The following is a 210,892-nucleotide window of genomic DNA, read 5'->3' on the forward strand; positions in this document are numbered from 1 at the left end:
GGCCAAAAAGACCCCTTTTTTGACCTGCTTGTGGGTTAACATGTTCGACAAAAATATTCCTTGTATTTTTAGCTGTAATATTGCCAAAGACAATATATATCTAAAATGCACGGATTCCGAGGAATCCAAATTTCTAAAAGTATTTCAAAAAAGGACCAAAAAGACCCCTTTCTTGGCTCGCTTGAGGATTAAAATGTTCTACAAAAATATTCCTCGTATTTTTAGCTGTAATATTACCGAAGACACTGTATACCTAAAATGCGCTGATTCCGAGGAATCTTAATTTTCAAAAGTATTTGAAAAAATGACGAAAAATACCCCTCGTGACTTGCTCGAGGATTAAAATTTTCGGCCAAAATATTCCTCGTATTTTTATCCCAAGACATTAAATAGCAACAATGTATGGATTCCAAGGAATATTTAGCCGAAAATTTTCAAAAATGTTGAAGAGGGGGGAATTTGCTCCCCTCTACAGTAAACTACGGATAAATGCACATCGTTTTTCTAGTAAGTTTTTGTGCACTTATCCGTTTTTTGCATTTATGCAAACCTCGGATAAATGCACAACGATTGCATTTACACTAACATTGCATAACTGCATGATAATTGCATTTATGTAAACATTGTTCCATTTTTAGAAAACAATTATTACATGAAAATATTAAGAAAAGAACTATTTTTAAATAATTTTTTTATTTTATTTGTATTTAATCCACATTGTACGCTTATGAACATACATATATTAAAAAACTTAAAAATTAGTTCAAACAATTTATAAAGTAAAAAAAATCACAAAGTTAATTTTTTGGTTTTAGTTTTCTTATTTTCTGACCAAGTGTCCGGCATTTTATGCATCGACAACTTGAAGGAAATAGAAAAAATCAGTTCTGTTCAGAAAAATTATTTATCTTAAAACTTGTTTTTATAAAAAAAATTGAGATTTACTCATGTGTACTAAAAAATCTGAGATCTTTTTTTGAATCAAACTTTCTGTCTTTAGCTTCAATAATGCATCTTCCATTTTTTCAAAATCAAAATCCAAGTTATTGCTTTCACAATAGTTTTTGAAATGTTGTATGCTTTATAGCCTCCGTGCGACTAGGAAGAGGATCTACGGCACAATCGGAATCGTCAACACGCTCATCAATATGATCAGGAATTTTATCTCCGTTTACCCAACCAATTTCCTTTAAAATATCGCTTTCAGTAAGATCACCGTAGCATTCTAAATTGTCGTCACAGTCTATAATAGAAGAAAACTCTTTTTCCGGAATTGGGGGTAAATCGATGGTTTCACAATCCTCTAGAACATTCGTTTCTTCTTCATGATTTATGAACCCGGCTTTTTTAAAACAGTTTTTAATCACCGTAGGCGTTACAAGCCACCAAGCCCTTTTGATCATTTTAAGTGCTTGCAGAACAGTTATCCTTTTTGAAAAATTTTCAGATGACATACCTCCCTCCAGAGCCAATAACTGTTTACGGATTAGGCATGAGCGGTATTGCACTTTAAAGTTTTAATTATGCCCTGATCCAGAGGTTGGATGAGGGATGTTGTATTTGGTGGCAAGTAATGTATTTTTATATGTTTAAAAATAACCTCATTGGGAATCTTATGACAGCTTGCGTTATCAACAAAAAGAACAATGTTCTTTTTCAGGATTTTGTCGAAGTTGTTTAAAATTTCAATCCATATGGAAGTCGTCATCCACGCATTAGGTTGTCCATAATATTTGATTGGCATCGTTTTTCCCCTGCAGCAATGTGGATTATTTGCTTTTCCAATCACATACACATGCTTATCAGACCCGTCCGAATTACATAAAAATAGGAGAGTCAATCGCAGTTTGGAAATTTTTCCACCAAACACTGACTCGCCTTTTGATGCATATGTCCCTGTAGGTAGTGCCTTATAAAATAGTCCTGCCTCATCGGCATTGTACACTTGATCAGGAGATAAGTTTTTGATTAAATTTGGTAGGGTTGATTTTGTCCAAACTCCAGCAGCCCCATAGTCAGCAGCAGCCTTTTCCCCGCAAATTTTTCGAAAAGTAATGTTTTGATTTTTTTTCCAGCGCTGCAACCAACCATCGTTTGCTTCAAAATTATCAATTTTCATTGAAATAGCAAACTGATTAGCTCTTTCACATATCATTGGCCCTGTAATGACTGCATTCTTTGATCTCAAGTCTTTAAACCATGTTGTAACGGCCTTGTTTACCATGTCATAATGCCCTGGTTTAAAGCGTTTCCGCATGATATTCTCCTGGCCAGTCCTTGAAGCTTCAAACTTTCCTTGATTTTTTAAAATTCTTGAGACTGTTGATATATTAACTTTATACTTATCAGCTAGGTCCTTTCGACTGCAGCCGGTTTTAAAAGACTCAATTAATCTCAACTTTTCCTTTACGGTGAGCGTATGTTTTGAGCTCATGGTTGTCTGTTAGGAACAAAAATATTAACATATTTAAATCAAAAGTCAATAAAAAGCTCATGAACTTACAAAAACCATAGATATGTTTTATCCAGCAATAAAATACGCAAATAAAGACAGCTGATTTTATTTATTCACATGTGCTGCTCATTTCTGAGGAGTTGGATAAAAGTGTAGTATGTTTATTAGAGATGTGCATTTATAAATGTAAACTGACACTAAAAAAGTACTTTTGGTTTGGAAAACTCATGCATATATGAGTTGTTTGCATTTATGGCGTGTTGCATTTAACCGGGTATTTTTGCATGTAAACCGTAAAAAAGACTCGCGGCTTCAATTGGACATGCACTTATGCGTTTTTTGCATTTATCCGTTTTGCATTTATCCGTCGTTTACTGTATTTAAGTTGCTTTGCGTTGTAAATATTCAAAACGCCCAGATACACGTGTCTTCTTTTTTTAGCTCTACCTTCATAAGCTGCAGGATTTTTCCAGTGATTATTTATTTAAGTAATTTATGTTATTTTTTTATTTTATTTATTTTATTTATTTTATTTGTTTTATTTATTTATTTATTTATTTATTTTATTTATTTTATTTATTTTATTTATTTTATTTATTTATTTATTTTATTTATTTTATTTATTTTATTTATTTTATTTATTTTATTTATTTTATTTATTTTATTTATTTTATTTATTTTATTTTATTTTATTTTATTTATTTATTTATTTCATTATTTTATTTATTTTATTTATATTATTATTTTATTTATTTTATTATTTTATTATTTTATTTATTTTATTTATTTTATTTTATTTTATTTATTTATTTTATTTATTTTATTTATTTATTTATTTATTTTATTTATTTTATTTTATTTATTTATTTACTTATTTATTTTATTTATGTTATTTTTTTTTATTTTTATTCATTTTTTATTATTATTTAATTTTTTTTTTTTTTTTTTTTTTTTTTTTTTTGACAGAATTACATAAAGCCTCCATAATTTTTCAATTTTTAAAAATAAATTTCCCATTCTCTAACAAAATTCTTAAACAATTCTCCTCTGTTCTTTATTTGTTTAGACATAAAGTAGCTACAGTTTTTTCTTCAATTACAAACCCATTAAATCCCCATTTTTAATATTTAACCCTAAAATCAACACCAAAACATTCACTACAATGCCCTAAAAACCGAAAAAACGATGCTTTAAACCACGCCACACATCCAACATTTCACAATCCCTACCTTCTAAACAAATATAAATACACTTTCCTTAATTTATGAAGAAACCAAAAAAAAAGAAGAAGAACAACAACAAAAATTACTTATCACCCAACAAACAATGAGAAGAGATTTTTCGTAGTTGTTGTTACTGTTTCTCCCATCCATTTATTTAATCAAACATGCACTTGTTTCATTGCACTGCAACGGGATTTGCTTAGATCTCAAATCTCAGCCGCTCATTTGGCTGTGTAATGAGAGAGGGAGAGAGAAAGAGACAGACAGAGAAATGTATCATCATAGCCATGTAAAAACAAACGACGCTAATGCCGTTGCTAATGATATCATTTGTCTTATCTGTGGCTGATGGTGCTGCTGCTGCACTCTAGGAAACACTGAATGGCTGGCTGGCTATCTGTTGTGGCAGAGATGAGCAAATGCATGAACAAACAGAACAGAACTGACGAACTCACACCACAAATTGAGGCCATAAAATGATTTATTGAAACGTTTTAGAGAGTAAAGATGTAAATGCTTTGAATTTAAGTTTTTTTTTGTGGTTTATTTAAGAGGTTTTTAAAGAAGCATAAAAAATGTTTCCATCAAAATAAATTAAAAAACTAAAGACCTAAAAAAAATTTAAAAAAGTTTCCTTAACTATTTAATAAATAAATCAAAAAAAAAATTATATATATATATATATATATATATATATATATATATATATATATATATATAATTTTTTTTGATTTATTTATTAAATAGTTAATAGCTATATAAAATTATATATATATATATATATAAAAATTAAGAACAAAAAATATATTTTTTAAAAAATCCAAGTCTGCTGGTTAATTGATAAAATATTTTTTTTTAAAAAAATCCACGTCTGCTGGTTAATTGAAAAATATTTTTTAAAAAATCCACGTCTGCTGGTTAATTGAAAAAATATTTTTTAAAAAATCCACGTCTGCTGGTTAATTGAAAAATATTTTTTAAAAAATCCACGTCTGCTGGTTAATTGAAAAATATTTTTTAAAAAATCCACGTCTGCTGGTTAATTGAAAAAATATTTTTTAAAAAATCCACGTCTGCTGGTTAATTGAAAAAATATTTTCTAAAAAATCCACGTCTGCTTGTTAATTGAAAAAATATTTTTTAATAAATCCACGTCTGCTGGTTTATTGAAAAAATATTTTTTAATAAATCCACGTCTGCTGGTTAATTGAAAAAATATTTTTTAAAAAATCCACGTCTGCTGGTTAATTGAAAAAATATTTTTTAAAAAATCCACGTCTGCTGGTTAATTGAAAAATATTTTTTTAAAAAATCCACGTCTGCTGGTTAATTGAAAAAATATTTTTTAAAAAATCCACGTCTGCTGGTTAATTGAAAAAATATTTTTTAAAAAATCCACGTCTGCTGGTTAATTGAAAAAATATTTTTTAAAAAATCCACGTCTGCTGGTTAATTGAAAAAATATTTTTAAAAAATTCACGTCTGCTGGTTAATTGAAAAAAATTTTTTTAAAAAATCCACGTCTGCTGGTTAATTGAAAAAATATTTTTTTAAATAATCCACGTTTGAAGCTTTATTGAAAAAATATTTTTTAAAAGATCCACGTTTGAGGGTTTATTGAACAAATATTTTTTAAAAGATCCACGTTTGAGGGTTTATTGAAAAAATATTTTTTTAAAAAATCCACGTTTGAGGGTTTATTGAAAAAATATTTTTTAATAAATCCACGTCTGCTGGTTAATTGAAAAAATATTTTTTAAAAAATCCACGTCTGCTGGTTAATTGAAAAAATATTTTTTAAAAAATTCACGTCTGCTGGTTAATTGAAAAATATTTTTTTAATAAATCCACGTCTGCTGGTTAATTGAAAAAATATTTTTTAAAAAATCCAAGTCTGCTGGTTAATTGAAAAAATATTTTTTAAAAAATCCACGTCTGCTGGTTAATTGAAAAAATATTTTCTAAAAAATCCACGTCTGCTTGTTAATTGAAAAAATATGTTTTAATAAATCCACGTTTGCGGTTCATTGAAAAAATATTTTTTAATAAATCCACGTCTGCTGGTTAATTGAAATAATATTTTCTAAATTGAAAAAATATTTTTTTTAAAAAAAATCCACGTCTGCTGGTTAATTGAAAAAATATTTTTTAATAAATCCACGTCTGCTGGTTAATTGAAAAAATATTTTTTAATAAATCCACGTCTGCTGGTTAATTGAAAAAATTATTTTTTAAAAAATCCACGTCTGCTGGTTAATTGAAAAAATATTTTTTAATAAATCCACGTCTGCTGGTTAATTGAAAAAACATTTTTTAAAAAATCCACGTCTGCTGGTTAATTGAAAAAAATATTTTTTAAAAAATCCACGTCTGCTGGTTAATTGAAAAAATTATTTTTTAAAAAATCCACGTCTGCTGGTTTATTGAAAAAATTATTTTTTAAAAAATCCACGTCTGCTGGTTAATTGAAAAATATTTTTTAAAAATCCACGTCTGCTGGTTAATTGAAAAAATATTTTTTAAAAAATCCACGTCTGCTGGTTAATTGAAAAAATATTTTTTAAAAAATCCCCGTCTGCTGGTTAATTGAAAAAATATTTTTTAATAAATCCACGTCTGCTGGTTAATTGAAAAAATATTTTTTTTTTAAAAAAATCCACGTCTGCTGGTTAATTGAAAAAAATATTTTTTAATAAATCCACGTCTGCTGGTTAATTGAAAAAATATTTTTTAAAAAATCCACGTCTGCTGGTTAATTGAAAAAATATTTTTTAAAAAATCCACGTTTGAGGGTTTATTGAAAAAATATTTTTTTTAAAAAATCCACGTTTGAGGGTTTATTGAAAAAATATTTTTTAAAAAAATCCACGTTTGAGGGTTTATTGAGAAAATATTTTTTAAAAAATCCACGTCTGCTGGTTAATTGAAAAAATATTTTTTACAAAATCCACGTCTGCTGGTTAATTGAAAAAATATTTTCTAAAAAAATCCACGTCTGCTGGTTAATTGAAAAAATATTTTTTAAAAAATCCACGTCTGCTGGTTAATTGAAAAAATATTTTCTAAAAAATCCACGTCTGCTTGTTAATTGAAAAAATATTTTTTAATAAATCCACGTTTGCGGTTCATTGAAAAAATATTTTTTAATAAATCCACGTCTGCTGGTTAATTGAAAAAAATATTTTTTAAAAAAATCCACGTCTGCTGGTTTATTGAAAAAATATTTTTTAATAAATCCACGTCTGCTGGTTAATTGAAAAAATATTTTTTAAAAAATCCACGTCTGTTGGTTAATTGAAAAAATATTTTTTAAAAAATCCACGTCTGCTGGTTAATTGAAAAAATATTTTTTAAAAAATCCACGTCTGCTGGTTAATTGAAAAAATATTTTTTTAAATAATCCACGTTTGAAGCTTTATTGAAAAAATATTTTTTAAAAGATCCATTTATTGAACAAATATTTTTTAAAAGATACACGTTTGAGGGTTTATTGAAAGCATATTTTTTTAAAAAATCCACGTTTGAGGGTTTATTGAAAAAATATTTTTTAAAAGATCCACGTTTGAGGCTTTATTGAAAAAATATTTTTTAAAAGATCCACGTTTTAGGGTTTATTGAAAAAATATTTTTTAAAAAATCTACGTCTGCTGGTTAATTGAAAAAATATTTTTTACAAAATCCACGTCTGCTGGTTAATTGAAAAAATATTTTTTAAAAAATCCACGTCTGCTGGTTATTTGAAAAAATATTTTTTAAAAAATCCACGTCTGCTGGTTAATTGAAAAAATATTTTTTAATAAATCCACAAAAATTACAGAATGTTCCTTCAAAAATAATAATTTTTAATATTGTTTTTATTTTATTTATTTATTTATTTATTTTTGATTCAATCTAAATATTTTATTTTACTTGTCATCCAATATTCGTAATTCTAATTTTTTACGCTTTTTTATTTTTTTACTATCATTTTCTTATTATTTTCGTATTTTTATGCGTCAAAATGTTCCTTCATAAAATATATTTTTTTTATTTATTTTATATTTTTTTACAAAAATTACATAATGTTTCTTCATTTTTTTTATTTTTATTTTTTTTTTCATTTTTTATTGTTTTTTTTTTTATTATTTTTATTATTTTATTTTTTACAAAAAATTACAAAATGCTCCTTCAAAAATATTTTTTTTTATTATTTTTTTAATTTTTTTCTTTTATTCTTTAATACTTTTCAACTCCCCTAACGATCTTTAATTTTTCGATTTAATCTGAGTCTCAAATTTTCCCTGTGATCCAATATTTGTTCCCTCTATTTTCTCTCTCTCTCCCCTTTTTTTTTTTTTTTTGCTGACATCATGTCATGTCACACAACCGGTCTCTCAGTATGCCTGCTATCGTCATATCTCATAACAATGAAAAGATGATAAAACAAAAATTCTTGGAAAAATTGTTCAGCTTCCGGAAGTAAACATCGGAAATAATTCACAAAAAGAAACAGGTTCAGGTTTTTGTTTTGGAAAACAAAAAAAAATCATTTCAAATCACTCTCCGACAAACCAAGGAAATTCTGAGAATTTTGTCGTATGCCTAGGTCAGGCAAGGGAAGCCGGGAGTAATATTTTTTTGTTATTTGTGTGGTGTGAAAACTGTCTATAAGGATAGCAGATAAGAAGTGAATGAGGGGAATTTTTCATCAAAAAAAAAATAAATAAATAAATAAATAAATAAATTAATAAATAAAAATAAATAAATAAATCAATAAAAATAAATAAATCAATAAATAAAAATAAAAAAAAATTAAAATAAAAAAAATGATAGGAAGTGAGAGCGGGAATTTTTCATTAAAAAAGAAAAATAAATAAATCAATAAATAAATTAAAAATAAATAAATAAATCAATAAATAAAAATATAAAAAAATTTATAAAAAATAAATAAATAAAATTAAAATTAAAAAATATGATAAGAAGTGAGAGCGGGAAGTTTTTATAAAAAAAGAAAAACAAATAAATCAATAAATAAATAAAAATAAATAAATAGATCAATAAATAAAAATATAAAAAAATAATAAAAAATAAATAAATAAAATTAAAATAAAAAAATTATAAGAAGTGAGAGCGGGAATTTTTCATAAAAAAAAGAAAAATAAATAAACAAATCAATAAATAAAAATATAAAAAATTAATAAAAAAAAAAATAAAATTAAAAAAAATGATAAGAAGTGAGAGCGGGAATTTTTCATAAAAAAATAAATAAATCAATAAATAAATAAATCAATAAATAAATAAATCAATAAATAAAAATATAAAAAAATAATAAAAAAATAAATAAAATTAAAATAACAAAATAATAAGAAGTGAGAGCGGGAATTTTTCATAAAAAAGAAAAATAAATAAATCAATAAATAAATAAAAATAATTAAATAAATAAATATATAAAAAAATTAAAATAAAAAATGTAATAATTCACCTTAAAAAAATTTTAAAATTAAATTAATTTTTAAAACAAACTGTCGAGTCTTATTATTATTTTTTTTTTTTTTTTTTTCAAAATTCTCCGGGAAAAATATTTTCCGTTATGCCATAAAAAATAAAATCACGTCTGACACTCTCTGCACATCTCTGGCAAATCAAGTTTGTGTCTTAAGTCTTTTGTTTTGATTAATGCCATAATTCACCACGTAGTGGCATATGGCAAGCTCATCAAACTGTAAAATTGCTAATCTTCATATTTCGAATTTCAATTAATAACATTATGTCAAGACACAAACATAAAAAATCTGAAATTAAAAAAAAACTTCTTTGCCCCTCCCCCTCTCAGCTATAGAATTTCATAACTGTGTCTGAGTTTCGTCATCTGTCCGGCGGTTGGTAAATTGATAATTATTTTGAAATTTATGATGGTTATTAATTGATTCACACCCGAATTATAGCTCACCAAGAACATTTGTCACTTTTGGCAAAAAGATCGGAGTAGCCACAACCAGCCAGTTAGCCACCATATGGCAGTTCGAGTTTCAAAGAGCAATGGGATTTTGGGTTTAATGCAAAGTCTTTTTTTTTGTTTCTTTTATTTTATTTTTTTTTTTTTTGTTTTTTTTTTTTTTTTTTCAAATAATGTTAGATAAGGAAGACTGAAGAAGATTATAGAATATTAAAGAATATCCGGTTAAATGAAAAGTAAAATCATTCGAAAAGAGGAAGAATCTAAGAAAAATCCATCGAAATCCAATTAATTATGAAGGTCATTCTCGGGTTGGAATTTTGGATAATGAAAAGGTCAATGAATTTTGAGGGGATGAAAAACATTGAAAATTAATTTTTTTCAGATACTATAGACACATCGGAATTTGAGGGATATTTCGAAAAGTACATAAAAAAACCAAGCTGGAGGGTGCCAGAAAAAAATTCTATAAGAAACCAGAAAGATTTCTTAAAAATCCAAAAAAAGATTCCTTTAAATTCCAGGAAAATCCTTAAAAAATAGGGAAAATAAAAAATCCTTAAAATCAAAGGAATCAACGAAATCCTTGAAATATCAAAGAAAGTCCTTAAAAAACTAGAAAAATCGTTAAAAACCCAAAAATTTCACAGAAATCCAGAAAGATTTCTTAAAAATTCAAAAAAAATCCTTAAAATTCCAGGAAAAGGGTTAAAAACTAGGGAAAATAAAAAATGTTTAAAAATGAAAGAAAATCCTTGAAAAATCAAAGAAAGTCCTTAAAAAAACAGGAAATCGTTAAAAACCCAAAAATTTCACAAAAATCCAAAAATCCCTATGAAACCAGAAAGATTTCTTAAAAATCCAAAAAAAAAAATCCTAAAATTCCAGGAAAATCGTTAAAAACTAGGGAAAATAAAAAAAAAATTAAAAATTGAAGAAAATCCTTGAAAAATCAAAGAAAGTCCTTAAAAAACTAGGAAAATCCATAAAAACCCAAAAATTTCACAAAAATCCAAAAATCCCTAAAAAAAACAGAAAGATTTCTTAAAAATCCAAAAAATCCTAAAATTCCAGGAAAAGGGTTAAAAACTAGGGAAAATAAAAAAATTTTTAAAAATCAAAGAAAATCCTTAAAAAACTAGGAAAATCGTTAAAAACCCAAAAATTTCACAAAAATCCAAAAATCCGGAGTTGGAATCTTGGGAGCCATTTTTTAAAAATCCACTTGATATCTTCCGAAAAATCGGAGTTGGAATCGTGGGAAAAAAAGTCTTGTGCAAAAATTCTTTAAAAATCGACGCTAAAGTCTTGGGAAAAATTCCTTCAAAGAATCGGCGTTGATGTCTTGGGAAAAATTCTTTGAAAATCGACGTTGAAGTCTTGGGAATAATTCTTTAAAAATCGAAGCTAAAGTCTTGGGAAAAATCCCTTTAAAAAAATCAACGACGAGGTCTTGGGAAAAATTCTCTAAAAATCTTTGATATTTTAAAAAATCGACGTTGAAGTCTTGATTTAAAAATCCAGGTAAATTTTTTTTAAAAATCGACGCTGAAGTCTTGCGAAAAAATTCTTTCAAAAAACTGACGTTGAAGTCTTGGGAAACATTTTTAAAAATACACGTTGATATCTTTCGACAAATCGACGTTGATATCTTTCGAAAAATCGGAGATGGAATCTTGGGGAAAAATTCTTTAAAAATCGACGTTGATATCCGTCGAAAAATCGAAGTTAGGATCTTGGGAAAAATTCTTTAAAAATCTAAAATCTTGGGAAAAATTCTCCAAAATCTACGTTGATATTTTTCGAAAAATTCCTTCAAAGTCGACAATGAGGTCTTGTGAAAAAAATTCTTTAAAAATCGACGTGGAATTTTTGGAAAAAGTTCTTCAAAAAATCGACTTTAAATTTTTCGAAAAAAATATCTTTAATAATCGATGTTGAAGTCTTTGAAAAAAATTCTTGAAAAATCAACGTTGATATTTTTCGAAAAATCAATGTTGAAGACTTGGGAAAAAATCCTTTAAAATCCGCGTTGATATCTTTCGAAAAAGTCGTGAGAAAAAAATCGACTTTGAAGTCTTGGGAAAAATTCTTAAAAAATCCTCGTTGATATTTTTCGAAAAGTCAATCCTGAAGTCTTGTGAAAAATTCCTTCAAAAAATCGACGTTGAAGCCTTGGGAAAAATTCTCTAAAAATCCATGTTGATATCTTTCAAAAATTAGCGTTAAAATAAATCTTGGGAAAATTCTTTGAAAATCCAAAAAATTTTTTGAAAATCGACTTTGAAGTCTTGGGAAAAATTCTGTAAAAATCGACGCTGGTCGTGGGAAAAATTCCTTCAAAAAATTAAAAATCCACGTTAAAGTGTTCTTCGAAAAATCGATTTTGGAAAAAAAATCTTTAAAAATCGTCGTTGAAGTCTTAGAAAAAATTCTTCGAAAAATCGACTTTGAAGTCTTGGAAAAAAATCTTTAAAAATCGACGTTGAAGTCTTGGGAGAAATTCTTTAAAAATCTACGTAGATATATTTCGAAAAATCAATTTTGAAGACTTGGGAAAAAATCCTTCAAAATCCGTATTGATATCTTTCGAAAAAATCGACGAAACAGTCGTGAGAAAAAAATCTTGGGAAAAATTCTTAAAAAATCCTCGTTGATATTTTTCGAAAAATCAATGTTGAAGACTTGGGAAAAATTCCTTCAAAAAATCGAAATTAAAGTCTTGAGAAAAATTCTCTAAGAAATCCATGTTGATATTTTTCGAAAATCGACGTTGAAATTTTGTGAAAAAATTCTTTAAAAATTTACATTGAAATTTTGGGAAAAATTCTCTAAAAATCCACGTTTATAACTTTCAAAAAATCGGAGTTGGAATCTTGGGGGAAAAATCTTTAATACTCGACGCTGAGATCTTGGGAAAAATCCGTTCAAAATATAGAATTGGGGAAAATTCTTTAAAAATCCATGTTGATATCTTTCGAAAAATCAAAGCAGGAATCTTGGGGAAAAATTCTTTAAAAATCGACTGAAGTTTTGGTCAAAATTCTCTTTCGAAAAATTGGCATTGAAATATTGGAAAAATTCTTTAAAAATCCAAAAATTCTTTGAAAATCGACATTGAAGTCTTGGGAAAAGTTCCTTCAAAAATCGACCATGGGATTTTGGGAAAAAATTATCTAAAAATCTAAGTTGAAGTCTTTGAAAAAATTCCTTCAAAAATCGACTGAAGTTTTGGTCAAAATTCTCTTTCGAAAAATTGGCATTGAAATATTGGAAAAATTCTTTAAAAATCCAAAAATTCTATGAAAATCGACATTGAAGTCTTGGGAAAAATTCCTTCAAAAATCGACGTTGAAGTCTCGGGAAAATTTAATATTTAAATTATTTCGAAAAATCGGCGTTGATGTCTTGGGAAACATTTTTAAAAATCCACGTTGATATCTTTCCAAAAATCGATGTTGAAGTCTTGGTAAAAAAATATTTCAAAAACGTCGTTGAGGCCTTGGGAAAAATCGGATTTGAAATTTTTGGAAAAATTCTTTAAAAATCGACGTTGAAATCTTAGCAAAAATTCTCTAAAAACCCATAAATCCTAAAATCGACGTTGAAGCCTTGGGAAAAAATGTTTAAAAATCTAAGTTGATGTCTTTCGAAAAATCGGTGTTGAGGTCTTCGGATTTTTTTTTTTTTTAACCGACGTTGAAGTCTTGGGAAATTTTTTTTAAAAATCGAGGTTGAAGTCTTGGGAAAATTTTTCTTAAACTCCATGTTGATATCTTTCGAAAAATCGGAGTTGGAATCTTGAAGAAAAATTTTTTAAAAGTCGACGCTGAAGTCTTGAGAAAAATTCCTTCAAAAAATCGACGATGAGGTCTTGGGAAAATTTCTTTAAAAATCCACGTTGATATCTTTCGAAAAATCGGCGTTGAGATGGGAAAAATTCTTTAAAAATTAAGGTTGAGATCTTGGGAAAAGATTCTTTAAAAATCCACGTTGATATTTTTCGAAAAATCTGAGTTGGAATCTTGGGAAAAACATTTTTAAAAATCGACGTTGAAGTTTTGGAAAAAAATCTTCGAAAAATCGACGTTGGAGTCTGTGATTTTTTTTAAATTCACGTTGATATCTATAAAAAAATATCCACTTTGAATTCTTGAAAAGAATTACTTCAAGAAATCGACGATGAGGTCTTGGGAAGAATTCTTTAAAAAATCCACGTTGCCATCTTTCGAAAAATCGACGTTGATATCATTCGAAAAATCGGAGTTGGAATCTTCGGAAAAAATCTTTAAAAATCCGCACTGAAAATTTTCGAAAAATCGACGATGAGGTCTTGGGAAAAATTCTCTAAAATTCATGTTGATAATTTTCGAAAAATTTATGTTGAAGTTTTGGGAAAAATTATTTTAAAATCCACGTTGATATCTTTTGAAAAATCGACGTTGAAGTCTTGGGAAAAATTCCTAAAAAATCCAGTTGAAGTCTTGGGAAAAATTCTTAAATAAAAAAATAAAAACATTTAAAAATCCAAGTTGAAATCTTTAGAAAAAATCGACGTTGAAGTCTTGGGATAAGTTCTATAAAAATTCACGCTGAAGTCGTGAGGAAAATTCCTTAAAAAAATTGACGTTGAGGTCTTGGGGAAAATTCCTAAAAAATCCAGGTCGATGTTTTGGGAAAAATTCTTAAAAACCCGACGTTGATATGTTTCGAAAAAAAATTTAAATTCCACGTTGAAATCTTTCGAAAAATCGACGTTGAAGTCTTGTGAAAAATTCCTTTAAAAAATCCACGTTGAAGTCTTGGGAAAAATACTTAAAAAAAATTATAAAAATAAAAATAAAGGCTTGGCGAATATTCATCAAAAAATTCAATTGAAATGCCCCAATAAGTCTTTAGAAATTGATCCTTAAAAATTAAAATTTGAAAGCTTTAATAGACCTTCAAAAAATCCCTAAATGTTTGACATTGGAAAATTCTTTTAAAAATCCTTTGAAAAATAAATTAAAATTCGAGTTTGAGGCTTAGGGAAAATTCTTTTTAAATTCAGCTGAAAAGAAATTGTCCTTAAAAAAATTAAATTTTTTGAAATAATTTTTTTTTTTTCGATAAATTCACGATGAAGGCTTGAGTAGAATTTTTTTTAAAAATCCTTTAAAATTCCACCTTAAAGGCTTGAGAACAAAAATCGTTTGAAACCCTAGTTGGAAAGCTTCAATAGGCCTTAAGAAGTAGTCCTTCCGCAAAAATCCATAAAAAAAATTAGGAACTACGATAGGCCTTCCGTTTAGGAGACTTGAGAAAAATTACTTTTGAAATCCCAGTTAAAAGGCCTTGAATAGAAAAAAATATTGAGAACTTAAATATGCCTTTGAAAAAATCATTTTAAGCTTAAGAAGTTCTTCCGCCAAAATTCTTAAAAAAGTAGGATTTCAAAAATGAGACCTTAAATAGGCCTTCAATCCTTTGGGGCTTCAATAGTCCTTCCGCAAAAATCCTTAAAAAAAACTCCAAGAGTTACAATAGAACTTCAAAAAAAATGATCTCAAAAATCCTATGAAACCCCACCGTAGAGGGCTTGAGAAAAATTACTTTGGAAATCACAGTTGAAATGCTTCCATTGGCCTTAAAAAATATTTTTTTTAATAAATATTGAGACCTTAAATAGTCCCTCTTCAAAAATCTTTTGCACTCCTCATTTAGAGCATCAATAGGCCTTCCGAAAAAAAATCATGAAAAAACAAATTTAAGTGCCACATTAGGTCTTTAAGAAATTGGCCTAAAAATATTTTAAAACTCCCTTCAATACACCTTGAAAAAAATATTTTTTTAAATAAATATTGAGACCTAAAATAGGCCTTCGATAAAATCATTTTAAGTTGAAAAATCAAAATAATGATCTTTGATAGGTCTTCTAAAAATTCCTTTGGAAAACGTCAATAGGTCTTCAGAAAAATGTCTCGATAAAATAACGTTGAGGCCTTTGGACAAAATCGTGGAAATCCAAGTTGAGATCTTCAATCGTCCGTACAAAAATACCTTAAAATACCTCTCTTTAAAAAATCCTTGAAAATCCGCATTGAGAGCAAGGCTTTAATAGGCCTTGAGAAAAAATACCAAAAATAAAATTTAAAATTTCTAAAAAAAAAAATCATGTTAGACCGCCAGATTTTTTTTTTTTTTAATCTGAACTGAGGGCAGTGAATGTCCTTGAGGAAATATTTAAAAAAAAAAAAGTTCCAAAAGGCCTTCAGAAAAATTTCTTAAAAAATTCACCTTTACCACTTCCATAGTCCTTTACAGAATATTGCTTGAAAATCCACACTGTGGGCTATGGAAACCCTCAGAAAAATTGTTTAAAAATTTTTTGAACATTCGATAGTCCTTAAAAAAAATCAGAAAAATCCTTTTAGAAAAATCCTTTCAAAAATTTCTTCGTTATCTTTTCAATAGTCCTTCACAAAAAAAAAATCAGAAAATTTATTTGAAAAAATTCTAAAAATTACTAAAAATTCTCCTTTGAGTTTCAAGTCCTCAAGTCCATTAAAAAATGCTTCTAAAAAACCACGTTTAATTCTTTAAAAAATTCGAAAAATCGAAGTTTAAAGAAATCCTTAAAATACTCAACTTCAAAGAAGCTAAGCTTTAGGCCTCCAAAAAATAAAATTAAAAGAAAATTCGTGAAAATCCATTCATGGACCCTTCAAATTTTTCTAAAAAAAAAATTAATTACAGCCTCAAATATTTCCCTTGCTAAGCCAAAAAATAATTTAAAAAATCTCTTTTAAAATTCATAGTCGAAGACTTGCAAAGACGTTAAAAAAATTTTTTTTTGCAAAGCCCCAATCTACGGCTCAATTTTTTTTTCTAAATACCTCAAAAAATTTCTTTTAAATATTTCAAAAAAAAAATCCACATTTCTTCAAACAGGCTAAATAAAATATCCTCCCACTTTTTACTCACATCTATACAAATGCTCCCCCTCGCCGAGAAAATAAAAGACTTAAACAACAAACTTGTTTACCCCACCAACCAACCAACTACAGCCTCTGATATTACTCATCACAAATCAATATCATCAACGTATCCGCAAAGGCTTCTAAGGCATCCTTGGCGTTTAGGAAATCTATGTTAATTTATTTTCCATTTCGTAAGAAAAACAAAGAAAGACCCTCCTCCACCAAAGTTAATGATTTGAGTTTAAACGTTTCTAGCGCATCACGTGCGCTCCCCTTACCAACAATTTAATAAACGATTTTCTGTTTCTTCACAGAGGATGAACATCATCAGCATTTTCATCTAGATGTGAGTCATGCAAGCAGCACTCACTAAGAAAATTTTGGAAAATGGAAACTGAGATGGAAAGGAAACATATTTTTCATAGAGTGGTAATAACAACAACAATGTAAGAAAGGTGATTTCATTTTTTTAATATTCTCTATGTCTTCTTTAGGAGACCTTTTAAGAGTTTTTTCTTTTTTTTTTTTTTGAACAACAGGTATTCTTATCCTAATGGCAAGGCAGTAGAATATCAAACATTTCTCCAGACAGAGGGCGTTGTACAAATTGTCCAGATGTAACTAACAAAAGGGAAAAATAAATTCCTAGATTAAGGCTCATATTGAAGTTGAGATTTTGCCGATATATATTATTTAGAGAGGTTTAATCTTCTCTGGAACTTTAGGTGAAATTCGATGTAGAACATTTTTCTCATTTACAATTAACTCCTAAACTGAAATATAGAGGGAGATATAGACCCCACATCGAAAAAATTCAAAAACAATCGACAAAATAAAAAAACGTCGTTTCACAAGTTGTTGAATGTTTTCTCGGGTTATGTATTAAATCTACAGATTTCTGTAGGTCTGACACCCATAATGAAATTTGATGGAGAATATTTTCCCCATTGACACCTACTTCCTAACACGACATATAGAGGGAGATATTGGCATTTTAAGAAAGTACTAAAACATCGAATAAAATTTTTGAATTAATTTCATACAAATCAGGCTGATATTTTATAGATCTGTACTATATCTACAGATTCCTCGTGTTCCGAGAGCCATAGTGAAATTTCATGGAGAACATTTTTTCCATTGATACCTACCTCCTAACACGACATATAGAGGGAGATATTGGCAATTTAAGAAAGTACTAAAACATCTAATAAAATTTTTGAATTAATTTCATACAAATCAGGCTGATATTTTATAGATCTGTATAATAACTACAGATTCCTCGTGGTCCGAGAGCCATAGTGAAATTTCATGGAGAACATTTTTTCCATTGATACCTACCTCCTAAAACGACATATAGAGGGAGTTTGTGACAATTTTAAAAGATACGAAAACAAAAAAATTAAAATTAAATTCCGCCAAATGTATACCAATATTTTATCGGCCTGCATTATACCTACAGAGTTCTTGTGTTCTGGGAAATTTAGTGGAATTCGATGGACAACATTTTTTCCTTTGAAGCCTTATCCTAAAACTGGCATATAGAGGGAGATACTGGCTGCTTACCAATGTACGAAAACAAAAATAAGGAAATTATTTCAACCTATTTACATCGTTTGTTTTTATCGATCAGCAATATTTCTACAGATTTTTTGTAGTCTGAAACCCATAATGAAATTTGATGGAGAACGTTTTTCTCATTGACACCTAGTTCCTAGCACGACATATAGAGGGAGATATTGGCAATTTAAAAAAATACTAAAACATCTAATAAAATTTTTGAATTAATTTCATTTAATTTGGGCCGATATTTTATAGGTCAGCAGTATTTCTACAGATTACTTGTGGTCCGGGAGCCATAGTGAAATTTCATGGAGAACATTTTTTCCATTGATACCTACCTCCTAAAGTGACACATAGGGGGAGATATTGACAATTTGCGAAAGTAAACAACAACCAGCACAATTTTGACTAATTTGTGACAAGTTCATACTACCTTTTTATAGGCCTTTATAATTTCTACAGATTCTTTGTGGTTTTTCCTTTAATACTTAACTCATAAAATTACATCTAGAGGGAGGTATTGACAATTTGCGAAAGTAAACATAAAACCCTAGGCAAAAATATGCCTCATTTTTTTTTGCAAAAAAAAGGACCAATAAACCATCTAATGAGCAGAGCGTTAAAATGTTCCGCAAAAATATTCCTGGTAGTATTCCTAGAAAATTTTCTTGAACCAATCCTAAATCTTAAAATTAGGGATCAGAAGGTTCTCCAATATATATTTCATATGAAATCATCAAAGAAAATTATCATTTCCAGGAGTTCCAGGACCAAAGAGACCCCTTAAACGATCCGATAGAGGGTTAAAGTATTCTGCAAAAATATTTCCTGTAGTATTCTCGACAATTTTATGGAACATGTCATAAATCTTAAAATACATATACATTTTATTTCCAATGTCAGCATGCGATTTTTGAAGATAGATTGGAATATTTTTTTTTTTCAACGATTATTTTATTTTTTTAATTATTTATTATTATATTTATTTATTTTTTTATGTTTTATTTTTATTATTTTATTTTATATTTATTTTTTATTTTAATTTTTATTTTTTAAATTGTTTTTATATTTTATTATTATTATTATTATTATTATTATTATTATTATTATTATTATTATTATTATATTATTATTATTATTTTTATTATTATTATTATTATTATTATTATTATTATTATTATATTATTATTATTAATATATTATTATTATTATTATATTATTATTATTATTATTATTATTATTATTATTATTATTATTATTATTATTATTATTGTTATTATTATTATTATTATTATTATTATTATTATTATTATAATTATTATTATTATTTATTATTTTGTTTTATATTACTTATTTTTAATATATTTTATTTGTTATTATATTTATTTTTATATATATTTAATTATTTTTATATTTTATTAATTTTTTTTATTTATTATATTGTATTTTTTTTCTTAATTTTTTACTTTTTTTGTATTTATTATTATTATTTTGTATTTATTATTTTTTTTGTATTATTATTATTATTATTATTATTATTATTATTATTATTATTATTATTATTATTATTATTATTATTATTATGATTATTATTATTATTATTTACTATTATTTTATTATATATTTTATTTTTTAATATATTTTATTTGTTATTATATTTATTTTTTATAGATATTTATTTATTTTTATATTTTCTTAATTTTTTTATTTATTATATTGTTTTTTTATTTTATTTTTCTTAATTTATTATTATTTTTTTTGTAGCCAACAAATTGTTTTTTTTTTAACAGGAAATTTTTATATTTTTATTTAAATTATTCAATTAAATTTAATTTATTTAAGCTTTGTAGTTTTCCTTCCTTTATAAATGATCTCAATGCTCAAACTTTGCATTTTTAGCTCTTTTCCCCTTTATATTCCATATCTTTAACAATTTTCTAGCATGCTATAAAATCCCCATTCAATTTATTCTACAATATCTACCTTCTCACATTACTCTCACACCCGTTTTCCCTCGACACTCTCATGTGTGAGAATAATGACAACAAACCAATTGGAAGTGAAATAATCATCTCATCCCCAACACAAGATAACAATACACACTTCTCACCTGTAAACAATACACATGCACACTTACCTCATAAAGGTGAGAGAGAGAGTATTTCTGGTCGTGGGCATTGAAAGAGACTCATAAACATTTACTGTAATTTTTGTTCTTGTTTATAAAGGGGGAGGGAGAGACACCACCATTCAAATGAGAATAAGTAGTTGAGGCAGTAAAAGAAGTCGATCCATAAAAACTCAGAGGCAAATATGAAAACAAAATAAAAATTGCATGCAATTTTTGTGATTAGAAGATGAATGTGTGTGTGTGTGTGAAAGATGAATGTGAAATTTCTCATAGGACTCTCAATATTTATAATGGTGTGTATTAAGATATAATTGTATCTATTTTAAGAGGATTTTTGGGGGAATTTTTTCGAAGTTCTATTGTAGCTCTTAATGTTTTTTTTTTAAGATAATTGCGGAAGGCCTATTGAAGTTCCAAAAGTGAAGTTTAAAAGGATTTTTTCGAAGGCCTATTTACGGTTTATTTTAAATTTTTTTTTGAATTTTGAAATTATTTAATTGAAATAAAAATTTAAAACACAGAAAAGTCATTAAAAAATGGTAAAAAATAACAAATAAAAAATTATGTAATAAAAAATAATCAATTAATAAAATAAAAAATACACTTAAGGAAAGAGTTGGAAAATGAAGAGAATTCTTTAAAGCATGACCCATATAAGGTTAATTTAAACATTTTTATAACCTCCATTATAGTATGGAGGGTATATTAAGTTTGTCATTCCGATTTGGTATTGCCCTCAATATAATGGTACCTCCCTTTTTTCGGAATTTTGGTGACTTAAGCGATATTATTCATCGGAATTGTCTCAAATTTGGTATTTGATGTTCGCATTAGATACTACAGCCTATAACAGAAAATTGTCTGAGCAGATCCATGTTTTGGTATAGCCCCCATAAAAAAGTAGTCGTATAGACCCTAATTTTTAAGATTTTAACAGAATTTTATTTTTTTTTTAATTTTTATTTATTTTTTTTTTTTTTTTTTGAAAATTGCCGAATTCGTTACAAATGGTGAGGGGACGTTAATAACAACAAGAAAAAAATCGGTGATAATAAAAAAAAATATTATTAATAATTAAAAATTTCAGCGGATTGTGAAAGTAGAGCTTAAAAACAAGACACATGTATCGGCGTTTTGAAAAAAAAAATTTCAATGAAAAGCAACCCTAGAGGGGGCAAGTTCTCCCCTTTTCAAAGCTTTCTTAAATATTCAAATTAAGATTCCTTGGAATCCGTTCATTTTAGCTATATAGTGTCTTCGGCAAAATTACAGATAATAATACGAGAATTATTTTTTTCAGAAATTTTAACCCCCAAGCAAGTCACCAAATGGGTCTTTTTGGTGCTTTTTTCAATATAAGGCTAAAATCTCCCTTTAAACGTGATCATAGCAAGCGCAAATATTCTACAAATTTATTTGCCATGAAATTCTACTACAAGTCCCAGAAGACATGGAAAGTCTAAAGCTTACCCAAAGGCCAGTGATTCACATGCCTTAAAAACACATTTTAGGGTTAAAACCTTACCTTATGTGAGTTAATGTTAAATTCTCCTACAAGGCATCATTTCAGACAGATGATGTCAAAGGAAAAATTATTCTCCATCAAATTTCGCTAAGGGTCACCAAAGGAAAGGAAACTCTATTTCCAATAAATAATAAGAAAATATTAATAATAAATAAAAAACCAAAAATACATATTTTTTGATGAATTTTTCCAGGGTCTTTTTGGGATTTGGCACCTGAAAGTACCCTAAAACTTCATTTTAGCCAGAAAGCGTCAGAGGAGGAAATATTCTACACAAAATTTCACTATAAATCTCAGAATAAACTGTTTATCTGGGTTCGATAGATTTTGGGAAAATTACATATGAATATGATGTTTTTTTTTCTTTTTTACTGCTAGTTTTACATGTTTCCATTCAGAGACAAAATCTCTCATAAAACATGATTTTTTGGGATGGGTTTTAAAGAAAGAAATGTTCTAAATCAAATTTCAGTACGACTCTCTGAACAAAAGAATTTTGTATATTTAATATATACCATAGAAAATATCATTAAAAAAATAAAATAAAAATAAAAAAACAAGAAAAAAATCCCATTTTTTCCAGAGTCCTTTTTCGAGTTGAGGCCTGAAAGTGACATAAAATTTTATTTTAGCCAAAAATTGTCAGAGGAAGAAATATTCTACACAAAATTTCATTAGAAATCTCAGAATAAATTACTTCTCTAGGATTGATAGATTTTGGGGAAATTACATTTGAAAATTATGTTTTCCTTTTTTTTAATGCAAAATTTAACAGGTTTCCATGCTAACTCAAAATCTCCCATAAAACATGATTTTTTGGGATAGATTTGAAAGGGAGAAATGTTCTAAATTAAATTTCAATATGAGTCTCTGAACAAAAGAATTTTGTACATTTTATATATAACATAAAAAATATCATTCAAAAAAAAAAAATAAATAAAAAATAAAATAAAAATAAAAAAACAAGAAAAAAAAATCCCATTTTTTCCTGAGTCCTTTTTCGAGCTGAGACCTGAAAGTGACATAAAATTTTATTTTAGCCAAAAATTGTCAGAGGAAGAAATATTCTACACAAAATTTCACTAGAGATCTCAGAATAATTTATGTATCTAGGTGTGATAAATTTTCTGGAAATTATATTTGAAAATTATATCTTCCTTTTTTACTGCTAATTTAACAGGTTTTCAGTCTAAGTCGAAATCTCCCATAAAACATGATTTTTTGGGATGGACTTGAAAAAAAGAGATGTTCTAAATCAAATTTCAATATGAGTCTCAGCAAAAGCATAATTTGAATATCTAATATTTACCATTATAAAATATAATTAATTTTGGTTTTTAAAATAAGCCTTGGCAAATTTAGCCCTGGCCGAAAAATGGATCGTGAGCTGAACACATCGCAATATTCCATTTGGCATATATTGAAAAATCGGGCGAGCTCGGGGTAAAGCCATTGAAATTCCAAAAAGTGCAAGAACTTACACCGCAACAGCTCAGAAAGAAAATAGACCCAAAAGAGCTAAAGAGTTGCTTCGCTTGGCCGAAAGTGGTGAATTGCCGAATTTGTTTTTCTCCGCTCTCCGATGAAAATTTTCATAAATTTCATAAATTTTTACTATGTTTTTCATTAGGGCATAATATTAATGGATAATTTTTATATATTTCATTGGTTATAAAAATTATTTTTTTTTTTTTTTTTTTTTTTTGATAAAATAATTTTTATAAATAATTCTTAGGGAAAATATGTCCTTAGAAATAAAGAATATCCCCCTTATCTCTTGGTAAACTCTCGCTCTATTTTTCTTCCCTAGAAAATGAACGTGGCTCCTTTAAAAAGTTACAAGAAAGTCTGATTATTTTGATTAAAAAAGTAGTAATTATTTTATATATTTTATTTTTATTTATTTATATATTTTTTATTTTTAGTTTTTTTATTTGGCCTTTTTAATTTCTGTAATTTATTTTATTCGTATTTTTCCAGCCCTATTTTACTCATTTTATTTATTTTTATCTTTAAATTTCATTATTAAATAATAATTTCTTTAATATTCCATTTGCCTTTGATTAAAAAAATAGTAATTATTTTATATTTTTATTTATTATTATTTTTATTTATTTATTTATTATTTTTTTTTTTTTTTGGTTTTTATTCGGCCTTTTAATTTCTCTAATTTATTTTATTCCTTTTTTCAGCCATATTTTTCTCGTTTTATTTATTTTATCCCATAATTTCATTATTAAATTACAATTTCTTAAATATTCCACTTGCCTTGCCAAAAATCCCCTTTTAACACTGCAATACATCCATGTGGCAACACCTGCCAATGAAACCCAAGAAAATCCAGGTGAGTTAATTGCATTCAATACAAAAACAAAACAAAAATAACAACAATGCAAAGGCCTCCCTCCATTCGTTTCCAATGAAGAGAGAGAGAGACACACACACACTTCTTCGTTTGTGTTTATTATGGAAACAAAAGCATTGCTTTATTCCTTGTGGCTAGAGAGATCTCTATGCCTATGCTCTTTGCATTTTTTTCTCAAGACATGATTGAAACACAGAGATCTATCTGCCATTTGCCCTCACACAATACAGAGGTAAACACACAAATGCAGAGAGCATGTGGGTGCTTTTGTTGTTACCAGAAATGGTAAATGGTGTGTGGTGAATGCAATACATCCGTGTCTTGCAATGCAAGTACAAGCAAACACACACACATAGCAGTTGGTTGGCCACAGCACAGCAACGACCAACAACAGCCGTCGTTGTTAAGTCGTTGGTCTCGTTGCCGATGGCTGGTCCAAGATTTCTTGCCTGCGAAAAGAAAGCAACATTGCCGAGACTCTCAGTTCTTCAACGACTGCTGAACGAGGCAATACATTACGAAACGTCGGCGGAAACGGATAAGAAAGAAAAAACCAAAACAGTAGAGTGTGCGAATGAGTGCTGCTGCTGGTAATGGTAGACCACAAACAACGGTGGCTGTGTTCCGTGTTTTATTTTAAAGAGAGAGAAAGAGCAACAAATGTGTGAATGTGTTTTGTTTTTTATTTTTCAAACGGGGAAAAATAAATAAAAATTGCAATTTAAAAAGGAAAAATAATAAATAAAATAATTTAAAATAAAACTAAGCAAGTTTGAGAAAATTGTCAAAAGAAAAAATAAATAAGAAAAGAAATTCTTAAATAAAACAAAGTCTTGTAAATCGTTGTGTCGGAGTGCAAAAAAAAAAAAACGGAAACAAGAACGAACGTGTCTTTTTTTGTTGTGGCTGCATGCAAACATTAGAGCTTGTCCCCCACCCCCCGCCAGTCCTCTGACCATTTATTGCATGAAAAACAAAGTCTAATGTCCGTTGTGTAAAAAAAAAGAAGAAGAAAAATCATGAAAACAAGTTTCCTTTTTTGAGTCAGAAGTGTGGAAAAGCCAAGAAGCCAGTCTGAGTGATATTTCTGGAGTTTTGACAAAACAAGAAGCAGAAAAAAGAAGGCTAAAAATAAATACAGAAATAAAGGAGAATAAAAATAAAGAAGTAAATATTGTGTGTGTGTGTGTGTTCAGACTCCCAAAAAAATTAAAAAGGATATTCCCCGGATCCCCTCCACCCCTTTCACATGGATTTACAATTCTAAAGTGGATTACAAAAACAATTTTGCTGGCGTTCTTTTTTCCCAACCAGGTTCACAGGTAAGTCGAGCTTCTCATTCATTCTTCAAGCATCTCAAGTGTTTTGCATAGCCATATGATAATTGTCTTTGTTGCTGCTGCTACGCTCTGGGGTCTGGCTCCCCATTAACAACCGTTGCTTTCGAACTTTACTGGTTCAGGCCAGCTGTCAGGTTCAGGCTAGCTTCAAGTCGGTGTTGTGTTGTTTTTTTTTGTTCGATTTTTTTTTTCGTTATGTTGCCAATTGAAGCTGTTTTGTTTTTATTTTTTATTTATTTATTTTTTTGTTGTTGTTCTTAATTTGGCTTGTCACTGTAAATTTTATTGGGTGTTTTTTTGTTGTTGTTGTTAATTTCTTATTCAAATTATTTGCTTGGAGAACAAACAGCAGGCAGGCAGGCCTCGCAAGAAAAATAAAACAGTTTTTTTTTTAATTTTAATTTAAACGCTTTTGGCGAAAAGAGAGCAGCAACAGCAGCGAAACTTGGAGCAAAACAAAAAAGCAAAGAAAATAATATTTGCATAATTTATATATAAATATATACATATAAATAAGTATATAAGTGTATGTGTGTATATACAGGCATATGTTTGTTTGAGCTACGTGATTTTGTTGTAATTTTGAAAAATTTTAGAAATTTTGGAAGGTTTAATTTTATTTATTTTTTTTTTTTTGAAAGAATATTTGGGACTTGCACAATTAAATTGATTAATTTTTAATTTGGCAAAAAATATTTCAATTTCTTTGTTAAAAAAACTGTTCTAATAAGAAATAAATGTTTTTAAACATTTGAATAGGGTTTCAATTTTTTCAGAAGTTTTAAGGTCCGAAACTATTCAGACCTGTCTAAATTTCAATAGATTTGTGTGAGATTTATATAAAATTTCAGATTTTATAAAAAAATTTTCTGAATTTTGTTTTTTTTTTAAATTTGAGCCCGGAACTTTTCAGCCCTTGATAATTTTCATGATATCCTTCTCGGATTTTTTCTAATTTTTTTTGTGATTCGCTAATTGTTTCTTTTAAGAAATTCATGTTTTTAAACATTTGCGTAAGGTTTGGATTTCTATTTTCCAGAAAATTTCAGGTCCGATACTTTTCAGCCCGGCCTAATTTTTAAAGGTTTTTCGTGATTTTTTTTTTTCAAAATAGATACAAATGGTATTTAAATGTTAACTTCAAATAAATTATCTTCCATTTTTTTTTAAACTTTTAGAAATTTCAGCCCGTAGCTTTTCAGCCCAGCCAAATTTTCAATAGATTTCTTTGATTTTTTTTAATAGATGCAAATGGGTTATTTCGAATATTTTTTGTTTCTGAATTTTTGAAATTTTTTCAGGAGCTCTCAGGTCCGAAACTTTTCAGCCCAGCCAAATTTTTAATAAATTTTTAAAATGTTTTTTGAATATATACAAATGGGTTAATAATAATTAATTCAAACATTTTTATTTTGTTTTTTAATTTTTTCGGTTTTTTGTCAGGAGTTCTTGGGCCCGAAACTTTTCAGCCTTACACAATTTTCAACAGAATTTTGAACTTTTTTTTGAAGATAGATACATATGGGCTTAAAACATTTATTTCGCACCAGTTTTTCCAAAGTTTTGTTTTTGACCATTTTTGTAAAATTTAAGCCCGGAACTTTTCAGCCGTCGACAATTTTCATGATACCTTTCTCGGATTTTTTCTAACCTTGTTTGTTTGTGATTTGTTAAGTGATTCTTAACAGAAATTCATATCTTTAAGCAGTTGTCTAGAGCTTGAAATTTTTTCAGTAGTTTTTGGGTCCAAAACTTTTCAGTCCTGCCAAATTTTCAATATGTTTTTGGATTTTTTAGATTTGTGATGTTTTTTTCAAAACATATAAAAATGTGTTTAAAATCTTTATTTCAAACAATTATTTTATGAATTTTTGCTTTGAATTTTTTTTTTTAAATTTGAGCCCGGAACTTTTCAGCCCTTGACAGTTTTCATGATATTTTTCCCGGATTTTTTCTAACTTTGTTGGTTTAAGATTTGTTAAGTGATTCTTAACAGAAATTCATATTTTCAAGCTGTTATCCAGAGTTTGAAATTTTTCGAGTAGCTTTTGGGTCCGAGACTTTTCAGCCCTGCCTAATTTTGAAGTGATTTTTGTGATTGTTATTAATTTTTTTTAATTTTTTTTCTATATAAATATAGTTTTAATGTTTATTTTGAACAATGTTTTTTTCTGAATTTTTGTTTTAGAACTTTTTTTCAGGATTTCTTTGATCCGAAATTTTTCAGCCCAATGTTCAATAGATTTTTCAGATATGCTTTTCAAAATAGATGCAAATTTGGTAAAAATGTTGATTTCAAATTTTTTCTTCTTTTTTGGTTTTGGAAATTTTTTAAATTTTGAGCCCGGAAATTTTCAGCCCATGGTAATTTTCATAATGTCCTTCTCGGATTTTTTCTAAACAGTTTTACATGGTATTCTAATTTTAACAGAAACACTATTTTTCTGATCCATTTTTTTTTTTAATTTTTTAAAATTTAGTAAATTTTTGTAAAATTTGAACCCGGAACTTTTCAGCCCTCGACAATTTTCATTATATCTTTGTCGGATGTTTTCTAACCTTGTTTGTTTGTGATTTGTTAATTGCTTCTTAAAAGAAATGCAAGTTTTTAAAACATTTGGCTAGGATTTGATATTTTTTTTCCAGAAAATTTCAGCCCGGCCTAATTTTGGAGAGATTTTTTAAATTGTATTTTTTTTTTTCAAAATGGTTGCAAATGTGGTTTTAATGTTTATTTCGAACAAATATTTGCTTCTAAATTTTGCTTTTTGAAATTTTTAAAAGTTTGAGCCCGGAACTTTTCAGCCCTAGACAATTTGCATGATATCTTACCCGGATTTTTTTCTAACCTTGTTGGTTTGTGATTGTTAACTGATTTAAATTAAATACATGTTTTTAAATAGGTTTCGGATTTTTTTGAGGAGTTCTTGGGTTCGAAACTTTTCAGCCCAGCCAACTTTTCAATGGATTTTTCTGATTTTTTTTAAATAGAAGCAAACGGGTTATTTTGTACAATTTTTTTTCTGATTTTTTGTTTTTTTTTTTTTTTTTGAAAATATTTTTAGGTCGGGGACTTTTCAGCCCTGCATAATTTTCAATAGATTGTCGTTTTTTTTCAAATTTTTGTCCACTTCTCCATGGTATTCTAATGTTAACAGAAACACATTTTTAAAATCTATTTTTTGTTGAAATTTTTTAAAATTTGAGCTGGAATCTAGGAATTTTAGGTCCGGGACTTTTCAGCCCTGTTTAATTTTTATTATATTTTTCATATGTTTGTCCAGTTGTCCTTTATTTTTTTCAATTTTGGTAATTTCCATTGCCAACAATTTTTTCAGATTTTGTTTTTGATTTGTGCCGGAATTTTGAAAAATTGTCCAAGTTTCGGAATTTCAAGGTCCGGAACTTTTCAGCCCTGCCAATTTTTCAATGGATTTTTGTAATTTTTTTTTCAAATTTATGTCCAGTTGTCCATGCTTCTCTAATTTTAATTGCCAACAATTTTTTTCAGATCTCTTTTTTTTCTTTGAAAATTTGAGGTGGAATTATTAGGTCCGGAACTTTTCAGCCCTGCATAATTTTCAATAGATTTTTATTTTTTTTTCAAATTTATGACCAGTTGTCCATGTTTTTCTAAGTTTAATTGCCAACAATTTTTTTCAGTTTTTTTTTTTTAGCCGGAATTTCGAAAATTGTAGGTCCGGTACTTTTCAGCCCTGTAGAATTTTTAATAAATTTTTATTTTTTTTTTTAATTAGTTAATTTGTGATTTCTTCATTGATTCTTAAAAGAAATTTATGGAAATTAAATTTATGGAAAAATTGTCACGTTTCGAAATTTTGAGGTCCGGAAATTTTCAGCCCTGCCAAATTTTTAATTTATTTTTATAATTTTTTTTTTTCAAATTTATGACCAGTTGTCCATGTTTTTCTAAGTTTAATTGCCAAACATTTTTTTCAGATATCTTTTTTTCTTTGAAAATTGGAGCTGAAATATTTATGTCCGGAACTTTTCAGCCCTGCAAAATTTTCTATAGATTTTTGTATATTTTTATTATTTTTCAAATGTTTGTCCAGTTGTCCATGCTTCTCTAATTTTAATTTCCAACAATTTTTTTCAGATCTCTTTTTTTTGAGCTGGAATTTTTAGGTCCGGGACTTTTCAGCCCTGCAAAATTTTCAATAGATTTTTGTTTTTTTTTTTTAACTAGTCATTTTGTGATTTCTTTATTGATTCTTAAAAGAAATTCATGCTTTTGGAAAAATTGTCCAAGTTTCAGAATTTTAAGGTCCGCAACTTTTCAGCCCTGTTTTATTTTCAACAGATTTTTGTAATTTTTTTTTTCAAATTTTTGTACAGTTGTCCATGCTTCTCTAATTTCAATTGCCAAATTTTTTTTTCACATCTTTTTTTTCTTTTTTGAAAATTTGAGCTGGAATTTTTAGGTCCGGGACTTTTCAGCCCTGCAAAATTTCCATTAGATTTTTATATATTTTTTTGTGATTTCTTTATTGATTCTTAAAAGAAATTCATGCCTATGGAAAAATTGTCTAAGATTAGGATTTTTTGGGTCCCGAACTTTTCAGCCCTGCAAAATTTTCAATAGATTTTTGTAATTTTTTCAAATTTTTGTCCAGTTTTCCATGCTATTCTAATTTTAATTGCCAACAATTTTTTTTTCAGATCTCTGTTTTTTTGAAAATTTGAGCTGAAATATTTAGGTCCGGAACTTTTCAGGCCTGAAAAATTTCCAATAGATTTTTATTATTTTTTTTCAAACGTATGTCCAGTTGCCCTTGGTTCTCTAATTTTAATTGCCAACAATTTTTTTAATATTTTTTTTTTGATTTTTTTCGAAATTTAAAAAATTTCAGGTCCGGGACTTTTCAGCCCTACATAATTTTTAATATATTTTTATAATTATTTTTTTTTTCAAATTTTCGTCCAGTTGCCCGTGGTTTTCTAAGTGTAATTGCCAACAGTTTTTTTTTCAGATCTATTTTTTTAATTGGAATTTTTAGGTCCGGAATTTTTCAGCCTTGCAAAATTTTCAATAGATTTTTTGGTTTCTTTTTTTTTTTTTTTTCAAATGTTTGTCCAGTTGTCCGTGGTTTTCTAATTTTAATCGCCATCCATTTTTTTCCATATTTTTTTTTTTGTTTTTAGTTGGAATTTTTAGGTCCGGGACTTTTCAGCCCTGCAAAATTTTCAATAGATTTTTATTTTTATTTGTTTTTCAAATGATTGTCTTTTTCGTGGCTCTCTAATTTTAATCGCCGAACATTTTTTTTTAATTTATTTTTTTTTTGGTTTTTGCCGGAATCTAGAAAATATTAGGTCCGGGACTTTTCAGCTCTGCAAAATTTCCAATAGATTTTTGTATTTTTTTTTCAAATGAATTAATGTTGGATTCATTTTTATCTCCAAACGTTATTTTCCCAAATTTTTTCTTTTGAAATTATTTTGAAATTTAAGACCGGAACATTTCCGTCCTCTGTAAATTTCGAGATATTTTTGTCAAATTTTTTTTTTAAATTAGTTTTTTGCTAATTCTTCAATTCTTTTGTAAAAAAACATTGAGGTTCTCAACCCAATTTGATTAAATTTTTTGGACATTTTTTGAAAATCAATTGAATTGACTTCCATTCTAAAGAGAAAGAAGAAGATTGATGAAATTTTCAAAAATAATTCATTTGTTTTATTTTTATTATTTTTTTCTTTCATTTCACACCCAAAATGACAATTTATATTCAAATCCAATTTTAATAACCCCAAAATTGGGATGCCACAAAACAATGCCCGACCTGGACCACAAAGGTGTTATGAAATAAATCAACTTCCAGCATCCATAGAATTTCATAATATTTTGTCAGCAAAATTATTGTTTCGGAAGAATTTCACAACAAGAATTCCCAAAAATCAAAATGATTTTAAAATTCATTCACTCATTCATTGGCTCATTTATTAGCTGTTGAAGACGACAATGAATCACAGCGAAATAATTAACATAAGGCTCGAATTAAACTAAATATCAATGACTTTTGTTTTAATTCAAGCGTAAATTCTCGTTTTTTTTTTTTTAATTTTGGTTTTGTGTTGAGGTATGCAAATTTTTAGGAATTTTGAAAGAATGAAAAAAAAATCGGCGGCACATTCGGGGAATATTTTTGAAAAAAAAAAAAAAAAAATATTTTAAAATAAAATTGAAAGAAAATTTTCAAAACATTTGGAGAGCGGGGATTTCAAAAAAAAAACTAAAAATAAAATACAGAGAAATATATTTCTTGGCCGGCAACAGTTAGCTTTCCAAATTTTCAAAAAAAAAAGTTTCAGATTTTTTAAACTTGATTTTGGGATTTCAAATAAACAGCCTTAGCATTGTAAGAAAAAAATTATTTTTTTGAGAAAATATTTAAAATAAATTTTAAAAAAATTTGGGGAAGGGGGAATTCAGAAAAAAAATTAATTTTTTTTTTTGGAAATTATATATGATTTTTTTTAAAGTTTGATTTTTTAGGATTTGAAATTTAAAGTATTCGGATTTTTATATAAAAAAAAATTGTAGAGTTCGAAATTTTTCTCCGCAGTTTGGGGTCCAAAACTTTTCAACTCTACAGAATTTTCAATAGATTTATATATATATTTTTTCATAATGGATTAAAATGATGTCAAAACATTTATTTCGAAAAAATTTTTTTTTGAAATTTTTGTAAAATTTTAGCCCGGAACTTTTTAGCCCAGTGAAATTTTCAATAGATATTTTTTTGATTTTTTAATAGATGCAAATGATTATTTCGAACAAATTTTTTCTGAAATTTTAAACTTTTTTTTGAAGTTTTTGAGTCCAAAACTTTTCACTAAAAAATGTGTTTTAAATGTTTAGAAAAAATATGGTTTTAAATATTTTTTCTGAATTTTTTGTTTTTGAAATTTTTTCAGGAGTTCTTTGGTCCGAAACTTTTCAGTCCAAACAAGTTTTTAATAGATTTTTTATTTTTTTTTTTAAATAAATACAAATGGGTTTCTAATAATTATTTCAAACATTTTTTATTTTATTTTATTTTTTTTTTAATTTTTATTTTCGGAATTTCTTTTCAGGAGTTCTTAGGTCCGAAACTTTTCAGCCCAGCTAAATTTTTAATAGATTTTTAAAATGTTTTTTTTTAAATAAACACAAATGGGGTTCTAATAATTATTTCAAACATTTTCATTTATTTTTTTTTTTTTTGGAATTTTTGTTTTTGAATTTTTTTTAGGAGTTCTTGGGCCTCGAAAATTTTTTGTCAGATGTTTTTTTAATTTTTTTAGGGGTTCATAGGTCCGACACTTTTTAACCCTGTTAAATTTTTAATAGATTTTTCATTTTTTTAATTAAATGCAAATGGGTTTAAAATGTTTGCTTCGAAAATGTTTTGTCTGACATTTTTTTAATTTTTTTTAGGAGTTCATGGGTCCGAAACTTTTCAGCCCAGTTTACTTTTCAATTGATTTTTCTGATCCCTTTTTTTCAAAAAAGATACTAATGTTGGTTAAACATTTATTTCGAACAAATTTTTCTAAAGTTTAGTTTTTGGAGGTTTTTTGTAAAATTTAAATTTTCAAAAGTTTTATATCATTTTTTTTTCAAAATAGGTGCAATGGATTTAAAATTTTTATTTCGAACAAGTTTTTTTTATATTTTTATAAAATTTGAGCCCGGTACTTTTTTGACATATATTTTTAAGATTGATTTTTTTTTTTTTGGGATTAGAAATTAATAGAATTCGGAATGTAGGAAAGAAGAATATTCAAAATAAAAAAAATAAAATTTAAAATAAAATTCAAAATATTTGGAAGCAAGAATTTCAAAAAAATAAATAAAATAGAAATTATATAGAAAAATATCCTTTGACTATTGTATTTCAAAAAAAAAAAAATAGAAAAAGTTAATTTTTTTTAAATTATATTTTCTCGATTTTTTTTTCAGATTTTTTTTAAGATTATTTTTTTGGGATTTGAAATTAATAGTATTTGGAATGCAGGAAAAAAGTATAATAATAAAAATAAAATAAATAAAATTAACTGACGATTTTGCAACAATAAATAAAATTCAAAATATTTGGAAGCAAAAATTTCAAAAAAAAAAAAAGAAAAAAATAAATAAATAAAAAATAATGAAATAAAAATAAAATAGAAATTATACAGAAAAATATCGTTGGACCTATATTTTATTACCACTCCCAATTTCCAATCACAATTTTGAAAAGCAATAATTTAAAAAAAATTAAAGTTTTTTTTCAAATTATATTTTCTCAATATTTTTTTATGATTGATATTTTTTGGGGATTTGAAATTAATAGAATTCGGAATGAAGGAAAAAATAAATTCAAAAAAAAATATAAAATAAAATTCAAAATATTTGCAAGCAAGAATTTCAAAAAAAGTAAAAAATAATAAAATAAAAATAAAATAGAAATTATATAGAAAAATATCCTTGGACTCATATTTTTTTATCCCTTCAAATTTCCAATCAAAATTTTGGAAAGCAATAATTTCACAAAAAAAAAAAAAAAAATAAATAAATAAAATAAATAAATAAAGTTAATTTTTTTTTAAATTATATTTTCTCGATATTTTTAAGATTGATTTTTTGGGATTTGAAATTAATAGAATTCGGAATGTAGGAAAAAAGAAAATTCGAAAAAAAAAATAATAAATAAATTTAAAATAAAATTCAAAATATTTGGAAGCAAAAATTTCAAAAAAAAAATAATAATAATAAAAATAAAAAATAATAAAACAAAATAAATAAATAATTAAATTAAATAAATAAAATAGAATAAAAATCGTATTGAAAAATATCCTTATAATTTTTTATCCCTCCCAATTTCCTAAATATTTGTTAAGCTTAATTTATGGGGTTTCAAATCGATGGCCTTAGAATTGTAAGAAAAAAATTTGTAAAAAATATTTAAAACCAAAATGTTTGGAAAGCGAGGTTTAAAAAAAATCTAAATTTTTTTTAATGAAATATAGAAAAATATCCTTTGACTGATAATTTTTTAGTCCTCCCAATTTTTTAAATATTTTTTTCAGATTTTTTGTTTTTAGTTTTGAAAAACTAAATATTTTCCTAAAAAGTCTAGTCAGCGATTTATTTTCGGATAATTTCTCAAAATAATTATTAATTTGAAATTCATGAGAAATGTGGTTACCGCAACTTTCCCTCAACTTTCCTGGGACCTGGAGCAAAGAAATTCAATGCAATTACCAAAAGAAAAAAAAATTAAAGCAAGTTTTCAAAAATTAAAAAAATAAATAAAAATGAGACCATATTAACCCTTTCCTGTTAACACACCATTAAAATAACAAGCCGACAAATTTTATGTTTAAAAAAAAATCTCACGCACACACACATACACCAAAAAAAAATCACCAAAGGCCAGAACAAAATTTCCTCCAATATCTTCCCTCAAGACCGACAAAGAAATTTTATTTAAAAAACGCCATCACAACAACAAAAAAACCCCACATTATTTACTTCAATTAAAACAAGAAGAAGAATTACAACAACAACTACAAACTCCAATAACAACAACTTTAGCTGAGCAGTACCACAAAAAAAAAAAAAAAAAGGAAAAAAAAGTCATCAGCGGCTTTTACAAAACTTTCTAAAGAAATTTCTGAGTTCAGCGCGTGTTGTTCCATTCCCTTGACGAAATGTTGGCTTGTTTTTTTTTTTGTGGACAATTAAAACCAAAAATTACAAGAAAAATGTTTGAAACAACAACAAAAACAATTTTAAGTAATTTTTTGTATTTTTTTTTCTTTTTTACTTCCTAGGCCATTAAAACTGTCTTTAAGTCATTTCCCAAAATTTCCAGCAGCCGCAAAATAAAAAAACGTTAAATTCCATTTAACACCGACATAAAATATAGTTTTATATGGTCTACACAGTTTTATCTGCATGTTGCGGAACTCTCTTTTATGCATCCGTTTGCAGAAGCCTCCCAAGAAGTTAAACCCTTTAGAAAGACAAGACAACTTTTAATTGTGACCTCCAATTTTGTTGTGGCAGACATTTAAGCCAGACGTTTTTTTTTTCTCTCCCATCTTCCTTAACTATTATGACTTCTTCATCTGCTCCTTTTGGCGCTCAGAACCTTACCTTTCTTGGCATGGTAGATTGTGTCATAATCGCATACAATGTTCGATGTCACAGCGGCTTCGTTTGGTGGACATGACATTAGCATTTCCATAATCATCATAAAATTTATGAGCATCGAAGGGATATCATGGGCAATAGGTCCACATAAATAACTGATTTTTATGTGTTACAACATGGGCGACAAATTAACAAAGTGATAATGAATTCTGCGGAACTGAAAGAGGCATTAAATTCAGTCAAAAAGAACTTGTTATGCCCTAAAAAAAATTAAAGAAAAATAAAAACATTGAAAATGAGGCAATATTTAAATAATTTAGATTAACAATATGGCAACTCTGTGCATTATGGGAAAATGAACGGGCCAGACTTTCCGAGATACTTTATTTCATAACGATAACCCAACTAGTTCCGAAGTTATGGCCTCTAGAATGGGTTTACTGAAAAGTATCAAATATTTGGTACATTTGCGCACCTGGTCTAATTTGGTCATAACTTGGGTATTTTCTGGGTTATCACTATCTTACTTTACATCATGGAAAAGCGAAGGGACCACACTTTCCTCGATACTTTATTTCATAACGATAACCCAACTGGTTCGGAAGTTATGGCTTCTAAAATAGGGTTACTCAAAAGTATCAAATATTTCGTACATTTGCGCACCAGGTCTAATTTGGTCATAACTCGGGTATTTTCTGGGGCATCACTATATTACTTTACATCATGGAAAAGCGAAGGGATCATACCTTCGTGAGTACTTTATTTCATAAGGATAACCTTACTAGTTCCGAAGTTATGGCCTTCAGAATGAGATTACTCAAAAACGCCAAATATTTGGTACATTTACGCACCGGGTCTAATTTGGTCGTAACTTAAGTATTTTCCTGGGGCATCACTATCTTACTTTATATCATGGGAAAGCGAAGGGACCACACTTCCGTCGATACTTTATTTCATAACGATAACCCAACTAGTTCGGAAGTTATGGCCCCTAGAATAGGGTTACTCAAAAGTATCAAAAATTTGTTACGATTGCGTAGCCGGTTTTACCTAGCCATAACTCGGGTATTTTGTGATATTTTACTATCTAACTTACTATAATTTTCCATAAAGTCTTCTTCTTCCAAAATGTGGAGAAAATGTTCAGAGATACTGAGGTCTACTAGAGAAGAATTACATAATCTCTCAAAAAACCTTTGGAAGATTTTAGTTCTACATATTTTCGTATATTTTTCCTTATAATATAAGTTTAGCACCGTGTAAAAAATATGGCAACTTTGTACATCATGAGGTAGTGAAAAGACCACACTTCCATAGATAATTTAATTCACAAAAATAATCTGAGTAGTTCCGAAGTTATGACCTCTAGAATTGGATTACTCAAAAACGTCAAATATTTAGTGTATTTGGGTACCGGTTTTAATTTGACCATAACTCTGGTATTTTATGGGATTTTACTACTCAACTCACCACGAATTTTCGATAGGACTTCCTCTTTCTGACTATAAAGATTACTAGGCCTCAGAGGTAAAAATAGTGGTTCCTCAAGAGAAAGTAAAATATCTCCAAAACGTTTAGTCGAATTAAATTCGAAATGTGTTTTTTTATTGTTTAAATATAGCACCTAGTGAACTACCAAAATATGGCAACTCTGTACATCATGAGGAAGCGACAGGACCACATATTCATCGATACTTTATTTCACTAAGATAATGCCACTAGTACCGAAGATATGGGCCTTAGAATAGGGTTACTCAAAAGTGTTAAATATTTCGCTCTTTTGCGCATCGGAATTTATTTGGCCATAACTCTGGTATTTTACTAATTAACTTACCACGGATTTAAAATAAGACTTCCTCTTTCAGGATATAAAATTTACTAGGCTGCAGAGGTAAAAATGCTAGGGCCTCAGAGGAAGAGAAAATGATATCTCAAAAATTTTAAGTCAAACAAAATTCGAACATTTATTATATAAATATAGCAACTTGCGTATGGCAAAAAAAATATGGCAACTCTGGGCAACATTGAAAAGCGAAGGGACCACACTTATAGAAATATTTTATATCCAAAATGATAAAGCGATTGGATTCAAAGTTATGGTCTTTAGGGTCGAGTTACTCAAAATTGTCAAAAATTTGGTTTTTTTTGTGCAAATGATTATATTTGGCCATAACTCTAGCATTTTATGGGTTATATACACCCAAAATACCGCATTTTAAATATAAGATAATCTTCTGGCAATATCAAAAGTCAGTTTTAAAAATAACCTTTGGCTGAAAAGTTATGGGCTCTGGAAGACGTTTACACAAAAAATGTCGGAAACTTAAAGAAGATGCGTACTTGCGTATATTTTGCCTAGCACTGGTAGTTGATGAGATATCGGAATAAAATTTATATGATCTCTAGATATAGGGCTTCTCTTTTAATATCACCTGAATTAATTGAATAATAATCATTGGCTGAAAAGTTATGGACTCTGGAAGAGAATTGCGCAAAAATGTCAGCAATTAAGAAAAGTTGCGTATTTGGTTATTTTTTTTCATAACACCGGTAGTTGATGAGATATCGGAACAAAATTTATGCAAGCGGTAGATACAAAGTTGCTCTTCGAGATTCAGTTCAATTTATTAAAAAATAGCCTTTGGCTGAAAAGTTATGGGCTTTGGAAGAGGGTTACGCAAAAAATGTCAGTTATTAAGAAAAGTTGCGTACTTGCGTATTTTTTTCCATAGCACTGGTAGTTGATGAGATATCGGGACTATATTTATATGAGCGGTAGATACAAGGTTGCTGTTCGAAAATCAGTTCAATTTTTTGAAAAATATTCATTGGCTGAAAAGCTATGGGCTCTGAATTAGTAATACGCAAAAAATGTCCGTAATTAAGAAAAGTTGCGTACTTGCGTATTTTTTCCAAAGCCCTGGTAGTCGATGAGATATCGGAACAAAATTTATATGATCGCTAGATATGGGCCTCCTCTTCGAAAATCTGTTTCATTTATTGCAAAATAACTATTGGCTGAAAAGTTATGGGCTCTGGAAGAGGATTGCGCAAAAAATGTCAGTAAATAAGAAAAGTTACGTACTTGCGTATTTTTTTCCATAACACCGGTAGTTGATGAGATATCGGAACAAAATTTATGCAAGCGGTAGTTACAAGGTTGCTCTTTGAAAATCAATTAAAATTAAAAAAAATTGGCCTCTGGCTGAAAAATCATGGGCTCTGGAAGAGAATTTCGCAAAAATGTCAGCAATAAAAAAAAGTTAAGTACTTGCGTATTTTTTCCATAGCACTGGTACTTGATAAGATATCGAAACAAAATTGATGTGTGTGGTAGATATGGGGTTCCTCTTTAAATATCAGTTTAATTTTTCGAAAAATAATCATTGACTGAAAAGTTATGGGCTCTGGAAGAGGATAACGCAAAAAAATGCCGGTAACTAAAAAAGTTGCGTGCTTTCGTATTTTTTCCATAGCACTGGTAGTTGATGAGATACCAGCACAAAATTTTTACGGGCGGTAGACACAAGGTTCCTTTTTGAAAAATTTATTGAAAAATGACTATTGGCTGAAAAGTTATGGTCTTTGGAAATGGGTTACTTATTAAATGGCCACAAAATAGAAATGTTGGTGACCTTCTTATTTTCCCTATATCTTCCTTATTTGTGAAGATATACAAATAAAAATTATTTCAGATTTAAGATTATGCATTCTTTTTTAAAAAACCATATTATTTTAGAAAAATTCAGCAGTTATTTTGAATTGATAGGCCTAGGAAAATGATAGCGCAGAAGGTATCAACAATTTGCTAATTTTTATTTTTTCGATTTGGTCCTTCGAGCTGAACTAATAGTAACTTTTTTCATACCAAATTGCATCCTGAGCCACTAAATTCTCCCGCCTTCTGATACTCTGTCCATTTTTTTTTGTTTCTCTGTATATGTGTTTGCTTATTATCCTTCCTCACTTCTGTTTCATTTTCCTGCAAGTAGTATCTCCTCAAGTCGTGTTTAATCTTCATCACATCCCATCAGAATTTATATAAATATTATTTTATTTTTCTGTTTTTAATCTCAGCGGAACTGTGTGAAGTGTGTGTCACGTTGCCATGTGCTTCACAGCCTGGCTCCTTACCCCCTCCCCGGATACCTGTGAAGAGAGCTCTAAGGCGAAAACCTGACCTTTTCGCCATGGAGTGAATTTTGGTCAGACATTTGTTGTCTCTTCTTTTTGTGCAGAAGTTCATCATTTGCTTAATGATAAAAATTCTGCCATGGTAAATAATGGAGGAACAGCCCCGGTTGTAGCAGCCAGCATAAGAAGAAGGAGCTGGCATAAATGTGTGCTCCGACAAAAAAAAAGTTCTCTGGCGAATTTCCTAAGAAACCAAAGGAACAGGTTGCCAAAACCAAAGACACTGCTCAACCTACCTTCCCCCCTGGATCTCCTGCCAGTACTAGCAAGGATGTGTGTACCTTGCTTGATCTTCGTTCTTTACGGTTTGTTTAAAATCAAGCTCTGAAAAGCTTCTGTTGTTGATGATGGCTGGCTGGTTGTTTGGCTTGATCGGCTGTAGCCAGACAAAGATTCGTTGCGGTACAAATCGCCCCGGTTTGCAAAGCAAACTGGCGTCAATGATCATGACCATGACGATCATAATGATGATAATGCTGCTGGAACTTGCCGACCAGCCAGCCACTGAGCCGCTCAATAATGATTCAAGTTTTTTTTTGTTGCTTTTTTTGTTTTCGTAGCCTTAGTTTCATTTTGCCTGGTTCATCAGTTTTGTTTTAGGTCTGCGGATTTTTTTCTTATTTTTGTTTTTTTTTTTTTTGTAGTTCGGAGTTTGTCTCTGCCTTGTCATAGCGTTTAACGTTTAGTTTTGCCTTAGCATCGTCATGGCAGCTTCCCTAGTTTTTTTTCTTCAGCAGTCATTTTGACCAGTTTCTCTCTTGGTCTTGTCTTCCAAAAGGTTTCTACACCAAAACTGGTTTGAAAATATATGTTTAAATACAAACAAATTTCGATATACATATATTTCAGTTAATTTGTTTTATTTCGATTTGTTGGGTTTGTAAGCAAACCAAACAAAACGAAACGCTAAATGAAAAATTTGTAATTTTCTTTTTTTGTTTTCGTTTTTCTGTCCATCATTATTCTTGTTGTTGTTGCTTTTAATTGTACAACTTTGTAAATGTTTATATTTTTTTGAAAATTTTGTGTCTCCACTTTTCTGTGTGTGTGTGTGTTTGGAACTGAAAATCGAGAAACTTAAATATTATTAGTGGCGTTAATTTTAATTGCAAATTGCAGCGATAAAGGTAAAGAGGAAGTCTGATAAGTTTGGGAAAAATACCACCAACAATGCCCCCATAAAAATTCTCCTTTTACATAAATGGTAAAGTAAAAAATCCTAGCTTTCATTTGCCACCAGATTTTCTGATGTAGCTCAACTAGTACAGGAGATATCAGGAAAACTGTAGAGGTACCTTAAATCGAGGATTTTGAGGTTTAATTTGAGTAACGATGTTCTCTGGTCCATAACTTTTGAAATATCTGGAATATTTTAATGATCTGAAATGATTAAGAAAGCTGAAGGGCCTATCTCTCATCGATGGAACAAAAGAAAAATACATTTCTTTGAAAGAACCCACTGAAAATAAAAAAATACCAGGATATATGGTTGGCATATTAATGGCATGGAGGAAGTCTGATAAGTTTGGGAAAAATACCACCAACAATACCACCATAGAAATTCTCTTTTTGCATAAATGATAAAGAAAAGAATCCTAGCTTTCATTTGCCACCAGATTTTCTGATGTAGCTTAATAAATACCGGAGATATCAGGAAAACTGTAGAGGTACCTCAAATCGAGGAATATGGGGTTGGATTTGAGTAACGAGGTTCTCTGGTCCATAACTTTTGAAATACCTGGAATATTTTAATGATCTGAAATGATTAAGAAAGCTGAAGAGCCTGTCTCTCATCTATGGAACAAAAGAAAATACATTCCTTTGAAGGAAACCACGGAAAATAAAAAAAAATACTTGCATATAAGGATGGCATATTATCATACCTTATTATAGTAAAGTTACTTACACAAGACTAACATAAAAATTTTTAGAGGACTGACTGTATAATTACCTCATATTCTGAAAGAAGGCTATATCATCCTTCATTTTATGTCTCAATCATGAAGATAGCTCATGCAGGACCGGAGATATGGACAAAAATCTGCAATTACTTACATTTTACGAATTTAGGGCATTTTTGCGTAATCATGTTTTTTGGGGCATAACTTAGGAAATACCAGGAATATTTAAATGATCTAAAGTGATTCTGATAGATTAAGAATCTCTCTTTTGCCTGTGGAACAAAATAAAATACATTCCTTTGAAAGAACCCACAGAAAATAACAAAAATACCAGGATATATGGTTGGCATATTATCATACCTTATTATAGTAAAGTTACTAACCAAAGATTAACTTAAAAAACTTTAGTGGACTGACTATATAATAACCTCATATTCTGAAAGAAGACTATATCATCTTTCATTTTATGTCTCAATCATAAAAATAGCCGAAGCAGAACCGTAGATATGAACAAAATTGTACAATTACTTAAATTTTACGAATTTAGGACATTTTTGCGTAATCATGTTTCCTGGGTCATAACTTTTGAAATATTCGGAATATTTTAATGATCTGAAATAATTCTGATAGATTAAGAAGCTCTCTTTTATCTTTGGAACAAAAGAAAATACATTCCTTTGAAATAACCCACAGAAAACAACAAAAATGCTTGGATATATGGTTGGCTTATTATCATACCTTATTATAATAAAGTTACTTACACAAGGCTAACATAATAATTTTTAGAGGACTGACTATATAATTACCTCATATTCTGAAAGAAGGCAATATCATCTTTCTTTTAATGTTCCAATGATGAAGGTAGCTCATGCAGAACCGGAGATATGAACAAAAATGTACAAGTACTTAAATTTTATGAATTTAGGACATTTTTGCGTAATCATGTTTTCTGGGGCATAACTTTTGAAAAACCCGGAATATTTAAATTTTCTAAACTGATTCGAAGAGGCTAAGAATCTAACTCACATCTGTGAACCACAGAAGAATACATTTCTTTGGAAGAATCCAAAGAAAATTTAAAAAATAATTTGGAGACCAGGAATATGCCTTACCATACCATATGATTCAAAAATTTTCCACCCACAGAAATCCTAAATTTTTGGGGGTACCTTTCTACTTTGCATTATATTTTAAAAGCAGATTGCTTTCCCTTTCATTTGCTGCCAAATTTATTGAGATAGCTCATAAAATATCAGAGATATGAACAAAAATCTGCAATTACTTACATTTTACGAAATTGGGACATTTTTGCGTACACAGGTTTGCTGGGCCCTAACTTGGGAAATAAGTGGAATATTTTAATGAAGTAAAGAGATTTAAAAAACTTGAGAGCCTGTCTATCACTCATGGAACAACGTAAAATATATTTCTTTGAGAGAACCCACAGAAAATTTACAAATAACTTAGACAACTGGAATACGCTTTACTGTACCATATGACTACAAAATTATCCACTCAAAGAAATCCTAAATTTTTGTAGCGTATCTTTCTATTTTGTATTAAATTTTAAAAGTAGAGTGTCTTCCCTTTAATTTAATACCAAAACCATTCAGATATCTCACAAAATATCAGAGATATGAACAAAAATCTGCAATTACTTAAATTTTACGAAAATGGGACATTTTTACGTACACAGGTTTGATGGGTCATAACTTTGGAAAGAAGTGGAACATTTTAATGAAATGAAGAGATTTAAAAAGCTTGAGAGCCGGTCTCTCACTCATGGAACAACATAAAAGATATTTCTTTGAGAGAACCCTCAGAAAAAAAATTTAAAATAACTTGGACAACTGGAATACGCCTTACCATAAGATTAAAAAATTTCCCACTCACAGAAATTCTAAATTTTTGTAGGCTGTCCTTCTATTTCTTGTTATATTTTAGAAGCAGATATCCTTCCTTTTCATTTGCTACCAAATTTTTTGAGATAGCTCATAAAATATCAGAGATATGAACAAAAATTTGCAATAACTTAAGTTTTGCGAATTTAGGAAATGTTTGCCTAATCATGCTTCCTGTGTCATAACTTTACAAATAAGCGGAATGGAAATATTTTTATTTAAATTTCTAAGGAATAACTTCCAATCTGTGATTCGGTATAAAATTCGTGAATATATCTTACCTACTTTCTGAGATATCCTTTGGAAAACAGAAGAATACATATTTCCTTTTGGTGACATAATTTTGCGTAATATCTTTTGAATCGATTGGAATATTTGAATAATTTAAACTTTTTTCGAAAGAAAAGGCTCTATACTTTCTCAATATAACAAATATTAAACATATGAGAAGAGAACAAATTGCTTAAAAATGTTTTGAATATCGTGTATGAGTTGATATATTGTTTATATTTCTATGGTGGAAATATTTCACCAGAGAAAAACTTTAATAATGCTGGAGTAAGTTTCTTGTTTTCCCTTATATATTTAAAGAAGAAGATCTGACCTTTAATTTGAGTTGCAATTTGTTTAGATAACCCATCTAATTCAAGAGATATGCTCAAAATTGTACAATTGCTTAAATTTCCCTTGTTAAGGCAAGTTTTTGCGTATTACCGTTCTGAGGGCCATAACTTTGGAAATAACTGGATTATTTCGATGAAATAAATTGTTTTGGAAAAAAGGGATTATACAATTTTAAAATTCAGAAATTTACGGAAATATTTTTTCACAAAAATGTTCACAACAAATTTTTGAAAATCTTCTATGGGTAGAGTTCTTGGAAATATTTTAGAGGTGAAAATGTCCCATCAAAGAAAACACTAACAACTTTTATAGGAACTTTCTTATTTTCGGTTATATTATTTAAAGAAGAGTATCTTATCTTCAATTTGAGCTACAGTTTGTTGAGATAAGCCACGTAATTCCAGAGATATGCTCAAAATTGTGAAAGTGCTTAAATTTCCCTTCTCAAGGCAATTTTTTGCGTATTACAGATCTGAGCGTCATAACTTTTGAACTAAGTGGAATATTTTAGAGAGATAAATTGTTATTTAAAGAAGGTCCTCTACAATTTTCAAATACTTAAATTATTGGTCACATTTTCTCACAAAAATTTTCACAACAAATTTTGGAAAATGGTGTATGAGTAAAGTTCTTGAATTAATTTTAAGGTCGAAAATATTCCACCAGAGAAAATCTTAAACATTTGTGGAGTAACCTTCTTGTTCCCAATCACACATTTAAAGAAGGGTATCTGATCTTTAATTAGAGGTCAAATTCGTTGAGATAACCCATCTAATTCCAGAGATATGCCCAAAATTGTGCAAGTGCTTAAATTTCCCTTGTTATGACAAGTTTTTGCGTATTACTGTTCTAAGGGCCATAACTTTGGAAATAACTGAGTTATTTCGATGAAATAAATTAATTTTGGAAGAAGGGCATCTACACTTTTGTAATTCATAAATGGCTGGTCATATTTTCTCATAAAAATTTTCAAAACAAATTTTTGAAAATTTTCTATGAGTAGAACTTTTGGAAATATTTTAGAGGTGAAAATGTCTCATCAGAGAAAAACATTAAAATATGGTTAAAAACTTTCTTGTTTCTGGTTACAAATTTGAAGAAGGCTATCTGATCTTCGATTCGAGTACCATTTTATTTAGATAACCCATCTAATTCCAGAGATATACTTAAAATTGTGCAAGTGCTTAAAATTTTCCCTCAGAAAACATTTTTTGCGTACTACTGTTCAGGGGGCCATAACTTTTGAACTAAGTGGAATATTTCTATGAAATAAATTGATCTTGAAAGAAGAGCTTCTAAAATTGTGTAATAAACAAATAGCTAATCATATTTTATTACAAAATATTTTGTAAAAATTTTTTGAAAATCGTCTATGTGTTGATTCTTTGTTTATATTTCAAAGAAGGAAATGTTTAACTAGAGAAGAACCTTAAATTTTGTAGTGGAACTTTCTTGTTTCTGGTTATATATTTAAAGAAGAGTATCTGATCTTCGATTCAAGTGCCAATTTATTTAGATAACCCATCAAATTCCAGAGTTATGCTCAAAAATGTGGAAGTGCTTATATTTCCCTTGTGAAAACATTTTTTTGCGTACTACTATTCTGTGGCCATAACTTTCGAAATATCTAAAATATTTTGATGAAATAAATTTATTCTGGAAGCAGGGACTTCCCTCTTCCTAAATCTTCTAAATATTACCAATTTTTAATATCATAAGATTTTATAAAAAAATTTTAGAAAATTATTTTTGAATTATTTTCATGCAAACATGTCAGAGATTGTATTGTTCCATTTTTTTGAAAATTTCCAAAACCAAAACTTTTTCTGTTATATTTTTAATTTGAAATTATAAAGTCTCTCTAATCAAAAAAATATTCAAACACCCACGTCTTCATTTTTGTTCACCCACTTCCCTTCGCCCTCCTCGTCCCCCCACTTTACAAAACTGTGATTTCACGTTTCACGCATATTTTGCCTATAACTTTGGTTATTTCAATATTGGATATCTATACATCACAGCATTTTTTGATTTAATTGCAAGCGTCGATATCTGGTTTAATGCTAATAAAAGTTATAAAAAATGAATAAGTTTGGGGAAAAAATGAAAAAAACCGAAAATCTCGTGTTTTCAAATAAAGTCACGTTTTTTATCGTTGCTATCATTCGAAACCAGTCTACACAAAATACATTTGTTGTCGATGGCGTTCTTTCAAACGCCATAGACATGGAATAAAAAAACAATGAAATATTGTCTAAAACAGCCATCACAAATCATGAAATCCAAGAAGAAAGACGACAAAACAATAGCTAATTTAAAACTTAAACGAATAAAGGTTAAATCAATTCAGTTGATCTTTTTTTTGGAGTTCTCTCGCCTCCATTGTCCCACACTCGTTGTCGAGACGTGTGGTAAGACATGGTTCTGCATAGATTTTAAATAAATCTAATAATCACAAAAAAATCTCACATTTCTTTGGATTAAAAAAAAATATTTTTTCTATAAATCCGCAGAAGTGCATTTTTTTAAAAAAATATTTTTTCAATAAATCCACGGACGTGGAATTTTTAAAAAAATATTTTTTCAATAAATCCACAGAGGTGGATTTTTTAAAAAAAAATATTTTTTCAATAAATCCACAGACGTGGATTTTTTAAAAAATATATTTTTTCAATAAATCCACAGAGGTGGATTTTAAAAAAATTATTTTTTCAATAAATCCACAGACGTGGATTTTTTAAAAAGTATTTTTTCAATAAATCAACAGACGTGGATTTTTTAAAAAAATTTTTTTTTTCAAAAAATCCACAGACGTGGATTTTTTAAAAAATATTTTTTTTTTCAAAAAATCCACAGACGTGGATCTTTAAAAAAATATTTTTTCAAAAAATCCACCGATGTGGATTTTAAAAAAAAATATTTTTTCATTTACTTCACTGGCGTGGATTTTTTAAAAAATATTTTTTCAATAAATCAACAGACGTGGATTTTTTTAAAAAAAAATATTTTTTTCAATAAATCAACAGACGTGGATTTTTTTAAAAAAAAATATTTTTTTCAATAAATCCACAGACGTGGATTTTGAAAAAAATATTTTTTTCAATAAATCCACAGACGTGGATTTTGAAAAAAATATTTTTTTCAATAAATCCACAGACGTGGATTTTGAAAAAAATATTTTTTCAACAAATCCACAGGCGTGGATTTTTTAAACAATATTTTTTCAATAAATCCACAGACGTGGATTTTTTAAAAAAATATTTTTTCAAAAAATCCATAGACGTGGATTTTTTAAAAAATATTTTTTTCAATGAATCCACAGACCTGGATTTTTTAAAAAATATTTTTTTTCAATAAATCAACAGACGTGGATTTTTTAAAAAAAATATTTTTTTCAATAAATACAGTCGTGGATTTAAAAAAATATATTTTTTCATTAAAACCACAGTCGTGGATTAAAAAAATATATATTTTTTCAATAAATCCACAGGCTTGGATTTACAAAAAAATATTTTTTTAAAAATCCACGTCTATAGATTTATTGAAAAAATATGGATTGTGGATTTTTTAAAAAATATTTTTTCAATAAATCCATAGGCGTGGATTTTTTAAAAAATATTTTTTTAATAAATCCATAGACGTGGATTGTTTAATACATATTTTTTCAATAAATCCATAGGCGTGGATTTTTTAAAAAATATTTTTTCAATAAATCCACATATGTGGAAAAATATATTTTTAAAAATCCACGTCAGTGGATTTAATGAAAAATATTTAAAAAAAAAATCAACGTCTGTGGATTTATTGAAAAAATATTTTCATGTTTTTTTTTATTTTTTTCTTCTATTTTGATCTAAATTTTCGAGATCATTCAGCCAGCTAATGATCTTGTAGAAATCTTATCTGTAATTAATATTTGTGTGAGCTTGTTTTTTTTTGCTTTTTTATCATTTTGTCTCTGGGGTTCTTTGAATTCACAGAATCATCTGAAATCCTAAACCGCAACATAGAAAAACATTTGTTCAACAAAACTTATCTCAAAACGATGCGGAGGAAAGATGATACACCAGCCAGCGCATGACAGACCGGGCAGAAAGTTGAGCATTAAGCAGAAAAAAAAAATTGAAAAAAAAAAAAAAAAAAAAAACAACATTAATTAACATTTGAAATGGATATTCAGACACAGTAAAGAGGGCTAGATACGTAGGTGGATGAAGAAAATTTGAAACCTAGACTTAATTTTTCTTAATTGTTTTTTTTAATATCAAGAGGCGACGTGGAAAAACACCTTTTAAGGTGGGGAGGTTTGTCTAATATTTGCTCAAAAAATATTTTTTATTTGTTTTTATTATTTTTTTTTTAATTTCTATTTTTTTTAATTTTTTGTTTCCCTCATTAGGCGAATAATTGCTCGTGAATGTTTAACTTTCAACATTTCTGTTTGTTCTAACCTGATGGCTGCACGTTTTTTTATTAGTCCATTATTTACACAAGTGTTACACATTTTACAGAATTGTAAAAAAAAAATACAAAAATAATAAAAACCATTTATTATTTTTTTTTCTATGTAGATCTGAATGTAAAATATTATTTAAATGACAAAGGAGAACACTTGTAATGAGGTATGGTGACAGACATATGGGGAGGTGAATGGACTTGCAATACGGAAGGCTAAAGTCAATGGAAACAAAAAAATGGTTTCCAAAAAAAAAAAAAATATAAAAATTAATCAAGACCGGTTAGTGAAAAACAGACAATTTATTATATTTTTTAAAAAATCCACGTCTATAATTTTATTGAAAAAAATATTTTTTTTTAAAAATCCACGTCTATGAATTTATTGAAGAAAAATATTTTTTAAAAAATCCACGCCTGTGGATTTATTGAAAAAATATTTTTTTTTAAAAATCCACGTCTATGAATTTATTGAAAAAATATTTTTTAAAAAATCCACGCCTGTGGATTTATTGAAAAAATATTTTTTAAAAAATCCACGCCTGTGGATTTATTGAAAAAATATTTTTTAAAAAATCCACGTCTGTGGATTTATTGAAAAAATATTTTTTAAAAAATCCACGTCTGTGGATTTATTGAAAAAAAATATTTTTTTAAAAAATCCACGTCTATGGATTTTTTGAAAAATATTTTTTAAAAAATCTAAGTCAGTGGATTTATTGAAAAAATATTTTTAAAAAAAATTTACGTTTATAGATTTAATGAAAAAATATTTTTTAAAAAATCTACGTCTATGGATTTAATGAAAAAATATTTTTTAAAAAATCCACGTCGGTGGATTTATTGAAAAAATATTTTTTAAAAAATCCACGCCTGTGGATTTATTGAAAAAATATTTTTAAAAAATCCACGCCTGTGGATTTATTGAAAAAATATTTTTTAAAAAATCCACGCCTGTGGATTTATTGAAAAAATATTTTTTAAAAAATCCACGCCTGTGGATTTATTGAAAAAATATTTTTTAAAAAATCCACGCCTGTGGATTTATTGAAAAAATATTTTTTAAAAAATCCACGTCTGGCGATTTATTGAAAAAATATTTTTTAAAAAATCCACGTCTGGCGATTTATTGAAAAAATATTTTTTTCAAAAATCCACGTCTGGCGATTTATTGAAAAAATATTTTTTAAAAAATCCACGCCTGTGGATTTATTGACAAAATATTTTTTAAAAAATCCACGCCTGTGGATTTATTGAAAAAATATTTTTTAAAAAATCCACGCCTGTGGATTTATTGAAAAAATATTTTTTAAAAAATCCACGCCTGTGGATTTATTGAAAAAATATTTTTTAAAAAATCCACGCCTGTGGATTTATTGAAAAAATATTCTTTAAAAAATCGACGTCTATTGAAAAAATATTTTTTAAAAAATCGACGTCTATTGAAAAAATATTTTTTAAAAAATCCACGTCTATGGATTTGTTGAAAAAATATTTTTTAAAAAATCCACGCCTGCGGATTTATTGAAAAAATATTTTTTTAAAAATCCACGCCTGTGGATTTATTGAAAAAATATTTTTTAAAAAATCCACGCCTGTGGATTTATTGAAAAAATATTTTTTTAAAAAATCCAAGTCTATGGATTTATTGAAAAAATATTTTTTAAAAAATCCACGCCTGTGGATTTATTGAAAAATATTTTTTAAAAAATCCACGCTTGCGGATTTATGGAAAAAATATTTTTTTTTAAAAATCCACGTCTGTGGATTTATTGAAAAAATATATTTTTTAAAAAATCCACGTCTGTGAATTTATTGAAAAAATATTTTTTTTTTAAAATCCACGTCTGTGGATTTAATGAAAAAATATTTTTTAAAAAATCCATTTTAGTGGATTTATTGAAAAAATGTTTTTTTTTTTTTAAATCCACGTCTGTGGATTTAATGAAAAGATATTTAGGACACCCAGCCAATAGATAATTCTTAACAGCAACTCCCGCTTCAAGTTCTGATCTAACTGCGGTTTCGGTTGTATTCCAAATCGGTGTTGGCCATTTTCAGTTCCTATTCGTCAGGGTCATAACAACCAAAAACAAAAAAAGAAACCAACAACTGAAACCAAACCATAACTCATAAAAATCGAACTACAGGCGAAAGACAACTTTCATTAAGTTTTTAGATTTTTTTTTTCATTTTTTGCAAAACTGTTATTGTAGGTGAGCTCCGGCCAGCAATCATTGAATTGGGAATGGTGTACACCCAGAAGAACCGCAAATCTACAATACAAATCTACTGATTTTTTGTTGTTGTTGTATTTTTTTTTGTTATTTTTTTATGGGCCATTACCCAACCCACTTCATATTGCGATTGCGAGGAGCCAAAGCAATTCATAAGGCCTTTCATCTCCTCTAACAGTTCAATAGTTTCGGAACGTATTGCCATTATTTGGTTTGGTGTGTGTGTGTATGTGTGTGTGGTGTTTTTTCGCCAAGTTTAAGAGCCTGTTAATGGTTAGAGCCAAGCCCAAAGAAATCTGTTTTATGGTGTTTAGTTCTTTTTTTTCAAACAAATTTTTAGGTTCTGCTGAGAGATTGTAAGAGATATTAAGATGAATTGTAAAAAATATTTGATTGAAAAAAATTTGGAACTAAATTTTAAGGAATATTTCCATGGAATAGGACATGGATAGGACTCCTTCCAAGGATTTTATGATGAATTTTTGAGGGATATTTTGAGAGTATTTCTCAGCGATTTTTAGAAAAGTTTTTGGGAGATATTTGAAGCTATTCTTGCAAAGAATGTTGACAATTTTTTTGGGGAAATTTTGACGAATTTTTGTGCGATTTTTTTTGGGACTTCTTAAACTGAATTTTTTTTTTTGACAATTTTTAAAAAGTTATTTGAAGGCTTTCTCAAGAACTCTCCAAGGAAGTTTTGAGGAACATTGAAAGGTCTCTTCAGAAAAAAATTTGGAGGAATATTTCTGGGAAAATATTGATACATTTTGGGGGAATTTTATAGGACTTCCTTAAAAGGGTTTTATTATGAATTTTTGAGGGATATGTTGAGACAATTTGTCAACGATTTTTAGAAGAGTTTTTGGAAGATATCTGAAGCAATTTTTGCGGCGAAATTTTGATTAATTTTTTGGATGATTTTTTGGGGAAATTTTGACGAATTTTTGTGCGATTTTTTTGGGGACTTCCTAAACTGAATTCTTTTTTTTGACAAATTTTAAAAGGATATTTGATGGTCTTTCTCAAGGACTCTCCAAGGAAGTTTTGAGGACCATTGAAAGGCCTCTTCACAAGGAATTTTTGGACGAAAGTTTGAGGAATATTTTGGGGAAAATATTGATACATTTTGAGGAATTTTAAAAGGAGTTCTTGAAGGATTTTATTACGAATATTTGGGGATATTTTGGGACTATTTCTCGTCGATTTTTAGAAGGGTTTTTGGGGGATATCTGATGCAATTTTTGCAAAGAAATATTGTCAAATTTTTGACGAATTTTTGTGCGACTTTTTTAGAATTTCTTCAACTGATTTTTTTTTGTCAAATTTTAAAAGAATTCACACGGAATTTGAGGAATATTTCCATGAAAAATATTGATACATTTTGGGGGATGAATGAATTTTTAAGGGATATTTTTGGGGATATCTGTCAATGGTTTGTGGAAGCATTTTTGGAGGATTTATGTAGCTATTTTTGCTGTGAAATTTTGATTAATTTTTTAGAAGAATTTTTGGGGAAATTTTACGAACTCTTGAGCGAGTTTAAGGGACCTCTTCGAAAAAAAATTAGTCAGATTTAAAAAAGATAAATAAAAAAGGATAAAATATATTTTACAAGGACTTAAGAACAAAATTAGGAGCAAAATTGAAAGACCGTTTTGCAATGAATTTTCGGGGAATATTTTCAGGGAAATTTGGATGAATTAAAAGGAGATTTCAAAGGACTTCTTAAAAGCATTTTATTATGAATTTTTGAGGGACATTTTGGGGATATCTGTCAACGATCTGTTGAAGTTATCTTAAGCTATTTTCTCATAGAGATTATATTTTATTATTATTTATTTTATTTATTTATTCTATTTATTTTATTCATTTATTTTATTTATTTTTTTTTTTTTTGCAAAATTTTGGAGGAAACTTTGACAAATTTTTGAGCGATTTTTATGGACTTAGTTCCCAAGCCTTTTTAGAAGAAAATTTTTACGAATTTTTGAACGATTTTTAGAGACTTTTTCAAAACATAAAAAAATGAAGCCAGATTTCAAAAGGATATATAAAGACATATTCCAAGGACTTTCGAAGAAAGTTTTGAAGAACATCGAAAGGCTTTTTCACATGAAATTTTCGGGGGATATTTCTAGAGAAATGTTTTTTTAGGGTTTTTTTAGGGATATATTTCAACGAGTTTTGAGCGATATCTGAATTATGGGAATAGTTGTTTTGGAATAATGTTGGGGATTCTTTGAAGGAATTTTTATTCGAATTTAAAAAGGATGTTTTAATGCCTTTCCCAAAAAGGATATTTAAAGACCTTTGACAAATTATTTTGGAAATTTCGACGAAATTTTAAGCAATTTTTATGGATAGGTCTTTTTAAAACCTAATTTTGACGAGTTTTTTTTTAGAGATTTTTAAAGACTTCTTCAAAAAAATATTTTTTTTTTTTTTCATATTAAAAAAAGGACGTATAAGGGCATTGTTAAGGACTTTCTAACAAAGTTTTGAGAAAAATAAAGAGGCATTTTAACAGAAATTTTTTTGAATGAATTTTGCGGAATTTTTAAAAGATTTTTTTTTTTTGAGGTGGGGGGACCTTGTTTTTGATCGAATTTTTAGAGGATAATTAAATATCTTTACTGCAGGAAATATTATAATATTTTGAGGATATTTCAAAATCTTTACCAAAGCAAATTTTAGTATTTTTGAAAGGGTTTTTAGGAAGCATTTTTCAAATTATTTTCACACTAATTTTTAGAGGACATTTAAAGGTATTTTTCCCAAGAATTTATGTTGATATCTATTTTATTTTTATTAAATTCATAAATGAGTTCGAGTAGATGAATTTCGGGGGATTTTTTGATTTTTTTTTTGGATTTTTTTAGGATACCTTCTTCAAATTATTTTTGGTCGAATTTTTTTTGAGGATATTTGATGATCTTTTCGGCAGGAAATTTTACAACTTTTTGAGAATATTTGAAAATCTTTACCAAAGCAAATTTTAGCATTTTTGAAAGGGTTTTTAGGAAGCATTTTTCAAATTATTTTCACACGAATTTTTAGAGGACATTTAAAGGTATTTTTCCCAAGAATTTATGTTGATATCTATTTTATTTTTATAAATTCATAAGTGAGTCCGAGTGGATGAATTTAGGGGGATTTTTTGTTCTTTAGGATTTTTTTTTTTTTTGATACCTTCTTTAAATTATTTTTGGGCGAATTTTTTGAGGCTATTTGATGATCTTTTCGGCAGGAAATATTATAATTTTTTGAGGATATTTGAAAAGCAAATTTTAGCATTTTTGAAATGTTTTTTAGGAAGCATTTTTCAAATTACTTTCAGACGAATTTTTAGAGGATATTTAAAGATATTTTTTCTCAAGAATATTTTATATAATTTATGTCGATATCCAGAGACCTACGCCTTTTTATCGAGTTCGTAGGTGATTTTGAGTGGATGAATTTTGGGGGATTTTTTTGAGTTATTCTTTTTTCGGTTTTTTCCGAATGACCATTTTTTTTTGGGGGGGGGGGGGGGTGGTGTTCTAGGAAACCTTCTTCAAATTACTTTGGGGCGAATTTTTAAAAGGACATTTTAAGATATTTTTTCTAAAGAATATTTTAAATAATTTATGTCGATATCCAGAGACTTACTCCTTTTTATTGAATTTTTAGGTGATTTTGAGGGGACGAATTTCGGGAGATTTTTGAATTACTTCTTTTTTTCCGTTTTTTTTTTTTTTTTTTTTTGAGACTTCAAGTTATTTCTAGGCAATTGTTTTGAGGATATTTAAAGATCTTGACCATAGGAATTTTTTAAATTTCTAAACGGATTTTTTTTTTAATATTTGAAATATATTTTATTTAATATTTTATTTAGTTGTTTATTTTATTTAATTTTTTTGTGATATCTGAAGATTTTTACCGAAGGACATTTCTCAATTGTTTATGTTTATGTTTATGTTTTTTTTTTTTTTTTTAAATTTCTTCAAATTAATTTTGGTCGAATTTTTAGGGGGCCGAATTTAATGGGTCTTTTGCCCAGGATACTTTAATGAAATTAGGGTAGTATCTAGAGGTCTACTCTTTCTACTTGAATTCTTCAATGCTCTTTCGAACATTTTTAAGGCATATATTAACGAGTTCGTAGGTGATTTTGAGTGGATGAATTTTGGGGGGATTATTAAATTACTTTTTTTTCCGGAATTTTTGTTTTTGTTTTTTTTTTTTGGGACTTCATGTTATTTCTGGGCGATTGTTTTGAGGATATTTAAAGATCTTGATCAAAGGATTTTTTTATATTTTTTTGTTTTTTATTTCTGAACGAATTTTTTTGAGAATATTTGAATTTAATTTTATTTAACATTTTTATTTTTTATTTTATTTTTTTATTTTATTTTTTTGTAATATCTGAAGATCTTTACCGCAGGAAATTTTATGTTCGTTTTTTTTTTTGAATTTTTTTTTTCAAATTATTTTTGCTCGAATTTTTAGGGGGTCGATTTTAATGGGTCTTTTACCCAGGATACTTTAATGAAATTAGGGTAATATCTAGAGGTCTACTGTTTCTTCTTGAATTCTTCAGGGCTCTTTCAAACATTTTTAAGGCATATATGAAAAGCCATTTCCCAAAAGAGGGCTGATGATATGTGGGAGACTTATAAGGGCCATAAAAAATATGGGACTTTTTTTAAAAATTTTTAGACGACATTTTCAAAAAAATTTTAAATAATTTCTAAGATATATTATGGTGGCTACTAATATGGGCTCCTGCACGAATTTTTGAGAGCTATTTTCAACTTTGGTTTTTTATGAAATTTTTAATTATTTTTTTTCCGTTCTCAATTTTTAAATAATTTATTTTTTACAATTCTTCTCTTTGCAGGTATGTTTCATCAATTAAAATCTCCATTTACTTCCAAACAGGTAACATTTTGTTAACATTTCATTGTCTTCTTGGCCAATTTTAAGTAATCCCCCTTGAAGGAGGATTAGCCTGCCCTGGGCAATTGGATTAAGAAACGGCCTTTACATTTACGTTCTACGATTTTTTTTGTGTGACCACCAACCAACCTCACTTCTACGCCCTAGGGCCAATTTTATGTCAATGCAAAATGGTTTGACACGCGCCTCCATGTCTGTGAAATTATTTTTATTGAATAACACTTCAATTTAAGCACTTTTAAGAGTCTTATAAATCATTAGAAACAAAAAGAACAAGACATAATCCCCGCAATTAATGTGAGGTGTTAATGAATTAACAATTTTTAAATAATTTTTTTTTACCAAAAAAAAAAAAAAAATATTTCTATTTAGCGATTTTTGCAATAGATTTTTTTATTTTTTTATTTTTAATTTTATTATTTTTTTTTTATTTTTTTATTTTTAGTTTTATTATTTTTTTTTTTTTTTATTTTTTATTATTATTTTTATTATTATTATTTTTTTTTTGGATACAGACATGGCGCCACAAACATTTGCATATTTTTTTATTTTTATTTTTAATTTTTTTTTTTGATTTTTCTTACTTTACATCCCGAAACGTGTTCTTGGCTAAGTGGCTTAGAAGCAACACACGCTGCAAAAATAATTGCAACACAGAAGAACCAGAAAACACAAGACATTGGCGGAAAATAAAACAACCAAGAAACCTACTTAGCCATTAACAGTTTTGTGTGTTTTTTTGCCAATGTGGCAAAAAAAAAGTAAACCAACCTAGAGTCGATTCAGAGACCTTAAGTGGCGCCAATTGTATTTTCTCTAATACTTTTTCTTCTGCTGCATGGAAACACGAGACACCTCAATGGCACACCTACATGCCTTAGATGTTGGGACATTTTTGTCCGGGAAGGCTAATTTCAAATGGAATTAGAATTCAATGAAAAATTCCGCTTGGGAAGGTCTTTTAGTGGCCCTAAAAATTTCACTAAAAACTCTCTTAGGAAGATCTCTTCAGAAAGCCTCACAATATCCGCCAAAAAATGCATACAAAGTTTTGGTAAATGACTCTTAAAAAAATATTGGAACTTCGAATTGAGCTCAAAATTTAATTTTTAAATCCACAATTGAAGGCTTTCTAACGTCCCCCAAAACCCCATTAAAAGTCTCCTTGAGTGGTCCTCAAAAATTTATTTACAAAACCCACATTTAAAACACCTTTCATTATCCCTCAAAAGTTTTTAAAGACCCTTGATAAATTATATAAAAATCCCCATTTGAAGGCCATAATATCTTCCTCAAAAATTTCATTTGGGTTATTGCCGAAAATTTAAAAAAAAAATCTCCGTTTGAAGGGCTTTAACTACACCTCAGAAATTCATAAAAATTCTCTATTGTGGACCTCAAAAAATTCATCAAAACAACTTTGGGTGACCCTCAAGAATTTATCGAAAATTCTGGATTGACCTCGAAAAATTTATTTGAAATTCTATACTTAAAAGATTTCAAATATTTCTCGAAAATTCATGAAATATCCACTTTGGATGGCATTAGAAAAATTATTCAAAAATCCACCTTGGAAGGCCCTTCATAAATCATTAAAAAACTCTTTTGGATGACCCTCAAAAATTCCTTTGAAAATTAAAATTCTGAAAAAATCCCCTTTGGAAGACCCTCGAAAATTTATTTTAAAAAAAAACAATTTTTAGGGAAGGCCCCCAATAAATGAATGAAAAACTCTTTTGGAATTCAAATCGAAAAAAAATTCAATCGAAAATTCATTTAAAAATCAGAGCTTGAAGGTGCTGAAAATCCTCTTTGGAGGACCCTCACAAATTTATTTAAAAACCAATTTTGAGGGCTCTTAAAAATCCCCTTTAGACCCTCAAAAATTTATTAAAAAAAAACTATTTTGAGGGCCTTTAAAAATCCCTCAAAAATAAATCGAAAATCCCCATGAATTGTTTTAAAAAAAATCATTAAAAATTCCACGTTTAAAGGCCTTTAAATACCCCTCATAAATCCATGTCTAAAGGCTTTTAAATATCCCTCAAAAATTATTTTAAAAAAATCACGTTTACATGTCTCTAAATACTCCTCCAAAATTCTTAAACAAATGCAACTAAATACCTCTCCAAATTAAAAAAAATCCACTTTTTAAGGTTTTTCTTAAAAAAAAATTCACGTTTGAAGGCCTACAAATGCTCCTCCAAAACTATCCCTAAACAATTATTTAAAAAAACACACGTTTGAAGGCCTCTAAATATCCCTCCAAAACTATCCCTAAAAATTACTTTAAAAAATCGGTGTTTAAAGGCCTCTAAATACTCCTCCAAAATTAGTTTAAAATCGACTCTTGAAAGCTTCTAAATATACCACCAACATTCTTTAAAAATCCACGTTTGAGGGCCTTTGATTATCTCTCAAAAATTCTTTAAAAAATCCACGTTTGAAGGCTTCTAAATATTCCTCCGAAATTCTTTAAAAAATCCACGTTTGAAGGCCTCTAAATACCCCTCAAAAATTCTTTAAAAAATCCACGTGTGAGGACCTTTAAATACCCTTCCAAAATTCTTTAAAAAATCCACGTTTGAAGGCTTCTAAATATTCCTCCGAAATTCTTTAAAAAATCCACGTTTGAAGGACTCTAAATATTCCTCCAAAATTCTTTAAAAAATCCACGTTTGAAGGCCTCTAAATATTCCTCCGAAATTCTTTAAAAATCCACGTTTAAAGGCCTCTAAATATTCCTCCCAAATTCTTTAAAAATATCCACGGTTAAAAGCCTCTAAATACGCCTTAAAATTTTTTTGAAAAAAATTATTTTGGGGTCTTTTAAATACCCTTCCAAAATTCTTTGAAAAAAATTATTTTGGGGTCTTTTAAATACCCCTCCAAAATTCTTTAAAAATTCCATGTTTGAAGGCCTCTAGATATTCCTCCGAAGTTCGTTAAAAAATCCACGTTTGAAGGCCTCTAGATATTCCTCCGAAGTTCTTTAAAAAATCCACGTTCGAAGGCCTCTAAATATTTTTCCCAAATTCTTTAAAAAATCCACGTTTGAAGGCCTCTAAAGACCTTGAACAATTCTTTAAAAAATCCACACGATATATTAGGAATAGATTTTTGGATTATTTATATCTTTTATATTATTGTCATTTACTCCTCAGTCACAAGTTTTAGAGGGGTAACGTTAAGGGAAAAAATATTCTTCATCGAATTTCACTATAAGTTGCCATTAACAAAAAATCGGTATATATAATATATAGCCCTCAAATATCGGTATCAATCAAGAAAGGAGTTTGAGCGCTTTATTTCTAACTATTTTCATATTGGTGGCGATTTCTCCACAGCCACGAATTTTAGAGGGATAGCGTCAAAGAAAAAAATATTCTTTATCGAATTTCGCCATAAGTCGCCGAAGGCAAAAAATCGGTATATATAATATATAGCGCTCAAATATCGATATCAATCAAGATTGAGCAAACATTGCTTTTGGGCGTTTTTCTTAACATATTTCATATTGGTTGCATTTTCTCCTCAAGCTTAAGTCTGAGAGGGATGGTGTTAAGGGAAAAAATGTTACTTATCGATTTTCACCATAAAAATCTGTGTATATAATATATATCGCTCAAATATCGGTATCAATCAAGATTGAGCAAAAATTGCATTTGGGCGTTTTTCATGACATACTTCATATTGGTTGCATTTTCTCCACAAGCTTAAGTCTTAGAGGGATGGTGTCAATGGAAAAAATCTTCTGCATCGAATTTCACTATGGGTCACCAAATACAAAAAATCTGTAAATATTATATATAGGACCGCAATGTCGGTTGCAATTTAGATATATATTTCAGAAATTAAAATATTTTTTTTTATATTTCCGTCCTGGTGGCCATTTTAGCCACAGGACTTTACTCTACATGAGTAATGTTAAAGGAAAAAATATTCTACACCAAATTTCACTATGAGCCTTCACACACAAGAAATCGGAAAATATGATATTTACCTCTAAAATATCGTTTCCAATGTTGATGCCTCAATAAAAAGAGAATAAATTTATTATTTTTAGTATTTTTCAATTTTGTGCAAATTTTACCAAGTTGCTGCCAATGGAAAAAATATTTTCGATCGAATTTCGAATTTCCCCAACAACAAAAAATTTGTAGCCCTAGTATAAATCGCAGAAATATCCGTGATACTTAGGGAGATATAAATGAAGACCTTTAGATATCCCTCAAAAATTTCTTAAAGAAATCCACATTTAAAGACCTTTACAAATTCTTTAAAAAATCCTGGTTTCAACCCCTTAAAGTATGCCTCAAAATTTATTTAAAATCCACTTTTAACTGTCTCTAAATATGCTTTAAGAAATCCTCTCTTATGCGCCTTCAAATAGGCTTTAAAAATAAACATTTAAAAATCATCAAAATTCTTTAATTGAAAAAAATCCACGTTTCAAAACCTTTAAAGACATTAAAAAATTCTTTAAAAAATCCTTAAAATAGGCTTTAAAAATCCACTTAAGAAGGGACCTAAAAATCCGACAATAATTCTTAAAAATGTCTCCTTTGAAAACTCCTCCCTCAAAAATTTATTTAAAAATCTCTGCTTAAATACCCAATTCCCTCCCGATTCAGTTGACGTATCTGTGTGGGATTTTTTTCTGTTTTTTTTTTTTTTTTTTGAAATTTCAAAATTTTGGGAATTTTTCAGCGTGGGAAGCAACAACACCAACCAAAGTCACTGCATTGCCCGAAGAGTGCAATGGAGCTGTCCGCAAACAAAGTGTCACACCAAAAAAAAGTCGTTAAGGTTCATTTAATTGTAGCTACGTATGTGTGTTAAGTTATAAATAGTTTGTAATAAAAATAAAAAAACAGCAACAACAAAATACAACAACAAAATGCCATATAGAAGAAGGTCACCGTTACACCATACCAGCAAAACCGTTCACTTCAACTCGCTCACAAAAAAATTAAAAAAAAGCTGGAGCATTTTTTTTGAAACATTAAAACTCCGTTAAAATGTGTACTCAAATACGGGTAAATAAAACAAAAGCAACAGCAACAACTTCGTTAATAATGTAGACAGCTGTCAGTTGACGAAAAACTGTCAACTTTATGGCGTGTTCGTTCAAATGATAAACGAAGCGACAAATGGATGGATGGATGGCTGGATGTACAGGCCGATTTAAACTTGAATATAATTTACATATGCACACAGACATACACATACACCTAGATATGGCTGTCGATAGTATGTAAAACTAGTGCAGTACCCGCTTGGGCAAAAAAAAAAATTAGTTGGAGTTATGGAAAATATACGGTTCCTAACGGGTTAACGGTGGTGGCACTTCGGCTTTCAATTTTGGGTATTTTTTAGTAATGACCCAGTTTAAGGCAGAATTCTCCACTTTAGGGACTTGGGGCTAAAGAGAAAACTACTCGGAATCAAATTTCACTAAGGGTCTCCGAACACAAGAAATCGCTATATATAATATATAATAGACATATATCGGTTGCAATTGCGATATATCGAAAGGGTTTTTTTTTGACGTTTTTCCATTTTGGGTATTTTTTAAAAATGACCCAATTGTATCCAGAATTCTCCACTTTAGGGACCTGGAGCTAAAGAGAAAAATACTCAGAATCAAATATCACTATGGGTCACCGAACACAATATATCGATATAAATAATATATAAACGACAAATATCGGTTGCAATATCGATACATCGAAAATGTGTTTTTGGGCGTTTTTTTGATATATTTTATTTTGGTCGGATTTTCTCCACAGGCATAAGTTTTAGAGGGGTTATGTTAAGGAAGAAAATATTCTTCATCGAATTTCAGTATAAATTTCCATTAAAAAAAATCGGTATATATAGTATATAGCGCTTAAATGTCGGTATCAATCAAGATAAATCAAAAAGTAGAGTTTTGGCGTTTTTCTTGACATTTTTCATATTGGTTCAATTTTCTCCTCAAGCTTTAGTTTTAGAGGGATGGAGTCAAGGACAAAAATATTCTTCATCGAATTTCACTATAAGTTGTCATTCACAAGAAATCGGTATATATAATACATAGCGCTGAAATATCGGTATCAATCAAGATTGAACAAAAATGACATTAAAACGTTTTTCTTGACATTTTTCATATGGGCTCCATTTTCTCCTCAAGCTTTAGTTTTATAGGGATGCAGCCAAGGAAAACAATATTCGTCATCGAATTTCACTATAAGTTGTGATTGACAAGAAATCGGTATATATACTGTATATCGCTCAAATATCGGTATCAATTAAGATGTATAAAAAATGGCATTTGAGCTTTTTTCTTGAGATTTTTCATATTCGCTCTATTTTCTCCTCAAGCTTAAGGTTTAGAGGGATGGTGTCGAGGAAAAAAATATTCTTCATCGAATTTCACTATAAGTCACCGAACACAAGAAATCGCTATATATAATATATACCCAACAAATATCAGTTGCAATTGCGATATATCGAAAAAATGGGACAAAAATAGCATTTGGACGTTTTTCTTAGCATTTTTCATACTGGCACCAAATTCAATACAAGCTTAAGTTTTAGAGAGATGGAGTCAAGGAAAAAAATACTCCTCATCGAATTTCACCATTAGTCGCCAAAGACAAAAAATCGGCATATATAGCATATAGCGCTCAAATGTCGGTATCAATCACAATAGAACAATAATGAAATTTGGGCGTTTTTCTTGACATATCTCATATAGGTGACATTTTCTCTACAGGCTTTAGTTTTTGAGGGATGGAGTCAAGGAAAAAAATATTCTTCATCGAATTTCAGTATAAGTCGCAGAATACATAAAATCGGTATATATAGTATATAGCGCTCAAATATCGGTATCAATCAAGATTGAGCAAAATGGCATTTGGGCTTTTTCTTGATATTTTTCATATTCGCTCTATTTTCTCCTCAAGCTTTAGCTTTAGAGGAATGGAGTCAAGGAAGAAAATATTCCTCATCGAATTTTACTACAGGTCACCGAAGACAAGAAATCGGTATATATAATCGATATATGATGGAATTCAAGCGTAATAGTGTGATTTCTCTGTATTTGGCTGGAAAACCATAAGTGGCTATCGTTAGAGCACGTCAGCATTTAAATGGGAATAAATCTTTTGTATCTCGGGTCGTCGCTCGTTATCGTGATATTGGTAGAGTAGCCCGACGTCAAGAAAGTGGACGGAAGAACAGCACGGAACAGCAACATCAGCAGAAATGTTTCGAAAAGTAAAGAAGCGACTTGATCCCGTCCCATCGCAGTGGCCGAACATTTTAGGGAAATAATGTTAGTGGAAAAAATCTTCCCCGCAAAATTTCACTATGGGCCACTGAACACAAGAAATCGGTATCTATAATAAATATGCCTGATATATATCGGTAGCAATTGGGGTATATCAAAAACATGATTTTCTTTATAATTTTTAAGTTAATTTACTTCATTTTCAAAATCGGGTCAATTCTGGCAGAATACTTCACTTTAGCGGCATACTGCCAATGGAAAAAATGTTCTCCACTAAATTTCACTATAAGTCACCGCACACAAGAAATCGGTACCTTTGATATATATCACTAAAATAGCGATGCTGATGTGGGTATACCAAAACTATATTTATTTTCTTAGTTTTTGGTCTTATTTTCTTTATTTCCAAAATTGGGTCAATTCTGACAGATTTCTATATTTTAGGAAAATAATATTAATGGAAAAAATCTTCCTCACAAAATTTCACTGCGGGTCACTGAACACAAGAAATCGATACCTATAATATATATACCTGATATATGGGTAGCAATTGGGGTATATCAAAAACAATGATTTTTTTCTTTATAATTTTTGAGTTAATTTACTTCATTTTCAAAATTGAGTCAATTCTGGCAGAATACTTCACTTTAGGGGCATACTGTCAATGGAAAAAATGTTCCCCACTAAATTTTACTGTAAGTCACCGGACACAAAAAATCGATACCTTTGATATATATCACTAAAATAGCAATAATTATGTGGGTATACCAAAATTATATTTATTTTCTTAATTTTTGGTCTATTTGATTTACTCTCAAAATAAGGCAATTTCTCCAAGATCTCAACATTTTAGGGAAATAATGTTAATAGAAAAAAATCTTCCCCATAAAATTTCACTATGGGTCACCGAAAACAAGAAATCGATATCTATAATATGTATGCCTGATATATCGGCACCAATTGGGGTATGTCAAAAATATATATGTTTTTTTCATTTTTGGGTTATTTTCCATTATTTTCAAAATTGGTCAAAATCTCCCAGATTACATCACTTTAGACCCATACTGTCAATGAAAAAAATCTTCCCCAGAAAATTTCATTATGAGTCACCGAACACAATAAATCGATACCTTTGATATATATCACTAAAATAGCGATGCTGATGTGGGTATACCAAAATTATATATATTTTCTTAATTTTTGGTCTATTTGATTTACTTTCAAAATAAGGCAATTTATACCAGATTTCTACATTTTAGGGATATAGTGTTAACATAAAAAATCTTCCCCACAAAATTCCGCTATGAGTCACAGAACACAAGAAGTCGATATCAATAATATATATGCCTAATACATCGGCACCAATTAGGGTATACAAAAAAACATGATTTTTTTTAATATTTGGGTAATTTTCCATTATATCCAAATTTGGTTCAATTCTGGCAGAATACTTCACTTCAAGGGTATACTGTCAATGGGAAAAATGTTCCCTACTAAATTTCACTATGGGTTACCGAAAACAAGAAATCGATACCTTTGATATATAGTACTAAAATAGCGATGCTGTTGTAGGTATACCAAAACTATATTTATTTTCTTAATTTTTGGTCTATTTGATTTACTCTCAATATAAGGCAGTTTCTCCCAGATTTCTACATTTTAGGGAAATGGTGTTAAAGGAAAAAATGTTCCCCACAAAATTTCACTGTGGGTCACCGAAAACAAGAAATCTATATCTATAATATATATGGCTGATAATATCGGCAGCAATTGGGGTATGTGAAAAAATATAATTTTTTTAATTTTTGGGTTATTTTCCATTATTTTAAAAATTGGTCAAAATCTTCTAGATCGCTTCACTTTAGGCCAATACTGTCAATGAAATAAATCTTCCCCAGAAAATTTTACGATGGGTCGCCGATCACAAGAAATCGATATATATAATATATATGACTGATAATATCGGCAGCAATTGGGGTATGTGAAAAATATGATTTTTTAATTTTTGGTTTATTTTCCATTATTGTCAAAATTGGTCCAATTCTCCCAGATTGATAGATTTTAGGGGATTGGTGTAAATGTAAAATATCCTCCCCACAAAATTTCACTATAAGTCGCCTCACATGAAATGTCGGAATATATAATAGATAACTATAAAATATGGCTATCAATGTCAAACAAAAGGCCTATTTGCCCTACCGCAACATATTTTTTGTGACTTTTTGGTATTTTTTTTTTTTGTTTTTAATAAAAAAAATTCAAATATTTCCTGAATCAAACAAGGAATTTTATAACCCCTCCCCCTGATTTCAATCCATCATATTCGCCAAAAAAAAAAATAGTTTTTATGCCCCCAAACCCCATTGTTTTGAGGTACTTGTTTTCAATTTGTTATTTTTTTTATCACTTGATACCCCCATAACACTTTGGATTCAAGACAATCTCAAGACAAAATGGGGGTTTGCATATTTTTACCCACCCCCTAAACAATGGAAAAAATGTATTTCAAAAAAAAATAGACCAACCTCAAAGCTTTGTAGGTCATAACGTCAATCAATTTGTTAACCTTGACTTGACGCCGTCAAGTAACAAAAAAAAAACACTAACACAAAATGGTAATGGTTCAAATATCATTTAAATTAAATTTTTGTGAATGTGAAACAAACACCACAAACAAAAAATAATAAATAAATACAATTGTAAAATTTGAAAAAAAAAAATACTCAATTTTGAATGTGTCGTACGATTTTGTGTGCAAATCACTTCAAAATACCGACAAAAATGCACTAGGGGTGTGAGAGGTGGAATGGGCAAAAAATAGTGCTAAACAAAGCAAAATTATAAAAAAATCAATTGAAACCTTTGAAAAACAAAAAAGAAGGTAGCAGCTTGACAATGGGGAAAAATGGAAAAAAGAAAATACCAAAAAAAAAAAAAAATGAAAATATTTTCCAAAATTTCTCCCACCTCCCATTTCAAATTTAAATAATTCCAAATGCATTGACGTTATGGAAAAAAGAAAATACAATAAAAATTGAAAAATTTTTCCAAATTTTCCCCACCTCCCACATTTCAAATATAAATAATTCCAAATGCCTCTTCTCTATTCACCTTCGAACTTATCATTTTCGTATTCAAAATACAAAATTCAAAACCCACAAAAAAATCCTTCAACCAAACCACGAAAAAAAAAACAAATTAATTTTCTGAGATAAAAAGAAAATTACAAATTTTAACCTAAATAAATAAAGCGTTAAAACGGCGAGGCGACAAAAAGGGCTTGCTTTGGCTTATCGCAATTATGTGTCATAAAGTTGAGCATAATTACCGAGCTATAGCTCTCGAAGAAAAAAAAAACGCAACACAGCCACTCGTGACAAAATAAAGAGAAAAAAAAACTAGGGCCACTCACAGTCTTGCACAGTCCCGCTATGAACCTAAGGTCAAAATTTATGTCTTGTTTTTTGTTTCGAAATAAAATTCAGGCATAGAAGATAAAACCTAAAATGGGGTTTTTCTTTTTTGTAACTGTAAAAAACGCTCGGAGGCACAAAAGAAAATGTTACATTTTAACGGCATTTAAAAAAGGTAACTCAGATAATTACCATTTTTTTGTCATTTGTTTGTATTTAGATCGGCTAAAGCGTAATGCAAGTACGGGGCAATTAGGTATTACGTGGGAAAGTGACTACTATCGGCATGTTACTACAAGTGATACTAAGTGATGGGGTTCTCTAAGGGAAATTTTGGGAGATTTGGGAGTAGAGAATAAAATTGAAAAGAAAGTAATAAATATATATTTTTTTAAATATATAACAATTGGGAGCCCTATTTTAGGAACTTGTATGAAAGCTAGAAATTTTTGGTCTTCAGAGGCCTATGGTAAAATTTTATGGAGAATAATTTTTTCATTGACACCAAGTTCCTAAAATCAAGACATATGGCCCATTTTGGCTCCAACTCGGATAAATACGAAAAATTATTAAAAACTAAAAAAATAATTGATAATTTCCCTCTAAGTTTCTCTGATATTTAAGCGATATATATTCGAGATACGGATTTTTTGTGTTCAGAGACCCATAGTGAAATTCGATTGCCAATATTTTTTCCATTGGCAGCACCTTTCTAAAATCAAGGCTTATGGGTCATTTTGGGCTCCAATTCGAAAATGTGAAAAAAAAACTACAAAAAATCAAACGCAATATTTTTGGCTACATATACATAGTATTTCCGATATATTTGACCCATTTATACGAGAGCTACAGAATTTTTGTGTTCTGTGACCTATAGTGAAATTCGATGGAGAAGATTTTTTATATTGGCAGTAACCTCCTAAAATCAAGGCTTATGGGCCATTTTGGCTTCAAAGCAAAAAAAGTGAAAAAAAAACTGAAGATTTTTTTTAGTTATATTCGGCCTTTTTATCGGCAATATTTCACCAATATATACTAGAGCTATAGATTTTTTGTGTTCCGTGGCCTATACTGAAATTCGATGGAGAATATTTTCCCAGTTAGGAGAAACTTCGAAAAGTCAATGATTGAGGGTCATTTTGGGCTCCAAATCGAAAAAGTGAAAAAAACAACAAAAAATCAAACGAATATTTTTGGCTACATATACATAGAATTTCCGATATATTTGACCCATTTATACGAGAGCTACAGAATTTTTGTGTTCCGTGACTTATAGTGAAATTCAATGGAGAAGATTTTTTATTTTGGCAGCAACCACCTAAAATCAAGGTTTATGGGCCATTTTGGCTTCGAAGCAAAAAAAGTAAAAAAAAAACTGAAGAATTTTTTTAGTTATATTCGGCCTTTTTATCGGCAATATTTCACCAATATATACTAGAGCTATACATTTTTTGTGTTCCGTGGCCTATAGTGAAATTCGACGAAGAAGATTTTTTGTATTGACAGCAGCTTCTTAAAACCAAGCCTTATGGGTCATATTGGCTCCAAATCGAAAAAAGGGGAAAAAGTGAAGAAAACGAAAAATTAGTTATATTCCTCATAGAGCCGGTGACATTTCACGCATAAATACTAAATCTACAGAATTTTTGTGTTTTGTGACCTATTGTGAAATCCGATGGAGAATATTCTTTCCATTGGCATCATCTTTCTAAAACCGATATTTGTGGGTCATTTTGGCTCCAAATCGAAAAAAATGAAAAAAAACTGTGAAAAACTAAGAAAAAAATAGTCATTGATAATATTCCCCTTAGTTTTCTTGACAATTCAGCGATATATATGAGAGATAGGGATTTTTTGTGTTTGGGGACCTGCAGTGAAATTTGATGTAGAATATTTTCTCAGTTGGGACAAACTTCGAAAAGTCAAGATATGTGGATTAATTTGGGCTCCAAATCGAAAAAGTGAAAAAAAAAAACTACAAAAAAATCAAACGCAATATTTTTGGCTATATGTACATGGTTTTTCCGATATTTCACCGATATATACAAAAGCTACAAAATTTTTGTCTTCCGTGGTCTATAATAAAATTCAATGGAGAATATTTTTTCCATTAGCAACAACTCGCTCAAATCAAAGCTTGTGGGTCATTTTGGCTCCAAGTCAAAAAAGAGAAAAAAACTGAAGATAAATAAACACAATTTTCTAGTTACATTATCCGTGCTATCGGCTATATTTCACCTATATATACTTAATCTACAGAATTTTTGTATTCTAGCTCGGAAAAAGAGAAAAAAACTGTTAAAAACTAAAAAAAAAAAATATTCTTTGATAATATTCCCCTTAGTTTCCTTGATATTTCAGATATATATATGAGAGATAGGGATTTTTTGTGTTTAGGAGCCTGCAGTGAAATTCGATGGAGAATATTTTTTCAGTCCGGACAAACTTCGAAAAGTCAAGATATGTGGGTTATTTTGGCTCAAACTCAAAAAAAAGTGAAAAAAAAACTACGAAAAATTAATTATTTAAAACAATTTTTTTATGGATTAGTAGAAAACCCACAGACTTCTTGTGTTTGGGAACTCATAGTAGAATTCGATGGAGAATATTTCTTCCCTTGGTAACATCCTTGTGAAATAAATTCCTGGTCCCAAATTCGACCAATTTCAAAATGACCAAAAATGAAAATATAACAAATAATACCTATTGATAAGCCCAATTTTGATCCCTTAATTTCATAGATAATTAATACAGCTACAGATAATTTGTGTTTCGGGACTCATATTGAAATTCGATGGAGAATAATTCTTCCCTTGATAACATCCCCCTAAAAATAAGTCTTGTGCATGAATTTGACCAATTTCAAAATGACAAAAAATTAAAATATAACAAATAATTCCTATTGATATGCCCAATTTTAATCCCCCAAATTCATAGATTATTAATACACCTGCAGATAACTTGTGTTCAAGAACTCATAGTGAAATTCGATGGAGAACATTTCTTGATAACATCCCCCTAAAACCAAGTCTGGTAGTAGAATTTGACCAACTCTAAAAGCAACCAAAAAATTAATAAAATAAATAATTATTTATTGATATGTCCCTTTTAGTCCAATTTTTATGGATATATAAAAACCCCACAGATTTCTTGTCTTTGGAGACCCATAGTGAAATTCGATGGAGAATATTTCTTCTCTTGGTAATATCCTTCTGAAATCAATTCCTGGTGCCGAATTTGACCAAATCCAAAATGACCAAAAATTAAAATATTACAAATAATACCTACTGATATGCCCAATTTTGATCTCCCAATTTCATAGATAATTAATACACCTACAGATAACTTGTGTTCCGATACACATAATGAAATTCGATGGAAAACATATCTTCCCTTGATGATATCCCTCTATAACCTAGTCTTGTGCTAGAATTTGACCTATTCCAAAAGCGACCAAAAAACCAATAATATAAATTTTTGTTTCCTGTTATGTCCTACTTCATCCAATTTTTATGGATTTATATAAAACCCACAGATTTCTTGTGTTTGGAGACTTATAATAAAATTCGATGGAGAATATTTCTTCCCTTGGTAACATCCTCCTGAAACCACTTCCTGATCCCAAATTTGAGCAATTCCAAAATGACCAAAAATGAAAATATAACAAAAAATTCCTATTGATATGCCCAATTTTGATCCCTTAATTTTATAGATAATTAATACAGCTACAGATAATTTGTGTTTCGGGACTCATATTGAAATTCGATGGAGAACATTTTTTTTCTTGATAACAACCCCCTAAAATCAAATCTTGTGGCAAAATTTGGCCAATTTCAAAAGCGACCAAAACCCAATAAAATAAATTGTTGTTTCCTGATATGTTCTATTTAATCCAATTTTGATGAATATATAGAAAACCCACAGATTTCTTGTGTTTTGTGACTCATAGTAGAATTCGATGGAGAATATTTCTTCCCTTAGTAACATCCTTCTGCAACCAATTCCTGGTGCCGAATTGGACCAATTTCAAAATGACCAAAAATAAACACATAACAAAAAATTCCTATTGATATGCCCAATTGTGATACCCTAATTTCATAGATAATTAATACACCTACAGATAACTTATGTCCAGGGATTCATAATGAAATTCGATGGAGAACATTTCTCCCCTTGATAACATCCCCCTAAAACCAAGTCTGGTAATAGAATTTGACCAACTCTAAAAGCGACCAAAAAATTAATAAAATAAATAATTATTTATTGATATGTCCCTTTTAGTCCAATTTTTATGGATATTTAAAAACCCCACAGATTTCTTGTCTTTGGAGACTTATAGTGAAATTCGATGGAGAATATTTCTTCTCTTGGTAATATCCTTCTGAAATCAATTCCTGGTGCAGAATTTGACCCAATTTCCAAATGACCAAATATTAAAATATAACAAATAATTCCTATAGATGTGCGCAATTTTGATCCCCTAATTTTATAGATAATTAATGCACCTACAGATAACTTATGTTCCGGGACACATAATGAAATTCGATGGAGAACATTTCTTCCCTTAAAGACGTCCACCTAAAACCAAGTCTTGTGTTCGAATTTGACCGATTCCAAAAGCGACCAAAAATTAATTAAATCTACAAATTGTCATTGATATGCCTAAGTTGGTTTAATTTTTTCTATTATTTATTATTTTCCCACAGAATTGATGTGTTCGGAAACTCATAGTGAAATTTGATGAAGAATATTTCTTCCCTTGATCATACCCGCCTAAAATCAGGATATGACCTAAAAATTGATCAATTCCCAAAACAACCCAAAAATAAATTCCAATACAAAAATACCCACTAATATACCCCATATGATCCCGCATTTACACAACTACCCATTATACCTGCGGATTTCTTGTATTTGAAAACTTATAGTGAAATTTGATAAGGAACATTTCTTCCATTGGTATCGACTACCTAAAATGAAGGATTCTGGGTGAAAATCCAAATTTTCCAAAACTCCAAAAATTCTCTACAAATTGTTTCTCCTTGCAACTTTCCCTCTCCTTTTTCCTCTCTCTTTTCACTCTCCCTCTCTCGTCTCCCCCTCCTTCCCCCTCACTCTCTCTTTTGACAACTGCCTTATTTTTAATTTATTTGTTACACTTTCCACAACCGTTGTCTAGTCTTGAACGTTATTCTATACTCCATTACCTATTAAGGCCCGCTTCTCCTCATCAACGTTTTCTTGGGAATATGTTTTATTAATGAAATTTAATTTATGTTTTATGGTTTTATATTGTTGTTGTTGTAGTTTACTTGGTCATTATGTATGCTCAGCACATTTTTTCCACAACTGATCCTCTTGCCCGTTGTCGTCCCCCATCCTGCCATAGGCAAGTCACAACCGTTTTAATGCCCATTAATTTACACCGTTTCGTGTTTGATTTCATGTTGTGGCGTTTTCGTTTGAATGACTGGCTGACTGACTGACTGAATGACCAAATGATGCGACGACAACATAACGACACTTTATAGAGTAAGTTGTTGTTTTTTTTTTTTTTTTTTTTTGAGTTTGTTTGGTTTTTGATTATTTAGCATTTAGTTTATTATTAGTTCAGACACGTTTTTAGTGCAATTGACATTTGCTTGAAGTTGGTCGGTTGTGGTGAGATATCCAGTTTTGGCCGTAAGGCATATATTACTTGCAGGCATACAACTATTTTGGCCGACAATTGTTGTGTTCGAATTTTATAGTTTCTACCCGAAATGGGTCACCGTCATACACGATAATGGGTACTTCACTGCTAATAATGGCAGGGTTGCACGAGTTTTTGGTTTTTTTGTGTTTATAAAACGAAATGGGTTTGAATGTTTCAAAATTCGTTGAAAAGAGATAAAAAGTGGAACAAAAACGTGGATTTAAAAAAAAAATAATTTTTGTTGACAATTGAAAATTTATTTTTTAAAAAATCCACGTTCAGGTCTATAATTGAAAATTAATTTTTTTAAAAATGATTTTCTTTTAAATCCACGTTTGGGTCTTTAATTGAATTTTTTTTTAATCCACGTTTTGGTCTTTAATTGAATTTTTTTTTTTAATCCACGTTTAGGTATTTAATTAAAAAATTATTTTTTTTAAAATCCACATTCTGGTCTTTAATTGAATATTTATTTAAAAAAAATTATAAAAAATTTAAAATTTATTTTTTTTAATCCACGTTCTTGTCTTTAATTGAACATTTATTTTAAAAAAATTATAAAAAATTGAAAATTTATTTTTTTTAAATCCACGTTCTAGTCTTTAATTGAATATTTATTTAAAAAAGTATAAAAAATTGAAAATTTATTTTTTTTAATCCACGTTCTGGTCTTTATTGAATATTTATTTTAAAAAAAAATTATAAAAAATCGAAAATGTATTTTTTTAATCCACGTTTAGGTCTTTAATTGAAAATTTATTTAAAAAAAATTTAAATTTTTGTTTTTTAAAAATCCACGTTCTGGTCTTTAATTGAAAATGTATTTAAAAAATATATAAAAAATTTAAAATTTATTTTTTTAAAAATCCACGTTCTGGCCTTAATTGAATATTTATTTAAAAAAAAAAATGAAAATTTATTTTTTTAAAATCCACGTTCTGGTCTTTAATTGTATATTTATTAAAAAAACTGAAAATTTATATTTTGAAAAATCCACGTTTTGTTCCTTAATTGAAAATGTATTTTGTGAAAAATCCACGTTTAGGTCTTTAATTGAAAAATTATTTTTTTTAAACCACGTTCTGGTTTTCAATTAAATATTTATTAAAAAAAAAATATAAAAAATTGAAAAAAATTTTTTTAATCCACGTTCTGGTCTTTATTACAATATTTATTTTAAGAAAATTATAAAAAATTGATAATCTATTTTTTGAAAAATCCACGTTCTGGTTTTTATTCAAAATTTATTTTTTGAAAAAATCCACGTTATTGTCTTTAATTAAAGAATAAAAAAAAATGAAATAATATTTTAAAAATCATTTTTTAAAAAAATCCACGTTTTGGGCTTTAATTGAAAAATATTTTAAAACATAATTAATTTAAAAAAAAAACACGTTTTGGGCATTAATTGAAAAATATTTAAAAAAATGATAAAAAATTGAAAATTACTATTTTAAAATATCCACGTTTTGGGCATTAATTGAAAAATATTTAACAAAAGAGGATAAAAAATTGAAAATGACTATTTTAAAATATCCACCTTTTGGGCATTAATTGAAAAATACTTAAAAAATTATTTTTTAAAAAATCCACGTTTTGGACATTAATTAAAAAATATTAAAAAAAACTTTTTTTTTAAAAATCCACGTCTTGGGCATTAATTGAAAAATATTAAAAAAATATTTTTTTAAAAAATCTACGTTTTGGACATTAATTGGAAAATATTAAAAAAAAATTAATTTTTAAAAATCTACGTTTTGGGAATTAATTGAAAAATATTTAAAAAATATCTTTTTAAAAAATTCACGTTTTGGGCATTAATGGAAAATTTATTTAAAAAAATATAAAAAATTGAAGATTAATTAAAAAAAAAATATTGAAAAATATAAAAAAAATATTTTTTAAAAAATCCACGTTTTGGGTATTAATTGAAAAATATTAAACAAATAATTATTTTTTAAAAATCCACGTTTTGGGTATTAATTGAAAAATATTAAACAAATAATTATTTTTTAAAAAATCCACGTCATTAATTGAAAAATATTTAAAAAAATAATTAATTTTTAAAAAATCCACGTTCTGTTCCTCAATTGAAAAATTACTTTTTTTTTCATCGGACCACTCCTTCTGGTAACTCCCCCACAAAAGTTCAAAATTATCACAGAAAATAAGTTGCCTTGCAGAACAAGAAAGGATTATCCGATTTTGTGCAAACTTTGCAAATCCAAATATTTTTATAAGTCCTATGTCAGGTGAGAAAATGGACAATATCGGTCCACTCCATTTGTACCTGCCACATAAAGCCTCAACATTTTGGAATAATTATAACACTTATAAAATGTTAAATAAATGTCCGACTGTCTTCAAATTTTGAAAATCGCAATATTTCTACCAACACAAGATCCGGTGTGAAGATGGTAGACATCGGTCCATTCCTTCTGGTACCTCCCTCACAAAGGGGTCAAAATTCGGAATAACAAAAACGCTTATAAAATGCGAAGTAAGCATCCGATTCTCTTCAAATTTTACACAACTCAATATTTCTACCAAAATAAGATCTGGTATGAAGATGGTAGACATCGTCCCACCCCATTCGTTACCTCCCCCACAAAGAGGTCAAAATTCGGAATAACAAAAACGCTTATAAAATGCGAAGTAAGCATCCGATTCTCTTCAAATTTTATACATCTCAATATTTTCACTACAACAAAATATTTTGTGAAGATGGTAGGTTTTGGTTCACTCCTTCATGTACCTCCCCCACAAAGGGGTCAAAATTTGGAATAACTAAAACGCCCATAAAATGTGACACAAGCATCCGATTCTTTCTAAACTTCACACATCCCCATATATCTAGTAATACAATATATTTTGTGTAGATAGTAAGTATTGGTCTACTCCTTCTGGTACCTCCCCCACAAAGAGGTCAAAATTCCGAATAACAAAAACGATCATAAAATGCGATGTAATCATCCGATTCTCTTCAAATCTTACACAACTTAATATTTCTACTAAAATAAGATCTGGTATGAAGATGGTAGACATCGGTCCATTCCTTCATGTACCTCCCCCACAAAGGGGTCAAAATTCGGAATAAATAAAAGGCTCATAAAATACGACACAAGCATCCGATTCTTTTTAAACTTCACACATCTCAGTATATCTAGTAATACAAGATATGTTGTGAATATGGTAGGTATTGGTCCACTCCTTCTTGTACCTCCCCCACAAAGAGGTCAAAATTTGGAATAATCAAAACGCTCATAAAATGTGAAAAAAGGATCCGATTCTGTTCAAATTTTACACAACTCAATATTTTCACTAACACAAAATATGTTGTGAAGATGGGATATATCGGCCCACTCCTTCTCGTACCTCCCCCACAAAAAGGTCAAAATTCGGAATAAATAAAAAGCTCATAAAATGAGACAGAAGCATCCGATTCATTCTTAGCTTCACACATCACAATATTTCTACCAACACAAGATATGTTGTGAATATGGTAGGTATTGGTCCACTCCTTCTTGTACCTCCCCACAAAGGGGTCAAAAATGTGAATATTTAAAACTCTTATAAAATGCGAAGCAAATATCCGTGTGTATTCAAATTTTACACCTCTCAATATTTTTACTACGGCAAAATCTGTTGAAAAGATAGGATATATCGGTCCACTCCTTCGGGTACCTCTCCCACAAAGAGGTCAAAATTCGGAATAAATAAAAGGCTCATAATATGCGACACAAGCATCCGATTCTTTCTAAACTTCGCAAATCACAACATTTCCACCAAACCAAAATCTGGTGTGAAAATGGTGGATATCGTCCCACCCCATTCGGTACCTCCCCCACAAAGAGGTCAAAATTCGGAATAACAAAAACGCTCATAAAATGCGACATAATCATCCGATTCTCTTCAAATTTCACACATTTCAATATTTCCACTAGGCAAACATTTTCTGTGAAGATGGGATATATTGGCCAACACCTTCTGGTACCTCCCCCACAAAGAGGTCAAAATTTGGAATAAATAAAAGCCTCATAAAATACGACACAAGCATTCGATTCTTTCTGAACTTCGCACATTCCAATATATCTAGGAATACAGAATATGTTGTAAATATGGTAGATATTGGTCCACTGCTTCTGGTACCTCCCCCACAAAGAGGTCAAAATTCGGAATAAATAAAAGGCTCATAAAATGCGAAGTAAGCAGCCGATTCTTTCTAAACTTCGCACATAACAACATTTCTACCGACACAAGATCTGGTGCGAAGATGGTAGACATCGGTCCATTCTTTCGGGTACCTCCCCCACAAAGAGGTCAAAATTTGGAATAACTAAAACGCTCATAAAATGCGAAGCTAGCATCCGATTCTCTTCAAATTTTACACAACTCAATATTTCTAACAACACAAGATCTGGTGTGAAGATGGTAGGCATCGGTCCATCCGTTCGTGTACCTCCCCCACAAAGGTGTCGTCTTATCGCCTTTTTCACTCTTGAGCCATAAAAAAATTGGTTTTCATGATTAGCCCCCTAAATTTCCATTTCCCGCAACATTGACCCACATTTCCAATAACCCAAAAAAGAACTTTTGTCGAAAGAAATCTCAAAATTCAAAAGAAAACTTTCAATTCGGTTCTGCCCCAATAACTTTGTTGAGACCCCTCCCCACCCAATTCCAAATTGAAAATTAATCTGATTTGTTATTGAACTGCAGGCAGGCTGGTAATTTTCGATAGATCATAGATTTGATGTGATAACATAAATCTTTTCAAAATCATTTGAAAAAAATATTGTATTTGATTTGTATTCTAGGGGGATTGTAAAGATATGATGGCAACAAGTTATTAACCTTGATCTATCATTTTGTTTGTTTGTGTGTGTGTGAGAATGTTTGTATTGTTTTTTGTTTTTTTTTCCAATAATTTATAATCCCAAACAATAACAGCAATTATCCATGGCAGTTGTTTTGAAATCGAAAACTTTAATGCTTCAATTCAAATTAAGATTTTTTTTCCGATTCGGTATTCAGAAATTCATTCTAACAACTTTCCATTGTTTTGTGGCCCGCCGAGAGATGACCTTTAAAAGATACGGAGGTTTGGAGTACTTCTTGGGGGCAAACAGCAAGTCTCGGTGTGTCCATTTGTTAGGAAATAAATTATTTGTTATTAACAATTGTTATTATTTTTTGTTTTTTTGTTTCCAAGACCTAAAAAAAAAGCAAAAACAAAAAATCAAGAACATAAACAAATAAATGGAGCTTTTTTTGTTCTCTCGAAGACCCGAAGTTTAATGAACTGTGTCCAAGTTTCGTTTTTTTTTTTTGAATTTTGACTAAAAACCAAAAACTTGTTTTGAGTTTAGCACCAATTTTTTTTTTTTTTTTTTTTTTTGATATTTTGGCCAAATGTTGTCACTCTGAAGTAGTTTTGTAGGTATTTTTTCCATTCTTCACTCCATCCATCATCGATCATATTTTGTTGTTATTCTTTTTTTTTTTTTTTTTTGTTTTTTAGTGTCAAACTAATTATTTTTTTTTGGGCAATTTTATTTTCCTACTCGAACTGGAGATCGCTACAAGTGCCTTAGAATTTCCAGGCACCAAGTGTCTCAAGTGCTCCTCAAATAAAACACTTTTTGGACAATTTTGGGTTCTTCTTCTTGTTTTTTTGGAATTTTCCTGTGGGCTGTGGCAGAATTTATAAACATTGTCAAAAAAAATTTACTTAATTATTTTGTTATGTTCCGTAACAGCCCGGTGTCAAAATCCACCTACATTAAGGGAGGGAAGTGCCAAACTGAGAAGAATCTCCACTTAAATCGAGCTGGCGATTTTTATGGAAATGTTTAAAAAATACTTATTTTTTCTAAGTGAACACACACGTGGCTTTTATAAAAAAAAAACTTTTAAAAAAAAAATTAAACATAAAAATCGAATTTGAAAAAATATATTTTATATTTATTTTTTATTTATATTTTTTTTTAATTAAAAAAAATACATTTTTTAATAAAAAAAAATTTCATCTAATTTGGTTTCCAAGACCTAAAAAAAAAAGCAAAAACAAAAAATCAAGAACATAAACAAATAAATGGAGCTTTTTTTGTTCTCTCGAAGACCCTCGAATTGTTGCCAAAAAACCAAAAAATATCGAAAATCTGGAGGGTACCCTTATATGGGGTCTATATCAATTAGTTGATCTGTCGCGAACATTTTTTGTCGGGAGAGAACAGGCCTACCAAGAACCCCAAATGTCAATTTTCAGCTAACTTGGTTGGAAATTGTGGCCAAAACCCCAGAAAATCCCGAAAATCGAAAGGTATCATTACATGGGATCTATAAAAATTGGTGAACCGGCAGCGAATATTTTTTCCAGGGGGAGAACAGACCTCCCAAGAACCCCAATTTTCAAGTTCCATCTAATTTGGTTAGAAATTGTGGCAGAAACCTTAAAAATACCGAAAATCGGGAGGTATGGTTATATGGAGGCTGTACCAATTGGTAGACTTGTAGCAAATATTTTTTTTTTTGTAGGGAGAGAAAAGACCTTCCAAGAACCCCAAATTGCAAGTTTCAGCTAACTTTGTTGGAAATTGTGGCCAAAAACCCAGGAAATCCCGAAAATCGGTAAGTACCATTATATGGGGGCTTTACAAATTTATAGACCTGCAGGGAATATTTTTGCAGAGAGAGAACAGACCTATCGAGAACCCCAATTTTCAAGTTTCAGCTAATTTGCTTGGAAATTGTGACAGAAACCTCAGAAATACCGAAAATCGGAAGGTATCGTTATGTGGGGGCTATACTTATTAGTAGACCTATAGTGAAAAAATTTTGTATGGAGATAACAGACCCACAGGGAATACCAATTGTTAAGTTTCAGCTAATTTGGTTGGAAATTGTGGCAGAAACCTTCAATATACCGAAAATCTGGAGGGTATAGTTATATGGCGGCTAAATCAGTTTGTAGCCCTGAAGTGAATATTTTTCGCAAGGAGGGAATAGACCGATCAAGAACCCCAAGTGTAAAGTTTCAGTTGATTTTCATGGAAATTGTGGCAGAAACCTTCGAAATACCGAAAATCGTGAGGGTACCGTTATATGAGGGCTATACCAATTAGTGAACCTGAATCTAGCATTTTTTGCAAGGAGAGGACAGACCTACCAAGATTGTTAAGGAAGGTCCTTTAAATATTTTTAAATATTTTTTTTTAATAAATTTTTCAAGGACCTTCCAAAAAAAATGTTTTCAAGGACCTTCCAGGCCATAAACTTGGATTTTTTAAATAAAATTTTCATGGACCTTCCAAAAAAAAAAAATTCAAGGACCTTCAAAGACCCGTAGAGCCATAAACGTGGATTTTATAAATAAATTTTTCAAGGACCCTCCAAAAAAATTTTTTTTAAGGACGTATAGAGGCATAAATGTGGATTTATTAAAAATGTTCTTTCTAGGACCTTCGAAAGAACATTTTCTAGAAACTGTAGAGCCATAAAAGTGGATTTTTCTAAATACATTTTTCAATGACCTTCCAAAAATTTTTTTTTTCGAGCACGTATAGAGGCATAAACGTGGATTTTTTTAAATTTATTTCAAGGACCTTCAAAAAAAACCTTTTTCAAGGATGTACAGAGGCATGAACGTTGATTTTTTAAAATTTTTTTTCAAGAACCTTCAAAAGAACATTTTCTAGGACCTGCAGAGCCATAAACGTGGATTTTCTAAAAAAATTTTTCAAGGACGTATAGAGACATAAACGTTGATTTTTTTTAGAAAATTTCTTTCAAGGACCTTCAAAAGATCATTTTCTAGGACCTTTAGAGCCATAAACGTGGATTTTTCTAAATACATTTTTCAAGGACCTTCAAAAGAACATTTTCTGGGACCTTTAAAGCCATAAACGTGGATTTTTAAAAAAAAATGTCACCGACCTTCCAAAAAAAAATTTCAAGGACCTTTAAAGCCATAAACGTTGATTTTTTAAATGAAATTTTCAAGGACTTTTAAAGTCACAAAAAATGGATTCTTTTAATAAATTTTTCAACTTTTTTCAAGGACCATAAACATGTATTTTTTTTAATAAAATATTCAAGGACCTTCCAAAAAAAAACGTTGTCAAGGAACTTTGGAGCTATGAATTTTGATTTTTAAGTCAATTTTTTAAGGACCTCCCAAGCCATGAACTTTTTTTAAATAACTTTTTACGAGTTCCGTCCAAGGACCTTCCAAGCTATCAATTTTGATTTTCATATTACTTTTCTGGGTCCATTCAAGCCATAATGGTTAATTTTTTTTTTTTAACTCTTACCCCGGAACCTATTAAGGCCAAAATATGGACTCATTAGAGGCATAAATCTTAATTCTCTTTAGAAATATTTTTCAAGGACCTTCACAGACATTAATTTATACTAAGGTATAAATTTGGACTCTTTGGAAATATTTTTGTTTAGGGATCTTCTAAGGCATAAATCTTAATTCTTTAAAAATATTTTTTAAGGATTTCATGGACCTTCCTATTTTTCATGGACCTTCCTATGACTTGGAAACCTAACCTTCCAAAAGATAAATCTGGAATTTTTATCAATTAATTTCAAGGAGCTTCCAAGTCATAAATCTAGACTAATCTGGACTCTTTAGACATATATTTTTTAGTGACCTTCCAATGGATAAAAGTAAAATTTTTATCAATTATTTTTCAAGAACTTTCCAAGGAATAAACATGGAATTTTTATCAATTATTTTTCAAGGACCTTTCAAGAGATAAACATGGATTTTTTTTTTAATTATTTTTCAAGGACCTTCCAAGGAATAAACATGGAATTTTTATCAATTATTTTTCAAGAACCTTCCAAGAGATAAAAGTGGCATTTTTTATCAATCTTTTTTCAAGGACCTTCCAGGAGATAAAATTGGAATTTTTATCAATTATTTTTCAAGGACCTTCCAGGAGATAAACTTGGAATTTTTTTAATAAATAATTTTTCAAGGACCTTCCAAGTGATAAACGTGGAATTTTTATCAATTATTTTTCAGGGACCTTCCATGGGATAAAATTGCAATTTTTATCACTTATTTTTCAAGGACCTTCCAATGGATACAATTTGAGTAAACATTTGATGACTCAAATAGACTCATAGCACAAAAAAGATCTCCAGAATTTATTTAATAGGAGTACCTAAAAGAAGCCAATACCCAAGGCTTTTTTCAAGTCCTCCTTTCTAAGTATGATATTTTCCAAAGAAATGTAGTTTCTTATGTACAAAAAAAATCATAAAAAATCGAAAGTAGAACCTTTTCTGTCACAATGTCATGCCAGATGCCATGGCCATCAATGGCTGACCTTATTTTTCAAATTCTTAATGACCAGCTACCTGATGAATTACGCTCCAATAAACACGTTGCTACTTAACGTATTTTTTTCTCTTTCGACTCATATTGAATCCCCTTCCCCCCTCTACCCTCCCATACAACTACGGTTCAAGATCGAAAGTATTTTCTTAAACCAAAAACAAAAAATATCCACTGGAACATTTCAATTTAAGCACGCGAGCTGGCTCACATATGTACCGCCATACGGGAGTGTGTGTGTGTGTGTGTGTATCCGGGGGCTTTATTATTAGCTTCATGGTAAATTAATTAAAAAAATATCACATACACTCACACACACCCAAAAACTTAATAAAGTAGAGCAATGACCAGAAGGGGGGGCCATACCGATCAATCTCTCGCCGAAAACAATAAAGAGGGCAAAATTCGGCTGATGAAGTGTTTCAATGCTGCTGGAATTGATTTTGTTTATTTTATTTATTTTTTTTTTTTGAGGGAGAACATAACAGGAATCGATCGGAACGTGAGCTTTTGAAGGTTTTTCCTGAAAAAAAAAAATAATAATTCTATGTGGCCTAATTCTAGTCTGTTTTTTTTTTTTTACCACAAGTCATTGAGAATTACATGCCCTCGACATTATGCTGCTGGTATTGAATATTTTTTTTTTTTGACCTAGAACATAACAGGAATCGGAACGTGAGTTTTTAAAGGTTTTTCCTGAAATGAAAGAAAGAAAAATAATTCTTTGTGGCCTAATTCTTGTCTGTTTTTTAATTGGGCGCCACTTCCAGTTTTCTAAAGTCAGCCAAGAAAATTCAGAAAAAACGGAAATTATAAAGATTTTTTTTGAAGTGGGGATTGCTCTGAGAACATGTCAGGAATTGGAACGTGGTTCAGGTTTTTGCTGAAATAAATAAACCTAACTTTGAAATTTGATAATGATTTTTGACGAAAATATATTTTCTGTTAAGGGGGACATCTGGCCTTCAAATCCGGTATAAATTTTAATTAATTAACTTTAAATGCAAATATGTTAAATTTCCTTAAGAGTTCTCCATGATTTGTGATAGCTGAAAGAAAAAGTAAAATTTATTTATTTATTGTCTGACTCAATTCTTTTCTCTGGCAATTAGAAGAAAGTGAGGCATTGCTATTAAAAATTATGATTGGGCGCCACTTCCAGACTTCTAAAGCCAGCCATGAAAATTATCTAGAATAGAATGCCCTCAAAATTATGCTGCTGGTATTGAATATTTTTTTTTTTTTTTTTTTTTTTGACCTGAGAACATAAAAGTAATCGGAACTTGAGTTTTTGAAGTTTTTTCCTGAAAAAAAAAAAAAAAATAAATAAATAAAAATAATTCTATGTGGCTTAATTCTAGTCTTTTTTTTATTGGGCGCCACTTCCAGAATATTCAGGAAAAATGGAAATTATAAAGATTTTTTAAGGGGGATTTGAGAACGTTACAGGAATTGGAATGTGATTCAGGTTTTTGCTGAAATAAAAAAAAAAAACATAAACCTAACTTTGAAATTAGATAATGAATTTTGGAGAAAATATATTTTCTGATAAGGGGGACATCTGGCCTTCAAATCTGGTATAAATTTTAAATTTTTAATTTTTTTTGATTAACTTTAAATGCAAATATGTTAAATTTCCTTAAGAGTTCTCCATGATTTGTGATAGCTGAAAGAAAAAGTAAAATTTATTAATTTATTGTCTGACTCATTTCTTTTCTCTGGCAATTAGAAGAAAGTGAGGCATTGCTATTAAAAATTATGGTTAGGCGCCACTTCTAGACTTCTAAAGCCAGCCAAGAAAATTCAGGAAAAAAGGTACAACTTTCTTTGTTGGAAAATTATCTAGAATACAATGCCCTCAAAATTATGCTGCTGGTATTGAATATTTTTTTTTGTGACCTGAGAACATAAAAGGAATCGGAACTTGAGTCTTTGAAGTTTTTTTCCTGAAAAAAAAAAAAAATAAAAATAATTCTATGTGACTTAATTCTAGTCTTTTTTTTTTTATTGGGCGCCACTTCCAGAAAATTCAGGAAAAACGGAAATTATAAAGATTTTTTTTTGAAGGGGGGATTTGAGAACGTGACAGGAATTGGAAAGTGGTTCAAGTTTTTGCAAACAAAAAAAAACATAAACCTAACTTTGAAATTTGATAATGAATTTTGGAGAAAATATATTTTCTGATAAGGGGGAAATCTGGCCTTCAAATCTGGTATAAATTTTCAATTTAAATTTTTTTATTAACTTTAAATGCAAATATCTTAAATTTCCTTTAGAGTTCTCCATGATCTGTGATAGCTGAAAGAAAAAGTAAAATTTATTAATTTATTGTCTGACTCATTTCTTTTCTCTGGCAATTAGAAGAAAGTGAGGCATTGCTATTAAAAATTATGATTGGGCGCCACTTCCAGACTTCTAAAGGCAAGCCAAGAAAACTCAGGAAAAACGGTACAACTTTCTTCGTTGGAAATTATTCAGAATCGCTATAGCTTCTGCACACGCGTGTAACTCCCAGTAGGGGGGAGAAGGTTGGGATAGGAGAGCTCTGGCATTAAATTCCCAACATGTCTAATGGCAACTAATTAGCCCATCTTCTAACCATTTCTCATTCCTTCTCCATTTCCAACCATTCCAAGTTTGGTCTACTTAAGATTACCGGCAATTGACATTTGTCTGACAACACATGGAGACTTTCCATTGAACACCAGATGTATGGGTCTGCATGTGTGTGTTTGTGTGTTCCCATGGAATGTGTAAAAATATTTATGGTTTCAATTTGTAATGCAGAGATCGATCGAACGATAGGCCGTCGGACGAACAACCAACCAACCATCCAGCCAACCATTTGACTGATGAATGACTTGATGGTTTGACTGCCACCACCTTGGCTAGAAAACAGAAAATCAATTCAATATTGCCTACCAGCCCGCCAGCCAGCAATGAGATTGAGGTTACCATTTATTGGCATGTAAGTGAAATGTATGGCAGAGAATCCCAAAGATATCGATTTAGATTACAAAGTCAAAGTCCCCCGGCAATGGAAATTGAAATGCGACACATAACAGCCACAGAATACCAGAAGCCAAAAAGCCGACTCAAAAAAATTAATGAATGAAAAAAATATAAAATATTTAATTGAAGAAAAAAACCCTAAATCGAAATGAAAGTTTTGTCGAAAGGGCCAACATTTTTTTAAGCACCCAACAATTGTGAATTTTTTTAAACAATATTGGTATGAAATATTGTTGGAAAAAACCTTAACCACATTTAAACTGCTTTAAAACACTTGGTGGCTTAATAAATATCTGAGATATGGCCACATTTTCAAACGAAATCTAGATTCAGGATTTTTGGCAAAATTTGTGCAACCATGTTCCAGGCACCATAGCTTTTAATATAATCGTTAGAATTTCAAAATAGTCCATGATTTTGAAAGGCTAGTATCCGATCTTCGATCTAATATGAAGAAAATCAATGTAGCACAATAAATAGCCAAGATATCGTCAAATTGTTACAAGAACTTGAAATATTTAATGTTTGACATTTTGTGTGCAACACATTTTCGGTAACCATAACTTTTCAATTAGTCAAACTTGTTTCGAAATATTACATGATTCTGAAAGAGTATTAACTTAACTTCAAAAAATATACAGTAATGTTAATGTCAACTGATTAAATATTGGAAAAATCGCCCAATTTGTTAGAAAGCGCAAAATTGTCAATACTTGGTACATTTTGGGTAATCGTAGTTATGAGGTCATAACTTTAAAATTTGTTAACGAATTTCGAGAAAAAATACATTATCTGATAAGAGGAACATGTGGCCTCAAGTCTGTTTTGAAATATATGGATGTAGGTGTTCAAATATCGAAGATATCTCCTACTTATTTCGGGAACTCTATGTGTTCAACATTCCAAAAATTGTTTGCATTCAAATTTCAGGTATCATAACATTGGTTATAATTGGGTTATCTTCAAGGAACTACATTATTTGAAAAGAGCAACATCGACTCTTCAAAAAAGTAAATCAATAATGCCAATGTGGCAAAAAAATTCTAGAAAAATCGCCAAAATTAACACCGAACGCAAAATTTGCAAAAATGGCAATTTCTCTTTTATCATGTTCCGGAGTTCGTAACATTGAATATAATCGTTGGATTTTTGAGAAGTTGATTGCTGTTGAAAGGGGAATACTTCTTAATGATATATTTAAAATAATTAAGAGTAATATCAATGTAGCTGATTAAAAAACGTCAAAATAACAAAATAATGAAAAATTGCATTGCATTGTAATTTTTAGGTAACCATCTTTACAAGGCCATAGCTTTGAATATTGCTAATTAATTTTGAAGAAAATACATTATCTGACAAGGGCAATACCTGGCCTTTAAATATAGAATAAAATATGTAAAGGAAGCTGCTTAAGAACCCAAGATATCGGCAACTCTCTTCTGGAACTTTGAATGTTCAATATCTCGAATTTTCTTTGCGTTCATACCTCAAGAGCCCTAAATTTTAACATACCTGGGCGATCATCGGGAAAATGCACGATTTGAAAATAGAAACATCGATCTCTCAAAAATGGTAAACAGTAATGCTAATGTATCTGCATAAATTCCCAAAAAATCGCCAAAATTAACACAAAACGCAAAATATGCAAAAATACCAATTTCTCTTTTACCATGTTCCGGAGTTCGTAGTATTCAATATAATCATTGGATTTTTATGAAGTTGATTGATATTGAAAGGGGAAGACTTCTAAATAATATATTTAAAATAATGAAGAGTAATTTCAATTTAGCTGAATAAAAGCGTCAAAATAACCAAATAACGCAAAATTGTCACTACACGTCATTTTCTTAGGTTAACGTCTCTCAAAGGCCCTAACTTTGAAATTTGATAATGAATTTTGAAGTAAAGATATTATCTGATAAGAAGAACAACCAACTTTCAAATCTGGTTTAATTTTTTTTTTTTAAATTAATTAATTAACTTTAAATGCAAATATGTTAAATTTCCTTTACAGTTCTAAATGATTTGTGATAGCTGAAAGAAAAAGTAAAATTTATTAATTTATTGTCTGACTCATTTCATATTCCAAAGGCTAGACTTTGTACCCACAACTTGTTCTTCGCAACAGCGTCTGGATAAAACCTCCTTTCCTTGCCACATTTCATTCAGAAAGGGTATTGATTTTTATTGCCTCTTATTCCTTCCTCACGTTTGAATGTCTGTCTTAGGTTTCCGTAATGCGTTTTGTCTGGTTCCTTAGAACTGTGCAAAGAAATCTTTTCTTAGCGTGGCTTAAATTACATTTCCATTCCATCCTTGTCCCCTTCCTTGGCTGGGGAGAAAAACAAAACGTAAGGCTTCGCGTTAAACCTTCCCAACTACCTTGTTCTTCGTCTTCTGGCTGTAGGATTTTTTTTTATTCCACAAGAAGACTAATAACTTCCGCTTTTGGTTTGCCATGTTTTGTCGCCACCACAAAACGACGTTGGCCAAGAGTTGGAGACCGCCATATGGGTGGAAGTCTTACAAGAGATATTGGTCTGATAGAGGTAGTCAATCCATGGACGCTAGGCTGTGGCAGACAAACCAACCGCCAGACGAACGAACATTTAAAAAAGTGATATATTTGTTTTATGGCTCTAGACAATAACAAGAAACAAAACAAAAAGCCCACTACTTTTGCTCAAAACTCAATTGGCATACAAATTAGCAAAATGTTGGAAAGTGCGCCGGCCTGAGAGAATAACAACAACAACAAAATAAAGCAATAAAAAAATTACAAGAAATAAATGCCAAAGCTAAACGAGAACAGAAACCATGATTAACCCATTAGCGAAAAATGCCAAAGTTGGTAATATTTGATTGCCTTCTTTGCGTAAAGAGCAAAATATTGAAAACATATGGCGATTTTTAAAAAGGAAACATTGAATCTTTCAGAAAATTGTCCAAAGATTTAAGTTTGGCCAACCAGACACCCAAGATATGGCCAAAGCTTTGGAAGAACTCAAAATGTTCAATTCTTGGAATTTTCTCTGCAATCATATTTCAGGGGGCATAACTTTGAAAATGACAAAGCTAACTTAAAAATGTTACATGATTTTGAAAGAGGAATATTCAGCCTTTAGAAGGATATATGTAATGTCAATATATCTGCGGAAATAATAGAGATATCGCCACACTTTCACAAGAACACAAAATTTACAATTTGTATCTTTTTCTTTGCAACGACAGTTTTTGGTGCATAACTTTTCATGTCAGCGAACGAGTTGAGAGAAATGACATGATTATGAAAGATGAGAGCTCTCTCCTTAAAATCGCTATAAGCATTGACAATATGACCCTTCAAATATAAGATATATCGCCACATTTTCATAAGAACTCAAAATTGGGAATTTTTGTATTTTTCTTTGCAACGACCGTTTTTGGTCCATAACTTTTGATATCAGCGAACAAATTGAAATATGTTACATATTTTTGAAAGGAAATAAGCCCCCCTTTTAAAATTATATGAGGAATGACAATGTACTCCTTCAAATACCAGAGATATCGGCCGATTTTCATAAGAACTCAAAATTTACAATTTTTGCCTTTTTCTTTGCAACGACCGTTTTTGGTCCATAACTTTTGATATCAGCGATCAAATTGAAATAAGTTACATGATTTTGAAAGAATGTAAGTCCCCCTCTCAAGACGATGTAAATTATGACAATGTGGCCATTCAAATACCAGAGATATCGGCCGATTTTCATAAGAACTCAAAATTGGGAATTTTTGTCTTTTTCTTTGCAACGACCGTTTTTGGTCCATAACTTTTGATATCAGCAAACAAATTGAAATATCTTACATATTTTTGAAAGAAAATAAGCCCCTCTTTCAAGACGATATAAATAATGACAATGTGGCCGTTCAAATATCAGAGATATCGGCGCATTTTCACAAGAACTCTAAACAATGACAATTTAAAAAAGTTGGTATATTTTAGGTAATCGTATTTATGTGGCCATAACTTTATAATCCCTTGGTAAATTTCGAAAAATAGACATTATCTGAGAAGGAAAAGATCTCGCCTTCAATTCTGGTATAAAATATACGCATGTAGTTGCTCAAACACCAAAGATATCTCCTATTAATCGCGGGAAATATAAATGATCAACATTCGAAAAATTGTTTGTATTCATATTTCAGGAAGCACAACATTGGTTGTTATTGGGTTATATCCATGGAAATGGATGTATTTAAAAGAGAAACATTGATTCCTTTAAAATGGTAAACAGTAATACTAATGTAGCTGAATAAATTGTAGAAAAAACGCCAAAATTAACACAAATCGCAAAATTTGCAAAAATGCACAGATTTCTTTTTATTATGTTCTGGAGTTCGTAACACCCAATAGAACCGTTGGATTTTTAAGAAGTTGATAGATTTTGAAAGGGGAAAGACTCCTTAATGAAATATTTGAAATAATTTACAGTAACATCAATGTAGCCAATTAAAAGCGTCAAAATAACAAAATAACGCAAAATTGTAATAGTTTTGCATTATTTTGGGTGAAGGTCTCTCAGAGACCATAACTTAAAAATTTGATGATGAATTTTAAAGGGAGGACATTATCTGGTGGGAGAAACATCTGGCCTTTAAATCTAGTATCAAATATGTGAATGTAGATGCTTAAATTCCCACGATATCGTCAAATCTCTTCAGCAACTCTTAGTGTATAATATTTCGAATTTGGTTTGTGTTCATATTTCAGGAGTCATAACTTTTGACATATATAAGAGATCATGTAGGAGATGCATGATTTCTAAAGAGGAAGGTCGGTTCTTCAAAAACTGAAAACAGTGATGCCAAAACAGCTAACAAAATACCAGAAAAACCGCCAAAATAGCCAAAAACGCAAAAATTTCAAAAATTACCAGTTTCTTTTCAATCATGTTCCGAAGTTCGTAATACCCGATATAATCGTTGGATTTTAAGGATGTTGAATGATTCTGAAAGGGGAAGGACTTCTTTAAGATATATTTTAAAATGTAAGGGGTAATATCAAAGTAGCTGATTAAAAGCATCAAAATAACCAGATAACGCAAAATTGCCAATATATAGTATTTTTTAGGGAAACGTCTCTCAAAGGCCATAACTTTGAGATTTAATAATGAATTTTAAAGAAAAGATATTATCTGATACGGGCAAGACCTGGTCTTCAAATCTGGTATAAAATATGATAGGGAGGCTGCTTAAGTACCCAAGATATCGCCAACTTTTTTCAGGAACTCTCATTTTTCCATATTTCGAATTGGGTTTGCGTTTTTATTTCAGGAGCCATAACTTTGAAGATAATTAGGTTATCTTCGAGGAATTGCTTGACATAAATTAAGGAAGGTCGGTTCTTCAAAAATCGAGAACAGTAATGCGAAAGTAGCGTTTTTAATACCAAAAATCGCCAAATTAAAACAAAAGCGCTAAATTTAAAAAATAAATGTTATTTATTACCTATCATGTTCCTGACTTCGTGCAGCCCAATATAATGGTTGGATATGAAAGAAGGCGAATGATTTTGAAAGCGGAAACCCTTTTTAACGAGATATGTAAGTATTGCCCCGCAAAATTCTTGTTCTGTTCGTTTCTCACTTCTTTAAGTGATAATGAAAGAAAAAAATTGTGCGGGTTCCCGCATATTTTTTGTAATGTTTTTATCGTTTCTTCTTCTTTATTTTCTTTTGTGTTTTTTTTTTTTTTTTTTGTAATATTTCGTTTTGTAATTGCTATCAGGTAATATGCTCTACATGTCACCTACCTGGCTAATTGTGTGCGGAAGCCATTTAAGTGTTGACCGTTTGGGGCTAATTTGACGATAGCAAAGTTGAATAACACCATAATGGGACAGAACATGGGGTATTCAATGATAAAAACAAATTTAATGGTAATGAAGGAACATTTTTGGCAGGAAAAAATTCTCACGCTTGAAATTGCGGATTTTGAAAAAAATATTTGAATTTTTATGCGGAACTATGTAGTTCTCTAATTAATTTTTGTAGACAGTTTTGAGATTAAAAATTGGGATTTTTTTATATAATTTAAATAAATAAAATCCGAATTTTTGTTTTTAAAAATGCATGCATGCATTTTATAAAAATATTTTTGGGAGACATCAATAAACGTGGATTTTATAAAAATATTTTTTTGGGAGACATCTATGAACGTGGATTTTATAAAAATATTTTTTGGGAGACATCTATAGACGTGGATTTTTTAAAAATATTTTTTTGGGAGTCATCTATAAACGTGGATTTTTTAAAAATATTTTTTTGGGAGACATCCATAAACGTGGATTTTATAAAAATATTTTTTGGGAGACATCTATGAACGTGGATTTTATAAAAATATTTTTGGGAGACATCCATAAACGTGGATTATATAAAAAAAATTTTTTGGGAGACATCCATAAACGTGGATTTTATAAAAATATTTTTTGGGAGACATCTATAGACGTGGATTTTTTAAAAATATGTTTTTGGGAGTCATCTATAAACGTGGATTTTATAAAAAAAATTTTTTGGGAGTCATCTATAAACGTGGATTTTATAAAAATATTTTTTGGGAGACATCTATGAACGTGGATTTTATAAAAATATTTTTTGGGAGACATCTATAAACGTGGATTTTATAAAAATATTTTTTTGGGAGACATCTATAAACGTGGATTTTATAAAAGTATTTTTTGGGAGACATCCATAAACGTGGATTTTATAAAAATATTTTTTTGGGAGTCATCTATTAACGTGGATTTTACAAAATATTTTTTTGGGAGTCACCTATAAACGTGAATTTTATAAAAATATTTTTTGGGAGTCATCTATACACGTGGATTTTATAAAAATATTTTTTTGGGAGATATCTATAAACGTGGATTTTTTAAAAATATTTTTTTTGGGAGTCATCTATAAACGTGGATTTTATAAAAATATTTTATTGGGAGACATCTATGAACGTGGATTTTTTAAAAATATTTTTTTTTTGGGAGTCATCTATAAACGTGGATTTTATAAAAATATTTTTTTGGGAGACATCTATGAACGTGGATTTTTTAAAAATATTTTTTTGGGAGTCATCTATAAACGTGGATTTTATTAAAATATTTTTTTGGGAGACATCTATGAACGTGGATTTTTTAAAAATATTTTTTTGGGAGTCATCTATAAACGTGGATTTTTTAAAAATATTTTTTTGGGAGTCATCTATAAACGTGGATTTTATAAAAATATTTTATTGGGAGACATCTATGAACGTGGATTTTTTAAAAATATTTTTTTTTGGGAGTCATCTATAAACGTGGATTTTATAAAAATATTTTTTTGGGAGACATCTATAGACGTGGATTTTATAAAAATATTTTTTTGGGAGACATCTATAAACGTGGATTTTATTAAAATATTTTTGGAATTTGAATTATTTTTTTTTTTATTTTTTTTTAAGTCTGACTAAAAATATTTTTTTGGGAGACATCTATAAACGTGGATTTTATAAAAATATTTTTTTGGGAGACATCTATGAGCGTGGATTTTACAAAAATATTTTTTTGGGAGACATCTATTAACGTGGATTTTATAAAAATATTTTTTGGAAGACATCTATAAACGTGGATTTTATAAAAGTATTTTTTGGGAGACATCCATAAACGTGGATTTTATAAAAATATTTTTTTGGGAGTCATCTATTAACGTGGATTTTACAAAATATTTTTTTGGGAGTCACCTATAAACGTGAATTTTATAAAAATATTTTTTGGGAGTCATCTATACACGTGGATTTTATAAAAATATTTTTTTGGGAGATATCTATAAACGTGGATTTTTTAAAAATATTTTTTTTGGGAGTCATCTACAAACGTGGATTTTATAAAATATTTTTGGAATTTGAATTATTTTTTTTTTTTTTTGAGTCTGACTAAATTTTCCATTCCTCCTCTCTTCTCTCCTTCCAGAATCAAGGAATAAAACTTTGCCGTTTACATCGTAAAGATTTAAATATTAAAAGTAAGTTGGAAAAATTCGGAAATTATTCCAATTTCTGGTAACAAAAACAATAACACAATTTTAAGTGTTCTTCTGAATCATCCTCATCATCGTCAAGAGGATGATTCGAAGAAGACCTAAGCTAAAGAAAAAACAAGCCGCACAACGTCAACACATTGCCACAATCTTTGTTGATTTTGTGGCTTGTTTATGGCCGATACTTATCAGCTGGGTTCTGCCTACCTTACCCGACCCTACCCTACCCTGTCTTGCCTCAAAATTGTGTTTAGTTGGCCATAAACTGCCACCATTATTGACTCTCTCATAATGATGAGCTGCGGCTGCATTTTGACTTTAATTATTTGTTCCAAAGATCCGACAATGTTGTTGACTTTTAATCACATGTTTGGGAATCGTTTCTTTCTTGCTTTTTCTCCTCCTCCCAGTCATTTAGTTTATGGCAGATCTTTGTGAAGACGTTGTTATGACATTCCGTCTTTTTTGTTTCTTCGACTTACTCACAACTTTCTTTGGTAAATGACATTTTTAAGAATCAGAAAGTACCGACACATTACAGCGAGAGTACCATATTTTCTTGATTAGTTTCTGAGCCCCCCTACCTCCGATGATCAATTTCTTCTTCAACTTCATTTGCGGTGCGACATAAACTTTCTAAATAAATATTTATAAAAAAAAAACATCCACAACATACAATGCAATTGCATTAAAGAGACCAGATACCACCGCCAGATACATGGATGAGAGATTTAGAAGAATCTCAGAGTAGAAGAAGAATAATAAAACAATAAACAATTGAACCAACGAACAAACAACAGCGGCGGCATAATGAATAAATGCATTTCAAATATGAGAAAACATTTTTTGTTTTCTTTTGAAAAAAATCGGTGAAAATTCAGACACGAGAAAATTCAATGACATGTTTTTTTGTTTCGGACGGGGGGACAGGGTAAACATAGAAAGCAGGATGTTGGTAAGAAAATTCCATCAAAGTTAGTTTTTTAAAAAAATCATAAAGAGATGTTCAGCCAATCAACTTCAAACTCCCAGTTCCCCGGTAATCATATTCAGGAGGGCATAACATACAAAGAAATATGTGGATCTTTACAAAATAAGCTGCTTAATAGAAGCGGAACACCTACTCTTTAATACGGCAAAATTTTAAAAATGCAGCTCAACAAATACCGGAGTTATAGAAACATTAACACAATACTCAAAATATTGGAAAATCTGATATTTTTCAGTCATCAGATTCTTGGAGCCATAACTTTAAAAATAATTAAAAATTCTAAAGAAATTATCCACTCTTCTAGGAGAGGGATGTCTGCCCTTTCAAAAAACACAAGCATTGTGAATATAACGCCTTAAACACCAGAATTATAGGCCATTTTGTACAACGACGTAAAGTTTTTAAAAATTTGAAAATTTTGCGCACATGCTTTCCTGTTGCCATAACTTTTAATTTTCGAAATGGACTTGATTAAGATAGATAGGATTTTGAAAGTACACTTTCTACCCTTTTAAAATATACAAGCATTGTCAATATCGCTCATGAACTATCAGAGTTATAGGTCATTTTGTAGAACAACGGAATATTTTTAAGAAATTGGAAAATCTCGCGCACATGCTTTCCTATTGCCATAACTTTTTAATTTTAAAAGGGAATTGATTAAGACAGATAAGATTTTGAAAAAGCACTATCTGCCCTTTTAAAATATATAAGCATTTTTAACATAACTCATTAAATACTAGAGTTATATGCCATTTTGGTCAAAGACGTAATTTTTCAAAATTTCTAAAATTTTGTGCGCAAAATTCTTGTTGCCATAACTTGTAAACTCCAAGAAGGACTTGATTAACACAAAGAGGATTTTGAAAGTGGATTATTTGCCCTTTTAAAATATATAAGCATTGTTAACGTCACTCTTCAAATACCAGAGATATGGACCATTTTGTACAACGACGCAAATTTTGTAAAATTTCCAAAATTTAGCGCACAGACCTTCTTGTTGCCATAACTTATAAACTCCAAAAGGGACTTGATTAACACAATTAGGATTTTGAATGTGGAATACCTACCCTTTTAAAATATACAAATATTTTTAACATCACTCATAAAATACCAGAGTTATAGGCCATTTTGTTCAACGACGCAAAGTTTTCCAACTTCCATAAATTTTGCGCATAGACATTTTAGTTGCCATAGCTTTTAAATTACAAGAGGGACTTGATTAGGACATACAGGATGTTGAAAGTGAAATATATGTCCTTTTAAAATATATAAGCATTGTGAATGTCACTCTTCAAATACCCGAGATATGGGCCATTTTGTACATCGACGCAAAGTTTTCCAACTTTCTTTAATTTTGCGGAATAACATTACAGTTTTCATAACTTTTTAATTATAAAATGGGCTTGCTTATAGCAGATTGTATTTCGAAAAAGCGATTCCTGCTCGGTCTAAATATACAAAAATATATAATATAACTGATCAAATACTAGAGTTATCGCCATTTTTGTTCAATGACACAAAGTTCTCAAATGCAGTTAAATTTTGAGCAAACGCATTCTAGTGGCCATAACTTTTAAGTTATGAGAGAGTTCTGAGAAAGATAATTATAAATTTGCAAAAGGAACTTCAGCTCTTTATAAATATAAATAGGTGTCAATATAACTGACCAAATACCCGAGTTATCGTCATTTTTTTTCAATGACGCATAGTTTTACAATTTAGTTACATTTTGAGCACACACATTCTAATGGCCATAACTTTTAAAATTCAAGGGTAATATGATAAAAAGAGACTTGGCTTTAAAAGAGGAATGTCTGGCCTTCACTAATTGATATAAATTTTCAGTATAACTGCTGAAATGCCAGAGATATAGCAAAAATTATATAAGGAACGCAAATGTTTATAATTTTGTTAATTTTTTTTTGCGTAGGCCTTCTAGTGTCTATAACTTTTAAAATACCAAAGAGACGTAATAGAAAAGTTTATGATTTTGAAAGTGGATCGTCTACCCTCTAAAAATAAATAAGAATTGTTAATGTAGTTTATCAAGTTACAGAGATATATGGGAATTTATAGGAAGACCGAGGTTTTCTAAAAATAGTTACATTTTATATCTTTGTTTTCTAGTGGCCATAACTTCGACATTACAAGAGGGGCATGATAAATATAGATTTGGATGTGAAAGAGCAACGCCTGGCCTTTACAAATATATCAGAATGCTTTATATAACTGACCAGATACCCGAGATATCGCTATTTTCGTTCAATAACACAAAGTTTTTAAATATGGTTAGATTTTGCGCACAGGCATTCTGGTGGCCATAACTTTTAAAATTCTCCAGGGATTTGATAAATACAGGTTGGTTTTTAAAAGACGAATGTCTGGTCTTCACTAATTTATATAAATTTTCAGTGTAACTGCTGAAATACCAGAGATATAGCAAAAATTATAGAAGTGCGCAAATGTTTAAAAATTTTCTAGTTTTTTGCGTAGGACTTCTAGTATCTATAACTTTTAAAATACCAAAGCCACGTAATGGAAGAGTTTAGGATTTTGAAAGTGGATCGTCTACCCTCTAAAAATATGTAAAAATTTTTAATATAACTTACAGAGATATAAGTATCAACTTACAGAGATATAAGTAAATTTACACGAAGACCGAAAATTTTTCAAAATAGTTTCATTTAATGTCTTTGTTTTCTAGTGGCCATTACTTCGAAACTACAGAAGGGAAATGATAAAAACAGATTTGGATTTGAAAGAGGAACGCGTGGCCTTCACAAGTATATCATAACTATCAGTATAACTGATAAAATACCCGAGTTATTGTCATTTTTATTCAATGACACAAATTTTTTAAATATGGTTAGGTTTTGCGCAAAGGCATTCTGGTGGCCATAACTTTTAAAATTCTCCAGGAATTTGATAAAAACAGGTTGGTCTTTAAAAGAGGAATGTCTGACCTTCTCTAATTTATGTAAATTTTAAGTGTAGCTGCTGAAATACTAGAGATATCGCACAAATTATATAAGAACGTAAATGTTTAAAATTTTGTTAATTTTTTTGCGTTGGCCTTCTTGTATCTATAACTTTTAAAATACCAAGTCCACTATTGGAAGAGTTTAGGATTTTGAAAGTGGATCGTCTACCCTCTAAAAATATGTAAAAATTTTTAATATAACTTATCAACTTACAGAGATATATGTAAATATACACTAAGACCTAAAATTTTAAAAATAGTTTCATTTTATTTCTTTGTTTTCTAGTGGCCATAACTTTTAAAATTCAAGGGAAATTTGATAAAAACAGATTAGGCTTTGAAGAAGCAATGTCTGGCTTTTACTAATTTATATAAATTTTCAGTGTTACTGCTGAAATACTAGAGATATCGCACAAATTATATAAGAACGCAAATATTTAAAATTTTGTTAATTTTTTTGCGTTGGCCTTCTTGTATCTATAACTTTTAAAATACCAAACGCACCTGATTGAAACGTTTATGATTTTGAAAGTGGATCGTCTACCCTCTAAAAATATGTAAAAATTTTTAATATAACTTATCAACTTACAGAGATATAAGTAAATTTATACGAAGACGGAAAATTTTTTAAAATCTATTATTTTCAAGGCATGGTTTTTCTAGTGGCCATAACGTTTAAATTGTTAAGAGAACCTTATAACTATGGGGTTCTATTTTGAAAGAGCAACGTCTCTTCTTTTGTAATATATAAGTATTTCTGATATATCTCGCAAAATATCAGAGATATGGCCAAATTTATAGAAATTGTCTTAAGATAGGTTTCTTTACATCCCAAAGTATCAACACCGAAAGCTTAAATGCCATGCCTCAATTTTCAATATTTTTTTTTTTTTTTTTCACTTTTAAAAAATAAGCTCCCCCAACTTTATTTCTTCTTCAACCTTTTGCCTTAAAGTTGTTGCAACAACAACAACAAAAACCGCAATATTTTGCAAATATTGGTATATGAATATCGTTTTTTTTTCACAACATTATCCGTAAGTGTTAATGTTCATGGGTACGTGATGCCAGCTCCAATGGCTTGGCTGCCAGCCTGCCATATCTCTTAGGTTTGTGGCTGGTGTTGTTGGAGCTTAGCTGGCTGGCCGCTGTTAAACTTTTACCATGACTCTGTGGATTCCACTCAAAAATCCAACAACATTATAAAGTGATTTTCTGTAGGGTAATTCATTAAATCAAATGACCTTTGCGAGAAAATAATAACTTACCACTCGACACTAAGGCTGCTGCTGCCACTACTCGGCCGACGTAATGAAAGTGAAATAAATGGTGATTATCAGCAGCAGCAACAACATCCAAAATCATGGAAGTTTAAATACAAATTTAAATGTGAACATTAAAATGTGAGTAAGAGAAGGGTAGAGGTGAGGGGTGGGCAGGGGGGTACCTTAATCATATATCTGCCTCCAAAACGTGGAAGATGATTTTTTCGTTTTTTTTTATTTATTTTTTTTTTTTTGCTTTGTTTTCCCAAAGAAAGTTACCTAGATCCATTATTGTATATTTTTGTTGCTGTTGTTGTAAAATTGTTTAAATGAAAAGTAAAAGTTTTATTTTCTTGGCCATAAAACTATTGTTATGAAATGTCAGAGAAATGATGTGGCTTCTTTTAGTTGAGTAAGGTAATTTAATTATTTTTTTTTAATTTTTTTTTTTTTTTGAGATTTATTTGGTTCCTGAAAAACTAATTTTTAATTCAAAAATGAAAAAAAAAACAATTGAGACATGGTTTCCTTTCAATTACAAGACAATTAACTTAGAATTTTTGTCTTATCAATTGATTGACTTTTAATTTGAAAAAAAAAGCCACAAGAATTGATAAAAAAAAATTGTATGGGTGTTTCCATTGTGAATTCCGTTAAAATTTTTAAAAATATCAGAAACCTTAAATTTCATTATCACAAGAACTCATATCCCCCCTCACCATCCTGCCGTAACAACTGCCTCTTTATCATTACTGAATTAATGTTTCAGTTTTGCACGAGATTCTAAAAAACGGCAGTTATTATAACTAACCTGATAAGCTCAGAAGAAAAAAATGTAAAATATTAAAAATAAAATGTTTTTGCCCCCAAAGAATGTGAAATATGAGCCAACACATCGGAGCGGCCTCACAAAAAAAAACTAGCTGCAAAAAACAAATATGAATAACTACCACTGTATGGCTCATTGCCTAGGTACAAATGGTGTTTGCTGTAAGACTTAAATTAAAAAAAATATTTACAAAACCTGAAAACATTTGCAATTTTTCCCAAGTTTTAACGACGTTCTTATCTCAGCAAAAAAAAAAAACAATATGTATGCAAAGAATGTTGATTAAGAAAATGCTGTTTTGACATTGACATTCAGTTCAGTTCAGAATTATTAACAGAGAACTTGAACTAATTACACGAAAGAAAAAATAACAGAGACGTGTGTAATATGGCAAAAGTTTATGGGGTTTTTGATTGGAAACTATTATTGTTACAGTTATCTTGTGGTTGAGTACCCATAACGAAATTTGATGGGGAATATTTTTTTCATTGACACCATTGCTCCTGGAGGGAGTTTTGGGGGTCAAATGGGCTCCTTCTTGGACTAACCTCCTAAAAACAGAGATACAAATTTTTTCCTTTAAGTATCCAATTTTTTTTTTAAATTACGTCACTATATGTTTAAATAACGGATTTTCTTTGTTCCGGGACCCATAATGAAATTCAATATAGAATAATTTTTCCATTGACACCAAACTTCTGCAAAGAAGTCTTCTTGGAGAAATTGGCACCAGTTCAAAAAAGTCTGAATTAAAAATATTAAAAAAGGGTTATTTTTGGTAGCCAAAATGTAACTTAATTTTTTTTACATATGGGTTTTATATACCGGTTTGTTGTGTTTGGAGACCTATAGTAGAATTTAATGGAAAACATATTTTCCATTGATACCAAACCTCCCTGAGGGAGTTTTGGGGGTCAAATGAACCCTTTCTCAAACTAATTCCCTGAAACCAACAATAACTATTTCTGCCTTTAGTACACAAACCGTTACTGGTATTATGTTGTTATATATTGAAATAACGGAATTTCTTTGTTCCGAAACCCATAGTGAAATTTGATGTAGAATAAGTTTTCCATTGACACCAAACTCCTACAGTGGAGTTTTCTGGGAGAAATTTGCATAAGTTCAAGAAAAGTCGAAATTAAAAAAAAATTAAAAAATTGGTTATTTTTTTGTTATTACATTGTAACTTAATTTTTTTTACATATGAGTTATACATACCGTTTTGTTGTGCTTGGAGACCTATAGTAGAATTTAATGGAGAATATGTTCTCCATTAACACCAACCCTCTAGAAGGGAGTTTTGGGGGTTAAATGGCCTTCTTCTTGAACTAACCTCTTAAAAACAGAGATACATTTTTTTCCTTTAAGTATTGAAATCGTTTCAAATATTATGTTGCTATATATTCAAATAACGGATTCTCTTTGTTCCGAGACCTACAGTGAAATTTGATGTAGAATAAGTTTTCCATTGACACCAAACTCCTACAGTGGAGTTTTCTGGGAGAAATTGGTAGAAGTTCAAAATCATACGAAATTAGACATGTAAAAATTGATTATCTTGTATAACCAAAATATAATTTAACTTTTTTTAAATTTGGATTATTTATACCGTATTTTTGTGTTTGGAGACCTATAGTAGAATTTGATGGAGAATATTTTTCTCATTGACACCAATCCTCTTGAATGGAGTTTTGGAGGTCAAATACTACCTTTCTCGAACTTATGCCCTAAAGTCATACAAAAATATTTATCTTTTAAATACTAAAATTGCTACCCACATTTTTCTGATATACATTAAATTTACCGATTTCTTTTGTTCCGAGACCTATAATGAAATTCGATGTAGAATAAAATTTCCATTGACACCAAACTTCTACAAAGAAGTCTTCTTGGAGAAATTGGCACCAGTTCAAAAAAGTCTGAATTAAAAATATTCAAAAAGGGTTATTTTTGGTAGTTACAATGTAACTTAATTTTTTTTACATATGGGTTATATATACGGGTTTGTTGTGTTTGGACACCTTTAGTAGAATTTGATGGAGAATATATTTTCCATTGACACCAATCCTATTGGAGGGAGTTTTGGGGGTCAAATGCATCTTGATTCAAATTAATTCCACGAAAATAAAAATATAGTTTCTTCTTTGGGTAACCAAATGTCTACCCTTATTTTTTCGATATACATTAAATTTACCGATTTCTGTTGTTCCGAAATCCATAGTGAAATTCGATGTAGAATAAGTTTCCCATTGACACCAAACACCTACAGCGGAGTCTTCTCGAAGAAATTGGCATAAGTTCAAGAAAAGTAGAAATTAAAAAATTGGTTATTTTTTTGTTATCACATTTTAACTTAATTTTTTTACATATGGGTTATACATAGCGTTTTGTTGTGTTTGGAGACCTATAGTAGAATTTGATGGGGAATATATTTTCCATTGACACCAATCCTATTGGAGGGAGTTTTGGGGGTCAAATGGCCGCCTTCTTGGACTAACCCCCTAAAAACAGAGATACAAATTTTTTCTTTAAGTATCCAAAATTTTTTCTGATATTACGTCACTATATATTTAAATAACGGATTTTCTTTGTTCTGGGACCCATAATGAAATTCGACATAGAACAATTTTTCCAATGACACCAAAGTCCTACAATAAAGTTTTCTGGAAGAAATTGGCATCAATTCAAAAAGGTACAAATTAGGCATGTAAAAATTGCTAATATTGTATAACCAAAATATAATTTAACTTTTTTTAAATATGGATTATTTATACCGTATTTTTGTGTTTGGAGACCTATAGTAGAATTTGATGGAGAATATATTTTCCATTGACACCAACCCTCTTGGAGGGAGTTTTGGAGGCCAAATGCTACCTTTCTCGAACTAATGCCCTAAAGTCAAACACATATATTTCTCCTTTAAATAATACCATACTACCCACATTTTTTTGATATACATTAAATTGACCTATACGTTTTGTTCTGGAACCCATAGTGAAATTCGATGCAGAATAATTTTTCCATTGACACAAAATTTCTACAATAGAGTCTTCATAGAGAAATTGGCACCACTTGAAAAAGGATGAAATAAAAAACTGTAAATTTTTTTTTTTTAAATATTTTTTATATCCAACATTGTAACCCACATTTTTTTAATATCGGTTATATATACCGTTATTTTGTGTTTGGAGACCTATAGTAGAATGCGATGAAGAATATTTTTTCCATTGACACCATTTTTCCAAGGTGGAGTTTTGGTGGTCAAACACCCCTTGAATCAAATTAACTTTATGCAAATAAAGAGAGAAGTTTCTCCGTTGGGTAGCCAAGTTGCTGCCAATATTTTCTTGCTATATATTATTCTACCCGATTTTCCATGTTCCGCAACCCATAATGAAATTCGATCTAGAATAATTTTTCCATTGACACCAATTACCTATGATGAAGACCTGTGGGAGAAATTGGTATCATTTCAAAAAATGATGATATTTGAAATTTTTTAAATTGATTATTTTTTATGCCCACATTGTAACCTATATTTTTGGAATATGGATTAAATCTATCACGTTTCTCACTTGAGCGACCCATGGTGAAATTTAACGAGGAACATTTCTTTCATTAACATCTTCCCCTCCAGATGAAGTTTTAGGGGTTCAAACGACCTCTTTTCAGAAATAACTTCTTAAAAACACCGCTAATGTTCCCCTTTTTAAATACTCAAATTATCCGACATATTTCGTTGCTATATATATTGTTCTTATCGATTTTCTTTGTTCCGAGACCCTTAGTGAATTTCGATGAAGAATAACATTTTCATTGTCACCGAACACCTATGATGAAGTCCTGTGGGAGAACTTAGTGTCATTTCAAAAAAGAACGAAATTTGCGATTTTTTGAAATTGATTATTTTTTATAACCACATTGTAACCTATATTTTTGGAATATGGGTTATATCTATTGAGTTTCTCATTTCGGTGACCCATAGTGGAACATTTCTTTCATTAACATCTTCCCCTCCAGATGTAGTTTTAGGGGGTCAAATGACCTCTTTTCAGAAATAACTCCTTAAAACAGCGCATATGTTACCTCTTTGAAATACTTACATTGTTAGCCATATTTCGTTGCGAAATATTATTCTTTTCAATTTTCTTTGTTCCGAGACCCTTAGTGAATTTCGATGAAGAATAACATTTTCATTGGTACCAAACACTTATGATGAAGACCTGTGGGAGAAATCGGTGTCATTTCAAAAATTGGTCAAATTTGCAATTTTTTGAAATTGATTATTTTTTATACCCACATTGTAACCCAGATTTTTGGAAAATGGATAAAATCTATTGAGATTCTGATTTCGGAGACCCCTAATGAAATTCGATGAGGAATATTTCTTTCATTGACATCTTGTACAATAGATGAAGTTTTATGGGGTCAAACAACCTCTTTTAAGAAATAACTCCTTAAAAACAGCGCAAATGTTACACTCATTAAATACCTAAATTGTCCGCCATATTTCGTTGCTATATATTATTCTTATCGATTTTCTTTGTTCAGGAACCCCTAATGAAATTCGATCTAGAATAATTTTTCCATTGACACCAATCGCCTATGATGAAGTTCTGTGGGAGAAATATGTGTCATTTCAAAAATTGACCAAATTTGCAATTTTTTAAATTGATCATTTTTTATATCCAAATTGTAACCCATATTTTTTGGATATGGGTTATATCTACAGATTTCTTGTGTGTAGCGACATATAGCGGAATTTGATGAGGAACATTTTTTCCATTGACATTATCCCTATTAAATGGATTTTTGGGGCTCAAATGGGCCTCGTTTTCCGAACTTACAGCTTGAAAACAAGATATTATTATTTTGAAATATATTATCGAAATATTTTCATTTCTTATTTAAAATTTTCAGGACCCCCCTTTCAAATTTGCATATTTAATTGAAAATTATTTGTATGTCTGGAGTTGTGTATTTTTTTTTTTTTTTTTTTTTTTTTTGTATTTCATGTTGTGGTATATTTTTTTAACAATTGTCCATGTTTTTCAAAATTGATTACTCACATTTGTTTTGCATAATTTTTTTTTTCTCACAATACTATTGAGTTGGCCATATCGGTTTACTGGTGAGTCATATTCTGCTTTTGCAATTTTTTGCTGTTGCTTGCTGTTCCAATTCTGCATGTTTTGAACCACTTTCAGCCTTTTGTCAATTCTCCCAGGTGCCTGGTTGCAATTGAATGCTGGCTTAGAAAGAAACATTTGTTATTGAGCCAGAAGGGGGGCAATGACCAAAAATGGTGTTGTGAATCAATACCGATCCGATCCAAAGGCTTTTTGTAAATGTTTGTGAATGTTTACGCACAAACCTTACTGGAATATGTACTAAAAATAACGAATCAACGACGAAAAAATCGCATTTGGGACAATGGCCAAAAGTAAAAAAAAAAAATCAACAACAATTGTTTGAGTCGATATTTTTATATGGTGATTGTTATTAGGTCTCCCGACAAGAGGATTAACACAATTCCATCTGGGACGAAAAAAAAAACGAACAAAAGTCATATCATGTTTCCGAACCAAACCAAAAAAAGAACAACTCATCAAAACAAAGGGGAAAATAACCTGGAACACACGTGTGACTTAATTTTTATGTCTCCGAGACAATAAAATAAAAATCAATTTCCCATCAATTTAATTTCGTATCGAATTGACTTCTGGCTAATTACAATTTATTTTTATTGCCCCAACCCGTCATCATCAGATAAATGAAAATTTGTTATACCGGAAATATATAAGTGGCCCCAATATTTCCTTTTCTCAGACACATGACATTCGGCAGGCCTACTTAAGAAATTCCAAATGTACACCGAAAATAACCGGCAAAAAATTCCTTAAATTATTTGCCACAAAAAAAATTCCATTCGATTTCAATTCCACAAAACATGGCTCATGAATCTTGGCAAGAAATAATAACAAAAAAAAATACCAAGCGTTGCAAATTCCTGAGCCTAAAAATAAACGCAAAAGTTGAAAAAAAATTTCGTTTTTTTTTTTTTTGGAAACTGAAAACTGCATGCAATCGATATCAATGAAATAAAAATATACAATTTGTAGAAGAATTCAGGCAAACCGAAATAAATTAAAACCCAAAACAGAGAAACCAAAAAAAAAAAAACTCGAAAAAAATACATTTTCTTGCAAAACCACATTTTTTTAACCTCACGATGCATTGGAGGTCTTCTTCTTCCTATTTTTTATTTTTGTCAAGAAAATCAAAATAAAAACTACTTTTAAGCCCAGAGTCAAAACTGCCTTAGAAGTTAAGACCTCGAAACAGGGCTGGCAATAAAATGTCAAATTTGAAAGAATTATGTTTGAAAAAAAATTCCCCATATCTCATATGTTACCAAAGCTATATAATTTTTTTTGATAGAAATTTTAGGAAAATATAATCCTCTTTCAAAATCGAGGTTGCTTAAAAATTCCTTAAAAATTAAAAAAAGTTATGGATCAAACAATTACATAACTTAAAAAATATTTGAAATCTAAAAACTTTACTTTTCACATCATTTTACCGATATCTTTCAAATTTACTTAGTTAGCTACCCAAATTTTGTATTCAGTTTAGAACTATCATACTCATCTTTCAAAAAAATTCAATTAAAATAAAAACCAACTAATATCCCGCAATGTATTTCCCCTCGAAGAGGATCACTGAAAAAATTGTAAATTCTAAAAACAAAAAGTCATCTTTAAAATATTCCCATAACTCCAGTATCGTGCAAGGTAATTTTTTAGTTTTGAGAACATTTAAAGGTTTCACCCTCCTCTTTCCAAGATGCTTTCATTTGGCAAAATCGAACAACAACTTTAAATTTTATGGTCTTCGAAGTATCATTACGGCCAAAAAGTCACTATCAAGAAATTTCTGGCGCCCACTTATTTTGGTCCATATCTCTGATATTTCCTGAGAGAGTTAAACACTTCTCGAATTTATTTTGAAGACTTCACATTCCTCTTTCCAAATTGTTCCGGTTTTGTAAAATCATCCAAGTAATAAAAAAGTTATGGGTCCAATACTGTCGCACGCAACAAATAATTAAATTATGGTATTTCCTGGTGTTCTCATTATTTTGCCCATATCTTTGGTATTTCTACAGATAGCTTCTTGGTGTTAGTAATTCATTTAAAGAAGAGATCTCCCCCTTTCCAAATCTAGTACATTATTAGAGATACCTCAATAACTTTCAAAGTTATGGCCCCAAGAAAATGATAACCCAAAAAAAATCGAAAATGAAACTGCCAAAGGGCTGCAATATTTTTGCTCATATCTCGAGGACTACAAGAGATATATCTCTGTTATTTCCACCAAGTAAAGATATGATATTGCCCTTTCCAAGTCTAATTTATTCATGACATTTGGCCCATAACTTCAGAAGTTATGGGACCAACAATATCACACCCGGAAAAAATCATGAAATTGGAAAATTTTAAATATCTTTTAATTTTGCCCATATCTCTGTTATTTTCATAGATATCTTCTTAGTATCTATACTTCTTGTCAACTGTAGGTAATCCTCCTTCCAAAAACATGTAGTTGTTTTCAAATTGCATATTAGTTTTTAAAGTTATGGACTCTAGAAAGTTATTACCGAAAATAACCCAGAATGTAACTAAACAGCGTATTAGGATTTAATCCTCATATCTTCTGTACTATAAGAGATATATCTACATTATTTACGCCAACCAAGGATGGCATACTGAACTTCTAATAATTGCTTAATTTGATAAAATTTACCTATAACTTCCAAAATTATGCTTCCAACAATACAGTACCTTAAAAATTTATGAAATTGGAAAATTCTAAATATCTTTTGAATTTGCCCATATCTCTGTTATTTTCATGAATATCTCCTTTGTATTTGCACTCATTATCACCTGTAGGTTCTCCTACTCGCAGAAATATGCAGTTCTTTTAAAATCCCGCGGTTACTTTTAAAGTTATGATCTCAAGAATGTTTGTACTGAAAAAAAATTTGAATGTAACAAAAAAGTGTAACAGTATTTTTTCCTCATATCTTCTGTATTATTAGAGATATATCTACATTATTTACACCAATGAAGGACGACATATTGTCCTCTTAATAATTGTTTATTTTGGCAAAATTGATCCATAACTTAAAAAGTTATGGGTCCAACCATAAAGTAACTGAAGAAGTGATGAAATTGAAAAATCTTAAATATCTTGTAAGTTTGCCCATATCTCTGTTATTTGTGTAGTTATCCTCAATAGTATTTTTACTCATTGCAACTGTAGGTCTTCCTCTTTTTAGAAACATATAGGTTTTTCAAAATTAAACTATAATTTTTAATGTTATGGTTCTTTGAAGGTGATTACCGAAAAAAATTTAAAATCTAATATGCAAAGTGTCACGGTATATTTTGGTCATATCTCCAATGTTACGAAGGCTACATCATAGATATTTTCAGAATTTAGAGAACAGATGTTTTTCGTTCTAAATCTGTAATTTGAATAAAATTGATTTACAACTTCAAAAACTATGGTCGCAACAAAATATTTCCCAAAAAAAAAAATAAAGAATTTGTTACTTCGGGTACCTCGATATTTTTACCCATAACTCTGGTATTTTCAGAGACAGATTTTCAAAGTTATATTTTAGCTCAACGAGCTGATATTCCTTGCATCAAAAATTAAATTTCCTCAATATTCGAAATTGGGGAAGAGGGTAAGTAGGCCATAAATATATATGGGATTCACGTTTATTTATTTTGGTCGTTTTCGAATTGGCAACCGGATTCCTAGGTAATACTTAATTTTAGGCCAACAATGTTAATGAAAAAAATAATCTCCACCAAATTCCACTAGGGGTCGCCCCTAACAGTAAAGTGGTAATTACAATATTTCCCATCAAAATATGGGTTAAAATTTGGGGGAAACCTCCCGAATCGAAATTTCCTTAAAAAAAAATTCTCTACAGAGTCGTGCTGTGAACTTCACCCAACATTCCTCTTTCCTTATCTCCCCTTCCTCCCCTAACGAGAAAGGTCAACGATATTTTTTTGTCATAAATATTGGTAACAGATGTTCGCAACTTTATTTTGCAGATATTAAATATCATCCAATGAAAACATGTTTTGTCGACGATGATGATGATGATGCTAATGCCTTGGCAATCAGTTTACATTGCGGTTAAGCGTTTTTGTGGTAAATAAAAAATTTAATAATAAAAAAAAAACAACAACAAAAGGAAAAATACAATGACTTTTCAAAATTAAAAGGGTTGGGGTTTATTTTAGCAATTTTGAATTTTTTTTATTTATTTTTTATAAATTCAGTTTTGAAGGTTTGTTATTTTTTCTTCTTCTCTAAATGGTGGGCAATAAATCATTTAAAGAAAAATATTTTTCAAATATTTTTTCGAAATGTAATTGTAACCCATGAGACAGGCAGGTTTCCAAATTACAAAAATTTAAAAATCTAGAATTCAAATGAAAGTGAAATTGAAAGAATTTTCAAATTCCCATGGAATTAAGAAAAAGAAGTTTTAAACGTTTCTCATTACCATCACCATTTCTTGCCCCGCCAGGGAATTTAAATTTCTGGCCCAAACTGAAATCAAAAGCCAAAAAACCAATAGAGCTAGAAAAGAAGACAAAAAAACAACAAAAGTGAAAGTTATCTGGAATAAGTGGGGAGCGTAGCAAGTGTAGAAGTTTACAGGTAATTTTTTCAATATTTTCATATTCTTCTTTGACCACATCTTCAGGTTTGGAATTTTTTTCTCTCGTTGTTCTTTTTTTGTTTTTTGATTATCAATTGTTAAACAAATTTGTCTAACGACCAAGATAAGTCACCATTGGGAACCACCAGCACCAGCACCACCAGCTGCTGATGCTGCCACTCATGACGTTATGACGTTTCACATTAAGATGTAGAATTATGGGGGAGGGCAGTAAGAAAATTTTAATATATTTTTTCGATTTTTTCTTTATCTCCAGCAGCCATCTGAAAATATTTAACAGGCCTCGAGTTGGTGGTTGACCCATTACAAATTGTAAGGCCAGCCTACCCATCATCATATTCATCAACACTTGGTCATGATTATTGTAATCATCTTTATTATTGGTTTTGTTGTTGTTGTCGAATTATTTTTCTGGTTTTCTTTTCTCTCACCCCCTCTCTAGAGTTCCAGACAAAGATAAAAAATTAAAAAAAACAGAAAAATTACTGACGCCCTCATAAGGTCACCGACTACTTTTGATTTCATTTTTTGAAAGACTTTCAATGGTTGAGGGCATTATCATCGTGTTCTTTTCACCCAGAGCGGTTGTAATAAATTAAGGTATTAAAATTTGGTAAATCTTCAGGTGATGTCAAGGAAGAAATTGTATATTACCTCAATAATTTCAGATGGAGTCAGAAGAAAAAGAGAAAAGGAAAGTGATTACCGCGACCATAAAGAAAATAATGAAAAAAATTTTTCTACGCCCAAAATTATAACGAAATTTCAATAATATTTTTTATGGGTATCGATTTCCATTGTGAAGAGACCCATAGTGGAATTCGATGGAGAACATTTTCTCCATTGACACCAAGGCCCTAAAATGAAAATTTGTAGGAAAAATCGGGCCAAATTGAAAAAAGCCCAAAAAAATTCCATTGAATCCCCTAATTAGATAATACCAATTTTGGAACCAAGATTTTCTTGATATATATTGCAGCTGGAGATTTTTGTACAAAGGTGACCCTTAGTGAAATTGGGTGGAGAATATATTCTCCATTGGCATCTCTCATCTAAAATGAAATTTTATGGCACATTTTGGCTAAATTTCATAATTGACCAATATAAACAAAACAAAAAGTTGGAAAAACTAGACCCAAATGAGGAACCAAGAATTTTCTGGATATATTTTGCAGCTAGAGATTTTGCTACAAAGATAACTCATAGTGAAATCGGATGGAGAATATTTTTTCCATTGACACCAAGGCCATAAAATTAAAATTTGTTGTAAATATTAGACCAAATTGAAAAAAGCCCAAAAAATTCCCTTGAATCCCCTAATTAGATAATACCAATTTTGGAACCAAAATTTTCTGGATATATATTGGAGCTAGAGATTTTATTACAAAGATAACCCATAGTGAAATTGGATGGAGAACATATTCTCTATTGGCATCTCCCCTCTAAAATGAAGTTTTATAGCCCATTTTGGCCACAATTCAAAGTTGACCAAAATAAAAAAAAAAACAAAAAGTTGGAAAAACTGCACCCAAATTTGGAACCAAGAATTTCCTGATATATTTTGCAGCTAGATGATTTAGTACAAAGGTGACCCATAGTGTAATTTGATGGAGAATATTTTTTCCACTGACACCAAGGCCCTAAAATGAAAATTTGTGGGAAATATTAGACCAAATTGAAAATAGACCAAAATTTCCATAGAATCTCCTAATTTGATAATACCAATTTTGGAACCAGTATTTTCTTGATATATACTGCAGCTGGAGATTTTTGTACAAAGGTGACCCGTAGTGAAATTAGATGGAGATCATATTCTCTATTGGAATCTCTCATCTAAAATGAGGTTTTATGGCACATTTTGGCTAAATTTCATAATTGACCAAAATAAACAAAACAAAAAGTTGGAAAAACTGCACCCAAATTTGGAACCAAGAATTTCTTAATATATTTTGCAGCTAGAGATTTTGCTACAAAGGTGACCCATAGTGTAATTTGATGTAGAATAATTTTTCCATTGACACCGAAGCCCAAAAATGAAAATTTGTGGGACAAAATGGGCCACATTGAAAAAAGCCCAAAAAAATTCCATTGAATCCCCTAATTAGATAATACCAATTTTGGAACCAAGATTTTCTGGATACATATTGCAGCTAGAGATTTTATTACAAAGATAACCCATAGTGAAATTGAATGGAGAACATATTCTCTATTGGCATCTCCCCTCTAAAATGAAGTTTTATAGCCCAATTTGGCCACAATTCAAAGTTGACCAAAATAAACAAAAAAAAAAATAAAGAGTTGGAAAAACTAGACCCAAATTTAGAACCAAGATTTTCTTGATATATTTTGCCGCTAGAGATTTTTGTACAAAGGTGACTCATAGTGAAATTGAATGGAGAACATATTCTCCATTGGCATCTCTCCTGTAAAAGTATGTTTTATGGACAATTTCGGACCAATTTGGAAAATGACCAAAATAAATAACAAAAGTTGGAAAAACTAGCCCACACTATTTTATACACAAATTTACTCAATATATATAAGACCTAACAATTTTTTTTGAAAGGAGGTCCATGGTGAATTTTGATGGAGAACATTTTTTCATTGACACCAAGACCCTAAAATAAAAATTTGTGCGAAAATTTAGCCCAAATTCAAAAAAGACCAATTTCCAATGTGAAAAGCCCAAATATAGAACCAATTTTTTTTATTATATTTTGCAGCGAGAGATTTTGCTACAAAGGTGACCCATAGTGTAATTTGATGGAGAATATTTTTTCCATTGACACCAAGGCCCTAAAAAGAAAATTTGCGGGAAATATTAGACCAAATTGAAAATAGACCAAAATTTCCATAGAATCTCCTAATTAGATAATACCAATTTTGGAACCAAAATTTTCTGGATATATATTGGAGCTGGAGGTTATAGTACAAAGGTGGCGCATAGTAAAATTGGATGGAGAACATATTTTCTATTGGCATCTCCCCTCTAAAATGAAGTTTTATAGCCCATTTTGGCCACAATTCAAAGTTGACCAAAATAAACAAAAAAAAGGTTGGAAAAACTGCACCCAAATGTGGAACCAAGAATTTCCTGATATATTTTGCAGCTAGAGATTTTTGTACAAGGGTGACCCATAGTGTAATTTGATGGAGAATATTTTTTCCATTGACACCGAAGCCCAAAAATGAAAATTTGTGGGACAAATTGGGCCACATTGAAAAAAGCCCAAAAAAATTCCATTGAATCCCCTAATTAGATAATACCAATTTTGGAACCAATATTATCCTAATATATATTGCAGCTAGAGATTTTAGTACAAAGGTGACCCATAGTGAAATCGGATGAATAACATATTCTTCATTGGCATCTCTTCTCTATAATGTAGTTTTACGGTACATTTTGACCAAATTTCATAATTGACCAAAATAAACAAAAAAAGTTGGAAAAACTGAACCACATAAATTAAAACACAGAATTACTCGTAATGTTTAACACCTGTTCAGAACATACAGTAAAATTTAATGAAAAATGTGTCTTTCATTAACAATATCACCCTAAAGTGAAAATTTCTGGTCGAATTAGGCACATTTTCGAAAAAGCCCAAAATAATCATCAACGATAAAATTTTTTCTCCAAATTGGTAACCCATTTTTTTGGGGTATGTATTAAATCTACCGATTTCTAATATTCAGCAACTCATAGTATAATCTGATGTAGAATATTTTTCTCTTTAATACCCTTGCTCTAGAATGACGATTTGTGGCCAAAATTGACCCAAAGCTAAAATATTGCCATATTGGCCCAAAAAGAGGTATTGTAAATATACCCATATTATAGTTGGTATTTTATAGATAAATATTATATCTACCGATTTCTAGTGTTCGGTGACTTATAATGAAATTTGATGCAGAATATTTCTCTAGTTGGTAACTATGCCCAAAAATGAAAACTTGTAGGAAAATTTGGCACATTTTCGAAAATACCCAAAATAATCAACAAAATTAAAATAATTTTGCTTTTCTCCAAATTGATACCCTAATTTTCGTAGGATTTGTTAGATTTACGGATTTCTTGTGTTCTGTGACTCATAGTAGAATTTAATGTAGAATATTTTTCCCTTTAATACTATTGCTCTAAAATGCTAATTTGTGGCAAAAATTGACCCAAAATTGAAAGTATTACGATATTGGCCCAAAAAGCGGTATTGTAAATATACCCATATTATAGCTGGTATTTTATTGATAGATATTATGTCTACCGATTTCTTGTGTTCGGTGACTTATAATGAAATTTGATGCAGAATATTTTTCTCATTTACAATTATGCCCAAAAATGAAAACTTGTGGCAAAATTGGACACATTTTCAAAAATACCCAAAACAATTAACAAAATTAAAATAATTGTTTTTTTCCAAATTGATACCCTAATTTTCGTAAGATTTGTTAGATTTACGGATTTCCTGTGTTCTGTGACCTATAGTAGAATTTGATGTCGAATATTTTTTCCTTTAATGCTATTTCTCTAAAATGCCAATTTGTGGCAAAAATTGACCCAAAACTAAAAGTATCGCGATTTTGGCCCAAAAATGGTATTGTAAAAATACCCTTATTATATCTGATATTTTATTGATAAATATTATATATACCGATTTCTTGTGTTCGGCGACTTATAATGAAATTTCATGCAGAATATTTTTCTCATTTACATTTATACCCAAAAATGAAAATTTGTGGGGAAAATTGGGCACTTTTTCGAAAATGCCCAAAATTAACAGAATTAAAAAATATTTTTTTTTTTCTTAAAATTAATATCCCAATTTCCGTGATATCGGTTAGATTTACCGATTTGTTGTGTTCCATGACTACTAATGGAATTTGATATAGAATATTTTTTTCTTTGACATCAACCTTCTAGAGTGAAGTCGTGTGGCTGAATTCGGCTGTTATTCACAATGATGCTAATGATGATGATGATTTTTTTCATTCACACATACATACATGTAGCTTAAAAGAATCTCAGTTATTTTAATCCAATTATCTTACACCCATACCCGAACCATCCCAAACTGATGATGATGGTCTGTCAGTTATTCATTCGGAAGAAGAAAGAAAGAAATTTCTTACTAATTACAATTTAATCAGCCATAACTGATACCGTCAAGAAAGTTAGGGCCTTTGGAAGAAGCAAATCATGGCAACATCACGTTCATATTATTTTCCGAATTTATTTCATTTTTATCTTTGTTGTTGTAATTCAAACCATCACTAATGATAATATCTACACCTCGCACACACTTAACAGTCATTCAGAACATTTGATTTGTTCTGTTCAAAATTGGAACGAAAAAAAAAATATTTTTTATGAAATGAAAAAATCAAAAATCCATTATAACTGTGCGGGTAGCTATTACGGTTATTGGGTTTCCGTGTTTTCTTTTGCAAAAAAAAAATAGAGAACACAGAACAACAACAAGAATCGGAATATTTTTCTGAAGTCATATTGAATTACTTGAAATGGCCACCATACATTGTCTAGAAAACATGGTATTTTGCGTTCTCTAGTTTTTTTTTTCTGGGAGTGACTCCTTTGTTCTGGAAACTTTTTTGAAATTGTTGTTTATTTCCCATATTTTTTTTTTTTTTGTTTTTTTTTCATCTGACTGATTATTCATTGCAGCTATTTATTGTCCATTGCAACTATATTCCAAAAATGGGTATTCATGTAAAACGAAGTTGGGCCATATATGGATGGGGTCTGGTCGATGGGTGGTCAGACGGACAGTAGATGCAACAAAGCAGTTTTTTCAATATTTTAACTTTATAAAGCAACTGAAACCAATAAATTTATGATATTTCTCATGAAGGGAAAAATACCCAGAAAAATAAATAATGAAATATGTCAACAAAGAAAAAATGCTGTACCAATTAAGTGGATAGGGTTGCCAATATGAGGCGATTTCTACCAGAATTCTGCAACTTAGAGAGGGGGTGTTAAAGGAAAAAATATTCTACATAAAATTTTATCATAAGTCTCTGAAGAAAAGAAATCGGTAGCTATAATAAGTAAAGAAGAATCAGAGCACCAATATTGGTATACATTTTTGTATACATTTTTCTTATATTTTTTTGGTCGTTTCCATATATTGCAAAATTCGGACACAATAATGCACTTTAGAGGGATGATGTCAATGGAAAAAATATTCTGTACTACAATTCACTATATGCCACCGAAGACAAGAAATCGGTAGCTATAATATATATCCTGGAAATCGGAGTAAACATTTTGGGTATTATTTTCTTAACGATTTTTTGGTCATTTTCAAATTTGGCCAATTTCACCCACAATAGTATACAATAACGAGATGATGTTAAAGTAAGAATTATTCTACATCAAATTTCATAAGGGGTCATCAAACAAAAGAAATCAGTTACTATAACATATATAGAGAAAATGGGGGCTCCAATATTGGGAAATATTTCGCAATGACCTTCCCTTGCAATATTTGTGTTTTTTGCGAATTGGTGATAAATTCTACCACAAAACTTAACTTTAGGGCATTAATGCCAATTAGGAAAATATTCTGCATAAAATTTCACTATAAGCCACCGAAGACAAAAAATCGGTAGCTATAATATATATATATATGGGAAATCGGAGTACCAATTTTGGGTGTTCATTTTTTAACGATTTTTTGGTCAATTTCTTATTTGGCCAATTTCTCCCACAATAGTAGACAATAGGGAGAGGATGTTAAAGGAAAAATTATTCTGCATCAAATTTCATAAGAGGTCACCAAACAAAAGAAATCGGTTACTATTACATATATAGAAAAAATCGAGTTAGCAATATTGGGAAATATTTCCCAATAATCTTCCCTGGTAATATTTGTGTTCTTTGCGAATCGGCGATAAATTCTCCCACAAAACTTAACTTTAGGGCATTGATGGCAATGAGAGAAATATTCTGTACCAAATTTCACTATAAGTCACCGAGAATAAAAAATCGGTAGCTATAATATATATCCGGGAAATCGGAGTACCAATTTTGGGCATCAAATTCACACTGTTTTAAAATTAAAGTAATTTTTCCCACAAATTTTAATTTTAACCCATATGTACCAAAGGCAATATTATTGTACACCAAATTTCACCATAAGTCCTCATGGAAAAGAAATCTGTAGCTACAATAGTTACAGAAAAATATTGTAGGGAAATAGAGGGTTTTAGCAGTAAATTTGAGGTTTGGTCAAATTTCGCACTATTTTCAGTATGGGATATATTTCTTTCACAAAACTTTATTTTTGCAAGTTAGTGTCAAGGTGAAAAGTATTCTACATCAAATTTTACTATAGGTCTCTTCAGGAAAGAAAACTCTAGCTACAACCTTTAACAATAAAACTTGGGGGGAAAATATGGGTATTTTAACAAAACAATTGGTTTTTGTGTCCATTTTTCCCACTATTTTTAGTTTATGGTCGATTTCTCCCACAATTTCTCATTTTAGTGAACTCGTGCTAAGGGAAAAGATAATCTACGCCAAATTTCATGATAAGTCTCCTCAAAACCGAAAATTGTAGCTACAACATTTAACAATAAAATCTTGGGAGAAATATGGGTATTTTTAATAGAATTTTGGTTTTTGACCCAATTTGGCACTACTTTCAATTTAGAGCCAATTTCCCCCACTATTTTTAATTTTAGCCAATTATCTCTAAAGGAAAAGATATTATACACCATATTTCACTATAGGTTTTCTCTGTAAAGAAAACTGTAGCTGCAAAATTTAATAATGAAATCTTAGAGAAAACATTGGCATTTTAAAAGAACTTTTGAGTTTTGGCACAAATTTGAACTATTTCTTTATTTTGGTCAATTTCTCCCACAAATTTTAATTTTAGCCAACCACATCTAAAGGAAAAAATATTCAACGTCAAATTTTACCGTAGGTCTCCACAGAAAATAAAAATGTAGCTTCATCATTTAACAATAAAATTTTGGGCGGAATAATTGATATTTTAACAATAAAATTAGTTTTTGGTCGAATTTTACACTATTTTTAATCCAAGTTAATTTCTTTAACTAATTTTCATTTTAGGAGGAAACTATCAATGGATGGTATTTTCTACATCGAATTTCACTAAAAGTCTCCTCAGAAAAGAAAACTGATACAACTGTATTTAACTACGAAATTTTACGCAGAAATTGGGTATTTTAACAAGAATTCTGGCATTTGGTCCATTTTCGCACTATTTTAAGTATAGGGCCAATTTATCCTATAAAACTTCATTTTAATAGGTTACTGTAAATGGAACATATGTCCTACATAAAATTTCAATAGAAGTCTCCGAACAAAAGAAATCGGTAGTTCTAATATTTAACAACAAAATGTTAGCTATAATATTGAAATAAAAATTAAAAATGTCGATTTTGGGTTAATTTGGCACCATTTTTAGTATAGGGCCAATTTCTCCCGCAGAGCCTCAAATTAGAGAGTTGATATCAATGAAAAAAATATTGTTTACTAAATTTTACCGTTAGTCTTCACACAAAAGAAATCTGTAACTATGAATTTTGGTATTAAAATAGGGGTGGTAATAATGGCATAAAAATGCAATGCTTTAGTTTTGCGTTAATTTCGCACAATTGTAAGTGTAGGGGCAATTTCTCCCACTGAACCTCAAATTGGAGGATTTGTGTCAATGGAAAAAATATTCTACATCAAATTTTACTATGGGTCTCCAAACAAAGGAAATCTGTATTTTAAATATTTATCAATAAAATATTTGAGGGAAAAAGGAGTATATCAACAAGAAATTTGTTTTCCGTCCAATTTCGCACTATTTTTAGTTTTGGGCCATTTTCTCCTACAATTTACAATTTTAGGCTATTGGTATCAACGAAAAAAAATATTCCTCATCAAATTTCACTAAGGGTATCTGAACACAAGAAGTCGGCCATAGCAGTAAAATCGGCACAACAATTTGGAAAATAAAATTTTTACCAAGAAAATTTGGTCCTCTTCAAGTTGACCCGATTTCTTTTACAAGCATTGAATTTACAGAGTAGCTGTCAATGAAAAAAATATTCTTCATCAAATTCTACTATGGGTCTCCAAATAATGGAAATCTGTATATTCAATATTTAACAATAAAATATTTGAGGGAAATGCGAATATATCAATAATAAACTAGGGCTCAGATCTAATTTCGAACTATATTCATTTGAGGTCATTTTCTCCCATAATTTTCCATTTTAGAGCATAAGTGTCAATGGAAAAAATATTCGTCATCAAATTTCACTATAAGTCTTTGAAAACAAAAAATCGATCCTAGCTATATATACCTAGAAAATCGGAACACCAATTTAAAAAATAGAGTTTTTTGCTGCAAATTTGGTTGTCCCGTTTTCTCTTACAAGCATTGAAGTTAGAGAGTAGTTGTCAATGAAAAAAATATTCTACATCAAATTCTACTATGGGTCTCCAAATAATGGAAATCTGTATTTTCAATATTTAACAATAAAATATTTGAGGCAAATACGGATATATCAACAATAAATTAGGGTTTAGGTTTAATTTCTGACTATTTTTATTTGAGGTCATTTTCTCCCCCAATTTTTCATTTTAGAAAGTTAGTGTCAATGGAAAAAATATTCGTCATCAAATTTCACTATGGGTATCTGAAAACAAGAAATCGATCCTAGCTATATATACCTATAAAATCGGAACACCAATTTGGAAAAGGGAGTTTTTGCCAAAAAAATTTGGTCCTCTTTAAGTTGGCCCGATTTCTCTTACAAGCATTGAATTTAGAGATTAGATGTGAATGGAAAAAATATTCTGCATCAAATTCTACTATGGGTCTCCAAATAACAGAATTCTGTATGTTTAATATTTAACATTAAAATATTTGAGCGAATTGCGAATATATCAATAATAAATTAGGGTTTATGACTAATTTCGGACTATACCCATTTGAGGTCATTTTCTCCCATAATTTTCCATTTTAGGGCATAAGTTTCAATGGAAAAAATATTCGTCATCAAATTTCACTATAAGTTTCTGAAAACAAGAAATCGATCCTAGCTATATATACCTATAAAATCGCAACACCAATTCGAAAAACAGAGTTTTTTGCTGCAATTTTGGTCGCCTTTGAATTGACCCAATTTCTCTTACAAGACTCGAATTTAGAGAGTATCTGTCAATGAAAAAAATATTCTGCATCAAATTCTACTATGGGTCTCCAAATAATGGAAATCTGTATTTTCAATATTTAACATCAAAATATTTGAGCGAATTGCGAATATATCAATAATAAATTAGGGTTTATGTCTAATTTCGGACTATTTCCATTTGAGGTCATTTTCTCCCATAATTTTCTATTTTAGAGCATAAGTGTCAATGGAAAAAATATTCTTCATCAAATTTCATTTTAGAGGTCAGGATGGGCTATCTGAGGGGAGTGGGCCGTAATTCTAATCACAGCAATTTTATTAGAAATTTCATTTCCCATTTCAAACTCAAGTCGTATTCATTGATGTAATTTTTCAATTCTGTATTTTGCCTTTTTTATCCTTTAAATTTTGCAAACCTCTTTCCTCGACATGACCTCAGCCGCAATTAACTTTTTGCCATTTGGGTTAACGCCTCCTTTTTTGTTAAAATTCTGGTGTTAAGATACCATACCCTGTTATTACTTCAAGGGAAGGCCACTTGAATTGCGATTCCCTTGAATTCCCAAACGATTTTCAAAATTTGCACAACTAATTTTAAAGTCAAGGTCGGGGTTTAATTCCCTAAGAAAGGATCAGGTGTCACAAGAAATTAATTAAATTTACAGTGCCACACCACGGGAGCAAGGCATTGGAAAATTGCCAAAGAAAAAAATTTGGCACACAGGACAGATTTAAAGGTTATGTTTTGAAATACCATATTGAGATTTTTACCTGTCCTTCGAAAAAAAGACCAACCAAAATATACCTGTCCTCACAGCTTTAAAAGAAGGATCATCACATATACCTGTCCTTTGAGAATTTTCCAATATTTCAACAGGTTTTTGTTCTGTATGGGAATTCCCTACAAAAACAAGTTATTTGGAAACAGGATTTGAAATAAATTTGTATTGAGTTTAATTCATGAAAATTAATAAGGAGATTTTCTGTGACCTTTCTAAGGCAGCCAGGCTCAATGTCAACTATTTTCATGAGCAACAAGCAGTTACACACTAATGCTCTTGAGGCCACTAAAAATATCTTCACACCAATACCACTTCATATTTTTTGAACATCGTTTTCAATGCCTTCTCATATTTTCTTGGGCATCAATGCCATTGACACTTGACCTTCTTCTCTTCCACTTCTATGTGTGGGTGTCTAGCATTCAATTTAGTCAGTTTCTAATCTTTGGATGGGTTAAACCAATCCTTTGCTCTCAATAATTCGAATGCAACCAAAGTGGAAGAAAAAAATCCCCGAGAGACCACCCATGTTGTGAAAAAACAAGAAAACTTCTCTTAATGGTTTTTCCTCAACTCCAGGCCAGAGGATACAAACCCTCTTTATTTTTTCGGTAATTTATGATGTCATCTAATTTTGGTTGTATTGAGAGCAGGGAGAGAGACTATTGTGTTCTCTTTTTGTATTCTATTGTTCGCAACACGTTCGTTGGACATTTTTGGGCCTTTTTTTATCTCATAGTGCCACCCAGGAAAAATATAAAAAATATTCATAAAAACTCATTTATATCGATTTCTTTTGTTTGGAGACCTATAGTGAAATTTGATGAGGAGTATTTTCTCCATTGATGACTTTCTTCTAAAACCATAAATTGTGGGAGAATTTGAGCCGAATTTAAAAAAGTGCTAAAAAAATAAAAAATATTTAAAATATATCCAAAGATTGGGGCTAATATTTTATTGATAAAAATTATATTTACAAATTTCTTTTCTTTGGAGACCCATAGTGAAATTTTATAAAGAATATTTTCTCCATTGACATCAACCTCCTAAAATTAAGTCTTGGAGGAAAAATTGACTCAAAATCAAAAATGGCCAAAATAATCATATAAATAAATGAAAAAATTAAGCTAAAATTGTATACCCAGGTTTTCTTTGTATATATAATATCTATAGATTTCTTTTGTTTGGAGACCCAGTAGTAGAATTTTATGTAGAATATTTTTTTCATTGACACTAATATCCTAAGATAATGTCTTTGGGCGGAAACTGGCCCAAAATCAAAAATGGCCAACATAATTAGAAAAAATACGAAAAAAAAAACTTTAGACCAAACTATTTAGGATATTTATTATATATAGAGATTTTATTTGTTTGCAGACTCATAGTAGAATTTTATGCAGAATATTTTTTCCATTGACATCAACCTCCTAAAATTAAGTCTTGGGGGAAAAATTGGCCCAAAATTAAAAATGACCAAAATAATCATAAAAATTAATTACAAAATTAAATATAAATTTTGTTACCAGATTTTCTTGATATATATTACACCTACAGAATTATTTTCTATCAAGACCCCTAATGAAATTTGATGCAGAATATTTTCTCCATTGGCACTGACTTCCAAAAATGTTGTTTTGTAGGCGAAACTCAAAAATAGATAAAAATTATAAAAATTAAATAGAAATAATACGTAATCCATATTACGACCAACATATTATGGAAATATATTACATCTACAAATTTCATTTCTTTGGAAACTCATAGTGAAATTTAATGCAGAATATTTTCTCCATTGACACCAACTTCCTAAGATGAAGTCTTGGAGAAAAAACTGGCCCAGAATTAAAAATGACCAAAATAATCATAAAAATTAATTAGAAATTTAAACATAAACTTTGTAACTAGATTTTCTTGATATCTATTATACCTACAGAATTCTTTTGTATCAAGACCCCTAATGAAATTTGGTGCAGAATATTTTCTCCATTGGCCATGACTTCCTAAAATGTTGTTTTGTAGGAGATTTTAGACCAAAATTAAAAATAGCCAAATTATAAAAAAAATTAACATAAAATAATAAATAATCCATATTACGACCAATATTCTATGGGAAGATATTACAGCTACAAATTTCATTTGTTTGGAGACCCATAGTGAAATTTGATGAGGAATATTTTCTCCATTGACACTAATACTCTAAGGCGAAGTCCTGTCGCTAAAATTGGACCCAAACCAAAAATGAGTAAAAATATCATAAAAATTCTAAAAAAAAATGATTTTTCAATATTGTTAGCCAGATTTCATGGATATATTTCATATTTACAGATTCCTGTTGTTCGGCGACTTTAAGTGAAATTTAATAAAGAAAATATTTCCCATTAACATCAACTCTCCAGAATAGAAATTTACGGGAGTAATTGACCCAAAACTACAAATAAACCCAAAAACTGTAGTTAATATCCCAACGATTCAAGTTCAATTTTTTGTGATTTCTACAGAATTTTTATGTTAGGATACCTATTGCGAAATATGATGAAAAATATTTTTCCTTTTGTACTTCTTCAAAATCGCAAGTCTTTTGGGGAAAATTTGGCCAAAAATCGAAAATTGACCAAAATAATCACAAAAAATACAAAATACTCAATATTAGTGGCCAGATTTCGGGGATATTTACATTACGGATATTATATTTACGGATTTCTTTTGTTTGAAGACCCATAGTGAAATTTTAAGTAGAATATGTTTTCTATTGATACTAATTTCCTAAAATAAAATCTTTTGGTGAAAAATTGGCCAAAATCAAAAAGACCCAAAATTGAAAAAAAAAAAAATAAATAAAAAATAAAATAATTGTTTCCTTAAAATGTATACCCAGATTTCATTGCTATACGTTATTTAAATATTTTTCTTTCCTGAGATGACCCATGGTAAAATTTTGTAAGGAACATATTTTTCATTGACATCAGCCCTCTAAAGTGACAAATTTTGGGAAAAATTGGACCAAAATTAAAAATAGTGCTTAATTGACCCCAAAATGCTAGTTGATGTACCCACAAGCCAACATATATTTTATGGCCATCAATTATATCTACAGATTCCGTTTATTTGGGAGACCTTAGTACAATTTTATGACGAATATTTTCTTCATTTACACCAACTTTCTAAAGTGACGTTTTGTGGGCGAATTTGGTCTTTAATTAAAACTGACCAAAAAATAATCATAAAATCATCATAAAATCATAAATTGGAAAATAATACTCCAAATCTGTACCCAGATTTTCTTGATATACATTATGCCTACAGATTTCTTAGGTTCGGAGACCTATAACGAAATTTTATGAAGAATATTTTTTCCATTGACATCAAGATCCTATAGTTACGTTTTCTGGTCGAATTTGGGCCAAAGTTAGAAATGACCAAAAATACCCATAACAAGTAAGTAAAAACACAAAACCCATATTTCGAACCCAGATTAACTTAATATATATAGGTCCTACAGATTTCTTATACTTGGGGACATATAGAAAAATATCACAAGGAATATTATTTCCATTGATGCCAACTCTCTAAAATGAAATTTTGTGGGTGAATTTGACCTAAAACCAAAAATGACCAAAATTATCATAAAAAATTACAAAAAAAAATATTGGTACCCGAATTTCAGTGATATGTTTTATGTCTACAGATTTCTTGTCTTGGGTAATATTAAGTGAAATTTAATCAAGAATATTTTTGTCATTAACATCAACCTTCTGGAATTGAAAATTATGGAAGAACTTGATACAAAATTAAAAATATTAAAAAATAATATCAAAATTATTATTTAATATGCCCTCACTTCAGATGATATTTTCTTGTTATATATTATATATACACATTTCTTGTATTTGGTGACCCATAGTAGAATTTGATGAGGAACATTTTTTTCATTGACCTTAACTAGCTAAAGGGACGTTTTGGGGGAAAATTTGACCCAAAACCAAAAATGACCCAAATTTTCATAAAAAATTTAAATGAAATTAATGCTCATGGTTTGTTGCCAGATTTCCTTGATAAATATAATACCTACAAATTTCTTGTATTCAGGAACTCAGAATAAAATTTGATAAGGAATATTTTTTCCATTGACACCACACCTCTAAAACGAAAATTTGTGGGAAAACTGGTGACCAATCGAAAATGGCCCATTTTTTTTACCAAAACTAGCATTTTATTTGCTAACATTTGTACCCAGACTTCCTTGATATATATAATACCTACAAATTTCCTGTGTTCAGTGAAATATTATAAAATTTGATAAAGAATATTTTTTCCATTGACACCACCCCTCTAAAACGAAAATTTGTGGGTAAAATTGGCGCCCAATCGAAAATGCCCCAAAAATTGTTTTCCACCACAGCTCTGGTTTTACTTGCTGAGAATTGTACGCAGATTTTCTTAATATATATGATGCCTACAAATTTCCTGTGTTCAGTGATATATTATAAAATTTGATAAAGAATATTTTTTCCATTAACACCACCCCTCTAAAATGAAAATTTGTGGGAGAAATTGGCGCCCAATCCAAAATGGCCAAAAATTGTTTTCAACAGCTCGCGTTATATTTTCTAAAATTTGTAGCCAGATTTCCTTGATATATATGATGCCTACAAATCTTTTGTGTTCAGTGATATATTATAAAATTTGATAAAGAATATTTTTCCTATTGACACCACCCCTCCAAAATGAAAATTTGTGGCAAAAAATGGCGCCCAATCAAAAATGGCCCAATTTTTTTTTTACCAAACTTAGCGTTTTATTTCCTAAAATTTGTACCCAGATTTCCTTGATAAATATTATACCTAAAAATTTCCTGTGTTCAGTGATATATTATAAAATTTGATAAAGAATATTTTTCCCGTTGACACCACCCCTCTAAAATGAAAATTTGTGGAAAAAATGGCGCCCAATCTAAAATGGCCCAAAAATTGTTATCCACCACAACTCTCGTTTAATTTCCTTAAATGTGTACTTAGATTTACTTGATATATATAATACCTACAAATTTCTAGTGTTAAGTGATATATTATAAAACTTGATAAAGAACGAAATTTTGTGGGAAAAATTGGCGCCCAATCGAAAATGGCCCACAAAATTGTTTTCCACCACAACTCTCGTTTTAATTGCTAACATTTGTACCCAGACTTCCTTGATAAATATAATACCTACAAATTTCTTGTATTCAGGAACTCAGAATAAAATTTGATAAGGAATGTTTTTTCCATTGACACCACCCCTCTAAAATGAAAATTTGTGGGGAAAATTGGCACTCAACCAAAATTGGCCCAAAAAATTGTTTTCCACCACAACTCTCGTTTTATTTGCTAAAATTTGTACCCAGATTTCCTTGATAAATATGATACCTACAAATTTCCTGTGTTCAGTGAAATATTATAAAATCTGATATAGAAATTTTTTTCCTTTGACACAATCCCTCCAAATTAAAATTTATGGGAAAAAATGGCGCCCAATCAAAAATGGCCCAAAAAATTGTTTTCACCACAAATCTCGTTTTCTTACCTAAACTTAAATTTTTTAGTGGATTTTTTGGATCTGCCAATACTTATCAAAAAGACACGTGTTACATATTATATTCAAATCTATTAAAAAAAATATTCATTACATAATTTCTTATTATTTATATTTTTTTCACAAAAGTAAAAAAAAATATTTTTTTCTTCACAAAAAGAAACTCAAACAAAAATAAAAAAACAACATAAATAAAAAGCAAACAAAAATTAGAAAAAGAAAAAAACAATAAGTTAAAAATAAAAAAAACAATAATAGAAATAGTTACAAATATGGTCTGGGCTATTCAACAATAAAACCAAAACAATACAAAAAAGAAAAATAAATAAATATAAAAAATAACAAAAATTATTAAATAATAACAATAATGAAAAAGTGAAAAGGAAAAAACAAATAAATATTTGAAACATTGTTAAGTTTTAAATAAAAAAATATTTTTTGTTTGTTTTTATTTCCAATACCTCACCTGCCGGCCAAATTCAAAAACATTTGAACCAAATCAATTGAATTTACAACACAAAAACACACATTTGTCTTACCCTCAGACACCCTCAGAAGTCGCAACTATCATTTATTGTATGCTTTATGTTATTGTTGTAGTGAAATTTAAACAAAATTCCCGCTGTTATTTTGTTTTATAACTTCGACTGATGACAATTAATTTGCATATGAATTTTTAATAAAATAAAAACATAAAAAATTATAAATGTGATATTTTTTTATTTTATATTCATTTTTTATAAATTAAAAAATTAGCAAAATATTAGTTTTGTATTTTTTGCATTTTTTTAAATAAAAGAAAAATAAAGAAACAAATTGTATTTTAAAATTTTTTTTAAAAAATAAATTGTATTTTAATGGCAGTTTCTACCATAACACTTGATTTTACAAGGTTGTTGTAAAGGGAAGAAATATTCTACACAATATTCTACTATAGGCTCCCGAACAAGAGAAATCGGTAGCTGCAATATGTATCTATAAAATATCGGTTGCAAAATCGGTATAAATTCAAAATACCAATAGAGATTTTTATTTCGTATAATTTGAAACAAATTTCAATTTAGGCCAAATTTTCCCACAAGCGTACATTTTTGGAACATGGTATCAATGGAGAAAATACTCCTTATCAGATTTTAATATAAGTCACTGAGGATCGGAAATCGGTATCTGTAATATTTAATGGTGTAAAACTGGCAGCAAAATGGATATTTATTAATATAAAATTTAGCTGTTATGGTAGAAGAAATTCAGATGGTTTTTAATTTTGACTCATTTTCCCCCAAAATATTTCCTTTAGAGTTATGGTTCCGAAGGAGAAAATATTTTGCATCAAATTTCACTATAGGTCATCAAATACACAAAATCGCTAGTTGTTATATTTATAGCCGAAATTTTGATAGAAACATAAGTAAATAAATGAGAAAATATTCATTGAATTTTAGAGTAAATTTCGAATAATTCTTAATTTAGAGCTGATTTTTCAGCAATCCGTAATTTTTAGAGGAATAATGTCAATGGAAAAAATGTTATCCGTCGGATTTTATTATAGGTCACCAAACACAAGAAACCGGTATCTGTAATATTGAATGGTATAATACTGACAACAAAAGAGATATATACCGAAAATAAATTGTATTTGATTTTTGGAAGAAATTAGTATGATTTTCAATTTGGGGTATTTCTCCTCAACATAGTATCTTTTAGATACATGGTTCCAAAGGAAAAAATATTCTGCATCAAATTTCACTATAGGTCACCAAACACTTAAAATCGGTAGCTATGATATTTATAGGGGAATTACCTATAGAAACATAGGTAAATAAATGAGAAAATATTCATTGAATTTTAGAGTGAATTTCGAATAATTCTTAATTTAGGGCTGATTTTTCAGTAATTCGTAATTTTTAGAGGAATGATGTCAATGGAAAAAATGTTCTCCATCGAGTTTCACTATAGGTCACCAAACAGAAGAAATCGGTATCTGTAATATGAAATGGTATAATACTGACAACAAAAAAAGAGATATATACCAAAAATAAATTGTAACTGATTTTGGAAAAAATCGTATGATTTTCAATTTGGGGTGCTTCTCCCCGAAATATTTCCTTTTAGAGTTATGGTTCCAAGGAAAATAATATTCTGCATCAAATTTCACTATAGGTCACCAAACACTTAAAATCGGTAGCTACGGTATTTATAGGGGAAATATCTATAGAAACATAGGTAAATAAATGAGAAAATATTCATTGAATTTTAGAGTGAATTTCGAATAATTCTTAATTGAGGGCTGATTTTTCAGTAATCCGTAATTTTTAGAGGGATGATGTCAATGGGAAAAATGTTCTCCATCGAGTTTCACTATAGGTCACCGAACACAAGAAATCGGTATCTGTAATATTGAATGGTATAATACTGGTTGCAATATGTATTCATTCCGAAAATTAGTTGTAGGTGATTTTTTGGGTATTTTAAATTTGGGTTCATCTTCTCTCGAAATATTTCCTTTAGAGGTATGATCCCAAAGGGAAAAATATTCCCCATCAAATTTCACTATGGGTCAACAAACAACCAAAATCGGTAGCTGCAATATATATGGGCAAAAAATCTTTAGCAATGTGGGTAAACTATATGCAAGGAAATAGCTCTTGATTTTTTGGGTTACTTTTGAAATACTTTTAAATTGATGCTATTTTCTCCCAAATCCGCCGATTTCAGACAGATGATGTGAATGGAAAAAATGTTCTCCATCAAATTGTATTACAGGTCTCCGAACTCAAGAAAACGATTGCTGCAGTATATATAGGCTAAATATGTTCACCAATATGAGTAATATTAAGCAAAGATTTTTTTGGTTACTTTTGATATGCATTTCAATTGGAGCCTTTTTCTAGCAAATTCTTTGATTTGAGAAAGATGATGTCAATGGAAAAAATATTCTCCATTAAATTCTACTATGAGTCCCCAACAACAACAAATCGTTACGTATAATACGTACCAGTAAAAATTCACCAACAGTAAATGCATAAAATATAATACTTATTTATTAACTTTTATTAACAATTGTGTGATTGACAGTTTTTGAGTCTTTAAATTCAGGGCATATATTTCCCATAAATCTTTATTTTAGGAACTTGGTGTCAATTGAAGGATTATTCTACACCAAATTCCACTAGAGGTCGCTGAACAAATGAAATGGATAGCAACATTCCCTATCAAGAAAATACGCATAGAATTGCAAACACAAAAAAAATATTTATTTTCTTTAATTTTTGAGTATTTCAATCCAGGGTCCATATGACCCACAAATCTTTATTTTAGGAACTTGGTGTCAATGGAAAAAATATTCTACACCAAATTCCGCTAGAGGTCGCTGAACAAATTAAATAGGTAGCAATATTCCCTATTAAGAAAATTCGCATAGAATCGCAAATACAAAAAAAAATTATTTATTTTCTTAAATTATTGGAGTATTTTAATCCAGGGCCCATGTTTCCCATAAACCTTTATTTTACGGACTTGGTGTCAATGGAAGGAATATTCTACACCAAATTTCACTAGAGGTCTCTGAACAAACGAAATTGATAGCAATATTCTCTATCAAGAAAATTCGCTTAGAATTTCAAATACAAAAAATTAACTTATTTTCATTAATTTTTGAGTATTTCAATCCAGGGCCCATAACTCCCACAAATCTTTATTTTAGGTTCTTGGTGTAAATGAAAATTATGTTCTCCATCAAATTCTACTAGAGGTCTCCGAACACAAGAAATCTCTAATTTTAATATTAATCATAAAAATATTACTATCAAACCAATATATTTCTATTCAATTTCTCATCATTAATTAAAAAAAGACCTGCACATAATCTCCTCATAAATATTTTCTTATACCAATTTAATTATCTATATCATAATTTTTTTATGGCTGTCGATGTCATTAAAGCTCCACCTTATCTTGTTAGCATTTATGGCCAACACTGACCTAAGTCCATAATATAATTTTATTCTTAAGAGAACTCTCATATTTTGCCAACAACCATAAAATAATGGGTCATAAAAGAAGTGCAGTATTGAGAACTTATCTCGATGTTTGTTATTGTTTTGTTTATACAAAATAACAAACATAAAGTTTATTTTTTCTTTATTGACATTGAATTGTTATCTGAAATACATGGGCATATCTTCCACTTTTTTACGATCTTAAATATTTGTAATAAAGAGAAGAAATTGAATATCGTTCTTCAGGGGGCGTTTTATGCGGGTTGAGGTTGGTTGTTAAGCACAGATAGGCCAGTTTTATTTTCAATCAAGAATTGTTAAGACAAAAATATAAAAAAAAAATAAAATTTAAATGGCGTTAATGTAAAGTTAAACAATAGACCACCATCTGAGGTGTTAGTCAGGCGTGGGGTGAAACAGGTGAAGTGAGTGGAACCCCACACATACTCAATATCGTAACAGCTAAAATATTTTAGTGTTTCCCCTTTTATTTCTTATTTGTATTTAAATTTTCATATTTTTTTCAATATTTCCCAAAATTTTATTGTCATTAACACTTTGGTGTTAAAGGTCATTTTTGAAAATGCCAAAATTTCTATGCATTTCTTTTATCAAATTTTTCTCTTTTTTTTTTTTTGTTTGTTAAATTTCCAAATTGTTTTGAAACAATGAAATCCAAAAAATAAAAAATATAGAAATATTTTATTGTTAACACACAAAAGAAGATTCCCCTTTGATTGGAGTGAAATGATGCAAAGGTAGCCCTTGCAAAACTTAATAGACAGAAATGCAACAGAACTTCAAACAACAAAGAGGAAAGGGGATTTTACTGAGAGTATTTTTTGAGATACGGAGAGAGACTTGAAGATAGGATTTTTCGGGTTCATTGCTTGAAAAAAAATCCCTAGAAAAAAATTAATGGACTTATAGCTATTAAACTGATCCAGAAAAAAATTAAAACAAATTTTCTCAATACGCCCACATTGAAACCCCTATATTTTAGGTTTGCAGTATAGCTGCAAATTTCAGTTGTTCGGGGACCCATAGTGAAATTCGATGCAGAATATTTTGTCCCTTGACATCATCCGGCTAAAACGAGGGAAAACATGATATTTTGATATAAAATTAAAGGGATTTAAAAATTCATGCCAGCAAAAAAACGTCTTTTTAAAACTAAACATTGGTACCGTCGCTTTTCGGTTGGTAATAAAGCTACCGATTTCTTATGTTCGGGGACCCATGGTGAAATTTGATGTAGAATACTTCGTCCTTTGACATCATTCAGCTAAAATGACGGAAAGTATGACATTTTGATATAAATTTAAGGGACTCAGAAATACATGCCTGCCAAAAAAACGTCTTTTTAAAACCAAACATTGGTACCGTTATTTTATGAGTTGATATTAGAGCTACCGCTTTCTTTTGTTTGGGGACCCATAGTGAAATTCGATGCAGAATATTTTGTTCCTTGACATCATCTAGCAAAAGTGAAGGGAAATATGTCGTTTTGATATAAACTTAAAGGGACTCAGAAATACCTGCCTGCCAAAAAAACGTCTTTTTAAAACCAAACATTGGCTTTTTCGGTTGGTATTAGAGCTTCCGATTTCTTATGTTCAGAGACTCATATTGAAATTTGATGCAGAATATTTTGTCCCCTTACATCAACCCCCTAAAATGAAGAAAAATATGACGTTTTGATATAAACTTAAAGCGACTCAGAAATTCATGCCAAAGAAAAAACGCATTTTGAAAGGAAATATTTATACCGTTGCTTTCTCTGTTGTTATTAAAGCTACCGATTTCTTTTGTTCGGAGACCCCTAGTGAAATTTTATAAAGAATATTTTTTTCATTGGCATCAACAATCTGAAGTGTACTTAAGTGGGAGATATTTGCAGGTTTTCGTAAAAGTATGAATTTATCTCATACTAAAAACTAAATATTTTTGGTCAAAATTTGGAACTCGTATATCCTAGGTAAGACATGTTGCTACAAATTTCCATTGTTTGGCGGTCATAAGTGAAATCTTATGGAGAATAATTTTTTCATTGACATCAACTATCTAAAGTATATTTAAAACGGAAATATTTGAACATATTTGAAACAAGTCAGAAATTATATGTTAATACCAACTCAACTCGAAAGACCCATACTGGTGGTGGTATTTTTCTTGCTTGGAATTAAAGCTACAAATTTCTCTTGTTCGGAAACTAATAATGAAATTGGATGTAGAATATTTTTTTCATTGACATTTATCACCTGAAATGTATTGAAAAAGAAAATATTTGCACATTACTGAAACAAGTCATAAATTATATCCCATTGGCAACTCTTCTAGAGAGGCCGAAAAATCTACTACTATTTTCTCGGCTGCTATTAAAGTTACCGGTTTCTTTTGTTCAGGGACCCATAGTGAAATTTTGTATAGAACATTTTTTTCATTAACACCAACTATCTAAAAAATACCGAAAAGGTAAATATTTGCAAAATATTAAAATATGTCAAAGTTTATATTGCATACGCTCTTCATACTGAAAACCCTGAGTTGGTAGTTTTTTTTTTCTTTGTTGGTATTTAAGCTAGAGATTTCTTTTGTTTGGCAACCCATAGTGAAATTTGATGGAGAATATTTCTTTCATTAACACTATTTCTTTAAAATGTACAGAAATGCGGAATATTTGCACCTTATTGCAAAAACTTGAAATTAACTGCTAGTTTAACCTCATTTTTTGGAACCCAATTTGGACCTCAAATTTCCATCGGTGAACATGTCTTTACTAATTTCTCTTGTTCTAGAGCCCTCATTGAAATTTAGTTAAAAATATTTTTTCCATTCACATCAAGTACCTAAAGTGTGCCTAAAAGGTAAATATTTGGACATTATTGAAATATGTCAAAGTTTTTATTACAAAAGCCTATCATACTAAAAACCCCGAATTGGTAGTTGCATTTTCCTTCTTGATATTAAAGCTAGAGATTTCTTTCCAACCGAGACCTGGAATGAAATTGGATGGAGAATATTTTTTCCATTGACACCAATTGTCTTAAATGTACAGAAATGCGGAATATTTGCACATCATTGCAGAAGCTTTAAATTAACGCATACTTTAATATACTAATTTAATTTTACATACTAATTTCGACCTCATGTTTCCCGCGGTGAACATGTCTCTACTAATTTCACTTGTTCTAGAGCCCTCAGTGCAATTTAGTTAAAAATATTTTTTCCATTCACATCAAGCACCTATAGTGTGCCTAAAATGTAAATTTTTGCACATTATTGAAATATGTCAAAGTTTTTATTACAAACGCCTCTCATCCTGAAAACCCGGAATTGGTAGTTGTATTTTCTTCGTTGGTGTTAATGTTAGAGATTTCTTTCCAACGGAGACCTGGAGTGAAATTTGATGGAGAACAATTTTTCCATTGACACCAATCCTTTAAAATGTACGGAAGTGGGGAATATTTGCATATTATTGCAATAGCTTGAAATTAACGAACACTTTAACCATATTTTCATGAACCCTAATTTCGACCTCATGTTTCCCGGGTGGAATATGTTTCTACTAATTTCACTTGTTCTAGGACCCATAGTGAAATTTTATAAGGAATATTTTTCCCATTAACATCAACTACCTAAAGTGTGCCTAAAAGGTAAATATTTATTGAAATATATCAGAGTTTATATTACAAACGCCTCTCATCCTGAAAGCCCCCGAATTGGTAGTTGTATTTTCCTCGTTGGTATTAAAGCTAGAGATTTCTTTCCAATGGAGACCTAAAATGAAATCGGATGGAGAATATTTTTTTCATTGACACCAATTCTCTTAAGTGTACTTAAATGCGGAATATTTGCACATTATTGCAGAAGCTTTAAATTAACGCATACTTTAACCATATTTTCATGAACCCTAATTTCGACCTCATGTTTCCCGGGTGGAACATGTTTCTACTAATTTCATTTGTTCTTGGACCCATAGTGAAATTTTATAAGGAATATTTTTCCCATTAACACCAACTGTTTAAAAAATACCGAAAAGGTAAATATTTGCACATTATTAAAATATGTCAAAGTTTATATTGCATACGCTCTTCATACTGAAAACCCCGAGTTGGTAGTTTTTTTTCTTTGTTGGTATTTAAGCTAGAGATTTCTTTTGTTTGGCAACCCATAGTGAAATTTGATGGAGAATATTTTTTTCATTGACACTATTTCTTTAAAATGTACCGATATTTAATACATTTACACATTATTGCAAAAGCTTGAAATTAACTGGTACTTTAACCTCATTTTTTGGACCCCAATATCGACCTCATTTTTTTCCGGGTTGAGCATATCTCTACTGATTTCATTTGTTCTAGGACCCATAGTGAAATTTTATAAGGAATATTATTTTTATTAACATCAAATGTCTAAAATGTACCGAAAAGTTAAATATTTGAACTTTATTAAAACAAGCCAAAAATGATTTCCCACAAACAACTCATCTCCAAAAGCTGGAATTTTTTTTGTTCGAGGACCTGGAATAAAATTTGATGTAGAACATTTTTTCATTTACCCCCTCCCGTTATATTTACATTTTGTGGGAGAAATTGGTACATAAAAATATTCAAAACTATCATCCAAATTTTGAAGTAAATTTTTTTTATAAAAATTTGAAAGGGAAATCTTTAGAATCTGTGTCACACGTCATTTCTTATTTCATGGGTTCTATGACTGCAATTCAAATCCGGCCCTAACGGCATTTAATAATTACGGGGTTTTTATTTCCTCACCAGAACTAATGATATACTAATTCAAGACTCAAAAAAAAATATTTTCAGTAGCCACTGTTTCGTTTACTTCCATGTTTCTTTAATTCAATTTTTTTTTTTGTTGCGGCTGCTGATTACAGGAAATAAAGTATTTAATTAAACACTTCACACATCAAACAAAACAAAATAAAACATGAAAACAGGTAACCAAACGACCAAACAAAATAAAAAATCTGACCACCGGCCATTTCTGAGATTGCATACAATTCTAATTTTCATGTGTCTAGGGGCCACAACGTCAACGGCCGTTCTTACTCCCTTCTATTTCTTAGCCATTTGTTGTTGTTAGTATGGCTTTACGGAATTTATTTTTGTTGTTGCTTCTAGTATTTAAATAGGAAATTAAGGTCACCTTTTCCGTTCTCGAGACATTCAAATGCAATGTTCAATTAAGTAATTCAAACAAGTCGAGTGTAACGCACTTTTTTAACCCCCCGCTTCTCCCTCTCACTTGCTTGAATACAAATACAATCGATTCGATAGGTTAGCTCGAGTGTTAATTTGCTGTAACTGGACTTGAATATTAGTCAGCTGTATTTTCAGTTAATTAGTTAAATAAATAACATAATGAAAACTGGAAGTTTTGGTATTAGTGTGTGTTTTTTTTTTTTTTTTTTTTTTTTTGTAATTGTTAAACAATATCCATACTCTCACAAAACGTATGTTAATTAAAACTAGTCTCAGTTTGCTGTTAGAATTCCATGAAGTGTGGAGGGAAAATTTTATGGTAATTACAGAACTGGAAAAAGAAAAGGGGGAGAGGTTAATGGGAAGAAAAAATATTGATAAGAAAACCAAAATCAATATTTGAGGTTTTTTCTCGAAAAATAATGGAGGATTTTAAATTGGTCAAATTTATAAATTTCTGGAACATATGTCTAAAAAACCGAGATTTTTTCTATGAAAATGAAATTTTAGACGAATATTGTCAAAGAAAAAATATTCTTCATCGAATTCCACTATGGGTCCCCAACTACAAGAAATCGGTATATATAATATATATCCCAAAAACATCGGTTGAAATATACAATACGTGTATTCCTTTAGAAAAATTATAGCATTTTCAAAAAGTTGCAAAATCGTCAACAAAAATTTATTTTAGAAAAATGGTGTTAATGGAAAACATGTTCTATATCAAATTTCATTAGGGGTCACCGAACAATAAAAATCTGTATCTACTATATAAACCCAAAAAATATTGGTTCAAAGTTGGGTATATATTAAAAAAAATGTTTTCATATTCCTCTTGCAAAATTATAGAATTTTCAAAATGTTGCAAATTTGTCAATAAAAACAGATTTTACGAGAATGGTGTTAATGGAAGAAGTCTTCGCTATCAAATTTCATTATGGGTCACCGAACAAAAGAAATCTGTACCTACTATATAAACCCATAAAAACATCGGTTCAAAGTTGGATAAATATATATCATTAAAATATTTTATATTATTCTTACAAAATTATAGCATTTTCAAAATGTGGCAAAATTTTCAATAAAAACTCATTTTACATGAATGGTGTTAATGGAAAAAATCTTCTATAGCAAATTTCATTATGGGTAACTGAACAAACGAAAGCTGTACCAACTATATACACCCATAAAAACATCAGTTCAAAGTTGGATAAATATATATCATTAAAATATTTTATATTATTCTTGCAAAATTATAATACTTTCAAAATGTTGCAAAATCTGCAATAAAAGTCCATTTTACGACAATCATGTTAATGCAAGAAATCATCCCTATCAAATTTCATTATGGGTCACCGAACTAAAGAAATCTGTATCTACTATATACAGCCATAAAAACATCGGTTTAAAGTTGGGAATATATTGGCAAAATTGATTACTCAATTTTCATGACACATTTTTGTTATTTTCGAATCTTTTGCATTTTGGGCCATTAGAATACACTTTAGAAGAAAGTTATTAAAGGAAAAAATATTCTGCATTAAATTTCACTATGGGTCACCGAATAAAAGAAATCCGCATCTTTTATATATGCCCATGAAAAATGCCGTTTAAAATTAAATTTATTGTAAGAAAATTTTTTACTCAAAAGTTTATGGTGAATTTTTCGTCGCTATTTCTTCCACAAAACTTAACTTTAGATAAGGTATTAAAGGAAAAAATATTCTTCTCTAAATTTCATTAGGGGTCACTGAACAAAAGAAATCCGCAGCTATTATATATACCTAAAAAAAAAATCAATTTAAAATTGAATATATTGTTAGAAAATTTCCTATTCAAATGTTCATGGTGAATTTGTGCTTATTTCAAATCCTCTGTATTTTTTCCCACAAAACTTCACTTTAGAAGTGAGATATTAAAGGAAAAAATATTCTACCACAAATTTCGTTGGGGGTCTCTGAACAAAAGAAATCCGCATCTTTTATATATGTCCATGAAAAATGCCGTTTAAAATTAAATTTATTGTAAGAAAATTTTGTACTCAAAAGTTAATGGTGAATTTGTGCTTATTTCAAATCGTCTGTATTTTTTTTCACAAAACTTCACTTTAGAAGTGAGATATTAAAGGAAAAAATATTCTACCCCGAATTTCATTAGGGGTCACAGAACAAAAGAAATCCGCAGCTATTATATGCACCTATAAAAAATCAATTTAAAATTGAATATATTGTTAGAAAATTTCCTATTCAAATGTTCATGGTGAATTTGTGCTTATTTAAAATCGTCTCTATTTCTTCCACAAAACTTCACTTTAGATGTGAGGCATCAAAGGAAAAAATATACTACTCCAAATTTCATTAGGGGTCATCGAACAAAAGAAATCCACCGCTATTATATAAGCCCATGAAAAATGCCGTTGAAAATTGAATATATCTTATCAAATGTTTACGAAAAACTTCTAGTTTCTATAACCGATTTGAATCATATTTTTGTAAGATATATACTATATATACCGATATCTTTTGTTCGGTTACATATAATGAAATTCAGTGAGGAAAATTTTTCCCATTGACAGGTTATCTCACAAACGACATTTAGAGGGACATTTGGGTGACCACTCGAAACTAATATAATTGCAGTGAAAAACAATTATTTTTTTATATATCCGGTTATAGCCGATATTTTTTAGATATAAGTTATAGCTACCGATTTCTTGTCTTTGGTGACTTATAATAAAATTCGATGGGGAACATTTTTTCGATTGACACCAACTTCCAAAAATTAAAATTAGATGGACATTTGGGCGCCATTTTGAAAACTGTGCAAATTCAATGAGAAAAAGTTTTCATTGATTCTATAATCGATTTGTATCCTATTTTTCTAAGCTATATATTATATATACCGATTTCTTGTGGTCGGTGGCCTATAGTAGAATTCGGTAACGAATATTTTTTCCATTGACACCAACATTGAAAAATCAAAATTAAATGCACATTTGGGCGCCATTTTGGAAATAAAGCAAATTCAATGATAAAAGGTTCTCATTGATTCTTTAGCCTATTTGATCCTATTTTTCTAAGCTATATATTATATATACCGATTTCTTGTCTTTGGAGACTTATAGTAAAATTCGATGGGGAACATTTTTTGCATTGACATCAACTTCCTAAAATGGAAATTAGATGCACATTTGGGCGCCATTTCGAAAACTGCGCAAATTCCATGAGAAAAAATTCTCATTGGTTCTATAACCGATTTGTATTCTATTTTTATTATAAGATATATATTATATATACCGATTTCTTGTCGTTGGTAACTTATACTGAAATTTGATGGGGAACATTTTTTCCATTGACACCAACTTCCAAAAATCAATATTAAATGCACATTTGGGCGCCATTTCGAAAACTGCTCAAATTCAATGAGAAAAACTTCTCATTGGTTCTATAACCGATTTGTATCCTATTTTTATAAGATATATATTATATATACCGATTTCTTCTCGTTGGTGACTTATAGTGAAATTCGATACCGAACATTTTTTCCATTGACATCGATGTTGAAAAATGAAAATTAGATGCATATTTGGGCGCCATTTCGAAAACAGCTGAAATTCAAGGAGATAAAATTCTAGTTTCTTTATCTGTTTTGTAGTCGATATTTTGTTGATATGTATTATAGCTACCGATTTCTTGTCTTCGGTGACTTATACTGAAATTCGATGGTGAACATTTTTTCCATTGGCATCAATACCGAAAAATGAAAATTTAATGCCTATTTGGGCGCCATTTCGAAAATAGCTGAAATTCAAGGAGAAAAAAATAATCATTGGTTCTTCAACCGATTTGTATCCTATTTTTCTAAGCTATATATTATATATACCGATTTCTTGTTGTTGGTAACTTATACTGAAATTTGATGGGGAACATTTTTTCCATTGACACCAACTTCCAAAAATCAATATTAAATGCACATTAGGGCGCCATTTTGGAAATAAAGCAAATTCAATGATAAAAGGTTCTCATTGATTCTATAACCGATTTGGATAATATTTTTCTAAGCTATATATTATATATACCGGTTTCTTGTGGTCGGCGACCCATAGTAAAATTTGTTGACGAATATTTTTTCCTTTTGCAGTATATCTCTAAAATGTCATCTTGTGGCTGTTCTGCCTCCCGCAATTATTTTCCCTCAATTTTATTTTCTTGGAATAATTGCAAGTTCTCTATGAGCAAACTGTTCATTTCCTCTACCACAAAAAACCAGAATACCGTTGCATATTTTCCAACTTCCTCCTCAAGAATAATTTTCATATAGATAGCCACACAAACTACCTGTTCGCTAAGTATACCCCACCTACGTTCATATTTCCATATAAAAAAATGGTTTTCAAACACACACAAAAAAGAGATTGTCTAACTTGTGTTTCTGTCTGTCTTTCTTTTTGTATTCATTGATTTGACACGTGTTCGAATGTTTCCGTTTTTTGTTTCTGTTTTTTTGCTGCATCGAGCGGTTGCAAGGTGTCAATATTATTATGCACTCAATAGGTAATTGTTTTAAACCTATTTCAGTTTTGCTTTTTTTGTTTTCCACAACCATTTCGGCCCGTTACCAAGTTCCAATGAATTATGCCAACAGAGACACCACCGCCACTGCCACCTTCACTGGCACCCTGCTCATTGTCTTCAGGCGTAATCTATTAGCCAAGGAAAATAAGACAAAACGGAAAATGTCAAACCATAATAATGGCGGGCGAGAGTTCGAATTCATGTCTTGAGAGGGTGTTCCTGTGTGGTGGTGGTGTCAAAATTAATTTTTTTTAAATTAAAAAAAAAAACAAAAAATAGAAAAATTAAATAGACAAGTGCAGTTATGTCAGATGACTTATAAACATTTGTTACAAAAATATAAAAAATAAAAAAAATAAGTTTTTAGCTATGTCCGTCCGCCTGTCCGTCTGTGGAAATCACTCTAGCTTCCGAACGAAATGAAGTACGTGGATAAAATATTACTCAACTGTGTATTATGTCTGCAGGATTTTTGGTATTGAAAATGGGCCATTTAGGTCCACGTCTTCGTATAGCCCCCATATAACGGTATCTCCCGATATTCGGTATTTTGATGATTTGAGCGACATTATTCATCGGAATTGTTTCAAATTTGGTATTTGAAGTTCGAAATGGATGCTACAGACTATAACAGAAAATTGTCTGTGCAGGTCCACGCCTTCGTATAGCTCCCATATAACAGTACCTCCCGATATTCGGTATTTTGATGATTTGAGCGACATTATTCATCGGAATTGTTTCAAATTTGGTATTTGAAGTTCGAAATGGATGCTACAGACTATAACAGAAAATTGTCTGTGCAGGTCCACGCCTTCGTATAGCTCTCATATAACCGAACCTCCCAATATTCGGTATTTTGATGATTTGAGCGACATTATTCATCGGAATTGTTTCAAATTTTTGTATTTGATGTTCGTAATGGATATTACAGCCCATGACAGAAAATTGTCTGTGCAGGTCCAAGCCTTCGTGTAGCTCCCATATAACACTATCTCCCGATATTCGGTATTTTGGTGATTTTAGTGGCGTTTTTCATCGGAATTATTTCAAATTTGGTATTTGAAGTTCGAAATGGTCTGTGCAGGTCCACGCCTTTGTATAGCCTCCATATAACTGTACCTCCCGATATTCGGTATTTTGATGATTTCAGCGACATTATTCAACGGAGAGGCTAGGGTGAAAAAAATTCCTTAAAAAATCCACGCCTAATTTGGAGAGGCTAGGGTGAAAAAATTTCCTTAAAAAATCCACGCCTAATTTGGAGAGGCTAGGGTGAAAAAAATTCCTTAAAAAATCCACGCCTAATTTGGAGAGGCTAGGGTGAAAAAATTTCCTTAAAAAATCCACGCCTAATTTGGAGAGGCTAGGGTGAAAAAATTTCCTTAAAAAATCCACGCCTAATTTGGAGAGGCTAGGGTGAAAAAATTTCCTTAAAAAATCCACGCCTAATTTGGAGAGGCTAGGGTGAAAAAATTTCCTTAAAAAATCCACGCCTAATTTGGAGAGGCTAGGGTGAAAAAATTTCCTTAAAAAAATCCACGCCTAATTTGGAGAGGCTAGGGTAAAAAATATCCTTAAAAAAATCCACGCCTAATTTGGAGAGGCTAGGGTAAAAAATTTCCTTAAAAAAATCCACGCCTAATTTGGAGAGGCTAGGGTAAAAAATTTCCTTAAAAAATCCACGCCTAATTTGGAGAGGCTAGGGTAAAAAATTTCCTTAAAAAATCCACACCTAATTTGGAGAGGCTAGGGTAAAAAATTTCCTTAAAAAATCCACGCCTAATTTGAAGAGGCTAGGGTAAAAAATTTCCTTAAAAAAATCCATGCCTAATTTGAAGAGGCTAGGGTAAAAAATTTCCTTAAAAAAATCCACGTCTAATTTGGAGAGGCTAGGGTATAAAATTTCCTTAAAAAAATCCACGCCTAATTTGGAGAGGCTAGGGTAAAAAATTTCCTTTTTTACTTGTTTTTTTTTTTTTAATAAAAAATAATTTAAAACAATTTTGAAATTTTTAATTGAAATTATTTATTCACAATCTCGTAAAAAAATGTCTTTAGTTTCAAAATTCCCTTTTCTTTTTATTTTAAATTTTTATATATTTTTTATTTTTGAAAAAAAAAAAATATTTCTTTAATTTAAAATATTTAATACATTTTTAATTTAAATTGTTTAGTTACAAGCCCCTAGAAAATTATTTCTGATTAAAAAAATAATAATTTTATCTATTTTCTTAAAAAAAAAAATAATTTAAAACAATTTTAAATTTTTATTTAAATTATTTATTCACAATCTCCTAAAAAATTGTCTTTAGTTTCAAAATTCCCTCCTCTTTTTATTTTCATTTTTTTAATACTTTTTTATCTTTGAAAAAAAAATTATTTATTTAATTTAAAATAATTAAACAATTTTTAATTTAAATTATTTAGTTACAAGCCCCTAGAAAATTATTTCTGAATTAAAAAAAAATATTTTTTATCTATTTTCTTAAAAAAAATTAATTAAATAATTAAAAAAAAATAATTAATAATTTTTATTTAAATTATTTATTCACAATCTCCTAAAAAATTGTCTTTAGTTTCAAAATTCCCTTTTCTTTTTATTTTCAATTTTTTAATACTTTTTTATCTTTGAATAAAAATTATTTTTTTAATTTAAAATAATTAAACAATTTTTAATTTAAATTATTTAGTTACAAGCCCCTGGAAAATTATTCCTGAATTAAAAAAAAATATTTTTTAAGGAACATATTTTTTGATCGGAATTGACCTATTTTCCCTTCAAAAAATATGTTCCTTAAAAAATATTGTTCCTTATATTGGATATCTCAGATTAATTTTTAATAAAAAAATAATATAATAATAAAAAAACGGAAAATATTTTCTTTTAATTTAAAATAATTAAAAAAAATTAAATTTAAATTATTTATTCACAATCCCACAAAAAAATGTCCTTAATTCCAAAATTCCCTTTTCTTTTTATTTTTAATTTTTATTTATTTTTTTTTTTTTTTTTTTGAAAAAAAAAAATATTTCATTAATATAAAATAATTAATCAATTTTCGAGTTAAATTATTTATTCACAAGCTCCTAGAAAATTATTCCTGAATTTAAAAAAAAAATATTTTCTTAGGGACATATTTTTTATAGGGAAAATAAGTCAATTTGAATATCTCAGATTAATTTTTAATAAAAAAAAAACAAAAAATATTATTTTTAATTTAAAATAATTGAAAAAAATTATTATTTATTCACAATCCCCCCAAAAAAAATCCTCAATTCCGAAATTCACTTTTCTTTTTATTTTTAATTTTTATATATATTTTTATCTTAAAAAAATATTTAATATTTATTTACAGGGCCCTAGAAAATTATTCCTGAATTAAAAAAAAATATATATTTCTTAATTTTTATCTATTTTCTAATCTTTTTTGTTTTTCAAGCTCTCCCCTTCCTCTTCAATTTACATTTCCATTTAAAATAATTTTTTATCCTCACCAAAAAATATTGAAAATTTTTTAACGGTTCCTCTTCTTTTTTTCAATTTCCCAGATTTTTATATTTGTTTTTTTATTTTTTTAATTTAAATTATTTATTTACAAGCCCCTGGAAAATTATTCCTGAATTAAAAAAATATATATTTTTAATATATTTTATTTCTTATCGTTTTTTTTTTTTTTTTTGCAACCACTCCCCTGCCCCTCTCTTCTCCAATTTCCATCACCATTTAAAATAATTTTTTTCCTCACCAAAAAAATTGAAATTTTTCCTAACGGTTTCTCCTCTTCTTTTCCATTTCCCAGACAATGGTTCCCGTTGTGGACCATTGTCTTCGAAATTTATATCATCCATCAAAAAATACAACAACAGTAACAAACTTGTGGAAATTCCCAAAAACCACAAAGAGAGAAAAAAAGGGTGTTAAGGTTAAACACGAAACTTAATTTCCAAACCTTAAAAAAAAATTCAAAAAAATAATAATGCGTTTTTTTACACAAAGCCCACATTAACATAAAGGCTGACAAATGGATGAGACGACTGTGAGACAATGGGGATATGGTCTTAAAAAATAATACAGAAAAAAAAATAAAATGAAAATCTCCAAGTGAGAAATATGGGTCAGCCAGCTGTCATCAAAAGGGTAATTTGTCATAAAAAAAGCCACAGAAAACAAAAGTATAACGTCGGAACATTTGCTCCATCATTTCACTTAAAAAAGATGATGATGACGCTGATGATCAAATGTCAAGAGAAAAAAATACAACAAATGGAAATTTTCAAAACTCCACCTCTAAGTGAAATCCCAGGAACGCAATTATTTCCATTGTTTGGGGGGAAAATATTCAAAAGAAGATGGAAATTTAATGAAATCATTCTTAAAAATGTAATGACATTAGTCAAGCTTTCTCTCGTGTTCTACCATGGTAATGGGGTCTCTATAATTACAACAACAATAATAAAAAATACAAAAAAAAAAACGGTTCTCAAAGGCCTTGTAATGTTCTGGATGGGGAAAAACACGAAACAAAGACTCTTGGACACTTGAATTTGATTGATAACTTCATTATGGTCAAGTATTGTTCTTAGAAAAAAAATTGAAAATTTTGAAATATCTTTTTTTTACAAGAATTCAAATTCTTCCAATGAAAAACTAACAGATTTTAAAGAAACACACATACATACATGGTCTCAAAGGCCTTCTACATAAAATAGTAACATTTTTAATTAAAATTGACAAATATCGGAAATTGAAAAATACCAAAAATCCTTATTATCCTTTTAATTCAGTAAAAGGACATTGGAGGCAACATTTCAGATAACACCACCAGGAACATTTTTGCGGAATACATTAACCCTCTAGCACTACGCTATAGGGGATATTTTGGTATGTTTTCCCAAAAAATAACAAAATTTGTAAGTTTTTTGAAATATTTATATCTTAAAAAATACTACGGATCCTTGTTATCCTTAATTTTAAGATTTATAGTATGTTCTACGAAATTGCTGGGAACCATATAGGGAATATTTTTGTAAAACATATTAACACTCTATCACCTCTGGATATGGGTATTTTTGGTCCCTTCTTCCAAAAATTTATTAATATTCAGCATTTCTTGACAGGAAGTAAGCACTGGAAAAAACCAAAAATCCTTGTGGCCCTTAATTTTAAGATTTAAGACGCACTCCACAAAATTGTCGATGACAGTACGAGAAACATTTTTGTGGAATACATTAACCCTCTAGCATCACTTTATAGGGGACCTTTTTTCTCTGATTTCCCAAAAAATGACACAATTTTCAAGTTTTTCGAAATATTAATTTCATCAATAATGCCTCGAATCCTGTTGATACTTACATTTAAGATTAATGATATGTTCTACCAAATTTCTGGAAACCTTACGGGGAACATTTTTGTAGAACATATCAATACTCTACTGCCTCTCGATAAGGGTCTTTTTGTACCCTTCTTCCGAAAATTAGTAATATTCAGCATTTCTTTTTGTGAAATATAAATTTAAAAAATCCGAAAATTCTTGTGACACCCAAATTTAAGATTTAGGACATACTCCACAAAATTGTCAAGGATGCCGTGAGTAAAGTTTTTGTGGAATAAGTTAACCCTCTAGCACCACTTTATAGGGGACTTTTTGGTCTGCTTCCCCAAAAAAATCAAGTTTTTCGAAATATTTATATCCTGAAAAATGCCACGAATTCTGGCGATCCTTTTACTTAAGATTAAGGATATGTTCTACCAAATTGCTAGGAACCTCATAGGGAATATTTTTGTGGAACATATCAACCTTCTAACACTGCTCTACAAGGGTCTTTTTGGTAGCTCCTCCGAAATTTAATAAAATCCAACATTTCTTTATATGAAATATAAATTTAAAAAATCCGAAAATCCTTGAGACCCTTAATTTTAAGATTTAGGACATGTTCCACAAAATTTCTAATGACATCACAAGTAACATTTTTGTAAAATACTTTAACCCTCTAGCATCACTTTATAGGGGACATTTTGGTCTATTTTCTCCAAAAGTATCAAAATGTTTCAAGTTTTTTGAAATATTTATCTCCTGAAAAATCCCTCGAATCCTGGTGATACTTAATTTTAAGATTAATGATATGTTCCACAAAATTTCTGGGAACCTCACAGGGAATATTTTTGTAGAACATATCAACCTTCTAATACTGCTCTACAAAGGTCTTTTTGGTCCCTCCTCCCGAAATTTAATAAAATTCAGCATTTCTTTATGTGAAATATAAATTTAAAAAATCCGAAAATCCTTGTGACCCTCAATTTTAAGATTTAAGACATGTTCCACAAAATTGTCAAGGACACTACAAGGAACATTTTTGTAAAATACTTTAACCCTCTAGCATCACTCTATAGGGGACATTTTGGTAAGTTTTTCCCAATAATAACAAAATTTGCAAGTTTTTTTTAAATATTGATCTCCTGAAAAATACCTCGAATCCTTGTGATACTTAATTTTAAGATTAATAATATGTTCTACAAATTTGCTGGAAACCATACAGGCAATATTTTTGTAGGACATATCAACCTTCTAACACTGCTCTAAAAGGGTCTTTTTGTTCCCTTCTTCCAAAAATTAGTAATATTCAGCATTTCTTTTTGTGAAATATAAATTTAAAAAATCCGAAAATTCTTGTGACACCTAATTTTAAGATTTAGGATATCTTCCATAAAATGCCAAGACATCACAAGGAACATTTTCGTGGGATACATTAACGTTCTAGCACAACGACTTTTTGGTCCATTTTCCCCAAAAAATAAAAAAAATTGCAAGTTTTCCGAAATATTTATATCTTGAAAAAATCCTACGAATCCTTGTTATCCTAAATTTTAAGATTATTGGGATGCTCCACAAAATTACAGGAAACATTGCAGGATATATTTTTGTAAAGCATATTAGTACTCTACCGCCTCTCGATAGGTCCTTTTTGGTCCCTCTTCCCGAAAATGAATAAAATTCATTTATATTTTGAAAAATGCCACGAATCCTTTTGATCCTTAATTTTAAGATTAATAGTATGTTCTACGAAATGCTGGGAACCTTACAGGCAATACTTTTGTGGAACATATCAACTTTCTAACACTGCTCTACAAGGGTCTTTTTGGTCTCTCCTCCTGAAAATGAATAAAATTCAGCCTTTCTTTATGTGAAATATATTTTGGAAAAAAAAAAACAAAAATCCTTGTAACCCTTAATTTTAAGATTTAGGATATACTCCACAAAATTATCAAGGACACTACGAGAAACATTTTTGTGGAATACATTAACCCTCTTACATCACTCTTTAGGGGACCTTTTAGGTCTGATTTCCCAAAAAATAACAAAATTTGCAAATTTCCGAAATATTTATATCTTAAAAAAAATCCCACGAATCCTTTTGATCCTTAATTTTAAGATTAATAATATGTTCGACAAAACTGCTGGGAATCTTACAGGGAATATTGTTGTGAAACATATTAATACTCTACCATCTCTCGATAGGGGTCTTTTGCCCCCTCCTTTTAAAATTTCTAAATATTCAGCATTTCTTTCAGAAAATGTTTTATAAGAATGCTTGTACTTTCGCAATTAGTCGATATCTCCCTCTATATGTCAAATTTCATGAAAGGCTTCAATGGGAAAATTATTCTCCATCAAATTTGACTAGGGGTGTCGGACCGCAAGAAATCGGTAGATATAATACAGACCGATAAAAAACGTATGTAAATTGGTTGAAAGAAGTTCCTTATTTTGTTGGTTGTTTTCGTACTTTAATAAACAGTCAATATCTCCCTCTTTGTGTCATTTTTCTTGGAAGTCTTCAAAGTGAAAATTATTCCCCATCAAATTTCACTATGGGTCTCAGACCACAAAAAATCTGTAGAAATACTGATGAGCGATAAAAAATCGATGTAAATAGGTTGAAATAATTTCTTAATTTTTGTTTTCGTACATTGGTAAACAGCCAATATCTCCCTCTATATGTCATAGGATAAGGCTTCAAAGGAAAAAATGTTCTCCATCAAATTTCACTATGGGTCTTAATCCACAAGAAACCTGTAGAAATACTGCTGGCCGATTAAATACTGGTATACATTTGGGGGAATTTAATTTTAATGTTTTGTTTTCGTACTTTTTTAAAATTATCACTAACTTCCTCTATATGTCGTTTTCGAAGGTAGATGTCAATGGAAAAAATGTTCTCCATCAAATTTCACTATGGGTCCCAGACCACAAGAAATCTGTAGATATAATACAGATCTATAAAAAAATCGTTGAAATAATTTCCTGATTGAAATAATTTCCTTATTTTTGTTTTCGTACTTTAGTAAACAGCCAATATCTCCCTCTATATGTCATTTTTAGGAAAAGGCTTAAAAGAAAAAAATGTTCTCTATCAAGATCCACTAAATGTCCCAGAACACAAGAAATCTGTAGATATACTGCTGGCCGATTAAATATTGCTATACATTTGGGAGGATTTAATTTTAATTTTTTGCTTTCGTACTTTTTTTAAATTGTCACTAACTCCCTCTATATGTCGTTTTCGAAGGTAGATGTCAATGGAAAAAATGTTCTTTATCAAATTTCACTATGGGTCTCAGACCACAAGAAATCTGTAGATATAATACTGACCGATGAAAAATCTATGTAAATTGGTTGAAAGAATTTCCTTATTTTGTTGGTTGTTTTCGCACTTTAATAAACTGTCAATATCTCCCTCTATATGTCGTTTTAGAAGGTAGGTGACAATGGGAGAATTAATCCCCATCGAATTCCACTAAATGTTCCAGAACACAAGAAATCTGTAGATATACTACTGGCCGATTAAATATTGGTATACATTTGGGGGAATTTAATTCTAAATTTTTGTTTTTGTACTTTTTTAAATTGTCACTATCTCCCTCTATATGTCGTTTTCGAAGGTAGGTGTCAATGGAAAAAATGTTCTTTATCAAATTTCATCATGGGTCTCAGACCACAAGAACTTTGTAAATATAATACTGACATTTTATCGGTATCATTTCATCGGTATCAATAGGATGAGATTATTTCTTTATTTAAAATTTTGATTTTTTTTCGAACTTTGATACACTGCCAATATCCCCCTCTATATATAATTTTTTGTGAAAGGAGTCAATGAGAAAAATGTTCTTCATCAAATTTGACTAAGGGCCTCAGACCACAAGAAATCTGTAGAAATACTGCTGACCGATAAAAAAAATCGATGTAATAAGGAAAATATTTCAACCTAAATTTCCTTATTTTTGTTTTCGTACATTGGTAAAAAGCCAATATCTCCCTCTATATGTCGTTTTTAGGATAAAGCTTCAAAGAAAAAAATGTTCTCCATCAAATTCCACTAAATGTCTCAGAACACAAGAAATCTGTAGATATACTGCTGGCCGATTAAATATTGGTATACATTTGGGAGAATTTAATTTTAATTTTTTGTTTTCGCACTTTAATAAACTGTCAATATGTCTTTCTATATGTCTTTTTCGGAGGTAGGTGTCAATGGGAGAAATGTTCTCCATCAAATTTCATTATAGACCTCAGACCACAAAAAATCTGTAGATATAATACTGACCGATAAAATATCGGTATTAATGGAATGAAATTATTTCATAATTCTGTTATCTTTTTCCTACTTTGGTAAACAGCCAATATCTCCCTCTGTATGTCGTATCAGAAGGTACATGTCAATGGAAAAATATTCTCCATTAAATTCCACTAAATGTTCCAGAACACAAGAAATCTGTAGATATACTGATGGCCCGTAAAATATTGGTATAAATATGAAGGAATAATTTCATTACATATTTTTTTGTTTTCGTACTTTTTTAAATTGTCACTAACTCCCTCTATATGTCATTTTAGAAGATAGGTGTCAATGGAAAAAATGTTCTCCATCAAATTTCACTCTTGGTCTCAGACTACAAGAAACCCTTTAGGATATAAAAAATAATAATAAAAAAGCGTGAGAAACAAATTCCGAAATTTTATTTTTGGTGTTGGACATTTTTCAGTTTTGTGTTATTATCTCCATCTATATGTCATATTTAGAGCTAAATGGCAATGGATAACATATTCTATTTCAAATTTTACCAGTGATCTCAGACCACAAGACATTCGATTTCATTTTTCTGTTTTGGTTGGTTTTTTCGATTTTGATTTTCTTCTTCCGCCACGATTACCTCATGGTATTTCAAGGTTCCCCCAAATATTAATTGGATTTTATAAAGTGAGAAATATCATAATTTGTTCAATGCTCATTAGCCTAACTATTGTTTTCACAGATTTCGTTTAAAATGTACCACGAAAACGCCAAAGAAATATTCAAACAATTAAATTCCCCCACACCTAAACGTTCACAAAACATTCTTTAGATTTATTAAGGGCCTTACATAATAAATAAAAAAAAATTCCCAAAACTCATATTTTATCTTGATTTAAAATAGAAATCTATGTAATAATCATGTAATAACACCAACACCACACACAACAACAACCACATCACTCACTCATATTTGTTGGCTGTAATCAACTGACAAGCAGGCGGCTACTGCGATAAAGATATCAGGGCAATATGAACGTAACCCATAACAAAATAGATTTATATCTTTTGAATTTCTGACATTTTCAGTTTGACATGATGAAGGTCAGTTACATGGAGTTTTGTTACGGATTTGGTATTTTGAACATTTTTTTGTGAAATCATTGTTGTAATTATGAGAATTTGAAAATGAAATAATTCAAGAAAAAATTGGGGTGAAAAAAAGAACTAAACAATTTTTTGGCTTAGTACCTAAATACCTGTAGGTGAGTTGTAGGAGGAATTAAATATTTCAGAATTTTGAGAATATTGTCCTGCTCATATCACTATGTCCAACTAATTTGTTCCACTCAAACATCCCTTAAGCAGTCACCATAAATTTAGACTTTAATCTGTGTTAATTTTCCCCTCAAAATCTCCACTTAGTTTAAGCCTTTTACTTTGAACTCAAACGAAATTCCTCAACTAAATCCACCATCATTAAATCGTTTCGACATGCTGCCTTCATTAAGCCGCCTGCCTATTGGCATTTTTCCTAGGCCAACCCGGAATGTGTGGACAAATATTTTCCATATTAGACTTAAACTCAAACACCCACATTTTGTAAAACATTTCGAACCTATAAATATCCATGGTTGGATAATCATAAAAGGATCGGATTTTCCCTTAAACACAGGTAGTAAAATTCGGATGGTCAGGCACTAGAATAACAAACATTTTATACGTATTAAAATGCCATACAGAGGGCGTTGTCATAATACTTTACAAAATGTCCAAATGTAACTAAAAAAATTGAATAAAAAAATTCTTAGATAAATGTTCATATTGAAGTTGAGATTTTGTCAATATAAATTATTTCAAGAGATTTCATCTTCTTGGGAACCCCAAGTGAAATTCTATGTAGAACATTTTTTCCATTCACATCTAACTCCTAAAATGAAATATAGAGGGCGATAACAGCACCTCATTGAAAGAGATTAAAAACAAACGACAAAAAGTAAAAAAATTGGTTTCACAATATTTTCTATGTTTTCTTTGGTTATATATTAAATCTACAGATTTCTTGAGGTCTGAGACCTATAATGAAATTTGATGGAGAACATTTTTTCGATTGACACCTACCACCAAAAAATACATATAAAAGGAGATATTGGCAATTTAAAAAAGTACGAAAACCGTATAATAAAATTTAGAATTAATTTCATCCAATTCAGGCCGATATTTTATATGTCTGTATTATATTTACAGATTACTTATGGTCTGAGAGCCATAGTGAAATTCGATGGAGAACATTTTTTCCATTGATATCTACCTCCTAAAATGACATGTAGAGGGAGTTATCGACAATTTGTGAAAGTGAAGAACAACCAACACAATTGTGACTAATTTGCGTCAATTTCATACTGCTTTTATATAAGCCTGTATTATCCCTACAGATTTTGTGTAGGGGTAAGACCTGAGTGAAATTTGATGTAGAACATTTTTTCCATTGAGACATACCACCTAAAATGGCATGTAGATGGAGTTATTCACTGTTTAAGAAACTACCAAACTGACTAACATAATTATGAAATAATTTCATGCAGTTGATGACGATATTTTATGGGTCTCTGTTATGTCTACAGGTTTCTTGTGGTCTGAGATCGATAATGAAATTTGGAGGAGAATAATTTTTCCATTGACACTTATATCCCAAAATGACATGTAGATGGCGTTATTGACAGTTTGTGAGAGTGCGAAAACAGAAAAGTAAATCATGGCATATTTGATTCAATTTTGTACTTCTATTTTATCGGTCTGTATTATATCTACAGGTTTCTTATGGTCTGAGACCGATAATGAAATTTGATAGAGAATATTTTTTCCATTGACACCTACTTTCTAAAATGACATTTAGAGGGAGTTTTTGACAGTTTGTGAGAGTGCGAAAACAATCAAGAATATTATGATACATTTGCTTCGCATTCCTCCTTGCATTTTATCGGTTTGTATTATCCCTACAGACTTTTTGTGGTTCGAGACCTGAAGTGAAATTTGATGGAGAATAACTTTTTCATTGACACCTACCTTCTAGAATGAAATATAGAGGGAGTTATTGACAAATTACAAAAGTAAACAACAAACAACAAAATTATGAATAATTTGCGTCAAATTCATACTGCTTTTATATAGGTCTGTATTATCCCTACAGATTTTGTGTGGTTCGAGACCTGAAATGAAATTTGATGGATCACATTTTTACCATTGAGATGTACCACCTAAAATGACATATAGAGGGAGGTATTGACTGTTTAAAAAACTACTGAACCGTATAATATAAATATGAAATAATTTCTTCCAGTTAATATCGATATTTTATCAGTTCGTATTATATCCATAGGGTTTTTGGGTTTGAGATCGATAATGAAATTTGATCGAGAATAATTTTTTCATTGACACCTACCTTCTAAAATGACATATAGATGGAGTTACTGACATTTTGTGAAAGTGCGCAAACAAATTTTACTTTCAACTGGTACTGTATCAAAATGGGATATACTCTAAACTTTTGCAGAAATTTGCATCAACGAAGAGGTACGAAGAGGTGCTAGAAGTTTAAAAAAATTACAAAAACATTCTTTGGAAAAAAGTACAAAAAAATTGTAATTAAAAATTCCTATCCCTTGCTTTACCAATCAAATATTGAACACTTATCACCACCCCAAAAATAGCTGAAATTTATTTTTTATTTAAATATTATTATTATTTATTAGCAAATTAATTTTGCACAAATCCCATTTTTGCTCATAGCGAACATCTGTCCAAATCGTAAGCGCCATCGCATCTGACTTCTCACACATTTAAGCAAAATATCACATTTTGATCGGTCTGTCTGTCTGTCTGACAATTCAATTTAGTTCGGTTTTATTTAATTGGCAAATATTTATGAGCTTTGTTGTTGTTGCTGTTTTCTTTTTTTGTCCAATATTTAATGCGGGAGCAAAGTGATAAAATTTAAATTGTTTTGACTAACTTGCGGAATGTTTTTGTTTTCTTTGTTCAACAATTTTCAATGAGTTAATATCTGTTGAGCTAATTTAATTGAGAGGTATTATGGAGATTATGGTAAAAAGTCAAAGGTGGGGGAGGGGAAAAGGGGTGATTTGAGATATTTCGATGGAGGAGCGTTATTAAATAAATTAAAGTTGGTTTTTTAATTTATTAAATGACTTTCAAAAATATTTTTTTTCAAAAGATCCTGGAATGTTGAATTTTTTTTAAACGCCCAGCAGAAATTGAAGATTTTCCAATTTTTTTTTTTTGATAGTCTATGAGAGGTTGTGGATTTTATAAAAATAATTTTCCATGCCTTAAACTTAGGCAATTTTGAAGAATATATTTAAAAAAATCCTGGTTTTTTAAAATGCAGATTTAAGATATTTCAAAATATTTTTTGATAGTCTATGAGAGGCTGCAGATTTTATAATAACAACAATTTTCTAGGCCTTATACAGCTTGGGTATTCTTAAAAATATTTTTAGAGGCCACATGTCAACGTGGATCTCAGATAGATTTTTTAAAAATAAGTTTTCAAGCCTATCACTTGTTAAAAATATTTTTTACGGTTTTTTTTTTCGATATTTTTTTTTAAGGCTTTCACATTAATATTTTTTCCAAGCCTACCAAAGATTATTGAAATTTTTGAAATATTTTTTTAAAGCCTACCTCAGATTAATGATTTTTTAGAATATTTTTATAAATCCTCTTACAGATCGAAGAGTTTTTAAAAATATTTTTTCCAAGCCTATCACAAGTCGTGGATTTTTACAAAATAGTTTTTTAAGCCTACCACAAGTCAAAAATATTTTTTACGAATTTTTCAAAAATATTTTTTTAACCTCCAAAATTTATTGAATCGTGGATTGTGGATGTTTTTGAAATATTTTTCCCAGGCCTCTTATAGATCGTGGTTCAAAATATTTTTTTCAAGCCTACCACAAATTATTGATTTTTTAGAAATATTTTTTCCAAGCCTTTTATTGATCATGGATTTTTTAAAAATATTTTTTCTAAGCCTATCACAAGTCTTGGATTTTTTAAAAATATTTTTTCTAAGCCTATCACAAGTCATGGATTTTTCCAAAATATTTTTTCTAAGCCTATCAAAAGTTGTGGATTTTTTAAAAATATTTTTCCAAGACTATCACTAGTCGTGGATTTTTCAGAAATATTTTTTCCAAGCCTACCACAGATGGTGGATTTTTTTAAAAAATATTTTTTCTAAGCCTATCACAAGTCGTGGATTTTTTAAAAAATATTTTTTTCAAACCTACCATAGGTGATTGATATGTTACAAATATTTTTTCCAAGCCTCTTAAAGTTCGTGAATATTTTAAAAATATTTTTTTCCAATCCCATCGCATGTCATCCCAAGCCTACCACAGAAATATTTTTTAAAGCCTCTTATAAATTTTGGATTTTTTAAAAATATTTTTTCCAAGACTACCACAAGTTATTAATTTTTTAGAATTATTTGTTTAACATTTTTTTTTTTTAAAACATGGATTTTTTTTAAATATTTTTTCTAAGCCTATCACAAGTAGTGGATTTTTTAAAAATAATATTTACAAGTCTTGAATTTTTTAAAAATATTTTTTAAAGCCTCTAATAAATCGTAGATATTTTAAAAATATATTTTTCAAAACTTTCACTATTCGTGGATTTTTTTAATATTTTTTCTAAACCTTTCACAAGTCGTGGATTTTTTAAAAATATTTTTTCCAAGCCCATCATATGTCGTTGATTTTTTCAATCCCATCGCATGTCGTAAATTTTTTTAAAATAATTTTTCCAAGCTTATCACAAGTCGGTGACTTTTTAAAATTATTTTTTCCAAATATTTTTGTCAAACCTACGACGGCATATTGATTTTTTAGAAATATTTTTTAAAAAACTATTACTAGTCGTGGATTTTTTAAAAATATTTTTTTAAAGGCTCTTGTAGATCGAGGATATTTTTAAAATATTTTTTCAAGCCTATCATATGTAGTGGATTTTTTTAAAATATTTTTTCCAAGCATATCATAAGTCGTGGATTTAAAAAAAAAATTGAAATATCTTTTCTAAGCCTGTCTAAGATGGGAAATTTTTAAAAATATTTCTACTAAGATCTATAGAATGTTATAGATATTTGAATTTTTTCACAGGCCTTGATTTTTTAAAAATATTTTTTCAAGCCTACAACAGATTATTAGTTTTTTTAAAATATTTTTTCCAAACCTCTTTTAGATCAAGGATCTTTTAAAAATATTTTTTCCAAGTCTATCAAAAATTTTTTCAAGCCTATAAGAGAGCTTGGATTTTTTGAATTTTTTTTTTTTTTCAAAACTATTTTTAATATTTTTTAAAAATATATTTTTTATGTCTATCACAGATAGAGGATATTTTTTTCCAAGCCTTTCACTGATCCGGAACTTTTTACAAAATATTTTTTTCAAGCCTATCACTGTTTTTTTATTATTTTTTTCAAGTTGTGAATTTTTTAAAAATATTTTTTTCAAGTCTATAAAAAAGCATGGATTTTTTAAAAATTATTAAATTAAAATTTAATTTTTTTTAAATATGTTTTTAAAAATATATATTTTATATCTACCACAAATCGTGAATTTAAAAAAAAAATTCTCCAAGCCTATCACTGATTTGAAAATATTTAAAAATATTTGTTTTCAAGCCAAAGCCTTAAACATTTAAAAATCGATTTTGTCAAATATTTTTTAATTGAAATATTTTGATTTTATTGCAAAGTCTTTTAGGGATCTTAGATTTTTTTTAAATTATTTTTTTACTGGCATTTTTTTTTTTTTTTTTGAAGGATTATTCCAAATTTTTATTCTCCAGTGTAGTATATACCTATTAGTGTAACAATTCAAAATTTCCAATAATTTAATGGTCATTGACGTTTGTATGAGTGATTATGTCTTCAATTTTGTAATGCTTGTTACGTCTGGCTTTCATATTTTACCCCCACAAATAACTAATTAATTTTTGTGAGTGTAATAGTGTGCTGCTCTGGGCATGCTTGTTGGAATACGATTTATAGTTCATTATGTTTTTTGAATAATAATTTCGAAAAAAATTAAAGAAGAAGAAAATGAAATGCCTGCCAGATTCAGGTACTTGTTTTATTCGTTTGCTGGTGCAAGTAGCCCCCGTTTATAAATTGTTTTGAAAATATTACAAACCAAAAACATATATTTTATTTATTGTTAACACTACAACTATGTGTGTGTCTGTCCGACGATCCGTCCTGTTAACGATCGTTATGATTATTTTTTTTTTTTCAAATTGTTTTACAAGAAAAAGTTTCATTTTCTATTGAATGTTTGCCATGTGTGTGGGGAATGGAGAAGGGGGCATACCTTGCTATTGTATTTCATATTTATTGTTATGTTGTTGTTCTTGTTGTTTTTGCAGCCACTGTTGTTAATGATGTTTCTTTTTTTTTGGTTGCTGTTTATTTTTTTTTAATATCGATTATCATAAAGAAAGTGAGTGTTAATTGTTTTGAGTTACCTTTACCCAAGAGAAGAAAGAAAATTTAAATTTTTGTTTAACGAAGAAAAAATCATTAATTAAATGAATAAAAATATATAATTATTTGGTTATTAATTAAAAAACAATTAATTGGATTTTTATTTTTGGAATACACGAGGTGATGTTTTTTTAAATAATACCAGAATTTTTGATAGCCCTTGAAATTATTTTGAAAAAAATTAAAAATATTTAAATATTTCAAAAATATTTTTTTTAAGCCTGTCACTAGTCGTGGATTTTTTAAAAATATTTTTTTTTGTAAGACTGTCACTAGTAGTGGATTTTTTAAAAATATTTTTTTCTAAGACTATCACTAGTCGTGGATTTTTTTAAAAATATTTTTTCTAAGACTATCACTAGTCGTGGATTTTTTAAAAATATTTTTTCTAAGACTATCACTAGTCGTGGATTTTTTTTTTAAATATTTTTTCTAAGACTATCACTAGTCGTGGATTTTTTAAAAATATTTTTTCTAAGACTATCACTGGTCGTGGGTTTTTTAAAAATATTTTTTCTAAGATTATAACTAGTCGGCGATTTTTTAAAACTATTTTTTTTCAAACCTATCCCTAGTCGTGGATATTTTAAAAATATTTTTTCGAAGTCTACCATTAGTCGTGGATTTTTTAAAAACATTTTTTCGAAGCCTACCATTAGTCGTGGATTTTTTAAAAATATTTTTTCTAAGACTATCACTAGTCGTGGATTTTTTAAAAATATTTTTTCCAAGACTATCACTAGTTGTGGATTTTTTAAAAATATTTTTCTAAGACTATCACTAGTCGTGGATTTTTTAAAAATATTTTTTTAAGACTATCACTAGTCGTGGATTTTTTTAAAATATTTTTTTTCAAACCTATTACGAGTCGTGGATTTTTTCAAAATATTTTTTCTAAGACTATCACTAGTCGTGGATTTTTTAAAAATATTTTTTCTAAGACTATCACTAGTCTCGAATTTTTTAAAAATATTTTTTCTAAGACTACACTAGTCGTGGATTTTTTAAAAATATTTTTTTTCAAACCTATCACTAGTCGTGGATTTTTTAAAAATATTTTTTCTACGACTATCACTAGTCGTGGATTTTTTAAAAATATTTTTTCTAAGACTATCACTAGTCGTGGATTTTTTAAAAATATTTTTTCCAAACCTATCACTAGTAGTGGATTTTTTAAAAATATTTTTTTTTCAAACCTATCACGAGTCGTGGATTTTTTAAAAATATTTTTTCTAAGACTATCTCTAGTCGTGGATTTTTTAAAAATATTTTTTCTAAGACTATCACTAGTCGTGGACTTTTTAAAAATATTTTTTTCTAAGATTATCACTAGTCGTGGATTTTTTAAAAATATTATTTTCTAAGACTATCTCTAGTCGTGGATTTTTTAAAAATATTTTTTCTAAGACTATCACTAGTCGTGGATTTTTTAAAAATATTTTTTCGAAGCCTACCATTAATTGTAGATTTTCTTAAAAAAAAATTTAAGACTATCACTAGTCATCGATTTTTTAAAAATATTTTTTTCTAAGACTATTACTATTCGTAGATTTTTTAAAAATATTTTTTTCTAAGACTATCACTAGTCGTGGATTTTTTAAAAATATTTTTTCTAAGACTATCACCAGTCGTGGATTTTTTAAAAATATTTTTTCTAAGATTATCACTAGTCGTGATTTTTTTTTTGAAAATATTTTTTCTAAGACTATCACTAGTTGTGGAATTGTTTAAAAATATTTTTTTCTAAGACTATCACTAGTCGTGGATTTTTTAAAAATATTTTTTTCTAAGACTACAACTAGTAGTTGATTTTTTAAAAATATTTTTTCTAAGACTATCACTAGTCGTGAATTTTTTAAAAATACTTTTTCTAAGACTTTCATTAGTTGTGAATTTTCTAAATTTTTTTTCTAAGACTATAACTAGTCGTGGATTTTTTAAAAATATTTTTTCTAAGACTATCTCTAAGTCGTGGATTTTTTAAAAATATTTTTTCTAAGACTATCACTATTCGTGGATTTTTTAAAAATATTTTTTCTAAGACTATCGTGGATTTTTTTTAAAAATATTTTTTCTAAGACTATCACTAGTCGTGGATTTTTTAAAAATATTTTTTCTAAGACTATCACTAGTCGTGAATTTTTTAAAAATATTTTTTTTCTAAGACTTTCACTAGTCGTGGATTTTTTAAAAAATATTTTTTCTAAGACTATCACTAGTCGTGGATTTTTTAAAAATATTTTTTCTAAGACTATCACTAGTCGTGGATTTTTTAAAAATATTTTTTCTAAGACTATCACTAGTCGTGGATTGTTTAAAAATATTTTTTCTAAGATTATCACTAGTCGGGGATTTTTTAAAAAATATTTTTTCTAAGAAATGTTATTTATTGGTCTATAGAAAATTATGGAGTTTTTATATATATTTATTTTGGAGCCTACCCTGTGGTAGGCATTTTTTAAAAAAATATATTTTTTCCAAGCCTACCACGGAATATTATTTTTTTTAACTTAAATAAAATTATCATTTATTGTTTTCTTTGTTTTAATTAATTTATTTATTTATTTATTTTTTTTCTTTTCTTTGTTTTATTTTTTTTTTTTTGTTTCCTTTGTTTTATTTATTTATTTATTTTTTTTTTTTTGATTTCCTTTTGATCCATATCTTTGCCTTTCTAATTACATTTCGAGTCAATCAGTTAGTGTGACATGACACACATATTTCATTTGTCCATTGTATCATATTTCGCTTCCCATTTCCTTTTACTTAATTCCCTATTGACTTGACTCCATCGATGAGGTATTGAAAAAAAATATTGGATTTCACATACCATGGTGACGAAAAAAAATGATATTTGAAAATTTAATAAAACTTGGTAGTTGAAATATTTTTTTAGAAAATTTTTTGAAATATTTATAAATATTTTTTTTAATTTTTTTTTCAAAAATATTTATTTAGAAAAAAAAAATCAATTTTATATTTTATTTTTTATTTAAAATTTTTACAACTCGAAAATTAAATCAAACTTTGTAGTTGAACATTTTTTGGGAAATATTTTAATTTAATTTTTTTTTTTTTTTTTTTTTTTTGAAAATATTTCTCAAAAAAAAAATTCTTTTAAAAATATGTTTTAACTTTTTCTAATACATTCTTTGAACAAATACTTTTGAAATATTTATAGTTTTTTTATACATTTTTTTTTTCAAAAAAAAAATTAAATTTTTTTCTAAAATATTTATTTTTAATTTTTTTTAAATATTTTCTCTAAAAAACATTTTTTAATTTTATGGCAATTTTTCCTAATTTTTTTCTCTCTTTTCTCTCATTCCAGGATCTTTAAATTCAAATACCCACAGTTTTTTTAAGAATTGCAACATGGCAACCCTTAACCCAGTCCACACAACTGTTCAGCAGTATTTTTAAGCTAAAACACGAACCATTGTTCTGTTACGGTTTGTAAGCCATGTTTGGTCTCTTGAATACCACACAAATTTATGGCATTCAAACGCAACAACAACATCAAGGACATGAACAACAACAACAACAACATTTTCCAATAAGTTTTCATCCAGAATCATCAGCATCATCCGATACACCAACCCCCCATAATAATCTAAGTTCATCAAATTCCAAAGGACATCGTCGCACTGGCTCTTCCATATCCGATTCCGGAAGTTCAACAAATAAATTTTTCTCCAACATAACCTCAAAAAGTCCCACAAATTTTCTGGAGAAATTTCTTAAATCCGATCTGCTCAATACCTATGATACATTGAAAAATTATCGCAACAGTTTTCCGAGTCAGCCCAATAAGAGGTACTCCGATCCAGGTCAACATCATCAGGAGAATTCGGGGCAGGAGGGATTTAGTTTTAATTGTCTGCACGGCAGCTATAGGCATAGTTTTGATGGTGAGTTCTATGAGAAGACAGAGGTGAGGAACAGCAACAACAACAAGAAAAAATCACAATCTGAAGAAACCACCAGCTCCAGTACTCGTTCGTCGGCAACAACAAAATCCAGTGAAATGACTATTAAATGTTCGAAAAATCTCTTGGCTGTTGAACCTGAGGTCCAAGGACCTGCCACCCTGCAAAATTATCAAAAAATTCCCGAAAGTGAACATGATTTGTTGGTAGATTCGCTACTGGTTGCCTCGAGTGGTGCTAGTTCAGGGGAATTTAATAGCAGCAGTGATGCCACAACACAAAGTTCCAGTGGCGGCAGCGGAGGAGGAGGAGGAAATGGCAGTTCCTCGTTCTCCTCATCATCGTCGAATCTATACAAACGCCTGTCGTTTGGTGGTATGCGGAATTCCCAGAAGCAGCAGGATAAGAATAGTGAAAATTCGTCATCACAACGGCAGCAGGAAGAGGGGGTAAGTAAAAGATGAAATTTTGTATTGATGCCTAAAAGTATGCAATAGTTTTTGATATTCAAGAAAGAAACTTGATTTTAATGGGAAAAAGGACATTTTTAAATTGAAGTTGACTCAAAAATAAATAATTAAAGCTCCTTATACAAATACCACCCCCATCCCCTCAAGTACCTGTCCGTATCAAAAACTTGATTGACTTTCAAAAAAAATATTGCTAAGCCTCTGAACAGATAAATTTCGAAAAAGAAAAAAAAGGAAAATTTTAATATCTCTTCAATTCAAATTTGTTGAACCTTTTTCTTTTCTTAACACGTAATTGGAGAATTTCGAAGTGAAAAAGGAACTTCTTTAGGGAAACTATGAGGTTTTTTATTTTCGCCTAAAAGCATGCAGCAGTTTTTATAATTTCGATAGAAATCAAACAGCAATCGATTTAAAAAAGGTTATTGACATTTAATAAACTATTGCTAAACCCCTGAATTGATAACTTGTAAAAGTTTGTTTATTTAACATTTAATAAACAATTAATAAAACAAAATATTACTAAACTTACTGATAAGTGGTGACAAAAGGCAAAAATGGCCATTACCCAGACATAGAAGATAGAAATGTGCGATATAAACCTATGACGCGTCCATATCTATTCTATTTGCGATAGGTAAGAATACCCCCTATAAAAAAAATAAAATACCTCATAATTTATGATTTTTTTACCAAAAACAAAAAACAACAAACCGATGATTAGCAACTTTGATTTATTATATCGGAGAGAGAGAGCGAATGACGTAAAGAAAACTTGATGTGTTGAAGAGGAAAAAACAAACCTTTTAAGTGTGATTTTTGAACCCCAAGGAGGCTTTGTAGAACATTGCGGCCTTTGGGGGAAATGTTGGCCGAAGGGTACCCAACACTTCGTTCTCTGTGAAGAAGTACCTAAAATTAACCTAAAAGTCTGAAATCCTTGATTTATTGTGTATAAATTTCGAGGAAAAGACAGCAGTTTGTGAAAATGTGGTCTTTTTTTCAGTGCCATTTTTGAACACCAAGGAGGTTTTGTAGAACATTGCGGTCTTTGGGGAAAATGTTGGTCAAGGGGTGGCCTACACTTCGTTCTCTTTGATGAAATACCCACAATTAACCTAAAAGACCGAAATCCTTTATTCATTGTGTATTTATTTCAAGGAGGAAAGATAACAGTTTTTGAAAAGAGAGTATTTTTTCAGTGCGATTTTTGAACCTTAAGGAAGCTTTGTAGAACATTGAAGCCCTTAGGAAAAATGTTGGTAAATGGGTGGCTAACACTTCGTTCTCTTTGGTAAAGTACCTACAATTAATCTAAAAGCCCAAAATCCATGGTTTATTGAGGCAATATTTAAAGGTAAAGGAGAGTAGAACATTGTATTTTTAATGGAACAATTTTTTCATGAATGGTTTTTGGCTAAAAGTACTCCAGCTAGGATATGAGTGTAGCTGGGAAAAATATTGCCCAAAGGACGCTTTTTAATTCCGTCCTTGATGGATAAACTGTAAACGAAAGTCGTTGAATAAAAAAACTACATTTAATTCGAACACATAAAACCCAATTGAGGGAAAATGTGGTATTTTCTTCAGTAAAACTTTTGAACCCCAAGGAGGCTTTGTAGAACATTGAAGTACTTGGGGGAAATGTCGCCCAAGGGATGCCCAAAACTTCGTTCTCTTTGATAAACAACCTACAATAAACCTAAAAGCCTAGAATCCTTGATTTATTATGTATATATTTCGAGAGGGAAAAACAACAGTTTTTGAAAAGGGAGTATTTTTTTCAGTGCAAGTTTTGAATCCCAAGGGGGCCTTGCAGAACATTGAGGTCTTTGGGGGAAACGTTGGGGAAGGGGTACCCAACACTTCGTTCTCTTTGGCGAAGTGCCTATAATTAACCTAAAAGCCTGAAATTCCTGATTTATTGTGTATTTATTTTTAGGGGGAAATACAACATTTAGTGAAAAGGTGGTCTTTTCTTCAATGCGGTTTTTGAACCTCAAGGAGGCTTTGTAGAACATTGAGGTCCTTGGGAAAATTGTTGGCCAAGGGGTGACCAATACTTCGTTCTCTTTGGCGAAGTACCTAAAATCAACCTAAAGATCCGAAATTCCTTATTAATTGTGGAGCTATTTAGAAGTTAAGGGAAGTAGAAGTGAATATTTTTTTAATCAATGGTTGTAGACCCACATAACTGCAGTTGGAATATTAATATATTTGGGTAAAATATTGCCCAAGGGACATTCTTCATTTTCATCCTTGACGAGTAAGCCATCAAATGAGGTAGACTTTAAAACTGTAGTTATTTTTGGGGGGATAAAACATTTTTAGTAATTTAGTGAAAATGTGGTATTTTCTTTAGTATGATTTTTCGACCCCTAGAAGGGGTTGTAGAACATTTGGGCCTTTGGGAGAGATGTTGGTCAATCGATGGCTAATAATTCGTTCTCTTTTGTAAAGTACCTACAATTAACCTAAAAGGCCGAAATTCATGCTTTATTGTGTATATATTTTGAAGGGGGAAGACAATATTTTGTTAAAAACTGGTATTTTTTCAGAGAGACTTTTGAACCCCAAAGAGGCTTTGAATAACATTGAGGTCCTTGGAGAAAATATTGCCCAAGAGGTGCCCAGTATTTCGTTCTCTATGGTAAATTACCTACATAAGCCTAAAAGCCCGAAATTCCTGAATATTTGTGACAACCTTTAGGAGTTAATCGGAGTAGAAAATTTTATTTTAATTGAAAAAAAAATTGTTATGAATGGTTTTAGGCCAAAAGTACTCCAGCTAGGATATGCGTGTAGCTGGGAAAAATATTGCCCAAATGGTGCTCTTTAATTCCGTTCTTGATGTCAAAGCTGTAAAAGAATGAAATTGACTAAAAACCTATATTTAATTCGAAAACATAAAAATGTGGCATTTTTTTTCAGTGCCACTTTTGAACCCCGAGGAGACTTTGTAGAACATTGGTGTCCTTGCAGAAAATGTTGGTCAAGGGGTGCCTAACACTTCATTCTCTCTGTTGAAGTACCTACAATAACCCTAAAAACCTTAAATTCCTAAATAATTATGGCAATCTATAGAAGTAAAGGGGAGTAGACAATTTTAATTAAACAATTTTTTCATGAATGGATTTAGAACCAAAGAACTCCAGCTAGGATATTACTGTAGTTAGGAAAAATATTGTTCAAAAGACGCTTTTCAATTCCTTCCTTGATGACTAAGCTATAATAGAAACCGTTCGGCTTGAAATTTCAAAATAAAAATCCTCTTTAAACCATTCAAATAAAAAACGGAAAGGCACAAAACTGTGATATATGTATTATCTCGAGGATTTTTCGACTTTAAGATAGGTCTGCATCACCTTGATGTACTTGGGAAAAATATCAGTCTGATCCTTCTCTTGATTTTTTTCTTTAGAGAGAATTGAGCAAAATCAAGTTTAGCAGTCATATAATCGATTTCAATCTATATAGGATTTTTTAAGCAATTCAATAAAAATACCTTAATACATGTGCTGTTATGGGCGTTTTTCTCCTTTAAGATAAGTCTGGATAACCTTGATGTATTTGGAGAAAATATGAGTCTGACCATACTCTTGACTTTTTTCTTTAGAGAAAATTAAAAAAAATCATGTTTAGTTACCGAATAATCGATTTTATTCTGTAGTGGGATTTTTTTAAAGAATTCGAAAAAATACCTTAATACATGTGTTGATATGAGCGTTTTTCGACCCTTAGAAAGCTTTGGATCGCCTTAATGTATTTGAGAAAATTATTTGCCTGAGTATTCTCTTGACTTTTTCCTTTAGAGGGAATTGAGAAAAATCAAGTTTAGTTAACGAATAATCGATTTTATTCTTAGAGGGATTTTTTTAAAGAATTCAAAAAAATACCTTAATACATGTGTTGATATGGGCGTTTTTCGTCCCTAAGATAGGTCTGGGTCACCTTGATGTATTTGGAGAAAATATGAGTCTGACCATACTCTTGACTTTTTGCTTTAGAGAGAATTGAGTAAAATCAAGTTTAGTAGCCGAATAATCGATTTCATTTTAAATGGGATTTTTTTAAGCAATTCAAAAAAAATCCCGTAACACATGTATGGTCCTGGGCGTTTTTCAACCCTAAGATAATTTCGGATCACATTTATGTATATGGGAAAAATATTTGTCTGAGTATTCTTTTGACTTTTTCCTTTAGAGAGAATTGAGTAAAATCAAGATTAGTAATCGAATAAACGATGTTATTCTTAGTGGGATTTTTTAACCATTCAAAAATATACCCTAATACTTGTATGGTCAAGGGCGTTTTTCTCCTTTAAGATAGGTCTGAATCACCTTGATGTATTTGGACCAAATATAAGTCTGATCATTCTCTTGACTTTTTCCTTTAGAGAGAATTGAATATAATCAAGTTTACTACTCCAATAATCGATTTTATTCTTAGTCGGACTTTTTTACAAATTTTAAAAAATTGCTTAATACATGTATTGTCAAGGGCGTTTTTCGTCCTTAAAATAGGTCTGAATCACCTTGATGTATTTGGAGAAAATATGAGTCTGGCCATACTCTTGAGTTTTTCCTTTAGAGAGAAATGAATGTAATCAAGTTTACTAGTCGAATTCAATCTAAATCGGCAATTCAAAAAAAAAGCAAGCAATTCAAAAAAAAATCCCTTAACATATGTATGGTCCTGGGAGTTTTTCTCCTCTAAGATAGGTCTGGATCACCTTGATGTATTTGTAAAAAATATTGGTCTGAGTGTTCTCATGACTTTTTCCTTTGGAAAGAATTGAATAAAATCAAGTTTAGTAATCGATTAATCGATATCAATCTAAATGGGAGTTTTTTAAGCAATTCAAAAAAATCCCTTAACACATGTATGGTCATGGGCGCTTTTCTCCTCTAAGATAGGTCTGGACCACCTTGATGTATTTGGAGAAAATATGAGTCTGACCATACTCTTGACTTTTTCCTTTAGAAAGAATTGAGAAAAATCAATTTTAGTTAACGAATAACCGATTTTATTTTTAGTGGGATTTTTTTAAAGAATTCAAAAAAATGCCTTAATACATGTGTTGATATGAGCGTTTTTCGACCCTTAGGAAGCTTTGGATCACCTTGATGTATTTGAGAAAAATGTTTGTCTGAGTATTCTCTTGACTTTTTCCTTTAGAGAGAATTGAGTAAAATCAAGTTTAATTAACGAATAATCGATTTTATTCTTAGTGGGATTTTTTTTAAAGAATTCAAAAATATACCTTAATACATGTGTGGTCATGGGCGTTTTTCAACACTAAGACAGTTTTGGATCATATTGATGTATTTGAGAAAAATTTTTGTCTGAGTATTCTCTTGACTTTTTCCTTTAGAGAGAATTGAGTAAAATCAAGTTTAATTAACGAATAATCGATTTTATTCTTAGTGTGATTTTTTTTTAAAGAATTCAAAAATATACCCTAATACATGTTTTGATATGGGTGTTTTTCGACCCTTAGAAAGTTTTGGATCTCCTTGATGTATTTGGGAAAAATATTTGTCTAAGTATTCTCTCGACTTTTTCCTTTGGAGGAAATTGAGTAAATTAAAGTCTTATACTTCAATACTTCATTTTTCTGGGATGGTTTCTTTACAAAACTGGAAAAAAACGTTTTTGGTTATTTTCAATTTTTTTTTTACCCTAGAGGTCCTTGATATCAATTTGATGTATTTGGCAAATATATTCCTTAGAGAATTCTCTTTAATTTCTCCTTTAGAGTGGAACGTGTCAAATCATGTCTAGTGCCATAAAACTGCACTTTCTTCAAGTACCCTCTACGAATATTTGCCATTTTTTTGTTTAGCAATTTATTTTATTTTATATTTTGTTTCTGAAAATTTGGATTTTTTTTTCAAATTTCATTCAAACCCATAACCTCCTTATTACCTCTCACTTCAACTGTCACATATTGAAATTTCAAAACAAAATTTCCTTATTAGACCCCTTATGAAAAAAAAAACACACGCACATCTGGGCCTGCCTACCTTGGCCTGCAATACGCTTGTTGTTGCTGTTGTTTTTGTTGCATTACCAGGCGTGTGTCTGTGTGTTTTGGGATTTACACTTATTGTCATAACAATATTTCACCCAGAAACCAATCGGCTTCAAACAAATTCACCAGAACTAATAAGAATGAGAGGGATGATGATTATTATGGCCATATTCAAAACATGAACTAAAAATGCATTGAGAAAAAACCCGCCCATATCAATTTTATGCCAAACACATGGTTATACCTACCAGCCAGACCATTGATACAAATAAGAATGGTGCTGGATGGAGGTAGAGGTGGTAGTGCCTTGGTGATGACGTTCAGTTCAACAATTCATTCAGTTAATAACTTTGCGTCAATGGAAAAGGTTGGCAAATACCGAATCGAACGAAGGTAGAACTTATCAATCAATGGTGTGTGTGTGTTCGGCAGAATTTCATTGATAACGGAAATATTTCAATTACTAATTTTTATCTTATTTTTCTCTTCCCTCTTTCAGGTTACCGACAATTCCCCCATTACCTTGAATCTGATACCCAGCCTCAAAGTAATCGATTTGCATCGTTCATCATCATCGAACTCCTCATCGGGTGATTGTCTCTCGAAGAGAGATCGTAAAAAGGGAGCCATGACACCCCAGCCGCAAAAGACTCCCCTTTCTCAGCTATTGTCCTCGCCCACAACGCCCGCACCAAACGCCGCCCAGATCTCAACGCCCATATCCGCCCAAGAAAAAGCCCAAAAGCGGAAGCTATTGCAAATGCTCGCCCAAAGTGAACAGCAAAACAAATTGCTTCAACGTGAATTAGCCAAAGAAAAACGCAGACGTTCCGAGGAGCTGGCCTGTGTGGTGAAGTCCCTGCTCTGTTTCGAATCGAAACTCAAAAATGACATGAAAACCGTAAACCAACGACTTTCAACGAAGGATGTGGAAATTTGTCGTTTGGTAAGGCAAAATCGAGCTCTGCGCAAAAGGCTATGTCGCCTTAAGGCTGAGGCCAAGGAATGCACTCGCGATGAGGGTGTCGTGGAGGATGATGAGCTGGAAAATGAATTGGAAAATAAAAACACCGAAGATTTACTCGATGACGAGGAAGACTGTCTAGTTATGGAAGCCTTACAATGCATCAATTGCCGTAGGCAATTCTATGATATTGAGGTACAAGAGACCGGTACACAGACCACACTGACCCAGGCACTGGGAACGGCCGGAACAGGCCTTAGTGGAAATCTCAAGGATATTGGTGGCAAGAGAAATAATGGTGAGTAAATTTTAATAAATTTCAAAACTACCAAAAATGTACCACTTAACATGATTTATCATGCAAAATATTAAAGGCAAAAATCATCTAGAGAAAATTTTACCACAGGTCACCAAAGATTTCAAATCGGTATATATAATATATATTCTACAAAAATCGGCTTTAATATTGTTTCACAGAAAAGGCGGGATTTTTTGGGTTTAATTTGAATTCAGGACCAAAATGGGCCACAATTTGACCTCTTAGAGATTTGGTACCAAAAGAAAATATACTCTACACAAAATTTTACTATATGTCGCCGAAGAAGACAAATCGGAAAGTTCAAAAAATAACCCTCAAAAATCGCCTTATGTATTAATTCACAAAAAACCTTCATTTTAAGGGTTAATTTTAATTTAGGATTAAAATGACCCACAATTTGACATCTTAGGGACTTGGTAGTAATTGAAGAAATATTCTACATTGAATTCTACTGTAGGCCACCAAAGAATACAAATCGGAAGATACAAAAGATAACCCTCAAAAATCGATTTCAATATTGATTGACAAAAAAAATCATTTTAGGGGTTTATTTCGAGTCCAGGCCAAAACGACCCACAATTTGACCTCTTAGGGGCTTGCTGGCAAAGAAAGAAAAATTCTACTTGAAATTCTACTATAGGTCGCCGAAGAAGGCAAATCGGAAGATACAAAAGATAACCCTCAAAAATCGCCTTTAATATTGATTCGCAGAAAAACGTACTCTTTAAAGGTTAATTTCGATTCCGGGCCAAAACGACCCGCAATTTGACCACTTAGGTTCTTGGTAGTAATTGAAGAAATATTCTACATGAAGGTCTACTATAGGTCGCCGAAGAAGACAAATCGGAAGATCCAAAGATAACCCTCAAAAATCGCCTTTAATATTGATTCGCAGAAAAACGTTAATGTAAAGGGTATTTGAATTCAGGGCTAAAATGACCCACAATTTGGCCACCTAGAGGTTTGAAATCAAAGGAGAAAATATTCTACATTGAATTCTACTACAGGTTGCCAAAGAAGACAAATCCGAAGATACAAAAGATAACCCTCAAAAATCGCCTTTAATATTGAAACACAGAAAAACTTTCATGTAAAGGGTTTATTTCGATTCCGGGTCAAACCGACCCGCAATTTGACCACTTAGGGTCTTGGTAGTAATTGAAGAAATATTCTACATGAAATTCTACTATAGGTCGCCGAAGAAGACAAATCGGATGATACAAAAGATAACCTCAAAACTCGCCTTTAAGATTGATTCACAAAAAAGTTGATAAAACAATAACGCCCTCTATATTTGAATTTAGGAGGTAGATGTCAATGGAAAAAATACTTTCCATCAAATTTCACTGAGGGTCCTCACAGACAAGAAATCTGTAGATATAACATATACCAACAAAATTTGAGTGGCAATATTGATACAAAAATTTAACAATTATTTTTGGTCAGTTTTGTTTCGGTGCCAATAACGCTCTCTACATTTGATTTTATGAGGTAGGTGCCAATGGGAAAAATATTCTCCATCAAATTTCACTGAGGGCCCCCAAACACAAGAACCTTGCAGATATAACATATACCAAACAAATCCGAGTAACAATTTTGATACAAAAACTTTAACATTATTTTTGGCCACTTTTGGTTCGGCGCCAAAAACACCCACTACATTTGATTGTAGAAAAAAGTTGTCAATAGGAAATATATTCTCAATCGAATTTCACTGTGGGTCTTCACACATAAAAAATCTATAGATATAACATATACCAAAGAAATCCGAGTAACAGTTTTGACACAAATAATGTTACCATTATTTTTGGTCACTTTTGTTTCGACACCAATAACGCCCTCTATATTTGAATTTAGGAGGTAGATGTCAATGGAAAAAATACTTTCCATCAAATTTCACTGAGGGTCCTCACAGACAAGAAATCTGCAGATATAACATATACCCACAAAATCGGAGTGGCAATTTTGATACAAAAATGTTACCATTATTTTCGGCTACTTTTGGTTCGGCGCCAATAACACCCTCTATATTTGAAGATAGGGGGTAGTTGTGAATGTGAAATGTTCTCCATCGAATTTCAGTGAGGGTCCCCAAACATAAGAAATCTGTAGATATAACACATATCAACAAAATTCGAGTGACAATATTGATACAATAATTTTACAACTATTTTTGATCAGTTTTGTTTTGGTGCCAATAGCTCCCCCTATATTTGAATTTAGGTAGTAAATGTCAATGGAAAAAATATTCTCAATCGAATTTCACTAAGGGTCCCCAAACATAAGAAATCTGTGTATATAACATACACCAAAAAAATTCGAGTAACAAAATTTGATACAAAAATTTGATCATTAGTTTTGATCATTTTTGGATCGGTGCCAATAACGCCATCTATATTTGACTTTAGAAGAAAAATGTCAATGGGAAAAAGATTTCTTATCGAATTTAACTAGGGATTGCAAAACTAAAGAAATATGTAGATATAATGAATGTCCATAAAATACGGCTTCAAACTTTGGTATAATATTTATATTGAATTTTTTGGGTATTTTGGTTGGATGCCAATAACGCCCTCTATATTTGATTTTAAGGTAGAGGTGTCAATGGAAAAAATATTCTCCATCAAATTTCACTAAGGGTCTCCAAACGAAGAATGTACGTAGATATAATATATATCAATAAAATCTGGGTATAAATTTGGTATAAAATTATGGGTTATTCTTTGTTTTCATTTTGGTTTGGTGCCAATAACGCCCTCTGTATTTGATTTTAGAAGGTAAATGTCAATGGAAAAAAGATTCCTTATCGAATTTCACTGGGTGTTGCTAAACTACAGAAATATGTAGATATAATGAATGCCCACAAAATATGGCTTCAAACTTTGACATAAAAATTTTGGCGAAAAAAATGGTCTATTTTAGTTTGGCGTCAATAGCTCCCCCTATATTTGAATTTAGGCGGCAGGTTTCAATGGGAAAAATGTTCTTTATCAAATTCTACAGAGGGTCTCCAAACAAAGAATCTACGTATTTATAACATATATCCCCTTAAACAGGTTAAAAACTTTGGTATTTAATTTTTGGCCATTATTTTTGGTTATTTTGGTTTGGTGCCAATAGCTCCCTCTAGATTTGAGTTTAGGAGTAAGTTGTCAAGGAGAAAATTATTCTTTATCAAATTTCGTTATTAGCTTCTGAACAGAGGAAGTTTGTAGGATTTTTATTTATGTCGAAATTTATTTTTTTTTAATTTTTTCTTTCTATTTTTTTTTTTTTTTTTCAGATGATCCCACAACTGAACACGGCTCTTCGAGTGATGATACCGTTTCGTCATCGTTCTTTGGAGCCCGACGCAGTGTACGCTACACAAGCAAACGAACCTCTGGCACATTTCGTGATTACATGCGTTCGCGTGCCATGAACATTGACGATCCCGCACTTGAAGCCGGCGACAATTCCGAGGAGTATCCCAGTACCATTAGTCGTGACGATTCACGTGAGAACATCTACTCACGGGCGATGGAACGTATGCATGGTGTCAAGTGTATGGAAAGTGAACGAGACTCGGAACACAGTGGCCTGGAGACCACATCCACATCGTCGATTACCCGTTCCAATTCGCGGGCCAGTACAAAAAGTTCCAAATCTTCGTCGAGTAAATCGAGTGACATGAGTTGTGGCAATGCCATGATGGCAGCCATGGAAGAAGATGATGGTATATTCTCTCCCACACAAGATGAAGATTTCGAGGAGGAGGACACCGGCTCCAGGCATCGGAGGGAAGATGGGGGTGTTTTGAAAATTGTCAGGGGTCGGGCTTTGGAGGCATTTTCGGAAGCCTCACCCAAACAGATTTATGAGACGTCGACGGATGACTGGTATGCCAGTGCCTCGGATCAGGAGGAAATGTCAAATACCGGTGGAGTGAACTCCTCCAAATCCTATGGCCAGGGAGCTGTGAACCCGGTGCTGGAGTGTGTCAATCAAATTTTGTTGCAACAATCCATGGAGGGCATTGATGATCGATCTCAAACACCTAAGAATTCAGTGGCCGCTTCATCGACGACGACAACAACCCTACCTAGACGTAGCTCCCTAAGTGATCGTAGAAATAATCGTAGCAATAGTAGATGTAGTAATGAGGGTGCTGGCGCCTCATCCGGCGGTGGTTCGCGCAATGGTACCCTGAATCGAAAACGTGTTCACTTCTCCACCAAAAACAGTATGGTCCATGTGCCGCGCAATGATGAAACCGAGGAGGAGGAGGAGGGTGAAGAGGATGGGGCCAGTGCCAAGACCCGTAATATGATCTCAAATTATCAGGTGACAGCCATGGCTGCCGAAAGCAGCAGCTCAGCAGGAACAACAACAACCACAACCTATATGGCCCATTCTCCGGCAGTAAGTAATGGCGGTGCCGGGGCTGAGGTTTTCAACTATGAAAGTATTTACAGCAATGAATATGAGCCGATTGGTTCGGAAATGAATTCCTCGAACTTATATGTAGACATGGAATCCAGCCCTGGACCGGGTGGCAGCAAACAGGAGGCCTTGACCTTGAGAAGTAACAAATTGCCGCCAGCCTTGCCACCAAAACCGGCAAATCTTTTGAAATTTAAAAAATCCCTACAACAATTGGACGAGTCGCCCGATGAAGCCCATGAGGAGGGTGAGACCCTGGTAGAGCCGGATTATTGTTCAATTTCCGAGGTGAATGTGGGCATAACAAGTGTTCAAATCAGGGCCGATATTCACAGGGCTCCCCTCTCGGATAGAGACCTGGAGTCTGTGGTGGAAAATGACCAAGACTTGGATAACGCCACTGTGGTCTCGGAGGCCAACTCCCAGAAGACTGAAGAAATTGAAGAGATTTTTGCCGACATACCAAAGTTACCGAATGTGGCTGCCATTATTGCTCCGAAATCGGCGCTGAAACAGAACAGTGAATATCTCACCATGACACCGCGTACGGAAAAGGTTCCGCTGGGTATTATGGCCCTGACACCGGCCACAAGTACGCCCAACTCCAGCCTTATTATGGCCAGCGTCAAGAAACCAGATCGTTCTGCCTTGAAATTGAATTTGAATAGCAGCAATAATTCCTTTGCGACGGGCGGCTTAAAGACCGCCCCCTCCGCCCTGAGGCCCCAATTAAGTTCCGCGAATTATCAGCAGCAATATAAACGGAAACATATGCCAAATATTCTACAGGAGATCAATAAACGTATGAGCTTGCCAAATTCCCCCATAACCCCCACACCGCCCTCCTCAGCGGGCACGACAATTTTCAATAAAAGTGCCACAATGCCGTTTGGAAAGTCCCTAAACTCCAGTCCCTTGGAGGCCTCAGAATCTCTACACAGTCTACCGCTACAAGCGGAATTTGATTGGTACAATCTGGATGCGGAATATGGTAAAAATTCCCAAACCGACCACAGCAAAGTGGGAGGAGGCGGCGGGGATGGTGTTGCCATGTCCTCATCCCTGCTGGCCGATATCAAAGAGGATGGTGAGAGTTTGATAACCACTGCCGATGAATATAATCTGGATGAGGAGTATTCGGATGAATCAATGCCACCGGAAAAGGAACAGGATGCTGGCCAACTCAATGAGGCCATAAACCCCGTGGTCATTAATCAAAATCATGCCAAGGCGAAAAAAATCAAAAAGAATTTGGCCAATTTTGAGAAATTTATTGAAACCGCCGGCGTCGGCATCGGCATCGGCCAAAAACCATTGCCCACAAAACGGAAAATCTATTTTGCCGGGCCATTTGTGTGATATGTAAAACAAAAAGGAAGTTAAATTAAATTTGGAAAAATAAGAAGAAAAAAATTAAAAAAAGAAAAAGTTTTAAACTTTTTTAAAATTTAATAAAAAATTATGAAAATATGTGGAAATTGTAAAAACAACAATAGAAATTGTAAAAATATAATTATTGAAATACTAAAAAAGAATTCATAAATTAAAAAAAAAAACAAATATTTAATATAAAATTATATAATAACAACAATATAATATTAAAAAAAAATAAAAATTGTATAAAAAATCTGAATTTATTATAATTTTTTTAAGAAAAAAATAATAATTGTTATCAATCGATATGAATTTTTCCCTTACACATTATTTTATTTAATAAAACTATATTTCAAAAAAATCTAATTTTAAGTTAAAATCTCCACACAAACACATCTTCCTAGTATTTCGCAAAAAAATATATTTGAAATTTTTTCAACGAAATACCCTAAAAATTTAGAATTTATTTACTCCCTAAATTTTAAGAAAAAATAAAATAATTATTCTTTGCCTTACCACTTTTAGATAAAAGATTCAAAATTATTATTTTTTTGTGTAAATTATTAAATAAAGTTACAAAAATATTTTCAACAAAAATGTGTTAAATCAAAAAAAGCTCCTGGTTTTATTTCGATTCGATATGAAAATAAGGGTTAACCTTGGCTGGGATGGGGGTTCTCTGAGTGTCCATCATGAAGGACTTCCTCAATTTTAAAGGGCTTTAGGGATATTGGAGGTTTCCTTTTCATAAAAATCTTTAAAAACTTTTGCTGGTCTTCAAAAAAAATCTACCTTCGGCGCACAAAGAAACAATTCCATTATGAGCTATTTTCTTTGATATTTATTTCGATTTTCTTTTGTAGTGTTTCTATACATAAATAAATAAATTATACCAAATTTTACAAAAATCGCTGGTAGAAAAAAAAAACAAATTACTACACAAATGTGGAAATAATTTTCTTTCACAAAAAAATGATTAACAAATAACTAAACCATATTGGGTATTTCATATGAGTATGGGGGGAATGTTTTTGATTTACACATCCAATTGTTCGAGGAAAACCTTAAATGTATTCTTCATATATTCACTGGCCAGGGGTTTCTTGTACAACGTTTCACGCAACGCATAACGACATGATTTTAAATTATACAAAGATTTGAATTTTATTTCACTGCGCAGCAGACCCAATTGTTGTAGTAAATAGTTTAGGACACGACGTTCTTGTTTCGTTTTGATAGCATAATCCACACATTCCTTATACAAAGACATGGCCAGGTCCAAAGCCACCGAAGAAGACTGGGCCAAATGGGCACATTTCAAAGTGGTGAAAATAAGCAAAAGCAGATAATTGTCATCGGAGAATTGCTAGGAAAAAATGAAAAGACAAAATTAAAAGAAAAGGTTTAAAAATATCGTACTCTCTTACCTCAATGACACTCTTGAAGGCCTGTAATTTATCGCTTTCCACCAGCGAATCAAGCATTTGCAGCGAGCAAGGCTTCTGACTTAGGCAGAACGTCTCAGCAGTTGATCCGCCCACAGTCGTGGTGTTATCGGCAAAGGTCACACTTTTATTGGACATAAATGATTCATTGGCATTCAACATTTTCGAGGTAAATGCCTGGGTTGTGGTATAGGCGGTCTCCTCTGCGGCATTTTCACCATAATCATCTTCATCGGCTTCTTCGGTGGTATCATTGTGATGATCATCATAGATTTCATCTTCTTCATCGATTTCCTCATCCACCGTATCATCGTCTTCATCCTCATCATCTTCAACGTCCTCATCTTCGTCGTCTTCGGCCTCGGATTGATCTTCCTCCATTTCTTCTAAGGCATCGGGATTGGCTGTTTGGTCCATGGCCTCCTTAATGCGCATACGACCCTCGTAACCAAACTAGAAACATATACCACAAATTATAACATTTTAATAAAGAAAACACAAAATTCTCCACTCACCTGATTACCATCTAAATTTAACCTCTGTAAATTGGGTTTGTTCTGCATGGCAGTGGCCAAGACCAACCCTCCATCTGGACCGATCTCATTGAAACCCAAATCAACAACTTCCAATTCACGATGATTCTCTTCCAATGCCTCGGCAAAATGATAGGCCCCATTAGTCTTAAGTAAACAATCACCAAAATTGATTTCCCTCAAATGTGGAGTGAAACTGAAAGCATCAGCCAAATGTTGGGCCCCCTTACTGGTCACAGTGTTATCATTTAAATTTAAAATTTTTAAATTCGGATTTTGTTTAAAACCCTCCGCCAAGGCCGCTATACCATCATGGTATATGGAATTCTGTGGCATGGCAATTTCCTCCAATGTCTTGACTGTGGAGAATATTTTTGCAATTGCCTTGGCACCATCGTTTTCCAAACGATTACGACCAGTGATGAAAACCTTCAATTTCAGCGGTGTGCCAGCAGCTGTACTTGTACGATGACAATCCAACAGAGCCTTCGACAACATTTGACCGCCACCAATACCCAGACCACAGTTGTTCAGACGTAATTCTTGCAAGCTATAACATACTTTTGAACGTAACAGATCCTCCAAGCCCACCATGCCGTTTGGACCCAAAGCATTATCGCTAAGATCAAGTACCGTCAATTGGGCCTGAGCTACCATAAGACCACTGCCCAATGATTTCAGGGCTTGAGGAATTTCAGTTTTTAAACGTCGCGTGAACATATTTTTCCATAAAGCTTTGCGAAATTCAGGATGTTTTTCCAGAGCTTTGCCAATGGCAGCCGCTGCATCTATGCCCAAGGTATTGCCATCCAATTTCAGATAGTGCACCACTTTTTGTGTTTCCAAGGCGGCCACAACATCCTTAACTGTAGAAAATTGTAAATTATAACTATTTTAATTAAATTAATAAATGTCCTCACCATCTTCCGCTGTGTCCCATGTCAATTGTTTATCTTCAAAAGTAACACCCTCCTCCTTTACCTCTTGCAATTCCTTTGCAATGTTGCCAAAAGAAAATGTGGTAGACATCGTGCAGTGTTATTTGTTTTATTAATTTTACACTTATTTAATAAAAATTTGCTGAAATTTTGCAAACGCTTGTTGCGGCTTGCCCCAGTCTTGCTTTGTTTGGTTGTTGTTGCGAAATAACCTAAAAATGCCGCCAGTTGCTGCAGCTGTCCATCGCAAATGTCATTTGTCAACCGGCATTTTAAATTACTTCTTCTTCTTCATATCGGCTACATTGGCATGCAGTACGAAATGGTGACACATTGTCAGATGATTTCGTCTTGATAATATAACAAACGGGCAATGTTTTAATTTTTCTTGTAATAATTAATATTTGGGAACTTTTTCATAATTTGAAGTTGTATTTTCTTTTAAAATGTGCAATGAGTTTACCGTTTTTCTCTTCTTTTCCCCGTTGTAGAAAATTATGCAATTCAATACGAAGTGTTAACATCTTTACGGGCTATTCACAGTAAATTAATATCAATACCTAAACGTTTATTTATCACCGAATATTTGCAAATTTAGGGTAATGCAACTATTCTCCTGTCCCAAAAAGACTAGTTTATGTTACGTGAGCATTAAAGCCATCGAAGGCGGTTGCAGCTTTTCACCGCGGATGTCAATTATCAAACAGCATTTTAAATTACTTCTAGATAATGTTGTCATTCAACAGGAAATGATAACATTCATACAAAGGGAATTGATATCGCATAACATTTGCCACGGCAAATTGAGAAAGGGAAATTCGATGAATACAAGGTAGGACAAGTTTGAAAAAATTGTGAAATATAACATGTAATAATGTATGGATTATATTGGCAGAATTGCATAAATACGTAAGTTACAAGTTGTCATGTTTTATTCGATTGTTTGGCAGTGTAAAGTTATGAAATAAAAAGTTACTACATTTGAATATATTATTGTTTGTCCATTTTTTCATGATACAATTATTACAAGGTAGGACATATTGTTGAAATATGAAAAACTGCAACTCTGGTCCTAAAGTCTTGTAACTTCAACAGCCTGTTCCACGATCTCGAAAGAAAATTTGTGCGAACGAAGGCTACTCACTCACTTTCGTATAAGAATGCGTTCCACTAACTTTCATTCTTTCTTTCGCATAGCCTTACGTGATTCAGTGTTGCTAAATATTTTTTTGGAAAAATTAATCGCGAAATAAAGCAAAAAAAGCGTCAAATGTCTAATTTAAACGCGAAAAAGCAGCAGTGGCTCTGTCTCAACTGACATTTCAGTTGTAAACAAACAAATTGTAAATAAACAAACAAAATAAAATTTCTAGTGATTGTGTTCAAACTATTTGTGCTCTTAGAAAATAAAAAAAGAATATTTCCGTAGCCCTATTTTTTATGGAGGAGGTTCGAAATGTGCCACGGAGGAATTAAGGAGATGCTTCGAATTTATTTGAAGTACCTAACAACCAGTAAGTATGATTGTATTTTTACATTTTTGAACTAATAAAAAATGATTTTTTCTAGGTTTGTGGCCAACTTTCGTGTGTCGAAGGAAGTTTTCGGGCTCTTTTGGATATGATGGAAGAGAAGTGGGTGCCCGGTTGCAGAACTACCCAAATCCGCCCCGATTTAAAACTTCTTCTGCTGCTTCCAAAAATTGGCATTCCTCTGGCGAACACAGGATTCTCCTCCATTTACTCAACTAGTGCCCGCAGCTGTGTAGTTGATGATTTTTTCGTGCTGGAATTGAGAAAATAAAAAATATATATATTTGTTGTTCACATATTAAATTGCATTTATTATTTTTACTTACATTTTTGTTTCCATTTTCAATCAAGCAATGTTTATGTTAAAACAATTTTCCTTAATTGTTATTATACGATAGCAAACACACAAGTGACTGATTTTGACATTTGTGTTCGCATGCGTACGAAAGAAAAAAGATAGTGGAACGCAAAATTACACTGAAATGCTTACGTTTTCGTTCGCTTTGATTTTCGTGCAAATTTTCGTTCTGATAGATTTTAGTGGAACGGAAATCAGCTGTTTGTCGTGTAAAAGTTGTGCGAACGTGTTCTTTCGATATCGTGGAACTGGCTGCAAGTTTATTATTAGCAAATTCAACTAGTTGTTTAAACTCATTTGCTAAATTTAATATGGCAACCCGTTTCTGACTAAATCGACCTTGTCATTTTTCAAATAACATTTACAGCCTGTCCCACGATCTCGAAAGAAAATTTGTGCGAACGAAGGCTACTCACTCACTTTCGTATAAGAATGCGTTCCACTAACTTTCGTTCTTTCTTTCGCATAGCCTTACGTGATTCAGTGTTGCTAAATATTTTTTTGGAAAAATTAATCGCGAAATAAAGCAAAAAAAGCGTCAAATGTCTAATTTAAACGCGAAAAAGCAGCAGTGGCTCTGTCTCAACTGACATTTCAGTTGTAAACAAACAAATTGTAAATAAACAAACAAAATAAAATTTCTTGTGATTGTGTTCAAACTATTTGTGCTCTTAGAAAATAAAAAAAAAGAATATTTCCGTAGCCCTATTTTTTATGGAGGAGGTTCGAAATGTGCCACGGAGGCATTTAAGAGATGCTTCGAATTTATTTGAAGTACCTAACAACCAGTAAGTATGATTGTATTTTTACATTTTTGAAATAATAAAAAATGATTTTTTCTAGGTTTGTGGCCAACTTTCGTGTGTCGAAGGAAGTTTTCGGGCTCTTTTGGATATGATGGAAGAGAAGTGGGTGCCCGGTTGCAGAACTACCCAAATCCGCCCCGATTTAAAACTTCTTCTGCTGCTTCCAAAAATTGGCATTCCTCTGGCGAACACAGGATTCTCCTCCATTTACTCAACTAGTGCCCGCAGCTGTGTAGTTGATGATTTTTTCGTGCTGGAATTGAGAAAATAAAAAAATATATATTTGTTGTTCACATATTAAATTGCATTTATTATTTTTACTTACATTTTTGTTTCCATTTTCAATCAAGCAATGTTTATGTTAAAACAATTTTTCTTAATTGTTATTATACGATAGCAAACACACAAGTGACTGATTTTGACATTTGTGTTCGCATGCGTACGAAAGAAAAAAGATAGTGGAACGCAAAATTACACTGAAATGCTTACGTTTTCGTTCGCTTTGATTTTCGTGCAAATTTTCGTTCTGATAGATTTTAGTGGAACGGAAATCAGCTGTTTGTCGTGTAAAAGTTGTGCGAACGTGTTCTTTCGATATCGTGGAACTGGCTGTTATTTTCAAATCTAAAATATTTTCGTACGACAACTGGCTGATTTTACAAAAATAATAAAAATAAATAAAAAACAGTTATATGTTCCATATTTTAGGTATACCAAGTTTACTTATGTATTCTTGGACTTAAACATATAAAGATAGAGATTCCAAACCCTTTACCTTAAGGAAATGTTTTCGGTGATGTTAGTTCTTGTGTAGACCCCTAATGACCTTTCACTTTAAGTCCGTCTTCAACGATAAAAACCCAAGAATTACCAGCTGAAAAATGATACCAAAATCTTCATAATATCTGCTATATAGATTATGTACTACAAAAAAAAAATTACGCGGAGAATTTCTTGTAATGAGTTTAATGCAAATTCGAGTAAAAATGGGGGGACAATATTTTACCAGTATTGTAGCAAAAAAACGTAATATTGTCCAAAGCGAAATCTATTTCAACCCTTCCATAATTAAGTCTTACATGTCTTTTCAGACAAATATTTTTGGTTTCCGTTTCAGATCATATTTTTCCTTGACCTTTACAGCCTCTAAAAATCGTGAAAATAACAAAATATTTGGTCGAATATAGATGCAGCTTTAAGCTCATATTTAAGGAATAATTACAAAATATAAATTTGAAAATGAAGGTACTAACATAAAAAAAATTGATTGTATGATAGCATGAGATTACCTTGGTGATTGTACCATGAAAACTTGCCTACCTAAATAGTCTATTTTTTTTAAATTCCAAAAACAAAAAATAAATTCACATTGTATTGTGCCCATGGTAGAAGAATATAGGTAGATGATGCATCAAAGCCTCGGAACATTGATTTGCAAAAATTTTAAAATGTTTTTTTGTTTTTTTCAAAAATAAGTAGATTTCTATATGTTTTCTTATGCGACGCCAATCGGATGTTGTTATGATATGCATTTTTCAACGATTTTAACGAATTTAAATACATTTTCATTCAACATTTTCAATTTTAAAATTGGTTTGACAGTTCATTGTTCCAGCAGCTGCGTTGAAGCGACTGCCTGTATTCTTCTACCATGATTGTACCACTGGATGCGTTGATGCGACTAACTTTATTATTGCACCATGAAACATATGTTTGACGTGGTAGTGGTGTGTGGTGAGTCTCTTTCATGGTAGAGTTATACAGGCCGATGCATCGACTTTCGAACATTAATAATGTCAAAGCTATTAAAAATTCTCTCAAAAAAAGACTTAATTATTTGCTATTATTATATCATTCAGTTTTTATACAATAACTTGCATTTATTAAACACCCAGTTGCATAATTTTGTATTCAAAATTTAGAATTTCATTTATGTTTTGACAGTTGATGGTGTGAACAGCTGTCTTGTTGCGGCTACCTGTATAATTTTACCAAAGTTCACACATCTGTCAATCGAATAGAAAATAAAAAAGAAATAAAAAACCAAAACCACAAAACTAAATTAACTCCCTATTACTGTATTAAAAATTAAATAAATTAAATTCCAAGAAGCAAAGAATCGACAACAATCACATAAATCTCAAAACGAAACAAGATTACCCCAGGGCATTGAGTGTCAATTGAAAGCTGCCAAAGAAGGAAGTAAATGCCAGCAGCCAACACATTTTGTAAACAAATTCCAAGTTCAAGTGGATTTCTCTGTCCCCTTGCCTGAAAGTGGAGTCCAGACTGTTGCAGGGACTATGTAAAGCTTGTCCAGGAAATGATTTATTCATTCAAAGCTAAATTAAAGGAAATATTTTAGATCCCAATAATATTTATAAATAAAAGACTTGTGGAAGCATATCTGGACAAATCCAATCAAGAAAAGCTGGTCTTTAGCTACAAAAAAAAAAGAGGCAACAACAAAATGTGTAAATTAAAACGAAATCCAAGAAAATAAAAACCAAACGACATTATTGTGTGTGGACGGGCAGTTGGTCGCCTGCCGCACACAAATAAATTCAGGGGAGCAGCAGAGCAAACAAGCCAACAGACAGAATTACACCATCCACACCACTTTGGAATGAGAAAAATGTTGTTGACAAACATCAAACATTGGCTCTTTCTAATGAGTACAATATGTCTGATAGTCATAGGATATTGGGTCTTTGGTACCGAAGTGAAAATTGTTGGTACGTATGGCCGGGCATATTTGCATAACATGCATGCACAGACAAACAAAATTCTTAGAATTACGTTGACTAATATCGTTTTCATTTTGTTTCGTTTTAGCTTTGAAACCCTTGACTAATCAACGACAACCATCCGTATTGGGGGTAGATGAGTGGCGCAAAGCTATCTCTTTGGATAATTTCGATTATGAAGAACAGCTGGTGGTGCTCTATAATCGTGTACCCAAAACGGGTTCAACAAGTTTTGTAAATATCGCCTATGATTTGTGTAAAAGGAATCGTTTCCATGTTCTGCATATCAACATAACAGCGAATAGTCACGTATTGTCATTACCAAATCAGGTGGGTGATGCGACGAAGCTTTTCGGTTGAATAATGAATTTTTTTTTTGGGGGAAAACTACTCATCAATTTTGTTTTTTTGATTTTCAACAGGTCTCATTTGCTCGTAATGTCACCAAATGGCATGAAATGAAGCCAGCTTTATATCATGGACATGTGGCATATTTGGATTTTTCAAAGTGAGTAATTGAGAGTCTTGGTGGCTGTTAAGCTATGAGAAGGACTTGGGAACTCTGAAAGAAAATACCGAATTATTAAATTTATTTTAAATAGAACAAGTAAAAAGTTGCTAAATTTGGCTGGGCCGAACATTTAGCATCCTCCACCAAGGAAATTGAAAAATTTCCAAAAAAATGTTCGCCTTCTATCTCTATTTGTTTCAAAGATAGCGTGATTACAACAGGCAGACAACCAGCCGGACAGACAGTGTAGCTTGAGAACAAAATGTTATTCTTTCGAATTCACTTTCGCATCGACACAGTATTAGCTGCCAAAATTTCCCCTAGCATTTTAAGAACAACTTTTCTTTTTATACCCTCCTCCACAGTATGGAGGTTATATTAAGTTATATTTTAGCGACATTATTTACCGGAATTGTTTCAAATTTGGCATTTCAAGTTCGTAATAGATACTACAGCATAAAACAGAAAATGAGTCATGTAGGTCCACGTCTTCGCGTAGCCCCCATATAAAGATAGCTCCCAATATTTGGTATTTTTATGATTTAAGAGACATTATTCACCGGAACTATCTCAAATTTGGTATTTGAAGTTCGTAATGGATACTGCAGCCTATGACAGAAAATTGTCTTTGCAGGTCCACGTCTTCGTATAGCCCCCATATAAAGGTACCTCCCGATATCCAGTATTTTGATGATTTTAGAGACATTATTTACCGGAATTGTTTCAAATTTCGCATATGAAGTTCGTAATGAATACTGCAGCCTATGACAGAAAATTCTCTGTGCAGGTCCACGTCTTCGTGTAGCCCCCATATAACGGTACCACCCGATATTCGGTATTTTAATGATTTAAGCGACATTGTTTACCGAAATTGTTTCAAATTTCGCATATGAAGTTCGTAATGAATACTGCAGCCTATGACAGAAAATTGTCTGTGCAGGTCCACGTCTTCGTATAGCCCCCCTATAACGGTACCTCCCGATATGCGATATTTTGATGATTTTAGCGACATTATTTACCGGAATTGTTTCAAATTTCGCATATGAAGTTCATGTTTGATACTACAGCCTATGCCAGAAAATTGTCTGTGCAGGTCCACATTTTATAACCCCCATGGTACCTCCTTATATTCGGTATTTTGATGATTTTAGCTACATTATAAACAGATTTTTTTCAAGTTTCGCATTTCAATATTGTAGCTTGTGACAAAAGTTGCCTATGCAGGTCCACATCGTCACATAGACCCTAATATAAAGCTACATTCGGTATTTTGAAGATTTTAAAAGAATTTTTAACGGATTTTATTTTTTGAAAATTGCCAAATTTTGTACTAAAGGGCATTCAAAGTTCGGCACGGCCGAATTTACATCTTTCTTACTTGTAATATTCAACATTTAATCAATTTTCCGTTATTCCATTACAGATTCCAGATATCGCACAATCCAATTTATATTAATTTAGTACGTAAGCCATTAGATAGGCTGGTATCCTATTATTATTTTCTACGTTATGGTGATAACTATCGTCCGAATTTAGTACGTAAGAAGGCTGGCAATAAAATTGTAAGTAATTGTAAGGAAAATGGGGAAATCTCTCTAATCTCTCTTTCTTTTCCAGACCTTCGATGAGTGTGTTAAACTAAAACAGCCCGATTGTGATCCGAAAAATATGTGGCTGCAAATACCATTCTTTTGTGGTCATGCAGCCGAATGTTGGGAGCCGGGCAGTCAATGGGCCCTAAATGAGGCTAAAAATAATTTGGTTAATAAGTATTTTCTCGTTGGCGTCACGGAACAAATGGAAGATTTTGTCGATTTGCTGGAGAAATCATTGCCAAGGTATGTAAACACCAAAGCTTAAATTTTTGTAATTTTTTGGTCTTTCAAAAATTAAACTTTTTTTTTTTAAATTGGGGATTGAGAAAGAAATGACTCGATTGAATTAAGGAACTCTATAAATAACAAAGTTTGTTAAAAAAGTAGATTGTCCTTAAATATGTTAAATAACAATAAGATCTCCTACAACAGCTTTGCAAAAAACCACAATGAACTCCCCAAAAAGGTATCCGAAAAATCATTGAGGGTATATCAAAAAACAAAAAAACAAATTAAAAAGCATCAGTCGGTTTTGCCGACAGATATACACCCTCACCTAATGTAGGTAAGGTACCAGAACGGGTTTACCGATATAAATCATCTTCACAACTGATATTGTGTTAGCAAAAATGTTTGTATGTGGGAAATTGGAACAGAGTTGGATGTTTTTTTCGCTTTCTTTAAGCGATTTGTTCTTGAATTCTGTATGGGAGAGGTACCAGAAGAAATGGTCCGGTTTCTTCCATCTTTATAAGAGATCTTGTTTTGGTTGGAAATATTGAGACGTACCAAGTCTGAAGGGAATTGGATGTTAATTTCGTGTTTTTTTTTGAGCTTCATGGATATTCAAAATTGTGGGGGAGATACCAAAGGAAGTGGACCGATATATTCCATCTTCACAGCGGAACTTTTCTTAGTAGAAATAATGGGATGAGCGAAATATGAAGACAATCGAACTCTTACATCACATTTTATAAATGTTGTAATTATTCAAAACATTATCCCTTTGTGGGGGAGGTCCTTGATGGTGTGGATCGATATTGCCCATTTTCGCACTAGCACTGATACAAATATTAGGATTTGAAAAATTGGAGCAAGATCGGATTATCCTTCCTCTTTCTGTGCAGTTTAATATTTTTTTTTTTTTTGAAAATTTCAAACTGAAGTACCAGAAGGAGTTTACCAATATTGTCCATCTCCAAACTCGATCTAAGTTTAATAATAATAATAATATTACGATGTACCAAGTTTGGTCCGAATCGGATACTCCCTTCGAGATTTATCGTGGGCACCAGACAGCACGCCAGATTGACATATGGACATCTCTAGATCGTCTCCAAATGTCCTGAAATGGATTTTGTTTATAAGCAAACAAAATGATCGTGTTTACTTGCCAAAGAGGTCAGCTGAAAATGTGCACCTTCGGTTGGCCACCAGAACTTAATCGCCGGCCATGGTGTGTGGGCCGCCATAACAGCCGATGGCCGCTCTCCGCTCGTATAAATCGACCGTGGCATCAGAATAAATGCCGAATATTATCGCGAAAATATTCTGGAGGGTGTATTAAAACCTTGGGCACGCAAACATTTTGGCTGCAGACCTTGGACATTCCAACAGGACTCAGCACCATCGCACTTAGCATGCACCACCCAATTATGGTTACAAAATGAGGTTCCTGGCTTCATTTCCAGCGCACAATGACTACCAAAATCACCGAATACCAATCCGTTGGACTATTGAGTCTGGAGTATTTTGGAAAGAAAGGTTGGTACTAAAAAATACCAAAATGTCGATCACCTCAAGCAAGCGCTTCGCCGGGAATGGGCCAAAATACCGCAGAGCAACAATCGGGCAGCGTGTGACGGTTTTATTGGTCATTTGAAGGCCAAAATTCGTACCAAGTTTGACCAATCCGAACAAATCTAAACTTATTCTAAAATTTGATGCTATTTCCGAATTTTTTTTTCTTTTATTCAAAAAAATTTAAAAAAAAGTAAAATTATGGCGTTTGACTTCGTTGCATTTTTTTATCTCATCCTGTTTATACTTTGTGACAAACAAAATATACCCTCCATAATATGGTGGAGGTTATAAAAATAAACAACCATAAAATAGATTTGCCTTCCTGCCTATCCAGCACAACCTCCCCCCCACCCAAAAAAAAAAAATATCCTTAAAAATATTGTTTTGTTTAAAAATTCTCCAAAAATCTATTTAATCCCAGATTTCCCTCTAAGAAATGTATTCACATTCACTTTTTATTTCTATTTTCAGAATGTTCCATGGTTTCCGTGAATACTATCAACATTCCAATAAATCTCATCTACGCAATACCCTAAATAAACGTCCACCCAGCGAAGAGACTGTGGCAGCTATAATGGAGTCTAAAATTTGGAAAATGGAAAATGAGCTATACGAATATGCCCTGCAGCAGTTTGAGTTTAACAAACGAAAACTTCTACAGCCGGACAAAAAGCAAATACAACGTTATATGTATGAGAAGATTAAACCGAAATAGAAATGGAAACGGAAAAGGAAGCGCAAATTCCTTTTGTAAATAGAATACAATTATGTTGTATTGATGTCTAGGGCAAATGTTTGATGGCCTTCCTACGAGACAAACTTATGTACTTAATTTTCTTTTTTTCCTTTTGTATATTATTTAATAATTTATTTTAAGAAAAAAAGCTATTCCAATTACTTCCAGAAAAGAAAATTTATTTTTAAGCTTTTTTATTTTTAAATTGTATTTTAGTCGATATTTAAAAAAAATATTTTAAATGGGAAATCTATTCCCCAAAAGTTATTGTAAACAAGTTGCCAAATGAATTCGTATTTTTAATTTTCCAATTGTATTATTTTTTTTTGTTTATAAACATAGTTAAATATCAAAAGCAATATGTATGAAAATGTTTTTAATGAAATATCCCCCCCCCCCCCTGAAAAAATGAACTTGTAAAAACAACCCCCCCTCCCTCTCCAAACACTAACAAGAAATATTAATAAGACATGAAATTGTAGCAAATTGTAGCATATCATTATTAGTTTTTTTTTTTGTTTTTATATATATATATACAGACATACATACATATATATGTATTTTTGTACTCAACTCTGTGTAATTTTGTATGGACAAAACGCACAGTTTGTTTTTAAAGAACTTGAATTTTTTATTTAAAATTTTCTATTTAAAGTGTTCAACTCAAGACAAAAAAAACAAAAGAAATGAAAAAACAACAGCAGACCGCAACAAGGTATAGTCGTTTATATTTATATACATATGACCTTAAACGTAATTAGTTTAAATATCAAAAACAGAAAAATTCAATTTTTTATACCTATGGACAATACTAGAAAAGCTAGAATGTAACATACATTCATTATATATAAATATAGGAATAAATATATATACATAGATATTTATATATATAAGAAAATAATAATAATAGTAATAAATAAATAAAAATTATAAAAAGTAAATCTATTCCCGAAATAGTTTTAGTTAAATAATTAAATTAAAAAAAAAAAAAAACAATAAAATAATTAAAAAAAGCAAATAAAATAAATAATTAAAAATGAAATCTAAAAAAAAATACCAAAAAACAAATGGATAAAAAACCAAAAAATCAGATAAAAATATATATGGGAGCTATATCCAAATCTGAACCGATCTCGATAAAATTTGGCAAAGATATTTCTGAGCTGCATTTGATATATTTCCCTGAATATCGTTGTTAGGGAGTGCATATTACGGCTGTGCGTAACAAATCGGATGAACAATATATATGGGAGCTATAGCTATATCTGAACCGATCTTCACCAAATTTGACATACTAGCTTCTAGACTCAATTCGGTCGTATGTGCCAAATTTCATCCCATTTGGGTAAACATTAAACGTTTGGTGCACAAAAAATAGTAAATCGAACGAAGTTATATATGGGAGCTATATCCAAATCTGAACCGATCTCGATAAAATTTGGCAAAAATATTTCTGAGCTGTATTTGATATATTTCTCCAAATATTGTCATTACAGAGTGCATATTACGGCTGCGGAGGACTAAAATAACAAATCGGATGAACAATATACATATATGTGGGAGCTATAGCTCTATATGAACCGATCTTCACCAATTTTGGCATACTAGCTTCTAGACTCAATTCGGTCGCATGTGCCAAATTTCATCCTATTTGGGCACATATTAAACGTTTGGTGTACCATAAAATGTAAATCGGACGAAGTTATGCATGGGAGCTATATCCAAATCTGAACCGATCTCGATAAAATTTTGCAAAGGTATTTCTGAGCTGTATTTGATATACTTCCCCAAATATTGTTGTTACAGAGTGCATATTACGGCTACGGAGGACACAAATAACAAATCGGATGAACAATATATATGGAAGCTATATCCAAATCTGAACCGATTTCGAGCAAATTTGACATACTAGCTTCTAGACTCAATTCGGTCGTATGTGCCAAATTTCATCCCATTTGGGTAAACATTAAACGTTTGGTGCACAAGAAAATAGTAAATCGGACGAAGTTATATATGGGAGCTAAATCCAAATCTGAACCGATCTCGAAAAAATTTTGCAAAGGTATTTCTGAGCTGTATTTGATATATTTCCCTGAATATCGTTGTTACGGAGTGCATATTACGGCTGTGGGTAACAAATACTACAAATCGGATGAACAATATATGTGGGAGCTATAGCTATATCTGAACCGATTTCGATCAAATTTGGCATACTTATTTTCAGGCCTAATTTGGTTGTATGTGCGAAATTCCACACTATTCGGGCTGATATTACACGTTTGGTGCACAAAAAATAGTAAATCGGACGAAGTTATATATGGGAGCTATATCCAAATCTGAACCGATCTCGATAAAATTTAGCAAATATATTTCTGAGCTGTATTTGATATATTTCCCCAAATATTGTTATTAGAGAGTGCATATTACGGCTGTGGGTAACAAATACTACAAATCGGATGAACAATATATATGGGAGCTATAGCTATATCTGAACCGATCTTCACCAAATTTGACATACTAGCTTCTAGACTCAATTCGGTTGTATGTGCCAAATTTCATCCTATTTCGGCAAATATTAGACGTTTGGTGTACAATAAAAGGTAAATCGAACGAAGTTATATATGGGAGCTATATCCAAATCTGAACCGATCTCGATAAAATTTGGGAAAGATATTTCTGAGCTGTATTTGATATATTTCCCTGAATATCGTTGTTACGGAGTGCCTATTACGGCTGTGGGTAACAAATACTACAAATCGGATGAACAATATATATGGGAGCTATAGCTATATCTGAACCGATCTTCACCAAATTTGACATACTAGCTTCTAGACTCAATTCGGTTGTATGTGCCAAATTTCATCCTATTTGGGCAAATATTGGACGTTTGGTGCACAAAAAATAGTAAATCGGACGAAGTTATATATGGGAGCTATATCCAAATCTGAACCGATCTCGATAAAATTTTGCAAAGGTATTTCTGAGCTGGATTTGATATATTTCCCCAAATATTGTTGTTACAGAGTGCACATTACGGCTGTGGGTAACAAATACCACAAATCGGATGAAAAATATATGTGGGAACTATAGCTATATCTGAACCGATCTTCACCCAATTTGGCATACTAGCTTCTAGACTCAATTCGGTCGTATGTGCCAAATTTCATCCCATTTGGATAAACATTAAACGTTTGGTGCACAAAAAATAGTAAATCGGACGAAGTTATATATGGGAGCTATATCCAAATCTGGACCGATCTCGATACAATTTGGCAAATATATTTCTGAGCTGTATTTGATATATTTCCCCAAATATTGTTATTAGAGAGTGCATATTACGGCTACGGAGGACATAAATAACAAATCGGATGAACAATATATATGGGAGCTATAGCTATATCTGAACCGATCTTCACCAAATTTGACATACTAGCTTCTAGACTCAATTCGGTCGTATGTGCCAAATTTCATCCCATTTGGGTAAACATTAAACGTTTGGTGAACAATAAAAGCTAAATCGGACGAAGTTATATATGGGAGCTATATCCAAATCTGAACCGATCTCGATAAAATTTGGCAAAGGTATTTCTGAGCTGTATTCGATATATTTCCCTGAATATCGTTGTTACGGAGTGCATATTACGGCTATGGGTAACAAATACTACAAATCGGATGAACAATATATATGGGAGCTACAGCTATATCTGAACCGATCTTCACCAAATTTGACATACTAGCTTCTAGACTCAATTCGGTCGTATGTGCCAAATTTCATCCCATTTGGGTAAACATTAAACGTTTGGTGCACAAAAAATAGTAAATCGGACGAAGTTATATATGGGAGCTATAGCTATATCTGAACCGATTTCGAGCAAATTTGCCATACTTATTTTCAGGCCTAATTTGGTTGTATGTGCAAAATTCCATACTATTCGGGCTGATATTACACGTTTGGTGCTCAATAAAAGGCAAATCGGACGAAGATATATATGGGGGCTATATCTAAATTTTTACCTATTATCTCCAATTTAAATAGGGTTCGTCCTTGGGCCAAACAAATGATTTGTGCATAATTTCATCTGGATCGGGCAATAAATGCGAACTGTACTTTGTTTAGAAAAATACATGAACAGACGGACGGACGGACGGAAATCGACTCAGAATGTGATTCTATGGAGATTCTCAAAAGTAACTATGGGTCTATCTCGCTTCCTTCTCCATGTTACAAACAAATGCACAAAGACATAATACCCTGACCACCTTGTGGTGTAGGGTATAAATAGACTCAAAAGAGCTAAAGAGTTGCTTCGCTTGGCCGAAAGTGGTGAACTGCCGAATTTGGTTTTTTCCGCTCTCCGATGAGAAAACATTCGTTCGTTGTCCAGCAGAAGTTGTAAACAAACAAAATTATCGTGTTTACTTGCCAAAGAGGACAGCCGAAAATTTGCACCTTCGGTTGGCCACCGGAACAAAACTCAAGAGCCGGCCATGGTGATTGTGTGTGGGCCGCCATAACAGCCGATGGCCGCTCTCCGCTCGACCGTGGCATCAGAATAAATGCCGAATACTATGGCGAAAAAATTCTGGAGGGTGTATTAAAGCCTTGGGCAGGCAAATAATTGGCCGCAGACCTTGGACATTCCAACAGGACTCAGCACCATCGCACGCAACATGCGCCAACCAAGAATGGTTACAAAATGAGGTTCCTCGCTTCATTTCCAGCGCACAATGGCTAAACAAAATCTCCGGATATCAATCCGTTGGACTATTGTGTCTGGAGTATTTTGGAATGCAAGGTTGGCACAAAAAATACCAAAGTGTCGATCGCTTGAGGTTCGCCGCGAATGGGCCAAAATACCGCAGAGCAACATTCGGGCAGCGTGTGACGACGGTTTCATTGGCCGTTTGAAGGCCATAATTCCTGACAAAGGTGACCAATTCACCTAAGCCAGCCTAAGACAGAAAATTGTATGTGCAGGTCCACGTCTTCGTATAGCCCCCATATAACAACACCTCCCGATATTCGGTATTTTTATGATTTTGGCGACAATATTCACCGGAATCGTTTCAAATTTGGTATTTGAAGTTCGTAATGGATACTACAACCTAAGACAGAAAATTGTCATTGCAGGTCCACGTCTTCGTGTAGCCCCCATATAAAGGTACCTCCCTATATTCGGTATTTTGGTGATTTAAGCGACATTATTCATCGGAATTGTTTCAAATTTGGTATTTGAAGTTCGTAATGGATACTACAGCCTATGACAGAAAATTGTCTGTGCAGGTCCAAGTCTTCGTATAGCCCACATATAACGGCACCTCCCGATATTCGGTATTTTTATGATTTTAGCGACATTATTCAGCGGAATTGTTTCAAATTTGGTATTTGAAGTTCGTAATGAATACTACTACCTATGACAGAAAATTGTCGGTGCAGGTCGACGTCTTCGTATAGCCTCCATATAACGGTACCTCCCGATATTCGGTATTTTGAAGATTTTAGCGACATTATTCACCGGAAATGTTTCAAATTTGGCATTTATGGATTCTACAGCCTATGAAAGAAAATTGTCTGTGCAGGTCCACGTCTTCGTATAGCCCTCATATAACAGCATCTCCCGATTTTGGGTATTTTGATGATTTTAGCGTCATTATTTGCCGAAATTGTTTCGAATTTGGTATTTGAAGTTCGTAATGGATACTACAGCCTAAGACAGAAAATTGTCTGTATAGGTCCACGTCTTCGTGTAGCCCCCATATAAAGGTACCTCCCTATATTCGGTATTTTGGTGATTTAAGCGACATTATTCATCGGAATTGTTTCAAATTTGGTATTTGAAGTTCGTAATAGATACTGCAGCCTATGGCAGAAAATTGTCTGTGCCGGTCCATGTTTTGGTATAGCCTCCATATAATGATATCTCCCGATGTTCGGTATGAAAGAGAAAGGATAATTCGATTTTGCCTCCAACTTTGCATATCCCAATATTTGCATCAGTGCAAGGTCAGGTGCGAAAATGGGCAATATCGGCACACTCCATCAAGTACCTACCCCACAAAGGGTCAACATTTTGAACATTCATGAAGCTCATAAATCACGAAATTAACATCCGAATCCATTCAGACGTGGCACATCTCAATATTTCCATAAACACAAGATCTGTTATAAAAATGATAGAGATCCGGCCATTCCTTCTGGTACCTTCCCCACAAAAGGGTCAAAGTTTTGAATAACCAAAACGATCATAAAATCCGAAATAAGCATCCGGATCCCTTTAAATTACACACAACACAATATTTGCAATTAACCCCAGGTCTGGTGTGAAATTGGGATATATCGGTCTACTCCAACAAGTACCTCCCCCACAAAGGGTCGAAATTTTGAATATTAATGAAGCTCAGAAATAGCGAAATTAACATCCGAATCCATTCAGACTTGGCACATCTCAATATTTCCATAAACGCAAAATCTGTCATGAAGATGATAAAGATCCGACCCTTCCTTCTAGTACCTCCCCCACAAAGGGTCAATATTTTGAACATTCATGAAGCTCTTAAAACACAAAATTAACATCCGATTCCATTCAATCTTGGCACGTCTCAATATTTCCATAAACACAAGATCTGTTATAAAGATGGTAGATATCCGGCCATTCCTTCTGGTACCTGCCCCACATAGGGTACAAGATTTTGAATAACACAAGACGATTATAAAACCCGAAATAAGCATCCGGATCCCTTCAAATTACACACATCACAATATTTTTATTAACCCAAGGTCTGGTGTGCAATTGGGATATATCGGTCTACTCCTTCTGGTACCTGCCCCAAAAAAGGGCCGAAATTGTGAATTATTTCCTTGTTAGAGAATATTTTCGACACCCAAGAGTCCACTTCGATTTTTTAAATGTTATTCTTTGACGTTCTTTTGTTTTATTTCTTTTTTTTATAACATAATTTTTTTAAAATTATTTTCAATACAATAACGCTCTTCCGATGTGCCTTCAGAGTCAGACACGTGGAAGAATATTATTTTTCGATGTGCGTTCACCAAAGATTTTGTATTCAAATTACTTCCGCTTTAATTTAATAAATATTCAAATCAATGTAATTAATAATGAAGAATGAATTTCTAATTTTTAGAAAATTTTCGAAAACAATAGGTTAGCTATGGCCCTTTGAAGTAAATATTTTTTTTTTCAAAATACTCTATTCTGGAAACACTGGAAATAAAAAATATGGCGTTTTTGTGGGCCTTGGTTGGGAATAAAATATCCGGTCCCCAAATGTCATTTTTTATAATTTCCAGTCATTTCTTTTTTTTTTTTGGTATGGGAACACACCCATTGCTTCCACCGGCTGTCTAGCGGGTTCAAGCAAAATAATATTGTCTCGAAGTGTAACCACCATACCATTGCTGATTCCATCAGCCAGTGGCAAGTGTGTATCATGTGTAAATTACTTTGCAAATGGAAATTGAAGTGCATTAGAAAAATTTTAAAATCGCTCAACAAACTGCTCGGCATTAAAAGTCCAAGGAGGCGGAATATCTTCCGACCGTCTGGCAAAAGTTTTTTAAATGAAAATTAAGGGGTTAAAAATAAATACAAAAAAAATAAAAGGTAAGAATTTTTTCAATTAAAAATAAATTTTCAAAATCAAAAATCTTCCATTTTTTATAATTTTTTTTTTTCAAAAACTAGCATAATACTCTTAGAAAAAATTATATAAAATTTTAAATCAAGAAAAAAAAAATAATAAATAAAGAAATAACAGTTTTACTTTTTTATTTATTTTTGTTTTTTGAGAAAAATACAGTTTATAGTTTTGAAAATCAAGATATAAAAAATTGAAGAACTATAATTTTTTATTTAGTTTTTAGAGCATTAAAATTTAAGTTTTTGATATTTTGTGAAAATCCGATTAAAAATAAAATATAAAAAAACAAAATAAATAATCATAAAATAATTAAAAGGAGATTTCTATTAATATTTTGGAAAATTAAAAGAATATTTTTGGAGAAATTTGATAGAAAACATAAAAAATTATTCAAATGTTTTAAATATTTTTTGAGAAAATTGTAAGAAATTAGGATAAAAAATAATTATTAAATAAATGATTGGAAAAAAATTAATAATAAATAATAATAGTAGTAATAATTAAATTGAAATTTTTATTTTATATTTTTTTATTTTGTTTATATAAAATTTTAGGAAATTTAGAATATCTTTGGAAAAAAATTATAGAAAAAATAAAAAATAAAAAATGTAAGAAATTAGGATTAAAAAATAATTATTAAATAAATAACTTTCAAAAAAGTAATAATAATGATTAATAAATAAACAATAATAATTAAATTGGAATTCTTATATAAAATGTTGGGAAAATTAGAATATTTTTGTAATAGTTTTATAGAAAAAATAAAAATATTTTTTTTTTTTATTTTAATATTTTTTGAAAAATTTTAAAAAATTAGGATACTAAATAATTTATTCATTAAATATACATTTTGGGGCAATATACTGATTTTTGTATTGAAAATCAAAATCTATAAAAATTAGGAATTTAAAATTTTCATCAATATTTAAAAATTCAAATATTTTTGCATCCTTTGTGAAAAATTGGTGCAAAAATAAAAGATTTTCAAAATAAATTTAATAAAAATAAATATATAAAAACAAAATAAAAAATGAATTAAATAATAAAAATAATTAAATAGGGGCATTGTATAACAATTTTGGGAAATTTAGAATATTTTTGCATACATTTTATAGAAAAAAAATTATTTTTTTAAATATTTATTGAAAACAGTAAAAAAGTAAGAAGTAAGGGTTAACAATAATTTTTGAAGTCTTTTTAATTTTTTATATAAATTTTATAAATTAGCTTCTTTTTTCAATATAAAATTTTGAAAAAATAACAGAATATTTCTGTTAGGTATTTTTGACTCAAAAAATTAAATAAATAACATAAAAATAAAAAATAACACATCATTAAATATAAATTATGGGGCAATATGTTTTTTGTTTAAAAAATCTAAATCTAAAAAAGGAAAGGGCTAATCTTCTAAACTTTTTTGTTTTTTTTTTTTCAGAAAATCGGATTAAAAATTCAATTATTTTACAAAAAAAAAAAGAAAAAAAAAATAATAATAATAATGGGGCATTTTATATAAAATTTTGGAAAATTTAGAAGAATATTTTTGGAAAAATTTGTATAAAAAATAAAAATTAATTAACTTTTTTTAATAGTTTTTGAAAAAAAGTTAGAAATTAAGATTTAAATATAATTGTTGAAGTCTTTTTTTATAAAAACGTTTCAATATTTGTGTGTATGAAATAATTTAATAACATCAAATCAAAAAATTAAAATTGCTTAAATGAGAAAAATTTGCAGGAATTTTGAAAAAATAACAGCATATTTTTGGGGAAATCAATGAAAAAATTAAATAAATTTTTCATTTTCATTTAATTGTTAGAGTATTAATATTTAAAATTTTTAACTTTTTTTAATTTTTTTTGGGCTATCGGCTTAAAAAATAAATTATTTTACAAAAAAAGAATAATAATAATAAAATAAATATACTAAAACAAAATACAAAATAAATAAAATAATAATTAAATGGGGCATTTTATATAAAATTTTGGAAACTTAAAATATTTTTGGACATATGTATAGAAAAAATTAAAATAATATTTAATTTTTTTAAAGACATAAAAAATAGAATTTTTCTAAAAAATTTAGGAATGTAAAATTTTTATTTAATTTTTAGAGTATTAATATTTAAAATGTATTAAATATTGATAATATTAAAAATAATAATAATAATAATAATAATAATAATAATAATAATAATAATAATAATAATAATAATAATAATAATAATAATAATAATAATAATAATAATAATAATAATAATAATAATAATAATAATAATAATAATAATAATAATAATAATAATAATAATAATAATAATAATAATAATAATAATAATAATAATAATAACATAATTGGGTATTTTTATATAAAATTTTGGGAAATTTAGAATATTTTTGGATACTTTTATAGAAAAAACATTAACATTTTTTAAAAAAATATTTTTTTTTGAAAAAAAATTACATTAGTTTTTATTCGAAAAATTTAAATATTTTACACATAACGTATCTCTTTCTCTCTTTCACAGAATATTGAAATATGTTTGTCGACGTTCTATAGCCGCTGACTGGTTGCCCTGATAATATGAAGGAATTCTTTTAATTAAATAAAATGATTTTTAAATAAAGATTTTGTATATAGCTTTTTCTTTTAGTTTTATTTTTAAGAATGTATTTTTGTGCAACCTCAGCCACATGGCAGGGTATATATCATTTGGTACGGTCAAAAGGTGTCTCATCAAAATAATCTAGGGGTATTCGTCCGTTTGTCCGACTGTCTGTCTGGCTGGTGAGCACGATAACTCTCAAAGGGAGTGTCCGAATAGGTTCAAACTTGGTACATCGTAAAATTATTATCGAACCTAGATTGAGTACGGAGATGAACAGTATCGATCCACAACTTCTGCTACCTCCCCCACAAAATGTCAAAATTTTCATAGAAAATAATTTCCCTAACACAACAAAGGAAAAATCATCCAATTTTGTGCAAACTTCGCAATTCCTTATATTTTTGTTGTACTAGGCGTGGCGTGAAAATGAACAATTCCGACCCACTGCTTCTAGTATCTCCCCCACAAAGGGTCAATACTTTGAATAATTGTAGCTCTTTAAAAATTTAAATTAGGGCCCGTCTCGTCTTCAAATTTCGCACCTCTCAATATTTCTATCAAAACAAGATCTGGTATGAAGATGAAATAAATCGGACTACTTCGGTTACCTCCCCCACAAATGGTCTAACATTTTTAAAAAGCATGAACTTCATAAAACATTGGATGAGCATCCGATTAATTTAAAACTTGGAACATCCCAATATTTTTATCAACACAAGACCTGGTATGAAGATAGAATATGTCGGACCACTTCTTCGTGTACCTACCCCACAAAGGGTCAATATTTTGAATAACCAAAATGCTTATGAAATGCGAAATAAGTACCCGATACCTTTCAAACTCGACACAACCCAATATTTCTATCAACACAAGATTCGATACGAAGATGGAATATATCGGACCACTGCTTCTGGTACCTCCCCCACAAAAGGTCAAAATTGTGATTAATCATGAACTTTATAAAATGCGAAATGAGCAACTGATTCTTTTCAAACCCGGAACATTCCAATATTTTTACTTAAGCAAGATATGGCGTAAAATTGATAGGTATTGGACCACCACCTCTCGTACCTCGTCTATTTACCTATGTTCGTCTGTGTGTCTGTCTTTATGTTTTAATCGCGCTATCTTTGGAACGAATTGTGATAGAAGGCTAAAATTTTGCACACATGTGTATTTTATCAGTAGGTAGGTTCAGTTCGTAAATGGGCCATGTCGGCCTACGTTTTCGTATAGCCCCCACACAACGATACCTCCTGTTATTCGGTATTTTGATAATTTCAGGGATATTTTTTGCCGGAATTGTTTCAAATTTCGTATTTGGTGTTCGTAATGGATACTACAGCCTACGACAAAAAATCGCTTATGCAGGTCAAGGTCTTCGTATAGCCCCCATATAACGTTACCTCCCTATATTCGGTATTTTGATGATTTTAGCGACAGTATTCCCCGGAATTGTTTCAAATTTCGTATTTGAAGTTCGAAATTGGTAATACAGCCTATGACGGAAAAATGTCTATGCAGGTCTACGCCTTCTTATACCCCCCAGGTTACCTTCCAATATCCGGTATTTTGATGATTTTAGGGACATTATTCACCGGAATTGTTTCAAATTTCGTATTTGAAGTTCGAACTGGTTACTACAGCTTGTGACGGAAACTTGTCTATACAGGTCCAGATCTTCGTATATGGGTACTTTAACTTATGACGGAAAATTGCCTACGCAGGTCTACGTCTTCGTATAGCTCACACATAGAAATACCTCCTGATATTCGGTATTTTGATGATTTTAGCGACATTATTCACCGGAATTGTTTCAAATTTGGTATTTGAAGTTCGTTATGGATACTACAGCCTATGACAGAAATTTGTCTGTGCAGGTCTACGTCTTCATATAGCTCTCATATAACGATACCTCCCGATATTCGGTATTTTGATGATTTTAGCGACATTATTCATCGAAATTGTTTCAAATTTGGTATTTAAAGTTCGTAATGGGTACTACAACATGTGACAGAAAATTGCATACGTAGGTCTAGGTTTTCGTATAGCACCCATATAACGATACCTCCCGATATTCGGTATTTTGATGATTTTAGCGGTATTATTCAACGGAATTGTTTCAATTTTCATATTTGAAGTTCGGAAAGGGTACTTCAACCTATGGCAAAAAATCTCGTATGCAGGTCCTCGCCTTCGAATAGCCACCATATAAGGGTTTTAATTAAAGCGGATTTTTTTTTTTTCAAAAAATTTTAAAAATTTTTCGAATTCCTTCCGTATGGTGGAGGGTATTAAAAGCTCGAACCTGCATTTTTACTTGTTTGAAAATATGTTTTCAATATTTTTTGTTCAAAATTGTTTCCCACCATTCGACCGTCTCCATATTTGGTCGAATACACCCATGGCCAATGACCATTGCACTCATTACATCCATAAGTTGGCACTTTGCATTTGCGATTTATGCAATTCCAGCAAAACAGCAACAATAACAACAACATATTATGCACATTTATTAACAAAAGGGAAGAAAGCAAAAAAAAAATTACAAAAAATGAAATTTTAATAGCCTAGAGCTATGATAGACTTAAATTTTTAGTAGTTTTGTAAATTTTGTGAGACGTAGTGGTGGTGTTGTCCCGAAGTTTTGAATTAAAAAAATGTTTACCACACAAAAAATCGAACCTGAAGTCAGATTTGGAGATTTCATGTTCAAATTGGAGCTACAAAGCATCAGTGATCAGGCGAAAGAGGTAGCCAGATTGGAATTACGAGAAACCGAGGAAAATGTTGAAAGGGGTGTGGAGGAGCTGAGGAAATTATTGAGGGGTAATTGGAAGAATTTTTCCAAATATTAAAAAATTAAATTTGATTTTTTTGAAACATTTTTAGAAGAAAAAACCCTAGATGTCCCCTTGGAGTATAATGAATGGCTTTTGGGATTTTTAAGGATCTGTAAATTCTATCCGGAAAATGCCAGAGAGAGGGTAAGACATTTTTGGGATTTTGAAGAAAATTTTCAATTCATTAAAAATATTTTTTAAAAAATTCAAGATTGTGGAATCCTTTGAAAAAATATTCTTTGAAAATTCAAGATTGTGGAATCCTTTGAAAAAATATTTTTTGAAAATTCTAGATTGTGGAATCCTTTGAAAAAATATTTTTTAAAAATTCAAGATTGTGGAATCCTTTGAAAAAATATTTTTTGAAAATTCAAGATTGTGGAATCCTTTGAAAAAATATTTTTTAAAAAATCCACGTTTGTGGAATTCTTTAAAAATATTTTTTAAAAAATCCACGTTTGTGGAATTCTTTAAAAAATATTTTTTAAAAAATCCACGTTTGTGGAATTCTTTAAAAAATATTTTTTAAAAAATCCACGTTTGTGGAATTCTTTAAAAAATATTTTTTAAAAAATCCACGTTTGTGGAATTCTTTAAAAAATATTTTTTAAAAAATCCACGTTTGTGGAATTCTTTAAAAATATTTTTAAAAAATCCACGTTTGTGGAATTCTTTAAAAAATATTTTTTAAAAAATCCACGTTTGTGGAATTCTTTAAAAAATATTTTTTAAAAAATCCACGTTTGTGGAATTCTTTAAAAAATATTTTTTAAAAAATCCACGTTTGTGGAATTCTTTAAAAAATATTTTTTAAAAAATCCACGTTTGTGGAATTCTTTAAAAAATATTTTTTAAAAAATCCACGTTTGTGGAATTCTTTAAAAAATATTTTTTAAAAAATCCACGTTTGTGGAATTCTTTAAAAAATATTTTTTAAAAAATCCACGTTTGTGGAATTCTTTAAAAAATATTTTTTAAAAATCCACTTTTGTGGAATCCTTTGAAAAAATATTTTTTAAAAAATCCACGTTTGTGGAATCCTTTGAAAAAATATTTTTTAAAAAATCCACGTTTGTGGAATCCTTTGAAAAAATATTTTTTAAAAAATCCACGTTTGTGGAATCCTTTGAAAAAATATTTTTTAAAAATCCACGTTTGTGGAATCCTTTAAAAAAATATTTTTTAAAAAATCCACTTTTGTGGAATCCTTTGAAAAAAATATTTTTTTTTAAAAATCCACGTTTGTGGAATCCTTTGAAAAAATATTTTTTAAAAAATCCACGTTTGTGGAATCCTTTGAAAAAATATTTTTTAAAAAATCCACGTTTGTGGAATGCTTTGAAAAAATATTTTTTAAAAAATCCACGTTTGTGGAATCCTTTGAAAAAATATTTTTTAAAAAATCCACGTTTGTGGAATCCTTTGAAAAAATATTTTTTAAAAAATCCACGTTTGTGGAATCCTTTGAAAAATTATTTTTTAAAAAATCCACGTTTGTGCAATTCTTTGAGATAATATTTTTTTAAAAAATCCACGTTTGTGGAATCCTTTGAAAAAATATTTTTTAAAAAATCCACGTTTGTGGAATCCTTTGAAAAAATATTTGTTAAAAAATCCACGTTTGTGGAATCCTTTAAAAAAATATTTTTTAAAAAATCCACGTTTGTGGAATCCTTTGAAAAAATATTTTTTAAAAAATCCACGTTTGTGGCATTCTTTAAACAATATTTTTTAAAAAATCCACTTTTGTGGCATTCTTTAAACAATATTTTTTAAAAAATCCACTTTTGTGGCATTCTTTAAACAATATTTTTTAAAAAATCCACGTTTGTGGAATTTTTTTAATTTTTTAATTTTTTTTTCGCCTCACAGATCAAATCCCACTACAAATACCGCCAACGTTATCCGGATATCTTTACAGTTTGCACCCCAAAGAGAGTGAAGCACGTTTTTGAGTCGAACTCAATTTTGATACTGCCCAAGCGAGATCAATATGGACGGAGGATAATACTGATGAGATCAGGAAGTAAACGCCCTCTGAAATATTTTCTCAAAATTTCTCTACAACATTTCAATTTTACGATTTCAGAATATTGGGATCACAAAAAAATTCACAAGGATGAATTCTTCATGGCCGCCGCCCTGTGCCATGAATTGTGTCGCATGGAACCGAACACCGTGATTAATGGCATTGTCGCCATAACCGATATGGCTGGCCTCAGCATGGAACAGGCCATGCAATTCACTCCCAGCTATTCGAAACGTAACGTCGAATCGTATCGTGATGGTGCCACATTTCGTCCCAAGGATTTGCATTTCATCAATGAACCGGCCATATTTCATAGGGTTTTCAATTTGGTACGACCATTTATGAGTAAGAAGTTATCGAAACGAACCCATTTCCATGGTTCGAATGTCAAGTCGTTGCATGAATTTATAGCACCCGAATGTTTGCCCGAATGCTATGGCGGTACAATGAAGCTGGAATTGGACTATGGCGCGCAGTTGTATGCGGTGATGTCGTTGTTTGAAGAGGATTTTGAAAATAATCTTAAATATGGTTTTAAAAAGAAATAAATGTAGAAAAAATAAATAATATATGACTAAATAAATTACATTATTTATTAAAAAAATAATAAAACAAATTAAAAAATTGCAAAAATTATTTTTAAAGAATTCCACAAACGTGTACTTTTAAAAAAAATATTTTTTGCAGAATTCCACAAAAGTGGATTTTTTAAAAAATATTTTTTTAAGAATTTCACAAATGTGGATTTAAAAAAAAAATATTTTTTAAAGAATTTCACAAACATGGATTTTAAAAAATATATATATTTTTTAAATGTCACAAACGTGGATTTTTGAAGAAATATTTTTTAAAGAATTTCACAAACATGGATTTTTGAAGAAATATTTTTTAAAGAATTTCACAAACATGGATTTTATAAAAAATAATTTTAAAAAAATCCACGTTTGTGGAATTCTATAAAAAATAATTTTTAAAAAATCCAAGTTTGTGGAATTCTATAAAAAATAATTTTTAAAAAATCCAAGTTTGTGGAATTCTATAAAAATAATTTTTAAAAAATCCAAGTTTGTGGAATTCTATAAAAAATAATTTTTAAAAAATCCAAGTTTGTGGAATTCTATAAAAAATAATTTTTAAAAAAATCCAAGTTTGTGGAATTCTATAAAAAATAATTTTTAAAAAATCCACGTTTGTGGAATTCTATAAAAAATAATTTTTAAAAAATCCACGTTTGTGGAATTCTATAAAAATAATTTTTAAAAAATCCACGTTTGTGGAATTCTATAAAAAATAATTTTTAAAAAATCCACGTTTGTGGAATTCTATAAAAAATAATTTTTAAAAAATCCACGTTTGTGGAATTCTATAAAAAATAATTTTTAAAAAATCCACGTTTGTGGAATTCTATAAAAAATAATTTTTAAAAAATCCACGTTTGTGGAATTCTATAAAAAATAATTTTTAAAAAATCCACGTTTGTGGAATTCTATAAAAAATAATTTTTAAAAAATCCACGTTTGTGGAATTCTATAAAAAATAATTTTTAAAAAATCCACGTTTGTGGAATTCTATAAAAATAATTTTTAAAAAATCCACGTTTGTGGAATTCTATAAAAATAATTTTTAAAAAATCCACGTTTGTGGATTCTATAAAAAATAATTTTTAAAAAATCCACGTTTGTGGAATTCTATAAAAAATAATTTTTAAAAAATCCACGTTTGTGGAATTCTATAAAAAATAATTTTTAAAAATCCACGTTTGTGGAATTCTATAAAAAATAATTTTTAAAAAATCCACGTTTGTGGAATTCTATAAAAAATAATTTTTAAAAAATCCACGTTTGTGGAATTCTATAAAAAATAATTTTTAAAAAATCCACGTTTGTGGAATTCTATAAAAAATAATTTTTAAAAAATCCACGTTTGTGGAATTCTATAAAAAATAATTTTTAAAAAATCCACGTTTGTGGAATTCTATAAAAAATAATTTTTAAAAAATCCACGTTTGTGGAATTCTATAAAAAATAATTTTTAAAAAATCCACGTTTGTGGAATTCTATAAAAAATAATTTTTAAAAAATCCACGTTTGTGGAATTCTATAAAAAATAATTTTTAAAAAATCCACGTTTGTGGAATTCTATAAAAATAATTTTTAAAAAATCCACGTATGTGGAATTCTTTAAAAATATTTTTAAAAAATGCACGTTTGTGGAATTATTTAAAAATATTTTTTAAAAAATCCACGTTTTTGGAATTCTTTAAAACATTTTTTTAAAAAATCCACGTTTGTGGAATTCTATAAAAAATAATTTTTAAAAAATCCACGTTTGTGGAATTCTATAAAAATAATTTTTAAAAAATCCACGTTTGTGGAATTCTATAAAAAATAATTTTTAAAAAATCCACGTTTGTGGAATTCTATAAAAAATAATTTTTAAAAAATCCACGTTTGTGGAATTCTACAAAAATAATTTTTAAAAAATCCACGTTTGTGGAATTCTATAAAAATAATTTTTAAAAAATCCACGTTTGTGGAATTCTATAAAAAATAATTTTTAAAAAATCCACGTTTGTGGAATTCTATAAAAAATAATTTTTAAAAATCCACGTTTGTGGAATTCTATAAAAAATAATTTTTAAAAAATCCACGTATGTGGAATTCTTTAAAAAATATTTTTAAAAAATGCACGTTTGTGGAATTCTTTAAAAATATTTTTTAAAAAATCCACGTTTTTGGAATTCTTTAAAACATTTTTTAAAAAATCCACGTTTGTGGAATTCTTAAAAAAATATTTTTTAAAAAATCCACGTTTGTGGAATTCTTAAAAAAATATTTTTAAAAAATCCACATTTGTGGAATTCTTTAATTTTTTTTTTAAATCCACGTTTGTGGAATTCTTTAACATTTTTTTAAAAATCCACGTTTGTGGAATTCTTTAAAAATCCATTTTTGTGGAATTCTACAAAAGTGGAATTTTTAAAAAAAATATTTTTTAAAAAATCCACGTTTGTGGAATTCTTTAAAAAATATTTTTTAAAAAATCCACGTTTGTGGAATTCTTTAAAAAATATTTTTTAAAAATCCACGTTTGTGGAATTCTTTAAAAAATATTTTTTAAAAAATCCACGTTTGTGGAATTCTTTAAAAAATATTTTTAAAAAATCCACGTTTGTGGAATTCTTTAAAAAATATTTTTTAAAAAATCCACGTTTGTGGAATTCTTTAAAAATATTTTTTAAAAAATCCACGTTTGTGGAATTCTTTAAAAATATTTTTTAAAAAATCCACGTTTGTGGAATTCTTTAAAAAATATTTTTTAAAAAATCCACGTTTGTGGAATTCTTTAAAAAATATTTTTTAAAAATCCACGTTTGTGGAATTCTTTAAAAAATATTTTTTAAAAAATCCACGTTTGTGGAATTCTTTAAAAAATATTTTTTAAAAAATCCACGTTTGTGGAATTCTTTAAAAAATATTTTTTAAAAAATCCACGTTTGTGGAATTCTTTAAAAAATATTTTTTAAAAAATCCACGTTTGTGGAATTCTTTAAAAAATATTTTTAAAAAATCCACGTTTGTGGAATTCTTTAAAAAATATTTTTTAAAAAATCCACGTTTGTGGAATTCTTTAAAAATATTTTTTAAAAAATCCACGTTTGTGGAGTTCTTTAAAAATATTTTTTAAAAAATCCACGTTTGTGGAATTCTTTAAAAAATATTTTTTAAAAAATCCACGTTTGTGGAATTCTTTAAAAAATATTTTTAAAAAATCCACGTTTGTGGAATTCTTTAAAAAATATTTTTTAAAAAATCCACGTTTGTGGAATTCTTTAAAAAATATTTTTTAAAAAATCCACGTTTGTGGAATTCTTTAAAAAATATTTTTAAAAAATCCACGTTTGTGGAATTCTTTAAAAAATATTTTTAAAAAATCCACGTTTGTGGAATTCTTTAAAAAATATTTTTTAAAAATCCACGTTTGTGGAATTCTTTAAAAAATATTTTTTAAAAAATCCACGTTTGTGGAATTCTTTAAAAATATTTTTTAAAAAAATCCACGTTTGTGGAATTCTTTAAAAATATTTTTTAAAAATCCACGTTTGTGTAATTCTTTAAAAATATTTTTTAAAAAATCCACGTTTGTGGAATTCTTTAAAAAATATTTTTTAAAAAATCCACGTTTGTGGAATTCTTTAAAAAATATTTTTTAAAAAATCCACGTTTGTGGAATTCTTTAAAAATACTTTTTAAAAAATCAACGTTTGTGGAATTCTTTAAAAAATATTTTTTAAAAAATCCACGTTTGTGGAATCCTTTGAAAAAATATTTATTAAAAAATATGCCCTTGTGAAATTCTTTAAAAATTATTTTTAAAAAAATCCACGTTTTGGAATTCTTTGAAAAAATATTTTTTAAAAAATCCACGTTTATGGAATCCTTTGAAAAAATATTTATTAAAAAATCCACGTTAATGGAATTCTTTGAAAAAATATTTATTAAAAAATATCCCCTTGTGAAATTCTTTAAAAAATAATTTTTAAAAAATCCACGTTTGTGGAATTCTTTAAAAAATAATTTTTAAAAAATCCACGTTTGTGGAGTCCTTTGAAAAAAATTTAAATCCACGTTTGTGGAATTCTTTAATAATAATTTTTAAAAAATCCACGTTTGTGGAATTCTTAAAAAGATATATTTTTTAAAGAATCCACGTTTGTGGAATTCTTAAAAAGGATATTTTTTTAAATTTTACATTTTTTTTCTTTAAAAAATATTTATTTTTTAAAATATCCACATTTGTGGAATTCTTTAATAAATATTTTTTTAAATCCACGTTGGAGGAATTCTTTAATAAATATTTTTAAAAAATCCACGTTTATGGAGTTCTTTAAAAATGTTTTTTTTTTAATTCCACGATTGTGGAATTCTTTAAAAAAATATTTTTTGTTTGAATCCGCATTAAAGGAATTTTTCAAAAAAATATATGATTTTTTTTTTAATCCACAGTGCGCAAAAAATATACCTTCAAATTCCATGACTCATTCTTAGGATGGCACGAGCCTGAAAGACTTTCAAAAAAATTTATTAAAATGCCACAAGCCCTATTGAATACGATGTTGCAGGCCCTTTGGCTATGTACAGGGTGAGACAAAATCAAACAGCAACAAAGTCAAACGCCATAATTTTTACATTTTTTATTTTTAAATTTTATTGAATGAAAGCAAAAAATGTCGGAAATGGCATCAAATTTTAAAATCATTTTAAATTTGATTGAATTGTTCATATTTGGCACGAATTATGGCCTGGCCTGAAATTAACGGCCAATGAAATCGTCAAACGCTGCCCGAATGTTGCTCTGCGGTATTTTAGCCCATTTCCGGCGAAGCGCGGAATAACATTTTAACAGCTGTCGGACGAGTGGTTTAGAAATGACAGAAGTCTGAAATTGGTTGGAATTTTTTCATCTCACCCTGTATATTAAATTCAATTTTATTCAAATATTTCCAATTGAAAACGGGAGCTCACGTCTGTTTTGAATAGTATTCTATGCGAATGAATAATCCAAATTGTAATGTCCAGGTCAAGAATAAAATTATATTCAATTTTATTTTGAATTAATATTCTTGGGATATTAGGTGGGTTCCGGCTATATTTTAAAAATATTTTTGTAACTTGGATATTTAAGAAAATTTGTTGAAAATTTTATTTATTTTTTATAATTTTATAATATATAATATTTTTATAATATATAATAATTTTATTTATTTTTTAAGGATATATTTCCAAAAAAGTATTTTTTTAATGATTTTTTTCAACAGATTAGATTTTTTTAAAAATATTTTGAGGCTCAGTTTTTTAATATTTTTTTACTTGGCATCTTAAAATTTGAATTTTTGTCTTTTTTTCAATTTCCTGCCACCACCTATTGCACGTTGTTATTTAGTTCACGCCAATAATGTCTTGAACTAAAACCCCTTCTAATTCGATTTCACCAGTATTGAGTATAATTTTATTTAAAAAATTGAAATTCTGATTTATTTTCAAAACTATGAAATATTTTCGAAAACAATTTATGAATTAATCGCCTTCGAGCGTCGCAAGAGAAAACTAAAACTTATCGGATATATCGTTTCCTTACTTGCTTTTCAAAACAATGTATAAAATATTAAGAGATCCACCCAAGCTTGAGTATGATGGTCTCACCTTTAGCTTGGATTACTGTGAGCCGACGGAATTTGCTAAATCTGTGGCCAAGGAAGAGTTGCGGGAGACACCAGAAAATGTTGAAAATGGCCTCAAAGAGTTGCGTAGGCTGCTGGAAGGTAATGAAAAAGGATTAAAAGGACTTTTTTAGAAAATATTTTTTAAAGAATTCTACAATCGTAGATTTTTTAAAAAAATTCCTCAAACGTGAATTTTTTAAATTTTTTTTTTAAAAGTTCCACATATGTGGATTTTTAAAAAATAAAGGAAGATTTTTTAAAATATATTTTTTTAAAGAATTCCACAAACGTGGGTTTTTTAAAAAATATTTTTTCAAAGGATTCCACAAACGTGGATTTCTTAAAAAAAATATTTTTTCAAAGGATTCTACAATCGTGGATTTCATTAAAAAAATATTTTTTCAAAGGATTCTACAAACGTGGATTTTTTAAAAAATATTTTTTCGAAGGATTCCACAAACGTAAATTTTTTAAAAAAAATATATTTTTTCGAAGGATTTCACAAACGTGGATTTTTTTAAAAAATATTCTTTCAAAGGATTCCACAAAGGTGGATTTTTTAAAAAATATTCTTTCAAAGGATTCCACAAACGTGGATTTAAAAAAAAAGTATTTTTTAAAGAATTCCACAAACGTGGATATTTTAAAAAATATATTTTTTCAAAGGATTCCACAAACGTGGATATTTTAAAAAATATATTTTTTAAAAAATTCCACAAACGTGGATTTTTTTAAAAAATATTTTTTAAAACATTCCACAAACGTGGATTTTTTTTAAAAAAAAAATTTAAAACATTCCACAAACGTGGATTTTTTAAAAAATATTTTTTCAAGGATTCCACAAACGTGGATTTTTTAAAAAATATTTTTTCAAGGATTCCACAAACGTGGATGTTTTAAAAAATATTTTTTAAAGAATTCCACAAACGTGGATTTTTAAAAAATATTTTTTCAAGGATTCCACAAACGTGGATTTTTTAAAAAATATTTTTTTAAAGGATCCCACAAACGTGGATTTAAAAAAAAAATATTTTTTTAAAGGATCCCACAAACGTGGATTTAAAAAAAAATAGTTTTTCAAAGGATTCTACAAACGTGGATTTTTTTAAGAAATATTTTTTTAAAGTATTCCACAAACGTGGATTTTTTAAAAAATATTTTTTAAAAGATGCCCAAAACGTGGATTTTTAAAAAAATATATTTTTTAAAGAATTCTACAAACGTGGATTTCTTAAAAAATATTTTTTCAAAGGATTCTACAAACGTGGATTTTTAAAAAAAAAATATTTTTTCAAGGGATTCCACAAACGTCGATATTTTAAAAAATATTTTTTCAAAGGATTCCACAAACGTGGATATTTTAAAAAATATTCTTTTCAAAGGATTCCACAAACCTGGATTTTTTGAAAAATATTTTTTCAAAGGATTCCACAAACGTGGGTTTTCTTAAAAATATTTTTTTAAAGAATTCCACAAACGTGGGTTTTTTAAAAAATATTTTTTCAAAGAATTCCACAAACGTGGGTTTTTTTAAAAATATTTTTTTAAAGAATATCACAAACGTGGATATTTTTTAAATATTTTTTAAAGAATTTCGCAAACGTGGATTTTTTAAAAAATATTTTTTAAAGAATTCCGCAAACGTGGATTTTTTAAAAAAATATTTTTTTAAGAATTCTACAAACGTGGATTTAAAAAAAAAATATTTTTTAAAGAATTCTACAAACGTGGATTTTTAAAAAAATATTTTTTAAAGAATTCCGCAAACGTGGATTTTTTTTTTCTTGAAAAAATATTTTTTTAAAAGATTCCGTTAACTTGGATATTTTAAAATATATTTTTTTAAAGGATTCCACAAACGTGGATTTTTTAAAAAAAATTTTTTCAAAAGATTCCTTTAACGTGGATTTTTTAAAAAAAATTTTTTCAAAAGATTCCTTTAACGTGGATTTTTTAAAAAATATTTTTTCAAAAGATTCCTTTAACGTGGATTTTTTAAAAAATATTTTTTTAAAACATTCCACAAACGTGGATTTTTTTTTAAAAAAAATTTAAAACATTCCACAAATGTGGATTTCTTTAAAAAAATATTTTTCAAAGGATTCCACAAACGTGGATATTTTAAAAAATATTTTTTTTCAAAGGATTCCACAAACCTGGATTTTTTAAAAAATATTTTTTCAAAGGATTCCACAAACGTGGGTTTTCTTAAAAATATTTTTTTAAAGAATTCCACAAACGTGGGTTTTTTAAAAAATATTTTTTCAAAGGATTCTACAAACGTGGATTTCTTAAAAAAATATTTTTTTCAAAGGATTTTACAAACGTGGATTTCTTAAAAAATATTTTTTCAAAGGATTCTACAAACGTGGATTTTTAAAAAAAAATATTTTTTCAACGGATTCCACAAACGTCGATATTTTAAAAAATATTTTTTTCAAAGGATTCCACAAACGTGGATATTTTAAAAAATATTCTTTTCAAAGGATTCAATCAACGTGGATTTTTAAAAAATTATTTTTCAAAGAATTCCTTCATCGTGGATTTTTTAAAAATATTTTTTCAAAGGATTCCACGAACGTGGATTTTTTAAAAAATATTTTTTTAAAGAATTCCACAAACTTAGATTTTTTAAAAAATATTTTTTCAAAGAATTCCACAAACATGGATATTTTAAAAAAATATATTTTTCGAAGGATTCTACAAACATGGATTTCTTAAAAAAAATATTTTTTTAGAGGATTTTACAAACGTGGATTTCTTAAAAAATATTTTTTTAAAGAATTTCACTAACGTGGATTTAAAAAAAATATATTTTTTCAAAGAATTCCGCAAACGTGGATTTTTTAAAAAATTGTTTTTAAAGAATTTCATAAACGTGGATTTTTTAAAAAAATATTTTTTCGAAGGATTCCGTTAACGTGGATTTTTAAAAAATATTTTTTCAAAAGAATCCGTTAACGTGGATTTTTTAAAAAAATATTTTTTAAAGAATTAAACAAACGTGGATTTAAAAAAAAAA

The 210,892-nt window shown here is 30.0% G+C and overlaps 5 protein-coding genes and 3 long non-coding RNA genes across 10 annotated transcripts; 5 read left to right on the plus strand and 3 right to left on the minus strand.

Moving 5' to 3' along the window:
- Positions 1-1,091: 1,091 nt before the first annotated feature.
- On the minus strand, positions 1,092-2,627 carry LOC131807120 (tigger transposable element-derived protein 6-like). Its single transcript, XM_059132126.1, has 2 exons — positions 2,504-2,627; positions 1,092-2,440 (listed from the first exon to the last, which is right to left on the minus strand). Exons 1-2 carry the CDS (start codon positions 2,510-2,512, stop codon positions 1,487-1,489), a joined length of 963 nt encoding a protein of 320 aa, XP_058988109.1. The 5' UTR covers positions 2,513-2,627; the 3' UTR covers positions 1,092-1,486.
- Positions 2,628-24,517: 21,890 nt separating this feature from the next.
- On the plus strand, positions 24,518-173,766 carry LOC101893779 (uncharacterized). Of its 2 annotated transcripts, XM_059132143.1 has the most exons (5): positions 24,518-25,475; positions 92,614-92,665; positions 159,327-160,373; positions 166,928-167,690; positions 170,995-173,766. In XM_059132143.1, the coding sequence occupies exons 3-5, from the start codon at positions 159,459-159,461 to the stop codon at positions 173,490-173,492; spliced, it is 4,176 nt and encodes a 1,391-aa protein (XP_058988126.1). In that variant the 5' UTR covers positions 24,518-25,475; positions 92,614-92,665; positions 159,327-159,458; the 3' UTR covers positions 173,493-173,766. The 2 variants fall into 2 exon arrangements, with proteins under 2 accessions (XP_058988126.1, XP_058988127.1); XM_059132144.1 differs by lacking the exon at positions 92,614-92,665.
- Positions 173,767-174,325: 559 nt separating this feature from the next.
- On the minus strand, positions 174,326-176,686 carry LOC101892426 (ran GTPase-activating protein). The gene is made up of 4 exons (XM_005175463.4): positions 176,406-176,686; positions 175,468-176,351; positions 174,935-175,405; positions 174,326-174,873 (listed from the first exon to the last, which is right to left on the minus strand). The coding sequence occupies exons 1-4, from the start codon at positions 176,512-176,514 to the stop codon at positions 174,544-174,546; spliced, it is 1,794 nt and encodes a 597-aa protein (XP_005175520.2). The 5' UTR covers positions 176,515-176,686; the 3' UTR covers positions 174,326-174,543.
- Positions 176,687-177,520: 834 nt separating this feature from the next.
- LOC131807132 (uncharacterized) lies at positions 177,521-178,276 on the plus strand. Of its 2 annotated transcripts, XR_009344303.1 has the most exons (3): positions 177,528-177,766; positions 177,827-177,937; positions 177,993-178,276. It is a non-coding gene; the product is annotated as an uncharacterized LOC131807132 (long non-coding RNA). The 2 variants fall into 2 exon arrangements; XR_009344302.1 differs by having other exon boundaries at positions 177,521-177,937.
- A 659-nt stretch (positions 178,277-178,935) lies between these two features.
- Positions 178,936-179,421, plus strand: LOC131807131 (uncharacterized). The gene is made up of 2 exons (XR_009344301.1): positions 178,936-179,101; positions 179,157-179,421. It is a non-coding gene; the product is annotated as an uncharacterized LOC131807131 (long non-coding RNA).
- LOC131807133 (uncharacterized) lies at positions 179,060-179,735 on the minus strand. The gene is made up of 2 exons (XR_009344304.1): positions 179,445-179,735; positions 179,060-179,372 (listed from the first exon to the last, which is right to left on the minus strand). It is a non-coding gene; the product is annotated as an uncharacterized LOC131807133 (long non-coding RNA).
- A 1,373-nt stretch (positions 179,736-181,108) lies between these two features.
- On the plus strand, positions 181,109-186,906 carry LOC101892940 (heparin sulfate O-sulfotransferase). The gene is made up of 6 exons (XM_059132145.1): positions 181,109-181,854; positions 181,955-182,196; positions 182,289-182,374; positions 183,801-183,939; positions 183,995-184,215; positions 186,247-186,906. The coding sequence occupies exons 1-6, from the start codon at positions 181,746-181,748 to the stop codon at positions 186,488-186,490; spliced, it is 1,041 nt and encodes a 346-aa protein (XP_058988128.1). The 5' UTR covers positions 181,109-181,745; the 3' UTR covers positions 186,491-186,906.
- Positions 186,907-199,381: 12,475 nt separating this feature from the next.
- LOC131807130 (alpha-tocopherol transfer protein-like) lies at positions 199,382-202,220 on the plus strand. Its single transcript, XM_059132148.1, has 4 exons — positions 199,382-199,604; positions 199,668-199,762; positions 201,491-201,644; positions 201,708-202,220. The coding sequence occupies exons 1-4, from the start codon at positions 199,436-199,438 to the stop codon at positions 202,193-202,195; spliced, it is 906 nt and encodes a 301-aa protein (XP_058988131.1). The 5' UTR covers positions 199,382-199,435; the 3' UTR covers positions 202,196-202,220.
- Positions 202,221-210,892: the final 8,672 nt, after the last annotated feature.

The sequence above is a fragment of the Musca domestica genome, unplaced genomic scaffold, assembly GCF_030504385.1.
Source record: "Musca domestica strain aabys unplaced genomic scaffold, Musca_domestica.polishedcontigs.V.1.1 110, whole genome shotgun sequence".
Lineage (NCBI taxonomy): Eukaryota > Metazoa > Arthropoda > Insecta > Diptera > Muscidae > Musca > Musca domestica.

Bases quoted from the DNA above. Each gene is read 5' to 3' on its own strand.
- LOC101893779 (XM_059132143.1), top strand. From the start codon at position 159,459: ATGTTTGGTCTCTTGAATACCACACAAATTTATGGCATTCAAACGCAA. The intron at 160,374-166,927 runs GTAAGTAAAAGA...TCCCTCTTTCAG, and splicing joins AACGGCAGCAGGAAGAGGGG to GTTACCGACAATTCCCCCAT. The intron at 167,691-170,994 runs GTGAGTAAATTT...TTTTTTTTTCAG, and splicing joins TGGTGGCAAGAGAAATAATG to ATGATCCCACAACTGAACAC.
- LOC131807130 (XM_059132148.1), top strand. From the start codon at position 199,436: ATGTTTACCACACAAAAAATCGAACCTGAAGTCAGATTTGGAGATTTC. The intron at 199,605-199,667 runs GTAATTGGAAGA...AAACATTTTTAG, and splicing joins GCTGAGGAAATTATTGAGGG to AAGAAAAAACCCTAGATGTC. The intron at 201,645-201,707 runs GTAAACGCCCTC...TTACGATTTCAG, and splicing joins AATACTGATGAGATCAGGAA to AATATTGGGATCACAAAAAA.
- LOC101892426 (XM_005175463.4), bottom strand. From the start codon at position 176,514: ATGTCTACCACATTTTCTTTTGGCAACATTGCAAAGGAATTGCAAGAG. The intron at 175,406-175,467 runs GTGAGTGGAGAA...ATATGTTTCTAG, and splicing joins TAAATTTAGATGGTAATCAG to TTTGGTTACGAGGGTCGTAT. The intron at 174,874-174,934 runs GTAAGAGAGTAC...ATTTTTTCCTAG, and splicing joins CCTTCAAGAGTGTCATTGAG to CAATTCTCCGATGACAATTA.
- LOC101892940 (XM_059132145.1), top strand. From the start codon at position 181,746: ATGAGAAAAATGTTGTTGACAAACATCAAACATTGGCTCTTTCTAATG. The intron at 182,197-182,288 runs GTGGGTGATGCG...GATTTTCAACAG, and splicing joins TATTGTCATTACCAAATCAG to GTCTCATTTGCTCGTAATGT. The intron at 183,940-183,994 runs GTAAGTAATTGT...TTTCTTTTCCAG, and splicing joins AGAAGGCTGGCAATAAAATT to ACCTTCGATGAGTGTGTTAA.